Source organism: Buteo buteo, chromosome Z, assembly GCF_964188355.1.
Source record: "Buteo buteo chromosome Z, bButBut1.hap1.1, whole genome shotgun sequence".
NCBI lineage: Eukaryota > Metazoa > Chordata > Aves > Accipitriformes > Accipitridae > Buteo > Buteo buteo.
In genome coordinates this window covers 20494567-20782924 of record NC_134204.1, presented here as the reverse complement: position 1 = coordinate 20782924, position 288358 = coordinate 20494567, and the positions used below count along the sequence as shown (strand labels likewise).

The window sequence follows — 288358 nt, the reverse complement described above, 5'->3', positions numbered from 1 at the left end:
TTGCAATGGATTTTTCTAAAAAACATTCAAGGCTCATAGCGATTATTTAGGCTGTCAACATATTGCTACGAAGCACTGAGCACAAGAACTGAAAGGGCTGCAGCCCTGTCATTTCAAACTACTGATAGAGTTTAGTGGTTTGCAGCAGGTTGTGCTTGACTCATTTCTTTCCATTTGGATGTACATTACTCAAATGAAGGCCTTACTTTAGCTGTGACCCAAAAGAAGAGAGAACAAGGCTCAGCCCCAGTGGAATTCAGATGAATAAGACTCTCAGTAAAGCATTGCAGTCGCGGTGGTATCTTTTATTAGACTAAGTTGTACAGCTCAAAGAGTAGACAAGCTCCTTTTGGTATCTGAAGCAGAAGCAGAAAATTGCAAATGCAAGTACAAGCTGAGAGCAAACTGTCACAGTTTTATTACATATGTATCAATTTGATCATCTTTGAAAGTGAAGGTAGCTTTACCTTACTGGAGCAGTGGGAGGGAGGCAGGTGATAAGACAGTTATCTCAGTCTCACAAAAAGACTCAAGGAGAAGACAGCATTTTCCAGACTATACAGCATTGACTAATATTCAGACAGCAGAGCCTTATTTCAGCAAGTTTTCTCCTCTGTGCTCATTGCCACCCTCATCCCATCTTAATTTGTGCTGCTCACTGTTTAAAGCAGGCTGTGCTGGGCCCTGAGCAGTGCAGAGCACAACCCCAGTCCTTCAACGATGATAGGGCACCCCCCCAGCCCCATGTGTGCTTTTACTTAATACCATAAGCAAGAGGACAGAGCAGTTTCTTGGGCAGTGTAACAACTATGCTGGGTTAAAACATCAGCTTTCTCCACCAGAAAAGGCAGTGTTCTAGATACTACAATATTTCAGAGTGACCCTCCACCAAGCAGAAGCAGACCCGTTTCCTGAGTGCATGACTTAGCTGGAAGCTGGTGCGATGCAATGATGGCTGTCTACAGCTTTCCCTCTCAGTCTCCACTCTTCACTTCTAGTCACAGAGGGCTAGGAGACAGCCAAACAGGTACGAGTTACTAATGCTGCATCTGTACAATATTGGACCCTTAGGAATAGTGCAACAGAACTACAAGAAGCACCAAGCAGCTGGTGGGTCCCTTTGTGCCCAGTGTAACACCAGTCAAGTTGAGATTTCATTACTGCTCCAGCAAAGAGAGATTAACAAGGAAAGGCAGCAGTGCTATTCTACAGGCAGGACAAGCCTCTCTGAGCCTGTGCCATCTCCAAAGAGGGTGTCTCTACCCTCAACCCTTGATCCTTTTTTGGCTGCATTGACCAAGGGCTAGAGATGAGTGTTCAGCTCCATCAGGAGGCTGGTCCAGTTAACCTCACAGTTCTCCTGCCAGCAGTAGAGGTGACCCCTTTCAGCTGTGCTCAATCCTAAATCAGCCTAATACTATGAAAAGAATTTACTTTGAAATCTAGGTGCACTACAGGGTTTTTTCCCAATATTTTGAAATGCACACACATACCTCTCACTATTACAGCTAGCATACAGGGGACATTCTTCCACCCCAGTGACCATCTTCCTCCCACAACTCTCCTGTGGAAAACTGAAGAGACACTGCATGCTCACAAACAATTTTTTGAGAGGGGAAAGTAGTTCAGCAAAGGGGTATGCCTGGACATGCAGGCAGGATTACAACTTGCTTCCCAGGGCAGGTAGAGACAGCCACAAGTACTTACAAACAGAGAGGAAGACAGTGAAAACCATCAGGTGGCCTCTTGCTCCCCCGTCCCCGAGCACAAGTGTGTTACGTGCAGCACGGTGCATTGCACTGCTTTGCCCAAGGCTCATGCTGCTGAGCTGGTACCTGCAGAGCTGGTACCCACAAGGGCATTCCAGGGAGAGCAGTACTCACTGCCCTCATGCCACATGGCCCTATATCAAATGCAGAGCTGAAGCATGCTCTCAAATGTCCAGTTTGGTTCATATTCATCTCCCTCACAGAGGCGCAGTCCTGTGGGGAGAAACATTCCTTGCTGCTGTCTGACAAAATGAGCTAGTGCTTGTCAGTGCAGAGTAAGTCCACGAAGCAGAAAGCAGCACTGTGCAAAATATCCAGTCAAGCTTTGGTAGAGTTCAGGTATTAAAAATAGGTTAAATCAGCCCAAAAGCATCATGCTAACATGTCTGACTGGATTCAACCACCTAACTGTTCCTTTCAAAACTGGGCTCTCCTCTCTGCGTAACACCATATCTCACCAGGATGATTTAACCTCCATGAAAGGAAGGAAGGCTCACCCACAAATGGAGCTCAAGAGGATGGAGAAAGCAGAGACAGTTGGTAAATAGACAGGAATTTGAATCTTATGTGAAAACTGTAACCTAGGTCATACCCACCCTCCCACCCCCGCAGCACTGATTCAGAGCAGAGGGGCTCAGGGAGCCGCAGAGGGCAGCCCCAGGCAGCCCCACAGTCTCTGCCCACCTGGCAGGCAAGAGGCTACCTCCCCCCTCACCCCCGTATATCAACACAAAGAACCTGGAGTATTTCATAAAAGGAAGGGTAAGTCCACACATGATGGAAAACACCTCTGAACCATTTCAGCTTGCACTCTAATCCCTGTCTGGAGTGAAAGAAATACATCTGACAGCTACTCAAGCAAGATGGACTGATAGTTGCCCAAGGTCATGCAGGCACTTGGCTTCCCACAGATTTTCTTTTTTTAAAAAAGAAGATTACACTTTATCGATTATTTGCTTTTTATTGGTGATTTACTTGAGGTTTTTTTCTTTTTATTGTCTTTTTTAAAGGCTATAGGTCAAAACCAAGAAGTGTAATTGAGCATGAATGAACTCAGACAGCATAAGGAAAAAAAAGACAAAACAAGTGCTTTGACCCAGATACAGTAATGATCAACAGAGAGCAACATGCCCTGTATTGCTCGTTCACTGTCATTGCTGATTGCAGCCATAATGATTAGCACTATACAGCCAAGGATGTTCATTGTTAAATGACAAAGCACATTGCAAAGAGCTGGCAAGGTACATTTTAAAAAAAAAAAAAAAAAAAAAGAAAAAAAAAAGAAAAGAAACAAAACACATACACCAAAAAAAATCCAAAAAAAGAAGACTAGGAACCATGATCTCTTTAACCATTTATCTAGAAGAAAAGACATCTGCTTCCCACATATGTACAGGAAATTTTTAGGGTGCTGCTCAGAGAAGAGGTTTCATTTTCCAGGTCGTCCAGGTTTCTTATGAAAATTGATATTTTCTTGTATCAATATTTCCCAGCCCACTCTACATTTTCACTGGGCATGGAAACTCCAGTCTACAACGTGTAAACAAATTTGCTTCTGTAATTCCCCAAGGCTCATTAAAAGGATTATGGAACTTGGAAATAAGGAACATTAAATATCAACTTTTTCTAAAAGATAGCAATGACTAGTGTAAAAACATTATCCAGAATGATTCCAACTACAACCATCAGTGCAAGCAAATAGGCAACCCTGTCACATATTCTCAGCTATTATAAGTGCTTGTTCGTATATTAATAAAAATTAGTTGAATGAGAATGGATGGTCATCCAGGCTAGTTACAAAGTCTGATACAGAGCAAAACCTATTTGTCTACCTAGAAAATTTCTGACTTGCACATCCTTTTTGTTATTCAGAGAGAGTATAGATTAGGGCACACACCATGTCCAACCAAAGGATTCAGAGATCTGTGGAATTGAAGTGATGCACAGCTACAGCTGTGGACCATTGTATGCATCACCATAAGGCAGCCAAGGATACTTTGCAGGGAACCTGTGGTACAGTTTGTGCATGGTCTTGTAGTTATTTGAGCTGTCAACTGAATCATGTTGCTTCTTAACATGAGATGATTAACTGCAGTTTATCTCACTATGAGAGAACCTGATTTTGAGGAGAACGTGACTATGGTTTGGACAAAAAACAAGCTGAGCTCCTATGAGAGAACAGATTGCCTCTGAGTTTGACAGGAGCTTTCTATGTTTGATTGCTTTAGCTTCCAAAAAAGACAGGAAATTCTTTTAAGGCATTGTGGCGTTATTTATCCAAAAACTGCTACAGGGAAATTGTATGATTCATGCATTGCAACCAGTAGCAAAGCTTCAGCAGATGGTCAAATGGGATTTATTAACAAAATTCAAGCATATGCTACAGGTAAAAATGCATTGCTACTACGAGATAACGTCTGTACTTTTATGCCAAGATAATGAATCTGTTAATTTACTAGGATCCTGGGTTCTAAGGAATACAGCTAGTAATGATTCTGTCCAAGCAGCAGAAGGGTTTGGTAAGACCTGGCATAGTATGACCAAAACAGTCAGCAAAAGCCAAAACAAGGCCTTCTAGTTGTCTCCTCTGCTAAGGACACTTAATTCCACTATTATCTTTAAGCTGTTGCTGAAAACAACAAAACTGCATCTTTGAACATAGGTAACACAAAAATAGGTTCAGAAAATTCAAAGTTAACTTGAGACAAAATACCAGTTACACAGACTGTACTGAGTTGCCTTACTGATCTATGTAATAATTTTGTCAGAGATGAAAGCTGGCAAAAGCTTTCTTTCTGAGCAAAGCTGTAACAAATGCTTGGAATGGGCAACTGCATTTAGGGCTGAGGGACAACATGCCTGGGAAATTAAGTCCTCTGCTTATCAGCAGGGTAAGTGCAACTCTGCCTGCTCTGTCCTCAGTCATGTGAAGGCAGCGTGGCTTACAGGCATCCCACGAGATAGGCAAGACAGAAGCCAGTCAATATCAGCTGTGGTGATGCTTTTTCCTAATGGTGCTGCTGATGAACTAATGGCACTGAAACAAGAAGTGGGGAGAGGGGAGCATTTTATGCAGACCACCAAGCACAAAGGAGAGGGTTCTGTGTCAGCCACTGACAGACTTTGTTGGGTTTCTAACTAGTGTAAAGGTAATCAATATTAAAACTAAGACAAATGCTTATATCCAGCCACAGAAGTTATACCCATCTGGGCCCTTAGAGAACAGAGAAGACTGACCATACACTTGCTGTTCTCTCAGATTAGTTGGGGAACTTCTTGTCAGAAAAGTTGCACCCCACATTTTCTCCTTCCTCACATCTACCCTCTCCCCTATACATGTATCAGGTTTAATGCATTTCCTCTATATTATCTCCAGTCCAGATGGTCAAACAACATTGTTTTCCTCTTCACATAACACCAAATTCACATGTTTTAGTAATGGGCTGGGACTTCAGGGCAGGCCAGTACTTTCCAAAATCAACTCAGAGGAAAAATGTCTCCTTGAACAAGGGTAAAAGCAGAAATGTCAAAGGAAAAAAAAATCCCAAACAAAGCACCACCCACCCACCCACCCACTCCCCACCCCCCGCCAAAAAACAAACAAACAAACAAACAAACAAATGACAAACAAAACAAACTGTCCTGAGGTGCTCTGGGAAGGGTCATCATTTACACGTCCTCAAGGGATCTGCTTTGCAGCTGGTAAAGCTCATTATTTGTTGTGAAACAGTGTGCACTCTGCCTCCAGCCCAGGAAACCATAAAATCTTACTCCAGTAAAGTCATCTAGGAAGGCAGCCTCAAAGGAAATAAAAAAAATAAACAGCTTGCAGGAGAGATCACAAAGGAAAAGTGGATTGGACCAATACAGTACTTTCTTGTAGCAGTGTATGAACTGCTGCTATAAAATGTCTTGGAGTGCCCTGAGGAAAAACTGGCATCAGAAGTCCCTCAACAAATCTGAAGATTTCCAGTACCAGTAAGAAGAAAAACAAGAGGTAAATTTACTCACTGTGTTTCTTTGAAACCATCTTTTTTTCCTCCAGGTAAGCTACATAAAGCATCTCCTCTCATCTTTGAGAATTTCCCATAGTTCTCAACATTCCACCTGTTTCAACCCAGAAGACAGAGCTGTGTAGTTTTCTAGTAGAGTCCAGCTCTTCTTTTAATCCAACAAAAAGGGTCTACTAGAAAAAGTCTAATTGAAAGATTTTGGAGCACCATACAATTGCCCCTAATTAGAGAATTTCTAATTTCCCTCCAAAAAGGTGAATAAATATGATGAAAACAAAGACAAACTGTAGGTTTTGACCCCCTCCATCTTCCTCATTTTGCAGCACTGTACAATTTAGGCAGCATTTTTTACCCCCTGTTATTTCAGAGAGGCCAGCACCCATAACTTAGAAGGACTTCAGACATGTCTACAACTTTAACCATGTGTGGGAAACAAAATCTTAGTTCAGTTCTGTCCTCTTTTATGGACAAAGGCAGTGACCTCCAAGAGGCCTAAAACTTGCAAATGTGTCATCATCTGGATGTATAATTAGATGTATATGTAATGTAATTACTTTAGTAACATTAGTATTTTCTTCTATGACTAGCTCTGGTCATATTGAACCTGATTTCCTCTAGCTTTTCTCTCAGGAGAAAGTTTTCTTTCTAAGCTGTCCATTAAAAAACACCAAAATACCTGCCTGAGATATTTCGCCTGAGCCTGCAGCCCACACTGTTGATGGGAGCATTAAAAGAGGGCAGCGATCCCCAGAAGCCCCACAGGAGAAGGGGTTTCATGGAGCTTGGTGTACAATGTGAAAATGCAGGAAACAACACCGGTCTCTGCCCACGCTGCCACATTCCCCTGCCATAATCCCCCGGGCAGGTCCAGCCCTTGGTGCAGACCGTGGTGCAGCACCCCGTGGCCATGGGCAGCCCTGGCCCATACGGACAACTCCTCACAGAGCTGCCATCTTGTGTCGGTCAGCTGGGCAGGTGCTGTCCCAGAGAGACCTTCCTCGTAGCCGTCCTGGTCCAGATGTGCCAGGAGTCATCCCCTCACAACACGCTGCCACTCGCTCCCCTCTCCTTCTCCAGGAGCTGTGCAGCCAACGCCAATGCCATCGCCCTGCTCATCACTCAGCCACCTGTGTGCAGGCTCCCAGAGCCACCGAACGACTCCACATGTGCAGCTTAGCTGGACAAAACATCGTTCTAGGATTCTTGTAAACAATGCCATCCCGTACTGGGACTATCCCCAGTGCTGGGGGCAGATGGTGTAGCTGAGCAACCATTGATGCTGGGACCAGATCAAACCTACTAAAGAGCAGTGCTGCAAGACCGTGGTTTCTAACGACAAAGCCAAGACCAGGACTACACCGTGTGTCTCGGAAGTGTTTCCTTGTGTCCACAGCTCTGACTCGCCTGTCACTTACCACTGCATTCACAGGTGGATACAAATGTGGACAATCATCCCTGGATGGGAGGGATCCCAGCCACAGGTCGTGACCAGCATGGCCCAGCCTGCTAAGCAAGCTGTCCTTTGGCTGTCCTGGAAGAGGTTGTGCATCTCCCCCATGAAAGACAGAGCAGGAGCAGCCCTGGAGAGGGGAGAGGGAGAGAAAGAAAGATAAATCATTAGTGAATGCAGGGGTAACGAGCAGTTCTATACTGTTCCATTCTCCTCTTGCATTAGATATTTCTATGTGTGATATTACAATGCAAAGAAAGTCAGAAAAAGCAAAATTCTCCAGACTTTGGTTCTTGTTCCATGCCTTCTCTAGAAAGCTCATCTTGCCTTGGCTCTTGGTAGTTTGCATTTATGTGTCATCGTCTATTGCTTAGTGAATCATTTTATCTACATTACTCCTCTTTTATTTTCCCTTCTGAAAGGGTGTTCTTGTAAGTTTTTCATGCAGCTGATCTTACCACTTATCTTATTAAAAAAAAAATAATCTACTAAGTAAAATCTGAAACTTCCGCTTCTCAAGCATACCAAGTCTTGAATGGTCAGGAAGATAACATCATTCACTAGAACATAAACATACATGCTGCTACCACTGTCGTCTCATGGTCCTGCGCATGAAGAACTACAATTATCTGGACTTTGCACCTGAGGAGCTGAAACCCCGAAGTTCCAGTGGGACCATCTTTCTCAAATAATAGACTAATAAACGTCATCAGACCATGTTGCAGTGTTAGTTATCTGAAATAACAAGCAAACAAACCTACTCACTGTTCAAACATCTTTTTAATTAAAATTCCTTTGTGAAATTTACCACAGCTATAAACCAGAATAGTAATTAGTAGTGTGGCACAGACAGTTAGGACTTGGGTCATAATTACAATAAACACTGCTTATTAATAAATAAATTGTCAACTAGCCAGGTCTTTGATGCAATAACAGCTTAATTTTGACCGTTTGTTTCTTGTTTAAAACAAAGAATCTGAACTTAATGTAACATGGGCAAGAATACAAAGAAAAAAAATTGCTGCTGGGTTTTCCCCTTTCCCTGAGATTTAAGAAAAATAATGAAAACTGAAATAGTAATTTTTCTGCTTGTTCTCTCCACCTCCTCTTCAAGGCAAATGAACTACCTCTAGCAATAGTCATCATGTGGCTCTAGGATTATTGTATGACAGTACCAGGCTGTGTTTGTTTCAGTTCCATTCAACAGAAACTCCTTCACAAAGACTCATCTGTAAAAGAAAGGGATGTGGGAATGTCATGTATTTCAAAAGAAGTGAAATCTTACAAAGAAGCAAAATTACTTGCCTTGCTTAAAGTGGAAGCAAGTTCCTTTTCTGCAATGACCTCAGAGCAAGGTTTCCTTAGCAAGGAACCCTTCCCCAATTTCCTTGTCCAGCTTTGTGCATCTGTCCATGCTTTCTAGCTAACTCCCCTTTATGTGATGCAGTGGTGGCTGTGAGTTTCATCCCAGGCTTCTCTGCTCAGACCCTCTGCACAGTTCTGGCATCAGAGCTGTGGGGTAATGGCAGATATTTCATACTGTCTGATGCTACACACCCCAAATGCTAACCCTTCTTTAAATCCAGCGACACTGCCAGTGCCTTTGTGACTGTGGAAAGCCCTAAACAGGGAGTTGGCAAACAAAAAAGGCTTGAGCCAATCCATGGTTTTCCATTCAAACAACTCACGCTGGTGACATAGGAGGACTCAAGAGAAGGCAGCTTGAGTTTAGGAGAAAAACCTCAAAACACATAGGCAAATGGACACAGAAACTAACAGGGCCTTGGTCTGAACTAAAAAGACCCCATAATTAATGAAAGCAATTTTTAAGAAAGACCCCCACTCAACCCACTCAGTCACATTCAGTCACACCCACAGTGACAACCACAGTACCTTAGGGATGAATGTGGCAACTGGGCTCTCCAATAAGTCTGACAAGGAGGTACATCTCAGTTGGCTTGTTTAGTTTCAATGTTACCTCACTAAATAATTTGAGAAATCCAGCTTTTTAAAAAAAAAATAATTAAAAAAAAATTATTCTTCCCCTAAGCTTTATTTCAAGATGTAACACAGTGTGGTGTTGGAGATACAGTGACAATCCACAAGACACCACACTGAAATCCAGGTGACCACAGCTCAAGACATTGGGAGAGGCATTTTTGCCTAACTTCAGACTCAGCTTTGCATCAGTAACATAGCAGCACCAATCCCAGATTTCACTGGGCTGTGAGAAGAATATGACTTGTTGGGCATCCAGACACAGCACATGAGGACACACATATGTGGAGACCAATTGCTCTCTGCATCAATCAAAAGTGAGGCTACCCAGACCTCACAATAAAATTCCTGGGCATGACTGTGTTTTCCAGATACAGTTGTTAAATTCTAACCTGAGACTGCAAGCTGACTGTTGGGTTTTTCATTTGGTCACTTCAAGCTTCTGCAAGCCTACCCTTGCTGCAGGAGAACGCACATGAAGGAGACTAATGATGACAAACACACAGGTAGGCTGCGAGAGCTGAAGGTTAAAGGTTTGTGAGTTTTTATGTAAAACACATATCCTCTAAGAGATCAACTGAGGACTTGTACCAGCTGAGAAAGATGAGAGGTGCAGGTCTTAATCAGCTCCAGCCTGAAGGAATCTGAAATCTCCAGTAGGATTTGCTGTTCATTAAGGACGCTCAGTCACAGGCTGCCAATTTCAGTGAGACACTAATATTTGTCATGAAGAGCAAGAGTCCAAGGAGCAGTACACATGAAATTGCAGTAATTAGCCAGATAGCTTAAACAGGAGGAGATGACCTGAAAAAAAAAAAAGAAAAGAAAAAAAAAAAAGGGCAATAATAAGCAAAGGCCTAAAACTGAAGAGCGTTAAGAGTCACCTCAGGCCATTTTAGAGAGCCCACAGGCAAACAGAAACTAATGGTGTGCAAGGAAACTGATAAATATTGGCAAAAAACTTGAGAGTTCACCTTAAGGTCTCCAAAAAGTAATATTAATGCACTGGTAAAAGTGGTGGTCATTGCTTTTCTTCCAAAGACCTTGTAACTGACCCATTTTCCTTATGAAAAGAATCATGTGAAAGCTAGTTCATTAATTTGGGATGCCCATACTTTTTACATAAGGAAACAGCATGCAAAGTTGGACTGCTAGGATACAAACAAAATTTTTCACTCTGTCAGCAGCAAAGGGAAAAAAAAAAAAAGAAAAAAAATGAATGTTTAAACAACTACTAAGACTTTTTAAAATAGGCTTGGCAAGGTTTGCATATATCAGCTGCAGTAAGATCTTGACCTGCCAGCCACCAAGTCAACTAGTGACTTCTTAGTGTTACCTTACTGCTGCTTTTGATCCCTATTCCCCAACATTAAAAAAACAAATAAGACTAAGACAACAAGCATAGTGAGAAAATTCAATTAATTTTCAGGAAACATTACAGACAATTCTTGTCTTTTGCCCAACGTCACTTACTCTCAAAACAGCTTAAGCACCCATTCCTGATAACAGTGTTTTTCATGACAAGATGGGACTGCATGAAAAGGGAGTCATAGATATATGAAAGAGGGAGTTCTAGCGTTTCCATGATTTGCAATTAGACTAAATGAAAATCTCATCTCCTTTAGCTTTAACCCATCAATAGCACATGTATTTTAAATGTTGAGGTTATTACAGCCCATGGGCCTCTCTTCCTAAAACACTAGAAAGAGTTACTGATGCAGCATAAAAGGAGACACAGGGTTACCCTAAGTGGCAACCTTTACTGAGATTCCACACACTGCTTAACAGGAGAAAAAAAACCTAGGTAAACTTCTTCCCCCACAACCCTCTTCACTGTAATAGAAGGACTAGATTTGATAGAGCAAATGTAATAACACTAACAGAATACAATTTTACCAACAGTAAAAGGCAATAACTTTTATTTGCTCTATTATTCTGTGTACGTGTGGTTCAAAAATCAACCTCACACATAAAAACAGGCAACAGATGGTATCAGATGGAGATAGCAGAGGAAAGGACATTAAAGAAACAACTGACTCCAGCAAATATTTTTTTAGAAGTCATATTTATGTCCACCTATATGTATATATGTATTTAGTTATCTAATTAGTAATATCATGTGTTCTCATTTAGGAAAACTTTGGGCTCTCAGCTAGAATCTCTTGCCCTAAATTTTACCAATAGGGTTATTCCACACTAATAAAGGAATTCCTTCTGCTGCAGTGTTTTATAGACGTTGCAAACAGTCTGCTTCATTTATTACATCCTACTTCCATATTCATGTGCCCTGAACAGAAATCTGGATAGCATTCTCAGTCAGCTCCCTCACAGCTGTGACCACTGCTCTGTCCCTGGCTCCCCTCCTCCTGCTCCATCCTGTGGGAAGCACAGCATGGTGCACAGCACAGAGTGGCGATGATCACTCAGAGTTATCCTCCTCCATTTACCTCAGACATTGAGAAAATAAAGCAGGGAGGGTTGGTGTTTCCTTTCTCAGGAGGAGAGGAAAGTCTTTCACTTAGGGAGCATGGATGTAACCTCATTTCTGCTGACTGCCTCTCTGATTTCTGGAGTGATGTGTCCTATTCACCACAAAAGTTTGTATGCCAACTACTTTTCTACTTGAGTAAATTCTGCCATAGTTTGCCACACAAATACCCTAAGCATATTGGTTTTACTCTGAAATTATTATTGTTTTTACCAATTCACTTAGCTCGAAAACATAGGAATGAAGGATATTCATCTGGGCCCAGAAATGCTTCCATAGTCATGGTCTTTGACACCTACAACCTCAGATTTTGTATTTACTTTTTATTCCATTCTACATGCTAGAAATCTGGTGTTGGCCAGCTGTATCATAAGTAATAATTTTTAAAATTGGGGAAAAAACCTGCTGTGTAAGAAAGGAGGAACATGTAGCTTAGAATATCTGGACCATTGTTTTTCATTATTTGGTTATGACATTTAATTTACAAAAGGCAAAAACAGTGGAGTGGGACAAGCAAAGTGAAGTTCAAACTTGAAGACACAGAAAAGGTTTACAGCAAATTTTTTAAACCGAAGGATCAGTCTCTTCTTACCAAAACCACATATCCAACAAAGGTTAATGCAGTTTATCACTTAAGAGTGCTATTGTACTTCTTGGGATACCACTCTCCCTTTTATTAGCTTTTGCAAGTAATGCTTGCTTGCCTGAGAAAGGCATCATCCTTTTCCACCCTGGCAAATCACAATCAGGCATTGATTATTTGTATCTCCAGAACCCTCTCAAAAACAGCAATGCCACATATCCAGGGCATGAAAATGTTAGTGACAAAAATTTTGTGATATCAGTGTCCACTTGGTACCACTGGCCACCACTAACACATCAAGCCTGTCCTCCACTCTCTTCCATAAAGAAGAACAATAGTCTATCAGACTCAAAATTTTAACTATCAAGATGCAAAAGCTCTAGGCAACATCTAAAAGCCCATAGCTGACAGCTTTTTTTCTTAAGGACACAAGCTTTTCTAGCACAAACATTGAACACAGGACAAGGATGAACTTTCCCAGGAATTAGTCCCTGTCAGTGACCATGAACTTTCTAGGTATTTAATGATCATCATAACCTTGTGATCTCTGTTTCAGGGTCTCTTTGATCTCCCCTTTTTCAGGTTCAGCACATCATAATGCACATTTCAGCATCTCTCCATGGCACACTACCCTCAATGAGGCAATTACTGTAGACGTGACCAGAAGATACCCAAGATCCTGTGTTCCTCACTGCTGTATAAAACCCTATACAGAACAAATATACTATACCTCACTTCAGAAATTAGGATAACCTATGCATTACTGCTAAAGCGCAAAACCCCTGCTCAGACTAAGGCAATGTTTAGTCCCCAACTGGAGATACAGCTGCAGCACCTGTAGCTGTGCTTAAGCTATCATCAGTGGATATAGCAGCAAAGAAAGACATACATCTACCTACTGTGTAATCTGCCAGGTTCCCTGGAGGATGCCTATAGCTTAGACTACAATCTTGTAGCTATTAATATCCAGGTTAGTTAAATTAAAGCTACCTCATGTACAGCTGTACATGCTGCAATCACAGGACAGAAAATATCACAAACAGCTAAAAAGCAGACTTAGCAACAAACCCCGAGGTTTTTACCAGCACGCCTGTCTGCACAGGCAAGCACAACCGGCTTCAGCATCAACCTGGAGGACAGCCAAGACCTGGCCACACACCACGAGAGGACACGAGCATTGTACTATAGCACAGCTTCTCCCAGAGCCCCCCGGTGCTGCACTGCACAACGGAGGAACTCACACCCACCAGCACAGACACAGCCTCCAGTGCTCCTTGTTTCTGACCAGGACAGTTTTTTCCCAGTGCTGGAGCTACCCAGTGCTCCCCAGGGTTCTGCAGGGAAAACACAGCCCCCATTTCCTATGTGTGGCTGAAGAGGGTCCTGGCACAGGAATGGGGCTCTTCTCCACAGGAGAAGGGTGTAAGTTACTGCTCGGTTCAGAAACATTTGTTACAGCATTGATTTGTTTGGACAAATTAGGAAATCTCTCTTTTGTCTCTGTTTCCCCACCTGTAAAATTCATGTTTCTACCTGAAAGAAGCACAGTGTTAAATCTAAGCATCACTTCAGAGAATAAAATTTCTAGGTAGGTGCTTATTAAATACAAAGAACAGGTAAAAGTGCACTCAGAACAATTACCATCATGTTATCATCACATCTTTGCATTATTTTTGCATGCCTTCTCTGGACTTCAATGTTTCTTTCTTTTCTTTTAAAAGCAGGTGCATAGAAACACACTTTGTGTTTAGCTGTTGCATGCAGACACTTAAAAGTGTTAAAGAGTAGGGATGTATTTGAATTAATCAGCAACAAAAGATGAATCTTCTCATGTCACAATCTCTGGCAACTGAACAGTTTAAGAGATTGCCTTTCTTCTGCCAACTTGTTCCTGATCCCCAAGTTGGGTTTATGCAAGCAATTTGAGGTGTGCAGTGTAAGCACAGCCAGTGAAACTAGCTAGGTTAAATTAAAAAAAGAAACATAAAACCACAAATGCACACCCCTTCCTTTCCCAAAAAGGAAAGATATGAGAAAGCTTAACCCAGATCAACCTGCCGACCTGGTTAAATGAGCAGCTTTGCAAACATGGCATAACTGGGGGACCAGAACTCACACATCAGTTTGGCACCAGTGACATGGAAACACTGAGATACATCCTAACTTATGTTGGAGAAGCTGGCTGGGGAAACAGACAATGGCAAAAGGGTCCTGGGCTGTATACAAACCTGTCTGCTAATTTCATAATTTTTTTTTAATTTTAGTTTTAATGAGACCCTCAGATGTGTCTGTGCTGCGTGGCTAGGTCCATATGTTGACACCCCGCTCTGCCACCCACCAGGCCCAGCATACCTACATGCAGAGTTGCCCCATTGTGAAGCCCAAGAGCAAGGAGCTACATGAGCTGAGCAGTCAGACACTCCTGCTTGTGGTGAAGACACCAAAGCCACACCAGAGCAGTGAGGTACATCATGCTGCACATTAGCTGTAAACCTGTGTGCAGGCACACTACCAAATAATCATTGGTTTCAGGCATTTTTGCATTTTCTCCTGCTGCTGCTAGGCAGGTGGGGACAAAACACTCGTGCCACCAGTGGGCACAACTGCCCCCCGGGGCTGCCAGTCTCTGGGTAGCTGGATCCAAGAATAGCAGAAAACAGTTGAAAGAGAGACTTGCCTTTATAATCCCCATTTTGGACATGTAAAGGGTACCTAGCAGGTTTGTACACAAACCCCCAGGAGCATCCTGCAGTTCATCCCCATCCAGCTGGGGAGGTGGGCCATTGCCCCACATCCGCACCCAAATGCAGGGGCATAGCATGGTCCTACCTGCACAGTGAGCACACCACCAAGAGCAGGCAACCTGGGCCATGCCTGCATCGCATGTATAGAAATGTAAGTATGTTAAAGAGGGGAACAAATGCTGGAATCCAGGTGAAGGTCTCAGTGAGGAAACAGAGAGTGTCCAAGCTCCCATCCAGCAAAACCCTGCCAAACTAAGATGACACTAGGCTGACTGTTTGCATCTCAGAAGCTGCTTAAAAATGCACTTAATATGCAGTTTTTGTCATGATATAATAGTTTTCAAGCTGTTGGACCAACATGCCCTGTGAAGACCATTGGGCAGGCACTAGTCAGACAAGAAGAGCCCTTCCCCAGCAAGAGAGGAGGCCCTTTCAGGTTGCGATGCTACACCAGTTTTCAACCCTCCAGGAACAACCTCCCACTGCCCAAAGCTTCCTCTGGCCTGGGTGAAATTTCACTATGTGAAATGAAACTTAAGACACGCCACTGAGACATCACAAGAGCTGGTTAAGGCTGACACAGAGTTATACAAACTGTACAAGGGAAAGCAGTGAACAGACACTGATAACATTGCGCCAATTTGCTTTATTTTCATACAACTATTCTGAAAGGTATGTAAAAACAAACAGAAGACCAGAAAAATAAGTGAGATGTGTTTTCTGCAAGTGTTAATCTTTATGCTAAAACACAGCCTAAACGCTCAAGAGAGGTCACATAAAGATAACCTGGCTTACTGTCAGATCTCAAATCTTCTCTCCCCAGCCTCTCTCTCACTTGAAAAACTTATGTCGACCCATCAACCCTGTCAAAATCAACGATTTGAAAAGCAAAGTTTATATGTTATGTTAATCAGAGTGCTTCTGTTTACTAAAAGGCTGCCAAGACATTGCATTTATACTTATATCCAGTGTAATTTGTCTTTTGTCTGGACTGTATGTGAACTGTATTTCCATTTTATTTGAACATGAATAATAATTCCCAATATTAAACTGTGTTATTTTGAATACTAACTGAATGCATGCAGTGCTTTCCTATTTCATGTGCACTTGCTAACAAAATGAAAACAAAGTTCACATTAAAATATCCATAACACAAATAATTGAACTTCATAACAGGAGAGGCACTGATACATTCTCCTCAGATGCCAAAAGCTGAGTAGATAGTGCAATGAGGTGCCATCTGTTAATATTTATTGGTGAGGGAGAAATTGTTTATGTAAATTAACTGCTCCAGATGACATCAGACTCCCTTATTCCATTTTGTTTTATCATGAGAGGGAAGACAAAAATCCCTCTGAATGCAAGTTTTTTCTGGCTTCCTACATTAGCAAAAATAAAAAAATCTTCCAGCTAGTAGAAAGTAATATTTGAATGACTAACTGCCCTAGGATTTATGTTTTACACAGTTGTACAGCAAACAATGTTTTGTGAATACTGCATCTGCTTCAGGAACCCATTCTCAGCATTTCAAAACTACTCACCAAATGGGACAACGCACTGCAACAGACTTCAGTGAGAAGCAGCACAGTCTCCCACGCAAATCAATGAGCTGCAGCTATAGCCTTATGAATCTCATTCTAATTTGCCACTAATTATTGCATGGCCTTCAGCAAGTCATTTTACATCTCTCCTTTTATTTCTGTTCACACATTTCTTTATACTTACTTTAGAGGTGGGAGGGTAGGTGGGTAAAGGGCTTGAAACATAATGGTAGATAATCTTTCTACCAGGAATAAGATTTTACCTCTCCTTTAAAAAAAAAAAAGCTGTCAAAGTGTAGTCCTTGTACAATGGGAACTGCTGTCAAGCACTTCAACATTAACTTACACCAGCAGTATGCCTTGCAGTTCTGGGTTTTGGTAGTCTGCTTATTCACAGTACTCCTCTTTCCCTCAGGTTTAGGTGTGCTCATTAAGAACAGGGTCCAGGGTTTTTGCGGTTCCCCATCCTGGGCATAGGGTTTCAGTATAAAGTGAATATAATAAGCTTGACCCAAGTAAGACAAATTGTTCTGAAAACAGCAGAAGCACAAGTCCTGCATAAAAACCCTACCTTCTAGCAGACTGCAAAGCTTCTTCTCTGAAGCATGGAAACCTTAAAGTTGTTTCACAATAAAAATTGCTATGGTGTCAAGGACAACTTTTTCTCTGATTCATACTTTGAAATAGCTTTATTGTTTCATCTCAAAACTCTCCCCTTGCCAGTCCCTGGCCAAAAAGCCAGATTGAGGCAGACATACAGTAGATAGTATTTGAGCACGAAGAGCTAAAACACATGGAGTCATGACAATTACCATTAAAGTGGCATATCAGTCCCTGAAAAATAGATGTACTGCCATCCACATGATAGCACAGTAAGCTTTGGTGTTCACAGGGAAAAAAAAAATCCCCAACAACAAAACAGATTTTAATGCAAAGTATAAATTTTTTTACAGTGTAGATTACAATTTACCTGAAAAATTTTTAGAACACATTTTATTTAATAAGGAAATAAATAAACCAGCTCTCTACTTCTCCTCTATTTTAATAACACTTGCAGACACAAAACAAGAGCAGAAAAGCCAAATGTAAGCCTGTTAATTAGTTGGACATGTGTTTTTCACTTATCTGAATTTAAAGAATGCATCATTTTATGGTTTTATGTCAGAGTATGTTTTGTCTATATTATTGCACTGCTGACACAAACACATTCCTAAGTATCACTTAAGAGGGAAATTACATGCAGATTTAATTTACATGCACCTTTCAAAAGCACAACTAAAACCAGAAAACACCACAGCAGCAGGAACACAGACCACACTAAACAAGAAAGAGAACCTAGCCCCCAGCTATTTACAAATACAGTAGCACTTGAGCACTGAGGGGAAAAAAAAAAAGCCTACATCCAAATGCAGATACCAGCTCAATATCATAAAATGGCCATTGCTGGAGATCCCAGCACAACTTTTCATAGGACAGGAGCAAATAAATGACTTAAACTTGCTGTTTGTCCTCTTGCAATCTTTTATTTTCTAAGTCAACACAATAAAAATAGTCCCCATATCTCACCTTCACACATTTCCAAGCAATCAGGCTTTCAAGGGAGTGAATAAAACATTTTCAGGGTCATAAGTTCATCAGGTGCAGGGCTATCTGCCTCTTCTCCTTAGCTCATCACCCTGAACAGCTTGGGGCAATAAACTGTGTTATAGGTAAGGAGAGAAGTGGGTGGATGTACAATTTTTGTTGCCCTTGCTGGCTCCTATCAGAGGTGCTTCCAATGGGTGGTGCCTCTGGTGGTCAAGGTTCACGTTGCCTCTGAGAACATGGTATTTGGATGTGTTTACCCACTCTAGCACTGCAGAGGTGCTTACTTGTCCAACTTTATTCAATCACTTATTGCAAACAAGTACTTTTGTCTCTTTTCTGTGCCCTCCCCAAAACTCTCCCATGTGACACTGGAAGTATCTGATTGTAGTTCAGAGGAACAGATTAAATCATCCTGCTGAGGCCAACGGCTCTGCCATGACTACAGCTGACAGTGAAGAGGCAGCATAGGCAGGGAGGATACTTACAGGCAGAAAACCCAAAGGAATGGTTTCCCAAAAAAAGCCACTGGTGGGATCAACACAGGTTGGAAACTCATGTTCTTCAGTGGCTGGAGTTCATCAAGGTCATGTTATTATTTCTTTCAACAGGAGCATTCTGGGAATACATGACTTAGTGGTACCACCTTCTCCTAATATCAAAAGCTAAGGAAAAAAGTCAAATCTCCAGTTGCACACAGTAGCTTGGGCAAGTGCAAGATCCAGCCCCAGCTGCTGTTCTTTCCCTCTGTTCTGGAGCACAACAGGCACAGAGAGGGTGCAGCTGGGGTAGGTCAAAACAGATAACTCGGCTGAGTCAAGATCCAAAAGCAGGAGAGGTGTCCCGGGTCTGAAGTATCATTTTGGACATAATAATTGCCTTGGTAGTATGATGGTCTCTGGCAACAGGGTCGACTTCACGGTCCTTTGGGCTTCCCCACATTATTCTCTATCTTACAAAAATCTTGGTTAAAAGTTGTTATGTATGTGACACAACTTATGTAGTAGGGACTGGTATGTGACACAATAAACTTCGGTGTTGTGCTGGATTCCGAGGAAGAAAAGGCTGCTGCTGCTGCCACTGCCTCCATGCAGGAGAAGTACAGGCTTCCTTACAGAAGTGAGCAGGCTCTGCTGCCCCGAGTCTTGCTCTCACCACGGAGTGCTGTAGCATCCATAAGACAACAACAATTTCACCATATAGTGCAGCCCAAGCATCTGCAAGGACTTACCCAGAAGCAAGGTGCTATCTGGGGGCAGCACTCATTCAGCCATGCCTGCAGACTTCACAGATTCTGCCTTTGACACCAAGTCCCGTAAGTATGCAATTAGTTTTCCCACTTTGGCACAAGTATTTGATCTAGACTGACATCTCCATTCTAGCATGTCTTCCACTTTCCAGCGGACTGATTTAGCAAATTACGGTATGTATGATAAATCTGGCTCCTATGTTGCACATAAAAAAAAATTCTAAAAGGACTTTCATGGTAACTATTGTATGATTAAAGCACCTAGCATATCAAACTACATTTAGCTCCTCAAGAACAATATTCGTCCTGGTAGAAGAAGAGTAACTACTCACATAAGACTTGCTTTTTTTGGTTTCCTCCTCATGCAATATCCTGACCAGTGATATGCAAAATTTTTTCCTGCAAACATAGGGTCTACAACTTACGCATGTGGTTTAAAGACACCTCTTTTAAATTACTGCCTTCTCCAGGCATGTTTCAAAATGTATCAAGTAACAAGATATAACTGGTAAAGTTCACTGAACAGCTTCTTAGAGATTGGTTCTGGGGTTCCAGAATATTTGGGGGCTCTTCAGAAACTCCTCCAGCTCTGTGCAGATTCAATCGGGTCTTGTTTTCCCACAGTTACATTTGCTTTGTAATGAAACCTGAGATTTGACTTCAACAACTGAAACAAAACTGCTTATGTTAAAGGAGGGGAAAAGCACTTTAAACTTCTTTCTAGTCTAAATGTCTGGGGGGAAGTCAGGGGGGAAATGCCAGTATAAGCTTGTTCTTTATGAAACTCTGTTCACCAGCAATATGAATAGGCCAAATTTTACTAATATCAGTATGTTAGTCAAAAGTATAAAAAGTATAATTTTTAACTACTTGTGTATTTTGAAGACTGAATCTGTTAATGCTTTAAGGATCCTTTGGACCTGCTAAGTTGTAATTTATCATAAATTAGCAATTTACACTGTATTAGAGCTCATGTTTTCCATAAAGAAAAAAAAGATAGAGTCAATTAAATCATTTTGTTCTAATGTTAGTATCTGTTATCATGTCGTGCTCATTAACCACTCAGTGCATAAATGTGTAGCTGTAAGCTTAAGACAAGAGATTAAAATAGCTCTCAAATTTATTTAAGAATAGTAGGCAGCTCTCTAATCATAAAGTCTTGATCTATTTAAAGAGTAGTATGGTCTTTCTTACAGGACTAGCATTCTTTTAAATCAGAGCTCCTTTTAAAGCAATTAAAGAGCTCAAATTTAATCAGAGTTCCTCTCCTACAGTGGTGGTGGAAAACGGTCCATCAGAGTCCTGCTTTATGGGAACATAAAATGGTCTGGGCTAGCCCTCCACCATATGAAACCCTGTCAGGGGTGAAATGAAACTGCAAATAAGCAGAAAACATTGCACTCCTATTAAATGCAAGTTCATGTCCCATCCATTGCCAGACAGTACTGGAACTTTCTGTGTTTCACATCCAGAAACAGCACTTTTCTACAGCTAGATCTGGTGCAGCACATCGGAAACATACTTATTTCTGCAGTGTATAGGAAAACACTTCAACAAGCACTTGAAAATCTGGAAGGAAGGTGACTGTGATGACTTCAACTGTGATTAGTTATTTGCATAATTAGCTTTACTGTTCATAATCCACTTATGCAAAAAATAGTGTCCTAGACATCACAGTTGTTCCAGGGAGAGTTTATGTGGGCATTGAAGGGTCAAGTGTACATTCCTGTTTCCAGGAAAAGACTAAACTCAGGGCTGTTGGTTAGGGCGAGGTTCACTGAGACTCTAATCACAAAAATAACTTCGGGTCTGCCCTCCTAGGTACCATCCACAGCACTGCATGGGGTCCTGGTGCTTCATTTGGGACATGGCTACAATGCAAGGTGACTGCCCAAGTGAGGCCTCCTGCAGCGTCACTACCCGAAGCCACCACCATAGCTAATGCACCAGCTGCCCATTAGAGTAATTTGTATGTGATGTCTACTTAGGTAACTGCTGCACTAACTTTGGGTATTTGCAGGTACTGCACTGGTTACAGAGGCCACATGTTTCACTCAGGACAGCTGACAAAGTCCTGCTCACACAGGAGGAAAAAAAACAAATAATGAAAGCATCCTAATGAGATCAAACCTCAAAGTTGTTTCCCAGTCTTATCTCTTCCAACTGCTGAACATGACAAGATCATAGATTAGGATCATAGAATCACAGAATGGTTTGTGTTGGAAGGGACCTTTAAAGGTCATCTAGTCCAACCCCCCTTCAATGAGCAGGGACATCTTCAACTAGATCAGGTTGCTCAGAGCCCCGTCCAACCTGACCTTAAATGTTTCCAGGGATGGGGCATCTACCACCTCTCTGGGCAACCTGTTCCAGTGTTTCACCACCCTCATCACAAAAAACCTCTTCCTTATATCTAGTCTGAACCTACCCTCTTTCAGTTTAAAACCATCATCGCTCATCCTATCACTACACTCCCTGTTAAAGGGCCCCTCCCCGCCTCTCCTGTAGGCCCTCTTTAAGTACTGGAAGGCTGCTATAATGTCTCCCCCAAGCCTCCTCTTCCCCAGGCTGAACAACCCTAACTCTCTCAGTCTTTCCTTACAGGAGAGATGTTCCAGCCCTCTGATCATTTTTGTGGCCCTCCTCTGGACCGATTCCAACAGGTCCATGTCTTTCCTGTACTGAGGACTCCAGAGCTGAACGCAGTACTGCAGGTGGGGTCTTACCAAAGTGGAGTAGAAGGGCAGAATCACCTCCTCAACCTGCTGGCCATGCTTCTTTTGATGCAGCCCAGGACACAGCTGGCTTTCTGGGCTGCAAGCACACATTGCTGGTGTCCAGTTTTTCATCCACCAGTGCCCCCAAGCCCTTCTCTGCAGAGCTGCTCTCAATCCCTTCATCGCCAACCTGTATTGATATCAGGGGTTGCCCCGACCCATGTGCAGGACCTTGCACTTGGCCTTGTTAAACCTCATGAGGTTCACATAGCCCCACTTGTCCAGGTCCCTCTGAACGGCATCCCATCCCTCAGGCATATCAACCACACCACTCAGCTTGGTGTCATCTATAAACTTGCTGAGGGTGCACTTGATCCCACCATCTATGTCACTGGTGAAAATATTGAACAGTACTGGTTGCAATATGGTCCATAGACTTATGTATATTCAGATTCGTCAGGTGGTCACAAACCTGATCTTCTTTTACAGTGGGAGGGACTTTGCTCCCTCAGTCACTGTCTTGAGGTCCATTTATTCAAGATGTGTGGGAAGAGAGATTGCCAGTGAAGAATGAGGCAAAAAAGTTATTGAGTACCTCAGCCTTCTCCTTGTCCATTGTTACCAGATTGCCAGTCATGTTCATCAGGGGCTACACTTTCTTTGACCTTCCTTTTCTTGCTGATGTACCTATGGAAGCCTCTCTTATTATTCTTTGCATCCCTTGCCAGGTTCAACTCCATCTGCACCTTGGCCTTCCTGACCCCATCCCTATACATACAACCAGCCAGCATCCCTCTACTCTTCCCAGATTACCTGTCCTTGCTTCCACTGTCTATGCATTTCCTTCTTGCCCTTTAGTTTGACCGGCAAGTCTTGACTTATCTATGACAGTCTCTTGCCTTCCTTTCCTGATTTCTTACACATGGAGATCAAGAGCTCTTCTGTTCTATGGAAAATGTCCTTAAAGATCTGCCAGCTCTGTTCTGGTCCCTTGTGCCTGAGGGCAGTTTCCCAGGGGGTCCTATTGACTAAGTCTTTGAACAGTTGGAATTTTGCTTTCCTAAAATTCAGGATCCTGACTTTGCTCTTCACCTGTCCCCTATCCGTCAGGACTGCGAACTCCACTAGTGCATGATCACTGCAGCCCAGGCTGCCTCCAATCTTGACATCACCAATTAGCTCACTTGTGCTGGTGACCATCAGGTCCAGTATTGTATCCCCTCTGGTAGGGCTATTACCTGGCTTAAGAAGTTATCCTTGATGCAGTCCGAGAGTCTCCTGGATTGCCTACAGCTCATCATGCTACTTTTCCACAGGTGTTGGGGTGGTTGAAGTCCCCCAGCAGGATGAGAGCCTGCGAGCGCAATGCCTTCTGTAGCTGGAGTAAGAAGTCTTTGTCAATAGGCTCCCCTTGATCGGGCAGCCTGTAGTAGATGCCAACCACAAAGTTGCCTTTGTTGCCTCGGTCTCTAATTCTTACCCATAAGCTTTCAACCTGCTCATGCCTATTCTTCAGAGACAGCACTTCACAATCTACCCATTTCTTGACATAGGGGGCAGCCCCTCCACCCCTCCTTCCTCATTTGCCCCTTCTGAACAGCCTGTAGCCATCAATAGCCGCACTCCAGTCATGGGATTCGTCCCACCAAGTTTCAGTAATGGCAACCAGGTCACAGCTTTCGAGCAGCACGGTGGCTTCCAACTCCTCCTGTTTGTTTGAAGATCATAACAGGGAGGCGATCCAGCTCTCTGGGGATGGTGTTTACCTGCCAAGGGGAAGTCCATTGGGACCTAGTGAGGTGGAATGACCCACATCAGTGACCGGCACCCTCCACAACAGGCTGGGGAGTGTGGCACAGTACTTCTTACCTCCCTATTTATTCTCTGAGATCTCACAGCTCTTTGGTAAGGTCCATGGTCCATGCTTATCTTTCCAAGCTTACTGCTCCCTTTCAGGTCAGTGGTGGTGAGGAAGGAAATGATGTCTCTGATGTGTAACAAGACTCCTCTCCCTTCCTCCCTGGCCAGGAGGAGCACAGAACACAGTCTGTTTCTAGCTGTCCTGTAGCTTCGCTTGGATGCAGCATGAAAAATCCTCCGGACACCGGCTGGGGGAATTTTGCTCAGAGCTGTATTGACAGCAGATCTGGGGTGAGAAGTTTCCCCTGGGTCACATTCGAAGGAAGCATAAAAAGGATCAGCAACACACTGTGGCTAAGGTATTGCAGCATGTTTTGCCCTGGAGGGAGCAGGTACAGAGTATCTGTGGTGTATTAGTCTCTCCTGGTTCTGCATAAGGCTCACCCTACAGTATACTGAGGACTGAAATACCTTATTCCCTCTACATTCTTCTGTTTTGAAATAGGGCACACGGACAAAAGTTCACAGGGTGCATCAGGCACAGAGGTGCTCTTAAAGGTTCCTTCCAGCTCTCATATTGATGGCATCTCTCTCTGACTCTTCAGATGCTATGGGTCATTTAAGCCTTAAGGCACCAAAGAAAACAAGAGAGGGAGGGCAAAGTTTCTGGGGCTTGTTTGGATTGGTATTTTTGTAGCAAACAGTAGGAATGAAGTAAATCAATTCAGTATTTACATTCTTGGAAGACAGAAACCACTTAACTATTTTACAGGGCTGTTTTTCCACTTTTTGCAGAAGTTTAGTCCTAATATCTATTGCACTAATAATGCCTAACGCTGCCTCATGAGCAAGCCTATCAGCTCCAAGAGAAGAGAACAACACCACATTATCTTCTAAAAACATCAAGGAAAGCAAGAGTCTCTTATATTTGCTTGAATAGAGGCAAACACTTCTCTTTATTTAGCATAGATCTAGTCTTACAGTCCAATTGAGAATGCCTTCCTGTAGAACACTACATGCTATTCAGGACAACAGAGCTCCTTAAAAGTTTAACAAAAAGCTTTTTCATGGATTTTTTTTCTTTGATTGAAAACTCCCTGCTAGGGGGCATAAAGTTTTGGGGGGTGGATAATATGCTCAGTGCAAAAGAAAATGCTAAACATGTGAGAGAAAGGGATAGACAAATTTCTAATTTGTCTCACAACATTCTCAACATGTCTCCCATTTAACTTCCAAATTATTTGTAGGGATTTGCCTTTTCACGGTCCCCATGCTTTTCTACAGCTCTTTTCTGGTTGGCAGTGATTTAACTTGTGATTTTAAATACTGATCTCCTACCTTCATGCACGGACACAGCTCCCAAATGAATAAAGAGTACATTTCTTCAAGGGCAAAGCAAGATATGGTGGGATGTACTGACCTAACACAACTAACAGCACAAGCTGCTGTACTTCCCTCCAGTCTGGGGTCTTGTTGCACCTCTCAATTCACCCAGCTAAATTTAATACCCTGGCAGAAACATAATCTACCAAAATCAGTCAAAGGTCTTCTGCTCTGTGAGGTGAATTGATGCATGGGAGGATGTTCAGAAAGAGCTACGTCTGAACAGGTTACAGTGAGGCTTGGAGGGACAAGGCAGGGAAGATCTTCCACCCTTTCTAGGATGAAGCACTTGCTTAGGCTGTCTGTCTGGTAGAACTGCACTGTCCCCATGCGGACACAGATGTAAATAGCTTTGTGCCATACACTGCAGTAACTTACTTCTCTCATTATCCCTAGGAACATATCTGCCAGCACTAAGTACCTTCACAGCACTATAGCTGAATCCATGCAAGACATTGGGACAGAAAACATACACAACACACTAACCATGCTCTTACAGTTACGAAAATACAACCTGTGTGTGAACAAGACTTTACTTGCTAGGATTAGCAAGTTGCAAAGACAAAGGGATTTTTACAACTGTACAATAATACCTAGATGTGTCACTGAAAATTAACACCAACATTCCTTTGAAGACTGCTTTGAGGCCATCTGAGAGACTTTGTACACTTACTACCTTGTACACTCATCTGTGCCAAAGCTAACTACTTGAGTGCAGGAATGGTAGTGAAACCTCGAAAGAAAATACACACATCTTGCTGATGGCATTAGGAGGAACAATTCATTGTACATGTCCTATTCTTCCCTTCTGGTGATAATGCTACCCTCACCTCTTTTTAACTATTTAGTTTTTCCTCTCCTTTGTTCAAAAACTGACATACTTTGGTTAGATGCTTGGCGATACACGTACACAGAATTTAATTTTAGCTTAAGGTGTTTGTCTCAGGAGCCCAAAGTTGCACATGTTTAAGCCAAGAATGTCCAAAACTCAGTTACTCTTTGTTCTGTTGCATCTAGGAGGGTATCCATCTCTGCTGTGCACAAAACCCCAGGAGCAGTCCTGCTCAGCAGAGGCAATGAAAAGCCAGACAGCTCTGTTCTGATTCAATACAATCTGCCATGAGGTGTTATTTTCATTTCTGTATCTGCAATATTAAAGAGGAAGGAGGCAGAAATGTGTGTTTCTTGTGGCTTTGTTACTTCAAATACTCCATGCTATGTCATCTCAAGATTTGCTTGTTTCTGGCATGCTGACATTTTCACAACCTACAGTGAACAGGAAGACACCAAGAATTATTCTGTTTACTTCTAGATGTGGAACACACATTGCTCATAATTGAATGGCAGCATCATAAAAACATGTGGTAGTTGCAAAGTTTGGCAGCCCTGTATGAAAATTGCCCTCAACCTTTTTAGTTCTTGCTATACGCTACCAACTGCATGTAACTAGTCTGGCTTTGTGCTCTCAGCTAAGCATTTAGCCAGGATGTGTTACAAAATGTCTGGGGGTAGGAGAAGGAGACTGGAGAGGATTGTATTTCCCAAAGTTTTCAAGGCAGGATTGGTACCTGTGTTTCCTGAGACAAAACACAGCTCAAAAATTATATATTTCGAGGGGTAGAATGGAAGTGGAGAAATAAAGTACAAAGCACCCCAAATACTGAAAATGCATACATGATTTGAAGACTGATTCCTGCACTGCAAAATCTCCATGTTAACCTCGTTGCTAGCTGGATAGCCTTTACTCAGAAAGCTGATAGTAGCTGGTATTATAACGGTCTATTTCCTCTGCTCTTCTAAATGAAGCACAGCTGAAGATGGAATGACATGCAATGTTGTCTTTGTATTCTGGAGGATGTGGCTGCTTTGTATCTTTCCTCATTGTGCAGAAGAAATCCACATCTAAGAAGTCATTCTGTAGGTTCGTAATTGCATGCAGATGATCACAAGTTGGGGTCTGATCTCTCCTGTCTTCATAATACATAGTACTTCAGTTATTCCCTGGGATTAAACTCCTGACATTCATAGCCAAGAGCCCAGGCAGCTACAAACTGAATTAAAGTCGGACTCAAGAATAGATATGCAAAAGTGTGAAATTCATATATACCAGCAAGCACCAAAGTGCCAATTTGGGTTCTAAACTATCTTTTCATCTCTGCTTTGGACTTTGAACCATAAACCTGGAGTTGGACACCTAACCCCAGTTTCCTACCCAAGATAATAATCTACTAGATGATGAACCCTAGTGAATAAAACACTTGGTTCAAGTTCCTATTTCAAATCAAGTGGAACAAGTCTGAGTGTACCCAGTATGAGTGCATCACCTATCAAAAGACCAACATATCTTCACCTGTGTTCTTGGCTGCACCAATCTCAGATACACAGATGCTGCCTGGGAGCTGAGTCTCGATGCCCCAGGCATGGGAAGAGTGAGTTTGGGAATCCTGCACCAGAGCCTCCATCTTCTTCTGGCATTGTGAGCAGGTACTCTAAGGGGGGGTCATGTCTTTCTAAGTTAGCTCACTGGCAGAAAATTTAACACCTACAAAATTAAGGAGAAGCTAATAATGTTGTTTCTAAGAAAGTAATTGTTGACTAAATATTAGACTTCTACATTCAGTTCCCAAATCCCCTGGCTTGGACACAAAAGAGGATACACAGAGTACAGATGCTGAATAGGGGCATTACACATCCATTGAAACAGGGTTAAGAAATTCTCACTAAAACATAGCACAGCTGTCTTGCAACACGACATCCTGTTTCAGGTGCTGCGCTGGCCCTGCTAAGTCATGGCAACACTGTCCTGAAGAACCACCCTTCTTTTACAATGGGAGGGTTGCATTTCTTTAATAACTACTTAAGAAACATCTAATACAGTATGGGTTGCTTTTCTTACTCCCACTATGTTACCTCCAATTGAATGACAGCAAAATGCGGACCAAGAAGACGACTCCAGGCTGCTGGTTCATGTGATAATTTAGGATCCACAAGGCAGTGGTTTAATTCACCACCTTTTGCTAGTGACTTTTGATGTGATCCCAAGTGACATGCTTAAATCTTCCTTTCCTACAACCACTTTTTTATAAACCTGTATGTTGCCATTTACCTGCATATACTGATGACTACTTACTTTCCACCCTTCCCTGAGCACACATACACAGGCAGATGAGCACTCTAATACCACCATAGTGGAGGCTACTGGGGAGCTTAGATAAAGTCAATGTAAGCAAGAAGAAAGAGAAGACTCCTCCTGTCCTTCACATAATGCATGTCCCTGCAGGACTATGGAAAGCACTGGCAGAAAAAGTGTTACTTTCCTTTAAATTATTTAATTACTTTAAATATATGCAACTTGAGGATAATTTGCTGCTGATGGAACTATATTTAACTGGTGTGATGGTGGCAATATTGGACTATTAATCAAGTGTCAGGACTAGCTATTGTTCATACCCATAATAGGAAAATATACCTCACGAGTCTACAATATAAGACTGCTGGTACACACAGTTGTTTAAGTATTGGGGTCTCTCTGAAGTGCAAACTAATAAGAGTTCACTGAAACAATGTGTTTTAACTAGATTTGCGGGGGGGGAAATGGACATTTTTTTGCAACGCAGAAAAAAATACTTCTATATAGGACTGCTGGTTCATTGCATTCCCTGGGAACTTGGACATCATGGCTGAAGGGTTTCAAGAGAAACAAGTGTGGGAGTAATTAAAGAAAAATATTTTTTAAATACTTCCAAAGAACCTTTATTCCAAAAATTGAATGGAAAGTTCTCCAAAATCAATTACCTAGGTGTGCAGAGTGGAGCCAGCAAGAGAGAATAAAAAGGGTGAGGTTACAAGCCTAAATCTGAAGAGGCACGGTCCCTGCAACAGCAGCGGCAGGCAGCTTGAGGCTACTCCAGCAGCCAGTGTGCCCAGGGGTGACTGCAGTGCTGGGGGATGATGGGGACCCTCTGCTGCTGGATGGAAAAAGGAGTCATGTAAAGCAACAGCAGGGCTTACTTACTGAGAGAGTCCTTGGCTCCAGGGTGGATTCACGTGAGCCTCCTTTCCTGCTGGGACATCACTGAAAAGCAGATATTGGAGCAGACACTTTGCTCCCTGTATTTAAATAGCTGCCTCAGCCCCCCTGTCCCTTCTACTTTGTTTCATCACTTCCTTCTTTAGTCATGTCCCATATGTAAAACTCAGTTACACTTAAGAAGAAACCTGTAACTCTGCTAGAGTATTTGTGTCTGTCCTTCTACCCTCTTTCCAACAGGTCACACCAGAAAGTCCATCCTGGAGAGAAATTGAACCTGTGGCAGTTTTCTTCTCCTCTTTGAAACTGACTTTGACTTGAAGATTTCAGTTAAAGAAGAAAAAAATGTTACACCTTGCTGACAGACACAAGCAGAGGAAATAAAAATAAGAACAAAACAGGCAAGGGACCATTTTGGTTATACAAGCATACAGGCTGAAGCACAACCAGGAGAATAAATGAGCATACAGGACAAAGAATGAGAAGGTTAAAGCAAAATAATGAAGCCATGTGAGAGAGTCATTTAAGAATTCTGGAGCCTCTTTGCAAAAAGAAAAAGGATAAGAAGAAGGATCCTAGCAAGGACACCATGAGCCATTAATTTCTTTCTGAGAAATGTGTTGTGTTGAAAAGTCACCTTTTCTTTGCCTTTAATTTCAGCCTTCTTGCTGTTTCTGCAGCATCCAATATTAATTAAAATGAAAAAGTATGTGACAGAAGAACACAGGAGGTAAAAGGAGGGCAAATTTTGAATACAAATTTTTAAATCACTCTCAGAAGTTTTTTAATGGCCTTCACTTGCATCAATATCAGCCTTCTTGCAGGAGAAATCACAGTTTGCTTCATCTCTAAGTCCTAATTGCTATAAAAGGATTTTTAAAGGTGTTCCTTTTGAAGTGTGCATTTACATTTTGGAAAAGAGTAACTCCTGTACATAGCCCTAGTAAAACAGCTAATCTCTCAAGCAGCTAGTCACACAAAATCTCTTCGTTTCTTGGCAACACCTGGGAGCACCAGGAACAAATGAGTATGAAACTGTGCTACTGCTAGACAAGTACAGAGCCTGAAAACAGGCTCTTTTTCTTAGAACTTAAGTGTGCATTGTAGGCATTGCTCAGTATGTTGCTTTCTATTTTTCCAAACATGTGGAAGAAAGGGTTATATTGAGGATGCTGTAGCCTCTGCCATTTGTCAGTGCATTCCATCCAGAGCAGGGGGCTCTGGCTGCCCAGAGCATCCAGCGTGCCTGATCTTTGCCTCTTCGCCAAGCAATACAGTGCTATTTGCAAGCTTTTCTGTATTACTTTCATGCAGGATAAGATAATTCATTTTGAGTGCAGAGCAGCATTTCCTGTGTCCTCAGACATGCCAGTAACCAGGAGGCTGGAGTTCGCTGCCTGCATGGTGGGGCAGTGAGAAGGCTGCAGCTGGTCTGCAAGACAGGGCATTCTCCTACAAAGATATTTTCCTCTCTAATCATGATTTACCTGCTCTGCTTCTTTCTTCTCCTGCAGAAAAGCTCTAGAGCAGTATATTTTCCCCGTGCTGCTGAATTCATTTAAGCAATCAGTTTTCTTGTCTCTGCACTTCTGTTTTTGTTGCTGCTAGAAGGAGAAAGGCCAAAATGCCATGAGAAAAATTACTCTCACAACATTTCAAGCATTGCTAAAACAAAAATGTATTTACATTTTGGAAAATACTTGCCCTTTTAAGAGCTCTAGTCCAATTTGGGCGGCCCAAGTTATGTGAATCAGGGATATTTTTGTCCATTCTCTTCTCTTAATATTAACATGGAGCACAGCTCCCTTTTGCTGCACACCACATTTATCTAGTCAATACAAGTACAAAGTGGAGCAAAACTGAATGAGAATGACTGAGTTTTCTACTGGTTTCAGATCGGTCTTAAAGCCAGACAGCTGCTGAAAGAGAATGAGAAGCCAGGTACATGGGAATATGTTCATACTGCTTAATGTCTCTGTGCCATGTTTGACCTTGAAGGTCCAAATACAATATAAAAGTTAGATACTTATGCTCACAAAAAATTTTACAGTGAAACTTTTATACTTACAGATACAATACAAAAGTTAGGTGAGGGAAGTGAGGGAGGCTGTCACAGGGAGAGAAGAAAATAAGGTTTCTGGTCACAGTTCTGCTCTGACCCACTGCAAATCTGATCCTTTCCTATAAAATTTGCTAAAGGCGCTATCAAAGAGCAATATGTTATTCATTATCTATCCTGTGACCTCCTGCCATGTCTCCTTTAACAGAAAGCTTTCAGCAAAGGAGCAATTTAATTTTCTAAAGCTGTTTACTTTTGTTACACTCCCTAAAGTGAAGCATGTTGTTTTAAGGCACATTGGTGAAAAGTCTGGATCTGCTTATTAGACATTTCAAGTCTCCACAGATACAACTATTTCAACATTTGGCAGTGACTTTAAGTGAATAGGAAGGGGCTTCCTAACCACAAAGAATGTACAAGTAGTTACTTTAATCTTCTATAAAGTCAGAAGCAGTTGGTGTGTTGTAAGAAAAGCCACTGCTGGCAGATGAACAATTGTTTAGTTCCCTCATCTGTAGTTACGAGCATGATTCAAACATAATGTGACCATGTCTAAGAGCCCAAAACATAATAACTGAAAATCTTTCCAAAAGATCACATTTAGTCAGTTTTAAAGCCTGCAAGTTTCTGTGACAGAAAATCCTTGAAAGAGCGTAGGTGGGGTAGAGATGCAGTCGGATTAGGCACCCTAGCTTGCAGCCCATCGCCTGTGCCATTGAGGTGACACATGTGGGCTTCCCAGGGACACAGCCACCCCAGCACCAAGGAGCCTCACCAGATGCCTGATCTGGGCAGGGAGGAGCAGCTGGGTCTGCACGTGGAGACCTCCTGGGAGGAAACAGGGACCAGATGATGAGTGCAGCAGAAACCAGGAAGCCCTTTGAACGGTAATCGCAGTGATGACGGCCGCACAGATAGGCCACCCACTCCTCGGGTGCGCTTCAGCAGCAGGTGGAAGTCAAGGGGAGAAAAGGAGGAGCTGGAGTAGGCTCTCCTCCTCCACCCCTGGTCACTGCTTTCCAAGTCTGCCCTGAAGGCAGAAAAGGAGAGCCATGGTGGTCAAGTCTGGACTCTGACTGCAGCAGCTGGGACAGCTCTAAGGTGTCTCTGAGGAGAGGCTGAGGAAGTGGGAAGATATTTAACACCTAGGCTTAGATAAAAATTGCAGTTTACATTTTATTTTAGCTGTTTTCAGTCCTATAAAAAAAGCCTGACTTCAGATCTCACTGAAAAACTATTTTTGCTTTCTTCTACTCTCAAGCACTCTCTTGGTGCTGCAGGGAAATCAGGATAAACCCAACAGTGGGCTGTCTCCATAGGGAATAGATGTAGGACAAAACAAGGGGAAACACAGACCACTCGGAGGGAGCTGCACGCAGCAGATGTGTTGTGGGAGGCTTAGGGCCAGGGGAAGGTAACCTGCCAGCCTGCCATGGACCACCATGTTGCAGTCCACGTACCAGAAGAGGCTGAATTACTCCCTGCAAGGAGTAATTGACCAAGAGAGATCCTGGGGCCCTCAAAGAGCCCCAGCACCACAGCCGCCCTCATCTCCTCTCATCAAAGAGAAGCATAAGCCCAGTGGACTTAGCTCTGAACATGTATTAGGAAAACTGAGCCTATGCATTTCTCCCACACACATGCTTCTCCAGACACACTGTCTACAGTATCAGGTTTTGAAGAGGAGAAAGTTTATAGCTGGCAGTCAGGAAGGGAAACCTGGGTTAAAAGGGACTCAGAGTAACTTTTCACTAAACCTACAAAATACTCTAAAAGAAGTGGAGCATGCTTGAACACCAGAGGTAACCCTTTGCACCACAAGCCCTTTCTGAAGTCCACATGATCATCTGCTTACTCCATGTAGATATACCACCACTCGCAGGGCCTCCCAGCCTAAAGCAAAAAGAATTATTGCTATTGCATGTCTGTTTCCCTGGGGTATAAGTCTTAAACCTTTCCCAGTGCTGTGTGACAAGGGGGGAAAAAAAAAAAAAAAAAAAAAAGCAAAACAAAGCCTGTAAAGTTTGTTGAGGTTCTGTTCTACAGAAAAATCTATTTTTCTCTAAATTTGAGGTTTGAACAAGGTCAGATCAGTACTTCCAGGCTAAGCTGGCAAAAAATATTGGTAATTCAATTGAAACAGGCTTTCTTTTATGGTAAGATCAAATATAGAGCACAAGTTTTTTTCCAAGAAGCAGTCATAAGAATTTCAGACCTGCAGATGCTCACTGATATCTTATGTGATTTAGCACCAGAAATTTAAGCTGAACCTGTAGCAGCAGGATGCAAAGCTGATTGATAGTCCTTTTCTATCTGCTAGAGTGGTTCACAGAGAAATGCAATTCAGTTGGCCTTCACCTTCCAGGAGCCTGGAGCATCTGATGTGTGCTGAAGTTAGGAGAGGTACCATAACTCTACATGCAGATCTGAGCAGGCCACTGACTTTGGGAGGAGATGGACCAGGAGATCCCTCAGCTCAAGAAGGAAGTACTCAAGTTTTCTCTTGACTACATGGAAAGGTTTACATTAATCACTGTAAGCTAGTAAAAATAAGCCAATAGATGTGTAATTCCATGTTTTGGTGAAAGTAGGGAATATGAATCCAGAAGTGCTATTTCTTCTAATGTCCACATAACAGTATCTCAGGTATTACCTCATCACTTGCCCCAAAGGCACATGTCAGCACATGTGTCACAGTGCAGCCATCACTCAGCTTGTTTATAGCATTCAGCACAGAGAGACACTGCCAAACAGGAGCAAGCCTAACGGGCCGCCACTGGGATGCTCAGGACACATGCCCTCCCAGAAGAGGCTGTCCAGCCTGGAGAAGGCAAGGCTTCAGGGGGCCCTTCTTGCTGCTACCAGCCACTTAATGGAGGGTGTAGAGATGTTGGAGTCAGACTCTTCTCATATGTGCTCAGTGGAAGGACAAGAGACAACAGACACAAGCTGGAACATGGGAAACTCCAGCTTGGTATAAGGGAAAAAATTTGCACGCTGAGGATAGTCAAATGCTGAAACAGATGCTGTAAATCTCCATCTGTGGAGATATTCAAAACCCAACCAGACCTACCATGAACAATCTGTTTCAACTGGACCTGCTTTGAGCAGGATTTTGTATTAGGAAGCCCCAGAGGTCCCTTCTGACCTGCATAACTATGATCTGATTCTGTAATTCTGAACATAACCACAGTTTCCACTAAAGTAATAAAATCACCAATATCCTTAAAGCAAATCATTCAACCATCATTTGCTTCACTCCACTGGTATTTAGACTACTTTTCATCATTCTTCATTTTGTCTAGCCTTTAAGGTCTTTACAATAAGAGTAATGAGGCATTAGTGCCAGTTATGCTGCACTTTCTAAGAATTTTAGATTTACCTCCTCTATGATACTATGTAATGTTGTTCTTCCCAGTACGTTCTGTATCTTTCCTCTCTTATTTGTGGGTTCTTTAATTTTCAAGTCCATCAGACAGACATCTCCACTCCCAACTGTAGGTAAGCTTAAAATCACACACATGTACACACACCAGTAAAGAAACAGAAAATCAACTTCCATGGATAGGAAGGGTGATAAGTGTTGATCTCAGGTTTCATTGTTTCATACAATGGACTTGGAATAAAGAACTTTGGCTGGGGTTGGGTTTTTTTCTTTTTTAACTGCACTGTATTGTATTTGATGGCTGCTTCCAACTTACAGCTTCAGGGCTTCATGGGACACCGGTGTGTTCAGTGGAGTAAAACTTCTCCACTCTGCTACAACTCTACTAAGAATAAAGTATATGTGAGAACTCAAGACCCATAGTTATCCTATTAATTCAGATTCAAAAATGGTCATTAAATTGCTGTGCATTTTCTTTCCTCTTTACACATGCACCACTTTCCCCCTCTCAATCTTCCTGAAGAGTGATATCACTAACCCCAAGTGTAGATAAGCAAAATTTGCCCATTGCTGATTTGGGACCTATAGGGCTTACTTTCTTTTCTCCAGCCACTTTGGAACAATAAAGTTTTCCCACTTCTACATCTTTGCATCAGTTCTTCATTTCAATAGCTTTGCATCTGTTCCTTTGATCAGACAAAAAAACCTGGAAAACCTCACTCTGCCAAAGTAAAGCAAGAAACTTTTTTGCTCTTTCTCTTGTCTCCATTCTTTCCATCTTTCCACCAAATCCCCTCTCCTTCAGCAACAATTTCTAGCCACATTCCACTGACTGGATTTGCCTGCTGTGCAAAGTGATTTTCACTAATCTGCTACTTAGTAGGTAATTGTTAAAACAATTTGTCCATATTCATCAGTGGTGTAACAACATTGATTTCAGTTGGAGTCACACCAGGAATTAATGTGAGCTATTAATTTTGCAGAAAGCTTTTCATGTGCAAGTAGGTGTGTTGTGCTATTGCCAAGAGTGCTGATGATTCCTGCAGTTCCTAGAGCAGATACTAATTGTTGTGGGGAGCTCTGCAGTGTCCTGTCACAAGAAGATTTAATTCCCTCTGGACAAAAGCTTTTGGAAGCTATTTTTTGTCCAGTGGGCTTATTTGCTTTACCTGCTGACTGTATTTAACATTCATTCTAAATTTTCATAGAAAAGTATGTCAGTACATGGTGCACGATACTTCTAGTGATATGTGCTCTCACTGTTGACCCAAAGTTGGGGAAAAGGATGCATGAAGCTTGTCTATGTGATGAACCTAAGCTCCCTTTCACAATAGATGATTAAACCCTTTTTGATAAAGGCTTGTGTACAATGCATGAAGACTGACCTAAAACCTGGAGCAACCAGACTTCCATGCAACATTTTTTCTTGCAGATGGTTGGTAGCCTTCTTGTGTAAGTGAAAATTTGGACACTTCTCTTTGAATAAAATATAATGTGAATGACAGACTGAAGTTCGGTGTTCCTAAGGTCTTTTCATTTGATACAAAAATTAATTTTGTGCTATGCCCATTGGTCTTTGTTATTTTAACAGGCTGGGAGAATTTTAATGGTAAGTCCTGAAGACTGGTGCTGTAGAAATCAGGAAGTAAGACTTGGGAGGAGGGAAATGCTAGCAGATAGGAGATATTTCAAGTTTCTCTCATCTCACAAGAGCCATGGGGGGATTACAGACTATTTATAGTAGGTGGATATTTTAATGAAAATAACTGTTAGTTTTAATCAATTACATGACATCTCCTTCTACGACCAGGTGACCTGCCTAGTGGATGAGGGAAAGCCTGTGGATGTTATCTACCTCAGCTTCAGCAAGGCCTTTGACACTGTCTCTCATGGCATACTCCTTGAGAAACTGGCGTCTCGTGGCCTGGATAAGTGCACTCATCACTGGGTGAAAAACTGGCTGGATGGACGAGCCCAGAGGATTGTGGTGAATGGGGTGAAATCCAGTTGGCAGCAGGTCACAAGTGGTGTTCCCCAGGGCTTGGTGTTGGGCCCTGTTCTGTTTAATATCTGTATCAATGATTTGGATGAGAGGATCGAGTGCACCCTCAGCAAGTTTGCTGACATCACCAGGTTGGGAGGGAGGGTTGATCTGCTCAAGGGTAGGAAGGCTCTACAGAGGGATCTGGACAGGCTGGATCGATGGGCTGAGGCCAATTGTATGAGGTTCAACAAGGCCAAGTGCCAGGTCCTGCACTTGGGTCACAACAACCCCATGCAGCGCTACAGGCTTGGGGAAGAGTGGCTGGAAAGCTGCCCGGCAGAGAAAGACCTGGGGGTGCTGGTCGACAGCCGGCTGAATGTGAGCCAGCAGTGTGCCCAGGTGGCCAAGAAGGCCAACGGCATCCTGGCCTGCAGCAGAAATGGTGTGGCCAGCAGGAGCAGGGAGGTGACTGTTCCCCTGTACTGGGCACTGGTGAGGCTGCACCTCGAGTCCTGTGTTCAGTTTTGGGCCCCTCACTACGGGAAAGACATGGAGGTGCTGGAGCGCGTCCAGAGAAGGGCAACCAAGCTGGTGAGGGGCCTGGAGCACAAGTCTCATGAGGAGCGGCTGAGGGAACTGGGGCTGTTTAGTCTGGAGAAAAGGAGACTGAGGGGAGACCTTATCGCTCTCTACAACTACCTGAAGGGGGGTTGTAGTGAGGTGGGTGCTGGTCTCTTCTGTCAGGTGGCTGGAGATAGGACAAGGGGAAATGGCCTCAAATTGAGGCAAGGGAGATTTAGGTTGGATATTAGGACAAAATTTTTTACTGAGAGGGTTGTCAAACATTGGAATGGGCTGCCCAGGGAAGTGGTTGAGTCACCATCCCTGGAGGTATTTAAAAAGTGAGTAGACGAGGTACTTCAGGACATGTTTTAGTGGGCATGGTTAATGGTTGGACACAATGATCTTGAAGGTCTTTTCCAACCTAAATGATTCTATGATCCTATGATTCTATCTATGTTAGTATTAAGTTTTAATGAAAATACGTTGTTTAGATGCATGATCAAACCTGTAGCCATTGTTTTACAACTGTATTGCATATTGATAGGTCATGTTGCCTTCACAACTCTAAAGGCTACAAAGTCAGATTGTTTGAAAATCCTAACAAGTCTGAGGAGATCATGAAGCAGTAGTATAATGATATTGATGGGAGATATGTGCAAATACTACAGGATTTAACAAAAGCCCCCTGAACTCTGCTTGCATTTATCACACCGACCCAACAAGGCACAAGGAATTGAGAAATCTGAAGCTGCAAATTACAATTTGTCCATTACAATTTTGGAACACAAGTTCTGTTAAAACAAGGAATTCTGAATGACCAGCCTGCATACTCAAAAGATAAACTCATGTTTTCATCCCAGTGTGCCCTAGCTTTGTACAAAGAGAGCAAGGGACAGCAATGCTAAGAACTCTAATTCTATAAATAACCAAGAGCAAGCTTTCTCAGCAAAGTGTGGCTGATCTGACTATGAAGACTATCCTTTGCTATTTATAGCTAAAGAATGAGTATTTTTAGAAGATCAGAGGAAGACTAAAAATAAGCTAAGTACATCCAAGTATATTTTTGAAATGCAGGTTTGAAGTTCAGCAATAACTGAGTCCATGGACGACAGGAGATACCATCTCCTGCCTTGTAGAGAAAATCAATTCTGAGGAACAAGGTTCCAGGGAGCCAGCTGCAGGCAATGGTGGCTGAGGCATCTGTTGAGGGCAGCAGACTGCGTGGTCAGCAAAAAGGCATGAGTGAGTCTCAGCCTTGCTCTCCACATCATCCACACCAGAATGGACAAGGACAGCATAGCTCAAAGGGGAGACAGAGGCCCTCCAGCCCCACCTCAGGGCCAGTAGCAGGGTACAGACATATTGTATCTCTGGCCCCAGATCTACAAATGAAAGACTAATCCAAGCCCATCAACAAGAGTGGGATTTTTAGTAGTTTATTATGTGGTGACTTGAATAAGTCCTGGTGCAACGACAGGTGAGGGCTTACCTTCATAGGTCTCTCAGAGGCAGGTCACAAAAGCAGTTTTGAGACCATCACCAAGGAGGTCCTGCCCTACCTGCCAGTTTAGCCCTTCTACTAAAGAGCTGCTCAGGGGAAAGCCCATCACCAACCTCAGTAGAGCCATGGGAAGCAGTGCATGACCAGGGCACCCTCAGATAGTGGTACGTGCTGGCAGAGCTATCAGCAGCACCATGCAGCACTAACACCAGCCACATAAAATGGGAGTAGAAAAGGAAGAGGGAAAAGGAAAAAGTTTCAACAGATCCTGTTCACTTGATAATTAGAGAGTAGAAATATAGGATTAAAAAGGATATTTTTAACGATAAACAAAAAAAAGATCATGGGAAGAGAAGAAATATTTTCAATCTGTTCTCTCCAGAATGAGGTATATATTAGATGGATGGTTTTATTAAAGCCACCTTTCTAAGCAGCATCCAGAGGGTTCTGTAGCATGTGTCTGAAATAAAAATCAGACACAAACCAGGAGCACACAGATGAAACCTAGCCAAACCTCCAGGGAGACTAGCAAGTTCCCAAGTGTGCTTTTAAATGAAGGCTCATCATGCTTGCTTTATACACACCAACTAAACTCACATGAGGAGTAGCACTGAGGAAGCACAGTCATTCTAGTGTAAAGCCAGCATGAGATCAAACTGGGAGGAATAAATTGTATGCTACTGTAGGCTGTCACTTGTTATATAGGTTATACTGGTGAGAAGCCCAGAGCCTTGTCCAGAAGAGCTCCACATGCTGGAACCATACTGGAGTGTACAGTGGGTCAGAAAGGCAGTACAAAGAGCTTTCTTTCAGTGATATTTAATGGCTGAGGCTTTGGGGACAGGGAAGCATTGGGCATAATTTCACATCACCTCTGTGCGGTAAAGGCTGAGGTGTGCTCACAGCACCAGCTGGGAGCTCAGCAGTGGGACACAGGTGCGAGACAGTTGTGGAAAGATGTGGACGAGAGGGAAGGGGCTGCAACACTCACCAGCAGCTGTGCTAGGTACACAGGAGCCATAAGTCTGGCAACCATTTAGATAAATCAGATATTTCAGTGCTTGTGTTTATGGCATTAATCTCTATTCCTACTACACATCTTTCTCCTTTCCTCTAAGACTTCAAGTGTGCAGCAGCACTGTAGGATCCCTTGTTGAAAAGCTAGTAAGCCATGCAGACCTTGCTTTTTGGTGAGCCAGAATGCCACAGAGGTTCATCACGATCAGATCAAACACTGGCAGGCACACAGGGTGCCACACCATCACATCTGAGCCAGTAGAGACCCTGCCACAGCCCCCCTCTGGATACCTTCCCCCTCCACCTTCCTTCTCTCCTGACTTTTTTTCTGCTTTTCAGCAGACGCTGAGATCACAGCACATTGTGATATTTCCCTGGGTACCACCCAGCCTATGAAGACTGACTTGACAAGGCTGATGCCATGAGCATAGCAGAGCTAAGCACCACAACCTGAATGCCTGGCCATGGTGGGCAACCCAAGCCACTTGCCTGGCAGAGCGAGCATGAGCAAGCAGCACCTCCCATCCTGGAAGCACCAGGAGAGTGAGATTTCTCCCCATTCACAGTTCTTTCCTTTCTGTCAAAAGCAGGAGTAGGGACTACAGCATGTAGTGGTCCTGACAGCAGGACTGACACCTTCTTTTCCACTCCGAAAGACCAACAGACAGACCACATGCTGCATGCAGCAGCCCTGCCTGCGGAAGGGACATTCACAGGTTCTGATTAAGCTGCTTTGGGCACCACCTGGTTCCCATTTCAGCATGCCATATTTTTCACTTTTCACTCTTTTTTTCCTCCGTAAACTAATCAACACATTTCAAAAGGCTGGCATGAATTTTGAAGTGTGCTTGCCACAGCAGACCAAATTGGTATCTGTATTCAAAACCCCAAACTGCACTCTCTGTTTCTCACAGTGAGAGAAATAGTCATACCATCACCTCTGAACTCCATAGGCCCAGTTAGTCCACCAAAAATCAACACAGGAACATCAAGCAACACTATGTTTTTTCTAGTAGCAGGAGAATCCAGTAGCAGCCCATTGGGATGACACTGCACAAGAGGGGAGGACAAAGATGCCCACAAGTTAGGTGGAGGATCCCACAGCAGCCACTGCCAAGCCCAGCAGGGCCACAAAGAATGGGGTCGGTTGGGTAAAACCCCTCCATTCGCCAGCTGGAGCCAGGCAAGGGTTAGGCAGGGCACAGAAATTTTAACAAAGGGACCCGTGTAGCCACAGTGAGCTCACACAGCAGCATATGGTTATGCTTTCCTTTTCAGCCATTTGATCAGCTGAAAAGCCTTTCTGTTCCCAGGGAGGTTCTTGAATTCATTTGCAGCTCAATGAGCAGACCGTGGTGGCAGGAGGCAGGGTAGGAACCCGCCACTGTCAGAGCTGCAGGTCCTGGGGGAGGGCTGCAGGGGATACCAGGGTGGGAGCGCATAGATACCCTACGTGAGACAGCCCAGAGATGCAGGAGATGCAGACAGGCTGGAGGAGAGGCAGCTGCAGGCAAAGCCATCAGCAGAGGCTAATTTTACAAATTGAAACAACAACAATAATGGTATAGGCGTGACAAGCCTCGTCGCAGCTGGTTTGGGATTCAGTGGGCTTTATGTTGTTTTGATTAGCCTGACAGTCGGCTGGTGGGATGCTTGTATGGGCACATGTGTGGGCGGGAGGATAAACACAGCTGAGCAAATCTGGTCCCCTCATCTTGCTTCTGCACAAGCAAATGGGCTTGCCCTCTGCTCAGAGGAGAGCCGTAGCTGTCCTCCCTCCCATATCCAAAAAGGTGCAACTGTATTTCATGGCAATGTAACACAGGAGCATTTGTGGCATTTCTGCTGATGTTTATTGCTATAGACAAAGTGCAACTGCTTTTAATGCTGTGTCAAGCTGGTGAAACTCAGACAGCTGTGAAGAAGAAAAAAAGGTACTGAATCATGTGGGGAGAGGAGCAACATCCTGACAGAGAAAATATAAGAGTTTAAATAGGATTCTTCCCTGTCAGGCTGAGATACGCCTCTAGAAAGCCTCCTTTTAACCAGCTTTTTACTACAGAAGCTAGACAGACTTCACTCAAAGCCTGTATTTTTGTTCCTATGGTGTGTTAATGGCAACTGGTTGTAAACACAAACTGTGTCTGAAAGAAGACGTGGCTTTAGGGGACTGGGGAAGGGAGAAAGAGGGAAAATATTAAGCCATTAGAATGGGTGAAACCAAGTGTATGAATGGGTTAAGAAAGAAAAAATACCATCAGCCTTCCAAAGTAAATTATTTTGGGGTTCTCCAGCCTCTTCTGCTACACTCTAAATGTGGTATCCCTGCCCCTGTTTTAAATGGATGGTTTGACTTTCTCCAATTCCACAACCTTTTAAAAAAGACAACATATCTTTCCTGTAACTTATATAGAAAGATAACAGAAAATTATATTAAACTGAAAGCAATGTAAGCTCTGTCTTCTGTCTTCCCCTACAGCATCTGATAATTAGAATTTTTTTCATAATGAATGGTAAAATAAATTATAGCAGCCGCAAGCCTCTCCGGGGGTTAATAAATGAGCACAGATGGCTGAAAAAGCACAGCCAAGACTTTATGCCTCATGGTGGATCCAAGGTTGTAAACTCAGGCCTACAGTTTGCTAATCTCCCCCAACAGCACTGCAGTGCCCTGTGAAATCTTCATAGCCACTGAATTCCTCTTTAGAGGACCCAACATGTCAGAGGCACTGAGAGGTAGTAACCCCCAGATTACCACTACCCCCTTTGCCAAAGGTTCCTCCTTCTCTCCTGTTTCTGCCATGTAAGGGGGTCTGTGTGTGTAAATACTCCCTAACTCACTTTATATCTGCCAAGGGACTTCAGATCACATCAGCTCCCTAGATTGATTTCATGGACACGTAAAAACTCCACCAGGGGAGAAGCAGCAAGCCTTTTACCAGCACAAGAGTTTTAAGAATATTCATCAATTTATTCACATCTATTAACACTAAGAGTTTGATGCAAAAGACCACTTTATCTCCAGTTCTATTATCTGTCCCCCTGCCGGCGATATCCTCATTAATTAGAATGCAATGAGGATAACATACTTAAGCAATAGCAAAGCAGGAGGTGGAAAGCTGAGATGCTTTGTGCCCATCTGTGAGTTGGAAGGGAACCAAAGGACTTCAAAAAGTAAGCATAAAACAATTCATATAGATGTTCAAAAGGAATAGGAAAATGGTTTGCCCAACACTGTTTGCCTCAAGCTTGCCTGAATAAGAAAAATCCATACTCATGCAACTGGGAGGTGAGTGGACCTTATTGATATGAATTTACTTAAGCAAAGGGTGTAATATATCCTATATAATTTATCTTGCCTTTTGACTCTGCTATGCTGCATAAGGTATGTGTTACATGCCACCATGCAAATAATGGACTTTTTTCACCTATTTATTATTGGACATTTGGTAGAAGTAACTAATTAAATAAATTATTCCCTGTATATTGTTCAGACATTTGGAAATGAGCTTGTAATGAAAAACCCCACTTTTGATTTATTTTTTTAAGTAAAATATAGCAAAAATCTTTGGAGAAGACATAATTTGTCATTCAAGCAGCACCAAAAATAGGTACTGATCCATTAACACCATAGTTTGTATGTCTTATCTTGCAGAGAACAGTCTTTAATGTGAGCTAAAATTTATAAAGCTTTAACAGCAGCAAATAACTTCTTTATGGGTACAAAGACTGTTAAAATTGTTTGAATTAATTATAACATGCCTCAGTCTTAATCCTGATATTCCAGCAATGGAAAGCCTTCTGTTTGTCATGTAAGGAGCTTTTTCTGCATGGAGTGGATTTCCCATGTCTGACATCAGTGCTGCTTTTACACTTCATTCTGAGGCAGGAGAAGGATCAGGGTCAGAGCATGGCTCCTTGTGGGCTATGGGTCTGACCAGTGCAATATGCAACCCAGAACATCTCTGAACCCTTTCACCCACCACAGAATCATAGAATGGTTTGGGTTGGAAGGGACCTTTAAATGTCATCTAGTCCAACCCCCCTTCAATGAGCAGGGACATCTTCAACTAGATCAGGTTGCTCAGAGCCCCGTCCAACGTGACCTTAAAAGTTTCCAGGGATGGGGCATCTACCACCTCTCTGGGCAACCTGTTCCAGTGTTTCACCACCCTCATCACAAAAAATCCCTTCCTTATATCTAGTCTGAACCTACCCTCTTTCAGATTAAAACAATTACCCTTTGTCCTATTGCTACAGGCCCTACTAAAAAGTCTGTTCCTATCTTTCTTATAAGCCCCATTTAAGTACTGAAAGGCCACAATAAGATCTGCCCAGAGCCTTCTCTTCTCCACGCTGAACAACCCCAACTCTCTCAGTCTTTCCTCATAGGAGAGGTGTTGCAGCCCTCTGATCATTTTTGTGGCCCTCCTCTGGACCCGCTCCAACAGGTCCATGTCTTTCCTGTACTGAGGACCCCAGAGCTGGACACAGTACTGCATGTGGGGTCTCACCAGAGCAGAGTAGTGGGGCAGAATCACCTCCCTCGACCTGCTGGCCATGCTTCTTTTGATGCAGCCCAGGACACGGTTGGCTTTCTGGGCTGCCAGAGCACATTGCCAGGTCATGTCCAGCTTTTCATCCACCAGTACCCCAAGTCATTCTTTGCAGGGCTGCTCTCAATCCCTTCATCTCCCAGCCTATATTTGTGCTTGGGATTGCCCTGACCCATGTGCAGGACCTTGCACTTGGCCTTGTTGAACATCATGCATGTCAACCACACCACTCAGTTTGGTGTCACCTGCAAATTTGCTGAGGGTGCACTCAATCCCACTGTCCATGTCACTGATGAAGATTTTAAACTGTACTGGTCCCACTATGGACCCCTGAGGTCCATCATGATCTCCATCCAGCCACTGAGCTATTGACCACTACTCTCTTAATGCAACCATCCAACCTATTCCTCATCCACTAAAGAGACCATCAGTCAAATCCATACGTCTCCAATTTAGATAGAAGGATATTGTGGGGAACCATGTCAAAGGCCTTACAGAAGTCCAGATAGATGACATCTGTAGCTCTTCCCTTGTCCACTGATGTACTCACTCAATCACAGAAGGCCACTAGATTGGTCAGGCAAGACTTGCACTTGGTGAAGCCATCCTGCCTCTCTTGAATCACCCTCATATGCCTTAGCATAGCTTCTAGGAGAGTCTGTTCCATTATCTTCCCAGCCACAGATGTGAGGCTGACAGGGCAATAGTTCCATTTCAAAACCAGCTTTGTGTTGCCATGAGGACAACTGCAGAATCAATGGAAACTAAGGTTTGGCACTGTTGCTTTCCATCTGGGAGGCTGGTCCAGAAATGGCCACAGCAGTGGGGCTTCCCTGCCAAATCCACAGAGACTGGCTAGCTGTCCGTGGGTTGGATTCAATTGAGAATGAGTGTCTTCTTGCTGAAATACACCTCATTTGACCACGACTTCAGGAAGTTTCCAACAGCAATTCTCTCATCTGTTCCTCTGCCCAGGTGTAATGAAGGGAAGAGATTTCAGTTACTCACAACATTATGATGAGCAGCAGTGAATGTAACCATTCTTTATGGATATTATATCCCAGCAGCACCAACTGTGTAGTCCTGCTGGCTGTAAGCTAGCTGCCCACTCCACCCAAAATCTATTTGGTCAGTGAACATGGGAAATAACAGAAACCAGTTGTTTCCGTATGCAACAGATTGGCATAATCTATCCTCTATCAAAATTAAAAAGCAATTAGCCACACTGTCAGGATTATGTAGGACACAAGGTACAAAACACAGAGGCAGTAGTGTAAAAGCAGAAACTTGCTAACATGGAAAGGCAAACTAAATGATTAACTGAAGACATTTAGCATTCCAGCAGCAAAAATGAAATGTAATCCATATTCCACATTACTGTTTGTTGATTTATTCTAGTTTACCAATGTACTGGCCCATACAAAACTGTAACTCGGGAGTTCAGTATCTGTGGGACCCTGGTGAATCTTTATTAAGTATAAAGCTAGTGTAAGGAAGACTGAGTTGGATCTCATCTTCAATCCATTCCTGATTATAGGGTGGGCCTCTGTGCTTTCTTTTCACTGTATCTTGAAGCAGTTATCTGGGGGCTTGCAAGCCAAACCCAATGGCTGATCATTTAAGGTTAGGAGATGGAGCAACCAAGTGCTCATAAGAAGATCCAAGCCAGTGGGTATCTACTATAATAGAGAAATGCCAGATGTGATTTTATAGCAGGGTTGACAGTGCACCCACAAAGCAGACAACTCCCATGGGCAGCGGCTTGCTGGGGTGAGGAAAACAGGCATTTTTTCCACTGCAGCGTGCTGGACACCCAGGGAAGGAACTGGAGAGCAAGTTAAGAGGTAGCATGGGTCCCAGTGAGGAGCAGGACCTCCGGCACCCGCAGCCCAGCACCCCAACTGCAGCAGTACACCCAGGTCTGCAGAGCTTCTCCCCGAATTTGGCCAGCCTAAACACATTGCAACAGAAAAATCTAATTTTCCCTGAGCTGCTGAAGAGGCCTGCACCAGCTGTGCTTTAAATAACGGGACTATCTGTGGGGGACCAGAAAGGAATTCAGAAATCACAAGTGTCCCTGGAGCAGTGGAGGGGCACAAGCACCACAAAATGGCCCGGTGATGGTCAATGGCAGTTGGCCAGAGCTTTATTCCTACTCTCCTTACCAAAGATGGGTCAGATGTTTCCAGCCAGATCATCCCTGATATAACAACTTCATTTCTCCAATCACAATAATTGTTTGTATACTGCCATTATAAATAAAGTTTTAAAGGATCTCTGATTTTAATTTTCTCCATAACATTTCATTTTCAGATGTGCTGCCAAAACCACTAACACAAAACCAAAAGAATATAAGTAATGAAACTATGTATTCCATGTCTCAATTAACAGTAGGCTGTTTTTTCATCTGTATTTAGAAAGAAATTATTTTCTACATAATATTTATTTGAAAAAAAAATATGTAAATCCTCCTGTCATTACTAAAAAAGAAAAAAAAAATTACTTTTTTATGCTTGACATAACATTACCTGCTTCTGGACCAAACAGAAAAACCTTAATTCCATCAAGCTGCTATCACACGCTATGCCATAAGTTAATGTCTTGACTGAATTACAGCTTTTCAGTTCCTTTCCATCATTTATTTCATCAAACCTACTTCTAAAAAGAAAATCTTGCCTTCATCCAAAAATAAATCTGGCTGAAAACAACTCCAGAGACCTCCACAAAAACTGATTAAACAATGAGGTCTGGAAGCAGCTGCCAAGCATAAGAAAGCTCAAACAGAGCATGAATTTTGATCTTTATGGTCCCTACTACCAGCTCACTAAGGGCCTGGAGAGATTTGGGTTCTGAAATCAGGACAAAGTGTGACTACACAGTAAGCACAACACTTTGCAAAAGCCAAGATGCAAAATTTCCTTCATCTGGAAAAACTCACAGAGGACTTCCGGTGAGAACTCCCCAGTCACCTTGGAAAATCTTTGCAGTCCGTGTTTTCATGAATACTTGAAGAGTTGGCTTGGCAGCCTCAATAAGTCTAATCCTAGAGGCCAAATTTGGCTCTTATTTGCAGAAGAGAAAAATCTGGGTTATTCTAGTGATGCCAACCAGCAGCCCTTGGGGTGATGTCCATGATGGGGCACAGGCAGTTTCCCCTGCAACCCAAGCGAGTGCACCTCGGAGCTGTAGCAAGGGACCACCAATGGCATTAAACTTGCTGACTGCCAAAGATACTTTGATTCATTACTGAACTGTCAAGATGGGTTCAGGCACCAGTCCTCAAATAAGCCAGCTGCACATCACCAGTTCTTTTATTTCCATTTTGCAAGCAGAATCAAAATCTGACCCTTCTTCTGTTTTTTTTTCAAAGCACTGTACAGACCATAAGTGTATGTGTTTTCTGCCATAGGCAATCCCTCTGAAACCTGGTACGTAGGTAGAAACCCACTGTCTTTTCACACAGGAAATATTTCAATTTATCAAAGCCTTCACACAGGAAAGGATACAAAAATCAGATATATTAAAATAATGTCAGTATCAGTATGAGAAAGCTGTTATGCAGCGTCACTGCCCCTTTACTGATTAGTTACCACCAGCTGCTGTAGGAGATGGGTTGGCCACTTTCTGCTGGATGATAGCACTGCTCCCATCTCCTCCCCAGGCAGAAGACATGTCCTCCAACAACCTAAGCTACCTCCTGGGATGAGGACTGTTTGCGGATGCACACCACTGTCAGATGCAGTCAGCAGTTACCCAATTTTATTGTTGTAATAAATTATTACTCATTTTCATATGCCTTTGATTTGGGAGTTTCAAGACAGTGCTCAGAGAAAACCACTTAACTGAGTCATTCAAACCTAACCAGAAATTACTGGAAACATTAAGGGCAATTTATTCTTGCAAGATTACCTAGGCTAATTTTGCAGCCCTAAGAACTTCAGAGGTAATTTGGACTAATCTGAAATGCTGGACGCTTCTGCAAAACAATCAGTAAAAAAGCTCTGCTTTCGCTAGGCACTAGTTACCACTACATAGGAAAAGATCGTGCTGTTCAAATATTAAATTTCTCATCCCATATCAGAAGTGTCTTTCAGAATATCAAAAGGCCAGGAAGCTCTTTGGAATTTGGAGGAGTGGGGGACGAATCTCAAATTTGTACATGAGACTGTTAATTCACCCTCAGGCAACATATCAAGTTTGGCCAAAGGGATCAAAGCAATACTCTCCTTCTTTTTTTTCTTTTTTTAATGTGATTCCAAGTTGGCAAGCTGTATGCCAAGTTTCAACATGATATTATTTCAAACAGCTGAGATAACATGCAGTACCATGCAAACCAACTTGCTTAGTAGAAACTAAAGGAAAAATTATAGTGTAGATATCTATAGGTCCAGAGCAGGTATCTCATCTATGAGGTAGGTAGAAGGATATGAATGACACATCCTTGCTTTGGTACATGAAGATGCAGCATGTCTGGTCTTTTACACTCTCTCAAAATGAAATCTGGCAATTATTGGAGAAATTAACAGGAAAATTTGGAGAAATTAGCAGAGTTGCTTTAAAGTAAGCAGAAACAATTGAACTACCACAAAGCTGTGGTGGATATGGTGTTATAACATCTATAAAATCCTTTTACCTAAACTTGCATCATAAAGTTAAAGTTGGCAGATCTGGGACACTTTTTCATTGCAAGAGAATTTCACTTTTTAAAATTTAAGAAAATGTTAAGAAATGGGTAAGTAAAAACATTGTAAAAATAATATGAAAACTTTCTCCCTGTTTGATCAGCTGAGGTGCCTGGAGTACAGGATGGTCCTTGGCATTTAGGAGATTATAAGTGGCTGATAGGATGAAATCCCTTATTCTTGTCTGCCTCCAAACACATTCTCTGGGTGTTATTTTCTTATGCCTTACAGATTATGACCACTGCTGTCCCAGCACATTTCAGCTAAAGATTTCTGCTTTATAAAATCTTATTTCATCGAGATGCTAGCACTGAGTAGATGGTAAAAAAAACCAAAACAATTCATAGTCCACTGAAGCTTAGCATTCTAAAAAAGTGTAACATAGAGCATTTCAGTCTTATTATATTAAGACACCGTGATTTTTAAGTTGTGAGGTGTTTCCAATTTCATAGAAATTCTGAGGTATTTTGTTTTGTAAGACTCCAGACTGAAAGCAATTATTTGTAAAGCCAGGTCTCCTAAGATGCAGAAACTAAACAGACCCATGTAGAAGTGTGTAAGTAAGTACAACAGTCAGGGACATTATGGTCATATACGTGATCTGGCAAGGAAAAACAGACTAGCAGACAGGTCGTCTTTGACAGCTCAGGCGAGCTGCCATTCCCTGGTGTACAGACACAGCCCCGTCGTGTGTGCCACATGACTCCTGCCACAGTCCTGACCCCATGGCTGCTGGTGCCAGCTGGAGACAGCACCATGCTTCAGCAGCCACCCAGCCCAGACCTGCTCCTAAACCTGACCCCCTCCAAACTGGACTCAAGTCCAGTGCCATCAAGGCCTAGTGGTATGGTTGTGCACATACCCCATACGCCCTTTAGGACCTCAACATCAAAATGAAAGGGTAAGTCGACTTTGCAGGGCTCCTGACTACGCGGAGGAGGCAGGGTAGTTATAATTTTTCAGAACTTCACAAGTCAGCTGAGTATCTAACAGACCAATATTCTCTATATTTTAGTGAAGTTCTACAGAGTGGAACGAAACCTGCTGCTACTTCACTGCCTGTGAAGTCCTTGGCATCCCACTGAAATGGAGCAGTGTAGACTGGGGGGGACCTCTGGAGATCGTCATTTCCATGCCCTGCTGAAAGCAGGACTAACTTCAGAGTCAGATCAAGTTTCTCAGGGCCACCTCCAGGCAAGTTTGGAAAGTCTTGTAATATTTCAAGTCCAAGTTACTGTACGTGGAGGTATAGTGAAAAAGGATAAGACATGAATGGGACTTACTGACTGGACTTACTGAGGCTATTAGCCTGTTGCTGTTAGCTTCTGACAGTATGCACAGCTGCTAGGATAAAGACAGCAAGAAGCCCAAAACAGCCAGCTACAAAAAACATTTTCTTGGTGCTTTCTGCTGGGACCCCTCTGCCCTTTTCAAGCCATCATGGCTGCCACCTCCCCTTTCCTCCTTCTAAGCACCCCCACTTCACCAGCAGGGGCTGTGGACAACCAGGACCACACAGGCATGTGGCATCTTGCAAGTGTCATCAACAACCCTTTTACCTCTATACTTTCCCCATGATCTAGGAGAAAGGTACAGTTAAGAGAGACCTCAGCAACCCTAGTAGCTTCTCCACTTGCCTTTGCACAGGCATGGTGCACATTCCATTATCTTTGTATTTTGATGATCCCTACAAGTAGCCTTACAACACAACTATGTCATTTTTTTTCAGTCCTTTACACTATAGAGCACAACTAGCCACCATTACAGCAGGAGCAGTCAGTCACTGGACAGAAAAGCTGCCAGCCTGATAAAAAAAAGGCTAATAGGGAAAAAAAAATTCAGGTGGGTTTTCCTAAACTCAGCCAATAAGGAATATACTAATGCCAATGCAATTTGGGACTGAAGCTTTTGTCTAAAAGGGCATGTAACTCAAAGAGTTTACTCAAAAAGAAACTGAATTAAGTGCATGCTCGAGATACCCCAAAAGGTTTTTCATCCAGTCTAATGTTAAAAAAAAAAGCCAGAAACTCAGCTAGCATAAGTCAATACAGCTTTACTGCTTTAGTAAAAACTATACTGACTTCTGCCACCTGAGCATCTGCTCCACCAGTCCGTTAAAAACTGAGCAACACAGTGGCAAAACAACTGCTACAAATGTGTGTAAAAGAACAGCAAAGCTGGAAGCTTTTGAATAGCCAAGGCTGTCAACAGTAAAAAATTATCATGGCAACTAAGTAAACTCTAAATTAATTAGCGCCCCTGCCTTCAGTCGATGCAGATTACAAGCTTCTGCAGCAACAATACAGTAGCAGTGCATGGAAGCAGCATCTTATCTGTACTGCTTCACCTGCTCCACTCTTGGTAATCAGTGAGCACAGACATCAGCATGGTACAATCACACAGGTTCACATCACACTGGTCCTGATGAGATTAAGTTGATTATTTTGCTATGTAGCGCTGTTTATGAAGTCAGACTGGGCAATCTGACATGTCACTCAGCACTGGAGAAACTACTCTCGAAAGCTTGCACAGGACTTGGAGCTCCACCACATTTTTAATTTCCAGGGTCAGATCCTCAGCTAGCACAAAGCGATCCCACAGAGCTCTGCTGACTGATACCCACTGGGCATCTACCAAAAAGAAATAATGTCCTTTAACTTTGCAACATGGAGGCTGAAATAAAACAGAGGCTAAAATAAAAACTGAGAAGTGAAATTAGCCAGTGGAGGTACAAGTTTCAGTAAAGGTTTCTTTGCTATTCTAATGAAACCAATCACATAAGAACTACATAACTGAGAGGATAATACAAAAACCAGCAACTAAAATTTGTGCAAACTCTTGCCTGTTCCTCCTGAGTGCAGAGAGAGGCTGGAGAGCCTCAGTGCCTAGTACATTACCAACTCTTATTTACCTGAGCACCCACCAAATGTGAGCCTAGGAGACAGGACTCTGGGCTAGAGGGACCTTCACTCTGACCCACCTCATGTAACCAGGGAAAGGGGTGCACAACAGCTTTCTGGGGGTGAGACATGGGCATTTTTAGCAGGGATAATGCTTCAGGCTCCCATACTGCAGAGGAACTGTACTCCTGTCTGCAGCAGCACACTCTTGACTGCAGACAAGGCAGCAAGCCGACAACACATCTACACCAGGTTAAGCTTGGTTGTTGCAGCTCCATTTCTGCTCTCAGTGTGTTCTTCTGATCCAGCGGCTGCAATGATACAGGTGGGGATTTGAGCTCCGGCCACTGGGAAAACTCACCTGCCCATGACACACCACCTCTTTCCCTAAAGCCCTGTGGGCCTGCCCTCAGAAAAACGCCATCTGGCACAGGCCCTGTCATACAGTTTCACTTCCAGCCGTGTGACGGGAGCATGACAAGAGTAGGAGAGTCATGGGACTGGAAACCACAGGCGCAGCCCATCATATCACCGAGGGGAGAAACATCAACCCACCCGTCTGGAGCAGGGTGCAGGCAAAGGCCGTGACGTTTTGCCTTCAACGCAGTAATGCAAGGTAGCATAGTAACAGGGTTGGATCCTGCTGCACTAGACTTCACAAGAAATCATAGGGCAAACTGCAAAAGGAAAACTTGAAGTGTTTTACTCTTTTGCAAGTGTTTTCAGTCTCAATGATTTTGCAAGACTGACTTGAATTAAACCCAGTGGCCCATGTCCCCCTCATCAAATCCAAATGCTATAACAAAGTTCTGTATTTATTCACAATACTGTGGCATACCGAGTTCATGTCCAGGATCTGTAACACCTAGCAAGGGGGCACAACTAACAGGAGTACACAATTAGCTATCACAAATAAACTGTGGCTAGCAGACCTCATCATCATGCATTTTTCACTGCAGCAAAGGGAAGAGGCAGTTGTGTGACATCTTGCAGTACTTAGCTGATAAAAGCATGGACAGAAAGAGAAAAAAAATCAATTTACAATCTCCCTCTTTGGGTTTGCAGCCACGCTCAGTAGCATCATGTATTGCGATGTTCTGCTCCAAAAAGAAAGTGAATTAATGTCATCCCCAAGTCCTCAAGTTTAGCCATTAAAACATTCAGAGTTGGGCAACAGAGGTACTAGTTTCTGTTCAAGTACTTTCATTACATGTATTTGGGCATCATCCACCACCTAAAATCAGCAAAGGAAAATGTTTCTCATTACTGAAGCATAGCTACTGCATCCTAATTCTGGTGGTAATAATGAATGGCAATTAGTTGATTACTGGTATGTGGGGGAGTCACAACACATGAGGGTCCCAAATGATGTTTAGCAAAGCTTCATAGTGTTCATTGCTGCATCAATTTAAAGTCTTATTAATGGTCCATATAATAATCAAATTAACTTGCTATGGATTGTCATTATGTCCTACCCTCAGGAAATGTCTTAAATAAACACTTAGGGCTGAAGGAAGGACTCGTTTCTAACCCTATTAACTCATTAGTGATAATAACATGACAAGTTATAAATCAGGGTTCATTCAAGAACAGCAATAGTCTTCAGTTTTGCTGTATAGGGGCCCTAATAAAAATGCATTTCTATAACCAACAGGAAGACAAGTAACTGATTCACAAAATGTAATCACTGCAGCTATCTTTCAGCAACTAGCAAGCTCCTGAGGAAAAATAGTTGTGACGTGAATTAATATGTTAATGTCCTGTTAATGAATGAAGCTCCCAGCAGCAGTTTATGAAGAGAGGTGACACACTCTGATGAAAGCCTGGAGTACTGCAGAGGTAGTAGCATTAAGCACATCTGAATGAGAGCAAAGGAACCTGCAACTGTGTCATGAATGGAGTGGTTTAGATCACTTAAGGAATCACAGTAAAATGTATTAGCAAAAGGTGATTTTAATGTGAACTTGTAAAAAGCGCAGCTTAACAAAGTTTGATGGCAAGGTTCACTCTATTACTTACTACATGGAAGAAACACATAAAAGGAAATCAAGTTAGAATTGATTTAGAATCAGTCACAGAGAGACCAGGGATTCAAAAGGGTAAGGGAGACCTTCCCGTTGAGTCATGAGGTTCAGAATGGACCCCCTTGCTTTCAAAACTGACGGAGCTTAAGTATGGCTAGATCCCATCTTAGTCCCAGACTTGGTCAACAGTTTATGTCTAATGGAATTAATACAAGAGTAAGAAAAACCTCCCATTGAGTCACAAGGTTCAGAATGGAGCCCCTTGCTTTCTAAACTCCATCTCAGAGAGTTTAGGTGTGGCTGGATCCAAACTTAGTCTCAGACTTGGACAACAGTCTATACCTGATAGAAGGGATACAAAGGGTAAGGAAAATCTCCCATTAAATTACTATGGGGAATGACTGAATATGGATCCTCTACAACTTTGAGGTAGCACCAATTTAAGATTTATTAACACTATTATGGTAAACTGCAAAATTAGGTATATGATTTTTAACAATACTTAATCAGCAGCCAATTATCAGAGTCATTCAATTAAGTTTGCTATCAACACTATGAAGTTTCTAAAATCAAATCACACACACACAGAGATATAGAGGTTAACCTATAATCAAGATTTCTCTCTTTGCCAATTACAGTAAATTATTGGTACTAGATGATCTTTAAAAACCTTGTGAAATCAAATTGTAGTGAATTACTCACTATTCTCCTTCGTCAGCATTTGTCAGCAGACAGTCTTTGACCCCTTCTTCTTTGTCAGCATCTGTCAGCAAATGATCTTGGAAATCCTCATGAAACTACCCTTAAAAACCCTTGTGAAATTTACTCTTTAAACTCCTTGTGACATCTACTACTTAAAATCCTCACAAAATCTACCCTTAAAAAATCCTCGCAAAATCTGGCCCGAGAAGCATCCCAGCTCAGGGGGAGATACTGGGTCACAGCCTGCTGTGATCCTGGAGACCTCAAAGGGTCTCACTTGGGATCACTATTTATAGGATTGTGGGATGATTGACTTTGGTCAATGTATTTCCATTCTGGCCATAATTTTTGTCAGGTAATTCTGGCACCCTCCAAGGTGAGCCATGATCCAAGCAGCAGGAGTTTCAGCTACAGTTAGGGAGTGCCTAATCATCCTAACTCACTGTACTGTAGCCAGGATAAGAAAGTACCAGATTGTCCCAACTCATTGCACAAGAACACAATGTTGGCTTGTCCTGACATCACAACGTGGCCCAGGGGCGGAGGCTGCACCACCACAAATTCCCCTTAGGAAGCAATCAAAACAAATACTGTTCTTTCGATTGATATGGGTATGTTTCCAGAAAATGGCAAGTGGACATAAATAGCCTTTTAATAATAAGTAAGTGCGTGTTTGCTCTGAAAAGTAATTACATATCAATAAAGCCTTCTTGCTCAACTGACTTTCTGCATGTAGTCTTGATGATATTATTGTCAAAAAAATCATTGCTAACAATTTTTATTTGGAGTAGTGTTAGGAAGCCAAAAACCTGGCAGAACCAGTTGAAAATGATGAGGTCACTAAAGACCTAGTTCTGCAGTTCAAGTATATATTAAGTGTTCTTGAGTGGTTTCAGTGACTTCCAGGTATTGATAAGAGTTGGTAGAATAAGCTTTACTCTTCAAATTTTTGTTTTACAAGCAGCAAAAAAAGTCAAGGAACTGAAACAAGTTGCTGTCAGCCACAGAGAAACCTCTGTGGTAGAGCCCAGATGAGCACTCTGGAAAGTCTCACCATCATCCTATGTGCTTATTCATGCCATACTACTCCAGTTTTCTTTCTTAACTGTTTAACAATTCCCAAGGCACAACAGTTCTAAAATTCCTCTCAAGCCTATGACTTGAGCCTCAAATAGCAAAACAAAAAATTGTTTAACCACCACTAAATAGAGTCACCATGAACAAAACCAAACACTGATACACAATTGGCCTTTGTTATCAACAGGCATTAGAAAATCTAACCAGGAAATCCACCTGTAGGAATAAACAAGCAGTCAGAATCATTGCAGCACAGAGGAAGGGAGAGAAGCCAATAAATTCTTTTTACCATAAATAATTTTTAAAAATCAACAGCATTCTCTTCTCCTCGCAGTGTGAAGGCAACAGCAGAAGCCACCACACTAGCTGAGCACACAGACCTCAGTCACTGCAAAAAGAAAATCTGGATTTGTTTCTCAAAGGCTGTTAAGCTCTTGCCAGACCAGTCAAATGCACATCAGGTTAAAAAAATGACTCCTGTTATGGTGCAGTGGCTAAAAGTACAAACAAAAGAGGCCATGCTAGATGTGGCATGAGGTTAAGACAATTGTCACTCCAAACCCTCTAGTGCAACTGCTACCAAGAGCAACAAGACCATGTTTGTTGCTCTGCTACCTTATACATTAAAAATACTGAAAGACAAGTGGAGATGGAGTAGATGGTTTGGAACAAAAGAGGAGCTGAAATCAAATTTCACTCAATTGCAGTCTGAAGGTTTATAAATTAGGGTTTTCTCCCAAAATAGAGGTAAGAGTAAACAAACTAACCAAAGCAAGGGAGCATTCTTGGGCTCCTTGATGTCAGCTGAGTTGGGAAATGACCCTTAACTCCCCAAGGAGTGTTTCCCCAACCCTTTAGACCCAGTGGGCACAAGCTCTTCTTTATGCTGTTTTAATTTAGAAGCATCATTTGAAGCTAAGTATGTGGTGGAACAGTCCAGAGATACAGAGGATACTGCTTGCACCTCTTTTCACCTCAGCATATGCATAGTGCCCAAAGATGTTGAATTATCTTTCCAATACCTCATTTTGGCAGATGAAGAAGGAAGTTAGCATCTACAAAGATGCTGGCTTTCCTCAGGGGCAACGTGGATTCAGCCAGGCTCCAGCTCACCACTGCTCAAACACAGCAGGGCCAGCCCAGTCCTGGAAGCGAAAGAGGTGCCTGGCTGTATATGGGACCAGTACTCTTCACACAACCCCTCATGGTGTCCTGCAAGCCCAATCACACAGCCTGCACCACATTCTCATCAACAGGGACTTTCAAAACCACCTTGTAAGCAGCATGTCTTATTAGGTATGAAACAGCTCTGATGTTCATTGGTGTCTCTAAGTCCTAGTTTTTCCCTCCCATTATCCATCCTCCTCCTGTCTGCCTGGGAGTACTTAGATATCAGATCACTCTGAATTCTGAAAAAATGCCAGTTTTCCTTTTTTTCTTTCTTTCTTTTTAAATCTCTTGACCAGCTCATAACAGGATATCATGACAGAAGTTAAGCTAAAGGCAGCTTGAAAGCAACTAGGATTAATTTTAGCAAGGTTGCACCTGCTTCTGGGATTTTCAGGTTTAAGTCTCTGTGTTCCTGGGGGGAAACTTAGCCTGTGTACTTCAGGATTTGAAATGAGGTTTTCTATGGGAGATGTTTGTAGAATTTGCTGTCACTTATTATAAAGCTCCCAGAATCTTTCCAGGTTTTTAAGATAGCCAGAAAAGTAAAACACCAAACTGTATTTGTGTTAGTTGTTTTTCTGTTCAGGCGCTAGGGGCCACAGCAATTTTGGGGAGGAATACCTCATGGGGGCACATCCACTTTTTTGCCCCACATGCCTGTAAAGAACCAGTGACGCGGCGCTCAGGCAGAGCAGAGATGTGTGGAAAAGGCAGACAGGGCTCTTCGGCAGCCACACAGCTCAGGGCACACTGCCATGAAGAACTCCAAGTGCCTGGGGAGAAGAAGGTCCCAGGTCCTGGCTGGGTAACTCCACCAACACTTGTGCCCAAAACTGAGGCAAGGAGAGTCAGTGGAAGAACTTCAGTCCCCCTTGGAGCCAGAGCAGTAATCTCAGAGTGCATTTGCTGTGACAGCGCACGCTTTTTCCCTTCTCTGTTTTCCCTGAAGGCAGTAATAGATGTCATTGTATTGTATTAATGATAACAGATAAAATGCTGGCATAGCAGAGGTACCTGACATAGCTATAGCTTTGCCACTGTGACACCATTAACCCTGAAGGGCAGGTCTTGAGCACCACCAATGTTTTATAGCCTGTGCCAACACATCAAAGACAGCTCCAATTCTTTTTAAGCTGTAGCTACACATCTCGTTTTGACACAGATAATCCCACACTGCTAGCTCAAGGGCAGAGGTGAAGAAGGAGACCTCTCCCTCAAGCGGTGCAATGTAACAACAGCTCCTTGTGCAAAGACTTCGTTCTTTAACATTCATACCTTGGAAGTGTTTGGCATTAGAGGGCAGTGTATGATTCTTGGGACATTTTTAGCTTTACTAAGCTAAAGAAAAATAGGGCTTTGGTTCAGTTTCAATCTTACATCTGCAAAAAACCCTTACCCAAAACAGGCACCAGAGTCAAGTCCCACTGCTACAAGAATTTATTCCCCAAAATAATGATGTTCCTTTGAAGCTAGAGCTGGGAGCTTGTAAATCCTAGTGCAGCAATCACCCTGCTGCAGAAGGCTTCAGACTGATAGTGCTTTGCTAATACACACACCCAGGGGTGCAAATACCTGCCCCAGAGGCTGCTTCAGGTGCCTGGCACAGTGTAGTGAAGGGTAAAAGTAAAGACTGGTAGACCTGAGCAGACCTCCCCAACCATTCCCCTTTTTCAATCTCTTTGTACCTAAAAAAATAATCACATGTAGGCATACAGGAAAGGCATTTATATTCAATAAAAATAAAAAACTGCTGCGTTTATTCTACATTTTCAAAGCAGTGCACATAACATTTTCTAGACATGAAAGCTTAATAACGCCTTAATTCAAGCCAGCTGACTGCTGGAAATGTGATTGTTGTTTATATAGAATTAACAACACATGATAATTTGCTTCTTCCAAAGTTCATCACTTTGAACATGGAGATGAACTGGATGTTTTCTGGTCATACAGAAAATGAAAAACTTTAAAGGATTTTTAAAACCAGGATGATTTAAAGCAACACAAATGGTACCCATTTTAAGTTTGCTGGGTTCAATCCTACCCTCCCACATAAAAAAAGGCTCCCTTTCCCTTGATCTGAAAGAGAACTGTGGCTGATGACAGCAAATACAAATCTGAAAAATATGAATGTGCTACTGACTCCAGGGGAAAGAGTCTCTGATAGTTTATCGGATTTCCTGTGGCAGCTCTTTGATCAGAAAAAAAAAACCTAAGCGATTTAAAAAATCTGTCATCAAGTGAATGGTACTGCTATGATATATTGTAATAAAATTCAAATTTAAAAGGGCTTGATAATAGGAAGAACTGAAAACAGAAATACAGGAAACGAATATGCAGAATTCTGTGACGTGGGAGTTAAAAACAGTACTGAGCAAAAATGAGTCTAAGCTGTGGTATCTGAACCTGACTACCATCTTTCCCAAAGTCTAGGGGTGTTATATCTTTGGGGGTGGTCTGTATTTACCACTTTGTATTAAAGGTGATTCTAGTATTACATTTCCTCTTTCTTTTGTTTGATAGATGGGTAGGCTGACTCTTTGCCAACAGAAGACAAAACAGGAAACTGTGCAGGTATTTTCTGGAGAGTTAAGGGCAGAAAATGGGCTTATTGCCTCCTTACCGTGGAGAAAATTCCATTCCTCAGCAACCACCTTTTGTATTGTTCAATAGATATGGATTAGATACTCTAAGAAACTAAATAAAAATGTAAATGCCCAGGTGGGTTTTTTAATTGTAAGTAATTGTAAGCCAGTTTATTTCCACGTATTTTCTTTTCATGTTACACACCCTCCCCTCATGAGGAGCTAACTACAGCCTCTATTGTACAGAGTCTCCTCTGAAAGCAGAGTTACCCAGATTCACCCCAGAAGAGGGACGGGTCTTTAACATACTCCATGTCATGGGTACCTTGGTCCACAGCAAAAAATTGTAGTAGTTTAATAATGTCACTGCAAGCATGAGGATTTACCTACATAGTTACAGGTACACAAGCCCTGATGTGGATACCATAGTATCACTGAAGACCAGAAGCCAGTCTGATTGCTCCCTGCTGTCACAAAGCTGCACCACCACAGCTGCATCAGGGTTAAACGGGTTGTAACTTCCTTACAATTGACACATTTTATGCAAGTTTTACTGTTCAAGGCTGCACTATGGATCTATCATAGAATCATAGAATAGTTTGGGTTGGAAGGGACCTTTAAAGGTCATCTAGTCCAACCCCCCTTCAATGAGCAGGGACATCTTCATCTAGATCAGGTTGCTCAGAGCCCCGTCCAACCTGACCTTGAATGTTTCCAGGGATGGGGCATCTACCACCTCTCTGGGCAACCTGTTCCAGTGTTTCACCACCCTCATCACAAAAAATCCCTTCCTTATATCTAGTCTGAATCTACCCTCTTTCAGTTTAAACCATTACTCCTTATCCTATTGCTACAGGTCCTACTAAAAAGTCTGTCCCCATCTTTCTTATAAGCCCCCTTTAAGTACTGAAGGGCCACAACAAGGTCTCCCTGGAGCCTTCTCTTCTCCACGCTGAACTACCCCAACTCTCTCAGCCTTTCCTCATAGGAGTGGTGTTCCAGATTTATGCTGGCACTTAGAGAAGAAATGTTGGATCTCTTACTGATAGACTATACTGCTGTGCAGACAATGCAGTCACCAAAGAGCTGGGGAGATGTGAATCCCACCTTGCAGTAGTTTGTATTACATAAGAAAAAAGGTTTTTTCTCAAGAAGATGCCCATTGCAGCCATCAAAGTGTGTGTGTCAAGAAGATAATTTTAACTACAATTACAGCCATTGGACAAAAAGGGGAAATGGTAAGTGTAATACGTGCATTCATTACAAGGAGCACATGTGGGGTTTCCTTAGAAGCAGTATATGTGCATTTACACAGCTTTGGTATATACACATACTCATTATTTGTACCATATTTTCAGATCTCAGACATTAATTATAGGAAAACCAGTCTTATTTGATCATAAAAGAAACTGTTCCTATTCCCACTGTGACACAGTGACAAAATTCCCAATAACTTCAAAAGGAAGCAAGAACAGATCAAGAAACTAGTTGACCTTTTTACCTCCCTTCCAGTTTTAGCTCCTTAGATCTAATATTTATGTATGAAGATCAGCATCATGAAATAATAATACCTTTAGCTTCTGGCTAACCATGAGTTTGAGTAAGTGAAAAGAAAATAACACACGAGAAATCCGTATCGTCCACTCAGAGGGGTGGGAAGCAGAATAGCACCACACCACAGCGCAGGCTGCATGGCGAGTCCAGCTGGCAGCCAGGATCCTGCGCTGGTGACCAGCTAAACTGATGCAAACCAAAGGGACATGGCTGCAGGCACACATCGTCTCCCAAAGGGCCCCACACAGGGGGGCCTGAGATTTGGAGAGACTGAATAAAATTATTACTTGTGCAAGCCCAATAATTAAGTCTTAATAAAGGCACTGGGTTCCACATGTATCCTAAGAGTCTTTTATTCTCTTAGGGGTTTTTTTCTTTTTTTTTTTTTAGGAAGATAATTTAGGCTTAGATTATAGAAAAAAAAAAACCAAGGATCAAAAACTCTCTAAGAATTTCTGTTAAGCTGTCCAAAGAAAGTACATTTTTATTAGTGTTGTGCATATTTGTTTACAGAGAGATGGGCCTAAAGTTTGGGGGGCAGGAGAGGGCTCAGTAAAATTAAACCAGAGCCAAAGCAGTCAACACTGTGCACTTTCATTTCAACTCCATGGAAGACAGCAACTCTGGCCTCACAGGAAGCTTAAGATACAGTATGGGTGCAACCTGAGCGCATGGTGCTACCAGATATTTAGCATGCCTGCTAATGGAGGTGTTGTGCAAGTCACAGGTGGGTTTTGAGCCAGGCTTTAGCAATGAGTCTAAAGGCCCTGCCTGGAGCACACACACAAGGCACAGTCTTGCAGAGGGAGCTGCATGTTTGGCTCTCCAGTGGGACAAGTATCAACTATGGGACCACACCAAGCGGGGCCACTGGTCCCCTAACCTGTTTGGGACCAGCCTGTGCAGCAACCCCATGAAACATCAAGCCCTCTATACTTTCTCCTGCCAAGGTTGACCTAGGGAAGATATAGGGGGAAAGGGAGCAAGTTGCACAGACCTGTTGCCTCCAGCTCTTTGTGTCAGGGCAAGCAAAGACAGGACACCAGCACCACCCTTACGTCCCAAGGAGGAGTAACACACTGAAGAAGATATGCTGTAACAGGAACAAATTGCTAATGAGTTGTGCCCTGCATGAAAACACACAGGGAAATTACAACTTCCAGTGTCACCATATCCTCTGAGATCTCTAAGGATAGACACTACCTTCAAGATCTCTAAGGATCAACACTACCTCCTATATGGACTATATGCACCTAAACAAGTATTTATCTAGTTTGCTTCCACTCTAATTCACAATAAGTATGTTGGTGACACCTTCCATTCCTCCAAAATTACACCCAGAAACCAGCCCCACTCCCTGGCAGTTAAACTTGCATTTAAGTAGTAAATAACACCTCCTAGGATCAGTCCAAATACAGGTGGGTTTTGGGGGTGTTTTGGGTTTTTTTTAGAAAACAGTTTAAAAGCTGCCTCAAGTATCACTTTTCTTGCATCTTTATGCCAGAGACAAGCTTAGTACAATCCTACTGACATCAAATTTCACCAGGAACATACATGGCCCATTAAAATTCTACTACCCTTATTCTTCCTTTTCAAGAAGGAAAAGCCTACCCTTAGGCTAAAAAGTTTGTATAGCAGAACTTAGTCCCAGACTTCAAACAGCTGAACGGTGCTGCTGTAAGGAGGGATTATAATGAAACAGCTTCAGAGCTCTGAGTGGAGTGCACAGCAGAGCAAAGGCTGCTAAAGTGAAGTCAGAGCTTAATGTTTCATGTGACATTGTTCCTTAAAAAAAGCCATATCACTGAATCATAGAATCATTTAGGTTGGAAAAGACCCTTAAGATGATCAGGTCCAACCATAAACCTAACACTGCCAAGTCCTCCACTAAACCATGTCCCTAAGCACCACATCTACATGTCTTTTAAATACCTCCAGGGATGGTGACTCCACCACTTCCCTGCGAAGCCTGTTCCAATGCCTGACAACCCTTTCAGTGAAGAAATTTTTCTTAATTTCCAATCTAAACCTCCCCTGCCACAGCTTGAGGCCATTTCCTCTGATCCTATCACTAGTTACTTGATAGAAGAGACTGACACCCACCTCGCTACAACCCCCCTTCAGGTAGTTGTAGAGAGCAATAAGGTCTCCCCTCAGCCTCCTTTTCTCCAGGCTAAACCCCCCTAGTTCCCTCAGCTGCTCCTCATAAGACTTGTGCTCTCGACCCTTCACCAGCTTTGTTGCTCTTCTTTGGACACTCAGTTGCCAAATTGCTGTGCTCAAAACCACCATTAAACAAAGCACAGTTTTGAAAATATGACAATCTGTATAATCACACTTAAGAAAACAATATTTTAACAAATGTTTTCCTTAACCACTGTGTGGTCTGTTGGGACACAATTCCCCAGAGAGCCACATAGACCAACCTTCTCTCTTGGATTTGCTTATTCATGGCTGCTAGCACAAAATAATGTTGCACGGGCCAAATCCTAACCTAGTGCTTACTCCTCAGGTCCTTCAGGGCATGCAGTGTGCCATATTTACTCACACACCATTATAGATACCACCCGCCCATATGATCTCTGCAGCCCCCCTCCTGAGTTTACTACTCTTGCGCTAGGGACAAGGAGAGAAATGCTACCTACCTACCCCTGGCTTAGGTTACCACTGTCCAATAGCTTGAACTTCACTCTGACTGCTAGCTGGTGCACAGTGTGCATGTCCCACCTCACAGCCCCTGCAATAACATCTCATGGTGGGGCAGGGAAGACAGCTGAGGACAATGCTCTCTTAAGCCACTTCAACAGCAGGCGCCTGGATGCAGGCCACAGGTTATTTTCTGAAACCCCTTAAGGGTTTGCTTGTGACGAGCCAAGAATAGAAACAGGATTTATAACTTCCAAAACCCATGCAAAAAACTTTTCCAAACCCATTTGATGCCTGGCTTCAGCCCAGCACTCTTACCTCCTTGTACATCCATATGTTTACCATAATAAACTCCCATATCAGCTGTGAGCAGAATGTCACAGCATAAAAGTTAATGCTGATGGGATGCTATCTCCTCCTGCATTTGCCTTGGGCAACAGGGAAAAAAAATGAGCTAGCAATGTGTTTCTGCCTCTAATACCTATGAGTCCAACCAGAGAGGATAAACACCCAGAATTTTCCAGTAAAATAAACAGTACTGACATTTAAATATCATTATTAAAGTTAGGGATGAGTAACTAAAAAAGCAGAAAGATAGTGGCCATAAGTTTGCCAGTGGTACATTTAATAAAACAGCAACATTTTGTGCTTTAAGTCTCCTGGCCAGAAACATAGCCAGAAGGATATAACACCCCCTGCTTGGGCAAAATGCTGCAAATTGTGACCATGTACAATAGACCTTTTAAAAATTAACTGCAATTAATAGTTATTGATTGAAAATCTTACTTTAATGTGGGGGTTTTTAATGCATTTGTTGCCCAAAATACCAAGTGGCTGGTATATTTTATCAGAAAACTGATAAAACTGAGCAGAAAACTGCTCACTTCAGAATGCCTGGCAATGGGAAGAGAGTGGAGAGGCAGCAGAAGTTCTCTCCTGGCTGCTAGAGACCTAAGACACACAATTGGTCTTGTCCCAGTGCAACAGAGCCCTTGCACAATGACACAGGTGTGACAGCCAAGCTCCTGCTACGAAGAGAAGGTACTTCAAATGAAGGCTACTTTACAGATTGACAGTTCCAGGCAAAAGCTTGATCAAGCAAAACAGCCTGGAAATCAGTAGCCCTTCTCCTTATGGTTTTGCTCAACCAAAATCAAAGTGCTCTGCTGATTTCTGGTTTGAGGGGTAAAATCCTCCATTATGAAGACCAATATCTAAAGAGAGTGAAGGGCCCTCTGCAACCTTCTTTGGAAAAGCCTCCTGCTGATGCCAGTGGCAGCTGGATCAGTGAATTTTTTAACCACACAGAAGTCAAATCATTCACCCTGACTGAAAATCCTGGGGATGGTGTCTTATGGGATGTCAGGTCTTATTCTTGCTATCAGCAGTTTGGCTTACAGCTGCCTCCAAAATACTACTTTGAATATTTTATGTAGACAAGCAACAAAAAAATCTGATGGAGTGGAAGCAGAATACAAGATTTTAATGAACCAAATACAACATCTGAGGCAGCGCAATGGAAATGAATAGAAACTGAATCACTGAACATATGGTGCATCCTATTCCAAATGATGAGCATCTCTGAATGAATCAGTTGTTTTGTAAATAATAACACAACCTCTTTATTACAAGATCAGAGCTGTGAGCAGCTCAGCACCTCTGCATTTTCTCTGTTATCTCCTAAGTTTACACTAGGGCAGAGTGGAGATGATGCAATTAGTTGCCAAGAAAACATATTATATTAGGAAAAATCGCATGGCAAGAACTAACTGCAAGTTAACAGGCTGTTTGCAAGCTTACCATCCAAAGCATTCAGCCTACTGGCTCTTCTCTGTCCTAATGGAATTTAATTTATAAATATTTATTTTCACATCCCAAGTTGGAGCACACAAACCCTGTCCTAGACCTTGGTTCCAAAATCTTGACTGCTTCCTGGTCATGGCCAGACTGTAGGTTTTCTTACTTCTGCAGGCTGGTGCCTTCACTCTGACCCACAAAGCTGCCAGATAAGCAGGCTGAGACAGACCCTTCTGCAGATGGCCTTGGCAGCAAGCAGGGGAGGCCTCACCTCTCTCTACAAGGTTTTCATAGTTATAACCTTCACTGCCAAAAGCCTCTGTGGTAGACACGCCAGCCTCTGGCAGGCAAGCCACCCTGGAGAGCTGCGTGCTGCAGCCAGTCGTCTATCTCCCTGAAGTGCCAGTATGGCACAGTGTCCCCATGGTCCCGACCCTCTGCTGTCTCCCCACCCACGTCTTTCCACTTCTGATTCTCCTCACCACCTTCCCCCTTTTATTTTGCTCAGCTTCTCACTTTTACTCTCAGGGTCCCCTCCCGCACCTTCCCATTTGTACTCCTGCCCTCCACGACTCCTCCTTGCACACGCGAGCGTCCCTCAGCCCTGCTTTGCACCCTGCTTTCATGCTGAATGGAATACTTAATGCCACTGCCATGACCTTCCTCCAGCCAAACCCTTTTGGCCCATTGCCTCCAGGCTGAAAGGAAGGACCTCATCTAGGTTCTTCTTCACGTTTTTAGAGTTGGCTCAAAAGTGTAATGCTTGATCCAAAGTGGTACCCTAACAACCCACATCCAATTACCCTTCACTTAGTTTTCTGAAGACAAATGCTTTCATCAAAGATTTTTACAGACTGCCATCATTCATATTTTTTCATTATAGGGATGAGAGAAACAAAATGAGAAATTCAGACTTCCCTTAGGCTTAAATTTTGGTGGCTCAGATAAAAATGAAGCTTAGCCATCTTCTAATTTTTTTTTTTTTTTAAACAAAATTCATCTTTCTGGTTCAATTTTTAGAACTGTACTCCTACCTTTATCTCTGCTTTTACCTTTTAGAAAAGATGGACTATATGCCAGATCAGATACTAATACCTTTATGACTGCTGGTAAAACAAAAAAAGACAGGGTTTTCTCCCATTACTTCTAAGATTTTTGCCAGAAATAAAGCATCACACAGACCCTTTGTGAAAAAAAAAAATCTAGCTGAATCTTACCTAACATATGGGGGTAATACAGAACAAATCCTTTTGTTTTGTTTTGTTTTGTTTTGTTTAAAATAAATCTGATCAATCTTTGTAATTGTCCAGCAAAAGGCAAACAAGCACATACACTTCAAAACATAAATATTAAGTATTCAGCAACAGAAGTGAAAAATACTGTTTAGATCCATCTTCAAGTCTACTTTGTAAAGAATAACAGAACAGCTTACAAACATTTTCTATAAGTGTGATATGACCTCCTTATCATCACACAAAAGCTGTTGTAAAGCAGTATATAACAGCCATCACTTCCTTATGGACTCATTAGAACTTAAATCCTGGAAACACATAAATAGTTTCTAGTGCCTCTTTATTTGCTAGAGGGTTCTTAGTATATGAAATAAGGGTGTTTGATTAATGAATCCCCTACCTCTCCCCAAAAGAAGAAATCCAAATTCAGCCTTGATTGATTTGATAAAAATCTATCCTCATTGCTAAAAATCTCTAAATGGAAGTAACTTATCCAAACAGAATTACAAAATAGCAGGTACAGCCCACAATTTGCTGGCATTCCTAGAAGTTTGGGTCCTCCATCTCTACCTAAAATTTCTTTAGCAATGTCATTGCACACCCCTAAATAGTACATTAGCATGACAAAGAGAGATTATCGGCTTGAACCGTTTTGGAGGAAAATGCTACTCTCTAACAGGAGAAGTTGCAGGACATCATTAATTAAAAATGCTCAGCACTAGCTATAATTTCAAGGAAGTAGTACATGAGGCCATTGCAAGAAAAACTACTTGGTCTAAGCAGAGTCTTGCACACTTTACTGGCTGTAGTAAACCTTTCCCACACAAAAGGGGCTCCCCTCGATGGGATTTAGCACATGAACAGAAATCTACCCAGGGGCAACTCCTAACTGTGACAGGATCTTCTTTAGGACAGTCTTACAGACCACCAAATTATGAGCTTCAGTGACTGCAAAGCTCTGCACCTCGGAGAGCAGGCCCTTAGCTACACGGTGTAAGGACTTTCAGCACACACACAAGTGTGCAAGTTTGTCCATCATTCCTGGAGCAAAAACGTTGCACTCCTCTATCAAGTAGATTAACTGTCCCTTGATTTCTGAGAGACAAGTGAGAAGTGTTAAACCCAAGGGAAGATCAGGGCTTACATACAAAATGCACAAAGTCAAAACGTTTAAGACTTATCTAAAATAACAGCAGCCTTTTTGCTTACAGCATTCTTTGGACGACAAGTATTCTTTGGAAAAAGAGAAGAGACTCGTGTATGAAGTATAAACTATCTGCATCTACTAGCTTGGGGATTAAGAACCACGTCAGCTGGAGAAGGGAAAAAATAAGTGTGGATTCCTATCATCTTATGGTTTTTCAGGCATTTTTTGAGGCTTTACTCATCCAGACTGTGAGGTGAGCTCCCCTACATGGTACATGGAAAAGGAGGGATACTCCCTTTTTTAAGGAACAATGTCCAGCTGTCAGATGACTTAGGTTCTATTCCTGATATTTCTACAGATTTCCTTTATGGCCTTGGGCAAGTCACCTGATTTCTCAGTGTAATTTCTGACAAACCCTTTAAAGTGTTTTGGGTATTTTTTTTACACACCTATTTCAATAGCACCTATATGCATGCAATGAGAATTCTATCGTTTTGTTGAGTGCCTACATCATTAATCCTTATTCACTGTCTATGAAATGTGCAGTTTCTCCATGGTGCTAAGCATTTGCAACTCCTCCTGACCCCAGCTCAGCACTTCCAAAATAGGCCTTACACACAATCAGAAAATTCTGACATCACGCTAGAAGTTCAAAAGCAATGTGAAAGGCTAATTAGCACTTTAGAAGTGACTTCAAAGCTTGTGTGTCATAGCAAACCAGGACAACAAAGGGTTGGTTTTCACCAAATTATGCTAAAAAACAAAAGCAAAATAGAATCAGCATAGCAGGGAAGGAAGAGCTAAAATGCTGCTCCCAAGACCCGAGCCAGTTACACTGCATAGCACTGAACTGCAGCAAACTGCATGAGCACTAGGTCAAAGTAAACATTCATCTTGCTTATTAACCCATTTTGAGCAATGTTAGTGATAGATGCTTAAAAAACAGGGCAATTACAGTGTGATCTTCTCTCTTCCTTTGGGTTAGCCTGGGGTCTCTAAACATAGGGAGATCTCTTTCAGGGTTCCTAACTGCCTGAAACACTTTTGCAAACCTGAACTTGATTCATGAATAATTGAACTGATTCTGAAAGTCTTAGAGTGTTAGAGTCTTTGGCTTTTGCAGGATGCATTTTCTAGGTACCCTTAATAAGGGTACCAAAATGAGACGCACAGGCATAGGGATATAGTAAGAGCTGACACAGCTGGAGACCATGCTTCAGTGTGACAAAGGCTATTGAAAAAGCACGAGTTAAGGGTGAGCTCATTAAAAAAAAAAAAATTTTTTTACAAACTGACAGTTTTTCCAAACTTTTGCAACTTGTTATAACTGGAAAACTTCAGGCTTTTTTTTTGTTGTTCCAAAATAATGTTCAGTTGAAGGGGTTTTTTTGTCTGATGGTTAGAAGTCTCTTCATCTTCCAAAATGAAACTTTTTTTTCCTCAGCACTACAAATTATAAGTGCAAGACAGAGAAAATTGCATATAATTAACTCTCATTGCAAAGACAAAAGCTTTTTCTGTTTAAAGGAAAAGTTCAGGTGTAACAATTGAATTCAATAAGGAAATAAAAGCATTGAGAAAATTACCCTCTTTCAAAAATCTCATGGAAAACCTGGTATTTAAAATAAAACAGTGAAAGAAAAATAAGACAGCAAAGACTGAAGAGGCATGAAGAGGGCCATCAAACTTCTTCAGCATTGTATGTGTTCTCATATGAAGGCATCTTTTAATAACTACTTTCCATTTTCAGCTTGCATGCATAGAGCTTAAAAACATTTTATGATTGTGTGGAGGACCTTTGAATGGAGTGTTGACCTATCTATAACTCTAAGACTGGGATTATTTCTAAAGACAGCATGTCTGGGTACACTAGGTTCCACACTCAGGTCTCCTGTACTGTTTAGATCACTGTGCAGAATGTCGTTTTCTTCATTATCTGCATTCAATGGCCAAAATTTTGTCCTTATTTATATTTTGAGTTAAGTAAATCTTCTAAGCTTTAAGCTTGCAGCTATGTCATTTCCAGCATCAATTTCTTAAAATATGTATACTACAGGTCTTCTAAGTCCTATATCTTTCATTTACTAAAAGCAGACTGTCTTTCTGACCAGAAGAATGTGTTTTTAGACTCCAAAACTACATTTTTCTGAAGATGTTGGGGGGAAACTATAAATAACTTTTTTTTTCCTGTAACATTTATTCACAGAAGTTTGATAGCAACATGTGTATTCACAATGTATTGCTGTAATTTAATGGTATTTCACAATAAAAAAAGTAATCCAGCAAGAATTTACTTAAACTTTTCAGTCTGAAAATGCTCTGTTTTAATGAAGAGTTTGTTGGCATTTTAATGAAAAAAATTTGGCACAGCTTTAGCTATCTCCTCAAAGTCCACGTGAACTGACTGCTCTTTTGCAGGAAGTGATCTGTTCAGCCCTAATTCATTGTCCCTAATTCATTGTACTTAGAAATAAGGCCTGTTATTTCAGAGAACTATCCAGATTTTCTTCACTCTTTACCAGCCATAGCTAACCACATTCAATGGTAGTTTTACCATAAAGCATTAGTAAGGATATGTTTACACTACATAGTTGTTGTGCACAACTGGCACAGAGGCACTGGAGGTTCCCCAGATGCCAACGTGGCCAAGGCTGTGTCTTCTGTTCCCGGAGAAATCTGTGTGTTGAAGCACACACCACCAGACATAATTTTTATTGAAATAGTCAAAGTCTCAGATATTTCTTTTAGCCAGTTGTGAGAAAGCCAGTCCGTTCCCTGGAGGGGATTTAGGGGATGAACATCAGAGGATAAAGCCAGTGGTATTATCCTCAGCTGCCCAGGACAGCGGGCATATTAAAGTCTGGGCACAGCCAGGGCTTCCCTGTTCCTTCTGATTAAGAAAACTGCATATTTGCTTCACACACAGTCTATACATGGAGACTTTAATCAAAACTACCATGTAGATATAGCCTGAGAGGGAGCAACTATTGAAAAGTGTTTGTATCTATGAACTAAGAACTTTTGTTCAAAGCAGACTACTTCTGGTTTTTGCAGATTAAATTATCTCAAAATCTATCACAAATCTTCTTGATGCTTTGCTTCCCACAGATGATGAAATATTATAGGACTTAAGTGAGCACGTACAGCTAATCTTCTTTCGAAAGATGTGGTGTTACCCTGGGAATTATGAGAGACATCTAGCCCATTTGGTTCCTAAAATATTTAGGATAGATTATGAATAATAATTCCCAGTAGTCAGTTGAAAAACATCAGCCATCATTCTGATTTCTTGAAACAGAGATGAAATGTCCCTGGTTCAAACTTGTTTATGAAATCAATTTATCTGAAAACTATGTATCTTGTTGAGCAAAAGCATAATGAAGAAAATTTGGTACAATCCTAATTATCATCAATCAAATGGAGATGTCTTTTGCTCTGTTGTAGTCTAAATACTGAAGAGATGGATAATCATAGCTGTGGAGCACTCTCTACATTACTATATCTATAGATATTATGTCAATAGAAAAAATTGAATTTCAGTTATTACTTTCCATGTATTATGAGAGACACAATAGGATGTAACACAGAAATGCAGTATATAGAGATCACTGTACGTGGAAGGTACTCATCTCCTCTATAGAAAGCACAAGATAACAGATAGTCTGCCTACTCAAATTACTGTGTGTTTGTTTTTCAAATGTACATAAAAAGACCAGAATCACTTGCTCTTCAAGTTGAATTGAACAACGCATGGTAATCAGGCTGAATGGGTGAGAGCTGTGGAGTAACTGTGTGTTGGGTGACATTTGTTTTGTCTACAGTGACCTAAAACATAGTTGTCCAGTCTAACAGGCTTATCTAGTTTTCCTCCACAGTGAAAAGAGATATGGGCCTCCAGGCCTGTTCAGTCTATGTATCTTAAGAAGAACAAATTAACTCACAGAATTGGCTTTGTGTACTGGCAATAAAGGGTACCTAAAATGATCTGCAAAAACTAAAAACCTAACATTGAGTTGATTCCTGCTTGTTGTGCCTTCATCTCTGTGACTCCCTTGCCGCTTGCTTCCTCCAGAATCACAGGGCACACACATCCTTCTGGAGTACTTAAAGCCTACCAGGCATCAGTTTACACATTGTCAGTACATTCAGGCATGCTGTGCACAGGACATCTCCCAGCTCTAATATCTGCACAGAATGGCTTTCAGAGGCTTTGGACCCTGTGCCACTCCTGCAGCAACGGAGAGACTCCCACTGGCTTCATCTGCTGGAGAATGAGCCCAGATGAGAAGGAAAGCCTGAGAGATATCCTACCCCCTTAAAAGGGGAACATCTGGCCTATAAAAGTATGCATTGTATTTTTATAACTACTTTATCAAATTTACTTTAAAGTATCGGGATTATAAGGATACTTCAAAAAACTTATTCACCTGCTCATCACAATCCTTCTACGTGTATTACCTCACGTTCCAGGGATTGGAGGAGTACATGTGATTTAGGGAAGGTTGAAAGTTTGAAAAATATCAAAGTGACAGGTTCCTTTTCTTTTGTGAAGAAATGCTATTGATTCTGTAAGGGAGAAAAACACAAAACATTAACATGAGGCATCAGTGGTTTAAAAACTAAGTTCTGCTTTTGAAAGTCCAAAATGAGAAAACAATTATTCAGACATCATCTTTAAATGAAATCTTAATGTATCCCAAAGCAGATGGTTCGCAGTTAATGTTTCCTGTATCTAAAATAATTTATTCAGTATTACAAAACAACAACTTTCAACAGCTGCTGAAAACAAATACTAATTATAGCAGGAAGATATAACCATTCACTGTGCCCCAAAATCATTAATAAGTCAACACGCACATTCAGAGATGACAGCAATAGTCACAATAAATGGTGCCCTGTTTTATGAGTGTGTTTTTAAACTAAACAGACTTCACCATCTGTGGTTAATTATTCTGGGATCATTGCCATTATTTTATTCAAGATTTGCTATCTAGTTTTAATAAATTAATGAGGTATTAGAAAAATCCTTATGTGAATGGAAAGAATGCATCACCGCTGTTTATACAGCAATCCCAATATTCTATCAGCTGCTGTTCCTCTTCTCAGAAGACATCATAGATGACTACTAGCACACCGCATGCTTAATTACCTTCCTAACCCTCCTCTGGAAGACCATACACGCTTATGTGACTAAATCCTTACATTCCCTATTTCAGCTTTCCCAGCCAAACCGCTCTGGCTGAAGTCCTCCGTACTGGATGTCTGTTTCAGACAATCTTTCTGGAATTTTTCAGCAAAAACAGTTACATTTGTTTGAGAAGGAAGTCAGGAAAAAAGAAATCACTTGAAATCTGTGAAACCTTCTTAGAACACCCCTAGGATCAGAGCCGAGTGTGATACAGGGGCAAGGAAGGGAGATCAGCCTTAGTCATTTAAAACATCTTTGCAATTCCCATAAGAACCCGTCCAGACTAGGGCAGCTTACACACCAGAGGCTTGCTGCATATGCTTCCTTCAGCTGCTCAGAGCTCCAGCCGGTGCCCCAGGAGCAGCTGAGCCTCTCTGCAGCCTTCGACAACGGGGCATTGCCACCGGGGCCGGCTGGTGCATCGGGCTCTCAAGCACTGGGCAGGTGGGACAGGCGCTAACGGACCACCAATGGACCACCTTGCTGGTCCTCGCATGGCCTGGAGGAAGCAGGGTTTGGACCAGCTGGTAGGAGAGGTAAGAGCCCCATCAGACAAGCGGCCCGAGACCCGACGGGGACTCTGCCCTGCTTTGCCAGTTCTGTGTCCCTGCCTTGCTTGTTAGGCACCTCCAAAAGCAATGTAAATAAGGCTGTTCCTAGAAAAAGGATCCCCACCTGCTCTTCAGCTTCAGTGAGGCTTCAGAGCGGCTCAGCTCTCAGTGCTGGGAAATGCAGAGGGCCTTGGGCCAGCAGCAGGATACATCGTCTTGTAATTAGAGATGGTGTTAGTAATGCATATGCTAAATAAGGCTGCTCAAAACACTGTCATTTTGGCATTCCTTACATTACAAATACTTAACCTTGCAAGCCTAATATCTCCTAATATCTCCCTTCTACATAGTTTTTGTGTCAGTGCGGTATTATATATAAATAAAATACAAAATCAGTCAATCTATGAATATTTAAGCAGTAAGGCTGAGGTCAATGACATTCCCTGGAGAATGGATGATGGGGTAAGAGAGTTGGTGGCCCAAGGAGAAGCTGGGAACTACTAGCAAAGCATTAATTACCTGAGAAATACCATGGGATGAGGTTGTCATTTCTCTAGCACGGATGACTGTGAACTTTAGCTTTGGGGGTTTGGCTGTAATCTCTAAAGCATGGACATTGGAGAACGGCTCCTGCTCCTAAACTTGATGCTACAAGAGTGCAGAGGCCTTCACTATTAAGCAATAACAGCAGAAGGGATTAGACCTTCTTGTCTAAAAATTATTAGCATGTCATTCAGTCAGATCACCCTTTAGCACAACTGAACATCCCCACTGAAGCAGCAGTTTGAGAAGTTTTTCTCTGGCTGGCTTAATTTGGTGTAATCCCCTGAATCTATTAATTTAATACCAGCTGTCAGGTATTTTTCACTGTGTTCTGCTCTCTGCTTGCTCTTTTTATGCCTGAGTCTAAACATTGTACCAGCTAGGTTATTGCTTATGTCAAATATTTTTGCTTTGTACCTTAAATAAGTCTGAGGTAAAAGATGTCAAATCAATATCTTGTTTGATGTCATGGGGTTGATTTGTGTAATCTGATGGGGAAAATAAAAGTCCTTTTTTTTTTTTGGAGTTAGTGGTGGAGCAGAGTTAACCCAAATTCTTGGGCTGTATTAATGACTTGTTATCCTAATACTAATAAATGCAATATATGTGCTAGATCTAGAAGGAAGTATGTTTTATACAGTGCTCAAAATGATCCCATTTGGACCAGTATGCTGAAGGAACACTTCCTAGAATGTCAGGACTAGAAATTTATTTATACATACATGCATACACACACAGAGCATATGGTTATTATGCTGTCATTTCTAGATTTCCAGCAATTCTATACACAGTCATGATTTAGAACAGAATAAAAATAAGCAATTAACAAAAAAAAAAAAAAATCATTAAAAGGGTGAAGAAGGTGGGTGGAAAGGGTACACAATCCCTGAGAACCTTTGCAAATGTGGTCCTTGTAGGTGAAGCCTGGATGCTGCCAATATCAACGGGAGCTTTACCTTTGCAGGTAAAGGATCCAGCTACCACTCCAGACAGGTGGAGGTCGTGGATGCCGGGGGAGGTATGTAACACGCTTCCCCCACCACGCTTCTACATGGGCATAAAGCCCAATTTACTTTCTTACCAAAACAAAGCACCACACATAGCTAAGTAGATCTTACATTCTATGGATAAAAACAACAATAATATATCTTTAGTCTTGAATAAGAGGAAATACAGCAATCTTATCTGAGTCCCTGGCAGTCCTTATCTCAGAGACCACCACACAATGTTATGACGCCTGCCTAACCTTGTGATGAGGGCTTTCTGTAACAGGCACTGACAACAGTGCTTTGGTTGTGTACCACTGCAAGGAAGTGTTGTGACTTTCCCTGGCTCGTATCACCATGGAAAAGATAGCACTGCTCAAAATGAAAGCTTTGCATGAACCCTTGTGCTCACAGCAGGCAGCATGGTGAGTCCCCAGGCCTGGCTATGTTTTATCCAAGCAGCAGCAGGAGCACTCCCATAGCAACCTTATGTTGTCTCCATTTATTACACACAGCAGAAACCCCAGGCAGCTTCAGTGGCAAAATGTTTTCTGCTACTGCAACACCAGGTAACTCCATCAATCAAGAGCACACAGACTTTCCTGCAAGTTTGATCACACCCAGATGAAAAAACAAGAAGAAATTTTAGCTCACATCCTTTAAGACCTATGTAAAGTCTAAGTCCTTTGGGGGGGAAGTGCAAAACCATGCGTTTTCTGTGTAATTTCACCATCCACTAGAGCAACTGATAGTTACACTGGAAGGAAATATTTACATACTCCAAAGGCTGAGTAAGTGTATTACTTAAGGCTTAACTTCTACAAACTAGCATGAGGCATGACCATATACTGAACTCTGAAACTATTACTGGACCAAGTTAATGCATAGTAAAGTATACACCTAAACATGCACTTGCATGTACAAAATAATGAGTTATAGATCAATAATTTCACAGTTAGTCAAAGAAGCTGGCAAGAAAGAGAAAAGACTGAAGAGGAAGCAATGTTTTAGGAGTAAAGAAGCACAGTGATGATGGAAAACTTTTGAGAATTAAGATGAGCATGACTTTGTAATGAAAATTAAACAATTGGTTACATTCAGCTACATAAGTCAGAACAGCTCTAATACTGCAAGGATGAATAGATAGGACTTAAAATGGACGGTTGGAGTCCATGATCTTAAAGGTCTTTTCCAGCCTAAATGATTCTATCATTCTATGATTCTAAAACTAATTGAAATGAGAAGCAAAATGCTGATTAAGGAAATGCTAGTACAGGGGGGCAAAGAAAAGATGGCAGTAAGGGTATGAAAATGAGAGTTACCTCAAATAAATTGGAAGAAGAACTGAAAGATTTTGTGCATTCTTAATTAAAGCAACCAGATAAACTCCATCTCAAAACTCCTAAGGCTCTCCTCCATGAAATATCAGCTTTGGTATCAAACATTTTCCATAAACTTCTCTAATTAGTGGAGGTACAATATGAGTTGATAATAGGAAATTAACATCCATATTCAAAGAATAGGGAGATAAAGTGAACTAGGCAAAATGACCTATGTTAGCCAAACCTCAATGACATTTAAGGTTTTAGAGCAAATTAGGAAGGGCAGGCTAATGAAAGACAGAGTGAAATAGAAACTGGACAACACAAGTTTATCAAAGGCAAAACCAGGCCAATGTATTATTTTCCCTTAGGAAGAAAAACAAACTTCTTAAAAAGCAAGCAAATGAAACAAACTTTGATAAGCACCAGTTAGTATCTTGTGGAACATTACCTGCTCAATCAGAGAAAGGATTATTGCAAGAAATCTTAAGAAGGCGTGCAAGCAGCTACAGGATAGCTGACAGCAAGCTGCGCTGTAAGAACTGTGACTCTGGAAGGACAGTCCCCTCGCATTTGTCTTAGGGCATCTGTGTTATTTCAATTCTTGTTAATGGCCGTTGAGTAAAGGATGTAGGAGTCCACTGGTTAAATCTATCAATATGAACCTGAGGAGTAGGAAGAGAAAAGCAGCAGAATACTCTTCAAGAATCAGGATGTCTCAGAGCCTGATTAACAAAGGTACTGAGAATCCCCCACCAAAACTGACCCCTCCAGCTCAGTGTTTCCTTGACCTTATAGCAATAGGATGCCTTCCTCTTTTGTGAAGCAGGAATATATCCCAAAGAAAGTTCCCAGCCAAACAGCTGGAATCAAGGAGCGTGGGGGTACACTAACCGAACATGGGAAGAGAGGGGTAGGCTTGGAAAGTGTCAGCACAGTTTTGCAAAGGCAAGTCCTCTTCTGCAAACCGCTTTGAGTTCTCTGGACGGATCAGCAAGTGTGTCAAGGAGGATGTATGGTGACAGATAATCTCTCTACATTTCTAACACTTTCAGCAAGGTCATCCACCAAGGACTTCTAAGGGAGCTCAGCAGCCATAACATCGGAGGCAAACAGTCAGCTTATGCCATGGAGAGAGGTGACAGGCAGCGTTCTTCAAGGGTCCGCGCTCAGACTTGGGATGTTCAACAAATTCGGAGTCATCTGGAAACAGCAATGTGGTGACTAAGTTTGCTGATGCTTATTTATTCAGGGTAGTTGAAAAAGGCAATCTTCAACAATTTCAGGAGGATCTCATGAGACTGAATGACTGGATAATAACACACTGAAGAAATTCAGGGCAGATAGCCATAAAGTCAGCCCCAAATTAAAAAAAAAAATCCTAATTTCAGATACTAGGTTTCCAAGTTGACCATTACCACTCAAGACCAAAATTTTGAGGTTATGATAAATAGTTCCATAAATACATCAGCTTAGTGTTCTGTAGTAGTCAAAAGAGCAAACTGAATATTAAGAATTATTGGAAAAGGAACAGACAGTAAAACCAAGAGCAACATTATGTCCATGTACAAATCCAGGGTTTATCCACAAATTGAATACTGTGTGCAGTTCCACTGCTCTCATCTTCAGCAGGACATAACAGAATTGGGAAGGGTTCAGAGAAGGGACAACTAAGATGCTCAAAGGTGTGGATTTTTTCCCACTAAGAAACAAAAACTTTATTGGTTATTGTTTCAGACTCCTCAGTCTGAAAAACAAACTGATAGCAGTCCACAAAAGCATGACACCCCACAGGGACAGAGGCACAGCATCTGGCAGGCAGCTTCAAAAAGGCAGTGGGGGCTGGCTGTCCAGGAAGGGCATTGTAGCATCAATCACAGAAGAAGTAATTTGGCCAACCAAGTTCTGCAGGGAGAGATAATGTCGCATTAAATCAAACACTATAGTCAGGGAAGAGATGACAAATTCCTGGGCATGCCCATCCTTCTCCAGGTTATTTGGCATCTACCAGACTATACATCTGGCAAGAAACTGTCTCTTCTGAGGCCAATATTGAAATGTCTGAAACCTTTCCACTTTGCTAATGACTTAATTGCTTTTTTGTTGACAGAGCACAACACATGTCAGTTGTCGTACTGTCTTCAGTGTCCATGTGCTGTCTGAAGCCCAGATGATTTAGCTGAGGTGGGAATGGGAGCACTGAGAAAGATGCCTCTGCCTCTAGAGCATCAGCCCTTTAGGACAGCTTCCTATCCCATCGCCACAACGATTTCTGTCTTTTTGTTGTGTTGGGACATCACTCCATACACCACAACACATGGAATCTCAGAAAGAAAATCACTGCAGTTACTAACAGACAAAACCAAAGATAAATGCACATTTGTAGCACAGCTTATCCTTTTGTCTGCTCTCAAAAAAGCATGAAAGCCCTCTGATGAACCACTTCTACATACCTCATGCAAACACAAAAGCTAACCACTCCCACAAGTTCTGGGGCCTCATCCAAAAATATAGCTCCAGATACATACAAGCTGCAAACGTGCTGGTCCTTCAAACTGAGACTCACTTCACTTTTAACTGCATGCCGTTATTTTTTCCTAAGGCACAACATACACACAGAAAGGATCCCCCTGCATACCCTTATCCAGCTCATTGCATAAGGAACTGGAGCCTGTGGCTCAACTTTTTATACCTCTGCAGCACCTACATTAGCATGAAAACTGGTCATTGCAGGAAATCCTTAGTCACTTCTCATTGAGTCTCAGTTAATCGTTTAGAGATTTTTTAATGAAAAACAAACAAACAAACAAACAAAAACAAACAGGAAGAGTGCTTCCCACTGTAATAGCAGTGCTTAATAGGGTAAAGATAGCAGGGAAATTGTACATTCTCTTTTTTCTTGCAGGTAAGACATGCATGCGAGTGATATTCAGCAGTGTCTGTGTATCTGTTCATGCCGTTGTGTTACAGGCTGATAAGGAAGCAATACAGCAATCCATAAGAAAGTGCTGCAGCTGAGCTCTCATCTGAGCCATATGCTATGATGGTATCTTCTCTGATTTACAGTCCAGTGCATTCAATTCTTATTACATGTAGTCTGGAAGCACTCTGTGTTTTCCCTCCTCTGTAGTAGTCCAGTGGAACAAGAGCTTTTTATCTTACCATGTCTCCCCCAGCCCTCCCGGAAGAGAAATCTTTAACATAACAGAATGATAGAGTATCTGTTAAATGCAGGGCTACCACAGAGGAGTTATTTGTTCTCATGCTTATTATTCCATTATTGGAAATTAAATACATTTGCCATCTGTTACCTTAATGACCTACAGAGCATGTCAGTAGAGCTCTGCCCACGTTGGCATCACCTATGATCACCCTGGAAGTCTTCAGAAACAGCAGCAACAAGACAAGGAAACAAGAACGCCCTGATAGAATTAGCAGAATTGCCAGAACACGCACCAGGGACACAGTCATTAAAATGCTGCAGAATTAATTTCAGTCTGGAAATTATCTGTGACCTAAATGCCTTTTATAGATTACCAATTCTAATGACTTTTTGCCTAATGGCACATTAAAAGCAGTTTTCCATCATTTTTAATTAATTGTTGAAAACAAACAAACATCCAAACTAATAGCATAGCGTCAATTCTGTAAACTGAGGTGTGCGTTTAGTTTTACTCACAAGTAGCTCTTTTAACGTCATACATACAAAAAGCCCAGAAAACCAAATAAATTCATCTGCTTTGCGAAATCAGAGCCAAGGATTATCACCAACCTTCTCTCCTCACAAAGAAAAATATGTCCTTTCTTTTTGTTCCAGAGTGCTTGTGGTGGAGACTGGTTGATCTCTTTGTTGTGAGGTCAGGGTGGGGGAGCAGGAGTTAGGAAGGAATGAGTGGAAAGAAGGAGAAAAAGAATAAAGTAAACATTTCATAACAATCTCCAATGAAAGTTACCACAAGGCATGCCAGCACTGCCAGATGGATTGGGTAAATATGAATTTCAACAGATTTTCCTCTGAGATGTGGTCCTAGCTTGAAAAGCAACTCCATAAAAGTTGATTGTTTATGGTTTGAGTTTATTGCATCTCAGCATCTTCAGTCTAGATATGCTCTGTTTAATAGAAAGACCACAAAGCAAACAAAATCTCTTTCTTAACTAAAAATTACTTCCCAGGAGGCATTAGAATGACACAAGATACAAATTTATCATATCCTGCCTTAGAACTATTCCTGAGGTTTTATTACTTTTCTTCCTTTCACATGCTAATTTGAAATTTAGTGTTACTCTATGAGGTTAAGCAGCTGCTACGCACAATTAGAGGGATGGCTATGTATCAGCAAGGTGTGGTGAATTTTATGCATGTTATATACAAGCAGCTATACAGGACTGGCCCAAGACATGTGAATCTTCAAGCAAGTAAAGAGTGCATCACAGTTAAGCAGAGATCAATCATTATATATAGGGATTTAGAAACTGCATGCCTGGTCAGGGCTTCCTGGGACTGCAGCCCAGCAGATGAATGCATATACACTGAAGTACTATCTGAACCAGAAGCAACCACAGTAAGTTTCTGAGAGCAAATATTTATTAGTTGCATCTGAAGAGCTGATGTATTCTTCAGACCTGCAAGTCTTTATTCTGGGTTCTTACCACTAGTCAGGTATGTCAAAACTAGGTCCTTTCAGGAGAACGAATATACCATGGGCTTATAAAAGGAGCCACAGGCCTATTGCTTCAGACCTTATTAATGAGGGGAATAGTTTGGTGGCCTAGGAAGGTATTTCATTAAAATACCCAGTGCAGGTTGGATGTTGGGCTGCATACAGTTATTGGCCTCTGCTGAACTGAAACTGCTTTTGCTACCAGTTATTATGGTAAAACAACATAGGTAACACCAAAGTCTTCAGATATCCCTGAATACGGTCTCCTGCCCATTCAGCTCAGGCTGTGAGCACAGCACAGGAGTCTCACGGGACCCTCTGCCCCTTCCAGGAGTAGCTCACTAGCCAAGCATTAGGGCCAAGTCTTTTTATCTACCATCTGCCCTGGCCTGGAGGCTCCCACACAGTGTTTTCCACCTCTGCTCCATGTTTCCATTCTGTTTCTCTCTTCCACAGACAAAAGAGGTAAGCAGACCTTTGCTGTGAAAAGCTCAAGGCAGCCAAGCATGGCAATGAGCAGAGAAAAACAGAACAAAACCCACAAGGAGCTGGCTGCAATTTCAACACAGCCAGAATTACAGCCCCCAGACCTCCGTCTGAGCAATGCACTTCTAGCTCATGCTCAAACAGCAGGGGAAAACTATTATTAAGGCTGAAAAGTCAGTACATGCAAGGTAGAGAACAACAGAATTAGAGTTGCATTTGCAATGTAGGTGGGACACGAATGTTTTTTCCTAGCCAAGTCTGATGTTTTGGAATTGCTACTCAGCTTGATTTCAGGTAAAAAGCTGATATTCTGAAAATTACTATTGCCTTAGTAATTGTTTTATTTCAATATTTTCAGAACATTTTGTTCTGATTTTGCCCTTTTCATTTTATGAATTCTTTCATATAAACTAAAAACTTAGGGTGAAAAATTGTTTTGCAGAAAAAAAAAAATTACACATTTTGTCTCTAAATGAAAAGGAAAAAAATGGACAATTCTGGACAATTTTGAAGGTTTTACCCAGAACTATCTGATTGGATGGTGCTGTTAAACTAGCCCTTTCCCTACAAATGTTTTTGCTTGATCAGCATTTCTGATTCTCCTCATGGAGGACATACCCTCATGTCTTTCTTATTGCCCACTATTCAAACTGCACTCAGATGACATAATTGTTACTCTCTGGCTGAGCTTTGCCATGGCATTCCTTATCCATACTGCCCCTTCCCAGGCTGCCCAGGAGTATCCTGGACCCTTCTGCCTGATCTCATCCAGCTGTCACCCCTTCTTCTCCACCATACTCAAAATATTCTTGCCCCAGCTACATCTTTTCCTTCAGCACCATTTTATAGCCACTGCTTCACTTCTCTCTGCTCATCACAAGGGTATTTTTATTTCCCAGCCCAGGCTAATGATTACTCGCTGGGTTTGCTGTCCCCAGCCACCCGTGACTCTTCCTGTCCAATGTTCCCTGCCTGCAACTCATAGGCAGCCATGGGCAAAACTTTCCCCATGTTCCAACAACCCCCTTCAAAAATAAATACGTACACAAGTCAGCTTGAGTCAGACTCCTGAAACCCATAATTTCAGCCCATCCAGGTAAAGTCTGTCAAAGTAATAAGAAACTAAAAGGTCCTCTAATGGAAAGCATTAAGTAGCCTTAATAAATAATGTATTTTTTTGCTGCTGAAGGAGGAGACAGGCTTTCTACAACACAAACCTGACTCCCCTTCTTAGAGGGCATTTTCCCACCTTTTACCTCTCTCCCCATACCTGCCTATCATGTCTCTTCCCAATCCTTTAGTCTCTCCTGTTCCTTCCCATATTTTAGGCAAATGCCAGGTCTCATCAAAACAGGTCAAGGCCTGACTGTCTTCTACAGAAAAGCAACTCATTCTGCCATTTCAAGGGCAAGCTCAGGTATCCAAGAAGCCATGGCAAGAGATGGCAGCACTTCTATTTATTATTAGTTCATGGATTTTAGGAATATAAAATAATTTATATTTTACACCAGCAAGATGAAGATTTCCTTCTCATTTAAAGTGAGTCTAGAAAGCAAATAAGCATCATCGGCAGAGGTTATTGGTGGTACAGACTCCAGAGATGTGCTATTTAAAGCAATGGACCTGGGTAGGTCAAAACTCCATATTTCAAACCCTGCCTACAGGTTCAGCAGCTGGAAATGATGCTGCTGCTGTGGAAAGGGGAATTACTGCAGGGAGTGGACACATGCCAGGCAGGACCAGAGATGCCTCTTGCACTACTGTCAACCAATACTGGCATAGTCTGAATTCACTGACTTTGCCCAAGGGAAAGAGATCAACCTCTCCTAGTGCTCGGCAGAGGTGAGAGAGTGTTACTGTCCTTCCACATGGATATAATATTTCTTTCAAATGACAAGCCGAGGGGGAGGACACACACATAAAGAAATTTGTACATTTACTACCAAGTCACCTAATGTCCTGTCACAGGGGTTAGGTGGTTTTTAGTATAACAGTTAATGACAGAAGCATCCCAGAAGTAGCACATGGTAACCAAGGTGAATAAGAGCTGCAGCTCACATTGGAGGCACTCCGTTTCCCGTGGCTGATCCTGCTTAAGCTACAGCAATGCCTGAAGCATCTCCAAGCATCCCTTTCTGCCAGGCACCAAAAAAGCCCAGAGCCAGAGGGCATCACTGGCAGTCTGCAGAGACAAAGGCTGGGATGGAGAAAGAGAAACCTGGAGAAGTGGAGCAGCACCTGGCACGGCAGGACAGCGGCATATCGCAAGTCGCTCAAGAAGCGACTTACAGAGACCTGCCAAAACGTGATGGCAACACACAAGGATTGGCAAGAAGCTCTGCAATCTGGCAAGGGCTAAACCACTGTCAACTGCCCTTGTCGGGGAATACAGCCGCACACACACCGCAGCATAGCTGGTGACCTGGTGCTAGCTAGGAAACAAGACTGCTCCAGCAGCTTCAAAACTTGCTGTTGTGTTCATTAAAATGTTTCTTTGGGGGTGATAGATAAGAAAAACAACTACTCTGTGCTATTAGTTGTTATCTGATTTAATTAAAAGAGCTGCATAGTTGTGTGCTGATAAATACGCAGACAATGCTAAGCATCCACCGAAGTTACTCATTCCCACACCTTTTTTCCCACCTTAGGAGGGTATTAGAAGCACTTTTGAACCAAAGAGTTCATCATCTCTAAAACGGAAAAGACCTACTTTGCTTGATGAACTAGGTCAACAATTGCAAAATAAAAGGGTGCCAAGGAATTCTGATATATCTACCAAAAACCTGAAAATCAGAAAGAGTCTGTTCACCTGGAACCAGGCTTGAAAACAATTTCCAGTGTATGGCTGTGCAGTAAGGGCCATCTAGTAGTGACAAGTTATTGTTGTGAATTTAAGGGCTCAGATATGGTACATTAAGATGAAAATGTAGTTAAGACAGCATGAGTAGTGTGTTGCAAGAAAAAAAAACCATGAGTGTACAGACTCAGCAGGGTGCAAGCTTTAAAGCAGGATCAACAGTCCACATTGAGTATGCACCAGAACCAGAGCAAAACAGGAGACGAGCACAAGTGGTATTTACAAAACAAGGCAACCTTTTAGAAAACACCATTTCCAATGCTTCATTTCACTACTAAGCCTGAGGTCAATGTTCTCCCTTATGGAGGACCAGTCTCCAGGAGAGCAGGACTCAGATCCTGCATCCAGAAAAGAGCCTGTTGCTAGCACTGACTTCTGCATGTCCTCCACCATCCTGCTCCCCGTCCTGCCAAGCCTAGCACTAGGGTCAGTCACGGATGCTGGGAGGCTTGAGCAGCGCCAGAGGGGGTCAAACCATCCCCGGCACCCCACGACAACAGATTGAACTAGGCAACTGATGAGGAAGCTATGGAAAATCAAAGGCTGAATAAAATCTAGCAAACATAGAAGTAGTATTGATCCATTCCACTGGCTGACAGCAAGCTCTCACCTGAATTTTCTCCCTCTTCACAAACACAGTTGTTCCGTTTAAGAAATCACCCTACGCTGTCCTTCTTTCCTCTGCCTTCCAACCACATACTTTTCCTAATCACCCTGTTTGCACAAACTGCAAGGGGATCTGACTGATTTAGAGGAAAAGCAGAGCATATCTAAATAGTTAAACTGTCTTTGCTTTGTTTAATGTTTTTTAACTACTTCATTGCGTAATATTAAAAAGTCTGCATTTGAGCCCATTAGCTCAAAAAAGCATAAAACAAATAAGTGATGAGCTTTGTCAGGACAAGATGCACACTAAAGACCATTTCATTTCCATCAACCATACAATTTCCAAACAACATGCTATTTGTATGCACTTGGTGTGCTTCCTTCTGGCTCAGTTGGTTTCAGATCACGTTGGTGATTTATGAGATGCTACACTTACGGGTCATGCAAACGTGGAAGCACTTGGATGAGTCTCAGCTGCAGAGCTAGACCAACAATCTCTTTTCTTGAAAAAAAAAAAAAAAGTGTGGCAGGAATTGCATGTAAACAGATTGTCTGAAAGTCAGGGAGACATTTTACAAGATGGGCCAAGCAAACATCTCACAATCACCAGAAGACACAGTTCCACTCTCTTCTCAGAAAAAATCAAGTAGGTTTGGAGGTTCTTTTCTTCAATTTAATGAGCTGAATCAGCTCACTGAAGGGTCAAGAACATCTGAGCCAATTCAAGGGGGACTGGAGCATGGAGGACCACAGAGCCAGCAGGCAACTGCCCCAGAAGTAAAACCCTTTCCTGGTAGCAAAGACCTGATTGGCTCTGCCAGTGCCATGAAACTTCACCCCAATTTGTATTTTAACCCCAGGTTAACAGAGATAAAGGTGGCCAGTGAATGAATGAAAGATAAGGGGCTTTCTTCCTAACAGCATCATCTGGCTGATCCAGGAGGATGCTTAATCACACAGCACCAGAAGTTCCCAGGCAGAAGGATCAGCACAAAGTTAGGATTTTCTTGGGCGGTATTTAACACAGGTAACTTCACAACAACCACTACCACAAAGCAGAGGCATACAGCAATAGATAAGATTAGATAAGATAATAAGATGCTTGCTGCCTCTCAGCAAAATATAATTTTTGCGAAATAATGATGAAAGGACAAAACTAAATGGACAATAAGTTTTTGAAGGTGTCTGTGATGTCCATGATTATCAGTGTCAGATTGCAAATCCTTATGGCCCTTTGTAATACAATGTTTAAATCAGTGCCAGTTTCCTGTTTTCTGGTATAAAAGGCCTGGAGTAAAAACAACAGGAATCACAGTGGCACAAACTAGCACTGGATGTGCACAACAGGACCTGTCTGTGGAAAAATTACACTATGAATTCTCAATTAACATAACAGAAACACAGTCACTTTGTAACTGCAATTAAATTTATCTTTGTAGTTGCATGAGGTGGAACTCTCCTTCCCTGCCTCAACTGTTGTAGAAATTAGGACTCACTGATCAGTCTTTGAGAAGGATTCCATGACAAGACATTAAAATTTTCAAATCCAAAACTTGAAAATTATCCTTTTGTAGGCATATGAGACTTGACATTAGCTCTTCATGGTGCAAGTGTGCTTTGCAACTGAGCATTGTAAGTCACATGAAGAGCCTTTTTTGAACATTATTTTCCTTCTCATGAATGGCAAGAGCATCACTTGCTAGCAGGAGTCTACAGCATATACATGTTCACATGAACATGCAAACTTTCCAAACTAATGTAGAAAAAAGCCCTAATTTGAGTGAAAAATCTTCAGATTCATTCCTGTCACCCTGCAGATAGTAAACAAGCCTCAGCATAGATCATATTTTACAAAGAACCCAGTGTGGTTCCTAGAACCTACGTAAAAAAGAAAAACAAAATAAACAGAGCTCCTCCCACTCCCTCTCCCCTGCCATCCTGAGAAGGATGACAAGAGAAAAAAAAGATAATCTGAAGTTTCCTGTGGAGATTTGCTCGTTTGTATAAATCTAGTGGAGAAAAGATCCATTTCTGTGCTCCTGCTCCCACGTTTTCTGTCTCCTGAGCAAGTGACAACTCTACAGCCAGGATTTCTGGCTGTTTATATCAACCCTGTGATACCTTTAGAGACCAGACAGCTTTCAGTGCACCTGCTGTAACAGCCAAACTGAAGTCCATAGCTAACCAAATATGCAATCAGGCACGACTAGTGAGGACTTGTCAGCACATGTCGCTGGCTCACACGAGCTGGCCTAACGTGCTTCAGGCTCATTTCAGACTCCTGCGCTCAGTTCCTGCCATCCCTTTCAATTCTATGCTTGGGTTGGAAATTAGGGTCACTTTCCTTTGTATCCAAATTTGTTTCAAGGAGGAAAGTAGCAGGGTAGGAAACAAACTCAAGCATTCTAAAGCACTGTCTCCAGGATTATCCAATTAAAGTTTAAAAAAACAAACCAAACATGAGGTATTTTGATTCAGGAAGATCACTAATAATCTTTGAACTCTTTTGTTGTCCTGTGGGTTGGGACCCACAATCAGATTTCAATCTCCTTTCAATCACCTCCCATTACGAAAACAGATGTAATATAATACAAGACTGTCCAAAAAGGAGTAAACTGCGAGCAAAAGGCACAGAGACTCCCAGGCGATACTACAGCTGAATTTGAGAATTCAGTTTTTACAAACACGACCGTATCCTTGCACCCTTTTACTCTTCACTCCCTAAAGCATCTCTGAATTATTTTCATCCATAGACTTCACTGGTCTCTCTCTTCTTTATTTGCCTTCACACTGTACTACAATTTTGCTATGTATTGATGCTGGGTTTCATATCAAGCAAAGTATTATAAGAACCTCAGACCTTGAAATAGTGGCAGGATGCCCAGAGCATAAAAATCAGTGCCCCTTTCTAAAGCCCAGTAATGCTATCACAAGCATTGTAAAGTCCAAAAATATCATAAAGTCAACTCAGCACAGAAAAATTTGTTGTTATGAATCCAAAGCTCGCCAAATCTACCCATAAGAAGAATTTCACATTTGGACTAGGTCCACCTGAATACTCAGTCTCCCCCAGCAGCCAGGAGCAGAATTATGGGTGCAAGAAGAATGGCACCATAGCGATAATTCCTCAGGACATTACCTCAGCTTCCAAAATTTTGTACCTACAGGCTTTCCTGAATCAGAGTGTGTGTGTTCAATCTATTTCCATTAATTTGCCCAAGGCCTTCTAGAACCATTTTGGCTCAGCTGTTACTTGTTTTGCCTCAGTCCACCATCAGGTTGCTTTCCTATTGCTATTACAGAAGACAGAGGGCAAAGCTGGATTTCCATGGCTTCACCCACACTGAGCAGAAAAAAAAGAAGCATGAGGAAGCACGGTGGAGACACAGCCAGCTGGCATGGATGTGAACCAAACCAGCATAGTTATATTGGCTACCCTGTTTCATGTTCTTTGAACTTTTAGGGCTTACTTGGGCATCTTGCTGCTTCACTTTCATGTGGGTAAGAGACCTGGCAGGAGAAGAGAGAGACAACGACTCTCATTCCGCTGGGAGACTTGGTTGGGTTTTGTGGTTCCAGGTGAAACCTGAACAAAAGGAAGAGAGCCCCAAATCATGCACTCCGTGCACTTCAGACATCACTGCTAACTTTTATCCTAACCAGTCTGAAAACAAGACTATTCAGAAGAGGATGAGAACTCCTCCGCTTCAGTCTATGCTTGGAAGAAGGGGGTGGAGAAGGGGAGCAATACCCACTCCCAGGGCTCTGACCCTGCATCCCTGTGTTGCTATGAACTGCTGTTGTCACCTAATTTAATACCATTGCAGTTCAGATGAGCACGTTGGTAAACAGAGCAGCAATGTAAGGGCAGCATCCTGTTTATATTTCACTGCAGGATGATTCATCTATGGTTCTTCAGCAGGGCAGAGGCTATAATCATGCAAAAGGTCAGCAGTTTCTGCTAGGGCTTTTGCATTTAGTCAGATAGTGTTTAGGTTAAAAAAAATGCAGTGTTGATATAATCCTGCTGAACAGTATTCATCTTTCCTGGAAATCAAGAGTTTGACGTAGATGGAACTTCTTTAATTTAAGGTATGGAAAACACTCCCCATGTTGCAAAAGAAAGCTGATTGTCTTTGAGTACAACAAATGTAATCCGCCTGCAACCATACCTTCTTGTGGACACTGGCAATACGCCATCTCTCACGGATCCCCAAAACCAGCATTGCCAGACTTGCAAGGTGAAGGAACAAGAAATCACCTGGAGTATTAAGGGCCTCTGTTAAATGAGGCTGGGGGAAGCTCTGTCATTATTTTGGTAAAAAATTATAGATAAGCAAATAATCTAAAGCACTTGCCCTTCTATTATACAGCAGATGGCCTGCAGGATCAGGCATTTAACTTCAATATCAAGATATCGAACATGACATCCAGCACAGTGGGAGCTAATCAGTTTCTGATGAGCTGTGATTTCTTCATGCTTAGCATTTGCCTGAAATTTCATCTTCTATCCCAGTCACTGAGCTTTACCTTTCGCATGCATTATACACAGCTTCTCGTGTTTTGGCTTCACTGTGAAGGTAACACCACACACACAGGCAGTGCTTGTCCCTGGTCTGTGCAGAAACAGACTTTGTAAAATCTGTGCACGAGCTCCCAAATAAATTATTGGTTTAGAAGTTGACACCAACTCTTAAATATAGCAAACCCTCCCAAGGTGTATCCTATTCAAACACTAAACTTAGCTCACCTATACAAGAATACACATGAGGAACAACCTTTCCCAGCTGTTGGAAGAGTCTGACCTTACAGTGCTACATGATTTATATTACAATCAAATAAACATGGCCTCTGAGAGGGTTAGAGGTACTTATTGCTTTCCAAATACTCCCTCACATACGCACAAGCCAAAAATGTCCTTAAATCAGTAACTACTTCAACAAGCCCTTGAGGAACGAGGATGTAATTATTACAGCACCAGCTCCTGATTAAGGACTTGTTTGAAAAAGGGCTCATTAATTTGCATGCACATCTGATTGACTGTGATGGAAGGGAGCCTTCAGAGTTATGCAGGACACTGGTTCCCCTACACGGTGCTCAGAGCATCAAATACATGTCTATTAGAAGAATTGCCACCTGTTTGTTTTCCGTCTCCTCTACATCTTAACCCCTAAAACCTCAGATCTCTCCTTTTCTTGCTGGCCTAATTAGTACTAACAGTTCTATGCAAGTCTATCCAGATTGTAAAGAGGTTCATAAAAAATAAAGTGATTCAGGAAAGTCTGACCTGTTTCCAAAGAGTACAAGACAGAAGAGAGGGAGGCCAGCATGGCTGAGGAAATAACTTGCTGCCTGTTTTCAACTCCATTCTACTGCTATATAAAATAAAGTCTTATTATAGCAATATGAAAAGTAACACTGTACAACTGTTAACATTATATTATATTAAGGACTGCTCAGAAAAATGTGAAAATAGTTCAATTTTATAAGTACATTTTAATAAGCAGAAAGATTTAATCACAATTTTACCTGTACCATGAAAAGGGAGGTTTATAAGCTTTGTAAGCCAGGGGTGTGCAACTGAACTATCACAGGACAGTTGGCCAGAAACGCTGGAAACCAGAAGGAATGTAGCTAAAACTACTGCGCTACTTAAGCAAGACAAAGGCCGTTGGAACAGGAACAACAGGAATAATAAATACACAGGATTGCACAGGCCAATTTACCTGGCAACATTCCCCAGCATCAGCTAAAATGGTACCACAAACCCGAGGCAAGGACAGAGCCCCACCTGCAGAGAGGTCCAGGTGCCAGCAGAAAGGTTTCCATCTCCAGTTCCACCACCGACTCCAGCGCACACATGAGCAGTCACTTTGGCTCCAGTTTCCCATGTGTGCGTATAGCTGGTGGGAAGTACCTACAATCCCACTTTGAAGACGATACAAACCCTGGAGCTGACTGTTTTGATGGAGCATTGTATGAAAAATGGGGAAAAGTTGTGCAGTGATGTCAGGAAGGCTCATTTTCTTCACGCCCTGGCACAACAGAAATGCAGAGTGAACATGTTTGTCCTCCCAGTTACTTTTGCACTTCTACCATTCATATAATAATATTTCAGGTCAGACACTGGTGCTGCTTTCAAGCGAGTGGCACATCTTACACACAGAATCCTTCATGTTCTTAATTACAGGTTGTGAGTTGTTTGGGGGCAATAGCTCTCACCTCTCCCCTCTTTGAAGAGTGTTTGGCATTACCAGGTCTTTAGGCAGTGCAACTAACACACAAGCTTTTCACCTGCTGCTGATTGCAACCATTCATAAGCTCTTTCCCAAACTCCAGAATGTTTTTGTTTTGCTCTCCTAAATATCCACTTGCTTGTTTGTCTTGGCAAAAACATTCCTGTGTTCACAGTTAAACTTTCAAGAACCTGAAGGAATCCAACCTTTTTCTCCATAATCTCAAAGTGATCACATCGGCAGCTGGTACCACTCTTCTAGACATGGGTTACGCAGTTCTTTCCAAGGACCATTTCTCCCCCTCCCTAAGGATTAATTCTGGCACTCCTGACAACAGAGTACTATCTGATATCTAGACCCTGGAGAACAGTTTAATCTGAAAAAGGACCACATCTGAGGTGGACAAATGCCAGGTATTCAGGCCTTTTAAAACTTTTCCTACAAACCTTGCACAAAGACAAAGAAAAGCCTGTTCCTCTGCCTTCCTATGCATTTCGCTTCCAGTTTGATTCCCTTGCTTTGTTCTGTGTGCTTTTACGTTGGTGATAAACAGAGGATTGAGAACAGTGAACGTGGGCAGCTCTCTGCTGTCAGTAGTTATTTAGCACTTAGCAAGCACCAAAGCCTCAGCAGGGCAGCCACATTCGTACAACCTGGTGTTAGGGCTGAACCCTTTCCCAGTGCCTCTGCGGTTCTGGCAGAGCAGCAGCCAGAACCAACACCCCGCAATGTCCAGGGTGGCTTTGCAGGTTTCTGCATGCAATAATAACTGGGACACACACGTGCTTCACTATCCCTACCGCAGCAAGAAGAGGGAAAATCTCCAAGCAGCAGGATGGGCTGGCAGCTCTGAACATCACCTCCCTTCAGCAGAGACACAGGTCTGTAGAGCAGAGCTCAGTGCCAGAACCCTGTAGCATGGGTCACACTGGCTGTACAACAGCACAGCATGGTGCTGCAGAGGCCACGGGGCCATGCACAGCCCCACTGCAGCCCTTTAAAATGTCTGCACCTGCGCCGCAATGGCACACAACCCCAAGGGGCTGGCACCACTACAGAGAGGAGACCAGGTGGCACGGCCCTGGAGATGGCCTCCCAGCAGAAGGCGGGATCAGCAGGCAGCCCAGTGTCATATCACCTCAGCAGGCAGGAGTAATCTTGATGAATTTGAACCCACTGCCCATCCTTAGAGATATTTAAAAGCCCTCTGGACATGGTCCTGGGCAACCAGCTCTAGGCAGCCCTGCTTGAGCAGGGAGGTTGGGCAAGACAACCTCCAGAGGTCCCTGCCAGCCTCCACCATTCTGCGACTCTGTGAAATCTTAGGACCTGTCAGTTCCTACTAAAGACAGTTGTGTAACTCTGGTTCATCTATGTAAAAAATTTATAAAAATTACATTACCAACTCCACCCAGTGCTCTTGTTGAGGATTGTAGAATCAGAATACAATAAGAGATTTTAAAACTCATAAAATGCAAATCAGCATACTTGGATGAACATTGCCAGCTGGTCTTAGGTCCAAGAAAATCTTGCCTTTCTATATAAATATGGTTTTAGTCAGAGCCCAGTAGGAATGGAAATATTTTCTTGAGGAGTAGAAAAGAAAAATGGTTTAATCAAGCTGTCTCTGCATGACTGCAAATCAAATATTATTCTGGTGCATGGGAGCTTAGCAGTTTGTATAACCTGCCTGTAGGAATACTAGAGATACCTGGAAAGTAAAGTGAAAATTGCTCAAATCAATATGAACATGAAAACACTCAAAATCAATAAGACGTAAAGTGAGTGATTTTCATTGCTCAATAAACAGGGAAGAAAATGAAGCTTTAACACCTGCAGGTAATGAGTTACAGCAATACTGGTTAAATAAAAAAAAAATTACTTTGCCCCTACCCTTTTATTTTATTGATGTGACCAGCACTGAAGGTTAAGAAAGAATATAATAAATAATGTCAGCACAAAGCTAAATATTATAAAAGGGTATCTGCATTCCATTTAGGAAAGATTTGATAGATGAAAGCCAAGAGCTGCTGATTGCTGGTTTTGTTTCTCAAATATAAACCCGTGCACATTGTAAGATCTATAAAACCCACAAACAAACACGATAAGTTCTTCGAACTAAGTGTTCACTTTAACCCCAGAATATATTAATCTGTATGTACAAACACTGTGTGAGCAGAGCTCTCTGTTCCTCAAGTACACGCTGTGGTTTTTAGACATAAGGTAAATAACCTTTGGAAAGACTGCCTCCAATTTCACTGCATAGTAAGCCAATTCACTGCTCAAGCATTAATATAAATCACGTACTTCAGGAGAAAAAGAATTGGCTTTCTTGAAAAATCCTGAAAAGTGGAACCATTTGTCCTGCACTCAGTGGGCACACTTGGCAGCTGTGACCCCAGAAGCGACTCCCAGCCACAGCCTCATGCCCTGCAATGTTCCTCACGCCTGCGGAGAGCGTGGCAGAGGCACAGACCAGCCTCCTCACTTTGCAGAGAACCGCCTGACATGATCAAAAGTTACGCTGTGGTTTAGTATATCCTGAAAAATGTTAGTGGCCAGCACGAGAAGTATCGACTGAAGAGCTGTTTTTAGAAAGGTCTGTAGGTATTACGCTGGCACAGGTGCCACCTGCAGGTTATTAAACAGGCAGCGCAGGAAGGAGACAGCACAGTCTCTCCTAATCTGCTCTTCCAGGTCCTCACTCAGATTTGCTCAGTCCATACCTACCACACTTGAAAATAACATGTGAGCACTACAGCCTCAGCAGACAGTTTATATTTTGCTTCACCAAGGCAGGGTTTTAATCAGTAACAAACATAGACACTAACTTGTTATGACTCTTGGGAGGTAGCACCAGCCTGGATGGAAGATAAGGGCATATTCTGCTTACACAAGGCAGCACGTTCTGCAGACGGGTGCTCCTCTGAACCTCCTCATGTTTCTTCAAACCAAGCGCCTTCAGCAAAAGCTGTGTCTGCCCACTGCAGTGACCTATGTATCTTTGGATACCTCAGCCTTAGTGCCTATAACAACGTTTCTAAACTTCTGAGCAGTGTGTCCTTTAACAGGGAAGGCAGAAACAATGAAACATCCATGGAAAATGACATGGTTGAAAAAGAAATTAAGGACTGAAACAGGATCTGTTCTTGGAGTCCTCATACAGCTTAAAAAATTGTATGTATATGCATACACACACACACACACACATATGCATTGGCTTTAAAGAGTTTTCTGTGGGGTAAGGATTAAAAGTCAGCATATATACTCATCAGTATATTTTGGATTTTTTTAATAGATTTCCATCTCCAACAGAAAGTTCCAAAAGGTGTAACAATAAAAAACTCAAGTCTTCAGCTGAAGACTTGAAACTCTCATCTCCAGAATGTACTGCATCCTACATCACATCATCCAGTGACATATATGAGATGGTTGCTCAGCTCTGTATTTCACCTGCTTTATTGTCCAGTTCCTCTAGAAAACAGAGAGTGGTGAGTGCACCCAGTGTCTTCACTCAAATACCTACTGCTCTGGGAGCCCGACCCCTCACATTTTGGTCTACTTTATGTATTATTCTTTTACCTGTAGAGCAGGATAGGCTACAAAATATTCTTTCCTAGAAAGATGAAAGATTTGGGCCCGTATTACAGGCAATTAATATAATTTTATGGGATTGGAGCTCTCAGACTTCCTTCTGCTGTGCAGCTCTGACTCGAGCACTGCCGCACAGCAATGTTACCTGCTTACAGCAACATGATGCACCGTGTACGCCCCAACTTGTGCAGCATCGCTGTAATCATCAATGTGTGAAGGATGTAATCTTCTCTGTCTCTGGCATAATCAGGAGAAATCCTTAGATTTGAAACACTGCATGATATTGCTGCTGAGTGAAAGGAGAACAGGAATGCCCAAGCTCTTACAGGGCAAAAAAAACAATTGAAGAAGTGTTGAAAGATAAGGATATAGGGCTTCTTTTAAATGACCGTTTGCAGCTGTGTTTTGGCTTTTTTTTAAAGGAGTGAAAATCTAGGCCCCGATTTAAATGGTGAACAAAGTGAAGGTTTGCATGAGAGGTATAGCAAAACCCCTTGATTATCACCTTAACTCAAGTTGAGGCATGGGCAGATGGGGCAATATTTCCTCTGCTACAGAAGTAACATGATAGAGACCTGTGGATTTATTTCTCCCCTCTTGGATGGACACTTTCTGCTGTTTTCCAAGGAGTTGGAGACAGCAGGAGGCAGCTTTATTTCATTTGGACCGATCCCAGGATAGAAGCCCAGCCTCTCCTCCTTCAGTCACAGGCTCCATGAATCCCCAAAGACTTACCATAAAAGAGCTTTGTACTGTGTAAGTGCATGACCTCCATTACACATGTAGCCTTTGGGTTTTATTTATAAAAGTCCTTAAGCAGCTTTCTAGCCCCACACATCTCTATTCCGTACAGCAGGAGGATGTGTCCAGAACTGCAAACTAACATGTGACCAAGGAACTAGAGGGCATTTAACCCAGGACGCAAACACCTGCAGCATCTCTTACACAGTTAGTATGACAACACAAAAAAACTAGTGTGAAGTGTTGTCTTCCTCCTCAAGCAAGAGAGGCAGAGTATCACCTAATACCCCAGAGACAGGCTGGCATGTTAATACGTCTTATTCCCTAACTCCCTTAGGTCTAGACAGTTACAACAAAATTGCTTTTAACTAAAAGTCTAAAACAATGTTGTGAAGTCTTGTTTTCAACCATAGTGAGTACCTTTTACTCCCACTGATGAATAGAAATAGTGTTGCTCTCCATCTTTGAAAAATGAAGCAATTATGTCAAAATATAGTCACTTCATGCTAGCCACCCAGATTTCAAGATTTTGCACAAAAGCCACAAAAAAACTTGTTACAAGTGCTCATGGCTCATTTCCAACAAGCATGGATCAGCATCAGAACTGCAGTGCAGGCAAGAGATAAAAACTTCTTATAAAAATCCAGTGGAAAATAAAACTCCTTTAAAAGAGCTGCAAGTTGCAGACTGTAAAAAGCTGTCTCATCCCAACTCTGACACGAAGTAGTCTAGCTGCAAGTACATAAATGAGAGCACATCTCAACTATATCTTTTCTGTCCTCTAGTGTCAGCTTTTTGTGATGAACAGAATCAGAATAAGCTTCTTCCTGTTGTCAATTTTAACTGTGGAGTTTTTTTAAGGAAAGAAATCCCTGTCTTATTGTGAACACTGAACAGTGGTAGAGACACCTCTGAAAAGAGGCCAAGTTTTGTCTGAAAAATGTCAGCCTTCCCCAAACCCAACCACAAAGTTTTAGACAGCGTCACTGCAGCACACTAATGCAACCAGCAATCTTCAAATAGGAGATTTACTTCAGGGGAGAATCGCAGCAGAACAGAGAATGCAACTGATTTTGCTCCCAGCTTTTCTTTAAACAAATGTTCATGTATGCACAGAGCATGCAGGTAAGAATATAACAGAACTGACTTTCCCTCCTTGATTTACAGCATACCTATACATGCAGGCTGTTCGGCCTAACATCTCTAGCCAAACTCCAACCTATAACATGCAGTTATTTCAGTCGTTTCACAAGTATAGTCATAAATTATACCAAAGTAGAGCAGTTCTATGAACAGTACAATTGTTTCTGCGTTTAGGGTCTGGTTTAGTAAAGTATAAAAAAAATCTACTTAAACTAGTTTAGAAAAACAAAACCAGACTCACTAATAATAGTTGCACAAGGTCTATGAGTAGAGCAGGAACAGAGACCAGAGTGAGCCAAAGATCTCCAGCACCCTCTTCTGGTTCCTGGAGCCCACAGGCACGACGGCAGCTAGAAACCTCCCTTCTGCTCAAGTGACATGGATGGACCCAGTTAATACACACCTAGATACAAGCTAACAGGATGCCAGTGCCTTCAGCAGCACTAGAGCAAAAAATATAGGTCATCCTATTGTGTTGAAAATTTCAGGAAGAAATTTCAACTGTTGTAATATTGTTCCCCTGAGTCTCCTTATCCATTCTTTGTGTTACTGCACTTGCTAGAAGCCATAGATTCAGGGCCAGGACACTGATGTACCGGGCAACGTACAGACACTGGGAAAAACTGCTTACAAGAGACTGATGGGAAAGCAAAGACAATTAACATGCAATGTGCTCCAAGAGCCGGGCAGAGGTCAGAGTAGCCTGAGTTGTCAAGGTTCCTTATTTTGCTTCATTTCACTTTGGAAGGTTGGGGTGGAGGCAGGGAAGTGGGGGGTGTCAGACATCATCTCTAGGAAGGAAGGTAACAATGAAATTTCACTGACCTCCAAAGACAGCATGGAAGAAAGTATAAGGATGCCCTTTTCAAACCTGACCGCATGGATGACAATCCAGCATCATTGGCCAGAGGCAGAGGCCATCTTCTTGAAGTCAAGTGAAAAGTGACACATGGAGTGGGAGTGCCTACATCTCAGGGGGCTCAAAAGCATGTTAAATGTAATCAGGGACAGGAGATACATGGGAGGAGCCAGAGAGGATCAAAGATGAGAGAAGAGCCTGTGCAGCATCACTCTGAGACAGGTGCGGCAGCAAGGTGCTGAGGCCAGAGGTGACACTGCTGACTCAAGAACTGGGCAGATGAGAAGACCCCCAGTGAAGAGTCTTGAGATACATGGGCAGAATAGGTTATACCTTAGAGATGTCATACAGTGAAGATCTGCAACAGCTAGAGGTGGTTATGAGAACCCAAAGATTGTAAAAGGCGGGGAGAAGCACAAGTTAATAATTAGGAAAGTAAGTGAAGAGTGAAATGGTCAGAAGATACTATTTAAAAGTAAGAAAATAGAAAACAGACCATTCATTGGGAAGTTTGTTCTCTCGGCTAAGCAATACTGCTTCTGCACCATGTGGAGCCATTTGCTTTTCTTCCTGTCACACTGGTATTTCAAGTCATTGGTGTCAATAGCTCTGAGGTCTGGCCCACACAACATTGAGCAGCTTTTTCTTCTTGGGGATCAGCTACGTCAAACACAATCAGCAGCAGGTCACCACTGTTCTCTCTGGCCACACCACGGTCTTTTCTCCCTGGAGCCACTAGAGCTCCCCAAAACCCAGACTTCCATCATTTTGCACAGAGCTAAGGCATGGAAAGCACCCTTGAGGGCCAACCACGCAGAGGCCCTGGCCAAGCAGCTGGAGGAGAAGGTCACCTGGTCTGGCCACGGACTGACATTACCCTAGGACCTTGCCAAAGTAAGCCAAAGATAAAATGACCTGTCTGTCCCTGCATGGTCAAGCTTTCATGCATGATGGGAGAGATAATACCATCCCAGTGCCAGTCACAGAAGAGCTTTGCAGGAGGACCAGGCTCATGCTGAAGAAGTTCCTGGGAAGAAGAACTTCCTCAAGAGCAGAGAGGACAGCCAGACACCCAGGCAGCAAGGCCCAGAGACTCCTCCCTGTGCTCCAAGCCAAGCTGCTATTCCCCACACCATTAATGACCAGGAAAACCAGCCATGAGCATAACCATTAACTCCACATATATTAATAAATGACGATGACAGCAGCCACCATATTGCTGCTGCTGGGCACCCCTAACGTGAGCAAACACTATGAAATACCCTTCCTCGGTCCACACGCACTCCCTCCACAGCACTGCCTGCATGCCTGGCAGAGCAAGGGCTTGCCCCACTCATGCTCACCATCCACCTCTCCACACCAGATCCTTCCTCTCACCTTGCAATAAAGCCAACAACACTATTTGTCCCCTGTCACCCTGCAGCTCTGCCAAGATTGCCACTGTTTCAAAGATAATAAAAAAAGGTTTCTTCTTTGCTGAGGCTTTCTACATATTAGTTAACTAAGTCTGTCCATCCTGGTTTGGCAAATCCTAATGGTTACTTCACGTAGCAAAGGTGGGTTTGCATCATTTTTTCTTAAGCAATTAACAGTGAAACTGTTGCAGAACTGGGGTCCTCTGCTCAGCTCCCATGCATCCCCTATCCACACACCTCCTTCAGACACTGCCCAGCAACTCACTGCTCATCCAGAACTATTTCATCTACATTTCCTCCACTCATTTCTACATTTAATCTTTGACAGGGCTTAAACACCAATAAAACACTCCAACACCAACATACCAGCTTGCAGGTCCTCACTGCCCACACCAGGCACTGGCTGTGCTACGAAACCTCAAAACTTCCAGCTCAGCCTGAAGCTGTAAGCCACTGCTTTCCATCAGTCCTCCTCCTCTTTGCAGTTTCTCCTCCTCCAGGCGTGTATCTGAGACCCCCAAACCATGCTGAGCCCCCCACCCACATGGCACCCATTGCTCCTGCAGCCAGTGCAGCACCAAGACCTCACTGGCCTCCCTCACAGATCTCCCTCCAAGCCCAGTTTCCCCCCCCAGCCCCACCAGGCAGCTCAAGCCTACCTGGGAGGTAACAAGCAGTTCCTGATCCACAGCTGCAGCACTGATGAAGCGCCTGTATTCAACAGAGCCAAGCTGCCCATCCTTCATTTTACTCAGCTGTTTCTGCTAAGCACTGAGCTCTTCCACCACCCAGCCCCACGAGCCATGCCTCTGCTTAGTCCTCTCCACCCTTTGTTCTTACTATTTCTTTAGAAATTGTTTTCCATTCTTTATTAGAGCAGTTTCTGCTCCAGCCTTATCTCTCTACCCTCATTCCTTGAAGCCAGGTCTAGCTGTAATTGCTACCTGCCATTGGGCATCCAGGGGAAGAAGCCAGTGGGTCCTAGTGGGTGAAGTTGTCTTGATCTACACCCTGCTCCCTCAGCCCAAGTCAGGAAGCTTCTGGGCCTGTCCTTTTGCTACTGACTCACTGTTTCTGCACCACAAAATCTGCAAAAAATTCAGAGGTGAGGCCATCTGCCTTTCAGAAGGCTTAATAGCAGCCAGACAAAAAAAAAAAAAAAAAAATCTGAAGAAAAATGCATATTTAACCTACACTGTATCTGCCCAGTTTTGACCTACGCATTAGGTAAGCCAAGCTGTGCATCATTCTTCTGATTTCATTTCAGTAAAGTACCAGCCTCACCTCTTTGGAGAGGTCAGGCCTTTCCCTACCTCTGCCCTACTCTAGTAATGACGCACCACTTTAGTTAAGGGCACTTCTACACCCCAGGTTACTTGCACAATGCCCTCACCCTCACCCACAGGACTGTGCCTGTGCCTAAAATCCCTTAAGGATTTTACAGAAGCTCCAGCTTTTTTCTAATCCCTCTTCAATCTTAATTTTCCCATTCATACAACAGGAAAGCATTCTAACATCAGGACCACCTTTGTTAAGCAGCAAGAGAAAGGTTATTCAAAGAAAATTAAGGTCAACCACTTGCAAGGTGAGAAATACCAAACCTGACTGGAGGCCAAGAAGCACAATCCTGTGCAACCTTCAAGCCCTTGCAGGCATGCATTACTTGTTAGCTTTTAATTGTGTAAGCACATAAAATTGACCTGGCAGGACACCTGCCTTACTAAGTATTTTGGTTTTCCCAACTTAACACATGATCCATACTGTGCACAAAATGCAGAACTACAGCCCTCCTCTTAAGTGTGCCTCTAGTACTCTTGTACTGAGCCCTTCACCAACATTAACTTACCTTCATATCCTTGTCATTAGCCCACAGTATGGTCCATTTTCTCTAAATAAATAAATTACCAAGATTAAGATAAAAATTCTCAGAAACATCCACTAAAATCAGTATCTCACTTGCTTATTGTTAAACTGGCATATCCTGACCAGCTTTATGCTCTCTCAATATAAAGCAAATAAACATAAAAAGATAAGAGACAAGAAATAAGAGAACCACACCAAACCTCCACATGAACCATCTAAGGTTTATACTTTCTTACAGTGCAGCTGCATAATTTGAGATCATCACATGCAGCAGATGTTGGCTGTAATCTTCTAACACAAGACTAGCCACTAAGAGACAGGGAGGAATACTTCACTGGCATCAGAAGACAAGAGTCTCACTTTCAGCTACATAATCTGGATGGAAACATACTGCAGACCTTTCTTTTCAAAATTATGAGAGCTTGTGCCTGCTCCTATTTGCTCCCATTTATTCTTGCCACTGAAATTTATTTTTGCCATTGAGTTGTACCCAGTTTTACTTGCCTTCAGCCTACCTGCTGGGGTCTGCCATGCTTCAGTCGCAACCCCAGTGACCTGGTCAGCCAGGGAAAACTGGTCCCATAAAGTTAACTATTTGGGAGTTAAGTGACTGAGAACAGATCCTTGCAGTGGAAGCATAAGATAACCATAACCACAGCCAGTATCACCAGTTCCACCTGCAACAATGTGTTCATTTTTCAGCAGTTTCATCAAACAAAAGACTAAAAATTAAATTATACTAATTTATCATTTAAGTGGAACATTAAGATATTTCCACACTGCACTTTCAGGATAACTAATTCATTAACCTCAAGTAAGAAAATGTTTTTATTCTGTGCACAGATTATTTGTATATTCCACTTTGGAGGTGGACAATGAAAAAAATCAGAGCAGAGAAAAATGCTCATGTGAAGACTTAGTAAAATATCTGTGTACTTTACATTCATACTTGAGCTTCTTTTTGAAACAGCTTTCCAATGCAGACAGAAGTATTTCTCAGCTTTTGGTAATGAAGCATTTACTTCATTAAGTTAAGCTTGGCATAAACAGCAGCTTGAGTCAGTAGGCCCACAGTACATGTCAATGCCTTACAGACCAGCTCATTTCAAACATTGTCCTTTTAAACAGTGTACCTTTGTTTTGGGGTTGTGTGGCAGGGTTTTGGTAGTGGGACAGGGGGCTATAGCGGTGGCTTCTGTGAGAAGCTGCTAGAAGCTTCCCCGGCTCCAAGTTGGACCTGCCTCTGCCAAGGCTGAGCCCATCAGTGACACTGGTAGTGCCTCTGGGAGAATGTATTTAAGAGGGGAAACCTGCAGTGAGTAGTGGGATTGGAATGTGAGAGGAACCCCTCTGCAGATAACCGAGGTCAGTGAGGAAGGAGGGGATGAGGAGCGGGGGAGGAGGGGATGCCCCTGCAGCCCGTGGTGAGACAGCAGGCTGCCCTCCCCAGCCCATGGAGGGGAGCGGGGGAGCAGAGGCCACCCAAAATGGCCGGGACTCCGTGGCTGAGGCAGTCTGTGACTGAAGGACTGCAGCCCACGCAAAGGACCCACACTGGAGCAGTTTGTGAAGAACTGCAGCCCATGGGAAGGACTCATGCTGGAGAAGTTCATGGAGGACTGTCTCCCATGGGAGGGACCCCACACTGGAGCAGGGGAAGAGTGAGGAGTCCTCCCCCTGAGGAGGAAGGAGTGACAGGGACAATGTGTGATGAACTGACCACAACCCCCATTCTCCGTCCCCCTTTCAATGTAAAGGTTAGTTCTAGGAATTTGGAACTGTAACATCAAGATCTTTTGCCATCAATAACAACAGCTACACTACAAATGGCTAAAGAGCAGTTATGTGTGGAAGTAGAACAGTACAAAAGTTCAGTTAAGGAAAAGAGTTGTAGTGCACATTTTAGCCAACACGCTACATTGCCCTTTGTGCATACAAGGTGGACTCAAGGATTTCCACTGTAAGAAAGAAATCACTTGGCAAACAAAACACTGTGTCAAGCTGCCCTTTTTTTCCCCTCATGGACTTGGACATTTTAAGACAGAAGCTTTACAAGACATTACATAATTCTTTGTCTTTATTATTAAATGTGAAAGTCTGACTTGTTACATTGTCACATTGCTATTCAGAAATGCTTCAGTGATGAAGGAAGTCAATGCTGGGTCAACCTAAGTCCTCATTCTACAACATTCGTTTACAAAGAAATTATAGTAGCTTTCAACACACCCAACACAACATTCCTTTCTTCAGAGAAAAGTCACATCATTCTTCCTCTAATGGGTAAGTTACTACATAAATTAGAAATTTTTTTTGGACAACACATCCCCAAATTTTTGTAAGATCAAAATGGTCTTCTACAGATGTTACAGAAGTCTTCACACATCATCATCATCTGATGTATCACTGCTGCTTGTCTCAGAATCCTCATTCTCCAGAGTGGTTTTGAAAATGCTGTTTTTCCAGGGGCTAAACTTAAAACCACAGATGATGCCATTTTTCAAAATGCCATTTTTCCGAAGGCCATTTTTTTGTAACTGAAATGAGAAAACAAGATGTATTTAAGAGAAGGAAAAAGCTAAACACAACAATCTGTTGCATTTCAACATTCTCTACATCTTCATCTCTGGGCTACATTAGATCCACAGCACTACCTTTTCATATATACACACAAAGGAAAACTCCCCTGAGCGCCTTCACTTCTGGGCCAGCCACCGGTATCCAAGCACCTCCAATAGCGCTAAGCTCCTGCAGTCAAGGAGAGCTTACCCTCTTCTCACCCACTTCCTCAGACGTCTTGCCCCAGTGATCCCTCCTCCCACATGGTGTCTCCTGCGATGTAGTCCCTTTTTCCACAGTGCTGCAAACATCTGTGCTAAGAAGGGCAGGGTCTGCAATAAGGAAGGGGCCTAGAAGAGGAGAAGCAGCAGGGAGGAATGGGTATCCCAATCTGTCTACCTGATGCAGTTGGAAAGTCAAAAACACTGGAGAGAAAGGAAACAACTGATTCTACAACAAAAAAGGAATTACTGCATTTCCACACATAGTGCAAAAGCTGGGCAATAAGCCAAGCATTTAAGAGTTTAATATTCCATATGCTCTAATTGTGGCTAGACTTACAGAAATATCAAATGTTCAGATTTAACATTGCACAAGATTCTCCCTTCCAGCTCCTCCTCACTGACCCCATCAGGTATATACAAAATTCCTAATCTAAAATAAATAAATAAATAAATAAATAAAAAATCAAGTCTAGATTGCCTTTTCAGACTGTTACTAGTGAATTAAATGTCTCTCAATTTCCAGCAGAGAAAATTCAGATTTTGGAGAACCAAGTAAATTGCATGAAAACCTTGAAAGAAAATTCCCTTTCCTCAGGCCAAGTTGAGGAGCTGGAAAGCCTGTACAATTCTACTCCCAGCAACGCTGAAACTACTCAGAGCACTCCCTTACCCTTCCCTTGATATTTTGAAAAAAGGCCCTACCTACAATAAGCACTGGTCCCCTATTCTTTTAAAGCAACTATTCTTCCTAAAGCACAATACTGAAATGGTACTGAAACGGCGATACCCCTAATCATCAAAATTACTGCAGGTCCTTCTCAAAGGTAGGCATTTAGGGTAGCAAACTACAAGTTCATAATGGAACATTAACTTAGTGTTACCTGTTCACTAATGACTCTGAACTCCCTCATCTCATCCTCTGTTAGTGGAGCACATGTTTCATCATTTTCACAATCTTCCTGCCAGCCCATCTCCTTTAACAACCTTTAAATTAAAAAGGACAACATTAAGGAATTTGCTACTTACACTCAAGACATTTCAAGCTCTGCCTACATATATGTGTAAAGATCTGTAACAAATGGATTAATCAGTCCATAATTTTTTTTAAACAAACTCTTATATAAAAGTAGGTTAAAAGCCTTACAAAAGATATATAAAGCATATAAGTTGAGAAGTTCTCAGGTCCTTCACAGATGACCCTGCTTTATCACTACCCATGGCAAAAACGGTACCTTCATTTTAAGGCAAGAAATCTGTGTCAGGTGGAAAAGTAAGAATGTATTTCCTTTGCATAACTGCTCTGCTGGAGCAGCAGTGTACCCCCTTGAAAACGGTATGAAGAGACAAAGACTTACACTGAGGGAATTCGCAGGTTTTCCTGGATAACAGAGCAGCCATGAGGAATACTGGTGGTGCTCCTCCATGGGAACCAATTCAGGATGCAATGGCCTCATATAGTTTCTTTTTTCTAGCACATGCTAATCTCAAAGCCAGGACAGGTTTCTTTGCAACTGAGTCTCACCCAACAGCAGATGCTGCTATTTCAGCACAGACAGACTACAACTAGGAGTGGGTTTTGAGATGAGAGGAGGAAAGGAAAAAGGCAGATTCCTCCTCATGATGAAGCTAGAGATATCCAAAGGTTCAATGATCAATATGTTTTAGCTAGTGCCTGTCCTTGTTTCAGCTGGGATAGAGTTAACTGTCTTCCTAGTAGCTGGTGCAGTGCTATGTTTTGAGTTCAGTATGTGAAGAATGTTGATAACACACTGATGTTTTCAGTTGTTGCTAAGTAGAGTTTAGTCTGAAGTCAAGGATTTTTCAGCTTCTCATGCCCAGCCAGCGAGAAAGCTGGAGGGGCACAAGAAGTTGGCACAGGACACAGCCAGGGCACCTGACCCAAACTGGCCAACGGCATATTCCATACCATGGGACATCCCATCTAGTTTAGGAACTGGGAAGTGAGAGCAGGGAATCGCCGCTCGGGGACTAGCTGGGTGTTGGTCGGCGGGTGGTGAGCAATTGCACTGCGCATCATTTGTACATTCCAATCCTTTTATTACTACTGTTGTCATTTTATTAGTGTTATCATTATCATTATTAGTTTCTTCTTTTCTGTTCTATTAAACCGTTCTTATCTCAACCCACGAGTTTTACTTCTTTTTTCCCCAATTTTCTCCCCCATCCCACTGCGGGGGCGGGGGGGGGGGGAGTAAGCGGCTATGTGGTGCTTAGTTGCTGGCTGGGGTTAAACCACAACAGTGCCAAAAGTGGGACAGCAGTATCTGAGGAGGAAGACAAGTGGTTTTACATGTGAAGACGCTGTGTAAACAGGGCTTATCTGAGGGTGAAGACACCATGACATTTAACAACAAAGATAGTAAGTTCTCTTGCTGCACAGTTTTTGCCAAAAGGATTAGCACCTTCTTCAGGCAAACCATGCACCTGTTGACTTCAAATGTTAAAGGAGGTTAAAGCTATTTCACAAAAAATAAAAGAGGTTTCTAAATTATGTGCCAGAACTGACACAACAGACTGACCCTTAGAGCTGAAGAACAGTGAATACATTAAAACTGGGAAGTAAGATGAACTCACAGTTAATGTCATGTGCCAGGTACTTCATTTAGCCAGATGGCACCAAAAAATGCCCTTCAACATAACTCTCCCCACAAAGAACTCTAGGTCCCAATACAATGGATGTGCATTGGGCAAGCTTGCAGATGACCAGTGACACCACTGACCGTTGTTAAAACCACAATAAAAGCCTGAAATTGCAGAAGAAGGGGAGAACAGCTCTACTCTGTTCAAAAAAGTTTACAGGACAGTAACAGAAATGGAAGTTACATCCTCTGTAGTATTTGGGCCAAATTGGATGATAAGACAGCCCAGAACAATTAAATCCTCAGTAAGCCGCAGAAATAATACACAAGTCATCCAAAACTCTCTTTTAAGAGAATGTGTGCATTTGTATAGACATACAGAAAAAGACTCGCAATGCCAAATGCAGTTTAATGATAGTTATACTTTTGGCAACAGTAATTTGAGTTAGAAAGTTTTACTGCAAGCAAGCTAAGATGTTAACAGTAGTATGTACAATAAAGTGAATAGTTACAGAGCTCCTATTAATGTAAATAAAATTTAGCAGAATGGTTAATTAGCTTTTAAGCAATATTGTCTGAAGTTAGCAGGACCGCTACCCCTTCAAAGCAACACTAGACTTCTAGAATGGTTAAAAGCGTGAACTACATAAAAAAAATAAACTTCAGGTTAGTAAACTTGACTCCAACAGGATGGCTGTGTGTCAGAAACTTCCACAGCAGAAGGGAAGCCCAAGATACATTTTGTACGAGATGTGCCAATATTGTTACTAGGTATGCACAAGTATCCTGTAAGTTAAGCTGATCACTTCAAGTCCAATTTACCACAAAACCGTTTACCATAACACCTGTCTACATGTATGCAGAGGTCACAGCCAAAGGGCTGGGACAGTATAGAGACACAGACTCTCTGGGATACCACAAAGGAAAAACACTTGCCCAGAAACCCTGTGAAGGTTATTCCATGTTATTTGAAGTGAAAAATGAGACTTAGATTTGACTCCTATCCTCTAGTCAAAAAATCAGCAGCAGCAGCCTCTAGTGGCCAAAGATTTCTGTCTCCATAGCCAATGGCAGAAAAAAAGGAACAGAGCAGGGTTCATTTCATTTTTCGTACTCATGAGGGATAAGAGGTCATGAAAGTTTCCTCCGCAGGTACTACAAAAAGGAAAGTTCTCCAGTCCAATGTATATATATAATCTATCACAAAAAAAAAAAACCAACAAACTATCACTGCAATTCTGTAGTTGCCAGAAACGGTAAGAATCTGACAGAGCTTATGACAAGCTCATTCTAGACTGAGTTGTGATTTCCCAGCAGCATCATTCTCATCTCTGCCACTTGGTACTGCAGTTACTTTTATGAGATACTAGAACTGTTACAATCCTTTTTTGAAGTTACTTTCTCCCTTTCCAGCGCATTTTCTTGTGATATCAATGACAGTGTCAACTAGTCAGCTACAGAAATAATTACTTTAACAATGATGAAAAATTCACTGGAGTTTTACATAAGATGTAGCATTTAAAGTATTATTAATACAAATAGCAATTACATGCATTGTTTATTCTAGACATGCAGACCAAAATCAGACGGATGAAGTCACTATGCAGTTCGCTTTATTTCTTTATAAGGAAATACTTCAAATTTTTAGTAAAGCAAGTTTAAGTCAATACACAAGTCTAGCAGAAACAAAGTATATTCCATGTTAAATTAGTACATGTTTAAAAGTTAAACTTTGACAGTACTCATTAAACATTTTATGTGTTCTCAGTTTTCAGATTCTGACTTCTGAAACAGTAAGAATTTATGACATGCTCACTTACCATGAAGGAACACTCTTTGTATTATATAAAGTACATACCTATGCTCTGCCTCCAGTGAGCTTGAAAGAACATCTGCCCGAGGGAAAGCTGAAGATCGAATGACCTGTTGAGATGTAATTGAAGCATTGCCATTCTCCTGCGGAATTTCATTTTCAAAGTTTCGGTTTATATCTCTCTCATGATGAGGGCTGTTGCTGTTACGCAAGTTAAAGGACTCATCATCCTGTTAAAAATAATGATATATTACAAAATTCAAAAGTAAATTCCATTCACAAGTAAGTGTCTGCAAGGGCTGCAATTCAGTGATTCCATTTAATTTAAATTAAGTTTAAATGGAGACACTCTATACTACTTCAGGGGTAATTCTGTTCATACTTCTGGAGTTTGTAATACCTGGATACTACAGAAATCTTAACTTATGCCACTGATCAAGTGATGTAGAAAGCAACTCCCAAGCTCTGCCTCAAACATTTTTCTATGAAGTTTCAAACATATCTTAAAATACAAACTTATTTAAGCTGCCTTTCATACTTGCAGAAATAACAGGTTACCTGTTGAACTTACAATGTTTCTAATTAAGTATCAGAGCCATGTGTGTCAGGAGAAGTTTGAAAGCATAAGAGTTTTCAAGTTTACTTAGTGTAAGGGGGAGGTCATAGCCACCCTACCTCAACCAGCAAATTCATCTGCCACAAGTTCAGAAAGACTAGATACTGCTCTTTAAATTCAGACAACAGTTGCCCCTATGTACATGCACGCACCACAGCTTCTCAGGCTGTTCTTAACAGCAACTGTAACTTACTAGCCATGAAATAAGAACTAGGAAAAAAGTTTATTTAGAAAGCAGACTGTTCAGCTTCACTCCAATATTAAAAGCTCCTTAATCCTATAAATCACAGATGTTTCTTTTTATTCTACTCATTCAGCACCCTGTAATTCTTATTTAGTAATGAGCCAAATAGCCTCAGAAGTCTCACCAACTGCAAAAACAAAGAGGAGAGTACAATCATTATCTAGTTAGCACCCTTTTGACAACAAAATCCCTAAACTGGGCATGTAACAGCATTATCCACAATAGGAAGCAATCACTCCATCAGCCAGTTCTGCACTTGTAAGAAACCATACCGCACAGTCCAAGATCAAGATCACCATCATTTCCTTCCTACTCAGTGTTGTCTGCTCCCAGAAATTTTAGAATGCTCAGCAGGAATTTAAGAACAAGTATCCCAGTAAACATACATTCAGCTGTTAAATCATACGCTTGAAGAATGCATCTCAGATTATCAACAAAATTCATAAAAATATTAAACAATTTTAATATATATAGGGCAAAATAGCTTCTTCCAAGCATGATTCAGCTGCTGATTATGATTTGTCTTATTATTTCAGAGGTGAAATCTGTTAATATAGGCCTCAAAATTCCATCAAGAGGATCATACTACAGAAACTGTTGTGCAATTATCTCCCCATCCACTCAGTTGCACACCATGTCTTCTACTGATGATCATTAAAATGAATGTTGGAGGTAGGACGGCTATTACTTACATGATTCGTTTAACATCCTTTCACACCCGTTAGTGAAGCAGCAATGACAGGGAAAAGGAAGCATGCACTTCCAACAACTACTCCAGGCTACATGTTACATATACCTGTCCAAGGACACTGCAACTTCCACTACTAAAAGCCTTTTTTTTTTTTTTTTTAAAATACACTTGCTCCTGAAAATCAGCTGCATACAATGGGACAAGCAAATGCATTTGACATACGTATCAAAGATACTATCAACTCAAAACAATTTCAGGAACAGAAACCCCCACAAAGTTCATGTACTATTTTCATAATTCTGAAGCTCAAGACAGTGTTTCCCAATATCTTTTTCATCTTAAGTCAAAATCTATGTGTATTTCTTAAACACACATGAACAACATTACTCCCAACACCCATCTCAGTGTGCTCAGCCACAGAATGCCTAATGGAAAGATGTAGACCTTTCTTAGCTCACACACACAGCTAAGTTGTACAGTCCCATTACAGCAAGTTTTATTTTGCCTGAAATAGGAACAGGGTCAGAAAAGTCAATCTTACTCTTATAAGCAATGCACACTGGCACTGTTTCTTTTTTCACATCCTTGAATCCAAATAAACCTTCCTCAAGCCCACTCATTTATCTGGCTGATTTGTAATTTATAATGTTTTTTTGTTTTGTTAAAACATTTTAAACCACAGATTTACAGCGAACAGGCTTGTAATCACCTCATCCTGAATAACACAATAATTATCTTCACTTGGACTATGTATGATAACTATGCTTATGGTTTGCTGGTGGCTGGTAGCACTAACACAAATATTCTCTGGTGGCAGCCAAGCACTGCATAAACTGATCCAGATTGAAAGAAACATGACACATATTATATACAGACAGTATAGACCTCCAAGTTGCAATTACAAAGTAAAAACAGGTTCTTTATGTATGCATAAATTGAACTATTGGTCTTATGACTAGACCAAGAATAGAGAACTCCTGACAATCTCATTCTAATTAGAAACGAAATGGTTTGAGAAGCAGAACCAAGTTTTTCCATTAAATGTTTTGTAGGATAACTAATAGCCAAGGTATGAAACACTATCCTCCACAAGTCTATGGGGCCAGATGTGATCCATCCAAGGGCACTGAGGCTCACCAAGACACTTTCTATCATTTACCAGCAGTCCTGGCTAACCAGGGAGGTCCCAGTGGACTGGAGATTAGCAAACATGATGCCCATCTACAAGAAGGGCCTGAAGGAGGATCAGGGGAACTACAGGCCTGTCAGCCTGACCTCAGTGCTGGGGAAGGTTATGGAGCAGATCGCCCTGAGTGCCATCACATAGCATGTACAGGACAACCAGGTGATCAGGCCCAGTCAGCATGGGTTTATGAAAGGCAGGTCCTGCTTGACCGACCTGATCTCCTATGACAAGATGGCCCACTTACTGGATGAGGGAAACACATTCAATGTTGTCTACGTGGACATCAGTACAGACTTTGACACTGTTTCCCACAGCATTCTCCTGGAGAAACTGGTTGCTCGTGGCTTGGACAAGTGTACTCTTTGCTGGGTGAAAGACTGGCTGGATGGCTGAGCCCAAAGAGTGGTGGTGAATGGAGTTAAATCCAGTTAGTGATCGGTCACAAGTGGTGTTCCCCAGGGCTCAGTACTGGGGCCAGTTCTGTTTAATATCTTTATCAGTGATCTGGATGAGAGGATCGAGTGCACCCTCAGTAAGTTTGCTGATGACACCAAGTTGGGAGGGAGGGTTGATCTGCTCAAGGGTAGCGTGGCTCTACAGAGGGATCTGGACAGGCTGGATCGATGGGCTGAGGTCAGTTGTACGAGGTTCAACAAGGCCAAGTGCCGGGTCCTGCACTTGGGTCACAACAACCCCATGCAGCGCTACAGGCTTGGGGAAGAGTGGCTGGAAAGCTGCCTGGTGGAAAAGGACCTGGGGGTGTTGGTCGACAGCCGGCTGAATATGAGCCAGCAGTGTGCCCAGGTGGCCAAGAAGGCCAACGGCATCCTGGCCTGCAGCAGAAATAGTGTGGCCAGCAGGAGCAGGGAGGTGATTGTTCCCCTGTACTGGGCACTGGTGAGGCTGCCCCTCGAGTCCTGTGTTCAGTTTTGGGCCCCTCACTGCAGGAAAGACATTGAGGTGCTGGAGCGTGTCCAGAGAAGGGCAACAAAGCTGATGAGGGGCCTGGAGCACAAGTCTTATGAGGAGCGGCTGAGGAAACTGGGGTTGTTTAGCCTGGAGAAAAGGAGGCTGAGGGGAGACCTTATCGCTCTCTACAACTACCTGAAAGGGGGTTGTAGTGAGGTGGGTGTCAGTCTCTTCTCCAAGGTAACAAGCGATAGGACAAGAGGAAACAGCTTCAAGTTGCGCCAGGTGAGGTTTAGATTGGATGTTAGGAAAAACTTCTTCACTGGAAGGTGTTGTCAGGCATTGGAACAGGCTGCCCAGGGAAGTGGTTGAGTCACCATCCCTGGAGGTATTTAAAAGACATGTAGATGTGGCACTTAAGGACATGGTTTAGTGGTAGACTTGGCAGTGTTAGATTAACAGTTGGAGTCAGTGACCTTAAGGGTCTTTTCCAACCTAAACAACTCTGTGATTACATTATTGTACCAAGCTTAGTTTATTCTTTTTATTGTTGCTAAGGACACAGATGTACCTGAGTTATGTATGAACAGATACTGCAGAAAGAAACTTGTAAGAAGCACTGTTGGAACAACTTTTTTTAAATTCATCAAAATATAATTCCTTTCCTTCATTTGAAGATCCAAGACCATGACTTAACAGCTGTTTACAGCAAAATAAGAAGCAGTTTATGGTCCGTCTGAAAACTACTACTGCTGGATCTACAACAGGTATGAACAAAACTACCTTCTTTTGCCCAGCATGATTCTTGTCTTCATGTTCCTTTTCCACTCTGTCTTGTTTCAATGCTTTCAAAAATTCACTTTTCTTATCAGTCCGCATTCTTGTCAATTTTGTTAAACGAGGCTGACCAACTTTGTCAACAGGGGATGAAGAATTTGACCAATTACACTAACGTAGGGAGTCAGAGGAAAAAAAAAAGAATATTAGAAGTTTATTCATTTAGAAAACTTTGAATGAAAGACAAAAAGACTCCCTGGCACCTGTAATTTCAGGCTTCACATATATCCATGGTCAAAAACAGAGAGAAGACACTTCTCTTTCAATATATATAGTTCTCACATGTAAACCCAGAGATGCAGATTTATGGAGCACCGCTAACGACCTTCTGAAGTGCATCATACCATTAGCAGTTTTGAACTTTAAACCTACCAGGTTATACTTCCTAATGCACCATTTTTACCCCAAATCAAACCTACAAAGCAAATTGTGCAGTACTTAAAGGCCAGTGATGTGCCTTCCATACTTCTCACACATTAACTTCCAAACATTTTTAATGCAATTCTGCATAAAACTTACTGATCCCCTTATCTAGCCAAATTAAATGTTTTATAGATTTGATAAAATACTACAGATACTGCTTTATGTCTTTCACTGCATTTTGTAATAGAGAAAATACCTTGGCAGTTGATTTGAAAGGAGTGAAATCGCCGACACCATATGCAGATCCATGAGGAAATGGATTCCCAACTTTATTTTCTTTTGCTTGGCTTTTCCACTGTGTAGGCTAAATAAAAATTTAAACAGAAATTTTAAGAGTCAATAACTACAATAGAATTATTTTGAGGAATCTTCAGAAAAATGATTAAGCAAAAGTAAATGATAACTACAACCACAATTTAGTGCAAACACCTGTTTTCTTGTGGAAAAGAGACTGTTTAAGAGCAATTCATCTGCTCACAAAATATATACAAAAGACACTGTTTTACCGTAAGTTAAAAACATCCTTTTTGCTCTTACACTTCTCAGAAAAGATAAATAAGAAACAAAGAGAGATCCAATTACAGTATAGCTTAAAAAGAAAAATGAGAAAAAGTTGTTTCCATTCACTTTTGGGGTGTGCTGCACTTAGCAAGAGTTGAAAGCATAATACTCTAGGAACAGTACTCTCAGGGGAGAAGTAAGCACATTTAGAACTACAGCATGATTTTTTTCAGCATTCTGTTCACACCACTGGTATCCAAGACTCACCTTTGTGGGTGGAGTGACAAGTTTAGGGACTAATCCTTTATAAGCACTTGTACCAGGTCCGTTCCTTACTGGATGTGAATGAAGACTTCCTACTACTGGGAATCCAGATATCTGCAGTTCTTTTGTACTGCCCTTTTTAATGACCAGCATTCTCTGCGATCTAGATTTAGGATTCAAAGGGTACCCTGGAAAAAAAAGAAGGGTACATATATGTGTGTGCATGTATATACAATCTTAAGTCTCTAGTTCATAAGGCACTGGATAGCCATATGGTCCACAGCAAACAGGCATAAATCAGGAACTTAGTCCAGTGTTAGTTCCACAAATAACACACTGTCCAAACCTGGATAAACACAGGTTCTGATCCATTTTCTAGCACTGCCATTTGTAAAATATTTCACTTGGCAATTCAGGAATTTTACTTTCAGATAGTAAAGATATTCTTCAAAGACGACAGCTACACAGTTCTTGTTTGCAAATCTAAAATCCAAATACTATTATTTGTTGGTAGTTACCTAATCTTCAAAAGACATTATGGTTTTCATATTTCCCTTTAAGGTTTCTAAAAATTAATTACTTATACATTTATTAACAGCTCAGTTTAAAGCCAAATACTCCACAACAAGGCTTTATAAACATGAGACAAGATGTGCACTACTCTAGACCACAGCAATGACCAGTTTCTCTATCTCCATGCCTCCAAAGGGCATAACAGAACATCTGAGGCTTACAACATTTCCATGTTCAAGAGAGTACTAATTAAGAGACATACAGCCAGCTGTCATACTAAGTAACTGACATTTAGCAGTTTTAAAGAACACCTATTAAAAAGTTCTAAAATTTTCAAAAAGTGAAAAAAATACTTTATTTTTTGCACATGCATTCCAATGTTGCATTAACAGCCTTTTCCAAGATTATCTCCTCTCCCTGCAAGCATTTCTACTTCACAGTCACCATATCTTACATTTAAAAAAAAAAACTATCTTAAAAGCATAACTGACTTTAGCTTTGTTTAGCAAGTAAATGTTACAAAACATTTGTGATAAATGTATACTTAGCTCTCATTAAACTTTACAAAAGACTTTTCATAATACTTGCACACTGCCATCAGTCATACACAAAGTAAAATGGAATCTAACAGAAGCATACATTGTTAACAGGCATTAGGAAAAGGATGGTTACATTTCTCCTGTCCTGAATATTGTTTGCTTTAAAAGGGAATAACAACAGCCTTAATTTCTGTTTTTCAATTACAAAACAAAATTTGCAATAGCAGAGCTGTAATAAAGTAAGATACTAAGCTGTAGCTGTAACAAGCCACTGCACTGTAGCTTACAGGTTGGACTAGATGATCTTTAAAGGTCCCTTCCGAACCAAACCATCCTGTGATTTTATGTAGCTAACAGAACTGTTCCTTCCTTTGCATGTGAAGAATGATATCCAGAAAACCTGGAAAGCTTTCCCTCCTTCAGTTTAAACTGAGCCACATCATGCGGCAACCATAGCTAGAGTGCTGCAAAGGTTGTGAAACATTCAAATGGCTATGTAATTTTTTTCCCAACTTGCTTAGGAAAGAATTTAGTTATTTTTGCTCTTTTATTGAAAGATATATATATTTCCTGACTTTCACATGAAAGCTGCTAAACACACAAAACTGGAAAGCAGTCCAATTATTTAGGCTCCCGGAAAAGTTCTTAACAATTAGATATTTATATTGAGGGGCTGGCCTACATCTAGTGTTACCTAAGAGTGCAAAACGTACTGGGGAAGTACGAGAAATAGAACCAGCAAATTAAAGTACCATTTAAAATGAGCCACAAGTTTCAGATCTCAGTCTTAGCAACAGTTTAAGTAGTAGCTTTTATGCTTAATTAAAGTTATTTCTTCATAAAGAGAAAGGTTCTTATTTTGAGTAAGTTTATTACTTTACAATCTGTGCAGTCTAAAGCTGCCATCTTCTTAAGGGTGAACAATTGACTTCATAAAGCCCACAGAATTGTAAAGCGGTAGCCAAATTTAATCAGGTAGATAAGAGAAAACAATCCCAAACTACAGTTCAGTTCAAGGCCTGCTCTCAGGATTAGATTTGGTACAAGGAATTCATAAGCAAGACCAACAGCTTAAGACATTTGCTTCCAGGAAGAGACCTTAGACCCCTGCAAGCTAACCTGCTCTTCCCAGTCCTCACAGGTTTCTCTTCAAACTCTTCCAACAGCTCTAATCAGTCAGAAGCATTCTTTTACAAAATCTTCAGCTAGCAATCACATCACTAGTTTAGGTTACCCACCTTTATTGCACTTCCTCTTGAAAATAAAGATGAAGATAAATTCTTGACATCCTTACAAAAAAGATGTATACTTATTCTGGAAAAGAATCCTAGCTGTGGCTGCATCTACGGACCAACAGATTGACATTCAAATAGAAGTGTTACCTCTCTAACAATAAGATACCTACATTGTAATAATATTGAAGTTTCCTCAATCTCAACCTATACCTTTATAATTTAAATCTATACCTTTATAATTCTAAAAAAAATCCTATGTTTCAAATAAAACAACTTCAGATCTCCACTACATTTTTTACATTTAAAAAATCAGAAATACTCACCCCACACACCTGCAGCTAAAGATTTATTCTGGTTTGGTTCCCTCTCATATTCAGGGTTCAAAGACGGCTGAAAGATAGTTATATCATTATTAAAAAAATAAGACTTGAATTCTGGGACCAATGAAATAAAGAATCACAATAATATCAGCAGTATGATCTCTGCTGTCAAAGTTTTTTAAATGGAGACAGACTAGACACTTCCCCTGTGACCCAAATAGGTCAATGCTCACTTGTTGCTCTTCTCCAATAAAACATCTCAGACAGCAGTCAATAGCATTACATGAACTGTCTAGAGAAAACAAAAAACAGCGATTTATGGTTCTTCAAAGAGGAAGCTCGCCCTTCCTCTCACATTCTACAATTCTAGGTTGAAGCATGGGATCTCAAAGGGCCATTGGCAGGAAGATCACTTTGTTAGTACTTCAGATTTCCAGTAAGGTAACTGTGTAGAATTTAATACATACACATACCACAGCAAACTGGAACACAATTGTAGCTTCACTTAAACACTTAAGTGACAATAATAAACATATAATGATAAAAACTGTACATAAAAGGAGAAACAAGCTAGTGGGCAAATGACTAACACCCTCTGACCTATGGGAAGGGTGATCCCTTATATGATGATCTTCAACTCATGAAATCTCATGAAGTAGCTTGTAATAGACAAAATGGCACTCGCAGAAACAATGAAACCTTGTTTATTATAGTTACAATTAACTTACAAAATCCTCAGCCTCAAACTGTTTGGGTACTTCCTTGTCTTCATTTTTCCCAGTTTCATTACCAGGTACATTGTTTTCATGCAGTCCATGGCCTTTTCCACAGTGGAAAGCACTGGCACGAGCACGGGAACCTCCACTATGGTATCCCCCACGATGGTTTATATTTTCTGTACAATTTCTGCCTTGTGAACGCCAACCATTCCTCTCTTTTCTCCAAAAATGTCCTTAGATTTTTAAATTTTAAAGAAATGCAATTAGAAATAATTTTAAAAGAATATTCTACTTTCGTAAAGTTCTTAGAGAAGTTAAGTCAGCAGCTCTATACTCCGGGATGCGATAGCATAGTAAACTTAAGTTTCCACTCACATAAGCAGCAGGGGAAAAAAAAAAAAATCTTACAAAACAGTGCCAGACAAAGAGGCTAGTAGTCCAACATTAAGACAAGTCAACCTCCTTTTCTAGCTGCTCATTTATATGTTGTTGGCTAGAATATTAACACTTTTACTATTCATAAGAGAGAAATACACCTGGCAACTTTCAAAGACTTTCAACACTACTTTCACCAGCCCCTGGTCATCATATCGTCTCCCAGAAGATTTGTCTTTCCATTACCTCTATTTTACTACAGAATAACAATTTAGTAGTATAGTAGTGGTACCATAGTAGAGCTATTATCATCAGACTTCTTTTCTAGCTGGAGAGCTACAAAGCAATAATGTAAACATATTCAAAATGTTCCATGAAAGCTAAATTATACCTCCATTAGGCCGTCCAATGTTAGGATCAAACCCATCTGAAGAGTTGTGTCTTCTGCGATTCGCTTCATAATGATTCTCTGCCCACGAAAAATTTTCAGAATGTTTCTCAAAGTTCAGTGATGACTGTAAATGAGCACAAGTGGTAGACCTGAGATATCTGATTAATAACAAAGCTGAATTATCAGAACTGTAACATGCACATTACTCATGGTATATACAATTCATTTATAAAATTACTTTGAATGACAGACAATGCAGCAGTCCTCAAGTATGCATATCTTCAGAGCTGTGTCACCATCTCCCAGGCTAGCAAAGTAGAAGCTGTATCTTCTGCTCTAGAACACTGAAAGAGCACTGAGGACCACGCTTGTGACACAAGGTAAAAAACCCAAGCGCCTATTTTGTTTTGGCAGCAGAACAGAGCACAAGTGACAAGTGTTGCAGCAGAGGAAAAATAAAAAAAGGTAAGAAAGGACAGGAGATCACAGTGTGGAAGGCAGAAAAGAAGTCTGGGATCTTGATTTGGGTGTTCGGAGACTACACATGTGCATTCCATAGAAAGCAAGGAGTAACTTCCACTGGAGGAAGCTGTACCCAAAAAAGGGCCTATTTTATTAGTCTTGCCATTATAACTTTAATAAGACAAATGCAACTAGTTATGAAATACAAATAAAACCTAGAGTCAAAAGGTTACAGATACAAATAGGCACTCTAGATATTTTAAAGAAATAAATCTTTAAAATGTCAGTAGAAAGTATTTTATAAACTAAAACCTTATATCAAGAACAGCACTCAGAAATAAAAATACATCCTGACTAGAACTCATACCTAAGGGAATTAAACCAAAAAAGATCATGTCTTACTGCAGCTGGCTTCCCTATTCCTTCTATCTGGCTTTACCATTTTAACACTGTAACATTTCTTTTGCTGTTACATGTTAAAAATTCAAGAATACATTTTCACTCTCCAAAAGTAGTGCTTAGCCTTACTGTTGTTCACACCACTTCTCTCCAGTGAGCCACAGCAAAGGGCTGTGTTACCCAACACCTCCCTGACGCGCAGCCAGCCTTTGATGCAAATGAAGCAAAGCCCCCTTCCCTCTCAGCAGACTTACTGTGCGCATATATATATGTACATGTGCAATACAACGGACAAGAGATCCAACACCTCCCAGGGCCACAAGAGCTACAAATGCATAAATGCACAGCTGTGTGGAAATGTACTGTGTCATCAAATTAAGCCTACTGATTCCAGGGAGTATCAACTCTACTGCACTCGAAGCATCAACTTTGCTGCCTGAAGTCCACTCTCTCTCCAGACTGAGTAACATTCAGGAAAAAAAGTACAGTAGTAATGGTGTACATCTGAAAATGAAAGCCCCAAGTTTATTTCAACAGTTATTATCCACTAACATCTATTCAAGTTATACTAATATTTAAAGTACTCCACTGATCAATGCGGGCGGGGAATATCACAGTAATAGATTGAACTACTTTGGAAAACATGTTGGAGAAAATTATTTCCTCCTTCCCATGTTCCCTGCCGCTGCAAGAGACAATCACACACAGAAAATGATACCCAAGTTCTACTGACAATGCCCCAGCAGAGCTCAAGGTGCTGTTCAAAACTCACTGCTTAAAAGTCAAACTCAAGTAAGCAAAAGATATGCTTAAAATACAAAGCATGTATTTCCAAACCATACAAAAGTCAAATGAAAAGGAATTGCCCTTTCAATTTGAGACCTAGGAAGTGAATTACTTCCTTGACAAACTTGGAAATAAGAAACCAAAAACCACAAGAAACTATCAAAAGGTCTAGGTAGTTAAAAAATTATCATAATGAATCTCAATATTTAAGTAAAAAATAAATCCTTATAAACAAATTTTGACTAAGCTGCCAAAAATTTCAGAAAGCTCCAGATCTGTTGATCATAGATGAAATTTTAGAAGATAGCTTCATGTATTCACATTTACATATGACAACCTTCTAACATTGCTTTTGGAGTTTGACTTTAATTTTTTTGTATGAACTTTGAAGAATAATCACATTTTCACAAAGTATAACTGACAGCATTTTATATATAATGTTTGAGTTGTACATGATACAACGAATCTAAAATCTCTAAACTGCGTGCAAATATCATGCAGTTTGCATTTTCCCCACATGATGGAGGCATCAGTCTATCAAGCCTCTTGTAGCAGAGATGACAGTAAACTTTGTAATCAACAGGAAATCTATTGGCAGTTTCTGAAAGTTGAGAAGTTATCTGACTAGGTTTAGCCAGCCAAGAAAGCAAGCAAGCAACACAGATTTTTGAACTATAAGAAGTAGTCTTATTGTTTAACATGAAGTAAAAGTAAGCTTGCAAAAACTGAGTTTACCAGTCTGTCTGCAATCTCCCCATACAAGTTTTACAACAATCCTTTAAGAAAAGTTTCATCCATATCCCAAAATGGCTTCACTGTTCACAACAACTTCCCATATCCATCTACCCAACTGCAATACTGCACTGACGCAAATAGAGTAGTTCCAGACCTGAATGAGAGCTACCGAGCAATGGATATCCAGCTATTTAAGTGGGCTTTGCTACATAAGTGACAGGGAGATGATATAAAAGCTTATACTTAAGAGGAAATCATCAGCAATAGGTGAGATGGATTTCAGTCAAGCTGTAATCTGTATCAGTGACAATAAGAAAGCTCATTCACAATTCCAGCTTCATGGCATCAGGTTTTTCAGTGCTAGCCTTTACCTGTATTTGGAAAAGCCTTGGCTACACAGGATCGGGGGGGAAACAAAGCTCCTAAAGATGCAATTCCTAAAAGTGCCTCTTCACGGAAATAGAAACTGACCAGGCAGAGTTCAGTTTCTCCTTCTCAAGTCTAAAAATGTTGCTGATACCACAGCCTCACCCCAGCTCCATTCTGCATGAAATATGAGACACCCCACCTTCCTCACCCCATCCTTCCTCTTCACCTCCATTCCTCGTATCTGCTCTTCCCTTCAGCTGTTTTGTGGGAAATGGGAATCAGAAATAAAAATCTATTCTAGGCAATAGAGGGGACAGGGAGTGTCATGGTTTAACCCCAGCCAGCAACTAAGCACCACGCAGCCGCTCACTCAATTCCTCCCCCACCCAGTGGGATGGGGGAGAAAATCAGAAAAAAATAGTAAAACTTGTGGGTTTAGGTAAGAATGGTCCAACAGAATATAAAAAGAAGAAACTAATAATGATAGTGATAACACTAATAAAGTAACAGCAGTAATGATAAAAGGATTGGAATGTACAAATGATGCACAGTGCAATTGCTCTCCACCAGCCGATCGACATCCAGTTAGTCCCAGAGCAGCAATCCCCCTGCCCTTCTCTCCCCCCAGTTCATACATTAGATGTGACATCCCATGGTATGGAATACACCGTTGGCCAGTTTGGGTCGGCTGCCCTGGCTCTGTCCTGTGCCAACTTCTTGTGTCCCTCCAGCTTTCTCACTGGCTGGGCATGAGAAGCTGAAAAATCCTTGACTAAACATTATTTAGCAACAACTGAGATCATCAGTGTTAACAACATTCTTCTCTTACTGAAAACATAGCACTGCACCAGCTACTAGGAAGACAATTAACTCTATCCCAGCTGAAACCAGGACAGGGAGCCACAACATTTGAGACCTGTCTTGTAGAGGAATGACAGGACAAGCCTTATTTTGTAATCTAAGAATTACTACACATCAGGTAGGACCAGAAAGACTTTGCAAGTGTTTAATACCAAACATGCTATATATTACAGAACACTGATCATTAAGAGAGGCCGTAATGCAAGGAAATAAGCTGCATTTCAAACAATGATGCACAAAGACTATAATGGAGAAAGCAGACAGCTACAGAGATTTTAAGACATGCAAGAAAGTCTATCTAAACTCCTTGAGGCAGAGAATCATAAAAGAGAACAGGATCCACAACATATGCTTACAATGAAATTTCCCACAATCCAGCAATGAGGTGACAAATACAACCCATGCCTCAGACATATTCAAGTGGTACTGGAGTAGTTCTGAAACATACTTTTATCCTGCTATATTGACACTTTGAGCATGCAGGTAAAGCTCTTCCAGGAGGTTCCTGAAATATGTGGTGAAGATTGTTTTGTAATTGTGACACCATATTAAACTAAGGTCTGATTACTCTTCAATTGAAAATGTATTAAATTGGAAAAACAGATCCAAAGAGTTGAATATATCAGAAGTCAAGTAGAATAAAAACAAACAGATCACAGGAACCATCCTGCAACAGATAGGCCTGATGTTCCCAGAACAGCAACTGAGAGTTGCTGACAGACTGTAATAAACAAAGAAACTAGGTAGGTCAGTGTAGAAGAAAGATAAATAGAGCAATGTGAATAAGGACATTCAACTACTTGACTAAAAAAAATGCGTGTGTGTGTGTAGACATATAGAAGCAAAGCAATGGGAACACAACTAATACTGATGGCTAACTGTGCATTTAACAATAGCACAAGCCTATTTCTGTAAGTTTATAAAGGCTAAACATTTTCCATGGACATGAAAGACAGCAGGAAACTTACACAAATACATTAAAGTAAGGCAATGCCACTCTCATAGCTGCAGATACAGATACCGCATTCAAAAGATTATCATGAAGCAGACAGATCTACAAATAGGGAAATAGATCACAGGAGTTTGAATACCCAGTGCTGCCTCTGCATTCATACAAATGGAAAAGAGTAGAAGGATAGGCCAGAAAAAAAGAAATATTTATGAGACAGACATATTCACTACTTCCTATTATTTACAAGTATTTACAAATCCTAACGATTCAGAGATTGCTATTTCCTGTTTCCAAGCTAACTGTCTTATTGTATAGAGTAACAGTAGTCTAGATGAAACAACCACAGTGAAGATGCACAACTATTTGAAAGTGCCACACTCCACCAGTGGTAACAAGCATCCCACCAGCAACTGAATAGCCATTTCAGAAGGTCTATTTCAAAAGCATTCTATCATCCAAGTGATTAAAAAAAAAATAACAACAGTTCTGTAAAATGTATAAGATGCAGAGAGAAATCAGAAGCAAGAACATCAAGCACGTGCCTCTGTCTTGGTACTTCTAGCACAAAATGCAATAATTCATTTTAAACTCCTGATGAAAGCAATCTTAATATAACAGCAGCTCTGATAATACAGCCAAGCACATGCTTCTTTCCATGAACTCAGCTGCTCAAGCAAAAAACTCTACTGGAGGTATGAGCTTGACAACCACAGTACAACTACTTAAATCACAACAAGACTAGCTAGATATCATCTGTTATCACCCTATTCATAAAGAGATTTGCATTTTTACTAAAATTGAGGTTATGACATTTAGACTGCTCTAATGAGAGTGCCTGTTCAAAACAAAAACAAAGAACATACTCTCGTTGATGATGGTGGAGTAGGAAAATTAAGCCAGGCTGGAGCAAAGTCATGCTGCGCCATTTAGGTCCAGTCTCTCCAAATCAATGAAACAAGGCTTCAGCACCTCATGGCAAGTCCCTGTAATTGGAAAAAGAAGAAATGAGTACTTCTCAGATGCTTATGTTACAAGAGGATTACACTTATGGTGTTTTGATCATTATTTCCCTTCTGTGTTCTGGTATCATTTTCTCACATAGATCTGGTTTAGAACCTAACTATCCTTATCTCATTTATAGCATCACATTTGTGCTTTTATTACCGAAGTGTCACACTAATCAAATATATCACAGCTACAATGAAAATACAACTGTAACATACCTTCCTTTACTTCCTGTTACAAATGGGATGAAGCATCTTGCACAAAGACTGATCCAGAAAGCTGTGACAAAATTAGCTTGTTGAAATACTTTCTGGTACTATCTAGAATGGATTTCAGGAGCTATTTCATTAGCTTCCTAGAAGAAGCTGGTTTTATTAATTATTCCCTGAAAGTTAGTCTCAAAGGCCATATTAAGGCTCCTTATGAAAAAACTAGATGCTCAGGGCCACCACAAACCCCGTATTATCTCTAGATTCAGTGAAAAGAGAGTCTACATGTCCAGAAACAGTGTCAAAATCCAGTAAAATTCTCTAGTTTGAAAATGGGCTAGAGAAAGTAATGGCTTAAGATTAAAACCCAAGAATATGTTTCCTACCCCACACTCTCCCCACAGGTAGGAAAACATCTCTCAATAAGCAAAAGAATGCCAGAAAATGTGAACTATATTACCCGAAGCTGAACTATAGCACAGAAAGGAAAACGGATGAAACATTGCCTGAATCATAAGGGTATCTGAATCATGCTCTGCAGCTAGACACTGCAAAATCATCAGTGATTCAAAAAGATATTAAGTATGATATACACACTATTAGAAATTCAGCTAGTGAAAGCATAATAAACACCCACATTCATTTCATAGGGAGACCCAAATAAAAGTGTATTCCACATCTCTGCACAACAGAGTGCAGATCTGTTAGTCAGCATAGACATAGTTCACTAATCTAAGGTTGCTGCAACACGAGTAAGTATTAGTAAGAGCTGTGGAATCTGAACTTGATAACTGATAATTATTGTTGTATTCTGGCCTGAACCAGGCTGTTGCAGACTTCCAGTGACAGATGAGAATGTTCCAGCTTCTAAAAGGAAGTCAACGGATTTGTAAGCATTAAACTGCACCTAGTTGAGCTGATGGTTTCTTTTTATGCTGTGAGCTCATACCTAGGTTTTTTGGTACATCTGCTATCAGAGTTAAACTCTAAGGTAAGATGCACAAAGCCTACTATCATTAAATAGAGACAAGTTTAAAGGTATGTCACACCCAAATAGCTTGCTGAAGTCATCCAAAACTATCTTCTAAATTAACCTCAACAAAAATTCCAGAGAAATTTTCTGAAGAACCCAATTATTTCAGACTACTAAAAAACAAGTGAAAGAAGTTCTAATGAATCACAGAACTATCCAAAAAATGGCTTCTCTTTCTAACAGGAACCAAGTTCACTTTTAGTGATTAATCATGTTCAGCAATGACATAGAAACAGAAAAGGGTATATGTTTACAGATGAACCAATACAAGACATGCTAAATTAAGAAACAGCAAATCAAATGTGAGCAGACTGCAGCAAGAAAAAAATATTTTTCTCCTTCCCCCAGGCACAGTTCTCGTCTCCAAGCAGGAGAATCATGAAATCTTTAGAAAGGATCAAGACAGGTATTAATACTGGAAGATCAGCACAACCACAACAACAAAATCTTCAGACCAAGGCACTTACAGTCTGAAAAACAAAGGGAGAGATTAGGTTTATACTGAGTAAGAACATAACAAAGGATCCAAGAAGTATTACCAAGTTATTGGTAAATCAGCTATTAGGTATGGGACAACAAAGGCACTAACAGTGTGATTTCTTAATAAATTCATCTTACTGTTTTTAAAAAACTAGTCAAGCTTCCTAACACTACTGCTTATACAACTGCCATGAAAAGAGTTTACTCATAACTCAATAACATCCCTACCTTTTGCACAAAAATCAAGGGCTTAGGCGAGATTTAGTGATCATCAAGTATCTGAGGACTGGAAAGGTGGTTTTTTCACAGAGCTCTGTCCACAGCTCACTGATACTGGGTGTATATTTCTTCCTGGAAAAATTATTCTAGAAGCAGATTCAGGTCTTCCTCATGTTCTCATTTCTTCAACTAAATGCTCTAAAAAGGTTTTTCATAGTGCTGCTCTGTCAGATGAGTCACTCCCTTTCCTACAAAGGGGTATAGTGAACTGGTAAAGACAGACACCTGGGCCAAAACTACACAATAGTCAGAGCGCAAAGTCAGCAACAGAATATCGGTAAATTTCAATAAGCCCATAAAAGAAAAACCTCTTTCAGGCCTAATTCTTCCAGCTAGTTTTGATAAAAGAAGAACAGTAAAAAAAGCACAGATGTATTTTTAGAGCACTACCTGACTGGGTTTTACACTTAAAGACTACCAAGAAAAGCAACTGTTGAGGATATTGACCTCCACACCACCAGAGTCAAGAAAACACTTTCTCTCATCTGCTTGTACATATTATTGGTCTGGCAATTAGACATGGGAAAATCAAGTATTTTCATTATTAAACCTTACTAACTTTCAATAGGCACAGACACCCTAGCTATAATTAAATTGGGAAACAAAGAACAGATCAGGAAAGGACAAATATTAACATATTTTTAAAAACTGTATTTTAGCGTATATAGCCTACCCAGCTTTAAGGTGGCAACTCCATGTTCTACCTTCATAAATACTCTTACAGATGCTAACTTTCTGACATTGCCAAGAAGTTTGTCCTAGAACGTATTTTAATATAAAAACATTTTCATTACAAGCATGGACTCCATTTTGAGGATCTGGCAAATATTCAATAGCTCTAGGATATTCTTCATTCTCAGAAGATATTTTTGGTAAATTGAAAACAGATCACAAAAAGTGAGAATGGGATGTCAGCAAGACCAATCTGCTGCCACAGGCAGGATTTACTATGCTCAAACCCTTCGTGATCAGCTAGGTTGCCAAACACCAGTTTGTTCCTTACTTGCTTTCCAGCTTAAGTTAGGTCAACAACTGAGACTACCATGTTAATCTGCAACATGTTCTATCACTAGAAAGGTTCCTTCTACCAGGTCTGACCTTAGTCTTTTTTTCCTGCTAGTCAAGTCCATTACCTAAGCTATCCCCAGCAGTCAGAGACATTTCTGCATTCTGCGTCCTCCAAAGCACTTGCAACCTCTATTCAGATTTGTACTATCTACAGATTTAACAACCATACACTCTATTTCATGATGGAAGTTATTAATAAAAATACTGAAGAGACTTCTTTAGAAATGTACTTGACACAGCCTTCCAGCTTGACATCGAACAAGAGCTGCCTTTACAAAGACTGAAGAGCCACTAGGGCAAATAGGTAACATTGATCCGCAACATACTTTAGAACACTTCTGCCTTTCAGAAACATAGGACTACTTTTAAAATAATAAATACTTTAAAAAAATGAAACAAACAAACAAATAAATTAAAGTATGTGAATAGAATGAAACTCAGTAGTATGCATCCATACAAGCATTTACAAGAAACTGCTTTAATTATATTGACAGGAAGAATCCATTTGTCTGCTAGCAAGCCTTCTCTTAGGTACACATCACACAATAGATCAACCGCTGTTCACTAACACTGATAAAACAGCTCTTGTACTCCCAGCATTAATACAGCTATCAGAAGTAAGGTTACTGAGGTATACCACAGATCCGAACACAATTCCACTGCTTTCAGAAACTCTCTTGGTAACAAAAGAGTAGGCCCAAAATTTATCACTGGATGTTTAAGTCACCATTCCCTAGCAGCACAAACTCAAAATATATATGCCATTCTTTAACCAAAGTGTCATAAAAGCTAACTTGGCTCAGGTTGTCTATTACTGAAGCAGAGCTGCACAATTCTAGAAAGGTAAGAAAGATACTGAAATAGTGCTACCCTCACTCATGCTATTAACACTCAAATGCATTTACGTTTCTTAAATCAGACTGGTCAAAATATTCATTCTCATCTCAGCAATAGCCTCTAGTGTCTGATTCAAGTACTGTGTAGTGACTTCAGAAAGTCTTCCAATGACCATAAATTTAGATAAAATTTATGTTTTGCTGTGTTGTGGATAGTAGAATAGTTTACATCAAAGAAAAAAAACCACTGTTCTTAAATGTTACTTCTTGTGGGGGATCAGAGACAAACCTGTAAAGCATTTTGTTTCAGGTAACTTGCAATAATTATTCCAATACCCAATTACATAAAATTTAATTCTATAGTTTTGTGAAGTATAGATCTTCAATAATAACGTAGTGAATGCCAAGGAATAATGAACAGCTGGTTCCAAGTGATGCACAGTGAAGAGATTTGTCGTAAACGTAACTCAGTCATCCACTCTGAGACAGATTAGCAGCTGAAGTAAGAACATTGCATGACGTATGCTTAACCAACATGCAAAAAAGGTTGGGATGGTGTTTTTTATAGTTGAGTCAATAAGGTCCTTTTGTGACAGAAACTGTTTTTCACCAGTGTTAAAGCAGCTGGAAACACTACTTTTTAAACAAACTTATTTGTGTCAGCTGAAGAGCATTCAGGAAAATTTAATATATTACCTTTGTTTTAGAAAAAGAAACAATGTGCTGAGAAAAGGGAAGCAGAAAGCCACTGCGGGAATCAGGAGCCAAAACATCTGTGAAAAGGCTAAGAAAAAACACCTAGAGTCAACTCCCAAAACTCCACAAAAAACAAAAATTGAACTCAAACAACTATCATTAGTTTAGCTTGTGCTTACCAAATTAAATGAAGAAATCAAATATTAAACAGTATAGTCTATTTTCCCTTGTCCTGGTTTCCGATAGGATAGAGTTAATTTTCTTCTCAGTAGCTGGTACAGTGTGTTTTGGATTTGCTATGAGAATAATGTTGATAACACACTGATGTTTTAGTTTTTCCTAAGTAGCACTGATCCTAAGTTATGGATTTTTCAGTTTACCATGCTCTGCCAGCACACAGGTACACAAGAAGCTGGGAGGGAGCATGGCCAGGACAGCTGACCCAACTAGCCAGAAGAATATTCCATGCCATAGAACATCATTCTCAGTAAATGAACTGGGGGGGAGTTGGCCAGGAGGTGTGGATCACTGCTCAAGCATCAGTCAGCGGGTGGCGGGCAACTGCATTGTGCATCACTTGTCTTTCCTTGGGGTTTATTTATTTATTATATTCCTTCTTCATTATTAGTATTGTTATCATATTCTATTATTATTATTATTGTTAGTATACCATTTTATTTTACTTTAAGTATTAAATCGTTCTTACCTCAATTCATGAGTTTTACTTCTTTTTTCCCCAATTTTCCTCCCCATCCTACTGGGAGGGGGGAGTGAGAGAGCAGCTGTGTGCTGCCTACTTGCTGGCTGGGTTTAAACCATGACATCCCTGCACTACTACATTCTTCTTTCTTAAATAATCACAGAAAAAGATACAAGTAAAATCACAATTAGAATAACAGCACAGAATTCTAAAATTTTACTTGGTGTAATAATGAACTATTTCGGTGATCAGGGACAAGAAAAGTCTTAAGAAAACTACTTGGCTTGCTTTTCCTCACAAAATGAGGACCTAGGATGTATTTAAACAGTGGTTATAGATAATTGAAAGAGTAAATTCCACCAAGAAGAGAGATGACTTAACCCAAAACACTGTAAGAAGCACAAGAAGATACCAACCATAGTAGATTTAGGCTGGACACAGAGTCCTGAAGATCAGAAGAACAAGATTCTGGAACAACTTTAAGACTTAAGACAAATACTTGAACCTGTCAATTTCTATTATGGTCTAAGTCAGAAACTAATAATCGTAACTGAAAAGTTTAATGTGTAGCATAACATTGTAATAATTAATCCACTTTTTCCCATCTTAGGTGGTAATTGATGAGAACACTGTTTTCCCCAGCAAGTTTTTTCCCCTCTCTCCCTCGCTACTTGAAATCAATATAACGTTTAAAAACCAAACTTTTTAGGCATGAAGACCACACGCTACAAACAAAGTATAAATCAAATCCTTTTTTTTTTCTGCAATAACACAGACAGAATTCAATATGGTACAAAAGCAGAAACCACCCTGTATTCATGAATTTTCAGATTAGCTTACTTCCAGACTACTTTAGCAAAGTGCTTCTTCAAGCTCTATCTTATATTACAGTTTTCACATTATCTGCAAGCTTTAGTTCACTATTGCTGGGACAAAATATGGAATCACCAAATTGACCAACATTTAAGTTTTGTTTTCAAAGCTTGTTTGTAAGCTAAAAACCCACATGCAGTTAGCACATAAAACAGGGGCATGAAATATATAGATCAAGGAGATCCAGTTGAACAAACTATCCAAAACAGTGTTCTGGAATACATCTCGGGTTTAACAAACACAGTTTCTCGCATTTTAATAATATTTGCATAATTTCTTGCACGAAAAATAATTTATTTTAAAATCTTCCCCCCCCCCCCAGCCCCATGTTCACCAGGGGGGTGGGGGATGGGGGGTGGAGAGGGAGGCTCACTCTCATACCATTTGTTCTAAATTAGGGACTCCTGCCACCACAACTGTGTAGGTTACAGATTTCACCCTCCTTCACTCCAGAACAATTTCACCAAATAGCCAGGCTGGCAATACATGGCAGTAGTTTCTAATCACTAGTGAAGCATGAGAGCATTACAGGCTAAGCATAGTCCAGAACCCTAGCAAGCACCTATTAGTCCAGCTTGTATCTCTGTGTAGCACATCAAAAAAAATACAGTGCAGTCACACACCAGACTCATAACAGACAGAGTAACTGTAGAGTGACTACAGACAGAATCAGGTGCATTTATTAACTCACTTAGCTGCAGCACCAGACCAGGAAGCAGTCATGCTGCCAAAAGTGATGGAGCAAAAGGATAAGGCAAGAAGACAGACCTAGACTTTTATTTTCCATGCCAGGCATCTATAAAATGCTTGAAACAATTAGACCTAACAAAGCTTTAAAATAAAAAAAAAAAAGTCTCCAACTCAAACACTGGAATACTTATGATCTAACCTCACTTCTTTCATATATTAGAAATTCATATGATGTCTCCTGCACTGCTCCTGCTAACACAGTGGAATGACCGTAATTTCCTTTACAAATGTCTTCAACCTGGCCTTAAACATATCAAGAAAACAAAGGCTACTGAGGTCTGGAATAAACTGGTTACACTAAAAATAATTTAAGTGATCATTCCTGCTCCCTTATAAAGACAATCATTTATCCAGAATTTCTTCTGGCATCACTTCCATTCATCAAATCTTTCCAGCATCAGAAATCCTCTCTCTATTTGTCTACTTACACAACACTAAAAATAGCCAGACAGTATCTCTGGAAGTGCATAATACTCTTCAGAAGTTGGAAAAGGTGATTCCCATGAGAATTCATCTCAAGGGAATCTCCGCACTGGCTGTGTAAGTGGACAAGAGAACCCACAGATGGCAGGGGAGGGAGGCAGAGGGATGGGGTGGGAAAGAAATTATCATTCGGGATATTGCAAGGGCAAAGAGCAGAGCAAGCAGATGTAATCAAAGCATTCTGAATTTTAGTTCCATGTTTTGTTTTCTATAAACAAGTCAAATAAGAAAAAATGAGCCTGACTATTAAAGTACAGAATCTTGAATGGGCTGTGGCCTATAAGGTAATATGCATGCTGTGATTTTTTTGAAACTATTTTCATTATTTGTCTTAAATAGCTCTAACTAGAGAAAATGCATTTAGTCCTGCATCTTTAATATATTTAGCTATAAACACTGTAACAATTTTGCAACTCATAAGACTCAAGTGTAAAAACATGTAACTCTACCTTTTATTTTCCTAGTTCCACACCCATTGTAGATTACAGGAGGAATGTCTCAACAACACAACTCTTCAATTTATCACAGACAAGGTTATGAACTTTAAGCATCGCTTTGTAACAAAGCATTGCTACCTTGTACCATTCTTCTAAGGGCATACTGTCTACTTGTCCCAACAATTTGTAGTCCCATCAATAGCATTAACACAGATAAAGTCTCCCTCATTGTTTTCACCTTCACAGTATTTTACATGAGAAAAATATGAGCTTGATGCCTTACCAATTTTAAATCTGTAAAGTATCTTCTGAAAATTAAATTATAATATCCAGAGAATGTTTTGAAAGATTGAGAACCAACTTGCACTTCCTTAGAAGATCAAGAAGAGTATCAACCTCTCCCTATAAGAAAGATGCTCCAATCCCTTAATCATCTTTGTGGTCCTTTGCTGAACTCGCTCCACTAAGTCCACATCTTTCCTGTACCAGGGAGCCTATAATGGGATACAGGGCTCCACATGTGGCCTCACCAGGGCTGAGGAGAGGAGAAAGACAAGCTCCCCTCAACCTGTTGGCAACACTCTTCCTAAACACAGCCCAGGGAGATGTTGGCCTTGTTTGATATGAGGATGCATTGCTGGCTCATGGTTGGCCTGCTGACCAACAGAACCCCCAGGTCCTTCCCTGCAGTGCTGCTTACCAGCTAGTCAGCCCCCAGCATGTACTGGCATATGCAGCTACAACCCCCCCACAGGCAGGACTTTGCATTTTCCCTTTGCTGAATGTCATGAGGGTCCTCTGTCCAGTTCTCCGTCCTGTCCAGGATCCTCTGAATGGCAGCACAAACATCTAGTGTATCAGCCACTCCTCCCCTTTTTGTATCATCTGCAAACTTGCTGAGGGTGAACTCTGCCTCATTGTCCAGGACTTCAGTGAAGATGTTAAACAGTACATGCTCCACTACTGAACCCTGGGGTACAATAATGGCTTCCTCCAAATGGCCTTTACGCCACTGATCACAACCCTGACCAGCTGGGCCTGGCCATTCAGCCAGTTTTTGATACACCTCATCATTCTCTCCTCTACACATACTTTGTCAGCTTCTCTATGAGGATGTCATGGAAGACGTCCATGACGTCAAAAGCCTTACTGAAGCCAAGATAAACACCATCCATTGCTCTCTGTTCATCTACCAGGCTAGTCACCTCATTGTAGAGGCCTATTAGCTTGGTTAAGCATGATTTCCCCTTCATAAAGCCATTCTGATGGCTCCCACTCACCTTCCTGTCCTTCAAGTGTTTGGAAATGGTTTCCAGGATTAGTTGCTGTACCACCTTCCCGTGGACTGAAGTGAGGCTGAGCAGCCTGTAGCTCCCTGGCTCCTCCCTTCTTACCCTTCTTGATGACAGGATTGACATTTGCTCTCTTCCAGTACTCAAAAGCCTCTCTCAATGACTGTGAGACCTCTCAAAGATAATAAGGAATGGACTTGCAATGACATCATCCAGCTCCCTCTGCACTCATGGGAGCACCCTGTCAAACCCCATGGATTTAAGTGTATCTTATTTAAGTGTTCCCTAACCTGATCCTTTCTCCAGGGAGGAGAAAAAAGCACAGCAGAACTTTAAGATGACAAGGACATGAGATCAGAGACAGTCCCCACCCAACTTTAAGGGCATGTTGTCTAACTTGTCTAACAAGTATTTAGCTGGCAGAGGAAAGACAGTCCCACTGGTGTTGAAGAGATCCAACTTCAGGGAGGTCTCTTCAAGTGTACAAAACAAAAATACTTCCCTAGCCCAGAAAGCTGTCTTCAATATTTAAGACAGGTTTCATTACTGTTGGCAAGATACATTTGGTAACACTATTTGCCTGAACTACCAGAATAAATAAAAACAGCTTTGCTTTTTTATAACGTCCCAACACAAAGAAACAGATAAAAATGGTGACATCAATATAATAAGGAAAAGGCTGGTCAGCATAATAGTAAAATAGCCAAACCACCTACAATCTAAAAATTTAGTTTACTAAAAGATTGTTATGCATTTGACATCTTACCATTTGGGTTTCCCATTAGTAAATACGTCCAATTTAAATGGAGCTGACCAAAATTTAATAGGAGAAACAAATTTTAAAATAATGCTAAAAATTAGGAAAAACAAAAAGACGACAGCTAAACCCATCTCACTAGAAGCTAGAAACAAGGAAAAATAGTTCTGCATTTTCAGCTTCTATACTTCTCATGCTCTGTGAATAGCCTGTGTTATTTTAAAGGAAAGTTTCCGGGACACCAGGTATTTCAGAGACTGCCAGAAGATGATTAAAATAAAGGCAATATAAACTCAAACAGCTAGGAATACTTAAGCTTGTGAGTGAAGTAGTAAAGTTATTAACAGGAAAAAAAAAAAATAAATAAGGAAGCTTCAGGCCATGAATTCCCAAAGTTAGAAGGCATGTATGCATTCAGATTTCTTGATGCTCCCTGAAGACCAGTTTAGAAATTCAACCTATTGATTTTCATAGAGAAACCCATGAACAGAATAAGTGTTAAAAACACATGCATATATGCATATTCATAGTTTTCAGGAAAGTCTAAGATGAGTACGTACGCATATCTAAGTGGCACATACCTATGATCTTTTAGCTGATACCTCACAGATTACTATCACCATAAGTACAGCACACCACAAACTACATGTGGGAACCTTAACTCCACCCCTCAGCTACACACTTGTATGAAAACCCACCCTCACCTTGTCACCATAATTTTTAGTATAATATTTATAAATGGGGTAAAAGAATGTTGTAAGCCATCAGAGTTGAAGTATACTATAGTGTTGTTATAACAATAGAAAAAATAAACGGTTATACACTATTCAGTGTCTCAAGTTTGTTACTACTGCTGCTGCTTTGCTTCCTTGGTAATGAGCTACAGCAAGTATATCAAATCCTTATTAAGTCAGGAAGACAAAAGAAGCACATATGTGAATTTCAGAAGGGTCCAATAAGCAAGTCTGTATGACATCTTAAAAAAGAGTGACGATCTAATAAGAAGTGAAAGGCAGCACACAATTTTCTAGGAGGGAATTAAAAATTAATGTTTACTCTCAGAGATATGCCAAACACCAACTGTACTGCATTTCATAACAACAAAAAGAGAAAGCTATTTGCCAAGGTAATTTTTTTTTTTTTTTTTCTGAAGAAGCATCATCAGCCAGCAAAGTTCTAACTAAAACAGAGCAACTCCGGAATAAATGAGCTACAGAATAAATTGACCCTTCAAGTCTCCCATCTTGGGCCAGCTTCAAATGTTTATTTCACCTATTTAGCATCAGCCATAGAAAAACTAAAAAGTTTTGCCTGAATTAGGCAAAGAAACTAGATACACAAGTCCCAGCCATCAGACTACAGAGTCTCTCTTCTTCATAAACAGAAACGTTCAGGATTTTTCTCAAACTAAGCAGGCTTTTCAAATAATCCACTCCATCAAAAGTTTTTCATTCTACCACAAGACACATTGTCTTTTAAACAAAAAAATTTCTTCTGATAACAGATCCTTTCTTGTTATCTCCAGTCAAGAATAGCACTAATTTGAAGTTGACAAGTGCAAGCTTTAAACACTTTTGTTTAAACTCTATACATCTCAATTTTCATTCACCTTTTAAAGACACAGCTTATTAGAGATCTTCCTTACTCTGTGATTCATTTAGTTTGAACAGAGTAAAATAATCTAATTTCAAGTTATTTTGCTAGCCAAAATTTGCATGTTAGTAAAACAGAAAATAATATTCAAACCCTAACACAAGCTTTATGGTGTTTTTGAAAATGGAAGCATTTCTACTGATTACAAATTGCTGCAAAAGCATGACAACTACTTGAACCGAAGACTATTTCTTTTCTTTTCTCTCCATGTAAATGCACAGCCACAATAACAGAATAAGCTTAAAACTCTACAACCAACCTCTTAATACTTTGAAGGGAAAGTGTGCATGTGTTCCCCCCGCTATACTTCAGTGTAGAAGAGGTTTTACAGACATGTAATTTACAAACAATGTTAAGTTTGGATATGGTAATTCTCTTAAGTTCTTTGGTTTTCTAAAATTTATTGTCAAAGACTCACACCTCCAATAAAAGGAAAGAGAGCTGAACCTTTAAAGGTCTTCTATCCCACTGGTTCAACAGACATTAACATGTTCTGAACAATTCAGCTGAAGCCTCTTCTTTCTTAACTGTGCTAGTGCAGAGCAGGTAATAATATCTCCTGGTTTTGTCTCACTGTCCCCACCATCCAATACAGAACTGTTATGATGAGTATTCTAGCACTGGACAACAAGGAAGAATAGAAGAAAATACCCATACTGTTTTTTTAATTTACCTTCTTGCCTCATCTTTTAAGAAGAAGTATGACAACTAAGGCTTCCTGCAGAACACTGAGGAAGGAGTGAGGTCCTCTGCCAAATCTTCCAAAAGTCTTATGACATGCCTAGGTATGAGAAGTGTATGGAGTCAAACTGTAATGGTCAATTTTTTAACTATTTAAAGCCAACACATTCTCTAGTAGAGCCACAGCCCTAAAACCTAGTTTTAGAGTGACTTAACAAAACAAACAAAAATAACGAAAACCCACCTTCATTTCTACTTAGAGCTTGAGTTCCTTATGTGAAGATGAAACAACTAAAGCACACTTTGTTTTGCATAAGGATCTATAATGTCAGCAAACTTGAGGGTACACTAGTGTTCTAAAAATCCCAACCACTGCTCTTTAACGTATAGTCCTCCTTCCATATATAGATACAGTTCATAAGCAACAGGGTTTATATCACTTCTGTGAATCAAGTATTAATGTCACACAATAAAAACATCTTTTAGGAAATGTTTTAGAAACAGTCAAAGTTAATGAGAGCTTTGAATAACTTAATCATCATTTTTATCCAAAAAAATTTTTCCTTCTTGCACTGTACCAAAACATAAGTTTAAAAAAAAACAAAAAACAAAAAAACAAAAACTTATTACATAACACAGAATAACTTCATATTTGAAGGTAAACTACAACCAGGTTCCTTCTGCTTGAAACCCTACACACTTGCAGTACCATTTAGCAGAAAGCTAGATAAATGCTAACCTCCTGCCCTTTGCAAGGTTCAAAGTCCAAAAGCTGAAGTGTTAGCGCAATAACATCACCACCCCGTTCAGCATACATTATGTAACAAAATCACCAGGAATTCTCTTGTACTTTGGAGTCTTCACAAGGATCTGAAGGAAAAGCAGTTGAAAAAGGTAGCAGTTTTGACATATCCTGAACATATAAAGCACTAAAAACAATTCTGTGTATTTCAGATGTTTCCCTGACTATGTTTACCCAAAATATGAAAGGAGATGATTGTGGAAGAGTTGATAGCACCACATAGGGCATTATCATCAGTTACTGTGTAATACTACTGCTCAAACACACACAGTAACAAAAGCCAAAACAAAAACCATGCCAAGTCTCATTCAAGTTCGTTTCTAATAAGGTCAGCAAATAGTTCTCCTTGCAGGACAGAATTTACTCCTAGTACTAAAAAATAAATAAAAGCAGCTTCCCCAGAAATTATTAATGAACTATGATTGTCACACTTTTATCCACACATTTTAAACAGAAGAATCTCATTAGAATTGGGGGGGGGGGGGAGCGTAAAGTACATTAACTTGTGAAGTAGTAACAAAGCTAAATATCTACACAATTTACCTATATCACTTTACAGATGTAATTCCACTTAAGCTTTGCTGCTATTTTAAACTCTGCTTACTCTTAAAAGGTTCCACCAACAGTTTTTTCACACAGCACAGCAGCCTACACCATTCAAGACAATTTCTCAATACAAATGTACCCAGTTTAGGATTCTACCCGAATACACGCATCAGTAAAAGAGCCAAGCTGCTGACAGTTATTCCAGTACAAGAGCTATGTAGCCTTAAGACAAGCCTTAAGACAAGCTCTTGGGGGCAAGGACCTTATCTTCATAGTTGTCTGCAAACCACTTAACAGACTGTCAGCACTATACAAATGAAAACCTAAAGAAAGCATTAAAGTGGACCAGCATGCTAGACATTTTCTCCCCAGTGGGCCTTACCCAAGTATGAATTTTGCTTAGGGTACAAGGGCACAGCTGGAAAACACACCTGAATCCTTGTCAAATACATTTGCATGCAAGCAAGAACAACTGCACTTCCCAAGTGCAAACACAGTGAAAAGAAAAAGAATTATCCTACCAGCAGACAGAGAGATGTAAAGACAGAATTAATGTAATGAAGTTAAAAAGCAAACTCTTCAAAACATCCAGAAGGGAAAGAGTCCAGATAAAGATGTCACCAAAATAGTAAGTGGGGGATTGCTGCTCCTTGATTTCAGCGAGACCGTCTTGTCAAGAGGTAAAAGTATCTCACAGCACTGCAAGTTAATAGCTTGAAAAAAGAGACACATCACTTTTCCTACAAGTTAAGAAGGAAGTACTTGTATTACTATTGTTTATGACCATACGACAGACAAAAATCAAATGAAATGGCCTGAACTCTTTCCATTTACCAAATGCTTTCAAACAAAACACAGATTAATACAAATAAAGGAATGAGGAAGATCATTCTTCTCTGTTGGTTTGGTTCCTTCACATGTGGCTCAGTTCATACAGTGAATCCCCAGCCACACTGAGACTCTATGTAGAAGAGCCCACAAGCCACAGCCACAAGAGATTACAGAAACAGCCTTCTATTCATGTTCCACATCTTCCATTTTTTCAAAACAACAAAACTGAAATAGAAGTTAAAATAACAAAACAGCAAGGCCATCCAAATAAAGCAAAATACTCAAGTGAGATCAACTTTCAGATACTTACAAGACAACACACAGAACAGAACTACTTCACTGAGCCTGAGAATTTAAAAAACTTATTTAGATGCAAGTCTTTCGTTTGTGGTCAAAATAACAAGTTACAGGGGAAAAAAAACACTGTAGTAATCTTTAGATACAGTTTCACATGCTTAACTTAACTTTTTCTATAAGGCTTTAACACAAGCCATCTTGCCAGCCATCTTTGCATTGCCCTTAGAGAAAAACTTTTTTTTTTTCATTAGCACACTACTACTAATACTTTAGTATTGCAGAAGCTCTGAAAATGTTTTTAAAAGGTGGCTACTACAGTAAATACGTCACCTTTACCAGACACTCGGTTTACAGTCTACCCAATAATGCTTTAATTATTTAAAGCTTTATGAATAATCAGGGTGGGGTAGGGGGGAGAGAACTTAAGTAAAATTACCACTGACTTTTGAATTAAGTTGTTCTGTCCATCTTAATTTTCTTTGAGGCAGTAGCAATTCAGCTGAATGCAAATCTACAAAAACATCGTATAAACATATTAGTTTCAACATTTAAACTATATCTCTCTTCAGAAACATTTAACCATTATCGGAGGGACAGCAATAAATCTAAAAATAACACACAAAATTAGTTAGTTCACACAAAATTAGTTAGTTCACCACTAAATTTTGTTTTAAATCCTTCCAAAAAGGTGAAGGTTTTTTGTAATGTCATACTTGCAAACCAGTCAGACTCATTCATTCTCATTCCAGAATAGGAAATTACTCTGAACCCAACCTTAAAATAACAACACATTAAAAAGCTAGTTTGCACAGGCAGTAAACTAGTTTTTGGTAAAAAATATCTGGCTTCCATAAGTGACAAAGAACAGTGGAAGGAAATTAAAAAAAAAAAAAAAAAAACCAGACAAAAAACCACCCTACATTGCAAGTACTTTCGTGCTGCAAAAACATCTAAAACAAATGGAAAGACTAAGATGTGCAAGCCATCCAGCAGACCTGTTCAATAATTATAACAGCTCATTGTTGAGATTACAACATCAACGTGAAGGTTAAGTTACCAAAGGATTCAGTCTAGATGTACCTATTTTTTAAACTCCCAGGAAAATCACACTCCTACCTACACATTTCTCTTTATACACGTATTCTTAAAATTCTTAAAGAATTATTCCATTAATTATTAAAAACAGCAAGTAAAAATTAGATTCTGCAAGCTCATTTCAACATTCTCAAAAAAACAACCACCTCAAGGCAGTAAATGTTACTGGATTAACCACTCTACTGATAAAATGTATATTCAACTAAGTTGATTTATGAACACTACACCACTTACCTAATCCAAGAGGACCGCACAAGGTGTTAGTACTGTGTGATTTATATTTTTCCAGTTTGTTTTCCTTGAGATAATATCCAGAGTTCTTGTTGATACTACATTCGTAGCTGTTTGACATAGATTTGACCTCACAGAAATCGGCTACCGATCCTTCTTGCTTACAGATTCCACAAGGCTACTTCCAAAATTTGCCAACCCTCTGTCTTAAAAAGGTTTTTTTTTCTCTGACAAGTTCTTCTCTTGTCTATTCCACGGACATATCACTATAAGAAGCATCAGCTCCAGGTGAAATAAATACACTTTTTACACCACAAACTGTGAAGCCAAAAATCCAAATTTCACATCTGAACTCTGGAACATTTCCTAGCTTCGGGTAACAGAGGCATTTGTAAACAACAGCTATCTGGATACCTCCATACTGCTTATTGGCAACAACATTTTTCAACAAAAATATTAAATAAAACATAAAAGAAAAAATGATAAACAAACATCTATTAGATTCTTCATTTAGAAAATAGGTCTCACTGCAAAATGACAGAAGGCTATGTCAGAAAATCTAAAAAATAAGATAAGGGGAAAAATACCTGCCATGAAACTTTTCAGCAATGTCTACACAGTGACTCAGGCTGCATTTAACCTGGAGCCAGTTAACAAAACTGGTTATGTCTATGACTCAGACGGAATGTTGCCTAGAAGAAAGAAGTATCTAACAGTAAGAAAGCACTTTATTTTGGCAGCTGAAGTATTCAGAACTTGGTAAGTTTAGCCATGTATCCATGCCATGTGGACAAAAGCATCCAAGGGTGAGGTGCTCGGCACCGCTACAAAGAAAAAGCTTGCGGCTTCAAACTTCCAATTCACTTCTCAGATGCCTACTGATTGTTTCAGAAGCCTTTTCAGGACGAAGCACTTGGACAAATAATCCCAGAACCGTGTCCGATATTTCTCCCCTTTCACAAGAAGCAACTGCTGCAGGTCGGTTTCCACCTTTTTTCCTCCCTACCAGCCGAAGCAAAAGGCTGCAAACATCCAGGATTCTCTCCCTCTGTAATCCAAACTGCCTACGGTAAAAAGAACCAGAACAATCAGTCTTCCCTTTCGAAATCCGAACTGGCGCTAGACAAACACATAAACCTCAGTCTTAAAAAGCAAACACACATGCAACCAGGGAACCGAACGCGAGTACAGAACCCTCGGCTAAACCTCCGCTCGCATCCAGGAGAAAGCAGCAGGCACGTTTATCGGAGAACGCAGCCTAGAGCGAAAACGTTCTCCTGCCTCTCATCCCCGAGAAGAGAAGAAATAAAAAAAAAAAAAAAAAAAGAAAAGAAAAAAGGCGGGGGAGGGGGGGGCGAAGAAACGGGCATTTCTCATTTTATTGGAGAGGACGAACAGGTCTGCAGAGAGCACCGGGAGGGAGGCGCTGACCTGGGCCGGGGATACCGAGCGGAAGCGCAGAAGCAGCCGCCGGGGGAAGCCCCAGCCCGCCCCGGGGGAAGCCTCGCCTCGCCGCTCCGCGCCCGCCGAGTGAGCGGGCAGACCCCCCGCCCCCAGCTCCCCGGCCACGACCGGCCTTTTGTCGCGGCGCCGCGGCGGGCACCGGCAAGGGCTCCGCCGGCCCGCGCTGGGCGCTCGCCCTGCCTTCCCGGGGGGCCGCGCCGCCCCCGCCGGCCCCGGAGGCGGCTCCCCCTGCCCTCCCCGAGGGCGGGCCTGGCCGCGCGGCGGGGGAGGGAACGGGGCGGCCCGGCGCCCCGCACGCCAGTGCCCGCCCCGGTCCCCTCCGCGCCGCCGGCCCGCCGCCGCCAGACCGCCCCTGAGGGGAGCGGGGGGGCGGGGCGCGGAGGGGAGGGGAGGGGAGGGGGTGCCCCGGGCCCGGCCGCGGCCCCCCCCCCATACGTGTCCGTCCCCCCCCGAGAGCCGCGGGGGCCACGGGCGCGAGAGCGCCGCGCGCGCGCGCACACGCGCGCACACACAGACACACACATACACACACACACACACACCCCGCTCGCCTCGCTCCCAAAATGGCGCCGCTCTGAGCCGCAATGCTCTGCGCGCACAAGTCTCGCGAGAGCCCCCATCGCGACCCCGCGGGAGCCCGGGGCGGGGCTTCCCGGCCGCCGCCGCCGCCGAGGGTGCGACCCCGCCCCCGCCCCGCCGGCGGGAGCCCCCCTGCCGTGACGTCACGGAACAATCCCGAACGTTCCGCGCGGGGCGGCGGGGGAATCCCCAGCGCGGGAGTCCCCGGCGCCGCCGTAATTAACCGCGCAGCGGCGCAGCCCCCACCGGCCCCGGCGGCGCCGCGCCGAGGTGCCCGAACGGGCCGCCGAAACCGCGACGCGGGCTCAGGCCGGGCCGCGGCTCGGCCGAGCCGGCCCGGGCGGGCGCCGCGGGGGCCCCGGCGGAAGGTCCGCCGCGCCTCGTCCGTGGGCCGGAGCGGTCGGTGCCGGGGAGAGCCCGCGGCGAGGCGGGGGTGCAGCGGGCACCCGGCAGCGCAGGTCCCCACCGCTGCCGGCGGAGCGGGGCCGCGGGGCTGAGCGGGGCGCGCCCGGGCGGCGGGGCTAGATCGCGGGGCCGGCGGCGAGCGGAAAGGCCAACGAGGGCCGCCGCAGCGGGCGACCGCGACATCGGCCTCCTCGCTGAACCGAGAGGAACGGCTTCGGTTTACAAGCAAACGGGTGGAAATACGCTCGACGTCCTTGCCGTCGTTCGGCGTGTGCCTTTTTCGGAAGAGGCGTGGCAGGTTTCTGCAGCCTGGGAAGCAAATGTCGGGATTAACGCATTCACGAGCCGGTGGGTTTGGGGCCTGCGTTGGAGTCTGGATTTTCTTTCTGTGACCGTTTCCACTATGAGATTTAAATTACTGTAGGAACTGAAATTGTGCACTGATTTTTCACAAAAACGTCTCAAAGCCCTGACAAACAGTAGGATTTTTAAACGCATTTTTGCAGGCATCTATATGCTGTCCAAATAACCCATTCTCATCATTTGATAAAATTACTAGCAAGCAACAGCTACTGACAAAAGTACTAAAAGTCAACAACCGAGAAACATAGAAAGTAGAAAAATACATGAGAAATTCATCTTTAGAAACCTGACAGAAGCTCTGAAACTGCTATGGTCACATCTACCTTCAGCTCAACTCTGAGTAGCCAACCCCAATTCCACTTTCTAACAGCAACGGTGGGTTTTTTTTCCAGGTTCCCATCACAACCTTGACCGCACTGCAATCTCCTTTCTCCACCTCATCTGTGAAACTGTTTGTCCTGCTATTCGCCTTGACCTGCGCTGCAGAAGTCAGGCTTCCCAGGCAGGGTGACGGACCATACCCCCAGCCCCACTGCTATTTTCGCAGTCTGTTGCCGAGCGTGAAGCCACAAACTGGAAAGGCAGGGCCGTGCTCTGCCACCTGGCCCGACTGTGCACCGCGGCGCCGGCCAAGGAACCAAGTCTGATGCATCTACATGTGGTCACTAGGACCGCAGTACCGAAACTGCCCACACTCTCAAGTTTCATTATTAAAACTGTTTTCAGAATACGAATTTCTAACCTACATACTGATAAATTTAACCTGCATCAGACATATGCTGCGGTAGCAGCTAGAAGCTAATGGGTTTGTTCCATCAGGAAAATTCACCTAAAACATCTCAGGACTCACTATGCTGCGTGATTCAGACACGTGTAATACCAAGAAAAATCTGACCAGAGGGTTCACATACAGGTCCCAAAGCAACATATACAATCCTAAAATACGATGGGTAACAGTACCTAGGAAAACAAGACAAGGGGTGAACCCAAAGCACTATGAAAACAAAGTGTATAGAGTCAGTTAAGCATCTCCAGGCCACCTTGACAACAGGAAAACAAGACAAGGGGTGAACCCAAAGTAGTATGAAAACAAAGTGTATAGAGTCAATTAAGCATCTCCAGGCCACCTTGACAACAGACACTTAAGGCTATATTAATGATCTGAAATGACCTTTCAATTCATTTGAGCAAGTTACAGCTAAAGCCTCCACACTGCACAGCTATTCTGAGCATCTTCTGGCCTCGCAATCCATTACGTACAATGGGTATCAAAAGAGAAACACAATAAGTAGCAGGAGATTGTAAATTTATCTGTATCAGTCCTCCTAATAGGTTTCTTTTTGTGTTGCTTCGTACACAGTCCTATTTCCTGCTGGTGACAATAACCACATCAATTTTAGTAACCACAGGAAAAGCTGTCATAGTCATTGGGGAAATTACTTTAAAGTAGTAATGGGAAATGGGTTTGATTTATATCTCTAATTGTTCCATAAAAGAAGGTATAATGCCATTTCCACTTCATGAAAAGCAAGGCTTTGACCCAACAAACAGCTGAGGTGATGTCCTTAACTTAACTGAGGTCAGTGGCAAACCTCACACTGGATTCAAACCAAGAGCTCTCCTCTTTTAACGCACTTGAGTTTACACGTCACAAGCATTCAAGCAGTTCCAGCAAAGTCAACAGGACATTCTTAGCATGCATTCCTTAGTTTAAAGGAATTAATTTGCAAGCCTACTGGCACGTGAATTTGGTTTATGAAGAGGTTCCTGCCATGCATAGTCTAACTATACCAGCTGGTTCTCCTGGTATACACAGAGTTTATACCAGCAAAACAATGTTTCTGCTAATACAGGTTGGTTTGCCTGTGTGAGGAATAATTAAACTACACTGATAAAAGCATACATATTCCATTACTGATGAAGAAACCCTGGGATAAAAATAGTCATTGTCTGTCATGAAGAGCAAGAGGAAAGACAGAAGACTGTCAAAATGGCAAATCTGTGAAGCAGTATTTATAGCATTTTTTGGTTGTAAAACTTGTTATTGATCTTCTGAACCCAAACTGTACCTGGATCTTCAGAAGTACATAGAGTACAGAAGAGAGTGAGGGCATTAAAGCAATCGATATTTAAGAGAAACAGCTTCTGAAACTAGTTAGGCTGAGCAGAACAGGTCTGTTTTGGAAAACTGCTGTAGGAGGTTATGGCAACATCTACGTTGGAAATTAATATGGAGAGGGGGAGGATATATCCGTATGAACCATTCTCTTTTGTTAAGCAAGCTTGGAGAAGTAGGCCAAGATTTTTGCCACAGAAGCTCACACATATTTTTTAAAGACTTTTCAATGAGCCATGATATAAGCAAAGGGTAACTCATGGAATTTAGACAACAGCTGAGATTTAAGAACAAGCTAAGAATTACTGGTTTTGAATGACTGAGGTACCTCTGGGTAGTTTGATGAAAAGAGAAGAAAAACACATTTAGCACTTTAATCCAAATTTAGTATTCCGAATACTATATGTAATTTAAGGTTCTGTTTGGTATAGATCAGACTACAGACTGCAAGATGACTGAAGAGAAAGATAGCTCATGCCATATTCAGGGACTGCCTACATCAGTATATGAAAACATTGAAGAAATACAATGAAACAAAAATGTGTGGGAAATGCTGAGGTATAAGAATTTAAACAAGAAACATTTTAACTCGCTCCAAATAGTAACTATCCCTATTTAAATACAAGTCTTAGAACTCCATTTTTCTGTCACTCCATGAAGATGTACAGAACACTTGACCTTGTAGTAAAAACCCAGTGTGCCCAATATACAATCAATTTAAACCAAAGAATCAGGCAGAAGGCCAAAATCAAAATTTTCTTAGAACAGGTTTAAAATCTGATTAATACAGATTTGATCCAGAAAGCTTCTAATGCAATGAGCCCCATATTTAAAAACTAGAAAGAAAACGTCCACCTAACATTAATAATAAAAAGCCAGCTCTAATGTATGTTCTTCTCAGCAGAGGAGTATTTGTACAATCAGATCCCAAACAAAGTTCTAATAAACAGTCCTTATTGCAGAGTTTTAAATATCTTTCAGCTTCATGTTCACAATATGAAACATTTTAAGTAACAAAATTAAAAGAATGGAAGCATTATACAAAAGTGCATAGCAGCATCTAGTCATTACAATTTGCGGTAACACGATGAACACTGGTATAAAGTATCTGGGCTTGTCTATTTATAAGTATTATCCCTTCCACAAAAGGAAGGTAAAATGACTTTTCCAATTGCTTCAGGATTTCAGTGGGTGTACCTACACAAGTAAGATAATGTGATTTGACTGTATTAAAGAATTGACCATTATTATTTGCATCATAGGATGTATAATCTCTAGTTATTCAATTTTTCAAGAGTTCTGAGCATCTCCATGTCCAAGGCACTTTAATGCAATTAGCAAGTACCAAACAGGTCTGAAAATTAAAACATAAATGCTTGTTAAGTCATTCTCTTCTGAAGAACTTTAATATTAAAAAGTTACCACTGACTTTGATGAGCAGCATCAAAGAGCAGCATTCCGGGCAAAGACTTCAATAAAGCTGTAGGTAACGGTTCATATTTTGAAGCAATACCTAGGTATTAATTTTGAATGACACAGAATTATAAATTTGACCTCTATTATTGAAATTAATTGACCATTTTCTCTCTCTCAAGATAATGGCTGCTTCTACCTGAAAGAGTCAATATCTTAGTGACACTAGTGAAAAGCCAGGATAAGAACTCAGAGGCCATTCTTTTGTTTATACTAATTGGAGGTAAAAAGATCATTAAGAATCAAGCTTTTGAAAGAGCACCTTCTCCCTGTCTAGTTTTTCACCTATATTGTAACTGAAAACAGCCTGACTAGTAGCTTTTCTCCTTCTAACAATAAAAGCATCCATCTCCAAGAATACATTTCAGAAATGTTGGGCAGTATTAAAACGAGGGTTATTTGAAACTATTTTAATGGTTTATCTCCATTAAGTAGTATTCCTTTCATGTAAGTTAACCAGCTAATGAACTGGGGCTAGAAGGGTACAACTGTTCTTCAGATATGTCCCAGGTGAATGCTATCTACATGATATTTACTCTGTTGAAGGAAAAAGTCATGTTATACACCTTCTCTAAATTAATAAGCAAGTAAATCCTAAATGTACTCAACTTCTGCCCTGTTCCACCCTTCTGCCCCCCTTCAAGCCATGCAAGGAAAGTGAAATAACAGCAAGCAAATACCCACTGTTCTACATTTCAGAAAGAACTCAAAATAATAACTATGAATAACAAGAAAGAGTTCAGATGAAAAGGAACAAGTTGAAGGATTACAAACAGAACATACAGTATCAAGTGACTAATTTTTCATAAGATATTTGTATTTACCCTACCCTTTTCTCTCTAAAATGAAATTCCTGTATTTTCCCTAAAATGAAACTAGCTAACTTGTGAACTTACAGCATGTTACTTTTGAAGTAAGGAGACCAGATGACCAGCATGATGATAGGATCTTGCACATACTTAAATATGAGCAGATCTCATTTTAATGCAGGTTCATTTCAGAGACAAATCTATTTGCTTTATCCCTCTTTCTTAAAAAAAAAAAATAAAAAAATCTGTATTGACACCAACTTGACATCTTATTTCCCCCAGTTTTTAATGACTAGATTAATTTAGAAACTTTTCACATCCAAGTAAAGTGAAGAAAACAATTTTTGTAAGGTTTTTCTGCCAGTTTTGCCTACCATCAATGTACATATTACCATGTTTTTTAAAAGTGTGTGTAGTTACTACAGAGGCTTACCTTAGGAAACTGGACCCAGAGATCTGTTGTTTCTCTACACAGACAGACTTGCTGAAGGAATTGGATGTAGAAAAGTCTGTCAGTATCTTCCCAACTACATTAACTGACCTAATTAATAGAATAATCTGTCCCGTCCCCCCCCCCAAAAAAAGACACAAACTTATACCACTTTTTTAGATCTGTTTGCTAGAACCACTGGAAGCCTAGATTTTGTCATATATACTAAACATCATGGGATATAACTCACAGTTCAAAGATCTCCTTAGTTTTGTGGCATGATCCCTCAAAAGAACTATTATCAAGATTGATAGAATGGGCTCAGCTGTTGCAGTTCCTTATCTTAATTAGCAATCAGCTTGGGGGGCGGGGGGGGGCAGCATCACATGACAAAAACAAGATTCACTTACAAGTATTTTCAAGAAAGACTAAAACCAGCTTTCTGACTAGCAGAATGTTTCTTCCACCTTTAAACCAGGCTGAAATGCCCCAGCAAATCTTAAGTATTCTAAGGATGTTAAATGCAAAAGGCTGAAGAGGGAAACCTGCCTCTCTCTCAGCTGATCCTCTTTCTCTATTTTTCCCTTCACAGCCAAAAACAGGCAGCAGAGGTTTCTACTATCTGTTGTATGGTTCTGTCGTCTGAAACCTTGCCCCCAAAACCAAAACAACAAACAAACAAAAAACACACAAAAAAAAAGCGACCCAAGGAAATTAATGGTATGAAGGGCTGTGAATAGAGTCAAAAGCAAATGAAATTTTTTCTTAGACTCATCTTCCTGGAGCTGCATTATGCTGTTTTACAGATCTCTCTGAACAAATTTTAGATGCTCTCTTTTATTCGTTCAGAATTGGAAATTTAGAGATACAGTTCTTTCCTACTGGACACTCATCCAACATAAGGGATAGTTACACTCTTCCATAGTGACATTTTTGTATGTTGCTATGAGAAACTCCTGATATTTGTAAATAAGTGGAAAATAACTCTAAATTTGAAATCGCTGAAATACAAACTTCACGAAGGTGGTGCAATAGCTTCAAATCAGCATTGTCTTGTTTTGATTTTCACTTCTGCCAGAGATCCTACATTAGGCTTTGGCTGAGGGTTTTGTTGTGTTGTGGGGTTTTTTTCAACTTTTCTGTGCCTTAGTTTTCACATTTGCAGAATATAAACACTTGTGTATCTTTGTGAACTTTTAAAAAGACAGTGATGATACTTTCTGCAAGCTTGCTAGTTATAATAAACTGGCTCAAAAGAAATAGGCAAAACACCTCAAAACACAAGTACATGGCTTCCTGTTTAGGAAATACTCCTTCTCAGTCCTTCCAAAGCAATGATATCCTATTACACTGTACTAACTTTGCCAGTATGGTTAATAGCATTTCCTTACTAAGTAAAAGCAAGTTTCCTGTAAATATTTTTCAAATTATGATGGCTATTGTGTATGCATATAAAATATTTTGAGACACCAAAAAGCATGATGGCTTTTTTCTTCATACAACGTGACATTTCTGCAGATGCTATAAAATGAAAACTAGTGAGGTTTAATACTATACTTAGGAGAAATTGTTTCTCATCATATTCTTAATTGTTTACAATTTAATCACTCGCCTACCCTTTCATTAAAAACTCCTACACTCCTCCTTGCCCAACAGTGCAGGCAAGGCATACAGAGGAGGTATGTGGTCATCTGTTTTTCTGTATGTAGCTGACCAACAGTTGTTTTCATTTACATTGCAAGTGAAGTCACATTTCAGCATGAAGACAATCAGAAAGCCACTTTCTCTAAGCCAGAAGCCCTTCCCAGGAAAGCTGAGCCCTCAAGGGAACATGGGGCTCATCCCCTTCACACCAGGATTATCCCATCCCTTTGTGGTAAAACCAGGAGGGTTGTAGGGTACAGCCTAAGGTAGGTCCCTGATAACAAGCCTTCCCTAGACCACCTCTGTAAAATGCCTGAGGGAGCCACTGTGGGCAGGAGCTTCGTGGGGGTGAGTCCCTGCTCAGGAACAGGCAAGGAGATGCCACCTGGGAAGTGAGAGGATGCATTACAGGTGCTTGGAACAGATGGGGAAGACTCGAGTCTAGAAAGAGGGAGAAACTCGATACAGGCTATGCAAGCAACATGTAAAAGAGGCCAGAGGGCAAACTGACCAAGATACCAGCTAGCTAGAAACCCCTTGGTGCTTTAAACTGAATGACAAATGAACCCAAACAAAAACTGTCGTTCCAATTAAGAATGATTCAGAAGGAAATGCTCACTGAAAAGCTGCTTCTCCTGGTAGGTAGAGGGGAACTGAGGGAGTGGCTTGGTCAGGAGAGTTAGGCTGCCTAAGTTCCTGCTACAATTACTAACCTTTTGTTTACAACTATTTATAATTATACACAGATGAAATTGTTAAATTTACAAAAAAGAAACCATTAAAAAAATCCCCCTAAATAAAAAGATTTGTTATGCTCACATTATACCACCTCTTATGTAATTACCAGTCCTGCCATTATATGCACGTGCTGTAAACTGTAACAGGTAAAACATCTCCTTGCTGTAAATCTGCTGGCTGTTGGTAAGCTTCACCAAAAATAAGCTCTTCTGCCTATTACTACAATTAATTTTTTTATTATTATTACTACGAAAAGTAAATAACTTAAAACTTTTTATCCATGTTCTTTAGGGAGAAATTTAACTTTCATTTTTATAAAAATAGCAGAATACTAAAAGCTTGGGAAGGAGGTCAGGGAAACTATTCCCTTTGAAAATTTGGCATGAGAGGTAAGTGAGCAAGGCTATTTTAAAAAGTCAATCTTCCTAACATTATACGGGAGTCCAGTTAGTACTGCAGAAAGCTGTGTTACTTGCACTTATGAAAATTAAAGCACTGGGAGACAGACACAAAGGGGATTTAAAAACTTACTTCTCATATTCATCCTCTATTGCAAAACCGATCCTCAGAACCATGGTATCTACACATCAAGCAATGTAGTAAGTAGTAAGTGATGTGCCTAATACGCATGTGGGGTTCCTTCTGTCCTCCCACCTCGAAGCTCAGAGATTTGTTGGAGATTGCAACTTGTATTTTTACGATTTTACCTTTACAATTCTATCTTTCCCAGTAAGTTAAATAGCACTGGCACATAGTCATCCATAACATCAAACTGTTAGGATGGTCTATGCATGCTTTGTGCCCTGCTCCCACAAGCCTGCCTCCTCAGTACCCTTCAGGAGTCATTGTGTTCAACAGTCCATCTGCAACAGGCGGTCTCCGAAGTAAGCAGAGCTTTTGCTAGCAGAGATGTGTGTAATTCCATGCTTTTTGGTGGTTTTAATGTCTAGGAAACATCCCTGAGCATATTTATTTTACTAGCAGAGATACAGCCAAAGGGTCTAAGACCAGCTCCATTTCCTGAATAAGCAGGCTTTACTTTTTGTCATTATGCCTGCAGAAAAGGCTATTTGAGGCCATTATGCTAGGGCTTTGGGCAACAGGTTTGCTAGAAGAGTGTGGACTGAAGTGAAAAAATATTGTAACATTCACACTACCCAGATACAGATCAAGACTTCAAACATGGTTATGGTATTCTCTGGTCACCATATATCTGTTGGATGTATCCGTGATAGGATAGCATAAAACTAAGAGTGCAGAAAGTAAGACTTAATTTTATTATTCTTAAAGAATAAAGGAGAAAAAAAATGTTAGAGATTAAGAGATTTTCTTCTAGCGCTTCTGCACTCCTTATCTTACAACTCCTCACCTATAACTGTTCAGCTTCATTGCATTACTGGTTTTGGGGTATTGGGTTTTTTTTGTTTGGTTGGTTTTTGTTTTTGGGGTTTTTTTTTTAGATGACTGGATTCTTCTCTTCTAATTCATTTTAGTTCTTTCAATTTTTTTGACTGTTTCAATCAATTGAAACAAAAAAAATTAATTAAAAATATTTTTCCTTTTTTATTTGATCTGAGAATAACTTAGATGATAAAATATAGCCAAAATATGGACACAAATTGTGTCCTCCCCCATTACTTCAGAAAGAACAGTTTAGGCAGACTTTTGTCCCATCTTCTTGATTCCAATTCAAGAGAAAAGACACCCTGAAATATGGAACTCCCCATGGTCTTTTATGTCCAGCAGCTATGGAAAACTGCATTTGCATTGATGTAACTATTTGATTCATTGTATATATGCATACACATATTTTGTTCAGCTATCTCTGAGTCCCTGTAAAATGGAAAGAGCAATCTCACATTTCCTTTCTGCTCAGGGAGGTGAGGCAGAGTGCAGAAGCCCACGCGTGAAAGCACTGGGCCCTGGTGGAAGCTCCATACCAATGCCATAGCAGACTCCACAAAAGCACAAGGTAGTTTGGTTTCCAAGCTACACTTCAGGAGCATACCACACTCACACCCCTGTTTCTGGAGAAAAATGCTAATTGAAAAAGAGGTGGTATGATCACATCCTTGCTTCTTTCCACCCCCTTCAAACAAGCTTATGCCACTAACTTTGCCATCCTCACTCTTTATCCTGATCTGTACTCAGTGAAAACCACTGGGAGGTAAAACCTGTTGTAACAGCATGGAACATAATTGCACTTATAGGTATTGCCACCTAAATCCAGTCCCCACACAGATACAAGATTATAGCAGCTCTTTTCAAACCTTCGGGATCCAGATTTTCACCATCTTTTGTAGCTATTAGAATCTGCGAACATTTGTAAACTTTTCTGTATAGCTGCAATTTCCAACTGCCAAACTGAATCTCAGGAAAAGACAGGGAAAAAAAAAAAAAAGCTTGTTTTTTCACTGTTATGCTTTAGATCCCGTTAAGTTTTACTTTTTTTTTTTTTTTTCCTTCTCCTGTCTTGTAGCCCCCTGCTCACAACACTGAGCCCTATGTTTTTTCCAGAATTCTTGCTGTAACTTATATGACAGCTCTGGAACACACCTCATGACCTGCTGTGGTAGAGGTATGAGGTATGAGTTCATACTATTTTATCAAAGTGGTCTGAATTATAATAATAATAAAAAAAATCAGTTCTAAATCTGATAAGAGATTTTAAGTGGCAAATTAACAATGGAAGATTTTTCTGTAAAATAACATACAATTGAAAAACTTAATCATGTTGAACAGTTGAAAGACTGCGAGTAAACTACTTCGGAAGTTAGGAAATAGCTGCTTGCATCCAATCGGGGACAATTCCTATTAAGAAAATGTGTGTAGTAGCAAATATGTACTTCCCTGATTTGGAGGTTCTTCCTGCTGCACTTTATATGCTATTTTGTTGGTAAGATGAACAGGCCTGTGTATGTGTTACACGTTCTGTGTTCATGAGAAGCTGTTTTACCTTGCCCAAGCTGAGGCTTCAAGGGAACAGGGGTAGAAAGTGGGTTTGGTGTATCTAGAGGGAATGAAACTGAAAAAGGCTAAGGAGCATTAGCAGCATTCCAGACCAGTCAAAGATGGAAAGGATTAAATCTTCCTTCTTAATTTTTGGGTACATGCAGTGTGCTTTGACATAGCTTATCTGTCTGTCACTGATCACTTTTACCAGACAACTCCCTAATCTGCATATAAAACTTTGGAAAAAGGCAAAGACTGATCAGGGACCAGAGGATCAGGTATCGCTGGAACCGGTGGTTACTGTGGCAACTTTCCTAAAAAAAAAATGCGTTTCTGCAAAGCCTTGGGGGTTTTGTGTTGTCAACATCTCACTGCAGGTACATCAAGAGCAGGTATGTCTACATCTTAGGCTGCTGTGTAGTTTGAAGGTACACAAACAGTTTATATACTGGCATTAGGCTAGACTTAGCAGTGGAGCACACAACAAGTTAAATTTACTCTGCTTCTCAGAGCAACAGGTCCCAGCAGAATAAATCAAACAGCACAGAGCTCCACTAGTTAAGTACCTAAACTAGCTTGGGATCTCCACACTGTCTGCAAACCCAACTTAAGACACATCCAAAGAAGCCGTTCACTTCGCGATACAGCCTCGAGCCTCCCGTATTCCCCAGGTGGGACACAGTCTGGGGCATTACTGCACCCGACTGCTGCTGTGACACACACCACCCCTCCAGCAGAGCGATACTCGGTATAGCAAGTACGGCCGACGCTATTTTGGCCAGAAATAGAAACATGTGACTCCAAAATCAAAAGCCTGAGCCTTTATAGCCTGGGATGAAGAAACCAAGCTGAAAACGGCCCCACTCCCACTTCGTGCGTACTGGGACCAAAACACACCACTGAAAATCCAGAGCAGATGTTACTCGTATGTAAAATGCCTCAACCTTTAGATAGAAAAACCCACCGCCAGGTAATTTTCACTTTCTCCGTTTAAGACACGGCAGGCAGCCAACGACAGGAAGGTCCGAAGGCTTTGACATTTCGTTTCCTGCTCCAAAAACCCGGGCCGCCGGGTGCCAGCGTAACTGCTAGCCCTCCTCCACGCCGGCACCGAGGAAGGGGCTCGGTGGCGGGCGAAGCGCAGGGGGACGCAGCCGGGTCCCCCGCTCCCGTGCGGCATCCCCGGCCCCGGGACAGGGCGGCTAAGCCGCGGCCGTCGGAGGCTCTCGCTGACCGCGGGCGGCAGCCGTCCGAGTCACCCGGGCTGCGGCCGGCCTCGGGGCCCCTGAGGCAGCACGGCGCGGGGGCCCCGTCGGCCCCCGCTCGCCTCGCCGCCGGGGCGGGCGGCCGCTGCCGGCCCGGGCTTCCCCGGGCGGGGCGGGCGGAGGGCGGCGGCCGGCGCCGCGCCCCTCCGGCCTGCTCTGGGCGGCGGGGGGCGCCGAGCGCCCTCTCCGGGCGGGGCAGGGCCGGGGCGGGCAGGGCGCCGTCGCCGGCCGGGGCGGGGGGCCGCGGCGCCGCCGGAGGTGGGGTCCCGGCGCTGCCCCTGCCCCGGCGCCGCCTTCCTCCGCCCCAGCCCGGTCCCGCCGGCCCCCTCCGCTCCCTCCCCGGCCGGCTCCGGCTGGGGCTCGGCGGCTGCCATTGGCTTAGCGGCCCCATCCGGGCACTCGGCGCAGCGCTGTTCCTCAGCCCGATCGTCCCAATATGGCGGAGGTGAGCGGGGAAAGCGGGCTGGGGCGCCGGGGTTCGGCCGGCTCCGCGGGGGCCCCCGCCGCCGGCGGGCCCCCCGCGCCCGCCTCGACATCCCCGTGAGGCGCCTCCGGGGCGGCCCGGCGGCGCGGGGCGGGGGCGGGGGGAGCGGGGGGGACCCGGCGGGGCGGGCGGGGGGGGGGGGGGAGGCGGCCGGCGGAGCCGCCGGCGCCGGGGCAGCGGGGAGCCTGCGCGACTAGGCCGCACGGCGGGCGCCGCGCAGCGCGGGTGCCGGGTTCGCAGCCCGCGGCCGGGCGGCCGACAGGCCGCGGCCGGGCGCGGAGGGGGGCGCGGCCGCCGCGCCGGGCCGCCGGGGGGCGCGGGCCGGGCCGGGCCGGGCCGGCGGCGATGGAGGAGCGGCGGGCGGGAGGGAGGGAGGAGGAGCGAGCCCCGGGCTGGGAGCGGGCGAAGAGGCGGCGGCCGGCCCGGCTGCCTCCCCCTGTCATGTCCCGCCCGACCGGGGCCGGAGGCAGCGGGAGCACCGGCCGGGCCGGGCGCGGCTGCTGGGGGGGGGGCTTCTGCCAGCGGAGGAGGAGGAGGAGGAGGGCAGGAGAGCGGCAGGCCGGGAGCGAGCGGGCGAGGGAGGGAAGGAAGGAGGGAGGCAGGGAGGGATGGGAGAGGGTGAAGGGGATGGAGGGGCTGGCAGGGCGGGACGCAGGGGCCGAGGCCGGCGGGGGAAGGGCGCAGCTCCGGGGGCGGAGGGGGGAGAGCATGAAATGAAGACCTCTGCCTGCTGCCGGGTCGGAGGGAACCCGCTCTCACCTCACTTTCTCTCCTCCCCGCAGGCTTCCTTTGGGAGTTCGAGCCCAGGTTCGTCCTCGCCCACCTCCAGCACCCGGCCTGCTGCCAGCCCGCCATTCTCTCCCTTCTGCTCCTTCCCAAATTTATCCCCTCGTAGCTTTCCTAACGATTCATGTGCACCCAATGAACCGCCTGCCAGATTTTTAAGAGAAGGAGATGTGCGCTGTGGAGTCCTTCCCTTAACTCTGGTTGCAGTTAGTAATTGGCTGCTGGGAACCCAAAAATGAAAACAAAGTTTTGTAGCACTTCTAAGTCAGTATCTCAGTAAAGCCATGTAGCCTGGAGAGAGACTGCTTCTCTTGTTGCTGATAACTACAGGCTGGTGTAAATTTTTAACTTCTTGGTAGAAGAGAAAATGCTTAAAATCATAATGCTAAGTAATTTGTAAGGCTTTAACTGCTGTTAAGGTTCTTTGGAATACTTTACGCAAGCAAGCATAGTTGACATCAGCAGGGCTACTCTCAAAGAAGTATTTGGGAATTTGGTTGTGTGTAACTGCCTTCTGCATTGGCTGTTTGTCTTTTTTAACTACTCTTATGAAATTTATTGAGCTTGTATTCTTGAATGTGGTTTTAAATATTTTAAATGAGATATTGAGCATTCAGAGCTACTAAAGAAGTGGGACTTTTTCATCTAAAGTCTGTGAGTGGAATAGAACTTCCATTTGAGTTACTCGGACATAAGGTGGGTTAGAACAGCGATGCGAAGCAGTAATCTTGAGCACACATATATATAAATATATATTAGATTAAGGCAGTTGACACTTCTTTAAAACTGGATCAGGGTGTGATGGCCAAGAGCTGGAAAATTCAACACGTAATGTCATTATTGTAATTGGATTAGCGTTATCAGCTATACTGAAAGTTCTGTGAGACCATAATATGAATAACGTGAATAAAAAGCATTTTTTGGTCTGAGTGTTTCTCTACAGTATGGTATTATGAACTTTCACAGTATTGTCTCAAGTGAGCTAAAAAGACAAAGTTTACTAAAATTGCCTGCATATAAGGAATGAATATTTAGCATAATTGCTGAAAAATTAGTTTGATGCTTTAAGACTCTGAAGTCTTAGTGTGTACAACAGTCTGTTTCAAGACTGGAAGCAGTGCAAAGAGGGGTACGGCTTTATTTTTTGAGAAGGATTGAAAATTTGTAGCTATTCCCTTCAAAACTTCTGAAGAAGTTCTTACATGGAAATAATTCTTAATAAGCTTTTTCTTTGCTGCTTGTAAGCCAAGGATTGCAACAGAGCACTAGTATGTAAAAACTAGAAGGGGAAGCCAGAAGTGAAAGAGAAATAGCCTAATCTGTTCATTTTCTCCATCCTGAAAGCTGTAAGAAAGTGAACATTAAAGAACAAAATGACCCTGTAATTCAGTGATTTTTAGTGTAGAACACTGACTTTGCAGTGCAGAATATTGGCATCTTTAAAGCCTGTTGGATCTAATGATAACCTTTCTAAGAGTTGGCAAAATGAACTTAAAATAATAACAAAAACAATTATAGTACTTTTTTGATGACTTATGAGTATCCTTGAGCAATGAAAAAGTGTCTGTGGGACCACAGAGCTGTCACAACGGCTTGTTAATTAATGTGATCCATTAGAAGCATTTTGGTTTTTCTGGTATATTTTCTTCAATATTTCTTGAAACTCTGCTATGTTTATTCTTTCTTCATAGATTAAGTGCTAAGAATTAAATTAGTCTTAATAAAAGATCCATCTGTGAGGCTAAACTAATTTGAGGCAAGTCTTGCTGTTTATTTTGCTGTTAGGAAGCTGATTCATAATCCAAGTTAGCTGTTTATCAGTGAAAAACTATGCTTGCTACCATATAAATCACAGAAATAGAATCAGAGTCTATAAATCACAGTCTTGCAGCATCTGAAATCTTATGACATGTGTGCTTTGTACCTTAATGATGATTTCAAGTATGTTTTGCACAATCTTTCATTCAGTAAAATACTAATTTGGGATTGTCCTTTCTGAAACTTATTTTTAGTAGTTTAGGTACTTGTAGCAATAACTCTGTACTGCAAGAGACAAAACTGCACCTACCACTTACAAATACGAAAAGGGAAAGCCAGCTGAAACAGCTGAATTTGTCAAGTAGTTAGGAATTTGTTCCAGTTATTCCATTGAGGGTTCTGACCCTGTATTGTAAAAGAATTCATGCAACCATATTTTTTTCTGTGATGTAATTTCATATGTTGGTATAGAAAAAAAATTACTCAAATTAGGTTTTTTTGATAGTTGGCTCTTTATCGTCCGAGGATCATGACTTTGACCCATCTGCTGAAATGCTGGTACATGATTATGATGATGAGCGAACTCTCGAAGAAGAGGAGATGATGGAAGAAAGCAAAAATTTCAGCTCTGAAATTGAAGATTTAGAAAAGGTAAGAGTGACTTGTGCTCTCATAAGTGTCCATATATGTTGTAACTTTTCTAGTGAAAAGCACACTCAACCTGTTCTTCAGTTTGTATTGTATAATGCTGTTTCCTGCAACATGCCTCTGCAGCTTGTTTAAAAAAAGAAAATCATGTTTAGTTAGCGTATAGCAGTGCGTCCTCACCAAATGCCTGAACTTAGCTTCTGAAAGATATCAGTGTTATGTTAAGTTCATATTTTTCATTTAGTAGTCCTTTCACTTTGATAGAGAAATCACTGAAGCAGGGTTTAGAGTCCTATCATCTAATATCTTTTAAGACTTCTAAGTTTTGTAAGTTGGATATAAGTTGAAGCTGTACACTTTGCATACTATCAAGTGACAGCTAGCTGTATTTCATTCTGTTGGTTAGGTTTTGCTTTTCAATATGCAAACAAACAGTCCTGTTTTAGGCATGATGGATCACATTCATTTTCTATGTAAATGGTAGTTCTATGTCTTAGTTTCATCAGTTTGGCATTTGGTAGGTGTACACAATGACCAGCATGCTCCTTGGCTTTTCCTATTCCATTTTACGCTCTTTAATTACATGTTTTTCCTATTTACACCTCTTGTTCATCTGTGGCAGTGCATCACCCATTTTAAATGCTTGCTGAATGATGAACACCCACAAATTGATGTTGCTTTTGTTATTGTTGGGTGACCCACTTACACCAGTCAGCATAACTGCAGATTTTGGTCAACAAGAGTTCCAGGAAAGTGTAATTTTTAGCATCAAATATGAGGCTGTGTTTTTGTAGTCTGTGTGAGAACAAATTTTCTAAATGTGGAGTTAACAGTGTTTATACTCCTGATTTATTTTTTTTTTTTGTCCTGCTACCTTTACAATTACATTTTTGCTGATTATGAACTTGCAATTATAATAGCGAAGCACCTCGCCAAGTCTGGTGGTTAAAATGGAGTTACTCCACAAAATTATCTTATTGCTTCTGTAATAGAAGGTAGAAGAATTGAGAGCCGCTCATCTTAAACACTTTATTACTTTAGGCCCCGATCCTGGAAAGACTTGGATGTGAGTTTACATTTACCCATTGTGAAAAGTCTTTGCAGGACTAAGACCTTAGCTGACTAAAGAAAACAAGTAATTTAATCAGTGTATGAGTTGAACGAGAAATTTTTAAAGGTAATATAACTTTTAAAGGTATAAATATTGGAAAATATTTTTTTATATTTTGATGGCTTGAATCAGGTAACTAAAAAAATCTCCACTGTTTATTGTTTTATTAATTGAATTAGGATGCAGATATGATGATACTGAAATCAATCACTTGATCAAAAGCTGGTGGAAAAACCAAGTTAGAAATCAAGCCTTTCTTGATTTTTTTCTTTCTGTATCATTAGCTGTCTTTCTCCTATTATATTCTCAACAGTCATTGTAAAATATATTGTGCAGAAGATTGAAAGGAGGGCTTTAAAGTTGTTATATGCATTTACTTTTGTGGGGTTTTGCACACTTGCAGCTGTAACTGTACGACTAAAGTCTTCAAGTTTTTCTGCATTTCTCTCTTGTAGGAGGCTTGTTAGTGTTTCTAGGATATCTTCTGTCTTGAAAAAGTATAGGCAAATCATGCTCTACAGTATGAATCAGATAAGGAGCAAATTTTTAATAATTACTCTTTAGTTTCATCCAGTAAACAATTTTCTACAATTGCTTGATGGGACTTCGCTATATGCCAAGAGACATGGTTATGAATTATTTCAGTCCTGTGCCTGAATCAAGATTGCTGCTTTCAATTAAGTTTTTATTTGCTTGTTTTTTACTTTTGTTCTTCAAAATATGTCTTATCCTTTTAGGCCTGAACTGTTTACAAGTATTTGGCAATATGTTGAAATGTTTGTAAATCCTCTTGTGTTAGGAAGGAAACATGCCATTGGAAGATTTACTGGCATTCTATGGCTATGAACCCACGATTCCAGTTATGGCGGGTTCCAGTGCTGATAGCTCTCCAAGTGAACTTGCAGATGAACTTCCAGATATGACTCTAGATAAAGTAAGTCACAACCATTTTCCCCTGTATTATGGTTTAAATGCAGAAATCCAGATGACCTTAAATTATATTTCACTATCTCTTAATGTTACAAAATATGTATCTTTGTGAATTTCCATATACAATATTACCCTGAATTCATTCTTTTTCAACAATATTGAGGATCTGATTCTAATTATAATTATCACTCTTACAAATGCATAGCAACTTCAGTGGCACTATATTACTACAAATGAGAAATGAATAAGTTAACAGTTCTTCTAAAACACATTCTAAAACACATATTGAACTTTCAACAGGTGTTGGATTTTTTTTTAATAGAAGTGGGATTTTTTGATAGTGTGTGCAATGTCCAGAAGTAATAATTCTGACTTCCAACACACATGTCAAGTATCAAAACATCTGTGGATAACTTGAAAATGCGCTCCTGAATGCCTTGGAATGTTGCTTTCAAATGCATATAATTTGGAAAGATCTCAACTTTGGGGAGTGAGAGAGAGATTGTTTTATGTGCAGTGACTACATGTGTTGCATTGCTGATGTAAAAACCTAAAACTTCAGGTTTTGTGATTTCCAAGCTTACTTTGAATTCTGAGATTTTAGTCTGATTTTTGGCTGTAAAGCATATGCAGCTTGTAATTTGGATTATAAAGTACGTATGTATAAGTATATGTCTTTTTTTTTTTTTTTTTTTTTTTTTTTTTTTTTACTTTCTGTGAGTATGATGTAATGGTACAGTCCACAGAAAGTAGGATATAATGATGGCTCTGCACATCTGATTCTCATTAGGATTCACGATTGTGTTGAGGCTACAAAAATGTAGTCGGCTTGTTGTCTAATACAGTTCTTTCCCTTCCTAACCTCTCTACAGAGGGGTTCAAACATGTCTGCTAGTGGAGGAAGTGTGCTTTTTCTTTCGTAACATCTTTTTCTTTAACCTACAGAAATGTCAAATTTTTTTTATTTTGAGAAGATAACAGGTTGTCTATTGTCTGTAACTGTCCTCTCAGCAGAAGTCTACAAAAATGCCTGGCTGGTTTGTTGGTTTTTTTTTTCCCCAGAGTTTAAGGGGTAGCAGCCTTTTAAAAGTTCAGTATACCTGTGATGCAAAGAATGACAGAATTCTACAGATTTGAGGAAGCTTCCACTGGCATTTTTCATGGGAAGCAACTGGAGGAACATCTGAGATTGATGCTTGCAGAAGTTACTTCTTGTGCATTTGTTTTAATAGAAGACAAAGGGGAAATGAACCCCTGTGTTCAACTCTGAAATGAATCGTTATATTTGTTCTTAGATTGAGGAGAAGCAAACTAGCTTTTTAATTAAGGGAGTGTGGTCTGCTAAATTTACTTATGGTAAAATAATTCTTTTTAATTAACGAGACTTACAATTTGCTGAATCTCAATGCTCACCAGTCTATACTTAATAATCAGTCTGATGTTTTATGTTTTTTATTTTAATGATACAGGAGGAAATAGCTAAAGACCTCTTGTCAGGTGATGATGAAGAAACACAGTCCTCTGCTGATGACTTGACACCATCAGTTACTTCACATGAGGCTACTGACTTCTTTCCTCGGCCATTAAGATGTAGGAAACCTAATTTTTTAATAGTACTCAAAAACTCTTAGCATTATATGTAGCTTCCTAGCTTAAAATATCAAAACTGGTAGTGCTGACTTTACTGGGAATTGAGAAACAGTGCTTTGCAGGATGTTGTACATGAATGTTGTCTTTGGTTGGTATTACTGATTACCTGGAAGACTTATATTTGGTACTGTTCTCAAAGCACAAGTAAAATTAATTTCTCTACAAATACAATAACTTCATAATTAATAGTTAATGTGGTATTGAGGAACACCCTTAATTCATTTTCAATATGTTAGTGAATTACATGAATATGTAACCCATTCTTTTAAATTAGTGTTTCTCTACTAAAATTTTTGCTGCTGCTTTTAAGCCAGTGACTTCTCCGTGCAGCCTGTGGATGTGAACTGGGACGCGGTTTCTTTGTGATTATTTCCCTTCACACATTCAACTTCATGGGGTGAGCCAAAGTGGTTTTATATGGGATGGGGCCTATAAACCCATGACCACCAAAATTTCACTACCCATGGAGCTATTACGGGAAAGATCTGAGAACCAGTGGTTCAGTTATCCAACCTGGACGAGATATTCCTCATTGCCTGTTGCAGCTTATTTGTTCACTGGTGTACTAGAGTTAGAGCAATGTGGAGGATTTTTATCACAGTTTTGATTTGGCAAGTATTTTAAGCTATTCCTGGGGGATTTCATTCCTCTAGAGCAGGGGGATGATAAAGGGGATGTGCTGCCTCAGTCATCAGCAATTGTAGCCCTTTGCATGCTGCTGATTGTGTAATAGATATAAGACATTTGTAATGAAAGAGAGATACAAAAACCTTAAAAATTAGAACACCCTTTTTTCAGCTAAGCAAACCACAAACTTGCTGGCACTTAAACATTGCTTGTGAACTGTTAATGAATATGACACTGAAAGTGTGGCAGCTTTATAGAAAAAATAATTAGCCCCTCATCTTATTGAGGATTAAGAAACAGTGATCTTTGTTTTCAGCTGTCATGGTTTTCTATCAGAATCAGAATATTTTAAAATCAAATATCCACCATTTCAGGGAGGGAGTTGTCAGTTCTCTGTGCTGTTGGCAGTTTCACCTTTTTTTCTGATCTCTGTCAATTTCTCAGATACTAAGATAACATTAACTTTTAAGATAACGTGTCTAATACATAACATAGGCTATTTTAAATTTGCTTTAATTGGAAAAAATAGTTGCCTATGATTATCCAGGCATATTGTTAATTCATGCATTTAGGTTAGCTTCTTGCGTTCTACTGATAACAAGAAAAAGAGATAGACTGGTGATTGTAGTAGTGACTACAGAAGAAGAGCCTCAGCCCATAGAGTCTTGGATATTGTCTCTGATGTTGACGATTCTGTTTAGTTGTGGTGAAGCTGAAATTGCAACCCTATTTATAAGCATATTTTTTCTGAAGTTTGAGAATACAAAATAGCTTTAATCATATCAGAACTGTGGATTCCATTCTGCCAGAGATTATATAGCTATAAAAACAGAATTACTTCAGAACCCAGTACCACAGTGTTGCAGATTCTAAAATACGAGTTCTTGTGTGGAGTACTGTATTTGAATTGCTTGGTGTGCTCTGCTGTATTTCTTCCTAATTAAAAAAAAAAAAGGAATAAGCAGTCTTTTGCTCTATTTTGCTTATTCCATTTTGTGTATCTCTCCTGTATCTTTACTCCATGCTGAGGCAGCCCTGTTTAAAGGAATGTTTTGAATGCCCATTAAAACTTCTGATGAAAGGTTTTAGTAGGTAATAAAGACATACCTTCAAATTTACTTTCTTTGTGATTAACCTGAGGCTAAGTCATAGCCCTGGAAGTTTTCTGGTTTTCTCATACCTTTTCTGTAAGGTATAAGCCTTTTTTGAGAAAATTGATGAAGAATCATGATCTCATTTCCTTTTGACTGTTAGAAATATGGTAGATTGTTTCAGTTGAGGTGATGATAAATGTTTCTGTTCTGCAGTATACAAGTACAAGTGCCTTCTGACTTCATATTAGTTTGATAGAAATGTAGATTAACAGACTTCTGACAGAAATGTAGATCAACAGATTCATTTTAAGTGTCTCCCAGAATAAAAGCAAGGTCCCCCTTTCAAAAGTAAACATTATCTTGTAGTTTTGTGTTTGAACTGAAAATTCTTCCTAGCTAAAACGAAACTTCTTTGTGTCTGAAGCAAACACTACATGTGATGGAGATAAGGAATCAGATGGTGAAGATCTAGAGGCAGACAATGGTAATTCATCTGAAGATTTGAGAAAGGTAATGATTGTGTCTTAAAAAAAAAGTTAAAAGAACTTTATTGTTAAGAAAAATGCATTAAGATTTATAGTACATATCTAAAATAGTACCTTAATTCTGGAATACTCTGCCACATGCCAGTTTAATGGCATTTTTAATGCTTCCATTCCACAAAATATTAAGTTAATACCTTTCTCTTTTCATTTTTGTTACATCTTCAGGAAATAATGGTTGGTTCACAGTACCAGGCTGAAATTCCACCTTACCTTGGCAGATACAGTGATGATGAAAAGGGTAACTTCTTCTGACTGTTTTACTTTTTATTTTATGTTTATACATAGCAGTTGATGGAAAAATGTTATTTAAATTTATAAGGTAAATTCAATGGCTTACTTAAAGTCTCAGAGACCTTAAAAAAAGTGGGGGGGCACTAGAAAACTGAATTAAAACAACTACAGAATTATATCTCAGAAATGTGATTCTTCAACTTTGAGAGGACATTCTGAAGAAAACATTGGATGGTGGATTACAGTGTTAATTCTGAAGTATCTAGGAATATTAGTAGGCAACAAACTGTGGATCAAGAAGGAAATATTTTCATCAGAGTATCATAACCGGGCTATGAGCATGTAACTTAGTTTACACTGAAGACCTTCAAAACAGTATTTTTCTTTGCTCGTTTTTTGGCAAGCACAACAGTGTAGGTTACAAAATGGATATGGAAAATAAAGCAATAAACTATTTTAAATTTCCATAGCATGAGTAGAAGATGTGGGTTCTGATACACTGTCTTTTAAAAAATAGTATGTTTTAAGTATGATATTATTCCAGTGTGAATTTAGGTTAAAAACTGCAATTGTGCTAGAGTAGAAAAAACCTTATTTAATAGAGTCTTGTATCTTTAGAAACCTTTACTATGAGAAAAGTATAGCATATACAGCTGTGGAATTCAAAAAGCAAATAATGAAAGAAATTTGCTCATGCATGGAACAGCTCTGAAATCAAGGAACAGTTTGGGGGATAATATTAATAAATTAAGTGCATTCCTAGTTTTTTTTCTGTAAATTTTCAATATTCTGTAACTTACTTGTGTTCAAACTGTAACATTTCATGGGAATGTTATTCGCGTGAAGTATATCAAGTGTTTTCACCATTACTAACTGCTTTTTTGAATAATGATTCTTTGCAGTAGATAAGGAGAATGTTTGGTATGGATGGAGCTGGAACCATTAGCAAGTGAACATGTCTTGTGTTGCTTCAGAGACCTAGGGAAGTCTCCTGTTTTCTAAGATTCAAGCACGATGCGTATGGGTTGTAAGAAATGGATGAGTAAGAACGAGATTTATCTCGATAGTCCTTTTACTATTTACACATCTTGATTTCTCCTTAGCCAAGAACTAGAGAAGTGCCAATGACCAGAGGATGACCAGTAAGGGGTTAATCTCACACCTTTCTCTGGAATGAGTTGGTGCTAGAGAGAACCAGTGAGAGTCTTGTCTGCTGGCATGGCCAAGAGCAAAGAGGTAGCTCCCAGATCAGAGAGCCCAACGAGCTCCTTTTGTGATTATCAGTCATGGACTTCAGCTAGAAGTGCTGGGTTGTCTTGATTGATAAAGGAGGTTGAAGATGAGTGTCAGCAGTGCTTGGAGAGGTTGGACCTGGCTGTAGGGGTGGAGGATTCTGTGAAAGCTCTTCTGTACTCCCTGAAGAGCTTGTGATGTCGTCTGCAAATACAAACCCCTGTTTGCCACCAAGTTGGGAGGGAGTGTTGATCTGCTCAAGGGTAGGAAGGCTCTACAGAGGGATCTGGACAGGCTGGATCGATGGGTTGAGGCCAATTGTATGAGGTTCAACGAGGCCAAGTGCCAGGTCCTGCCTTTGAGTCACAACAACCCCATGCAGCACTGCAGGCTTGGGGAAGAGTGGCTGGAAAGCTGCCCGGCAGAGAAAGACCTGGGGGTGCTGGTCGACAGCCAGCTGAATATGAGCCAGCAGTGTGCCCAGGTGGGCAAGAAGGCCAACGGCATCCTGGCCTGTATCAGAAATAGTGTGGCCAGCAGGAGCAGGGAGGTGATTGTTCCCCTGTACTGGGCACTGGTGAAGCAGCACCTTGAGTCCTGTGTTCAGTTTTGGGCCCCTCACTACAGGAAAGACATGGAGGTGCTGGAGTGTGTCCAGAGAAGGGCAACCAAGCTGGTGAGGGGCCTGGAGCACAAGTCTTATGAGGAGCGGCTGAGGGAGCTGGGGCTGTTTAGTCTGGAGAAAAGGAGGCTGAGGGGAGACCTTATTGCTCTCTACAACTACCCGAAGGGGGGTTGTAGTGAGGTGGGTACTAGTCTCTTTTATCAAGTAACTAGTGATAGGGTGAGAGGAAATGGCCTCAAGTTGTACCAGGGGAGGTTTAGGTTGGATATTAGGAAAAATTTCTTTGCTGAAAGGGTTTTCAGGTATTGGAACAGGCTGCGCAGGGAAGTGGTGGAGTCACCATCCCTGGAGGTGTTCAAAAAGCGTGTAGACGTGGCACTTCAGGACATGTTTTAGTGGGCATGGTGGTGTTGGATTGACAGTTGGACTCAACGGTCTTAAATGTCTTTTCTACCTAAACAGTTCTGATTCTGTGATACTATGATTTCTCCTATGTACTCCCAGCTACCAGAATTGTGCTAGAAGGCAGTTCTGTTCTTCTATAAACCTTACACTTGTAACATATCTATTTGAAAGTTTTCCATGTTCTTAAGCTGTAACAGAACTTTCAGAGGACATGTAATTTTATTCCTCACCTTAGCTTAATGTTGTTTCCCACAGTTTTATGAAAGATTTGAGAATCTTCATCTATTCTACTGTAACAGCCATTATGCTTGTGTGTTTGAATTGAATAACTGTCTAATTTTGTATCACCAAGACAGTACGTGAAACATTACATGCAATGTTAATCACAACTGTTGATCAGAATAAAGGATTTATAGTTTAATCTAGAATTGAAAAGTGCACAGACTGACAAAGGTTCAGTCCAACTTTTGTGTGTTTCCAATATATTGTCTTTCAAATAAGCTACGTAAGAGGTGCATGCATGATTTTAGTGTACTATGAAGGAGGAATATACATCCTGATTCCTTGTAAAGTATGCAACGTACAAGTTCTTAACAGCATTCAGTTGTTAGTGAATGGAAAAACAGATTACCACATTGAGACCTAAATTTCTGTTAAGTTATCTTTGGCATATTTTAGTTGAAAATGACCAATTAGCTACCTCCTCTTGTTTGTTTTTTTTTTTTGACATGTAATATTTGAAATATTAAAGTAATACCCTACACTTTTACTGTAAACTATAGTTTATTTTTTGAAAACAGCTGAACAAAACTGTGAATGGTTTTGCTAGTTAGTTTACGTGGAGATGATGAATACATATGCATAACTTGACTTGAATCATCTAGCTGTCAACAAGCTGCTCCTCTGTAAAGACTCTTCATCTCAAGAGTTCAGTCTCTTATCTTCATGGAACCTGAATCTCTTCACCATGTCACACTGCAGAGTCTGTCTCTTAACTGAGGCTTTTGGGGAAAAGTGAACTGCAATTGAAAAGTGGCATGATGGTGCTTGATTTGATTACTTCTGAGTTCTTTGTCTTTGTGAAATAGCTCTTAGTGTTACAGTCTTAAAAATGTCACACCTGGCATTAATGGATTTCTGTTTTAACAGCCTATGAAAATGAAGACCATTTACTTTGGAAACCTGATGTGATCTCAGAAAGTAAAGTTAAAGAATACCTTTTTGAAACCTCCTTAAGAACAGGAAATGAAAAAATGATTGGCAGAATTCCTGAAGGACTACATACACGGGACAATGAACAAGTATGTTTTATATCCTGTTCCATTTGTGACACATTGCTTTGTAATTAACATGTGTTCTCTTTCTCTGCCTTCTGTTATAAAGGCAGCAATACTCAATTTTCTTTTTTTTTTTTTAATTAGATGTTATTGGGGTCAGGATTAGCAGTGTTGTGATCTGTGATGTTTCTGATTGCCATGCTGTTGACAAATCCAGCTTTTTTAATATTTGCATATAATGTTTTACACTTTCTTAATTAATCCTTGCCTTAACTTCTATATGGTTTTGCTTTTGGTTGTTATTTTAAAATTTTCATCATCTATAAAGAAAAATTCTCTTTTCTATGTTAGATATGCTAACTGTAAGGCTAGTTTTGGAGGTCTAGATTGGATATTTGCAAACATTGACTCTTTCTAAAGACTTTTTCTATTTTATAGGCACTGTATGAACTTCTTAAAAGTAGCCATAATGTTAAAGAAGCAATTGAGAGGTACTGCTCAAATGGAAAGGCGTCTCAGGGTAAGAGAGAATACCTGGTTTTTCAGAAATGTATGTTTGGGAAAAAAAAAAAAAAAAAAAAAGTTGCATAGAGAAACCTTGAGTAAGAATCAGGTTGATGAGCACATCCCTTTCCATGATGTCTTTAGCACAGATTAGGTATAATCTGACTGTTGGCCAGTTGGAAATTCCTGCTAGAGGAGTTTGCAACTTGTATAGAGGTTGAGGGTCAGTTTTTCACCTTCCTTTCATTCCTCCTTTGCTGTTGTAACAATGGCACAGACTGAGGAGAGAGGTCGGGGGGAGCGGTGATTTTGCCTCCCGTGTGGCAGTTCTCACCCACATTACAGCATCTTTTTAAGGTCATGATGAATTATAATCTGATGACATTTATACCAAAATCAGGAGAACACAGCTGGCTGTATAAATAAGCCCCACTCTCTTCCCCGCTGTGCTAATGTTGTGCTATGCCAATCCTAAACTGGTTCTACTGTATAGTTCCATAGGTCTTCAGTAGAGCGTGGAGAGCTTTTCTTGAGTTTACAGTGGAAAATGAGCTTCCATCTTGTTTGTCCCTGACTTTATTACTCCCTTAAATGAAAGTCAGAGTTTATCATTTAGCAAAGACAGTTCTTTGTCCTATATTTTAACATATGTGTTGCATAAAGCAGAAATGGAGTATAAGCCCTGGTATAAACTGATAATCTGACAGATATTCCCTACTCAGAATTGGATTCAAAGGGAACTTGAGTGTTTACAAGTTAGGTGCTGTGAAAGCTAAGTATCTAAAGTAAAACTGAAGGGTACAATCAGGACTATCAGAGCAGTGCTTCAGAAGGCTCATGTACAGGAAGAGATTGCGTAGACCTAAACAATAAGGAAGTATCAGTTGCAGGGTTGTATCCTAAATCCCACACCTTTCTAGGATTTATGTTCCTGTTCTGGGATTGAAAAATACCTCTGCCTGTTTGTAGTTCAGAGCCCAAAATTCTGTCCTAAGGACTAGTACTCACACTCCCTGTCCTGCCCCATGTCGGGTGGGACTTACTATACCTTCATTAAAAATGATAAAGGATGATAACACTGTCAGTGCCTGTCTCCTAGGGTAACCATTATGCTATGATCTGATCTACCCACTGAAGTTCACTGCTATCTCAAGATGAGAATTAAAAATCCACCACTCCCAAAATAATTTCTTAACTGTTGGACTTTACATGAGGATCTTTTATCTTTAAAACTTGAGAACTCTGTAGTAAGGAGTGCAAAATCAGTGGGGTGAGAAAGAAAGAAAATGGCTTTGCAGTGGCATGATTATCTCCTCCTTCTGGGAGCAGAAAGGTCTTGGTTTCAGTGTCTGCTTCCAGAAATGTTTTGAAATGTGGTTTTCCCCCCCTGCCATTGGCTGTAAATATCAGCTGAACAGGAACTTTGGATCATCGTTATGAATGTAAGAACCCTGAAATATCCCTTCTTAATTATATAGATCCAAACCGTAATCGAGATAGGAAAGCGACAATACTTGAGACAAAACTGACCTATTCAAATAGTTTGAGCTACTTTGTTTTAAAATTCTTACTCTTTTTTAATGATTTGTTGTTATTTGTAAAACTAAAATTCAGTTTTAGAAATTGTGGGTTTTATCTTAAAAAAAAAAAAACAAAACAAAACAACAGAGAGAGATATTTGCAGTTCCACCTTATGAAATCTGAAAGGGTTATTCCTGGGATCTTTAGGAGCAGATGGTTGTTTGGTTTGTTCCGGATTCCCTGATAGCCTTTGTTTTTCAAAAGCCTGGATCAGACTAAGTGTAGTCCCAGTCAGTTGGCCCTGTATGGCTACCCGAGGTATGCCTAGAGCTAAGCCTTTCTTCCACGGTTCATTATGCCTTTTCTGGGGGTCCACTACCTCACCAGGAGGTTTATGAGATTGGGAAAAGTGTCAGGGGTTCTGTGAAGTCTGTCTTACTTGCCAGATCCGTCTGCTGTCTGTGTTAGCTCAGGACAGCCCTGCTGGTGTTCGTTCACGCCACCCCATTTCTCAACTATGATTTACAATGCCATGCATCAAGTCTGCCCAGGTCGGGATGGGTCAGAGAAGGGTTTGGCCACCCTGACCTTCCTGAGCATTATGTTCTGTGTTTTGTCTTATTTCATCTCTTTTTGCAATGAAGTACAATTTTAAAACAGCTGGGGCTCCTCTTACTAGTTGTTTAGTGGCTTTGGGGTCTACAGGGGCAGTGACAGGGTAATCACCACGTGCACCTCTGTTGTTAAGGCAGGCTGCTTTTGTAACGGCAGTAAAAAGTCCACTTAATGTTCTTACTGATATAGCAGTGGGCTCCCCTCTATCCTGAGGGTCTGTGCCTCCTGCCCAATATGCTACTCAATGGGTAATAGCGTGTGATTCAGTGTTAGGGGATGGTCTCTCATTCAAGAGCACCCCTGGTCCCCAAAAGCCATCCTGATCTAACATAATACAGTCTCCTTGTTAAGGAGGCTTGCCAGAGATACTCAGCCTTGCTTTTTTGTGCTTTTTCTTTTTCCTCCCTTGGTTGTTTAAGCATTTGGTTTATTTGCAGAGGTAACAGCATTTCTTGTCAGTTTTTTTGTTCAAACTAATTTTGTAACATTCTCCTTTCTTGTTCATCACATTCTTTTAACTGATATGCAGCTCATAAATACCTCTTCAACATCTTGTATATTATTATTATTACCTTCTCTTTACCGTCTTTCAGCTTCCTTTTTACAGGGTTCAGCTGTTCTTTTATCTTATTCCAATTATCCCACTTTTCATGCACCCAGTCATATGAAAATTTCAGTGAAGGGTTAACTCTGTGACTCCATAACTAGTCAGTGATTGAATCGGCCATCCTGCCGACTACGCCAATTTTTTGTTGCAGGTGAATAATTGAGAAAAGTCATCGTTATGGGGTTAACTAAAAGGGGTTTTTAATGATTAAATGATCAAATGATAATTAATCGTTGATTGGTAATTAAACTGTAATTAATCAATTGAATAGTAATTAAACTGATTTAACAATAATTAATTGATAATTAGGTGGTGGTCAAACACTCTACTACTTAATACACTTCTAATAATTAAGCTATAGCTTGATATATATACATGTCATTAGTATACAATATACTTTTAGGCTTAATGTAAAATGTCACTTACCTAATTACAGCCTTTACATCCTGGGCAGGGGATGTCTGAACTCTGAAGGATAACCTTGAGAGGCATCTCTTCCCTGCTTAAGTGGAGATCAGTCCTGCCCAGACTGCTGCTCTGCAGGAGAGCTCAGAGGGCTTGGGGCAGCTACGGATACTTATAGTGTAAAGTGACCAACTCATAGTCAGCCCTCCTCTTTGGTGTACATGCAGGTGTGCAGCTGTAGCAGTTTTAGTTTTGTCTACTCCCAGCTCAGGCTGGTACTGTTAGCTCCTGATAAGACATGGTTTATACTCCTTGGTTCCTGAGAAGATACAGCCTAGCACAGTTCTCACGGTTTGCGCAGCAGGGCTGATCTCAGGCTGCCTTGTTGGTGATGCCTGAATCAAAGTACTGCTTGCTCACTCAGAGCAGGGGTATCCGTCACAACAGATTGTTCATTCAACGACCACTGTTCTTTGTATCCTGTGTGAGAAGAAATATTCAGAAAAATTATCTCTAGCTTACACCTGTGATGTTATCAAACCTTGGTTTTTTGATGACAAACTTATTAAGAAGTAATGAATCAAATCTTTTGCATGTCACTTGCCCTCAAGGATAAAAGATTTCAGAAATCAAACTCTTCTTTGAGTCTTTATAAAGAAGAATGTTAGATTTCAGGTAGGATATCTGTACGGTAGAGGAAAGAACATGGATTATTTTTTTTTAGAATGCATTTGGACAGTCATCCATTAGCAACAAATATTTTATTTGTAAAAGGTTATTGAGTGAAATCAAGTTTATCATGCTACTTTTATAATTGTCTAGAAGAGATGACAGCATGGACAGAAGAAGAATGCAGAAGCTTTGAACATGCACTTCTTATTTATGGAAAAGACTTTCATCTCATACAGAAAAACAAGGTTAGTATTCTACAGTTAAGTGGAAGAATTAATAGATGATACAATACTGAAAATCTGTAAAAGCAATACATTTGTCAGAAGCCATGCAGAAGAGTGAAATAAGAACCAACATATTAAAACCAGCTTGGCATTTTTGTCCTAATTTTTCCTCAGATGTCATTGGAAAACTAGGCATTGCAAGATGACTCAATGTATTACCTCTGAAATTGACATACGTTGACATTACTTCCATTTATGCATTCATATTACAATTTAGTTTAAATGTGTGCCTCATCGAGAAGTACGGTATTTCCATACCCACGGCAGTGGCAAGGGAAAATGCATCTTAACTTATTTTTGTCACCAGGAAGGTGTAAGTTTACTGAAACAGGCTTAGCTCTTTGTGTTTTCAGGAAGTGTAGTCATCCATAAGGACTCTGTTTTGTGGCCAGCAAAGGAGTTCTAATTTTGATCTGGATTGCTTCTGATTGACTGATCTGTGCCTGAAGAATAGGGTTTTTTTTTAAATCAAAAAGCAACAGTTGTCAATATGGATGTTTCCAAATATTCTGTGTAGCTACTTTATAATTTGATACCACCTTGAAAGTTTTTTCCTTTAGGAGTCAGGTGGTCTTGTATTTCAGATAAACTTGATAGGTTTGTTGTTGCTGTTCAGCAACAGTAAGCTAGTCATGCTCAATACCTGGTTTAACCTGTCCTAAATAATATTTGGGTGGTTCAGATTTTAAGTGGACCTTACCAATAAACAGTAATTCATCAGAGATGCAAAGAAATAATTTCAAAATATTTTTTCCAACATGCAACAAAGTATATGGGTTGATGTATCTGTTGCTATGGTTTGGAATTTGTCTAAGAAATCAGCTGGGTTTTCTTCCAAAAGGGTAAAATGCCTGGAAGTTCAGTGAAGGTTCTGGGACCCAGCATAAGCTGATGCCACTTCTGTTTCAAAAGTATCAGCTAGACAAGCTTTTGTGTGTGGAAGAATTTAACACGAGGTGTTTCCTTATCACTGTACTGCAAAGCGCTGTTAATTGGGACTTGATATCACTAGCATACAGACATCTGCTCATTTCCTCCCCTGCCTGGTATGTTGTTGTCTAAACTAGCAAGGTTTATTATTACACCCAAGGTGTTTTGGATTTGCCTCTGATGTTTCCATGAGTTTGATTAAGCTCAAGGATAGTTTACTGCCAACTGATAGAGTTGTATATGCTAGTTATAAAACTTGAACTGGAACTGTGGGCTGAGGATGATGTGAAATGTTTCTGCATCTAAAAATGGATGTAGTTTGTAAGAATATAGGTAGAAGTAACGACTTTTTCTACCAAGAATCTGATTTCACATAGCAAACTCCATTTGGGGGAAAGAGACAGTTAACATAGATCAGAATGAATCTTTTGAGTCCTTTATACCTTCTCAACAAGACTACAATTGTATTTTGTTGTTTAAGCGTTTACCATTGTGATTATCTGTTGTCAAAGCCTCCAGGATTCTGGGCTTCCCCAAAAGGAATAAGTACCCAAAGTCTTTCCTGTGCCACTTCTCTTAGGTCATTGATTTGCTCAGCTTTTTCCATCTTAAGAGAGAGTCTATCTTATAGTTTAAAAAAAATGTTATATAGATAAATGCTTCAGATGTAGATATAGTTTCAATCTAGTTTTAAAAAAGCCAATAATGCATACAGTAGAACAAATGTAATACTTACTTGAAATTGTAGATCTTTGAAGTCTTCTAATCTAATTGGTTTGTTCCAGATACTAGAACAATAAAACTAACAATATTGCAGGAATGGGAATTGGAGAGATGACAAAACATAAGTCTTTGCATTAATCTTGTCAATTCTTCCTGCCTTCTTTTAGGTAAGAACCAGAACAGTTGCTGAGTGTGTGGCTTTCTATTACATGTGGAAAAAGTCAGAACGTTATGATTACTTTGCTCAGCAAACAAGATTTGGAAAGAAGAGATACAACCATCATCCAGGAGTTACGTAAGTAAAACGTTGTTGGAATATGTTTTCTGTTACAAATAATGAATGTAGAAGATTATTTTTTTCCTTCTGTCATTGCAGTGTAATGCTGCAGTGGCTATAGCAACTGATATTAAATCCATCATCATTTTTAGGCTTTGTTTTCCAGTTAAATAATACATTATGGATGCAATATTCTTTTAGGGACTACATGGATCGTTTGGTCGATGAAGCAGAAGCCCTTGGTGGCGCAGTGCATTCTTCAGCCTTAACATCTAATAGTCGAACAGAAACCATTCCTGATCAACAGTTAAGCATTCTGAACTCTATCACTGCCAATGAGTTGACAGGTAAATCAAGGAAAAACAAAATTTGTTGTTGTAACTATGCAAACAACTATTTCATTTGCATTTGTGTTCATCTTTTCTCCAGCATTGACAAATAGTGTAGCTACAGTCTGCCACACTTCAGATGTGAACTGCCTGGATGACACCTTTCCTCCTATGGACAGCTTACCCCGAGCACCAGTTAATCACGTGCCTGTTGGAACAGAAGAATTGCTTAACTTGCCTAGCAATGGTGAAAGTGATTGTTTTAATTTATTTGAGACTGGCTTTTATCATTCAGAGCTAAACCCAATGAACATGTGCAGTGAAGAGACAGAAAGACCTGCGAAGAGATTGAAAATGGGAATTGCTGTCCCAGAATCTTTCATGAGTGATGTCTCTGTAAATAACCTTGGTGTGGACTTCGAGAACCACACACACCATATTACCAGTGCCAAAATGGCTGTTTCAGTGGCTGACTTCAGCAGTCTATCTGCAAATGAGACAAATGGTTTTATCAATACCCACACTCTTCACCAACATGCTGCCCTTCACTCAGAATGACTGTGGAAAACTAAACAAACAGTGGGTACTTTATGCAGTAGTAGTAAACTTGATGGGAGCTATCAGGTTTGCTTAGTCTTTCACTGGAAGTTTGAACTTTATGACATCAGTGATGTCTTTGTATGTATAGAACTATATCTTGATTTATCAAGAGTAATTTCTTTTTCAGTCCATAAATGTGGAAATGTCATAGGATGTTCAGCAGAGTTTGGGACTAAGAGAACTCTGTGGTGCAGCTTTAAGCTCTGCTACAATTTTTTTTAAAGCCTGTAGACGGAGGCCACCGTTTCAAAACCAGCACAGAAGTTCTGAACGAATTGGAGTGGCTTTTTAGTCTAAGTTACTTTTGCCGTAACGGATGCAGTGGAATAACAATGTTTACAGGTACCGATCCTGATCCCTGCTCAATGTAGCATTTTTTTTTTTTTTTCCTTATAAAGGCAGGGATGGGTTTCTTTAATTTAAACTGCACAAACATACAAGGATGTTTTTTAAATGGAACCTTCTCTCATGTGATACTAAACTAGAGCACTTCAGTTTACAAAACAGCAAGTTCATCTTGGTGGAAGCTAGCACAAGGGACTTAACATGACTAAAGTGTGAAGACCTACACTTCGATGCTGTTGCAAAAATATAGGCCATGGCTACCTTACAGAGAAGTAATTATGCTGCCATAGGTGTCTGTGTACTTTAAACTTATTTACTGGCTTAAACAGATGCGTTTTAGGCTATATTGTATTTGGATGGGTTTTGTCCACGACTTTGAAGAGTAATGTAATCGTGTACCTTAAGTTTCCTAAGGCAGCTGATGTATAAAGCTACAGTCTGCACAGCTTAGGATTTACCACTAAACAAACAGTCTACATTTGGAAGACATCTTAAATTGTTTGGAGCACTGCAGTTCAAAGTGTTACAGTTTTGAGGGACTATCTAGTTTATATAGGAATAGTAGAACCTTGAAGTATGTATTTGAAAGTTTTTCTTTAGTGTGGATTGCATTTATTTGTTTTGGCAAGTCATTGGCTCAAAAATGGCACTTCACTACCTTGGTCAAATAGGAAAGGATGAGTAAAAATGTTTCCCATAAAAGCAACTATGTAATTTCAGTACTTTTTTTTTTTTTTTTTTTTTTTTTTTTTATTTTGAACACTGAGTGCAATTTAGCCATCCAGGAAGTTTGTCTTGCAAACGTTTGTTCTAGTTCTTGTGGGAGAGGCAGCCCAAGCATAGTATTGGCTTGTAACCGGTTGTTGTAGCATACAGCTTGCAGGGTTTTTTAATGAGAATCTGAACCTTACTTAAATAGGATTACCCCTTTCCCGCCATACTTTTTCTTTGCACTGTTTGTATTACAAATTTAATTGCCACTAATTTGTTTTCATTATTCAAGTGATTAAGTTTGCATTGTTGATATTTGTAATAGTTGCTTCAAGGTTATGCTGAGTAATTAGAAAGTAGTGACTTTAATATTTGAAAGGGAAGAGGGTATTTATTATGCATACTGTGAAATGCATTGACATCCTGAGTTTCGGATGCAGCGTATGGAGTTTTCTTTACAGCATTGTAATGAAGATTGCTTTGAAGTGTTTACACAATAGCACATCTATCATATTAAAACCAAATTAGTTTAGCACAGTGGACAAAAGTAGACATAATTTTGTAATCCATTCTTAATTTACACATCTGAAATATGTAACTTTAGTAAGTACACAGTAAATAACAGGTAGCCTTGGCCCTGTGTTGTACTCTGACATTTTTAGCCAAGTTGTCAGCTTCTTGTTGCTGTGGTTTGTGCTGAACTTTGTACCTTGTTTTTTTTGTTTATGAATCAACACATTTTTCGTAATTTTGTAAAATACTGGCCATAATCCTCCATTGTTATACATTCAAGTTTATCTATGGGTTTACAGTGAGTGGCTGGTCTGTATAAAAATCATTATACAAAGATGACTGAATGCTTATACCAGTTGCACTTAAATGAACATGCCCATTCTCATTAGCTGATGCAGTAATATATTCAGTTTATCTATGCATTGCTGGGCTCTTAAAGTAGACAGAGACTTGTCTAAGGTTTGGGTTGTCAGCAAGTTGAATGGACACTTTAGTTATTTAATAAAGACTTTTGACCAAAATTCAGAAAATGATATGAGAGAAAAATGAATTCCAGCTAGTCTAATAGATTTTTAAATGCTGATCTTATTTAGCCTGTTGGCTAGCTAGCTGGTATCGTTTACTTTTAATTCCTTGTTAAAATGAGGCAATAATTTGCAAGATTTTGTAAATATGTAAATTCTTCATATCTTTTTAGATATCTATTTCAATATTTTCTGACTACTTCCGTGTATAGTTACATTTTTGTGCATGCTTGATGTGACATTCATAAATTTGTACCACTATGACTCTATCCATGTAAAATAGCTATTTATTGAACTTTTCTTTTAAAAGCTGGACTTACTTATTTTTCTCTCAGTTTAAACATTTAAATGGAGAACTTGTTACTGTTTATTAAAAGAATTGCGTTTTGAAAGTCATCATGAAGATAACTGAATTGCAACCATATGAAGAAATTACATTGCCTTGGTTCTTAGATGGTGAAGCACAATTCTTATAACAAACTGTGATGAATTCTTTGTCCTTTGCCACACTTTTTCTTCATACAAACAAACCAAAAAAATCCATAATGGGCAACTGCAGTGTTGGTAAATGTATCCTTTTTATGTACAGGGAATCTGAAGAGGGTAGCTGATTCATTTAGGAGTGTAACTGGTGCTGTGATTATAGCAATACTTTTACTTTGGTTAGTCATACATCATCTTCTCATGCTAGGTTTTTAAATGTTTAGTTTTCCTCTTGTCATGGTCAAACTGCTGAATTTACTTGAAGGATGTACAATACTGTTTGAAGAATACTAAATTGTGTACAATTAGGTCAATGCATTGTGCAATTGTTTCCTGTTTTTAATTTTTAAAACTGAGGGTCAAAAATATAGGAAAACTTCAGATCAAGTAGAACATAGTGATACTACTTAATTTAACCAAAGTCTCTAGTGAATATTTCAACTTTGAATGTAAACTAATGGATAAACTGACCAACAGGGACACTATTTGCCCAGCATTACAAGCACATTGTCTACAGATAGGGAAACTAAATACAGTAATTTATAAGATAATGACAAGGTTACTATTTTTTTTATTCCTATTTTTCATTGAAAGAAGGAGGAAGATACTATCAATTGTAAAATACAGTAGGAATGGTTATAGTTCTCCTAATAAAACAGAGATTCCAGTTATTCTCAGTTCAAAAGGACCCTGTGCATAACAACAAATCTAGTGACAATCGGAACATGTTCTAGTATCATATGTTCAAGAGGAAGTCGCTATTGTTGCATTGGTTTTAATATTTGTACATAAACACTGATTTTTTTTTTTTGAGCATTATTTTGTATTTGTTGTACTTTAATACCTGGTGTACAGCTCCAGAAATAAATGTCTGGAAACCTTTCTTTACTCGTAAAGCTTTACATACATCTGCACTATGTTTGCTACTTCATTTTCAGAAATATTTAGCAGTAACTCTGAACACATTTTAAGAACTCCGGGTACCGCTAAAGTGCACGCTACCACACTACCTAATGTTACATAGAGAAGAGTGAAAAATGCAGCATGCAGTGATGCAGGTAAGATAGTAAGTAATGATTTCCCTCAAACGTTAAAGCATTATGGCTTAAGCATAGAAAAATCTTAGATGGGACTCAAACGTAGCTTCAGAGTAACACATCGCAGCGGTATAAGTATTCAAACTACACAGTAAACTGTAGAGAACATTTTCCTGTTCTCCTGTTTTCTCTCAAGAAAGCTTGCCCAAATCCTTAAATCCATGTCCAGCTAGATTACAGGTGTGAATACAAAAATTTTACTTGGCTTAGGCCTTAATGCTGAAGTTAAATGGTTTGAAATGCTTGTTGTCTTGATTTTCCTTTCCCTCAAGAAAATGACCACTAATCTTGGATCCTGAAAAGCACTGTATTACCTCTAAGATCTTACATACCCATGCAGTCAAAGGCCAGAATTAGTGCTGTGCTTTCCTAGGCCCAGCATGCTTGGTTTTGCAATGGCTGGCACAATAAAGCTTTGGATAAAGAAAAGATTATTTTTTTTAATTAGATAGAAGTGCAAGCTCATACAATTCTGAACAGCAAAAGTTGTAATTTGCCAAGTAATGTAATGAGCTTTGCTTCCTCTGATGAAGAGATGCAAGATAAGTGTCTTTGTAATGATGGTTGATACAAGGTGCAAAATGAAATACCTATCCAAAGCTCTTTGGTGACAAGCTGCACCTCTCTTTTTCTGGTTGCTAAGCATAAAGATCAGTGCTATTAGTACAAATCATAATGACTGACCCCATCTAGTCCTTTCATGTTTTGATGCAACTAATTGTTAGCCTTGCAATGCTGGAGTCTTAAAAATGGTTTTAATTAGTATACCTGTATATAATGTAAACATCTCCCCCCAACTCAATAGTTACTTTATAGTAATCTTGGGACACATCTGCTTCTGCCACTAAAAAGATAGGAAGCCCCTGAAGTCCTTATGGTGCTTGGCTCTTCAGTGCCTAAGTCCTTGTTTTGTCCACAAAATGCAAAGCAGCAAAGACTAGAAGCATAAACCCCAGTGATCAGTTTGCTAAAAAAGTTTTTACTAGTTCTTGGATTTCTCTTCCTTCTCTGTAGGGAAAAGTAATTTAGAGCTCCCAGCAAATCTTGGCCCTCCAATACGGGAGGAGATCAGGATGCCTCAGCAGAATCATGCTCTCCTGCTGCCTTCATGCTATGCTGAAGCAATGGGCTGCCTGCTGTCCTGCAGCATGGCTGCTGATCCCCACTGGCTCCTTTGCCTTAGCGCTGGCACACATCTGCCTGTTCTGTGAACAGATTTGACACAGTTCGTTAACTTGGCAGAAGAACATCGCTCCCTTTTGCTGCAGGTACCGACTCGGTTTTCTGTGTCGCCAGGTGAGCTCCAGAACTAGAACAGGGAAGGAGCATGCAGCCAGGGAGCAGAGCAGCCCGGCAGGCAATGAGGAGCTGTCAGGTAAGTACAACGTCACCTTTATATGCAAAATAAAAGTGTCTTAAACCATGGCTTCATAAGATCCCATCAATCAAATTAGCAACTTGCAGCCACCACCTATAGGCTTCCTGCTGTCCTGCTCACTCTGGCCCCTCTATATGAGCTGTTTCAGCTCACTGCAATAGCAAAAACCAAAACAAGTGAGAAAGCCTGTGGTTTGTGTTGGTGTTACCACATTTAGCAAGTTAGATCCTACCGTGAGCTGATCTGATGAGCAATGGCCAGGAAGGAACGGTGGCTTTGAGAGCAAGGGAGGAGGGACAGATGAGCAGCAGCATTTATGCACTCACACCTTTCCCCCTCTCCTCCTATCAGAGTGCTGTGGGAGTTGCATGGGGAACTGTAGCCACTGCACCAGTCCCACTTAGATATCTGTATATTTGTATAGAAACACACCTGTGTATATGTATGAATATATAGATACACACACATATATATATATGAATACGTGTACACACATAGATACCCATCAGTAGCTTAACATATTATATTCTTTTCAGTGCCTGACAAACAATTCTCAGTCCTTCCAACTCACAAGTGCCACAGCAGGGAGATGTGGTTTGCCTTCATCACACTCTCCATGGCCACAGGCAGTGGTGATGGATAAAACAGCTCCCAGAAGGAAGCCCTGAGGGAAGGGTGGCCTCTGAAGGGCCACCAGTCGCCCCCCCAGCCCAGCCCGTCATGGACTCCCCCTGTGGACAGGCGCTTCAAACACAAGTGTGTTAACCAGGACAGCTGACACAAGCTATTTCATGTCCACCTGCTCTAAATCATACTGGTGATACTTCAGACTCTTGATTACTGAATACTTCAGTAGCTTGATTAAGAACTGCTTTTTTAAAGTGGGCTTCCAATTCTTGTGCTGACCCCTTGCAGCTCTTTCCCCCAGCAGACACATCCCTCTCCTGCTGTGGGCTGTCTCTATTCTTTCCAGGAGTCTGCAGCACCCCTGCAAAGTTCGTTAGCTCATTTCTTTATCTTTCAGGCACCTCTGTTCTCCTGCCATGCCGAATCAACAGGGATTCCAGTTAACAACTTACTTAACCTCCTGGAGAATTACAGTCGACTTACCACTAGCTTCGCCTTTTGAGCTAAGAAGTCAAAAGTTAGAGCCTTGCAGACTAATTTTCTTCAGAAGAGCCTGGTGATACCAGCTGGGTGTCTCTTGATGCAATATCATTTATTCCAAAACCTGATTTCACCATCTCAACAGCAGCAGATAGCCCTCAGTGTTTCCAAATCAATACTGCAGTGTCAAGGGCTCCATCCTCCTGCACCTTCTGAGGAGGCACATGTATTCAGCCCAACCTTCTAAAGCTTCTCAGCCCTTCAACCCCCCACAAGTTCACAAGCTGCACTCCCCCTCTGGCAGCACCAGGACTGCGAGGCCATTTACTACAGGGGTAAGGAGTTCAAACAAATCCAGGAAAAATAAGCCTAAAACTCTCCATGCACTGGTGAACCTTTCCATTTCCCCCTGCCCCTGGACTCCTGGTTTTGCTCTTATGTTGGTGTGGTGTGGTCTCCTTGGCTGGCTGCCAGGTGCCTGCCAAGCTGCTCTGTGAGTTCCCTCTTCAGCAAGACCAGCGTGGGGGTGAAAACAAGATGAAAAAAAAATTGTGAGTTGAGATAAAGGCATTTTAATAAAGCAAAAGCATAGGCTGTGCAGAAGCAAAGGAAAATATTTATTCTCCACTTCCCATCAGCGGGTGATGTCCAGTCACTGCCAGGGAAGCAGGGCTGCAGTAAGCATAGCAGCTGGTCTGGAGGAAAACACCTTAATAGCGAACGCTCCCTCCCCGCCTCCTTTCTCTTAGCTTTCATTGCTGAGCATGATGTCGTGTGGTGTGGAGTACCTCTTTGGTCAGCTTGGGACAGCTGTTCTGGGTATGTCCCCTCGCAAGTTCTTTCCTACTCCCAGCCTACTGGCCTTTGGGGGTGAGGGCGTGGGAGAGACAGGTCAATGCTGTGGGAGGGCTGCTCAGCACCAGCCACAGCATTGCTGTTTTACCAGCACCCCTCTAGCTACCAAGAGAAAGCAGAGCCCTGGGCAGGCTGCTGTGGGGACAGTTAGCTCCATCCCAGCCAGGCTCAAGACAGCTGGTGATCCTCACTCAGGATCCCAGCCAGCGCATCACAGCTGGCAACAGATTTAAACATACAAATTCTCTCTTGAATTAGTACAGTATTTTAACACATGCAGATTAAGGGTCTGCATCTGGGAGAAGGACTTTGCGGATCTGGCCTGTCAGTAATTGAAAACACCTTAAATTTTAGTTTGATTTTCCTTTCCTTCTTCTACCACTGAAGTGTACAGGCATACATAGGCAGAATTAGCCAAGTAAGCCCCTATTTTTAGGGAATTCCAATGAAAATCACCCAGGCAAATCATCTTTCAAGAGACTGTACTTATTGTAATGAATAATTTATTATTAACAAACCATAAATAGGTTGCATAGAGAATTTTACTGGGTTATTATCAGATTGCACATTGTATCTGAAAATACATCAGAATGCATCCTCCTCTCAGGCACTGGTGGTTTCAGTTTGGTGATAATGAATGGACACACAGGGAATTAGAATGACTTTCACCTTCAGTGAAGAGACAGGGATCTAAAAACGACAAGAAGTCTGATATACCTGAAGCCCTCTCTTAGGCTGTAGCATGTTACTGGACCATTATTTCTACTCTTCCATTTTCCTTTCTCCTGCTCAGTGCCCATGTTGTGCTGCTGCTTGCTTAGAAGTACAACCTCCTCCTGCTACTTTTTTTGGCTTTCTGTAGCCACCAGCAGACAGAAATCAATTGCTGCTGCCAGCTGCAGGCCAGGTCTTGCTTTCCCTCACCTGTGAGCAGTCCCTGAAGCGGCCTGTCAGGTTTCAGTATTTCAGCAAGGAGAAGCCAGTCACAGGTACCCTGCTACTGATAGGCAGCCTGCGCTTCAGCGCTGCAGTCTTTCACTAACCCGCTATATTCACATCCAGGAGGCAGCAAGTGCAGTAAAGCAAAGCTTTCTCAATAGATGGGTTGTAAACTTAAGTTCCACAGTCGTGAGACAGGAACATACTTTCAGATCCAGTCATTTTAAAAGTATTAACAAGTATATAATGAGACAGCTGCAGTAATCTATGCCATTGTGTGACAGCACCTCAGCCTGGAGAACATGAACAGGATCTCCCTTTTTTGGCATGCTGGGACTAGGGTTCTCCACCTACCCATCAACCCTGGCCTGATGAGCTAAGCAATGCTGCAGGCAGCCCAACAACCAGCCTCTTCTTCAGAGATCAAGATGCCCAACAACCTCCTCCCAGAGAAAGCTGGCGAGAAGGCCCAGCTCAGGAGAGAAGGGATCCTCAGAGTGACGGAGGATGAGCATCCTCTTCAGTAGACCACAGATCGCTGCCTGCTCTGATCTGTTACCACGCTGTGAAGACACAAGGGGCCACTAAAAGCTGTCCCCCGCATCTTCATAGAACTGTACAACCCATGCTGAGCTGCTTGCCGCTGTCTCATCGCTCTGCTATTTAAATCTTCCTGAAAAAGCCAGCCTTCTCTGGCTGAGAAGGACTTCCAGATGAATATGAAAGACAAGGTTCAGGCTTGGAAGGAGACCAAGTTCACATAGACACCAAAAAGCTTTGCGTTCTGAAAAGGAGATGAGATGCTTCTGCAGCTAAGCAGGGCACCCTGGCTGCCCCAACCACTACCAGATTTGTTAGAGCGCACCATTTCCCAGCCCCTCCTTTCTCATCAGCTTATGCCAACCACAAATTCATTGGGAGGCTTGCTTGGATTTTTGCAGTAAACACAGGGATGATTTTTCTTTTCCCAAGCTGTTTAGCCAGACCGAAAGACTGACAAGCTGTCTCCTGTTTACTTTCTGAAGGCAGTTTGCAGACAGCAGCAAGAATTAATGTGGGAATGGCTGGCTCTGTTTATGCCAGTAACTCATTAAAAAAATACACAGCACACTTGGCTGGCATTATTTCCTCCAGCTACACTGCAACATGAGGTTCTCCTTGAGAATAAAAGCTGTGAAAGTTGCCACATGCCAGGAAACTTTCACTGAACCACTGAAACTAGGATTGAACAGGGCTTCAAGATACAGACCTTCTTTCCTCCCACCCCAAGACAGGCTCAGATAAAGCCAGTGGCTCAAGCTGGCCTCCTGATGACAGGGCACCATGCAGGCACACCTGAAGCATGTATTAGCATTGTTCCAAAACCAGCTTCATAAAAAATTTGGACAACTGGCTACACTGAAATACTTTCTAAAAGGAAGCAGATACCAAAGGGACCAACTCCAAGAAAATCAGAAAAAGAACTAGTAATTACCATGAACTATGACAATTATCCAAGGAATAGTTCATGAGAGGGAAGTCACTTTTACAAATTGTCTGTAAGCACAAGATGTGAAATGGCAAAGTATTAAAACTGAGCCACAAGTTACAGACAGCTGTGCAAACTGAAGATTAAATGACATGTCCAGAACTTAGGTTTTTATTTTATGAGCTTTTGTATGGACAGCTGAACACTGATAAGCAGTAATATCAACAACAGCAGAGAGCTGAGAAGCTAATAATGTAAATGGTTAAAACTTCACCCCTGCATCAAATGTGGAGTATTTTCAGGGAAACACAAGCCTGCAGCTTGCTGTCTAAATGGTAAAACTACAGCCCTCCATAATGTAAAAATGCTCACGAAGCTTGAAGTACACACAAAGTAAGTATTTTAATGACACAGATTTCTTCTATTATTCAGCCGACAACAGTGTAGTAGTTAGAAAAAAGTTCTTCTCCTTGCTTGATGTCTCTGAGAGCAACAAGCACTACACACCTCGGGTGGCTGTAAGAAAAGGAAAAGCAAAATATATGAAAGTGAACAATTACATGTCCCTTTGAATTTTTTAAATCCTTCATGGCAGGGAGCTAAAACAATGGCTCTGTCCAGATTACTTTTGGGAGTAATATGCATAATGCAGGCCTGGGAGCCTGGAAGAACAGCACTGGGATACAGACAGCAAATATAAGCAAAACCAGTATAATTGCAAAAAAAAACCACCCCACCAAACCCACAAACAAACCTTCCACTCACACAATTACGCAGAAATGAAAAGAATTAGTCAAGATGGAGAAAAAGACACACAGACAGGAAGCAAAACTACAGCAAAGTTCATGGAGCAGAAATCATTCCTCTAGCACCTATCCACAGGTGCTAGCTGTCTAAACCCACCCTCAATCAACAACACCCAGAAAGACAGCTCCAAACTGCATCAGAGCCCTGCTGCAGTCTATGGGGATGGGTGAATTCTCCATAAACCAAGCTGAAATCAGTGGCTGGCAGTCATCTTAGAGAGATTTAGAAACCCACCCCCCCCCTAAACTTCCTTTAAGTAAGTGACCATGCCCTGAAGCTGAAGTATCTGTTCAAAAGAAAGCACATTCTTCTGATGCTGATAAACATGAACGTGAAGAACAGCATCAACCCAAACAGTCCCCACTACTAAGAAATTGAGTGTGAGGTCATTTTGAAACAAAACAAACAACAACAAAAAGGTAAGCAAGTACTAAGAACTCTTTCACAAGACAAAAAAATTTAGAAACCAGATTACAGTGCTGACAACATAGGTAAGTATCAATATCAAAACAAGCAGCTAGAAGCAGATGGGATCTTTTGTCTAGTGGCTGCACGCTGGCAGAATTGATGATTGAAAGACCATATTTTCTTGGACAGATTCCAAGGAAGAGAGCAAAATTAGCCCTTCCTGAAATGATCCCACAGCTTAGCTCTGCTCACTGCACTTTCACCCTTCAAGTACAGCATCCAGGCTTCCTGAAAGTTTAGTCTTATCACTTCTTTTATTAGCATTTATTTACTTCTCTGCAGACTACAACTGCATCATTAACCTTGCCTCAACGAAGTCTAAGTTGAATCAGAAAAGCTGTTTTTCCAATATGCACCATAACTTTCTCCAACTAGATTTTTTAAATAGCTCCATAACTACATTAAAAGTCTAGATGATCTGCTCTAAAACCCTTACACATCCTCTAAATGAAGAGGATTACTTGGTTCCTGAAGGTAGCAACTGGACCAGAAGCACAGTTTCTTTGGTGTGTTAAATTCAGGACCAACATTACAACTTACTTACAGCTTCAAAGTTATTCTTGACAACATCCCAGTACAGGACACTCATTTCCAAACGTATTGTCTGTCCTTGTTGTCCATACTGCTTCTTGCACATATTCATTTAATTGTCACTTTTCCGAACAAAAAAATCTGAGAAAGGTTTCCAAGTGTTTTAATTTCTAAAAGAGGTGGATTTTCAGATCATAATGAGGGTATTGTAATTGTGTAGTGTAACTAAGTCACATGACTTTATACTGCATAGTACTTCACTTGCCTCAGTACAAATTAATTTTAGGTTTCTTCTTGCAAATTCATTTGCTTATTCCTCACATGAGCAGAAGACCATGAAACAGGAGAGCAAGAAGCCTATATCTCAACTACCTTAGAAGGGCTTTGGTTAAGGGTTGCTAACTACATCCGAAATACATACTGAAAAACAAGTACTGTCATACAAGCAAAATATAATTAGTGCTTTATGGGATTCAGAAGAATCACACTATAGTGTAACAACTGCTTGTAAAACCATGTCTTCAGAGCTACGCTGATCTTATTTGTGAAGATGTGGAAAAAGGAACAAAAAGAAATAGTCTTGTAAATCACTTAAAATTAGTCTATTCAAAGAGCTAACTCTTCCATACAGGCATACAGGTGCACACATTTGTGTAAAACATCTTTATATGGAATAAACTTATTCTTCAACCATGTTTGTCTTTTTTTTTTTTTTTTTTTTTTTTTTTTTTTTTACACACACATACAGTAAGCTTTGTATCATACAAATCTATGAGCTCTTTGACTCACTGCTAACCTCTCTATGTCATGGCTGTAGACGATGTTTGGAAGATACTGTTTCAGTTCTACTGGAAAGTATCCCGGCACATCAAACTCCTGATAACACACGTTGGCTGCTTTTTCTAGAAATAAGAAGAAAAAAAAAAAAAGTCTCTAGGACACTGAGAAAAATCTTAGCTAGGGTTTAGAGATATGTAAAAATATCAAATGTACTGCTGCAGAAGTACCAGATGTTTCATCAAGCCTTAAAACCATGCCTCTCTTGGGAGCTACTACAGTCCTCTGAAGTCCTATTTTGAATTTACACAAGAGATACACAGTCAACTATAGGAGCTTTAATTCATCCTTATCACATTAAACAGGATGACCTGATTATCAACATGTATATAAAGGGGCACAACTTGCATAGTGCCAGGGGTAGCTTACAGCATTGCTAAATGTTGTTAATACACAACATTTGCTTTTACAGTTTAAAAAAATCCGGAAAAAAAATTTTCTGCTGGCAAAATACATCATAAATACAGCAGAGAGAAAATCACCATCTGTCCAGCAGGAAGAAGGGAATTTTCCTTACATGGACACTGGATCTGGAAAAAACAGCTTCACGGGACAGCCCTTTGTCTCTGTGCCAGTCAACGCCTGGTTCGCTACTCCAGCAACTTTTCTGGATGCCACTTGGAGGCAGGGTATCTTTAGTGTAATGCAGGCTCTCAAAGCCACTTAGAAGCTAGGGATGGTAGCAATTCAACTTTCTGTATCTCACAACCATTCCCATGAGTTATTTATTCCCCCAAACCTTAAGACCAACACATACTGTGTGAGACAGAATAAATAAGTAGTTCCCTTCTTTATGTCCAACAGCTAGATCACATCAGCAGTTTCCTAGATTTTGCACATAAACGTAAGGAAGTCTAAAAAAAGTATTACAGTTCAAACTGAGCAGTGATAGAATCTTAGTGTACATGCCACTGTGTGTATGGTTTTCTCATGAAGCCTGCTGGAACCATACTGGGGAACGTGATCTGCAACTCTGTGTACTGCCTCAGCCCAGCAGTCCTTCGCCAGATATTCTTTCTCACCATCTCACATTTTGGGATGTGTGTCTTTCATTCTACATACCAGGAAGGAGACTGGGGGAGTCAGTGAGAAAAGCATAAGGATATCTGAAGTGTTGCTACGCTGAAGGATTCTAACACCAAGCCGTCACTAAAAGCCTCAGAAACTCTTTATTCCATAAGTGCTTATCTTGTTTTAAACAGCAGTATTGTCCTCCAAGATTAGTATCTGATTCTCTGTCACTCCCAAAACAACTTATATCCATAAAGACACACTCAAGCCTGGAAAATTTACCTGGCAACTTACCATGTGAGCAGTTGTTGACATACTGTCCCACCGCCAGTGGGTTTTGCAGGGCAGCTGTGAGCCAGCTCTCATCACTCATTTGAAATGGGCCAAGTTGATCTCTCCTGCTGCAAGACCTGAAACGACCAACAGTGTTAACGTGAATCACTGCTCCTTCACTTAACGGGTTATCTGTACTTCCTCCAGTAGAAAGGGCCACAGTTGCTGGGTAAAGTTACAGCTGTCCAACCCACCTGGGAGACAGGACAACACTGGGGTGGGGGTGTATGCATGCAGACCAACACCTTGATGATACTTTAAAAAGTGCATTTAAACCTCCCACATAATGCGTGGTGTCTTTCAGACTCCGCTGAAGAACCTGCACAAAACCACCACGTACCATTCCAGAAATCCAATGTCAAACATTACCATTACAGAAGTGTCAACACATCTCTTCACCTCTAAAGATGTGAAGGCTCGTTATATCAACTTCAAACTCACTCCCAGAATTAAAATCTGGTATTAGTAGGTATTAGTAATCAAATTAGGTATTATTTTAGATCATTTTGCTTGTTATTAAATTTTATTTCCTTTTCATCTCACATTTAAAGACAAATTGCTACAAATTGTATTTTAAGGTAAGCTAAAACAGTCCAGGCTAGCTGCATCAGGGGCAGTTCAGATTGGACATTAGGAAAAGGTTCTTCACCATGAGGGTGGTCGGTCACTGGAACAGGCTCCCCAGGGAAGTGGTCACATCACCAAGCCTGTCAGAGTTCAAGGAGTGTCTGGATGACACTCTTGGTGATATGGTTTAGTTTTAGGTAGTCCTGCGAGGAGTAGGGAGTTGGACTTGATGACCCTTATGGGTCCCTCCCAATGTGAGATAATAATAATAAGTATTATTATTAGGGTTACTGCTCCCTTCTTAAGTGCTGCTCCTCTGTACAGCAGAGCCGGAGTTACCAGATTCACCCTGTTCGTATCGGCAAGTCCATATAGAGGCTTTTTTTTTTTTTTTTAATCCACTAAGCAGATCTGAATAACAGCTCAGAAGCATATAAAAAACTTTATGTTACATCCTGCTCCTATTAAAACTATTTTCTTTACAGGAAACAGTCTCTGTACATCAAAACGCATCTCACTGGCATTACAGATAAAGACAAGTACGTAACAGATCACATCCAGCAGCTCTTACCCTTGTGTTGTTTGCATTACAAGATACACATAGGTGGATAGTATTAAAATCTAACTCAGTTTAGGGTAAGACAACAGGGAACTGAGACTAGTACCACTGTTTTAAACCAGTTGAGTGACAAACCCCTATCTCTTTTGACTGCTTACCTGTACACTGATCTTGATAGTCCTTTATCATTCCCATCAATAAGGACACCATCTATGCACCTAAAAATAAAGGGATTGCCAAGGGACTGGAAAAAGATGGGCTCATGCTTTCTGTATACTGTACCTGTTGCAAGACAGATATGATTATTTCAGAAGAAAATAAGTTAACTGTCAGAATGGGCTTACAATATCACCCAGTCCTCTCCATACAGAAATTCAAAGGAGACAGAGGGGGTAGGAGAGAACTCCTCTCTCAGTTAATGACATTAACACTTGTAAACCTACAAGCTTTTAGACATATCTTTGTGGGATGCAAAAAAAAAAAAAATCTACATGAGCTGAGATATTCCAGAGAGAGAAGCCATTGAAGGAAATCATTGAGGAGAAGGCCTATGTCCAGCATCCATGTGAGAGGTAGGTAAAAAACCAGCCAACTGGCCTGCTTCAGAGCGGAAAATGTCAAGTGACATTTGTTCAGGAAAGCACACCTGAAGGTACTAAGCTATTTTGTTACTACTCTGTCAGGACTCTGAAAAACATACACAGACAGCAAAGAACCTGAAACACCCTCCTCCACCACCCTGATTGGAGATTTTGTTTGGTACAAGAGAGGGGAGAATGCCAAACCAAGAACAGACAAATCATTTCAGCAGACCATGTCACAAATCCGTGGACAGGATTTAACCTGCCCTGGGTTCCAAGCACAGAAAAGTGACAGCAGACTGGCTTGCAACTTTTCGTGACATTGCAGTCCTATGTCCCTCACATCGACTACACCTTCAGCAACTCTCTGCAGAAATCCTTCACTACAATCTCACAAGAAGCGAGGCAAAGGCCCCGACAGCAGTCTGCACTCACTGCCAAACAGGCAGGAGAGCACTGACCTGCTCTCTCCACAGGGTCCCTTCCCCAGCCAGCAGCCCTGCAGTTTCCTTCATACCCCTGAAAAAGGAAAGCATTTCAACAGCTTATCCTCTTGTTTTGCCAGATGAGCTGCTAGATGAGACTCTCGATGAGCCTACACTCACATTTAGCATGTGCCTGAAATTTGAAGCGAGCGGCAAGGTCACAGGCTCATTCCCTGTGATTGTCATTTGACTGTTAGTCAGTCTACCAGTCAATGGCAATCGCCAGGCACTCCTGCTTTGGCATGGCAAAACACGCTCTGCTGCCCAATGCTTGGACTGGTCCTGATCCTGCAGTGCTGGCAGAAGCTAGAGACTGCATGCAGGGAATGATTCTGTTGACAGACGAAACAGAAACAAATCCAAAGCACTTCAGCAGAGCTGTCCTAGGTTGGCCATACTGACAGAATTACAAATCTTTTTAAGAAATGTAAGCAAATACAGTTCCAAGAAATGAGGAGCAGAGAAGTGCTGATTTTCCAAGCATGATTCTATGGAAAAGAGTTCCACTAAAAGGTTTTACTTTCATTCTCCAATTTGTATTTTTGTGCTTTGAAAAAGTTCATAGTCTTGTATGCTGATCTGTGTGGAAATCTCAAAACCTCCTTTTTCAGATCCTTATCCAAAACAGAAACCCCGAAGAATTAAACTGTATTGTTCATCTACTTGAAATTGTTCCCATACATTTGTGTTTAAAGAATCTGGAACAACTTTTCCAGCAGCTGAAAAAATTAGATTTTGAGTACTGAAAGTTTTTTTTATAAACGAAATTACACCACACCACACCACCACCCAATATTGCTTTGCTTATTTCCAAAAAGAACTCTAGTCAGGTTATACAGATATATTCTCATTCACCGTAACTTGCAATTTTGTTAAGGAATGACAGAAATAAAACCCGTAAAATAAAAATTAGTGTAGAACTTCAGTATTCTATAATTAGATGGTTAGAAATCCCATCTAACTTAATCAGATAAAAGAACATTCCATTACCAGGATACATAGATACAACTGTCCCTTTTGGTACAAAACCTTTGGTAACAAAGACTCCAGTTCCAGCAGACACCAGGGAACTTCGGTCTCGACTAATAGCAAACCCTAGAGTATTCAAGAGAACTTCCTCTGGACTAAACACATGTTGACTCTGATGGTTACATGAATTTACTTTTGATCGCTTCTGCTCAACAGTCAGTAATTCCAGATATTTACATTTGATTTCTGGAAGTAAGGCCAAAATATGTGCGTGTCTAGTGAAGTCATTTATGAACAGAGCTTTAAATACTTTCAGTAGCGTTTCAAAGACATCTTCATCAGAGATAATTTTGTCTTGGGAGCTTTCGGGAACATATCGGAGAGTCCTGTAAAGAAAAAAACCCTTATTTTAAAATTACATTTTTCCTAAATAAAATACAGAAGACCCATTTTACAGCAGCAACTTACAGGCACTGTTGTTTCAAACAAACCCAAACTCTGAAGAATATTCTTTCATACCTATCCATCATCTGTGTATTTACAGCAAGGCAGGTAGGTTAAACACCACTGAACTCTCAGTGACAAACATACCAAAAATCAAATATATGCGATTACCAAAGTTTATGAAAAAAAAAAAAATGCATAGTGCATTACACTTTAAATGAGGCAAGGACAAACGTTATGCTGACTAGGGAGATTTTAATTTATGCTACTTCTAACAACGCCGTACTCACTTAAATTCAAGCACTGCTTTTACCTTTAAAAGGAGGGGAAACACGTCTTGCCAAAAAAAAGAAAAACCCACCCATCCAGTTGTAACGCTGAATACCATTTTAAAGCAGGCAGGTACTAAAGTTTCGCACCAGCGAAGCGGCACACAAGGCTGAACCCCTCCCGCAAAGCAGCCGCCTCCCAGGGAAACACCCGCGTCAGCTCCCGCCGCGACCCCCGTCACTCCCGAGAAGGGGGAGCAGGGCCTCGGCGGCGGCTCCGCGCCCCCCCGAGGGGAGGGGGCTCTCGCCCAGCTCCGGCAGCTCCTCCAGCCCGAAAAACCCTGCGCCAGGAGGCGCCGCCGGCCGCCGCCTCACCCCGCCGGAGGGCACAGAGGGCGGCGGGGCGGGCCTCCCCCCACCCCCGAGCGGCCTCGCCGCTGCCCGCTGGCGCCCGGGATCTGCCCCTCCGCCTCACCTGCGCTTGCGGCGGAGGTTGAGGGCCAGCCAGGGCACGAAGCGGTACTTGTAGGCGTCCCACCGCCGCCGCAGGGCCCGCAGCATGGCGGCGGGCGAGCGGCGCCCGCTCCCTCACGGCGCCCGCTCCCTCACGGCGCCCGCTCGGCACCGCCCTCTCTCCAGCCGCGCCCGCGCAACCGCCCCGGCCGATTCCCTCTCCGGACGCGCGGCCGTATTTGCGTACGGAGCTGCCATTGGCCGGTGGGCGGCGAGCGGCGCGCGGGGCGGCCAGCGCCCGCCGGGCCCGCGCTGTCGGCCGTGAGGGGCGGGGGGCGCGTGCGGTGGCGGGCTGTCGCCCACCCGTGAGCTCGGACATCGCTGAGGAGCGCGAGTGACGTGCGTTTTTAGGGAGCCGATGCCAACTTACTGTCACGTGGATGCGCGCTGAGCACCACGGAGGCGTGATGGCAAGCCAGATTTTTCGGCACTTACTTTTTCTTAAATTCATTTTTAAAAAGTTAATTTTTAAAATTACGGTTGACACAGGTAGCGGAAAGAGCCTATACAGGTAAACAAAGTAAAACAAAGCCCAAGTCAGCCCGCTCTCGGCACTGACTGACCCGAGGGGGCTTCCTCAGGCTGACGGGGCGCCTGGGGCGCCATCTTGGCACCCTCCCTGGGGCAGGATCCCCGCGAAACGGGGGAGGGTGGGCCGGGGGACAGAGGGGGAACGCAGAGCGGGAAGCTCTTTCATGCAAACGTGTAGGGCTGCTGGTTGATGAGATCGGGCTCGAGTGGGGCTGGGACTCCCTGTTCTGCAGCAGCTGGCGGCACAGGGAGAGCTGGTTAACCGTAGGTGGTATAACGGCATGGTGTGTTTGCACCAAAAAAGGCAGAGCTGCAGGCGCTGGAAAAGAAAACTCTTGTCCCGTGGGTGCATACTTACATATGTAAACACACGCACACCTCCCTACATCTAAATAATGTTGCAGGCCCCTCCCGTGTTTTATTAAACAATCAAAAAAGGCAAGATGATACCAAAAGGAGATTTAAAAATGATCTAGAAGCAGCAGTTGAAACACATCTCCTTGACAATTCTACATCCGGGAGCAATCCCAGCACTATCAGATCACCTTTCCAAAATTATCATGCGCCTGCCTCTAGTGATGCTGAAGACTGTTAGTGCCTCAGATGATCATAAAAGGAGTGGATCAATAGCCCAGAGATGAAACCTGTTACATTTCTGTCTGCACTTTTGACTAGTATTTGGCCCTGGCGACAAGGAGACACGAGTTGTGCTTTGTAGCATCATAAGCAAATGCATCTTGAAAGGTGCAGCCCGCTTACTGGTGTGAAGCAGTCTGCAGCATTTACTGCAAACCTAACAAGCCAGACAGAAGGGATATATTGCAAATCATGAGCATTTACGACTAGAGTGCTCACGGGGTGGGGACATAATCTCTTTTGGTGCCACATTCTACCATAGGTTGTCTGTAAAATAAACAAATCTAGTGAAGAAAACAATCGCTCAGCAATTGAGCTTCAAAAATTAACAAAGGTCCCCAAATCATTCTTTACAAATCATTAAGTTAAGGTCTATTAAGATAAGGGTAATGGTATCTCCTTGGCTGCTGTTCTCCCTTCTCTGTTTGGGTACCTACTTTAATAAAACTTATCTTTGGATGCTGCTCCTTACCCTGCAGTTTTAGTTAAAATCTGCCAATGAAGTCAAAAGTAATTGGGGAAAAAAGGACAGAACATGACAGCATGTATCTTACTTTCTGAGGAAACTAGTTTAAAAAATAATCGTATGGAGCTAGTGTTTGAGAATTGGTTTTGGGGTGAACAGAGAAATCAAACCTCAAACCACTGTCAAGGCTTAGAGTTCTGTATCTGGACCTAAACTTTAGCCAAGGGTTTGGGATTTTGAGAGGCAGCCCCACCAAAACAATGAAACAAGCAGAACTAATTTCCTGTCTCAGAGCCTTGCAAATGTTTATAAATGGCCTCTTGATTTACTTCATATTCACTTTAATTGTATTGTGGGCCTTGCACATCTTTTCAAGAACAGGAACTGAGTGATGATACATTGCAAACAGAAATAACTGAGGGAAGTAAAAGTAAATGGCACAGTGGCTGCCTCAAAATGCTTTCCTGCCATCTTCTGGACTTTCTTGGTAATGTCAGGGAAGAAGGGTCTCAATTCACAGCTTAAATTCTGGATTTCAGCAGCTGTGTGCCACTATGAGAAAACAACAGGCACCTTTGCCACAGTATATGCATATTGTGGCTCTTAAAAGCAAGACTGTTACATTCATGATTCAGGTCAGCAAGAAAGACTAAGCAACGAGAGAAAAGTTAGTAAGGGAAATACAGTGTCTTGGGAGGTGGGCAGTCAGGTCAGAACAGCCACACATTAAGTTGCCCACTCAGATGATGAAGGCGAAATACATGATACTCGTGATGCTCTGGCATGGTCTGGAAGCAATCATTACCTTTCAATGAGAACTCACAAAGATGAAACACTGTCAGACTTCAATCTATGACTGTCATGGAGAACATGGAATGTAACATTTTTCCATCAGAGAAAACCAAAATAGGCATAGCTTACTATTTGCCTGTGAAAGAACTGAACATGCCCTTTGCAAATGAAGATGTTTGGTTCTGTAAGTAGGTGTCTGACATTTTCTGCCAACTGCTGGGGTCAGGTGATCTCTGCCATCTCTTGTTCCTAAAAAGGAGACTGCAACGTTGTGATTACCACACAGTACTGTAAGATTCAAGCATTTGTGGTGGGTTAGCCCTGGCTGGATGGCAGGTGCCCACAAAAGCCACTCTATCACTCCCCTCCTCAGTTGGACAGGGGAGAGAAAATATAACAAAAGGCTCATGGGTCGAGATAAGGACAGGGAGAGATCCCCCAACCAATTACCGTCACAGGCAAAACAGACTCAACTTGGGGAAAATTAATTTATTACCAATCAAAATCAGAGTAGGGGGTAATGAGACATAAAACCAAATCTTAAAACACCTTCCCCCAACTCCTCCCTTCTTCCCAGGCACAACTCCACTCCCAGTTTTCTCTGCCTCTGCGGCTCAGGGGGACGGGGAATGGGGGTTGGGGTCAGTTCATCGCACAGCGTCTCTGCCGCTTCATCCTCCTCAGAGGCAGGATTCCTCACACTCTTCCCCTGCTCCAGCCTGAAGTCCCTCCCACAGGAGACAGTCCTCCATGAACTTTTCCAACGTGGGTCCTTCCCATGGGCTGCAGTTCTTCACTAACTGCTCCAGCATGGGTCCCTTCCACGGGCTGCAGTCCTTCAGGCACAGAGTGCTCCAGTGTGGGTCCTCTGTGGGCTCACAAGTCCTGCCAGAAAACCTGCTCCAGTGTGGGCTCCTCTCTCCACAGGGCCGCAGGTCCTGCCAGGAGCCTGCTCCAGTGCGGGCTTCCTGTGGGGTCACAACCTCCTTCAGGCATCCACCTGCTCCGGTGTGGGGTCCTCTACAGGCTGCAGGTGGAGATCTGCTCCACCGTGGACCTCCATGGGCTGCAGGGGGACAGCCTGCCTCACCGTGGTCTTCACCACGGGCTGCGGGGGAATCTCTGCTCCGGCACCTGGAGCATCTCCTCCCCCTCCTTCTTCACTGACCTGGGGGTCTGCAGGGTTCTCTCACATGTTCTCACTCCTCTCTCCAGCTGCAGTTTCTGTTGTGCAGGACCTTTTTTCCCTTCTTAAATATGTTATCACAGAGGCACTACCACTATCACTGATTGTCTCTGCCATGGTCAGCGGCAGGTCCATCTTGGAGCCGGCTGGCATTGGCTCTGTCGGACATAGGGGAAGCTTCTAGCAGCTTCTCACAGAGGCCACCCCTGTAGCCCCCCTGCTACCAAAACCTTACCATGCAAAGCAATACAAAGTTCTATAGTAAATCAAATAAAGAAGATACATTAGACTCAATTTATCTTTTATTTAATCCCTGTCATGTATTTTACTTCTTGACATTTCAGGTAGTACATTTTTCTGTATTTAAAAATCAGATATTAGAATTTATCTGAAGATTTCTGCTGCCACTTTTTGCTGGTGAATTGATGTTTGTCTCTATTTGCAGAAACTCACATAAGTAATGGAGACTATGAAGAGAATGATCCTTCAAAATGTAGAATTTAGTAGTCACAAAAAAGGCTACAGAACACTTGAACTTAATTTTCAACTACCAAAAAATAGATTAATTTTTAAAATTAAAAAAAATCAGCAGAAAGACAAGCAACTGAAACAAGCCCTATCTTTGCAATATGTATTCAGATTGCCTAAATAAGGAAAGGCTTATGTTTGTTACTTTAATCACAAGCAACAGAATCATTTCACTGAAAAAATAGCAGATTAACTTCCAAGGTACACCTCTATGCCTCCAGAACTGATCTAACCAAATCAGCTCACCTGGCTTGGTAATTAATAGTTACATTTGCAGTACTGCAAAATTTAGACATTTAATGTTTGATCTGAGGGCATAAGCAAGTGAGGTTGACAGATACATTGTTGTTGTGAGAGAAGTTCCTACCTTTATTGATTAAGAAAAATTTAGTGTTTGTTGCTGCCCTTTATCTAAGCATTCTTTATTGATACACTTAAGATATACATGTATCAGCCAATACTCATTCATATGTGTCCTTTAATATTAGAAACTAAGTCTTGATATATTGAGTGTTGCATATGAAATCATGTAGAAACAGTGAAGTCTAAAAAAATATTACATCAGTAAACTGAACGTGTTCACACTACAATAAGCAAAGGACAAAATTTGTTCAAAAACTTTTATTTACTATAAAGACAAAAAACACCAAAATAGGTACAAATTATACTATATAAAATTGGTTCAATGGGGTAAAAACTTTTAATTAAAATATCTTGATATATTTAAAATAACAAAGGATACAATGAAGCCAAATTTCTTAACCCAGAGATTTCTGTAAAATTTGCTTGCACAGTAAGGTGCTAATAGAAGTTAGCCCTTAAGCCCTGGAAGTCTTAGGAATCAGTCACATAGCAAATATAATTTCATTGTGAAAGTGAACTTTGGTAGAAGAAACTCTATAGGACACCTGAGGTAGTAGAAACTGGAATAAACAGCAGTAGACGTTATTTACAACTTAAGTACCAAATAACATTAAGAACACAAAAAAATAATTACACAATACAATTTTCAGTCCAGCTTTGATCCAAAGAAAATAAGAATATTACATCACATCTGCATTTTAAAAACACCACAATTACCAGCAAGCTGAGGGAAACGCAAACGCACGCATTTGGACACCTAGAGGCAGTTTAAGTTTGAAATGTGGTAGGCATGGTGATCTACAAAGTAATACTGATTAGCTGAGGTTCATCAGTTTATACAGTTTGCATTTCCACCAGTAACAGTATTAATCTGACAACTGATCTTCCAGTACATGAATTGGCAAGAGTGCATCCTTTAAAGCTTGCACATAAGAAAGACTTGGAAACAATCTTACTAGAACAAGAAATTCTAAAGTGGTAAAAAAAAAAGTCAAGTACAAAACAGTTAGAGCTACCAAACTTCACATTTCGGTATTATTTTTTTAACTCTTCAAAGTCTGCCAGTCTTCCAAAACAAAGGAATGTAAAATTTCCAAAAGAAACACATTCACAACTAATGACACTGCTTTTTTTTATTAGTATGAGCACTATCATTCCTGTAAACTTATCTTTAAGATGTTTTACTTCCAATTTGTATTGTACATTTTTAATGTACTATATAGCTTATTTAGTTTGTCCTGAGTCTTTGAAAATAACCAATTCTATTTCAGTCCAACAATCCAACTGGCTTCTGAAGAGTTAAAACATGAACAGTATTTTTTTAAAAATAGATTAAACACAATCAATATTTGATTTAAAAAGATCCCCTCTTAAAAAAGCAAAAGAAAAGCTGCCATTTTCCTTCAGAATTACATGCATCAGAATCTAATAACCTGCCTTTAAAATAAATTTAAAAACCTGTTTTAAAAAAACCACACCTGCTAAAAAACACAAGTTTTGCACTACAGGTGAAGCTTTACTTCACATTATACTTTATCTTGCTTTTCAAGTCCAAGTTTGTTTCTTGTTAAAATAAATACCTTTCTTATGGTAATATTTTTAGCATTTTCAAATTAAATATCACTAATGGCTACAGTAAATAGATGATGTATGGCAGAAGGAAAACAGCACGTGAAAGTTATTATCAGTAGAGAATGTGACCTCAGTTTTGTTACACAAAAAATGAGATTTGCTCATAGTTGGCACCTGCTCCCATTGAAGTATAAGGATGAAGTCTCCCATAAACTTTAATGGGAGCTGGATTTGGGGCCTTTGACGTGAAACTTCTCTACACAATTTCCCAGAAGAAACTGCTATAAGAAAAGAAGGCTCACCAACTTTTAGCATGATTCAGACTAAGTTGTTCTTTGCAGAACAATCTTGTTTTTTCTGTTTTGTTTTTTTAAATAACCTATACTATCAGAGCCTTCAACACTGCTTTGTTGAAGATAGCATTTTTTTTTCCAGATTTCCAGCAAATCTGTTTTTAAAACTCTTGTGTCAGCAAGATGTTCCATGACACTTATTGCATCTTTTTCTAAAGACTACTTTAAAAGATCACCTTTCCCTGAAAGTTAAAAATACAATGAAAAAAACCTTTAATTTCAAAAGAAATTACATGGCCAGCAGTAAATGCAGTGAACCACAACTGCCTGCTCTTACTTTAAGGAAGGCAAAATGTTTTTTTAAAGTATCCATCAATGTTTGGATTTGTTACTCAGAGAACTTTATGTAATTAAAATGGACAGATACAGAACTTCCTTTTAACCAGTGCTGAAAACTAATTGCAGAATCCTCTGCTTATAACTACATGATGTGAAATGGAACAGTGAATACTATATTAAGATAGATCCTGAGCCCCTCAGCTCCTAATATTGCTGAAAAAGTGCTCCAAATAAAATAAAAATCACTTATCTGCTAAATAACCATGCAGATTTAAGGAAAAATGCTTTTGTGTTCACATAGAGCCAGATGTTTGAAAAGGCACAGTTTACTAATCTCTGCACAAATTGTGAAATGTTGCATACTGAGCTTAGGTAAAGATCTCGATTTGTCAATCACATACTTAGGTAGGGTCCTCCACTGGCCTTAAGCCCTTGATGTATCTATCATTAAGGCCAGCAGAACAATACAATTTGCTGTGCTTAACTGCACTGCAAGACAGTTATGGTATATTCAGTAGCATCTTCTTCAGTATATCAGCCTTATACATAAGTAGCTACCACGTAGTACGGAAGACTGGGTGTTTCAGCAGCTCCCTTGATGGGGGTCTGTCCTGAGGTTGAAGTTCTAAACATCGAAGAGTCACATCTTTCAAGCCAGGAGACAGATGTGTAGGGATTGATGGAGCAGTAGTTGCACTGGCAATCTGAACAAAGGGAAAATAACTTTTTAGAAGTCAGTGATTCTTAAGTCCCCTCTCCTACCCCAAAACCCTTCCACAAGTTGATCATTTTCAGGCCATGAGTTATATTTATGAGCTTTTCTCCACTTAGCATATTTCCTACTGCAGTTTGAAGATTACATTATTCCTTCCATATTATAATATGGGTCTTAAATTGCCCTTATACCTATTGCCTTTCAGTCTGCCTCTCTCCTTGCACTTTTCTTTAAATTTTCTTCTTACAGCAAGATTCTGCAGTGACCTCTGCTGAGCAGGCGACAAGAAAAGCTCTTATGCCATACATATGGGTATTCTTTAGTCTACTAGTTGCCAACACTGTTAACTGGCATAAGCCAACATGGAGATATATTAAGCTGAGTGATGTTACATTATGATACATTAAGCTGGGTATGCTCTCTTGCATTTTCTTTGCTGTATTTCTGCTACCACCCCAAAGGGCAATCTTTCTCAGATAGACACAGATCAATCCTCACCAAATTAATTTTGATCTTCTCTAGATCAGGTTAAGTGAGGTGACTGAGAACACTAGAGTAGCACCACCAGGTTCACAGACACAGAATCAAGACAATTACATCTCTTATCACAAGTGATTTGTACTTAATTAGAAAATATTTGAATACTGCTGTTCTGTTTAGTGGAAACACTTTCTTCACTCATGCTAGTGAAAATGCTAATAATAACTTTCTTCACTTGTGGCAGTATTTTCTTCATTCATGCCTACAGTTCAACTAAACTTTTAGAATTAAATATACCTGATTGATTTTAGTAAGAAACATGAATGCCAAAAGGGATGACCTAGAGAAGGGAGGGGCAATATTTATATATAGCATGGCATAACGGTAAATATCTTTCAGCAAAATCTGAATGTGGAACATCAGGTTTTTACCAAAGGACATTCCCCACTCTGAAATATGAATACACACATAAATGTTCTATGGTAGAAAAACTTCTTTTGCTCCCGTATTTTACAGGATTGTAAGAAAGAGTTCAAATCTCAGCCTTCTGCCTAGAATCAAGATCAACAGTATTCCCACATTTTTTTTTGCCTGTTACACTAAGTATCTATATGTTACAAAAGAGCTTTTTCTGCATATTATTGTGTTGGTAGCTGTTTGGTTTTTTTTAACAAGCAAGTATAATTATGTTGATAGCAGTATTGATTTTGTACTAACAGCTCCAATATAAAGAAGAGCTATTGCAACAATCCCTACTACTTGTACACTTCCCTAAATTCACATTGCTGTATATGAAATTAGTCAGCATCTTTTGTAGCATATTGGTAGCAACAAAGCACCTCACCTTAAATATCAGAGCAAGATGATTGGAGTGTTTCTCTGCATTCCAGGGAGGTTTAGCACAAGCCATTTCTATAACAACACAGCCAACGCTCCACACATCACAGCTCCTACCATACTGCTGACCTCTCAGGACCTGAAGAGACAGACAGACCAAAGCTCAGGTTATCCACTTCAAAGTCTCTAATTCTAAGTAATTTAGATGCAAAAAATATCATCAACCAAATGCATTCTGATTAACATTTCAGATTGAGAGAGCGATCAGTGGTGTAAATGCCATAAGATTTATACAGCTGTAGAGAGCTAGTAAATAAAATGCCTGATCAAGGGGCAAAGCAAGGTACCTTGCAATAGTAGCTTTGGACCAAATCGTCATTTGGGCCTTAGTAGCAATACTTATAATAGATAAAACATGTAACAAACTACCTAAACCAACTTTGACAATGAGAAAGAAATGTCATTATCATGATGTTGGAATCATTCCTATTCTTTAGAACAAGTACATTTAAAACATATTTGAAGCATTTACAGCAATTTTCTGGGTTTTGGCTGTATGAATTAACTTAAAGAGCTCAAACAAACTTTTTGAAGTAACTTCCAAAATGGGTTTCTTACCTCCGGTGCCATAAATGCAATAGTTCCCAACAACTGTCCCTGAAACTCCCCAGCACCAGTTCCTTTTGATGCCAACCTGGCTGCAGCTCCAAAATCAGCAATTCTTAGTCTATGACCTGTGCTGTCAATTAGCAAATTGGCACCTGTCAACAGCATAATAAAATTACTGCTAGTTGGCTTTCTATTAAAGGCAAAAGGATGAACAGACACTCTTCCTCACTCCATTTCGAAACTATAAATAGGTTGATGTTCCCCACCCCCAGTATAACAGAAATCTAAAAATCAAGGACGAAGTCTAATAATGTCACTTTTCTGTTATGCCTGAATGATACTGCACACAGCTTGAGGCTGTCTGAGAGATACAGAAAAGCAATCAAACTTTCAAAGTAGGGCAAACACAGGATTCTGGAACAATGCCTGGAGATGGAATAATGAAAGAAAATGGTGACCTAAAACCCTGGAGGTTTTCATTGCCTGCAGCTCCCTGTGAAATTTAAACCCTTTACAGGGCAAATGAAAGTTCTCCTATTTTAAGAAGAAATATTAAAGACAAATATTTGCAATTGCTATATTGCTACTTATCTGGATATCTCTCCAGTTCATGGACAGCTATAGTGACATTAAAGGGAAAAGTTTATTAAGACTGGTATTTCCCAGTGAAGTCCACATTTTGCTCAAACACAGTACCACTATATTTCTGTTCAACTAGGATGAAGGAAGAAAACTCATCACAATATTCCTATACATTAGAAACCTGACCTCTTTATCTTGGCTTGTTCACAGATTTTACTATCATTTCAGTGTAAACATTTACATGAATTTAACTAGCAATCTTTAAAGCTATATGGCAACTTCATATTTTATTTGAACCAATTGATAAAAACAATTTTTCTAAACTATTGGTATAGGTAGCAAACATCCCCAAGCACTGGATATGAACATTCTGATTAATTTCAGTAATTAAAAGTTCTTAAGAATTATCAGACAAACCCAATAGAAATACCACTCTTGAGATGGTATTCAAGAGAAGCAATAGGTCTCAAGCCAAAATAGATGCTGCTTTCTGAACATTCCTTTTTAAAAGACATTCTACGTAATTCTCACCTTTAACATCTCTATGGATTATCTGATTCTCATGGAGGTAAGAAAGGCCACGTAATAGTTGTTCTGTGTAATTAATAATAACTGATTCTTTGAAGGCTCCATATTTACTTAACAAGTGAGCAACTGAACCCCCTAGAAGATAAAAAATGTATTTGATCAACGCTTATATTTTGTATTAGTAGAATGCAGCACTGCCTCCTAAAATTGGAACTTGGTATTGGTATTCCTAATTTATAACTAGATTCCCCCCCCCCCCAACATTAAAAAGTTTCATAGGCAAAAAGTAATATACTTGGTTACTTAATTACTTTCTACCTGGAACTGTACACATTAAAGACATTCTCTTCATGCTTCCTCATAATTTTATACCTCCTTAAAAGAATGTATAAAGACCTTAGTGTACAAAGTACTGTTGCTGAAAAAAAATACACATATTTATCCACATTTCACATTAACATTTAAGCAGCAGAACACTAGCTTGCTTTGGGGCAAAAGATACTTGCAGCCTTCAGTAAGCGTTCCCTCTCAGGATGTCAATTTACTTTTGTTACCATCCAAGTACCAATATATAGAAGCAAGTAGACAAGCAAGGAAAAGCAGTGTCTTCCTCTGTTTTCCACAACTGGTATATAGATCCTCAAGATTCTGGATTTCCGTTGTGCCTTTCAAAGTACTCTAATATAACTTGGGCTTGAATGAGGTAAAGACAATCCCTGACATTTCATTACCTAAATAATATTGTTTCAGAAAAATCATAGTTAAATAAAGTTAAAACACCCTTAGTTTTGAGAAAATATTTTCTACACTACTGCTTGTAATAACATACTTGGGCTTTGCTTGTTAGGACTCTGGTATTGCTAAGCAGTTTCTGCCAAAGAACGTAAGTTAAGGTGCAATGCTTTCTTTTATAAGAAATAAGAATGTATAAAACATCAAATCTAGTCTTGATAACTGGATGGCAACAACATATAATCCCATTCATAAAATTAATAAAGCTCCTTCTTAAAAAAAGGATATAGACTTTCTTGTCCCTGCTGTATAGAATAATGAAAAGATTTCACTATTTGTTACTAAATTACCACTCAACACATTTAGGATTTGAACATGTTTTTCCTGAAGTATGCTGCTTACTACCTACTATTAGACATTTACTTTAAGTTCTTAAATGCCTTTGCACGTCACCTCGCACAACTTTTATGAAAACGCTTGGGACAAAAACAAGTGACAGGTATTCCAAACTTTCTAGCAAAGTTATTTTTAATAATAACTTAAAGTTACACAGGTACACTGAAAATGCAACAGTGTGATGTATTTCCAAGTGAAGTGCCTGTCTCAAGTTTCTAACTCCTCGATTAGATTCAGAAATTGAGGAAAAAGTAGTAGGAATTTTTATTCAGGGCTTCCAACTGCTTTAACTGTATGACAGATTAGGTATGGAAAATTCCAAATAAAAAAAAAAAGAATGCACCAGTAAGAATATGACCACTTAAACTGTTCTGTAAGTAGACCTTTATACTGGTTACCAACAGGAATGAAAACACAAATTTGCAAACTGAAGTGATGCAAAATGCAGTATGAAACTACATAGTTCAAGACACAACTGATACTTCAATTTTCTTTGGCACAGTAATTGTTTACCTGCCATCCATTCAATAAAGAGGTTGTAGTTGCTCTTCTCACATGTAGCACCTAACATTCGAATAATGTTAGGATGGTTCAGATGACTCATCATCCTTATTTCTTCTCTCAGTGCTTCAACTACCTCTTCTTGCTCAGAGGATGTGTTCCTGACATATGTCACCTGTTTTGAAATATATTATTCAGACTTACGTAATTACCAGTGCCATAACCCCCCTTTTAGTACAGTAACAAGAATGGATGGTTTTCCATCCCTTTTCACCATCTGGAAATAGCAAGTATTCTTGTATCTCAAGCCCCTTCAGCTGAGAACATACCTCCCTGTTAGACAGTCATAGAAAATGAAGAGTCATCTTCTGGGGAAATACCAACAAAAAATCTCTCCCAGTATGGAGTGGGGAAACTCCCCTCTTCACTCTCCTGCTTAAACTAGGACTTTATTTTTTTTTTCTTTTTCAGATGTTGAAGAAAAGAAATTAAGATAAGGCCTGAAATGGGATTCTGTCAGTGTTGTTATTTGTAAGATTTTTACCAGTTTAACCGTACTATCTGTTTCATAACTAAACCTCTTATCCCAGAAATTTGATGGGGGCTGGGGGACAGGGAAAGCAGATCAGAAGTCCTGTAGTGGAACTAGAACCAACCCCAGCTCTGACCCATAGTAAATCTCAAATAATGCTATGCTGCAGAGAATTTCCCCTGGGCATCAGAATCATCAGTATCATCTCTCCAGGAGGAGCATCAAGGACTACATGGACAGTCCTACTCCTTCACAAGGAAGACAGTTTCAGAGGAGGAACAGCTGATGACAGGTATTCTTTCCCTGATGAAATGTTTTGAAATTGCTCAATTCCATAGGTATAAATTCATTCTAGAATTAATAAGAAAATGTGGGGACACTAAGATTCTCTCTATATTGGTATCACTGATCCAGACCTGGGGCACCTAAAGCCTGAAAGATTTGCTCACATCTAGAACCTTCAAAAATCTTGAGTGAAGCATGTGCATTTGAGCCTGTTTTCTCAGTCATACTTCTGTATCTGTTGATTTAAATATTAAAAATACTTGGCTCAAAGCTGGCTGTTGGATCAGAGGAAACAAACATTAAACTACATTTCCTCCACTTAAACTGTTTTAGGAAAAGAAGTCTTGACAAGTAAGGGGAAACTACTTTTAACAGCTACCTTGCAAAGGGGGCAGTAAGTTGGAATCAAGAGATCTGGGCTCCATTCCTAACTGTCACTGTTTTATGAACATGATAAAAGTAAAAATGCATTTGAAGAACTATGAAAGAAAATGGGCATATAAAAAAAAATTACAGGTTAGGGGTTTTTTTTTTTCATTTTAAGAAATGAAAAAAACCTGAAAATGTTATGTTAATACCATGCACATACAGACTTTTTATTATGTATTATGTGAGAACACATGACAGGGAGCAGAGGAAGCAAGGAATACAAGAAGTCTGTGAGGACAGAGAGCTTTTATATTTAATACTTCAAAGAAATATTGAAGAACAAGCACAATATATTCAAGAAAGTGAAGTATTTGAAGTATTTACCTGTTTTACAGCCATTAATGTCCCTGTTCCTACATCTTGAGCTTGATAACAGGAAGAGAAAGCTCCAAGACCAATTTGCTGACCTTTAAGCCATTCTGCATCTTCTCTATAATGGTGTTTTGCTTTGGTATGTCCAGGCAGGGTTTCTGGTGTCTGCAAATTGAATTCCAAATCAATTCCATGTTTACTAGCATACATCTAAGATGTAGACTTTCTGGAAGGTTATGAAATATCCAAGCTTATATGCTTCTCCTCTCCCTTACAGTTCTTTGTACTGTATGTTATACATGTTTCAGCTGAGACCAGAATACCAGTGTATTCCATAATCCACATACTCCTACTGTATGCAAGAACAAAGAGCCTCCTCTGTGTTACTAGCTGAAGGTGAAAGGCAAAATTTAAGGACACAAACAGGAGCAAGCCTTTTTTCCTATTCCTATTCTCACATCTAATTAAGGTTTTAGTTAGCAACTATAGTAAACACAACCAAAATCCTGTTATTTTCTACTTAATTTATTTCTCCCATTTTATGCTTCACACGTTGTTACCTCATGCAAAGGACCACAAAGAAAATACTCCTTTCTCTATTCTTATTTCTTGTTCTTTTGTCTACTTGCAAACAAGCATCTTTCTTCTGACTTCTAAAGTATCTCACATCTCTCTCAAGATGTGCTGACAACAAGATCTCTTACAACTCTGCCTTTTCTTTCAGAAACTAGTTTGGTTTTGTACAATTGCCTTCAAAGTCAGACTCAGTACAGTTCTACTCCTGCTTAAAACCTCTGTCCTCATTTCCTGATTTCCCCACTTTTACACTTCCTTCTTTGCCATTTTAAAAGTTGTTACACAACAGGATGTTTCTCTTCCAAATACCTTCTCTAAGCTTGTTAATAACCATGGAAGGATTCTGTCAGCACCCTCAACTGGCAGACTGTTTATACTCCAACTCCTACGAGAGGGTATTGGGTATCTTTAGGTTTTATATAACTTTGGAAACATAACAGCACTGCTTTATAAATTCAGTGAGCCTCAGTTGAGACTTATGCTAAATTCTCGCATGTATACTTACATCCTGCTGAATGATTATGATATCTTCACCATTTTCAACCTGTAGCTGGGGAATTATTGGCAGGGCATCTTGAGATGCTGACATTGCCATAGCAATAGCCAAAGCTTCCTCCTCTTCAGCTTCCATCTTTTCCTTGCATTTTTGATTATGATTTACATCATCTTTGTAAGTATCATCATTTTCTGCCCGCTCAGGAGAAAGAACTGCAACTTCAGACTTGAATGTAACTGTGCCATCACTTGTTGGCATAGAGGCCTCCAGCAGGTCCTCAATACTGGAATTGAGCTCTGCATTAACATCCAATCGACATTTTTCATCTACTGGTGTGAACACTGTCTCTTCACTTGGTATAACTGCACTGCTACTACTACTACTGTTGCCGTCACACTGTGAAATATCATTCAGGTCAAGTGTCATACTGTTTTTTAAGGTTTCTCCCTGCTTGTTCACATCACTGGGGGTGGGTCGTGATGGCTTTGGCCTGTGTATGTGACTGGATGGCAATGGCCTGGCTTGGGTAAAAACTGGAGAAAGTTTCTCTGGTTCTTTATTTTCAGAACAGTTTCTTTGAAACTGCAGAGAAAGTTTCCGCTGTGTTTGAGGAGAAGGTGAGGGAATTTTGCAGGGAACAAATCCCTGAGGTCTGAGTTTAGAGACATCTGTTACAGTTCCAGCTGGTACAGATGGGCTTGAAGGAGACAGAAGCGTTGGGAATAGTGACTGGGAATGACTGGATGAGGGAGAAGAGTTCAAACACTGACTGTGGGGTTTTCCTTTTGTTTGAATGGCTGGCTTTGGTTGCTCAGTGGTTACTGATGAAACAGGAAGACCCGCAGCAAGGCCAGCCAGTGTCTCAGAAATGTCCTCTGGACTGGCACTCAGTTTTTTGTCACTTAAACCTTTCCCACTTTTCCCTGATAACTGGACAGTATTGTTAGGAGTATTACTTTCTGTAGCTTCTGGAGAGTTATCTGGTACAGGTAGCTGCAAAAAGTCTTCATGTTGACATTCCCCAGAGTGCATTTCTTCCATGCCTAGCTGGATGGCTTCTGCAATTTCCATTTCATCTGCTATTGCCATCAGACGTCGACGCATCCTTGCATAATGAGTTGAGCTTGTCACACTCAACATTTCTAACAGCTTTACAAAAACATGGGGCACTCTTGCCACCATTCTTGCTGCGCTCAAAAATACTCTCCGCGATAGTTTACCAACCATTGAGTGGGAATTGTCAATTGACTGCAAGGCGAAAGTTAAGAGGGAGAGAAGTTTCTTATACCTAAAAAAAAAGAAAAGAGATGTTTTATACACTGAGATACTCTAGGTAACTAGTGCCAAGAAAGCCATTTCAAGACAATGTATTTAGCTGTCAGTTCTGCAGTAGAAAGGACACTTATTGCTGCATTGGTGCTTCAAAATTGATTCACAGGTCAAAAGTTTTTTTAAAAAGGCAACCATTTACTCCATAAAGCAAGCACACTTTTGCATATAAATATATACTACTTGTTTACCAGAATTAGAACAACTATTTTTTAAGAAATCACCAACACCGCTTTCAACTACAAACAGTAATAGTCACAAAGTGTAAGCAAGTACCTGTCTACTATGGTATCAGCCTGTGAAACATCTCCACAGATAATGTGGGGATAAAATTCACCAGGGAATTCCAACAGAAGTCTGTCTATTAGACAAAGTCGCCCCAGTAGTGCTTGCCAGTTGCTAGATTCAGTTTGGGTTCCGAGAATACAATTTAAGACATAATCAACACCACCAATACCAATGGACCCTATAAAAAAATTGATAAAATAAGGATTAGGTATGTCCACCATCTAAATTCTGATCTAAATAAAGATCGGAAATGTATCATACAGGAATACACATTGCGTGCCCAAATTAATCCCCTCCCAAATTGCTAAGAGAAATACTGTTCCCTTTGCCATGCTACTATTGGATAAATCCTGTATTAAATTTAAAATACTTCAGTATATTTGTTTGTAATTATAATTCAATTATATATGAAGAGCTATTATTACCAGATTTAAGTATTTCTCTCCCAACTGCCAGCTCGCCTGCTTGGCCTTTACACATCTCCAATAGCGTTGAGACTGAAAGTTGACTTGTTCGACTATAGGAAATTAAAACCAAAAAATAACTCTTTTAGCAGATGCTTTCAAGGAAAAACATTCTAATCATTATATTTCAATAATCATTAGCTTGGAATTGTGTGTGGAAAATTTCATATCACTTTATTCCAATACATTTCTATAATCCTCTATCTGTAAGCTACCAATAGTTGTGACAGGTTTTACAAGGATACTTCCAGAAGTGTCACGTCTATCACTAAGAAATAAAGAAAACCCCAAATAGGACTTCATCCTCTTGCAACAACAGGCCAAATCCAGGAATTCAGCAACACAAGGAGCAGTTCTATTTCACTTATTCCTTTAACTTTAGATATTATATTGCTAGACTATTGCTGAGGCATCTCTAGCTGCAGTTTCAGAAGAAATGTTGCTTAGGAACTAAACTTAAAGAGACAAAAAAATAAGCTGGTGGGCTTCTGCATCAAATTTACAGTACAGATGAAGAAATGGTTGGTCTGGCAGAACAAACAGGGTAGCTTGGGATGGGAAGAAAAGGCCTACTCAAGCCAGAAATGCCAAGGGAATTCACCCAGAATAGCCATCTCCTAACATCACACTGTGAAATAAAAAGTAGAAGTGTTACATTAACACCTCATGTACAGATGTACAACAGCTTTTATTGAAGTAGGAAACATACATGATTGGTACTTGCTGACTGCTTAAAGGTAAGTCCTGAGAATTAGACTAAAGCAATATCAACTGAGATGGAGGGGATAGTTGATGACTGCACCTAACATGCTCCTTTATTTTAAGAGGGGGGGGAAAAGGCCTTGTAAAAGCAAAGTATCGTTTAAGATCTCTAAGAGTTGGAAAAATACAATCAAGTGCCTTCAAAACCCACATCTTTCAAGCTTTCAAGTTTGCTAGTAGCAATTAGACTTTAAAAAAAACACAATAAATTTATACTTATGATCCACACATTTCACTACCAACTATAAACTGTCTCCTAGTTCCACATAAATAGCAACAAATGAAGCTTCAAGACATTTTAGTAACAATCCAAAATAAATCTGAAATTCATGAGACACCATACCTGTTGGCATCTGCACATTTAACTAATATCGTCTCTACAACTGGCTTGAGAAGTCGCTGTAGTTTAGCCCTCTCTGCTAAAGTATGACAGGGAGTATATACCAGCATGGCTCTTAAAGTTTTCTAAGAGAAAGGAAGAAAGCAATACATACAAAATCGAATTAGCTACACATTTAAAATTTTTTTTTTTTAGAGAGTTGTAAATAGTTTTACATAAATCACATTCAAAGCATCAGTGAAATGTTCAAAGAATAAATAGCTTACTACATATCACTGTTAGAATTAGTCATGTATTCTTTGAGATTGGAAAGAACCTAGTCATAGAAGTAGTGTTAATACATAGCACTGTAGCAAGCATTTCCTTATATTTGGCCAGTGGAGCCATGCCATTCCACTCTTGCCAAGGATTTTGTTCATCCTGCTTTCAGATGATGGTTAAAAGTTAAGCCATCAGTGGTGCTCAACAACAATTACTAGGATTCCTGACTTCATGTATCTCCTCCCTTTCCCTCCCCTTCAAAAATGAAGTAAGTATGAAACTACTAGAATACAATGAGTAAACAACTACTTACTAAAGCAGCAACATACACTTTGTAGACAGGGTCGGCACAGACCATGGACAGCACACTGCAGCAGGATTCCACCACCACGTCTCCTGAGATACTGGTCTGAGATGACCCACTAGCTGCTCCCAGAGCTCCAGCACTTGTGTTGTTTCCATTGCTACTTCCAGAATTTCCAGTGCTTTCACCATTAGCTAGTAATAGAGCACCACTAACATCATGGGAAAGACGTCTAAGTGCCATCTCTCGTATATTCCAGTTCCGAGAAAACAAGCAGCCAACTAACTCCATTCCAAATACCTACCAAGGAAAAAGCAATGTTACAGAAGTTAAACTGAATAATACTGCAACTTAAGTACCTAAGAAGAAAAATCAAAAAGAGCAAAGAAATGTTTCTGGTGAAAAATCACCTTAAGAAGTCTGACAGCAAAAACGTGTCAGAAGGTACAGTGTCTTAAAAAAAAGACTCTGTGATAGAAATGAAACATCATAAATGATAAGTCATTGGGTCTCCAAAAATCCTGTTAAGAGAAGTGGGAGGATGAATGTGTGGATGGTTTCATTCACTTTGAATTTTAATTATTCAGTATGGAGTTTATTTCTAGACATTGATATAAGCAACCCTGAAACCAAGGTCCAGCTATACCGTACAAAAAATTACAGCAGAAATACAGGCAATATAAGTTCTCCCACTTTTAACTGCGTGACCTCTGCTCCACTGAACCCACCTCTAGACACTACAGGTTATTTAGGTCATTTGGCTTCTGCAACACAACTCAGGTAACAATAAGTGCCAACTGTATTTATGTGATACTTGCACAACCAAAACTAGAGTTAAGAATACTACATTTTATTACATGGACCTTTAACACAAGGCCTAAGGTGAAGTCCAAAACTGAAACCCCAGTTAAAACAGGACTGGAAAACCTTCTCTTCAGATGCAAGTTAAACATAATTCTTTCCAGTTAGAATCAATCAAAAAGCTGATGGGATTCAGAATAGATTTTTGAACTGTTGATCTGACAAATCTAGAAGAACAGTTCAAAATCAGTTTTTACCCTTGAAGCTTCTTTTACAAAGTAAAATTACCTGAATCCATGGCTCAGCTAAATCTTTATAGGCAGAAGGGATCTGTTGGACCCCATAATGAGTAAGGTTGAAATTGCTATCTTGGGTTCTTCTCTGTGATCCAGCTGTAGATTGCTGCTGAGTTTGTTGCTGAACCACACGCAGAACAGAAGAATCCACAGGGCTTGGCAATTCATGACTGCAGATTACAACAAACAACATGGATTAACAAATGAAACATTTCCTAAAGTAAATACTTCAGCATATTTAGGAACATCAACTAAGGATCCAGAAACAGACAGTTTCTTATACACAGACTGAATCCTTACCTATAGAAATCATGAGATCTCCATTTAGATCTACAAAGAGGACAGATAAGTGGCTCTCTGTTTCTTCTGCATTCTTCTGCCCCTGGAACACAGGAACAGGATAATACGTACTTCAGTTTTACAGCGTATAAAAGCAGAAGATGGCATTACTATTTCTGAGTCTTACTCAAGAATGTTAGTTTCAGGACAAACGCTTCTGAACTAAGCCATTTACAGCAGCCTGATAAATATGGACATTTAAACATTTTTTGCATGCAGAAGCACTTCAGTGTAGCACTACAACTAATATTAAAAGTTATGAAATGAACTGCAGTTCCTTTTGTACTTCAAACATAGGCAATACTTTTTCAAAAGCATTAAAATATGGGAGATGGAATTTTATTTGTTAAAGCAAACTGTAATAATTTACATACTTTATTTAATGTGCTATGTAAGCATACTCCATAATTCACTACGTAACCCTAGCTGATACCAGATGACTTTCATGCACAAGTCACAGGGGGCTGAAAGTCTGTTCCTAACCTTACTTGAATTGGACATAATCTTTTCACTCAGGTAAGAGAGGCTCAGACCTCTAGCCCTGCAGTTAACTTTTTTCTCAAAGCATCAAATTGCAAACTTGATTTGTGAATAACTGATAAAATAAGGCATATCAATAGTACCCGAATGATACCAAACTCTCACAAAGAGCTATGAGTCATCACTTAAGAGCAGGTTTCTGGTTTTTTTTCCCTTTTAAAACAAACAAAAAAACCCAACAAAAACACACCAAGTTATAATACTTTTGCATATTTAGAGGCACCAGAACTTGAACAAGACAAAGATGACAACGTACATATTGACATGCAGTGGTGGTGTAATTTGTTCCTGCAGCCATCTTCACACACAGTTAGGCTCTCTTCATCCAGCATGCCTAACAAACAAATGGGGCACATCTGTTCTTCTTCATCCTTCATACTATAAAAATAGATATTTGTGATTGTAAAAGTGGCATATCAGAATTCAGAACAGGCTTTAACAGTGAAAAAAATTAACTTCCAGTTTGGAACAGTCACTTCTGAAGAACTATAGGCTATTCATGAATCATTCTCCTAAACCTTGATCTGAATAAGTAAGCAACCAAATTTTTAGAAGCACTGAGTACAGAAAACACTTTGTTGAAAAGAAAGGGAAAGTCACAAAACACATGACATCTTTTTCAAACTAGGTCAGATACCAATTAGAGATTGAAAGGCCCAGCCTTTCAGGCACTTACATTTCCCCCTCCCCCGCCCCCCCCCCCGGCTTCTTTAAACAAACCAACCTTCACTTTTTTACTTATCATTTGGTTTTGAAAAACTAAGAAATCTTTATATTTTGAAAGCTACCCACATTTTTTTCCATTACACTCCTTTCGGAGCATTGAGTCACAAGGTAGTCTTTAGCCCATTACAAGAAACTGTAAATACTATTTGATGAACATATGTAAAACTCAAAAAAATTAACAGAAGATAACAGCCACCCAATAATTTTCTGCCACTAATAGAAACAGATGCTATAGATTCACATGAACACTAACATACCTACATGTCACATGTAGATTTTTGAAAAACCTTTTCCCCTGTTTTACATGTTGCTTCCATTTTATTTACCCCCACCTTAATTTTCAATTGGATATAACCAGAGGTTTAGCCAGAAGAATTATTCTGAACTTAAGTAACACGTAGTGAAAAACACAGATTTTCGTATTCTGTAATACTGTTTAAATGTGCAAAACTCTTACTATTCGTAACAAAAATTTAAGTTATAGTCAGTGTGTGTCAAAGTTTGCAGGAACCCTGCATTTGTTCACCAACAATATATTTTTAGAATAAAATTAATTTGTATGTACATTATGTCTATACACATATATTCACTTCTGTTTCCTTGCAAATGGTTGACATTATTTTTTTCCTTGAAAAATCCACAAAAATAAGCTTACAATGAAAAATTCATTTCCACAGCATGTATAGAAACACAAGTATTAATTTAAAACTTGTTTTTGAAGAATTTTAGTAAACCTAAAATAATTGCAAGTCACAGTAATTATCAGCACTGAGTAAACTTTTATCTCAAATGAATCTGATGCTCACTGTTCTCCAACACTTATATCATGCAAGATTAGACTTGCACAAAACAGCAACTTATCTCGTTGAACCAGTAATGCTAGGAACTAATCATCAGGTGTACTGGCAAGCAACTGAAAAATCTTTCATCCTGTAAAAAATGAGAACTAATGCAGCGAAGTTCACAATCCAGTGAAGCCAATTCTATGAAAAAAAAAAAAATTCCTGCACAAGGTATCTATGTTAAAGGACCTGACTTGCCAGATAAACACAATCTACTCTAGAACTACTGAACTGCTTTGTTTATGCAATTTATTTACAGTGACACAATTTGGCAATTTGAAAAAAGAAGTAAAAGTTGATGGGAAATTAAGGTCACAAAATGTACATCAGAATTATAAACCTGTCTGAATACATTCATCTGACTATATGCCTATTATCACAAAGTAACATATCAAGGTACTCCTTAAGTTAGGTTTCACTTTACACAAAAGAAAGCTTCAGTTTAGGTTGCCTTCTGTGGTTTGACCTCTATAGCGGATGTCTAGTTCACTCACTAATGCATGCATGCACAAATCACTTGTTTAAAAAAAATTAATATATTTTCAGAATCAAGGAGAAGAACATGCAAAATCACTCAAATAGCAGAAGTCGGGGGGGCAGTGGGAATCAAAGAATCAAACATCACTTAAAATTGGTAAATAAGGCATCGTTTAATATTGTATAAACTGTGAAAATCATAATAGTTTAATAGCTCCCTTAAAATAATTTAATCACCCATTTTACATGAAGTGTTTTTTTTAAATATACGCTTACTTATGTTTGTATATATGTATTTTTATATAAGTTTACACAAAGTGCATTTACCCCAAAATTTTTCAGCATATTGGAGAAATGCTTGTGATGATGACAAAGTAGGACAAGAGAAAAACAAAAATGTTTCTTCATTTGTCACCATTTGCACAAGTGCTGTATTTGAACAAATGCACAGAAATAGGTTTCCAAAGTTAATATATGCTTCAGTCTTGCACTTACATTTCACAAGTTTGTTTCCCAAATTCATAAAGACTCAAAAAAATTCTTTTCACAACTCCACTTAACATTTTTCAAACAGAAGTTACAAAGCAAATATGCCCACTTGGTGACTAATGTATGCTTGACTTGATCGTTTGCAAATAGACTTGAAGAGGCTTGAAATGAAAGCAGCTTTGAACAAAAAGAATGTAGGTGATTCTAAACCTCCAAATTTAGAAGAAAACTACAGAATAAAGCTTTTAATTCCTTTAGAAAAATACTAACCTGTTTTCTGAACTAGATGTAGAAGTACTAGATGATGACAATGTATGAGAATTTGACATGCGTGAGACAAACTTCTGGATGGTGTTACGAGATGGAGCTTTGATCCTCGAGCTACGCCTACTGTGATATTTCTGGAACAAACTCTCAACCTAACATCAGAGAAAGATAGCAACAGACGTATTTATGCTATGAATAGCTTGTATTAAAAGTAGTATTACTGAAGCTTAACCACTGCTAAAAAAAGATCTGTTCGCCTTCACAGTAATGATTTAGCAGTAGCAGCAGGAATTTTAGAGGTCTTACTATTAAACAGATCACATGAAACACTTTACAACAAAAACTTATTTGCTTATTAAAAATAAAAAACACACAATTAAGTATACACACAATTATTTCTGAAGACCCTTGTTCTGTTTACCTTACAGGTAATCGGTGAGACAGATCGACAAATTTGAGTAGAAAATCCAAGATTTCAATCACTCAAACTAACACTCTCTACTATTCTTTTAGTTACGTCTTTTATTTGCAGCTATGCAAATGAATAAAATAAAAAAAATTCAGTCTTGAGACTGAATTAAAGATATAATTAAAACCATATATTCTTGTTGCTTTGAAACAGTTTTCAGCATTTTTAAGATAAAGTCCTGAAGACTTTTACCTGGAGTGTATTTTAGATCTGCCATTAGATCTATTACAAATCAATTACCTCAAAGTTTTTCAATGTTTTTCTCCAGAGCATTGGGTCCGAGGGTTCAAGTTGGAACACCCGCAGCATAACAAACAGCAGATGAATACAAAATGTCCCACGGCCACAGCTACAAGTCTGCAAAGAAAAGTATATGCTAAGGCTTTACTGAATTGATAATTACATAGTTAATTTTTCCACATTTAACTGCATCATAGGCATAAATATCTTCTTATCTTTTTACAAGGCCTTACAGAAAATGTGAATTCCCCAAATATTATTCAGGAATATATATGGAAAAGCAAATAATTATTACACCAGTTTCCTATTGACTTTTTTTCCCATTTTGAATTTTTTTTAAAATCAACTGAAGTTATTGCTATGCTTCATCCTAGAAGGAATTTATGCATATAATCATCGTATATCTAATAACATGACAGCAATCAAGCTTGAATGAGATGCTTCTGTTTACTCAAAAACCTAAATGTTCCCCAATGCAGCATCACATTAGTACTACGAAAGTCTATGAAAAGGACCTCACTATGGGTATTAATGAAATTATCACACCACTAAAGGAATTATGTCATGTGCTTGTCATTTATATATAGAGAGAGGAAATAAAGTGTTTCAGGGTGAGAAACTAGGAAAATAATGTGGCCAAATTTTAGCCAAAAATACTTAAGATATGTAATTCAGAGCCACTTGTAGGAATGAGAAATAGACAGCACAACAGTAATTACTTCCAAACTAGAGTCTTTTTTCTTTTTTAAAGAGAAACTTTAGAGAAAACTAACATACTTGATACATATTTGACAAAATACAAGCTGATCATTACATGAGCACAGATTAAAACTATTAAACATTACTTAATAGAACCATTATCATGGGTTGGCGACTAACTTCATCTAATTTGGTTTTGAACAGCTTTCCAAGATTAACTATAAATTAATAAAAGCCACAGACAACACAAAAATGTTCTCTACCTGAGGCCCAATAAACACTCTATATTTATTATCAGGGCTGTCTCCTCCAATTAAGAAAGAGTTGGGTCCTATCTGCTGCAGCAAGTACAGTCTGGCTCGCATAACTTTGTTGACACGACGATTTGTTTCCTCAGGGCTGTATGGAGAGAAGCCATCTGGAGATGGGGCTCGTCGAGGTGGTGTTATTCGTCCACTCTGAAACTACATAAGCAGTTCCATCATAAGGATTTCCAGGACAACAGTAAGTTTAATTAGGGGTTGGGGTTTTTTTTTTCCCCTCCAAACGACATAGAATAAGAGAGTCCCCAAAGCCTGAAACTACTGCAACCTGCTTAGACTATATGCCTTTAAAAGAGTTACTTTTCTACTATGTCCAGAACTCGAGGGCAGAAGAAAAACTGAAATTTTGTCTGACATTATGACAGAAAAGGAGTCTTAAATTGCTTCTATTTTCAAGTCTTCATTGGTTGCCTTACCATATTACTACTGAATTAGCAAGTATAATTCAACTGGAAGATAATCATAGAGTTGTGACTCAATACAGGAAATTATTATATAAAGTCATAGTGCTAATATATTTCATAAATTAAGAAATCCTATGACTAGAGTTTACAAAAGGGAATATATGGTCAATGATGAACAAAAGTTTAAGAAATTCCAAAGAAAAGGAAAAAGGATACAGCTTCCTCTCCTGTGCACAATTAAAGCAACTTCCAGTTCAGGATGGTTCTGTGTTATTTTGTTTCCCCATGATAAAAAATTCAGTGGCCCAAACCTTTTATTAAAATTGTCTTCATTTAAATTCTCCACATTTCTAACATTGAGATGCACTAATGGCTCTATCCAATTTCAAATTTTCTGCTTTAACTTATATCCACTTTGAATTTTATGTTATGATGCAGGTTATAATTGACTACCTGTCCCTCAATAAGTAAAAGGTAGCTTGAACTTCTAAGGTTTTTGATGTGAAAGTTTAATGTAAAACAAAGAAAAACAATCAAGTAAAAATGGATCAAAGGATAAATTAGCTAGTTTGGTGGCTGTTGTGGGTTTGGGTTGCACTGTTTTGTGTATGGGGGGGTTGTTTGTTTTTTTTAACCTTTCAATTTCTCTTGTCAAGAGGATAGGAGATGTGCTGCAGTGCTGTAACGTGTGATATTCGTGCCTAGTTCAGAGGAATGGCAGTACATATTTTAATTGATTTTGGAAACCTTGTTTAAAGCAATGGGACAATAAAATCAATTAGATCCTTTTCTTACTCTAATTGCACTGTGAAGTTGTAGACAAGTCAACTGAAGCTTAACTGTGGATGAGCACTTTTGTAAACAAGCAAACCTGTTAGATGCTATTGCTCAAAACATTATACTCTTGACCTTCTTTAACGAAGGCAGTTACTATTGCTCAAAACATTCTATTCCAGATCTTCTCAAATGTAATGATAGAGATTTTAGTCTTCTAACAAGGCACATACCTAAATCTTTCCTTATCTGTACATAAAGATCAGTTCTGGAATAGAAGATCACAAATAGCATACCAGTAACAATTTTCTACAGGAATCATAATCCCGTCAACAATCATATCCCCAGTGGAATATATCTGCCTGGAGAACCGACATGCAAAACTACAGGAAAACCACCAAACTACTAGCACCTCTTTGTGCAAATCAAGCTAAGGGAACATACGTGTCTTCACGACTGAATATCTATATTTCATTTATTTCCTAGAAATAAAAATTGAAAGCAGGACTGAATTGAAAAGAAAACACACACCAGAGTAGAGAATAAAAGTCCATACATGAGAATCGTAACATGAGATATGCTCTGCGTATCTCACAAGTGATACCCTGTCACAAGCCCTTTGTATCAGCATCTTGCCCTGCACAGGGAGGATTAATTGCGTCTATAAGCAAAAGATTGCAGAGTGTAGTCAAATTAAAAATTACATCACAGCTTGTAACTTACAGGCACTGGAGATACCCTTTTTCTTCTAACACCTGGTGATTCAGATTTAACCGTCCTAGAAGATGATGAAGAGGAGCTACTAGGAGAAGGACTACGTCTTCCTTTCTGTGTAGGTGAAGAAGCAGTGCTTTGTCCTTCAGCTTGAGGTTCTAGAGAGAGTTTGTTCATTTCCAATCCATCTCCTTTCCCAGGGATAGGTTTCACCACCTTGCAAGAATTAAACCATGTGTTAGAATTATGAATTGATCATTTTACACTAAGCAAAACAAATTCATCAAAACTTGTTTTGCTAGCATTATATAATTAAGCCATTATCCAGACATCTGAAGTTTGCATGTTCCCTAGGTTCTAATACTAACATCTAGTAGGGCTTATTTAGTTAATCTATATGCAACACAAAAGCAAGAACCCTTTTTCCTGCCCATTTGTCCTGCTTATGTTAGTTGTGGCAGCTACCGATTTGATTCTTAAAGTACTTCTATAGTTGTCATTCATGATCTCAAAGGACAGCAGTTCCCCATTTGGACAGCAGCAGCCAAATTTTTTTTTTTTTTTCCTAACAGACGTTGTCTAATTATTAAGAGCTATAATGTCGGATCCATCTGTTATATACTGTAAGTATCACTTGAGAAATACTAGGGTTGCTATTTCTACAGCACAACACTTGCTGCAAAGTAAAAATTATGTTAAACCTAGAAGCAATGCAGCAAAATTAAGGTGTGCTGCACCCTCTAAGAACCGCATGTGGGTTTTCTTCCTGCCATACAAGTGGAACAGCTACACTATATCTGGTATCTGAGCTAATCACTGTGTACAGTGCTGCGCTACAGGAATATACACATGTGCTCAAGCAGAGTGAGTACATACACTTCTAATACAGTGCTTTGTTGCATGAACACTGAATTTTGACCCTGAGGTACAGAATATTTCAAGACAACTTTCAGCTGCCTGCCACTCAGACCCACATAATGCATAAGAATAGTAAGGCCCCTGGGAATCAAATTAAAAGCAGTCACAGCAGATTCAGTTTTAATTCTACATTTCTGCATGTCTTAGAGGCTTGACTCAAAGCTGGAAGAAGCTCCAAATAACACTTCAGATTAACAGAGCGGACCCCTCCTATACAGTTCCAGAGGCCTCTGATTTAGGCAAAAAATGGAAGGGGTTTTCCTGCTCAGGAGAGTAAGAGACATCCAGACTCGTACCTTTCTACCTGATGATTTGGACTGCATCCACAAAGTCAAATGCTATTTTAAACTGAAACATTTACCTTATCCAACTGAAGCTATTCCACTTAGGCACTGCCTCATGGAAGAAAAATCTGCATTTACATTACTGCTCATTTTACTTTAAGAAGTCAACTTATTTAATGTATTGCAAACCTGAACTTTACAGAAAACTTTGCTGCTATTTTTTTAAATATACTGCTATCTGATTATGAAAGTGAACAGGATAACGAAGAATTATAAAAAGCAGTGCAGCCTTTTTTTTTCTCTCCTGCTGATTACTGTAATGCTTTTTCTTTCCTGAACAGTCATAATGCAAATTCATAGCCCTATGGAGAAGTTGAAGTTACCAGCTGCTAGTACTTGAAAACATTTAAAATGTAAAATGGGAGAATCTGGAGCATCAGAAGGTGTATTAAACCCAGAAACCTCAAGGGAAGTGGGCTGAGCAGGGAAACAATTTCAAGCTATGAAGTAACCAAGATGCATTTAAAAATTTTTAGAGTAAGAACTGTTTGGGGTTATTTGATCCTTTGAGGTATTGCTTTTCTGGTGCACTTGTAAGTATTTTCAATGTTCTTTGTCATGACAGAAAGTTGCCAACAGAACCCTCTTATTTCTAGTCTAGAAAGCTGTCCACAAACACTTGTTTACTCCATCAGAGGATCTCAGCTTTAAATTAGCACTCCCATCAAGTGGTACATGGGAGTCACATCAAGCAATGCAACTACACGTACAGGTAACTAATGGCTGTTAATTAACCAGTATTATACTGAATAGAATTCTAACTATGCTTAGTAAGTTTCATGTTTGAGCCACCCACAACTTCTTAAAACCACTTCTGAACCATTTATACAAAAGTGTTACCAAAAAGGTTATAGAATACTCTGGCATCCAAAGTTTAGTAGAGTTGAGACCTGTGTGAAGGAGTTACTACTCAGCTTTGCTTTTTTCTGCTTCTAGTAAGACTGCAGTTTGTTTTTTCGTCTAGCAAAAATTCCATGCACTTCCATTACAATACATAGAAAACTTAACTTTTTCAAACTATGGAAAAGTGAAGACATGAAACCCCTAAGAATCAAGGGAGTACAAAGCACTATAGTGCAGTTTTGCACTCAAGTTCTTACCTAATGAACAGAAGCCACTTTTGTTGTTGGCATTAGAGGGCAGTGTTGTCACAGTGTTACTTTATACTAACACAAATCAGCTGCACAGCTATATGCCTTTTTCTTCAAAATAAAGCTTAATAAATGTGTATATTTCAGAAAGTCAACCACAGTTTCCTGTTAAACAGCTTACAAAAAATGAACAGGAGGACCATAATTAATAGTATGCAGATTGTTAAGAAAAAGAGGTTTCTAATAGAAAGAAATTTAAGGGATTTTTATCTGCAATAGCTGTTACAGATATTGCCCTTCCATCAGTGCCACTTACCACAGGGCCTCTCCTGCTTCTTCTTTCCAGCCATTCATGCTTCCAGGCTGGCATACACGTTGCCTTGAGTTTCTCCCTGATCATGCGCTCTTCTGGGCGGTCATCCATCTTCTGCAACCCCCTGAGGGTTTCTTTATTCTCCATGTCACGACTACAGCAAAGAAAAAAAAAATAGTCATAAACACAATTAATTTTACTTAAAGTATAATACCACAGCATTCTTAAACTTTGTGCCATCCTAGACTCCCTCTCCTTACAACACAGCTGCTAAAACATTACTTCCAACTGACTGCAGCAAGCCTTTTAAGAGTTACGACTAATTCACTAGTCTGCTGTTTGCAGCACACCTGTTTAAAATGTGTACACTGCTTGTAACATTGGACACCCAGTAAAAAGGAAGGTCTTGGCAAATATTAAACCAATACAGAAATTACCCTATATGTCATGTCATTCACCAAAGGTTTCACAAGTGTTGTGATGGTTCATGAATTCCTTGACAATTCAAAGCTTACAATCTCTATTTTAAAACAATTTACAAAATGAATATAAATTAATGGTGAAAATTTTCCATCTTCATACCATGCATAAGCAAGGAGCTAGGTATGTAGTACCTCTTACTATACATGAGTTCTTCCTCAAAAAAGAGAACTTGTAAACTAATACACAGCAAGTATGCTTAAACTAGACACAAGTCATGAAAGTGAGGCTAGTGGCCTTGAGACTTGCTTTCTGAGCAACTGATGACTCAAAAGCTCTTCAAGTCAGCTATAATTATAGCAAAACTGACAGCAAGTTCGTATCTGTAAAATGAAAGTGTAATTCATCTGGGCTTGTACTTTTTTTGACCTACAGCAAAGTAGTTGCTTGTGATTGCTGGCAACAACAAAAAAAAGAAAAAAACACTGTCAGACACTGAAAAACAAATATGAACAGTCTGGAAGATTTCCTGATTCTGTTGAGCTATCTGCTAAATCACCAACAAAACCACATTCTTAAGCAGCAGCACATGATCCCCACCCATTTTCTTGAAGTTAGCCATCTTTAAAAATAAGCAAGCTTGATCAAGCCAACTCGCAGAATGAAATTTTATTTAAAAAATAAAATCACATCTTAAAGTGGAAGATAAGACTATATAATAATTCAGTTACAAGCGCTGCTTTCATGCATGTGGTCTTCAGCTTCTAAAACATTTAGCTATGCAGTTAAAAGTACATTTATGTACTGGATGATGACCTACAACATAGTCCCTGTAACATTCACTGCAATAAGATGATGTTAAAATTACAATTCCTATATTCATCACTAAGGTTCATTTATCACAAATCCCTGCTTAGAAAAACGAGACATTTTCACTGGTCAGGAGTACTGTTATTTTTTTTTCTCTCATTGTAAAGACAAAGGAAACAAAGTATTCTGAGGCAGGAAATAACTCTTCCTGTTCAGTGCTGAAATGTAATAAGCAGATGGATACTGTAAACAAAATAATTTTTTTTTCAAGCAACATCTAAACCTACTGTTAATAACCAATTTTAGACACTTAGAACTGTGTCTAGCAATTAAAGACTTAAAAGTGTTTATAAATAGAAACACAATCCACCTAAGAATAAATGTTTTTTCAGACATTAAGCATTAATGCTTGCTCAACTTCAAAACTAATGGAAGTGACATAAAAAACATTTTTGTCCCAGCATTCAATTCCATACTATTGCTTTCTAGAAACAGAGACAAAAAAAATAGTGATAATTCATGAAACACAAAGATATTACAGCAGCAGGTAGAGTCCAAATGGAGTGCCTAAGTTTAAAATAGGGGAAAAAACTATTGTGTAAAAACTTTACATTTTCTCCTCAGTCAAAAAAATCAGTTCAAAGACAGAAATCTTTGTGTAAGAACAGTACAGCTCTGAAATAATATAAGTGCAAGTTAAAAATATAGTTACTCTGTTTTTTATATTAGTGATTCCACTGCATGAACCATCCCAGTTGTATGAATACTTTGTATACAAGACAGAAAACACTATCCCAACAGTGAAAGAATGACACAGTATTTCATTTGTTCATATAACCATGATTAACTTCCCAACTGATATAAAAAAAGTCTTTTAGAGGTCTGTGGACTTGAATTCATGAACAATGTAATACAACAGTGGAGGCTTTACAATCTGTGCTTGTTCTCTAAAAAGCAGAAGCAGCTATCTTCCTCTCATGTGACAGCTAAACCGATCTACTCTTGCCTGCACAAAGAACTCTTGTGCTTTTTCACCACGCAGGTGGGAAAGACCAACTGAGTCTGAAAGCTTTTGCTTAGTAAACAACAGTTAACTTTCCACAGAATTTAAGTATTATGTGTATTTTTACCAAACGGTTTCTGAAGTGCTCAAGAAAACTTTGTATTTTAACTCAAGCTTGGCTAAAATATTTATTAAATATTGGGTCTGTGGAAAAAATATTTTTCCTGTGACTGCACAAAGCTCCTGCATACTGCAGGACATCCTCATTTTGTGGCCCTGAACATGCAGGGGTTTTTTTATTATTTTTTTTTTAATCTAAAGCAACCCCCCTCACCTATTCCAGGCAAGCTGAAGTGTTCCTACATGACAATGGCTAGGTTGCCCATCTCCACATCACTGTACCTCAGCACAAAACAAAACCAATAAATCCAGAGCGTATTCTACCCAGGACTTGATCCTGCAGGGTACAGAGCATTCCGATCTTCATACAGCAAAACCTATTCATAAGTCAAGGTAACTATGCTTAAGTGACTGCCAGGTGGTGCTGTATTTGAACAGCAGCTAAGGAGCAGGCAAAAAAAAACCCCCAAAAACAATCTCAGAGAACATACTAGCTTGGAACAGGGAGCCTGACATTTGTCACCAGCCCACCCCTCTGCTTCATCAGGAAGAAAGGATTTTGCTCTTAAAAGTTTCAGCTTTTCATGCATCAAGCAAAAAAAGATACAAGGCTTTTTTTCCAGATAAATTTTAACTTTTAAACTTTGCCCCCCTGCCAAAAGGCAGCATTAAGGATCTTTTAAATTCTTTTTATTAGGAGTTTTAAACCTACAGACATCGCTCCTGTATTATTAGTCAAGAAATTCTAAAGAAATGAATCTAAATTGTAATACTAAAGTACTAAGCAAGCTCAGTGTGTTGACTACTGTTTTTAATGCATAAGCTCAGTGGTCTGCACATTAATAACTGCATTATTCACTTTGGATTATTTGCTTCATGAACTATAAAACTAAATACAATCAGATCAATGTACTACATGGAAACGGTCTACTGCAACATCTTGTGCAACAAAGAAGGCAAAACATTGTCCTTTGTTTCTGTGTCTTAATTTTGAAGACTTGCAAACAGTAATTGAATAGTTAGATTATTAACAACTTGTTCTCTATGGATCAATGATTCAATATTTTAAAACAAGGTATGCACATGTTATTTAGCAAACTATTGCTAAATACACAAGCAAGATTTAATTCTGAATAGCTCAGTAAGTTTAATACTAACTCTCTGCAAGTATTTTTCTTACAAAGGGCATATAATGGTATATGAAAGCTGAACCACAGCTCCAATTCATTTTCATGTGCTTCTCAATGTTTAGAAACAGTTAGATGTCTTTGCTCAAATAAGATAGCAGAGAAGCCAACAGCTTTATCCAATAGACATGCTGGACAAGATTTTATTAGCAGCAGGAAAACAGGAAAAAGGCAAGTTCCGAAAGAGGAAAGAGTCAATTCACCAAGACAAGGGAAGCTCTGTCTGCTATATCCACAAATACCCAATCATAGGGAGGAAAAAAGTTATTAGCTGCTGAGTGATATTTTTTTTAAACATTTTTCTGAAGCAAGTTAGCAAAGGTAACTTGCATACCAGCAGTGGTCAAACCATGGGTGACTATGGAAAACATTCATGAACAAAAGTGGTCACACAGCAGCTTTATCAGAACAATCAACACATTTTACAACAGGTTGTGAGGAGAACAGCCCCAGGGTTTGATGGAAAAGCACTGAATGAGAAGGAACTAATATGGGAGAAATTACATAATCTGCTCAGTGCAAATGCCATACATGGTGACAGTCAATACTGGGGGTGAGTTTAGATAGGATGTACAGAGCTCATTTTCGGGACCTTAAGCAAGAATTAAGAATATGGACACGCAGCTACCTCCAACCCAAGCCTGGACAGGTCCTCAGAATGCTGGGCTAGTCAGCTGGCCTGGAGGCATGCTAGGAGCAGTGCTCCGTGTGGGGAGTGGGGACAAAAGAGTTAGCCATTCCCTGAACTGAGGTCAGCTGTTAGTGTTTTAGATAACTTCTTGCCACTAACAGTTCCAGTAGGGCTCATAGTTTCTCTTTTGCCATTAAGCATTTTTAATGATATCAAGATCAGTTAAAAAAAATCAGATAAAGATGGGCAAGGCATCGTGGTCTGTCCTCCTGCCAGTCTCCCATTCCTTCTCCTCCTGATCCACTACCACTGGCATCTATCATCTAACCATTTGTGTCCATTTTAACAAAGCAAAAGACCAGGTATGGAACATTCCGTTACAATGAAAAACTTAACAGGGAACTTTCTCCACCTGGTACTAAATGGCAGCAACTGCCACTTAAAGACAGCATCAGACACACTACTTTGTAGAGACTAACGAATCTGGCTTCCTAAAATAGTTATGAGGATTTTAGCCAAATGTTACATAAGCGTGAAATTAAGTTCTATTCTTCTGTTAGAGTACCTGACAAACACAAAAGACAAAACAATAACCGTATTTCTTTTTTATAGCTGCCTCAGCTTCTCCAATAGCTCTTCATCATCTTCCCTTCAGAACAACCTAGGCTCTCTTCATTTGGCCAACACACCATCCACTGAAGCTCACAAGGAGTATATATTGAGGGGTACTCTACATCCACTGTTTGCTTTTCACTCACATTAAAAAACTGCCACTTTCTTATGTCATTTAGATGAATCATTAACAAGCATTCTGCATTAGAAATATCATTCTATCTACCTCAAATAAGCTTTCATCTTCTACATATATTTTGAAACATAAACAAATTTATATGTTATAAAAGTACAGAAAAAGCATAATGGTGCCTAGATATAATTATAACAGAGAAACAAACACCCAGCAGGTTCCTGTGGAACCTCTGCTGCCCTGGGGATCCCAGGCTGCAGTGCAAGAGTCCCTGTTGGAAAACACCATGTGGTGACAGCCACTGCATCCTTACATCAACGTAGTTTTAGAAGCTAAAACATATAGCTCTTCCACCATTTTTCTGTAGAAGGGAAACAAACCTGTACAGAATGTGAAAACATGAAAGAAAAAACATTCAGTTATTTGGCTTTAAAACAAGAACTACTGAGCCTACACCTCTACTAGTTTGGTAATGATCATTATTTAGTCCCAGTTTGATACACCCCTTATCTTCTCTCCCAAGTAATTTTATCAAGCATCTCTCTTGAAGACTTGTACGTCAAAAGGTGCATTTGTCAAAGAAAGTATTTGACTGCTGACAGGACAATATTCACAACAAAAGCTCTAACTCCACAGACCGAGCCATCACCAAGAACAGCAGTAATATCATTAAATAGACTGGAATATGAATGCTCACTGACAGCCTGTTATGTGACTAGTTCATATGCACCAGGTTATAGGATGTCAAGCATAGGTGTTAGAAAGGGATTTTTTTTTTCCCAGGTTAGCCCACCAGAGCCCTCTATCTCTTGCTGAAGACCAAGTTTTTATCTGGTCATACATCACCTAAGTCAACTCCCCTTTTAACAGAATCGAATTCTTTACTTGTAGTATACAGTTTAATCTCTTAGGCACCAAACTGAACTTGGATTCAGATCCTTTAAGCCTGTCATACCCCAAAACAGGAGCATTAGCTGAAGTGCAATTGGATAAGACATAGAAAGCGTCAAGTCAGAACAGATGGTCCTTGCTGATGTAGAAGTCTGAAGCCATTAACAGAAAGATGGATTAAAAGTACAGTAAAACCCAAAATAAAAGTCCTAAAGCAAAGTTCTCATTCTAGATTATTTTTATATGCCCATATATTTGGTATATGAGAACGTTCACACTGTTTTGAGTTAAGTGTCTGTCCTATTTTTAAAGATGAAATTGCTTATTGCATATTGGATGACTGTCAGAGCAGAGTAAAACGTCTCCACACATAATGCACAGGATAAGGAGTTTCTTAGACAATTTAAATCCCCTATCCCCAAGGGAGAAGAACATCAGATATTTTATACAAAAAAAATTATACTTTGGATCAGCTTAAGACGATAGGGATAAGCAGATAAAACCATTTATACTACATTCTCCACCTCCGATTAGAATGGTGGAAATAAGATAGCATATAAACAAATAACTTGGAGAGGACGAGCTACATAGTTTCAAAAGCTACAGCTTAAATCATTTCTGGAGGAGTTATAAACAAGAAAGGAAATTTAGACCAATCTAACAGCGTTCAAAACAGAATTATCAGTAGATACCAAATGTTCCAAGATTGCTGCTGGAAAGAGAATTTTAAAGTTCTCTCAGCAAAAGATGATCATAAAAATAAATGACATAAGAAAGCAAATTAAAAATTAAAGGCTTATAAACATGTTATTTCTAGCAAAGAAACATAACATACTCTAAAATTTTTAAGTCTTTAGTAACTGGTTAGGCAGTAAATGGTATGTAAGACAAATGGAGAACCAAACTTACTCTTTTCAAAACAAGCAAGTATTTAAATGATTTAAATTAAAAAAGTTATAAAACCCAATGTTCTCTAGCTTTACAGAAGGGGACCAGAGACCCAGTAAGTTGTTTAACAGGTTTGCTCTTGTTCTTTTTCCTTTCTGAAGAATGATTCAACTGCCATGCTTCCATGATAAAAATCATTATTTGTCACCAGGGTTATATTTGTTTCTTAGTATACACTGCTGACAATTACAACAAATTATTATTGTCATCTACTAGTTGTACTGAAGTAGCATTTAGGAGTCATTAAGCAGGACCCTAGTATGCTAATCATCCCAATTTGTTTTTTTTATTTATCTTGTTTGTGTCTAGTTTTGTTATTTGGTACTAAACTTTTTTAACCTTATGCTCTACTTTGATAAATATATGGACAAGAAATACAAAAAGAGAAGAAAAAACAATCCGAGTTACACCAGGAATTAACATTATTAATATGATTTCTTATGATATAGGAATAAGCAGCTGTACTAAGTAAGCACTAAACCTTGCTAAAGAGATATCTGTCTTGCTCACTGACACTCAGAGACCCATTCAAAACATCCTTGTCCTGCAAAGACTTACGCATATGCTGAATTTTGCTCCAGAAGTCAAGGAGGACTAAACACTTCCACATGTATTTTTGGCTCTGGCATAAAAAGCTTTCCTGGGGTGCAGAAATAAAGTAAAAAATTCCTTGTAAGCCTATTTTGAGTAACTGCTAGGTGAAGAAATACAACCCTATAGCAACATATTAGAACCCTTCACCCACTTATGGTAGATCCATAGTGGTCAGCATATTTTCTATCAGCAGAAAGTCATAGGGGAACTGGCTCTCACCATGAAAACCCAGACTTAGGCTCTTCAGTTCCTTAACTCTTACACATGTAACCCCCTCGCACACATACAGAATGCTCTGTGCTGTATGAAGAAAGCACTGTCTCCCTGTGCATCAAGGAGACCGTTCGGTGATATCTGTCAACTAGTCTAGCCACAGGCCAAGCATACAGTAACTACACCCACTTCAACAATGGCAGCTACTATTACAAATATTTATTTTTGTAAGATAACGAGTTAGCAAGACAAAAAAATGACAGGAAAAGGCATTCAAAACTTCTGCAAGCATATAGCTAAAAATGGTTATAGTTTCAGTAGTTCCTATTTTGGCTTCCTTATAAACCATACTGTAAAGAGAAAATAAGTGAAGGAATCATATCTGAGGAGGAAAGGAATATTTAATGAGTTAACTTAAAAAAAATGTTAAAAATCAATCTCGTTAGCAAGCAATAAAAAAAATCCTTAATAACTAAATAGGTCTGTGATAACAAAGGAAGGCAATTACAGGACAGCAAGTACATGGACTACTCCTTAAATATACCATATTTTATAACAAAAATATACCATTTCTTCTCACCATCCTCAGTGTATTCCTGACTTTTTATTTTAAAACTTCGCTGCATTCATATCTCACTTATAACAATGTACTGAAGTTTTTAATTTATAGTAATGCATACATCTTTAGAAATTTAATTCTTGATACTAATTACAAATTACATAGTCAAGTAAAAATGCAGTAAGCTCACATCCCTTTGATATGGACCTAAAGGAAAAGGGGTATGTTCAGTATTAGCTTAAAAATTTACATAAAAATTGCAGACACATGCACATAGCAGTGTGAAAGCATAACACTAAAGAAGCATCACTTTACAAGAGCTCCAGCTTGTCACCAGTGATTTGAGGAAGGACACAACGTTCCATGTGAACAGAATCTGATCAGAAAGGCTTTGCATTCAACTTTCAGTTTAGTCATTCCCTCACAGGCTCCTAGGGACAATATACTGTTCTGTTAGCAAGCACCTGGGGAAAACACTTCCACAAGCCATGGGCACCCCATCATAAAAAGATAAAAATAACATTACATATATCTAGAAAGATGCATGAGCATGAAGTTATATAGATAGACACTACACTTATGCAAAACATGCTTTTTCATCTCTATCTATCTATCTACGAAGATGATCAGGGGGCTGGAGCACCTCTCCTATGAGGACAGGCTGAGAGAGTTGAGGTTGTTCAGCCGGGAGAAGGCTCCAGGGAGACCTTATGGTGGCCTTCCAGTACTTAAAGGGGCCCTACAAGAAAGATGGGGACAGACTTTTTAGTAGGGCCTGTAGCAATAGGATAAGGGGTAATGGTTTTAAACTGAAAGAGGGTAGATTCAGACTAGATATAAGGAAGAAGTTATTTACTGTGAGGGTGGTGGGACACTGGAAGATGTTGCCTAGAGAGGCTGTGGCTGCCTCATCCCTGGAATTGTTCAGGGCCAGGTTGGATGGGGCTTTGAGCAACCTGGTCTAGTGGAAGGTGTCCCTGCCCATGGCAGGGGGGTTGGAACTAGATGGTCTTTAAGGTCCCTTCCAACCCAAACCATTCTATATTAAAAGGAATAGTCTAATTTCATCAAGGCATGCTATGCAAGAGCAACTAGAAGCAGTTTTGAGCATTTATACAGTATTTGAGGGAGGATGTAAGAAGTAAGAGCTATTGTGTCAGATGGATATCATTTTTGCTATCTGTGAAACAATCTTAATAAATGAAACAAGCAAAATTAATTTATCTAGTGAGATGTATTTGGTCCTACTAAATCCAGGTTCATGAAAGAGTAGCAGTATCTGACATCTGACATAAAGTGCAAAGTCTTAGTTTAAAGAGACACTGGTAGTGAATAAAGATGCCTTCATTACCTTCAGATTTCAGTTAGGATACTGACTTCCAGTGGCCTACTGCCAACCTTCAGCAGGTTTTGTGGGCCATCAAGCACTCTGTCCTCTCTGCTTACTAAAACCGGTGGTCAGTACATACAGCTCTACACACCAGTTCCCTACATCCCACTTTGACCACACTCCTGAGTTCTCTAGACCAATGGCTTCAGTAATCATTACAGGGAAAGTAGTAAGTGAAAAAATAAAATAAAAAAACCCAAACACCACCACCACCACCACCAAAAAAAAAAAAGGCAAACCTATACCTCCTGCAAAAAGTCATCTGATAAGATTCTGAATTCAAATCAAGTAAATGCTATGGGGGAGATGAGGGTGGTGCCTTCACTTCCATCTTCCAGCAGTCTACCAGAAAACGCTTTGGCTGCTTCTCATTTCTTGCATTTATTTTTGAAATTAAACAGCAATTTTTGATTCAAGGATAGCACTCTTTAGGATTCCTGTGTTTGACAGCTACAAGAAATCTTTTCCTTCCATCAAGATTGTGTAAAGTGATTGGTTTGTAAAAATTTGTAAAATATTATCGCTGTATTGATTACACCACCATGCCACTTTGAACACTGAAAGCAATTCTGTATCTAAGAACAACGGAAAGATTAAAAGACATGACGAACAGGACAAAATAAACTGCACTGCTGAACAACCCCATATCTACACTGATATTCACCCATCTCCCACTACTGCATTATTCAAACATCCTGGTATATGTACTTATATGGTAGTTGGAACAAATCTGTTTTCTAACATCGTGTGGGACATTGAGGCCATAAAATATATTGAAAATAAGTAGTAATATTTTAAAGTAATAATGAACTCTGGATCATACCAACTGTATCTGTTTGGCATAAGAATGAAAAAATTCTTACTGCTGTTAAAAAACCTCTTTGAAGTAGAATGGAGGAAAGTTTTCCAGAACTGGGGAGTTAATCTTTCACTGTGCTGTCTAATCAGCAGCACAACTGAGTAAGAGAGCAATTCCAGTTCATTCTCCATTCCAAGATCTCCTCGCCAGGGTAACTGTATGGGTTTTGGCTGGCAAGCAGTTACAACAGTAACTCAAACTTTCATGAACTATTGTTAAACAAAACCAGACTAGCTAAATTTACCAATGTCATCTTTTTATTGATCCAAAGGAATCAGGGAAGGAGGAAAAAAAAAGTTGTGAAAACCTGAAATTATTTATAAATGGGAATAAGTACAGGCAATCATGGTACACAAGTTTTGTGGACACACAAGGGACTTCAAAAAATTATAAAAAGTCAAACAATTGAAACTGTCAAAATTCTCAAAAACACATACTTAAAAAAATATCAACAGCAGCACTCAAGTGGTATTCTTTATTGCCATGGATAAGCATCACATTAAAGTGACTTTTAAGAAAGCTTTTTCATTTATCCTAACAAGCACAGAAAAGAAACAACCATTGTCTTAGAAGAAGAGGAAGTAGTTGTACACTGCTGAAGCTACAGAATAAGTATGATTACAAAAAAAAAGCATTTACTTGCTTATTGAGAGAACTGTATTCACAGCATTGGTTAAGATAAGCACCAAAGGTATTTTAGGTGGGATGCATACCAAGTATATCTGTAAGATAATTATCATCTGGAGCATGGGAATATAGAGATAATGTATACTTCAGCCAGAGGAGACGTTTTCAATGACAAAGATCTCTCTCTCACATATTAGGTTCCCTTAAAAAGCTAACTTGAGAAACAGAATTACAATGATGTACTTAAAATTAGAGTTTGGCTTTACTTGGGACTTGTTTTAAATATTTAATACTGACAATCATCAGAGATGGAATAAATAGAGTATTTAGTACTTTACAAGTGCCTGATGTCAGATCCTTCTTTTAAACTGTCTGCCCATTTAAGCTTACTTAATCAGAAATTGACTGTCAGCATTCAAGCTAATAGGTTCTGATTTCCTGTATGTTGTTGACCAGATAAGGTATCAGTTACCATTTAAGACCAGTGACACCAATTTTTCTTCAATCACATACAATCTACAACTACTCAGACCATCTTTCAGGTAGCTGACAGAATAAGCCTGGGGCCCACTCAAGCTTTTCAATTAAGGTAGTCAAAGCGGAACTGCAAGAAAGACTCCAAGCCATGAACCAGCAACCAAGAAAAATTTGGTTAAGAATTGCCATGCAGTTCATCCATGCTAAAGGACCCTGGAAGGTATAGATAGGAAGCAGTATTAACCGTTCCTGTAGTACCCTCAAGCACTGCTACAGCTGAGATAGCAGCACCCAATGAAGTCCATGACTTCAAAGAAAAAACATTAACATACAAGTGTACTTTCAGATTTTTAAATTGCTCTCCCACATAGCCCAAAAGACAAAGATTGTGTTTGTTCTGCAATACTATACACTAGGCTTTTGTGGACTACTCATGTAAGCTCATCAATGCAATCCTCAAACATCCATCTTCTGTCCACAATTGTGTTCACCCTCAACAAATCAAGTCTAAAATTTAACGGAGCAGTTTTTAATGGAGCAGTTCTCCAGAATTCTGACACTATCAATAAAGTTACATTAAGAAATCTAAAATAATAATAACAAGGCCCTTTCATGAATATTCCCAATATAAGGAAGAATGCTGGGATGCTCCCACAGGAAGTTCACAATGCTTAAGTATTCACATACAAAAATGACAAGGTTTCCTTGCTTTATCCCTCCCTCCCCACCCAAAGGAACTAATTTAAAAAATTGATATAAAACGTGGTAAGGCTATCATGAAGCACTAATGTTTACCTGAGCTTTGCAGTGAAGTGAAAGCAGTGTACTGCTTCCCTGAGACCAGAAAAAACAGAATGTAATAATGTTTTTATAACAGTAACTTGATTAATAAAAACTATTGTTTTTCTACATTTCTCAGCATGCCTCCCTAAAAAATAATATGCCCAAGTGCTACCATTCTGAAGCCATTTGAAATAAGTGAAAGCCTGATTACAAATATTTTGTTTATATTCCCCTACTTCCTAGTTGTCACTATCACCACCGCCTGATCAGCAAGAACAATCACTATTAGGAATTGGTGAGTATGATTCAGGCAGCAGTGGAATTGAAAACATTTTTGCATTTTATTTAAAACAGCTCAAGAGAAACTTCAGTCCTGAATAGCAGAGATTTTATTCAAATTATCCCTACATGATTTTGTTTTTGTAAAGTGAAGAAGTATTGGAGCTTTGCTTTTCAGTTTCACAGGTTATTAGCACTGTCCTTGTAATTTATTTATTTTGTTTGTTTGTTTTTGTTTTTTTTGAAGAAAGGTCTTGCAGGGCAAGTTAAAGGTCTATGAGAAAAGCATGTAAACTGTGTCAGTCCCTGGTATGAGTGTCTCATTTATGAAGGGATCATAAAACGAATGTACTTCATCTTAAATTTTGTTGCTGCCAATACATTAAACATTTTAAAAATCCACATGTTAAGCAGAAAGCCTACTCACAAAGCCCTATGTACAGGACAGTATTTCTGTAGTTCTGTCAAGTTTCAAAACCAAGACAGAAGAGCTTTGGATGTTGCTGCAAGCATATCTCATGTATCCTTCCCTACAAGAAAACTTGAACACGAATACTGTTTTAATGCACAGAGGTGTTTTATCCATTACCAGTACCTGCCTATGTATTAAGCTTTAACACTGCCCCCCAGCAATGTTGGATTTCAGATACTTTCAATGCAATTAATTCACAAACACTGCAATGACAAAAGGTAGGAAAATGTAGTCTTGCTTACAGCCACACTTACCTGCTCTAGACGGATACAACATTGCAGCCCTTGTCTCCTAGAGCAGACTAGTTTTCAACGTACCACCCAACACGGTTAGTGCAACCGATGTAACACAAAATTCAGCATTGGGTGGAATGTGCAAACATGCAGTTAGACTAGGAGTCCGTGCTACTGTAAAATGCCATCCTTAAATTTAATTCAAGTATTAATGAGAAAATGCAGTTACAGCAGTGTGTGACAGGCATCTAGACTCATGAAGACTGCTGTGCTCCCCTTTTCAGGGAAGAAGCACAGCTAGAGATGATATATTGTCAAGCATAGAGCTAGCTACTACATGAAAGCAGCAGATTTCAAACTGAGGCCTCAGTTGAAAGCTGTGGTTTCAATGCAGTTCAGTCCAAAATAACTACTTCCTGATGGCAACTTTTAAATTCAACTTCCTACAGTTAAATTTATCAAGAAATACTAAGGTTAGGCTATTAAGAAAAAACCCTGTGTAATTAATCTTTTAAAACCTGTCATACAAACACAAGATGCAACATTTTCCCTAGTTAGCTCACCAGAAAACACAAAATCAATTACATAGCAATGCTGAATTTTAACTCAAAACCACAAGTAAAGTTGACAATTTTATTTTTAATATTCCAAGGATATACTCATACAAAAGGGAAATTGGACATGTAAAGTCTAGTCTATAGGCCAGAGTTGAACTAGATCATAAAACAGAAAAATCAGAAGTACTGCATTTTTTTTTGCAACATAAATCAGCTCACAGCAGGCTGCAACAAAGTTCTAAACCCTTTCAATCCACTAGCAGTATGTGACAGAGATATTGTTATTTTAGCATTATAATGTGGTCTTTAAAAAAAAGCTGAACTGAATCCCAGAGAATGCTATCAAACTGAAAGTCACGTGGAACATTTGTAAAACTGGACGTTCAGTGATATTACTGAAAATTTTTTCCATGGGACAACACAGAAAAAGTAAAAATTGCAAGTTTTTTATTTTTTTACTAAGCAGCCTTCAAAATTTATGAGGAAAGAAATGCAAAAAAGTTGAAACAGTTTTTCAGAGTATTAATCTAAAAGCAAACTCAGTAATGCAAGACATTCAGATTTCATTTCTTACCACTTCCCCATCTGCCATTCCATATCCATCAAAGAAAAGCCAAGCTAGTGCTGCTGTGGGTACTTCAAGTTTTTCAGTTTGGTTATGGATCTAAATTTCAGCCATAAACACTTAAGTTTTATAGAACAAGATGCTTTTAAGCATGAAAAAATACACTGAGTATTAAAAAAAAAATCAAACAGCAAAGAAACCATAAAATATTTATATGCAAGTAGGATCTTGAATTTGCTGCTAGAATACTCTTAGATCAAGTATTAACATTAGAACTAGAGTGGTAACAAGCCTAGAAACACATTAGGTAATTTAAATACCTAGGCTCTGAATAAACAGCTATATATGCCACTACAGAGGAAGAAGGGGCCAAAAGTTGTCCTAACTTGGGTAAGTAACTTGTTGAAACAGTTCCATATACCATCTTCCCAGCAGCAATGTCAGTTTGAGGAGTTCCTACTCCCCACCTCGATTATTCATTTCTGTTCCTCCCTACTGATGTGGATCTGACTTAAAAAAACAAACAAACAAACCCCAAATACCACATATTTTGAAACTTGAAGTTGGAGAAGAAAAAATGGAAAACTGTGAACTAGATTTGATCTCTAATCCAATTCATAACATGGTCCTGCAATAATTTCCCAGGAAAACAGACAGGTTGGCATTTCTGATGAACAAGCTTCAGTCAGTCTTTTAAGACATAATAGTAAGGTCTTCCATTTTCACAGTACACATGCACTGTAATATAGATTTATTCCAGTAGAGAAGATGCCCTACATGCAGCAATGGAATCTACCACGCTGGAAACTACAGTTTCACAGGATGAAGAAAGTTCTATTACTAAAATGAAGCTGCAGAAGTAGGAACTACAGCCCCCAAAGTCTGAAGTCTATTCTCCTTCAGCCTGAATTTACTCAGCAAGGTAGCAGGGGTTATGACCTGCACCCACGAGATTAGATGTATTGGAAAGCTTAACACTCTGAAAACAATTAATACTACTTTCTTTTGTTTTTCTCTTCAAGAGGTTACTCCCCCAAAATAACTACTTCCTTTGTTTCCTATTTATGGTAGGAAGAAAAAGCTACATTTTCAGGACAGAAAGGAGGCATGGTAGTATGACTCAAAGGTAAATGTAAGAATAGAGCTTACAGGCAACTGTAGACTGTGCATTGACAAGGCTCCCAGCTGCATAGTCTATCACTCCACATGATCTCCCCATAAAAGCACCTTTATAAGACCAAACCAGAAGTCCACCTAGCCCAGTATGCTACGTCAAGCAGCAGCTACCTATGCATGCTGTGGTAAAACTACAGGAACAACCACAAAGGAACTCCTACCCCTAGATTCTTCCCCATGGTCACCAGCAACATGTGGCTTCACAGAGGAATCAGAGGAGGATGCCGTCACATGAATTTGCCCAATTGATTTTTGATCTGCTGTAAGTTTTCATCTGCTTGTTCGTATGTAGACTGCACTCTAGAAATCAAAGGCATGTCATGTGAAACGACCTTAGATGTTTAAAAGAAGTTGAGCTGACCTCAGGGAAAAAGAAATAATGATGTTTACTCAGCACACCGTAATACTAAAAAAAAAAGGCAAGATGACAGCTGAAATTAATTGTAGTACAGAAAGTTACATAAGATACATGTTAGAGGTAAATGCACATTGTTTATATCAATTTATGTGCCACCTTTGTGTACAAATGTAGGTCAGGGAACAAAACCCACTGTTAGAAAACAGAAAAATTGAAGGCCTAGGAATATAGTAACTTAAAAAAAGAACTCCCATAAAAACACCCCCCACACACCCCCTTGAGGTCCCTGCTTTCTTTTAAAATCCTGAGGCAAGTTGAAAAAAGTTGTAATCAAACACTAAAAGAAGCTGTCAATGCAAGCAGACATTCAACAAACAGATCTGTCAGTGTTACCACATACATACTGCCCACAAGAGGAGAGGAAGGCAGACAAGTTCCATTTCATGAAGGTTTTCCCTGGGCTAACTATACTAGCAATGAATTCTCAGAAATAAGGTCCGATTGAACCATGGCTTGTGTTAAAAAATGACTTGTAAGTCATATCTCAACAAATCAGGAGACAATTATCAATTACTACAAACTATAAAAAAAGTGTTCAGTTACATCAGTTTCCTCACAAACAGTGAAGCTAAAACAGAAACACTGTGTGTTTGTATCTTGGAACATGTTCTTAGGGATCTCAGCAGTTCTTCCTGCTCTGGGTATTGAAGTTTCTGACAAAGAGTAGAAAATCTGTAATTTCCTGCTCTGCAGAACTAGCAAAACGACTGTCACTTTTTCGATCTCTAACAGGCAGACAGGAACAGATTACTGTACCTCGACGTTGGTAGTGTTTCATTAGCACAGTGAAAGTGGTACCTCAGCTATGAAGGAAAGCTGGCAGCTGAATTACAGATAAACAAAACCTAAAACCCTCAAATTCCTGGAGGCATCAACGACAAAAAGGCAATCTCTTCCCGAGGCCTAGACAGAACAAGACCAGACATTAGTCAAGAAAGATGCATTTTCATGCTCTCTCTGAAAAATAAATACAAAAAGGACAGAAATTTCAATACATGCATTAAAGTTATATTTGACTTAACACAGATGGCATGAAGACAAAGGTAGTTGCTAATGGAAGTTAAAGAAGGCTTCATAAGGACTCCTCCCCTTGCAGAAATGGGAATGAAAAAACATTTTACAGGAGTCTGCATGCTTTCAGTTTCTCTTATCTGGCTAAGAAAAAAAATCCTTCTTTCTCCTGTTGCAGCACACAAAAATCTCTGTGAAACTCAGTTCATGGGAGGCAGAAATCTGGAAAACAGAAGTTAGTCTCAAGTGTGTTTCTAACATCTGAGCATGTTTTATGAAGCTATTTCTTTTCTACGGATCATTACATTCAAAAAATCAAAATGCTTGGGCAATGTAGAAATACAGCTGTTTCTTTCAACAATTATAAAAAGGGAAACAAAACGTGTGTAACAAACAGTCTTGCATTACTTTTGCGCTGAATTGTTATGAACAGCACAGTACACAGTTGACTGAATTTAAAGTACGTAGTAACAAAATAAACTTAGTAGATATGATCAGCACAGAACTGAATTTTACTATACTATATGATCCGTCACAATTGAGCTTCCCCTTAGACGACTTAAGTAATAAACAATTTACTATGACAGAGCCATTCAGAATGCAACAGGAAGCATTTTGCTAGAGATCAGACTTTGTTTTCTTGCACTACAGAATACACTCACTGGGACTGTTCTTTGCAGTAAGCGTTTGGTTATTTCGAATCAAGTCCACAGCAAACTCACCATCCGCTAAAGATACAGCTGCATGAGGTAAGCTAAAAAGGAAGTACAAGGCACTTGTTATCTGCAATTTATCTCAGAAGACTTTTAGTGTAGTATTTTTAAAAGTTCATCTAGGAGCAACAAACTCAGATCTGCCTTTTTTTTTTTTTAGGCAGAGTTGTTTTACAGTTCACAAAATGCAAATATTTCTTATAAAATTATTCTCTTTACAGCAAAAGAAATCTTGTGTCATTTACATATAATAAATACATCTAGTTGAAAGTGGTACAGTAAAGAAAACATTACCTAATTTAGGAGATGTTACTAGGTAAATAGCAGCTGGCTATTCCATCTGCAACATACAGCTCCAGCTTCACAGTGCATTGAGAGTAAACTACTTGCATAGCCACAGGATATGGGTATCTCTTATCCATAGGATAGTATACCATACTCTCTCCTCAGTCCAGAACCCAATAAGCAAAGCAAGGTGTTCATATCTATGTAACAGCATTAGTGTACAAGCAATGTTCTTGCTGTTAAGAAAGCAGAGCATGAAATCTAACCTATGCATGTAAGTGTTGCCAACAAAAATTATGATCAATGGTGAAGCAAGTTAGTTATCTGGAGTTTTATTTTAGTTTACTCAATCAAATTATCTGTAGTTTTTCTCCCTTATGAAGGGCAGTAGAATTCAAATGTATGAGAATAAGCAAAAAAGGTCTATGTCTAATTTAACACAATTCACAAGTGCCACTAGTGGCTGGGGGGAGGGGGTGGGAGGGTGGAGTGCTGGTGTGGGGGAGGAACAGTCATCCTTGTCTTAATCGGTTTCATGTGTTCTCCAGTTACTACAAGCAAACAAGACGATATTCCACTGTATACCCCTGCAGTGCTTCACAAATTGATTTGATCATTAAAAGCAACACTTCTAGTGTAAAACATACTGAAACATACTGTTAACTTGCCATCAGATCAAAAGATATTAGAACTATGCTGGTATTAATTGCAGCCCCACAAATCAATCAAGCAATCCTATCTAAGCAAGCAAGCAAACAATTAACACTAAATCTAGAAGAAAAAAATGCAAACAAAAAAGTCTTGAAACAATATCAGAGAACGTTAAAAGAAATCACTTCCAATATCTATATCCCCCCTGCCTCAAAAAAAACCCCAAACAACCCCAAACCAACTTATATATTCTTGCCTTACACTTTATTCCATGTATTCATATATCTGATAACTGTCACTTGTGCCAGAGTATGCGCCCAAGTTTGCTGGTAAACTGCTTACTTATTAATAGGCAATGAAATAAATTGAGACAAAAGACTGAAACACTGTTTTTCCATGAAGTACTTAAAATCAGACATGACAATGATCCTTTGAGACTATTCAGGCATTTTTGTATAGTAATTACTGATAGAGGCAATTACGTCATACTATCATAATTATTACACTATTCCTCATTCTCATGAGCTGGAACTGCACTACTGGGCCATATTTCACTTGTGAAACCAACCTACGCAACAGGCCTGAAAGGCATCCTTACTTCTGCTTGGTGCAAAATTTTCCCAACATTGACCATGTTGCTCTCTGGGAGCAAGAGAGATCCGCTTCAATTTTTTTCCCCTTTTATTGGGAATAAAGCATTTCAAAGATTAAAAAAATGAGTAAATACTAGATTGAATTTGTGGAACAAGTTTAAATTATAACTTCTATATTTGTTTCCCACCTTTTTAAACCATTACTCTTTAAAAGCAGCTTCCAGTTTTCTCACTTTATAGCAAATCCTGTGTAGTGTTTTTATGCCAGTGTATCTAGGACACCTTTCTAACTCACGTATGAAATGCAGTGTAAATGGTTATCTGACGGAAGATTTCATACCAATCTGCAGGTTAAGATTTGTGCATCTGCAGTGAAAGCAAACTGCATAATTCTACAATTTTGCTGATTTTAAAACCTTAAGAAAATATCACAGAAAATACTTTTATTATTTCGCAGGACCTCCTTGGTAGTAGACACTATTCAAAAATATTTCATAAATTTAAGGGGTTTTAGACAACAGTATTAGACCTAGATATGGGTGTAATTAAAGAAGAATATGCACTTTATTTTTTAATCTTATGTTTAAAAGCCATCTATATAATTTTGCACCTACAAGAACAGCTTTATTTAAATTAGCATTCCTTGGGTGTCTGTGCTTTCAGGAAAAAAGCCAAAATCAGAAACCCACCTCTCAAAACCTAGTACAGAACCTAAATTACAGAAATATTTTTTCCTTAACATTCACCCTACTGTTAACTCCCAAAGAACAACAAATGCAGAATACTTGAAACATATGCGTACAATGAAGGCAAACCCAGAAGAATAAAGGCCATAAATGCCATAAAGGCCATAAATGACAACATTGAACCAGCTCCTGAGTTCCAGTAAAGTTAAAACCTGTCTCTTTTCCTCTCCACATCCCACTGTCAGACACAAATCCCTACCAACACAGACTATAAGTTCTGAGGCTGGCTGAGAAACCATTTTCTTACAATAGGTCCAAAAGCCTGATCATTTGCAAGTGTTGGCATTTCACTCTGGGACTAAGCTGTAAGAGAGTTCCTCAGTCACTTCACAGCATTAAATTCACCGAGAGACTCGGTCTGCACTGCTGTTTTAACAGGAATTTCTGAAACTAATGCATACTTTCCTGCAGTAAGTTTTTACTCCAATTTATTACCAGCTTCTCATGAAAATTCTCCAGTAGTTTTGAGCACCATGACACCCTAAAGTAAGAAAGGCACTAAGTAAATCTGTGCTTTCAATTGCGTCTTAATCTGGTTTCCGGAGCTCTTCCAGTTAATTTTATTTCAGTGGTCTAAGGGAAGGTTAAACTAACACTGACTGAATCTTGTATTTCTGTTCAAAACCATCTCATAGTTTCTTCATGCAACAACAAATTCTGGTCCATTAAAATGACAACCTTAAAAAGCTTTATTGTTTTTCAAAATTGGTGGATAAAAGCCAGCTAGTCTGTCTTCAAAAACATTGAACAAAAAGCACCTCAAGCAAGTTATGTATTTTAAGAAAACTAAAATTCTGGCATTATTCTCAGAAGATTCTTAACCACTTCCAACTTCAAATTAATAATGCAAATAATGTTTAATATTGTGCACTCAATCCTAAAAAAGTCAGAATACACCACATCACTTTGAGCAAACTGGCTGATAAATTACTCTTCTGTTAATTTGTTCCCACTGCCAGCTTCAGAAAAAGAGAGCATTACATTTCTGAAGAAGGTGAAAGACTACCAGTGACTGCTGTTCTGGATTGTTCCCCACTTTGCCTTCCCATTACAAAAGCTCCCCAATTCATATGGGAGTATCTACAGCAGCAATTTGGTTTTCTAAAGAAATGCCAAACCTCCCAAAACTGTTACCAAATTTAGGCTTCACATTTAAGTAACTAATTCTATATTTCAGCTGTATTTAAAATCCAACCTTCACTTTCTCCATAAGCAATTCTAATCAAAGAGGGCACAGTAAAGAAGAACGAACAGAAGATGCATTCAACTCCAGAAAACACATAAATCAAATACTGACAAGAGAAATTCAGAACTATTAATTAAAATTTTAAAAGAATTTGAGTAACTCAAGTGGGGGGTTTTGTATGAACATTCAGACAGAAGTATATCAATCTAGAAAGCAGCAATAGAAGACAAGAATATGTTTTAAAACTCCAATATAAAAAAACCACTCAATAAGGGATATGACAGTTACTTTGGAAAAAAAAAAAGTGTAATCACAAGGAAAACGAGACTACAATGAACAAGAATACAACTGGATACAAAAACCATGAAGAAATTGCTAACTAGAAGTTCTGGTATGTTTTGTGATCCTATTCAAGAACCAGCATGTACTTAAGGCACAGGTGAGGCCCAACTCACCTAATCCTTTATTGAATTTTAGATTTGATGAAGCACAACTCATTTCTGTTTGAACCAATTTCTGTAATTCTCTGTACGCTCAATTAGGTTAAAGTATCTTCACATTGTAAAAATCTGAACTTGCACAGCTCAAAAGACTGTTTATCCTTGTGGCTTTTTTTTTTTTTCTTCCTTTTGAAGCAAGCTATTAGTTGCTCACTCTTTGTACTACACTCATTAGATCAATCTACAATTTTTAAACTGACTTCATGTATTTGCAAGCAGCCAAAACTGTCTTACTCAAAATTAAGTGAAATGAAAGTGAAGAGCTAATTATCTTCAAGAACACTCATTCTTATTTGGAAAGATCAAATTGTCAAATCTGCCTTATAAAGCTTTCCTCCAGAAGTTTCACAGGGTTTCTTTGCAGAAAGTCGTAAGTGAAATCTCATTAAGTTGCATGTTGTCCATATTTCCACAATTGCTTTGAGGATTTAAAATCAGAATCTATATAAAAATCATTAGTAACCTAAAGCAGAGTGGGTTGTTGGTTGTTTTGTTTGTTTTTCTTGGGTGGTTTTTGTTTTTTTTGTTTTGTTTTTTTAACACAACACATTTAAAGATAAGAAACACAAAACACAAACTAGGACTGTGACTTGAAGCAGTAAAAGAAATAGTCATAAAAATGTGGGAAATAAGAGTGCAACGTTTCACTGAACCAACTTAAGAAAGGAGAATTATCCCCCGTGTTACAGAGGAAATGTGTTTCACCCAGAGGAAATCAATAACAACAACTGAATCTGAAGTAGTTCCCTGAGGTGCCACCAAGAAAGCTTTTACTCATCAGCTGTGCTTCAGTATATAAAAGGATAAAGCAGCAACAAATTAAACAGGTGATTGCCAAGCAGTCTGACCAGCAAGGCAGCTGTACTAGTTAATAGTCCCATTTGTGACCACCCTGCTGTGTTATGACTCCTGTGAACAGACTTTCAGCCTTAGTTAAAAACAACTTGTGTTAACATGACATAGTAAGAATCTATCCCAGAATTTCTCTGATTATTAAAAATTGATAATCCAATTTAATTTTCTCTACTTTGCTACACCATGTAAGTTTTACTTTGAAAGAATGAAAAAAGTGGGGAAAAAATCCACTCCTCTTACAACTCTGGAAGGTGCTCTAGTTTAATGGCATTGCCACATATTAAGAGATTACAAAAGGAATCTTGTGTCAGATCAATGCGTGATCAGATGTCTTACAAGTTTAACTACCATCACTGAAACACATTTGCAATATGCTGATTTTAAGGTCAACGAAAAGCATACTATTCTGAAAGACCTTTAGAAGACAATGTCTAAGAAAAGGAGATGTAAAAAGCATTTGCTTTAACACTCTGATAAGTTCCTTACTAAATTTTCATACAATATTCAAAGATTAAGCAAACATCTATGATCACTAGATCATGTCAGACTCATTTTACTTCTTACCATGAGGGCTTGTATCACAGTAGCAGCCTCTCAAAGATGGGACAGTAAACCGAGAAAGCAGTCTCACTTTAAACACATCTGTAAGTGCTTTTTAAGCAACTATGAAACTACATCACTTATATAAAAGACCAGAAATAAAAACTCATTTCCAGGAAATACTGGTGGAACTATAGGTAGGAAAGAGCCTATGTGTGAAACCAGTCAGGCCCTTGTGCCTTACTAATGGACTCTTTATGGAAATACTTTTCTCAACAAGTTAATCTTATACTAGGTACTGGAAGTGACTTGGCTGTGAACTAGAAGCTGAAGACTGATGTAACCCATCGAATTAACTGCTACACTAAACTGACAGGCGATCTGTGACTAGGGTGACGGAGCCACAAGTCCATGCAGACGTCAGAAGGAAGATGTGCACTTGAAATGGAGCTGAAACAAGGCTGACTTCAGCTCAGCTTGCACAGGACCAGCAAAGAACACACTGTCACATAATCCTATCCTGGAGAACTAAAGGCATTTGCATAGTCAGCTTCAGTCATATTTCTAACAACAAATACTACGTGAACATTCAGATGCAGGACCCAAACTGTATCTCTTCAAACACTGCAGACAGGGGAGGTCAACACTTTCAGAAGACAGCCTTCCCATCCACTTGCTTAATACATCTGGGTCAAGCATTAGCCAGCCAGCCACACATCTACACAAAGCTAGAAGCAAACTGCTCTACAAAGACAGAATAGCACAGTTCTCAATTCTTATACCCTGACTGCCCATTTGCAGTTTCTGAAGGACTAATGTAATTAAACTGAAAGAGTTAAACATCTTAAACCCTTTAAGTATAGATTATTTTAATGACTGCAAGTAAGTATACAGTCTAAAAAATCCTTATCAAAAGTCGCCATGGTAAGAACCAGCTACACTAACCGCTTCCCTTGTGAGAGCCAGCTTTATCCCCTCCCAGTTATAAAAACATGCCATTTATTTGAACATGGAAAGGGAGTAACAGTGCTAGACCCATATTGTCTCATTTCCCATTTCCTTTTAGGTATCAAAATGCAGACCTTGTCACAATAAGGCTCAGAAACGCAATGAAGCAGACATTGGGCCTTCAGGAGAGAAAGTGAGATGTTGGGTCTCTAAAGAGAACTTAGGGAAGGAAAAGAGCAAGTTCTACACAGTATTTTTTATTTTCCAAAAGTGATTGTATAGAAAGCTGGGGAAATACTGGATAGCCTGTTACTGACAAATGCCAAAACCTTACCCAATTATAACTACAATGAAAACCTGGACTGCATTTATGCTTATGCACTAATTATTGGTGGTTTCAAGCAAAAAAAAAAAAGTAGTTAAAATTTCTTAGGGCAAAATCCATAGGCCTGCTTTGTGCCTCCATCAAATCATAAATTTATTTGTCATCGTGTTTGCTGCACAAGAAAGTGTTTTGAAATCTGGAGGCAATAGTGTCTTCTCCCCCAGAGATTAACTGAAAATACTTAGGGGAAAAAAGAGCCTGTCCTTGTCAAGGTACCAGCTCCTCTAACACAAGCTTTGTTCTCCCCACAGAGGGGAGACAGAGCACAGCTGGTCTCAACTAGTATAACCAGCAGAGCCCTTTTGCACAGATGACATTTCACAGATCTGAAAATGCTGCACTGGCTTTGTTCCAATCCAGTTTACCTACTGACTAGTCGTCTAAATCAGGGAGATGTGTAGCCCCTTTTGGCTCTACAATCAGAGAAACTTCCTGTTCATTTTGTACCAATGGTAACCAGAGAAGGTAAATTTGTTCAGTAGTCTCTCCCTTACAAACATTAATTGTAACAGAGCTGAATTATTTCCCAATAAGCCAGAAGAAGCAAACTGAGTATTTTTTCAAAATCTTATGGCTCCTTGAGTATAGCTATTCATAGTTCAAAAGGTCCTAAGTATATTAAAGAAAAAAAAAAGAAAAAAGGAAAAACAATCATATTTTTCTTACTTTTGACAACTTTCATTGTTACATCCTTTGAATGGCATTTTAATCATGGCAGAAACTTAGCATTTTTAGATATTTTACAAATCAGCATGGCCTAGGCAGAATCAACCTAAGAGTCCTACACATACGTAAATGGAAATACATTTGTATGTCAAGATTCTGTTAGAACCAGGAGGTCTTGCAGTTTGTAACACAAACTACACTACCAGATCTTGCATTCTTCTTTTTCCCCAAGCTCTATAGGCATCTGTTGCCTGAAGCATCAGAAGACAGTCCACCTTGCTAACCTTATGAGTCCCATACCAAGTTTTACATAGCTGAGGGCCACAAGATGCACAGCACTTACCTAGTCATTGTGAATACAAACAGGTTTTATGCTAGGATCGCCCTGCTGCCATTAGATTGACAGAGCTGACAAGCAGAGAAGCTTCACTCAGAACACTGCAAGAGTCACGTGTAACACCAAGGTGGGCATAGTGGTAATTTGGGTCCTGATTTTCCTCTGAATTGGGATTCACGTTTTGAATGAAACACAGATTAGAGAAGTTTCACCTACTTGATGATAAACCTTGCTTTATTTCAGCCTAAGGCACCAATACCACAAATAGAATAGATACACATTAAGTGAACACTTGCTCACAAAGAATACCAATAAAACCCATGAGGCTCCACCATTGCATAAGCATTTTACTACAGGCTCACAAGATTAAAACTGTATTTTTGTTTAAGTCCCAGCTATTTATGGTTATTTAGGTCTCAACTACTTATGCACATGCAAGTACTTTAAAAACAGTGGAAATAATTATGCATACAGCTAAGCTGCTGCCTGGAAAGAGATACTTTGAAGAATAATAATAATAAAGTTACTTGTCTATTCAGAAAACTTCAGAGACCCATTTTGATGAAGCTCCTATGGAACTTTGTCTATGTGGTAGAAGCTGGCAGATTTCCTACTAGTTCCCCTTGCTAGCTCCTCGGCAGTCTACCCTCTGGGCTGAAAGCAAGCCAAAAGCCTAAAAGTTCTGGCTGTGCTCTCCCCTGCAATCTTGATTCCCAGGGTCTACAAGTGGCCTGCCCTGGCACTGGACCTATATTCCCATGTGCAGTCAATTTTAAAATACAGGAATGTAATTCATACATAGGTGATTTCAAAATGCCAAAACAGTTGTCCTTCCCCACTTGGCTTTGCTGGGCATGCTTACTGGTGGCAGAACTGTAAAATACTGCCACAAACATGCAGCTCAGAGCAGGTCAGAACAAGCAAACAGGAGAGCATACTAATTTTCTGCTGAGGTACTAAGGGGAATTATATACTTCAGCATATTTACCAGGATGAGATGGTTTATCATCGTACCTGAACATGCTGGAACTTAACCACATGCTTAAAAGACAAAACTGAAGATATAGTAGCACTGTTCCTCTTACCATATATACACATAACTTTCTAAAGAGCTAATCTATACTTCAAAATTTTCAATGTAAATAATGTAGTTTCAAGACCAAGTATAATTATACTCCGAATGAATTTAGAAAGATGAACATTAAACAGTTTCTTTAGTTTAATATCCTTAATTAGAGAAAATAGGGGAAAGATTTGGTCAAAGACAGTACCTTTCTGAAAAATGCTAGAGTTTTCACAAAGGTCTGTGATGTTACATAGAGTATCCCAAGAGCAGCAGCCAAGGAAAGTTACTGACACTGATGTATTTGGTACGGAGAGTAGACGTTTGAATGAGATGTTGTATTGGGTTTGCATGGCAAGATTTTGGTAGCAGAGGAGCTACAGGGGTGGCTTCTGTGAGAAGCTGCTAGAAGCTTCCCCCATGCCCAACAGAGCCGATGTCAGCCGGCTCCAAGATGGACCTGCTGCTGGCCAAGGCTGAGACCATCAGCGATGGTGGTAGTGCCTCTGTGATAACATTTAAGAAGGGGAAAAAAAGTTGCTGCGGCACCAGAAACTGCAGCTGGAGAGAGGAGTGAGAACATGTGAGAGAAACAACCCTGCAGACACCAAGGTCAGTGAAAAAGGAGGGGGAGGAGATGCTCCAGGCACTGGAGCAGAGATTCCTCCGCAGCCTGTGGTGAAGACCACGGTGAGGCAGGCTGTCCCCCTGCAGCCCAGGGAGGTCCACGGTGCAGCAGATCTCCACCTGCAGCCCAGAGAGGACCCCACGCCGGAGCAGGTGGTGCCCAAAGGAGGCTGTGACCCCATAGGAAGCCTGCTCTGGAGCAGGCTCCTGGCAGGACCTGTGACCCTGCGGGGGACCCACGCTGGAGCAGTCTGTGCCTGAAGGACTGCAGCCCATGGAAGGGACCCATGCTGGAGCAGTTAGTGAAGAACTGCAGCCTCTGGGAAGGACTCATGCTGGAGAAGTTCATGGAGGACTGTCCCCCGTGGGAGGGACCCCATGCTGGAGCAGGGGAAGAGTATGAGAAGTTCTCCCCCTGAAGAGGAAGCAGTGGCAGAGACAACGTGTGATGAACTGACCACAACCCCCATTCCCCATCCCCCTGCACCACTGAGGGGAGGAGGTAGAGAATTTGGGAGTGAAGCTGTGCCTGGGAAGAAGGGAGGGGTGGGAGGAAGGTGTTTTATTTCTCATTACCCTGCTCTGGTTTGATTGGCAATAAATTAAGTTAATTTTCCCCAAGTCGAGTCTGTTTTGCCCATGACAGTAATTGGTTGAGTGATCTCTCCCTGTCCTTATTTCAACCTATGAGCCCCTCGTTACATTTTCTCTACCCTGTCCAGTTGAGGAGGGGAGTGATAGAGCAGCTTTGGTGGGCACCTGGTGTCCAGCAAGGGTCAACCCACCATGGATGTCATCAAGACCTTTCTCATGGACACCTCACAGGGCAACTTTCAGCTCAAAGTCTTCCAACAATTATATTTTTTTTTTCCTTCAGAAAGGGAAGCCCAGCTTCCACTTTAGAAGAGAAACAGAATTTGTAGGAGAGTTTAGGAGTGCACTCTGCAAACCCTGACTTCTGTTCTTTTGTGGATAGAAAAAAGCTTGGCCTGAGGATTTCTTTTGGGCTGAAATGATGAGCACGCCAGGTACAACGAAACACTTAACATTTGTTTATTTTACTGATCTGCTGCTTTCTAACCCTTTCCCCCGTGTTTTCCATTCCCAAGAGTCACTTGGACCCATCTGGCTTTGAAGTACCAATACAAGGAAAAAGCTTTCTTTTTAGAATTGAATCCTTCACTACCAACAATATAGCTGAAATCAATGACAACAGTAACCATTCTGAATGGAGGCATGCTGACCTGCAGCAGAAGCCAAGAGCAATGGTCAGGCATTACACCACTGTAACCACTGCAACAATCCTAAATTGCCCTGTATCACCTAAGCCAAATGCTGTGCCAGTTGTTAATATTTCTCCTCACTCAGCTTGCTGAGGGTATCAGTGTATGTTGGTTTACAATACTGAACACATCCTCACTTGAAAGCACCTTACAGCTTTGCACAGATGGAAGACATCTTAGTTTAATCCAAAATATTTTATTACTCAGTTCCCTGATGGGGATTATCTGCCTTCTTCCCACAAAAAAGGCAGTCTGAGTGACAGTCTGTATGTCAATCTTCACAGTGAGAGAAACCAAATAGATCAGTCAGTGATCCAATCTTTTCTGTATCAGTTTGGCATAATGCACTTTTAAAATGACAACCCTGAAGACTATCTGCATTGCGCTCTGCCAGAGATCTGCATGGCTTAAGGAGCTTCATTCCATGCCTTCTTGTACAGAAGGCCAGGGGTGGGTGGGGAGGGTGCTCCTTCTCCTCCTTCTTCCTGTAATACTGGCTTAAAACAAATACAGAGAACAATCTGCATGTCTTTAAGACCTTTTCCCTACATACCCCTGCTCTTCCTCCCAAAAGCCTCTGGGAGGTATAAGAAACATGCAGTTGCAACTCAGTAAATTCTTGACAGGGGAAGAAACTGGAACTCTCAGTTAATTTTAGGAAAATGTTTGAAGAAGGTGTGAACAAGGCCATGTGGAACACAACACATCAGTGCAGGAGATCCTGGCCCTAACCTTGGGGGTTCAATGAGAAAAATAGTTCTGCTGGTTACAGTGACCTTGCCAGAAGCCAGTAGCCACCACTGCAGGGCAGGCAGCGAAGAGCCTGGCTGCATTTGCTGGACAATATAGAAGAACTAGTTTCCACACTTACCATGGAAAACCTAACAGAAACCCAGGTGCCCCAGCGCTTCCTACAGGCTGGGGCATCCGATATGCCTGCAGAGATCAGGAAACCTACTGTATCGAGCTGTTCATTACAAATAAATGCACAAATTATAGTTGAAAACAAAAAAAAGTTACGTCTCTTCTATATTTACAGAAGAGCTTATCTTCCGGAACAATAGGCAGACATCATTGAAATAAGTTTTTAAAAATAAACTTATGTATATTAATATAGTTTTAAGAGCAACTCCATCCAGCTCCACTCCATTTAAAAACCAGCTGTTCACATTTCCATTTAGAGTCTGAACTGCCTAAGAACTTTACACAACTATAGATGCCATCACTTATGTTTTATTTATATGAATAATCCAATAAAATTAATAAACCATACAGATCCTTAATGTGGGAGATCCTTTCCAGATTTTTAAGAACATATTAGCACTGTTTCAGTGAGCTTCAATGCTAGTCACAACTGCAATATTTTCTTATATCAAGCAAACAAGTCTTTAGTCATAGACTAGGCATCCGTAGAGGCATTTACTTTAGTGAAATAACAAACATTTCAGATGTATTTTATGGGGACATTGAAGATACTGATTACATATCTGGTGGTAAAGTTGAAACTTGCAACAAGAGAAAAAAATTGAAAGGAATATTAGTATCATACCTGGCAACTCTGCAGTCTAAAAACATGGAAGTAGTAAAAAAAAAAGTAAAATATTGTTAAACTGAGGAAACTGTCACTGACTACACATGAATTATCAAAGTACATAATCAGCAACCAGAAATTAAGGTACTGTCATAACTCAAAGCAATCAGAATATTGTCTTAACAACGACAATAAACAAACACTTGCCTGCTAGAGTGTATTAATATGCCAAGCTCGATAACCTCTACATGAACTGCAAACTGGAGGTCACTGCAAGTTTCACCATGCATGTCAGGTATTTGCATTTTGTATGCCTCTCCAGATGCAGAAGAGTTAAATATTACCCAAAGGTAATGGGGAGGCCCTATTATCCACTGAGCTTTGAAGCTTCCCTTTTAAAGAAACAAAGAATTACTAAAATAAAATTCTGCAGGCATTTATTGGCAGTAGGATGGGAGGTAATACTGAATTTGTTTAAAAAACAGTTGTTTCTCAATTTGGTATTATCACAAATTACATTTTTTTTCCTTCAACACTTAAAATGTTTATACCAAGCCTTTTCAGTATCTGAAAGGAACAATCTTGAAAGTACAAGCATGATGGTCATGGAGGACATAAAAAAATCCTCAGGGTGTAAGAAAGTTATTTGAGAGAAATAAGTAGTGAAATGAAATGCATATCTGTGGGTCAAAACAAGGACTATTTGTTGCATACCTTTGAAGGTTTACTACCAGCTCATAAAAGGACCTGATCTTCATTGATGACAACTGAGCAAAGACTCATTCCAGTTTGCTCAAAAGCAAGATGACTTCGATGATCCTCAAGCAGAGGATGGAAAAGAGCTCAGAAAACAAGATGTCAGATGTGGTCAGGTATCAGTGTGGTCTAGCAGACACAACTCATTTTTCCAGCACTCTACTCCCACCTTCCACAGCGTCCCTGGGTAAGTTACAAGGAGCTGCAGTATCAACAGTAGTGTGAAATCTTACTGATGAGAAATACTACGGAAGAATTGAAGTCACCCAGCGTAATAAGTATATTAGCAGCCATTCCACTACAAATTAGACTACTAGCACAAGAGAGATGAGAAGAAGCAGTATTATGTTAAGTTTCCATGAATTATGTGAACAGTTTACAATTCAGGGACACAAAAGAAATCTATGGAGACAGTGTGAAACAAAAGTAGACTGACTTGAATTCCAGTTTAATACCATAGCAGAGGAACAGGAATACTCAATGACATTCTAAGTTTAAAGAAAAAAAATTTTTTTTTTGCAAACACCTTCAAATCCTTAGTCATCAGGTGCTAAGCCCTATCAAAAAATTGGACATTTCTGAGCAAAATTGAGAGGGAGTGATGGCTCTATCAGCTTTTATTAAGACAATTTGAAAATTATTTCTTCAGTTTCCAGACAGAAGGTCAACAATTCCCAATTTCAAATTACTCTTAAGTAACAAGTAAATAGAACTGCTGTTTTTCAGGACATTTTTCAGCCAAGATCCAACAAAACTAATCTTAAAAAAAAAACAACAACCCCACAACCAAAAAACCCCAGTCAAACAAAAAAAGCAAAACAAAAACAAATGCCACCACCCCAACAAAAAAACAGAAGAACCAAACCAAAAAACAACTCAAAAAATCCACAAACCAAGAAACAAACAAAAAAACCCCAAAACACAAAACAACCCCAAACATATTTTATAGGAAAAAAAATAATCAAGACTATTCACTACCAAGCAAGATTCTCCAGTTCTGCAGTGTGGAGAGACAGGAAATTGCAAGCATCCTGCAACACACTCAGCCTTCGGGTAAAGATAAAAAGGGAGGGAAGCAACAGAAAGCAACTTTCCACTTAACCACATTCTCCTAGTCACCTAGAGACAAGTAATGAAGCCCTCATAAAGGCTTTCTGTCCACTTTGCCTCAAGCAAAAGAATGAACTGTAATTCTAGAGTTTTAAGTGAGAGCAGAGCAGATAAAAAGTAAAATAAGACGACCCTTGGGTCTTTGCAGAGAATCCTCCAAGAACACCAAGATAAGCATTAGAAACTCAGAACTTAAACCAGATCCGCTCTCTTATCACCACTGCTGCTGAAAACTAGCTTTACAAGTTTGTTTAAACAAGAGCTACATGGCAACCTATAATTGCCATTTTAAACAAGCTTAAGCCAAGTTTCACCAATACTGGAAGACAGCAAAAGCCAACAGAAGCATTCCCACAGTCACCGCACTCCCACCTGCTTGTTTCCACTCCCATCTCATCCTCTCCTGCATCAGGATAAACTGTTGCAGAGCTGCACCATTACCTTTACTCTAACTTAAAAAAAACAACAAATGATTTAGCACACTAAAAGATCTCATGAAGTTCAAATCCATCATACAGAAGGAAAAACTGATCTTCAAATCTTGTGCTCTGCACATTTGACCTTTGGGTGAGGCACAATTGCACATGTCTACACACAGGTATCACACTGAGCAGTAGTACTTAGACTCTACTGACAGTGGAGACTGAACCTTTAGTATCACTAAATCCAATGGGACAGAGAGCTCCAGATTAGTTAGTTACAATCTATTTACTTTGCATAGGAACAAAGAAACTGCCATACCACATCAGACCATTTAAGCAGAACCCTACCACTTGCAATAACTAAGAGTGATAAAAATCAGACACAGTAGAGGGTGACCCTCTTCCAGAAGTACTCTCAAGCCACAGAGCACAGAAGAGGTAGGAAGTGAATTTTCTCTCACAGTAGTATCCGTCCGGCTCAAACTGGAAGCAGAAAATGTGGTGGCTTATTTAAGCAGCCAGTTAAAAATATCCAGCATTATGGACTTGGTTAAAACATATTAAATTATATTTTTCCTTAGCTAAGAATAGCCAAGGTCAATAATAAGGCATGTTTTTTACCTTAGCTACATTTTGACAACAGGAACAGAGAAAACTATCATTATTTCAGTAAAAAAAGAAAAAAAAGAGCAAGTCAAACCTTGGCCACACTGTGCTTTCACTGTACATGCTCTCTCGCTGTTCCTATGCCACTGCCTAGTCCAGTGCTCTGTTAAAGCATTCATGCCCTCCTTTCAAAGTCATCAAAGGTGCTACAAATTGATAAGCAGAGCTAAAATTGACAAGCTTTTACTTGTACATATAGTCAAAACTTCAGTTTCACAGTGTGTCTTCAGTGACTCTAGCAGGCATCAAACAGCAACTGCAGAAAAAACAGTATAAATATCTACAAAGGTTGTCTTGCAGCTGAACTATATGAAAAGCCTGCCGTATCTAGCATATACATTTTCAAATTCAAACACTTAATTTTCACTCAAGACATACAGTACGTGGTTACTGTATGCAGAGGAGATGAATTGTGGCATTTCCTGCTTTTCATTTTTATAAGAACATGGTTACGGCAGTAAAACTACTTTTGTACTTGGGGATGTAATAAGCCACCTACATCAATTGCAGACACCAATAAACATCACTTAAAGGGCCTGAATATTTTAAAAGAACATTGTCAAGGTTGCAGAGAAGATGGTGCATTTTGCCTTCATGGATTTCCCTCAAGTTACAAAAAATCATACTACAGTTATCACTGAACTCACTGTTTGGATCTTTTTACATAAACCAAATCAGTATACTCTCAGTACAGATATGGGATAAGAGGTCTGAAGTGCTTTATGTTGAAGCTGCATTTCCTAGTTAAACAAATCCCTTCTCTTACAGTGATACAAAAAGATACCTTACAACATTCACAGCTTTTAGTGAATATATTTGCTGTATGGCCACAACAAGCAGAATGTTTGAGAGCTTGGAGAAAAAAAGGTAATATTTACATTTAGGAGTTAACAACAGAGTCAATTTCCCTTCTCAGCTTCACTCTGAGGCTCATGCAGGTCTCCCAGCATAAACAGAAACAAAAAATCTATTTAAAAACAAAGTAACTGTAATACCAAAGAGACTGATAGGGGGACTTTGGAGCAAGCACAGTATCTTTTAACTAACAGTAGATCCTTACAGGAAAGTACAACTACTGTTTTTAAAAACAGACTAGAAAACCTCCACATAATACATGATTTTGATTATGCCCTTCAGTTTGCCCCTTAATAAATGCCTGGGCAACAGCTGCATGCACAAATTTGATGTGTAATACGCTGTTACCCACATACAAATTAACCTCCCTCCTTCCGCTAGAACAAGTCAATTAATATTACAAAAAGGGCAAAGGGATGTTTTAAATTCTTGATACGGTCTGACAAACTAGTACGTTGTCTAACATCTGTTTACTGGTAACATGACATACAGAATTACTGAGATACTCTGCATGAGCATTTATAGGATATTTCTGAAGAACAATCACTAGTAACGTTGCCATGTATTTTCAACTCTACTTATGATACATTCAAATTATGATAAATTCAAAGAAGATTATCTCACCAAAATACTAACGAGAAAAGCACTTGGCATTTAGTATTTTCTGTGATTTGTTAACATTTCTAGTCAAATATCAGAGCATTTAGGAGAAGGGTTTTAACTTGTACACACACTCAAAACACTGACTTGTCCAAATGCAGGTACTTAAAAGTAAGCAAAACCATCCATGTGAAAGGAAAAAAAATCCACAGCTGCTCTGTCACTGCTGCTGTGGGACTGACTAGCAAGGATGGACCCAATGTTTCACTATTGATGCAACATATATTGACCTTCCTGGACCCCTAATATCAGCCTAACTCCCACTTGCTATCACCATGAGACTCCGAGTTGTTTTAAATGTCTTCCAACGCTGATTATTTTCCTTCAAAGCCATGAAACTGGTTACAATCAGTAATGAGATACAATATACAGTACACTATAATTTCATTACTTGATAGAGACAAAGATGGTGCTAAGAGTCATAAAAAGACAAGTTACTCGCTAAAATTCGTAATTATTCCCACCTCCCCAGGCACTTCAGATTTCCCACTAATCCTTCTGTAAGTACAGAGGCATTTCTTACCTGTTATGACCACACTGTATCAAGTATTTTTACACTGCCCTAGAAATGGACCAAAATCCATGTGAATTGCTGAGAATTCATATAAGCAGGACTTTGGTCAAGAAAACAGCTCTTATTACAGTAGTCCCAAGATAAGTCAACTTTTAAAAAATATCCTTCAGGTTTAACCAATGTAAGACCAACTGAAAAGAATACACAAGTCATGTGTCCAAACTGGAACTAGATTTCTTGTGAGATCTAAATAATTAGCCAGACAAACTGTAAGGCAGCATTGAAATAGGTGCGTGGATGCTAACACTAACTCCTTAAACTACACAGTCCACATCATATAAAACCTTACAAGAAATCCGTATGAAATTGTCAACTTCACTTCAAAATTACACCGTCACTACCGCAGTGCCTTCCCACACACACACCTACAAGTTAGACCTAGCAAGCGCACGTTAGAGCTGAAATGTGCTCTGAAGTACTTAACTGCTTCACCACGGACATGAGTTCGCTTTCACCCCGAATACTTCTACACAGGTCAAACAGGCAAAATATGGGCCGTTTTATAAAACTTCAAGAAAATGGACTTATCAAATAATACATACGGAAGGCAAGTAGGAGCTACGAACACCAGGGCACTAAATGAAACCACTGAAAGGTATCGTCTAGACTAAACCGCCGCAAAATTACTTCCTCCTGGAAACAGGGAGAGGACATTTATGTTCGCAAACCTCTTGCCCCCCTTACCAAGGATTAAAGAAATCAGTTCTGCAATACCACGATGCCGCGAACTGGAATTAGACCGCGGAGAAGCCCTTTTAAACAAACAAAAATCACTCCGTTTTGTGCAGCAAACTGCTAGGGCAGCGCAGGAAGCCGTCAGGTGCTCGGCGGGCACCCGAGGGAGAACCGCCGCCGCCGCCGCCTGAAGCAGGCGGCGCAGCCCGCGCCCTGCCCCGGCACGGCGGAGCTGCGGGCAGAGCCAACGGGCTGGGCTGGGCTCGGCTCGCCCCGAGCCCCAATGGCTGACACATCCGGCCCCGGCCCGCCGCCACCCCGACCTCACACTCCAAAGCCCCTCGGGGCTCCGGCAGGAGTTAAACACAAAAGCACCCCCCGCAAGCACACACGCCGCCCCCCCACCCCCACGCCTCGGCTCCCCCGCAGCCCGACCCGCTCTCCGCCGCCTGCCGGGCCCCGCGCAGCCCCGCGCCGCTGACAGCTGCGGCCGGCCGGCCGGCGGGGCAGCGCTCACCCACGCACCAGGTGCCCCCGCGCCCCGGGGGAAGGCGGCGGCCGAGGGCTGCCCGCCGCGCCCCGGCCCTGCGCTCCGCGGGCAGCTCCCGCCGCCCCCCGCATCCGCTGCCGGCCCGCGGCCAGGCGGCGGCCGGGCGCCCGCGAGGTGGAAACGGGGCGCCGGAGCAACACCACGAGCCCTCCCCGCGGGAACAGCCGCCGCCGCCGCTGTCACCCGCCGCCGGCCGGGGTCGAGCCCTGCCCACGACAACCCACCCGCCCGCCCACCCTCCCCGGCGCCCCCTCACCTCGCGGGGGGGGACGGCTCCATCCTCCGCTCCGCGGCGGGGTCGGTCCCCGCCGGGCTCCCCGCCGGCAGCGGCTCCGGGAGCTCGGCGCAGCGGCTGGGGGAGGCAGCCGGGCTGGCGGGGCTGGAGCGGGGCGGCCCGGGCAGGTAGTGGAGCAGCAGCGTCTCGGGGGGCTCCGGCGAGGAGGAGGAGGAGGAGGAGGAGGAGGAGGAGGAGGAGGCGGCGGCGGCGGCCGGGGCGGCGGCGAGGAAGAGGGGCGCCTCGGGCAGCCGGTCCAGCTCCACGCTCCGCACTTTGCGCAGCTGCTTCCGTCTCCAGTCAGAGCGCTGCTCCCGGCTGCTGCCGCCGCCGCCCGCCTCCCGCAGGAGCCCCCCGCCGCTCCCGGCGACGCTCCCCGCGACCCCGCCGCCCTTCAGGCTCCCGCAGGCGGCGGCGGCGGCCGCCTCGGGGCCGCTGCCCGAAGATAATCCCGACGACGAGGTGCGATTCCCCGCCGCCGCCGCCATTTTCTCTGGCGGGTCACATCGGGCTCCCGAGGATCGGGGGGAGCCAGCGCTCCGACCCGCTGCGGAAACAGCGCTGCCTACGCAAACGGCGTAGGGAGGGGGGCGGGAGGCGGGTGCGGATTGGCGGCGGCGGGCGACGCGGGGCGGGGCGGCCGCCTGTAGGTGCAGCGGGGCGGGGCCGCGCGGCGCCCCGCCCCGCCCGCCCCCGCGCAGGTGTTGGCGGTGGGAGGCAGCCGCGCCCGCCACCGCGCGCGCCCTGCCCGCCCGTCAGCGGCAGGGCCTGGCCCGGGTCGGGCTGTCCGCGGACGGACGGACGGACGGACGGACGGAGAGACACAGACAGACAGACAGGCAGGTCGGGCCGCGCCGCGCCCGGGAGCCGGTGGCGGCGCCGGTGGCGGCGAGAACGTCCCCGCCCCCACGCGGCCCTTCCCACGTGTGGGAGAGCGGCGGGGGCTCCGGCGGCCCCGGGCAGCCGCCGCCCCCCTGTGAGGAGCTGAGGCGCGGGGAAGCCCTTCCCGAAACTCGGGCCGGCCCCGGGCGGCGCCGCGCCGCAGCTCGCAGCACCCCGTCCGCCTGCCCCCGCTCCCCAGCACCCCGAAAACCTCCCCCAGGCGGCGGCCTCCCCGGGGGCCGGCCGAGGGGCGAGGGGGGAGGAGAGTGCCAGCGGTGCCTTGCTGCCCTGCGGCGAGCCGCCGGGAGATGGCTGCTGCGCCCGAGCTTACCTGCTCATTCCTCTCTGGGCTTAGTACGAAATTCAATGCGCATCCTCGCTCGCAGCCTTCAGGCGTCCTTCCCCGCGCTGCCCTCAGTGGGCAGGCGCCGCTTCGCCCGTCCTCAGACGCTTCTCCATGTCTGCAACTGCCTGGAAGCGTTAATGTCTCGTCGGAGCACACCCGTTCCCGTATGGGCGAAAGTACGCGCATCTAGTTTAGATGATAGCCTGCCACATGTACCTACCGCTGCGGCTGTTTCCCCAGAGACTGGGAGAGAGGAGAAAGGCAGGAGGCATCACATGACCAGAACCTTGGGGAGGTCCAAGCGAAATCTGCTCTTGGTCTAGATTTCCACTCCACCGCAATTGGGTGGTTCTGCTTTCAGCCTCCGAGCTGCGGAGAAGGGACTCACAATTTTGCAAGAGCAGAACGGCGTACGTCGCTGTCAGAAAGGTGCTGGTTTGCTGCCGTCAAACAAGCCTGCCTGTCTGAACGCCGATTTAATCTGAGATGAGGAAAGGAAAACTAAATGTCGCTATACGTACCAGGTTGTTTTCAGGACGGTGTTATTTTGGGTACAGTAGAAGTCACAGAGTTCAAGGCACTTTTCTTTAGCTGAATATCTTAGGCTTGTTTCTCAGAATTTGCTCTGTATCCCCCAAGCGTAACACTAACTAAGCATCTCGACAATCGATTGTTACTATGGTCACTTGGCTGGGATCACTGCTTTGATCTGAAGCACTAGTGGAGTGAGAAGTACCTCCTAACAGAAGCAGATTCTTTCTTGTCTTACACGTGGGATCAGATGCTGACCTAAATGTAGAGTCTTCACTGAAGGATGTGCCGAGCAGATTAGAAGAGGCCTTTCCCTCTAGACTTGCAAAAGGAAAAGCCAGAGGAGACTGGTTGTACTCCATTTAATTGCAGAATAGTATCAGTATGCGTGTGGCCTTAAGGTCACCCTAAGTGAATCACTTAGGTGGTCTGTCAAGATGCCACGCTGTAACTACCCTTACGAAGGTTTTTCAGTAAAGGATGCTGTGAGAAAGTCAGTTGTGTTCAGTGTCATCTTGTATGTAGGGTACCTTTGGGATAAGAAGGCGATCTAAATATCCTCTTGTAATGCACAACTCAGGGATGTACATTTAAATGTACAGATAAATTAATTCTGAATTTCATAAAGATACGATCCATTGCTTATTTACAGCCCTTACAATAAATTAGGGACAGTTTTCTGGAATATTCCTAAACCAAGCCTTATTGTCAAAGTGAGGATGTTACTAAATGCAGGGAAGAACAGAGCAAAGCATGTGCTTCGTAGAAGCAGCATGAGATTAGTTTCATGCAAATTCTGAAGCAGATGGCTGAAATGAACTCAAATTATTACCAGTTGTTGGCAGTGTAACCTGCATGTACACAGGATCCTCTGGTCTTCAGTAGGGAAAAAAACCCAACCAACCAAACAGTGCACTACTATATCTTTTCAAGCATCCTCCTCTGCCACAAAATCACATTCACATGTCACCATCCCTGTTAAGGCACGACTTTGTCTTTTGAGTAAGGCCAGTACTGTCAAGGTTTTGAGTTACTTTCGGACGAGATGGAAAGTGGAAGAACCTCACTATTTTGTCATTAAAGAATACATGGTATGCCTTATAAGGGCTGTTTATGCCCTGAGTATTGGCTGAAATCTAACTCTTAATAAATTACATTTTGCCTGTGATCCTTATATTCACCTTACTGTTTCAAATGGATGTTCCTCCACTCTGCCTTGACCAGGGCAGCACAGCAGCACACAAGAAAACACCTGCCATGCCTCACTCCAGAACACTAGGTAATGCAATGCCTGTATGCAACATAAATTTATGCACAATATAGAGGGTCTGCTAGAAGTACTAAGTTCTGAAATCAGTAACTGAACGTGCTGACTGACATCTGTGTTTTCTTGTGATCTGCTCTTAAAAATCCTTTTGTACTCAATCAGTGTGAGTTGACCTGATTGTAAAAAGCATAAAACTTACTGAAGAGCTCAGAAAGATACTTAGTTACCTCTTACATAGATTATTTCTCAGACCATCTAAAATACAGCTTGGGAGGGTAACTTGAGACTTCCAGCAGTTTTCAGTGGGCCTGTTTCCCCTAAGTCATAAGGAGCGGCACCCAGGGTTTGTTATGAAACAGAAGCCTTTGGCCTCAAATTAGCATCGTGCAACAGTTGGAACATCAACTGTTGTACACAAAGAAACTTCTGTTTGGGAACACACTAAGTTTTTGCAAGCCAAGGAGTTTCCTTGTTGCACAAAACCTGTAACAGTGTCATGAATAACCAACAATTTTCAACATGCTAGAGATAGGAATCTGCCATGCCCCTGAATACATAACCTAGGCATCATCATCCACAAACAGAATGAGAGATAACACAGTCCATAGCTTCTGGTCTTGACTAAACATGCAAAAAGTGCTTTAATACTGTATACAAACTAGATTCTCCCTGTCTTGTTCTTCTGTGTAGAAAGACTTATCCCCACCTTGATCTTCATTCTTTCCATTGTGAGAAAGGGAAAACAAATCTGCTCCTAAGCCATAATCCTTTCCTCTTTACTCCTCTGTGTCAAGCAACTAAATGAGGACATAGAGTCTGAGGTCCTTGTCATTCTTGTTTCCTAGGACCTGCTGAAAATCTGCTGGTGTCTCTGTTGCCTGTAGCAATGCTTTGCCATCTTGCTGATGCTCAGTTCTTACTTCATAGCGTAACAGGTGTGCCTTTTAGAAGAAATTCCATCTCAGAAAATCAGGATGCCATATCACTTTTCAGGAGAGAGAAAGCCAGGTATAACCAGAATCTGTTACAGGGAATTCTATAGGTTTAGTTCAGACACTGGGAATGTCTAGTCTCACTGTTATTTAAGTATTTTTCTTACTGGCTCACCTATTAATTTCAGCATTGATTTCCATGGGAGAAGTGTTTAAAGATTTATTCCCTCACATTTCAGTTCACACAGAACTGAACTTTTGTTAAAGATGTATTTTGGATCCACAAAACTTAAGATTATATCTTGAGCTAGGTGTCAGACACATTACATAAGAAAAGAGCTGTACTTAAACCTCCTTTTTCTGCCAAAGCACGTAATAACAGTTCTCTGTTTCTTTTTAAGAACTAACAATACTGATGTTTCTTCTAACAGCCCTGCACTGTCTAGTCACATTCATCACAGTTATCATTTTTTTTCCTGTAGCATCTGCTCACGAACTGGGGAGCCTTTTGGTCTATCCACCATACGATCCAGAGCAAAAAGGTCATCTGTTCCCAAAGAGTTTGCAATTTAAGTATGAAGGACAGACAAGAAACAGAGCAATCAGCAAGCTAGATTACAGTCCTTGTACAGCAGAAGTCTATCTGCTGCCTTGATTTTTTTTGTCACTAGTTTGTACATCTTGCATTAACTACTAAAATTAGGTCAATTTGTGATGTCAGGTAGTCTTTAAAATATCTATACTTTGATGTCTAATTTGGATATTCTTCCTGGCTGTGCTACAGGGATTTTTCTGAGCTCGAATAAGTCACCATTCTTTCATGCTCAATTTTTCCTAATGGTAACTGGGCAACAAATATACTTACCTACCTCAGGCCTGACACAAGGCTGAGGGATTTAGTATTATTGAGTTTCCAGGTGATCCCTTGCTCAAAGAAAGTACAGTAATGAAGTGAGCAAGACCTGTTAAACCTCTTCTCGTGCATCACTTATGAAGAGCTACCAAAATTATTGCAACTGTCAGCTCTTTTTCTTACATTCTTCCAGACTACCAAATTGACAATATAGCTGTCACCTGGATCAGCAGTTACATCTGTTGTAAGCACCACTATCTGTTCCCTCTCTGGGGAAAGCCACTGTACCATTTCAGACTCAGGAGACCAGCAGTAGCTTAGTTTTCCTCTACCCTACTGCTACCACTGGCTGTTACATCTCTTGCAGCCTTGGTGCTTATCATTCCTTCTGTTCTGTGAAACAAAGGCATGGGGCATGAGCACAGCTGTTAATAAACTGTGGAAACTTTTCTCCACTGAAAGCTATAGACTTCCAAACTACAAGGGAACAGATGCAAGAGTTTCACTCTTATTTTTGTTAATAAGGACATATAGCCAACCTACTGAAAGAGAGCATGAAGGGTCAGGATGGAAGAAGGACCACTTCCTCAGGCCCACCAAAGAGGACTCCGCAGTTAATCTTTTCCTCTGCCTGCTGCTCAGTCGTCCTTCTTCTGCCAGCAGCAGAATCATACAGTACCCACAATAAACTACAGTTACTAGAGGACAGTAACATGACAATAGCATAAACATTCAACCATCAGCAAACATAAAACCAAGGCCAAGTCTTGTTGATGTGTCTCAGCATGGCTGTGGGCCACAAACCAACAGTCTCATGTGATCGGTGCATCCAGGACATACCGCACAAACCTTGTGAGCATCCTGTAGAAGAGGAGCAGACAAAAGTGACACAATTTGACAGCTACTTCTGGACAACAGCCAGAATAATATCCCTAAATAATCACCAGACAGGCAAGGACCTGGCAAGAACACCCTCCACAGAGTACCCTACTTGCTTTCTCCAGAGTCACAGCCTGTCTGAATAGTAATTTCTGGGTGCAGCAATGGCATCCAGCCTGACACACTCTCTCCCTCCTTTTTATTCCTGTTCCTCCCACCCTGCCCCTCTAGTATGTCTGTATGCCTTCATTCATGATGGCTAGCAGTGGTGGCAGTGCTGTTCCTCTTCCTAAATCCAGCAGGCAGAACTGCCAAGGCCCTCACAGCTGTCAGAGGGAATAAGGCAGCTCAGCAGCGACGTTAGTGCCTGGTTCATCATGTGATCCCTTTACGCCAACCAAGCCTGTCGATTTTCTGGCACCGTGGCAGAAGTGAATCAAATAGCTTTTTGTTGTAATGATGTCAGGGAGTCCACAGATCTTAAAAATAGTTATGGGATCTTTTATGTCCAAACAGTCAGATCTTTATCATACCCACCATTTTAGAAAAGGCCACATCATTTTTTTCCTAAGCTCTTAAATTTAAGTTAGTCCCTCCGGCAATTATGGTAGGTGCAACTCTACCTTATTGCTTGTGTGTCAGTGACAGTCCCTGAGAATGTTGTTTCTAAAGCTACTTTGCATGAGCAGCTGGCTCCAAAAGAAATACAATGAAATAAAAGATATCTTTGCAAAACAAATTTCTTACCTTTCTTGAGATCTGATTTACTGAAAAAAAAAGATATTTCAAAAAATATTCCCTCTCTTCCACAGTATAAACCTACTTCTTGAATTTGCTTGCTGTTCCCGGGGTTTATTGTTCATAGGGCTCTTGCTGCTCTATATCATAGCTTTCTTTGCTACACCCGGTTCATTTACATTTTTTATGGTGTTTGTAGAGACTAATGAATTTCACCTATCAATAAATCACCAGTAGATAAATCCCCTCCTTTCTGCATACTTACCGTCTTTCTCTTAGATTCTGAAATGACAGAAAATAGATTTGTATTAGTTGATTGTCTTTGACATTTGCAAAGTTAATTTGCATGTAATATAAATACATGTACATACTATAAATATATGTATAACATATATGCTGCTTCTTTGATAGATTGGTTTTATATTTTGCAATTTTAATTTTGATGATTTAATTTCATCCTGCTGATGTAACCTGAAAACATTGTCAGGGTACAAAACTAAGCTGACTTCACATGCTCTACATGTTTGCACTATGAAAGGCCTTGAGAAGTGAAGAATGACCTTGGCAGATGATGTTTGTGTGGATTTGGGGGAGGGCATTAATTTAATGCTTGCCAAGGTAGGATACATAATTTATTTTGACAGATTGCCTATCTTCCTTCTTCTTTGTGGTTTAAGCCAAAACTTTTCAGATTTTGAACAAAGGCTTGCAAGTTTCAAGAGCATAACTGACCACTTACCATTGAAGCTATAACCACACAAATCACTTCCAGTGAGTTGCGTGACTGCTTTTCAAGGATGGTGCCTTAATCAAGTTTATTGTGCACAATACTAATAGTGCAAGTGAGATCAATTAAAAAATACATGTCACTATTTTCTCTTGAATTTCATTAACAAATGAACACTACTGAGGTGCTGCTTTTAGTTTCCTGTCCTCTAGACACAAGATTTGGAGGTGATTTTATTTATAAATGATAACACCAATTTAATTATATTAACTTCTTTAGGTAGTCTCTAACATCTTAATCATAAAGCTGCATGAACTGTCTCCTTTCTGTTGAAAAGAACAATCTTCCTTTTAATTTCTGTCCCAAATAAGAGTGTGTATTAACACATTTACATATTAATCACAGAAGTCTTGAGTTTATAACTATTTGTTTGCTCTGTTTAACCAGAACAAAGGATGCTTCTCAGGGCAGTAACATACCTTTCAGTCTACAGTAAGAACTACTGCAGACCCCTTTTTAATAAGTTCTTTCACCCTGGGGATCATAATCATGTATATTTGAAGTGTGGAGGGATACCAAATGTGAAAATAAAAAGCAAGGTGAAGAAGCTAAATAAAGAAAATAGCATCTCCTCTTATTTTTAAATTCCTAAACCCAAACTTTCTGAGTTATTCCCAAATTCCTTTGCATATTCTAACCTCCTATGTTTACTATGAATTGTGAGAATATATATTCCTTCTTTTTCACAGAGAACTCACATTTATTTGGGTTTAGTTCAGTGGAAGCGCTTACACATAATTGCAGCAACATTTTATTTTAAGAATGAGGAAAGCCCAGCTTTCCATGTCAGTTAAGCTACAGGCAGACATTAAACTCACTAAACCCTAAGAAAAGGTACTTTTCTCTTCATATGTTAAAACAGCCTCATAGTTCAGGCTAGGTCTTTATTCTTTTATCCTGCCAATTAGATTTTGATTGAGTAGATTGCTATTCACTGCATCATTAATCAGTACATAGCTCTCTTGTCTCCCTGACTAGTAGAGTCCCTGTTCTTTTCCACATGTCCAAAAATCGCCCCAGAATTTTGAAAGTCAACTTTGTTTTGGGGAATCTTCAGTCTCAACGCAACGGTCAGATAGATGCCTCTACAGAGGACTATACATGTGCACCAGAAGCTTCTCTTCCTGATTTTGAAGGATTTGGGGTAGTATATACACTACTATATGAGAGTCTAGATATCAAAGAACATCATAGCTCATCTTTTCACTGTTCTAAATTATCCAGTGTTTGAAGAAAGCTGAAGAGCGCCAAAAGATTATCACTTGAGAAAATAATGAAAGAAGAATGTGGCCAATTGGAAATGTCTGCAGAAAGACAAAAATCCTATTTTTAAAATCCAGAACTTCCCCTAATGTGAGTGGTCTAAAACAACTTACTTATGTCTAAAATAAAACAGGATTATTTCTCTAACTTATGTGAAGATGTGCATTAATCCGTCAATAAATACAAAATCCTTTGTATGTAATTTTTTTCCCTTAAAATTATCTTTGGTTCTTTTTTTTCATTCTAAAACTATTACTAATGACAGCATATTAGGGAGGCATGCAACATAAACTCCTGTCTCCTTCCTCCTTTCCTCTTTTTTTAAAGTACTGAAAGAAGAGAAGCTAAATTCCAATGCATTTTGATGATGTCATGAAAGCCCAAGTTGTAGCTATAAAAAGAAAACATTTCTTTTTTCCCCTGCCCCCAACAAAGTGTGAGATAAATAGCTACTATTTAGAATAATAAAGATTCATAACCAAGACTTAGACTAGCTTTATAAGCCTGTCAATTAATTTGTTTAAAACCATAACCAACAGTAGATTTGATATCAGATGCACGTTACAGAACTGCATGAGGGTGTTTGTAGTCTGTGTTGGTACATGGAGAGGCATTCCAACCATTTTATTTTAGTAATTGTACCATACCAAAGACAACAAAAGCTGTCCTGAGATTGAAGTGTATGACGCTTTCAAAGCGGGTTCACTGTGAATATTTGGAAGGTCATAGGTCTGAATTCCACTGATGTCTCGCATTCTAGGCTTGCTGCAGAAGATGGGAAAGTATGAATGAAAATTTTGCTAGTAAACCCAAGACTACCATATGATTTTCTGTGTATTTTGGCATTCATCGGTCTAGAAGAGGATATATGGATGGTCCAAAATTACAGAGAAGAGGCAACATCTGTCCACTTCTCTTTTGCAATCTCTAAGCTTTTGAAGAGCACCAGTCACAGTACAGATGGTTCAACTCCAGTGACAGGAGAAGGATGCTGTTACCACTCCTGCTATAGCCCTGGGCCCAGTGAAGGCAACATCTGCCTAAAGTCATCTCTTGCCCAGATCCCAACTTCAAGGGTTCTGGATCATGTCCCTATGAGAATTTCAAGTTTAGAAGAACCTCTTAAAAAAGGAAGGGTATGTTCATCTCAATGAGGCAAAGGTAAATCAAAATACTGTGTGTCATCCTCCCATGTGTCTAATGAAAGATGTGTGGCATATTGTATTAGTACTGATATGAAGATCTCCTTAAGCAAATCATTCACTGCAAGGTAAAGTGTTAAGTTTGCCCCACTCCTTTAACACTGTAGTTCTCTGAATATCCAGACTTTATTTGTATTACAGCAATTCCTAAAGCACAGACAAGTGAAACAGCTTACCATCACGCAGAAGACTCATGGCCTAAGCTGGAAGTGAAATTGGATGAGACCATCTGCTCTGGTCACTAGGCACAGGCACATCTCCTTGTGGAAAGATAAAGGACATAACAGGGCTTCCATGTTGTGGCTTGGGCTTCCTCTTTGCCTCAGCAACAAATGTTTTGAAGAGAGAGCTCTAGTGCTCTGTTCAGTACTTCTTGGTCTAAATGCTGTTGATTGCGGTTAAGATAGTAGGTTGGGTAGCTACTGTTTCTCTTGGATTCAAGCATCAAAATACTCTTAATGGAATTCTTACTCATCTAAAGCAAAATATGTTTAACTCTCTTAGCTGCAAACACATGTGCTTCTCCCACAAATGAACAGGAAGTCATGCAGGATTTAATTAATTGATCTAGGTCCTTACATTCTATGTCACTTATTCCCTCTTGTTACAGTCAAAATCCCCCACATTAATATTTTTAAGCTCAAATAATTTTTTTTATAACATAAGTCAGATAAGGGGGTTTGTGGCAGCATCATAGTGACTGACACAGCTTTTTTGCACTTCAAGAATATGCACAAAAATTACAACTCCTATCATAAGACACATTGGACAATGGACATGGTTCAATTTTCACTAGGTCCAGGTAGCAGAAACCATGACAAAGGGGCTAGGAAGTCTGCAGAATAAAGAGGCTGCGGTGGTCACGCCCTCCTCTTTGCCTGCACTGGGCTCAGCAAAAAGCAAACTGAGCTGGCCAAGAATGAGTTGATTCAGCATGCTCTGCTGAAAAGGCTCTTAAGCTGTTCCAGACAAAACTATGAGGAAGGATGACAGCGACAACACCATCTATCCTTCAGGCTAAGTCGTCGTTCCCCTCCTCCCCCCGCCCCCAGGCTTTGGACTGCTGCCAAAATGAATCATCTCTACTTTAAAATATACTAGGAAGTCCATGTCTGGCACAGGTCGTTCCTTAGTTCTTTTTAATTGTTCTCCGTGACTGCACGATGTACTGAAAGTGGCAAGTATGGTTTCTATTGCAGCACAGAATAACTTGTGGTTGAACTTCAGGTAAAAGGGCTGGATCTTGTTTGCTATTACACTCGTTTGTATAGTGTGATCCAAAGTCAAAACAGGAGGAGGTGAAAGCAAGTGAGAACTGGTTGTGACTGAAGTGCTTGCTTCAGATAATTTTGCTCTGCTTTGCTTGACCTACAAATACATTCCCTTTCCCCTGTACTTATTGCTTCAGGCTTTTTCTTTGGTCTTGTCTGCACCACAGAAGTTGCAATGATTTAACTGAATCCATTTCTAAAGGAACATATTTAAATCAGAGCAATCCTCTTTTATGAAGACTCGGAGCCCTCCTGAGTAATTCCCAGAGATAAGAACTTTTATTTAGTATCAGTCAAAGTCTCTCATATATTTTTTTTCATCAATAAGTCTCAAACCACTTTATAAAGTAGGTCATTGCCATTTACTCTGTTTTGCAGATGGGGAACAGATGAAATTATTTGCCTACTGTGGGCAAGTAGAAAGCTGGGAAAAAAAACCTGTGTCTGCCCAATTCAGTGTTTCAGCCACAAAGCCATATGGGGTTTCCAAGTTTTCCTGCCATGAATGTGCTTTGAGGATCACATTTCTGCTAACCTTGTAATGATGTAACCAGTGATTTCATGGTAATCATAATCAGCTTGCAAAAATACAAAATAATAGGTCTTATTTGGTGTACTTTAAAGTATTTTTTATACAATGTTAACTCCTAACAGAGCCTCCATCTCTTAGAAATTACTTTTTGCCATACAAAAAATATTGGAAGCATCTGTAAAATATCTAGAGCCTCTCTTCTTCCATCAAAGATAGGCCACAGAAAATTCACTCCAAACTTATGTTCAGATGATAAATAAACCATCTAACAGCCAAAATACAGTGCTATAGCGGAATATAAATCAGCCAAAGTGTGAGCAAACAACTAATTTAACAAGGAGCAAGAAGTGATAAAAATTATTGTATTGAAACACTACCTTATTTTCCATCCAGCCTTCAAGATGCAGAGATAAGCTTAGCTTACATTTTCAGTAAGGCTGTCCTAACACTGAGCTATCAGGTAGTGGGCTGCTGGTGGCTATTGTTTTCTATTAAACATTCTTCCTCTGTCACGGAACCTGAGGGATGTCGTGACATCTCCATCCTTGGAGGTTTCCAAGGCTCAGTTAGATAACACTACAACTGACCTGATTTAATGCTGGCAATAGTCTTGCTTTGAGCAGGAGATTGGACTACACAATCCCAAGAGAGCCCTTCCAAACATTTCAACAGTCCTGCAATTTTAAACTTGGTGTGAATGCAATGCATCTTACATTTGGATTGGCCTGTAGTAGCTGAAAAAAAAGTGTGAAAATGGATGAGCTCTTGCAGAATTGCCAAGTTAGTAAAATTCTTCATCTCAGAAAAATGGAAACACTTGATCTGCTATAGTATGCTATCTGTTACAGTAGGAGATTAATTAATCAGATTTTTATATTAGCTAAGTTTTGTATTATGTATGAGGAGATGCTGAAGTATTTTATTAATAGGTCACAGTCATTAACCCAGTTTTATAGATGGATAAGATGTGAGTTCCTGTTACAAATGATACTTAGCCATTTTCTGGATTCTGGCTCATCTGTCCCTTTGCGATAAAAGAGCGAAAATTGCAGATCGGCATAAGTATTGTGATATGTAACCTTTTTCTTTGTCTTACCTTTTTTTGCTCAGTACTTCTAAAGGCTACTAACTTGCAAGAAAGATCTGATTGTGGGTAAGATACCACAGTCTCATTTTATTATCAATGCCTAATTAGAACTGGGAGGACACTTACCTCTTTTGTCACAGGGAAAAAGCCAAAGCAACAGAAGTACAAACATGCATGTTATATGCTATGTGGGGCATATCCAATCTGAAGCTACCATTTTAACATATATACTATGCATTACTGCTAAATAGAGCCAGGCAGAAAGAGTTAAGGGAACTGGTTTTTACCTGGAAGTGTAATCACATCTCAAACAGTGTTTGGCACATAGTTATTTGGCTAAGTTTTGTTTGCGTAAAGAAGCCCTTTAAGGATTCTGATAAGGTCTAAATGTCCTGTTCTGCTGTTTTCTTTTTTTTTTTTCCCCTGTGCGTTTTAAGTTATTTATTTCATATTATAGTATATAAATTAATCATATAGCAGTTAGACCTGAAATGAAATGTCTTATCAGAACAAAATGTTTACATTGATTTCAGCTGCATTTTCTTCCTCATTTTGAGGAATGACTTTTCATTTGGATTGTTAATTTCGAATTCAAAAGAAAGCCATGTTTTGAATGGAGGAAATCCTTCTGCTGATGGATTCCTGTGCTCAAGTCTGTTACTAGTCACGTTTGCAAGATTCTGGAGAGCTCTTACAGGCAAGAGAATCTTGGCTTCCTTTAAGTCATTGGGAGTTTTTACTCTGACCACAGTAGTAACCTTTGGGTAGAAGTATTATTTTTTAAACAAATGAGGTGCTTATGTTCAAGGCCTTTCTTTGGGGACACTTAAAATATATTGGGTTTCAAACATTTCTATATATTGCTATACAACTGTGAACAATCTGTATACTGCTGAGTTTTGCCAGAGCAGTTGATGATGAACAGTTCCTGGAGCAACAATAAAGTGGAATTAGGATGGACGTTTATCAAAGCTATGAAAATTATTTTGCTTAGACTGAAAGTTAATGGTATTTATTCAGTGTCTCATGCTAAGCTCATTCACGGAATAGTATCTTACCAGAATAAATATGCATAAATCAAGACAAAATCAGAAGCAGACAGTATCAACATGAGTACTTTGGAGTTCTTGTTAAGCATAGATTCATTTGGTTATTTTACAACTCTAGAAATCATCACTTCAGTTACAGAAAACTAGCAAGATGCTAAGAAGATATATTCAAAGTCCTGGGGTGTTTTTCCCCAATTTTTTTTTGTGCTGAAAATAAATTATGTATATAGCAACAGATACGTATTAGGCATATGTTAAGAAGTTAAATCAAGGGTCCTGCTGAGTTTTGTTGCTACAAAAATCGTATGTCATCCTTTTATGTGACTGCTCACAGTACCATCAAATGAAGAACAGCTGAAAAACTGTAATCTCATGCATCTGACATGACTTGATACATCAAGAAATATAATAAAATAAATGAAGTTTCAAGTTCAATAATCTTATCTTTTTGGAAATTCTGAAAGATGCTTTAAAATACTTTCAGAAGGGAAGACGGTGTGCAGGCTTTGTGACAATGTATATTTAAAGAAGAATGCAGTACAGGAAATTAAGATATACAGGTGGAAGAACTTGCTACAAATAAAAATTTGCAGGAATAGGCCATGGATTTCTAACTGTTCACATTTAACATTTCCTAAAGTGTTGGTGTATGAAGAAAGCTCTTTCATTGCTTCATTTTAAATTAAATAAACTTATGTTTCTTATTAGTCTCTTACTTTAGATTGGGTGTTCTTTTATACACAGTGATTTTTTTCACCATATAAAACCCAGAAAGTTTTGGGAGCATAAACCCTGAACACTGGCACTGAACAATACATATATTCTCCTTTTATAGCCTGCTGAATCACAAGCTGTGTCACACTCAAATCCTGCACTCTGATCTGGGTTATCTCTGCATCCAAACAGGATTTCCATTACACGACTAATCTGTTGGGAGCAGATCTGTTCAAGATATTACCAAACTTCTGAGCCCAGCAGCTTGGTCTCAGCATCCCAAAAGTTTCTGTCCCCACAGTTGTGTCTATTCTGTTTCTTATATGGCTTGTCTAAACCAAAGTTGTGCGATGACCCTGCTCAAAAACCCAACAACTCTGCTAAGAGCGCTGACTCCTGAGCAGATGCAGCATGGCTGAGGCTAGCAGCTCAGGACGCTGCTTTCCGTGCATGGACAGCTGAGCTGCCCGCAGATCAGCTGCTGAAATACTGTAGATGACAACGTGGCATTTGCCTTCAAATTTTGCTGTAAACTGTGTTGATTCAGCAGCTTGTTCCTGTATGTTTCAGCCGTCCTTGCAACTGGTGAGTGGCAAATGACATTGTCAATAATGACCTTGTCAGCTATCCCGAGGTATGTTTCCCCCCCTGGTGAATTAGAACCTTTTTTAAAGGCCACTTTTTTGGTTTGCTTGCTATTTACTGAGTCAGATCATAAGCACATCTAGTTTAAAGAGCAGCCCCAGCAACAGCTACTCGCACAGCAGAGGAGACAGCAGCTTCTAGCCTGGGAGGCAGAAACAAGGGGCCATGGCTAATAACCTTGAAAACGACATTCTGTCTTGACAGAGTCCTGATGTACAGCCACACCACTGCTCTAATATGACAATTCAGTCCGTTTTTTGCAAATATACATATGCAGTCATTGTTATCTACACGCAGATACACCCTGCTGTCCCCACCCTGTTAATGTCACCTTCTGTCAGAGGGACCCTACAAGCATTCTCATGCTCTGAGGTAGTTCTTCCCAACGCAAACCTCATCGGTGCTCATGGCGCATGTGTGCGAAGGACAGCAACTGCAGGAGATCCTGGCGTGACCAAGTCCCAGCAGAGTTCAGTAGAGAAGTTGGTGGTATGAGTCTTGGGGGACCTGAGATTTTTCTGGAGCTCTGCATAGACTTACCCACCCCACCTTGACGTGCTTTCCAGGGAGGGACTGTCCTCCTACATGGTGATACCCAGCTCTGTCTGCCATGGCGGGCTGTGGCTGCCACACTGGGGAAATTTTGAAGGGTGAGGTTTGAAACCAACTGAGAGCAGGGTGTGCTGGCATGGAGTGTGTTAAATAGCCAGGTCCCTTCCCTCTGAAGAGAAATGAGCCAACACAGACTGGCAAAAGGGCTGGACACAGCCCAGCCTGCAACAGAGCTGTGGGACACTGAGACATCACCCTCGTTTCTGTCCAAACCACTTCTAAACCTCTTTCTACCCAACCACAATAACCAGTAAACAGAGGTAAGAAACAGAGTCTGCTTGCATTTTATGAGCCAGTCACATAAGAACCATATGTGCAGAGTTTTAATAGTCCAGTGGCAGAACCTTCAAGATCAGAAGTGTCCTTTCTTCCCTAACAACTGAACTATGTAAATAAAGGCCATGACTACATGCATTTAAATGTAGATCAAAGTCTTACTGACCTGAAGACATGATGCACAAAAGAATTAATTTATCTGGGACTGGAACATCAAAGGCCTTGAAGAAGGCAATACAGATGACCGTCACCACAGCATCATTCATATTTGTGACTTCTAGTGTTTCTTTCTGTAAACAAAAAGAATGAGAAAATGATCCAGTTTAGTGTCTGTGGATAAAGAAATCACTGTACCTGCATGTTTAGGAGTAACAGGAAATCCTCTGTCCATGGCAGTGGCAGGGTGCTGAAGGCCTCCACAGCTCACTGCAAAGGATGGACAGGTCGTTGTTATAAAAGTACTGATAGCTACAAACGGGCCCAACTGACACCAGGCCTATGACACCAGCATGGGCAGCAAATCACAGCATGCTTTCTTTTGCTCTGGGAAGCCAAGAGGCAAAGGCAGTCCCTTGGCGGGCCAGTTACGACAGCCAGAGAATATGTGTTTTCCAGCGGCACGTCCCCTTCTTTGGGGTTTTGACTTAGTGATATGGTCCCAGTCACCTAAGCCCATGTTCATCACCTGTGCTATCCCATCTGCCTCCTGCAGGGTGAGAAAACCCAAGCAATCTCTCGTACTTGCTGAGAAAATGCTTGAGACATTTGAAGTCATGTACAGATTTATCAATTATGCCTCATATTACATTCTTGCAATTATAGTCAGAGATAACCATTATTTTCATATCTAGCTCGATGGCAATGATATTAAATGTATTTTTTCAGCAACCACCCTCCTCCCTAATTTTCCAGCAATATTTTAAAGGAAATGTAAATGGATAGCAATGCCTGTCGCCAGGGCAGACTAGTTTGTCTCTTGCCTCAATGTTGTGAAACTGATGTTGTGAAACAGCAACTGAAACAAGCCTAGCCCAATACACAAAAGGGATGATTTGTGCTACTAACTTGAGAAAGAAAGCTGTCCAGACACTTTAAAAATAATAACACACTGGGATCTTTTAACTTATTTCTGTAATTATTGCCAACTGCATACTGATTTCAGATCTTTATACTATCCAAAACTGCCAGCAGTGAAACTTGGCAGGGAGTTAGCAGCTGAGAAAGGCAGAAGATGAATCATGATCATACGGATACAGCACTGCACAGACTTAGTGCTGAATGTTGTGTATTTTGTAAATGCAGAATAACCATGCAAAATTTCAGTATTCTTTCAATTACAATGCATTCATGTATTTTAATAAGCTGTAACATAAGAACGGTTCTACCAAAGCCATTTTGGAGATCAAAATTCAAAGATCTAAAGAGGAATATGCATTACAGAGTCCCTTTGAGCAATCATTACGTTGTAAGTAATGTGCAAAGGAAGCATCCTGTGTTTAGGCAAGCTGAACAGATTTCAACAAGGGTTAAATTGGTTTAAAGGTGTGCATGCTCTGGGTCTACACTACTTAAAATTAAGCCAGTTTTAAAGCCTACTAAGAGCTATGTGATCTGTACAAATACTCGTCAGCTAGGTCCTCTTTCTCCTAGAAGTGTAAAATGAAGGCAAAACATGCTTTTAAAAACACACAAGAATGAAGCTGTGTCTGCATATGATACTTTCTTCACTGTATATAAGAAATGATCAAGGGGGTTGATAACTTATCCTTTACTCACATGAATCACTCACGACTACCTACTTAGAAAAATCAAGTTCAAAACATGTCTATAGCATCATATTCCTCTAAAAGAAAATGGAAGATTATTAACACTAGAGCGGTAAGTTTTCTTTTGATTTCATTTATTTTTATCATTTAAAGCTCTGCAATTTTTATGACCTATTCAGAAAGTCCACGGAAATATACCCTCTAAAACTCGTAATAAGAAGAGGAAGAAAAAATTAAAAACATTCCATGCATGGATTTTAATTACTATTTCTTTTCTTCTTTTGTAGCTTTATACAGAGTCAGTCAAGTAAACTGTTAGACAAAAGTCAGTGATGGCTGACCATGTCTGAAAATAAAAAGTAAAAGGTATTGGTCATTTTGCAGACAATTAGATTGGGTTAGAATTATTAGATCATGGTAGATCATGGTAGTAATTAAAAGAGATTACTGTCTGATTTCTAAATGCCAATCTTCTTCCATTTCTTAAGGGCTACACATCCTCACCTCTACTGCTATATAGCTGACAGCCTGAGGCTAGGGAATGATCATGAGAAGAGATCATCTTTCTAAATGAGAGGTCAAGACACTTCCAGGGCAGGAAAGGATTGCAGCAGTAGCACTGTATTCAGAAACTGGTATTATTGTAATGTAACCTGTGATGTACTGCTGAGGTAAGGGAACTTCATAGTTGCCATAGTCACAATAATGTAGTACTTTTATTAAATGATGAAAAGGCTTTATCAAAAAGAGGTTTAGAGCCTCATTTAAGTAAGTTGTTTATTTTCTGCCAAACCATGTATGGCTTTGTGGCATAGCAGGGGAAATTTCAGGCTTAATGCATCTCTTATCAACTTGTTTCTCATTGTACCAGTTACCCCAACAGAAAATTGGGAGAATAATTATCCTCATGTCTAGAAGAACAAAATAATCAAAGAAAGGCACTTTTTTTTTGCCCCAGGAAAACACTTGAAAACACTTTCTTTTTGTTGCAGTTTGATGCTCAAGAAAGCCTTATGTTCAGGGAAAGGAGTTTACAATTTATATAAGATCAGATTGTTCTTACAGCACATTGCTGCTACACAGCATGTGGTGCCTTGCCTGAACTCTATTGTTAGACCATACTGTCTTCAGCTCTGCTCCTCTGTAATGTACCAGATATTGTTAGGTTCAGAGGGACAAATTAGGGAATATCTGTCTTCATTATGAAATTTGGAATAAAATTTGCATTGGAATGAATGGGAAAACATACTCCCATGGCACTTACATTAAAGGCAGAGAAAGGTTAATTTTCCATTAAAAACATAAAGTAACACATGGATATAGACATGGGAGAAGGTAGTGGTTTTTAATCCAAACAGAAGTTTTTTCTATATTAGTGTGATTGTTCAAGGTGAAACATACTTTCCTGGAGTCAAAAAGAGAATACAAAATTCAGAATCTTCCTTTTGGCCAAGACGTATTTTGCAAAATACTAAAGAGATGGCTTATAAAAAGTTTTATCACTGCTTTATGTTGTTGGAATGAACTACATTAGCTGGCGCTCATGGTAATATGTGTTAGAATACTGCCTGATGTCCCATTGTTTGGGGAACATTGGACAGATTAGTCGACTGGCCATGAAAGTTGTCATATCGCAGTTACTTAGGAAGTACTTGCTACATAAGCACGTGCAGAGTTTAACATGGCTCTGAAGAATCTTTAAGGTTGTCTATGAATCAGTTATGGGAGTTAGATCATGAGGTCCTGAAGGATTACAGAGCATGTTATATCTGGATTTCTTGAACGTGATTTGAAGGCTCTCCAGTTAGCTGGAATTTCAGTGCAACAGGCTATTTTATCTTTCAGAAAACTCATCACTCTCATCAGGTTGAACCTGCTCTGCTGAAAGCACTGCTGAGAACTTCAGAGGCACCCGTGCATATCATGCTCCTAGCAGCTGGGAACCAAAGGGAAGAAAGTCGCTCTCCTGGACTTTAACTTACCTGATGTACATGTGTGATTAAACATCATTAATCCTTTAGTTGACTTGAAGTAAGACCATATGCATTTGCTTTTCAATATATAAAACAAAAAAATATCTGGAAGCACATTTGAGTACATCTGTTAGAAAGTTACACTTCAGATTATATTCTTGCAGACTTGTGGACCTGAACACCGGTAAATTTTATTCAAGATGTGCATGCTTATACACTCATATGCTACTGTAGCTGCAAGGCTATAGCAAGGGCATCATGCACACTTACTAGTATGTTGTGCACTGATGGCAGAGAAGATGGGGTAGCCTTACAAACCAGAGGCTTATGATGAGCTGTAAGAGCGCATGCTTATGCTGCGTTTTACAGTTCATCCCATTCTGTCCTCAGACAAGAAGTTACCTCAGGGCCTGCAATACCCTAAGCCACCCAGGACCAAATCAATACTTAGGGGAGAAAGAAAAGGAGGAGAAAATACAGCATAGTTAAAGGCGACTTTGAGGTGATAAAATGCCAAGACAGAAAAGCAAGAATACATGACTGGAGACAGAAGGTGGGTAGACCAAAGATATGAGCCTTATCTTTTATAAGTGAACACATTATTTCTGCAAGGTTTGAACTCATGTGCTATGATCACAAACACACATTTATGAAGTTCAGGGTGTTGTTTGCCTACACTTTGGGAAGCAACTTTGAACACTAGTAAAAGAGAAAAGTGATGAAGAAGATCTTTGTCGTGGTTTAACCCCAGCCAGCAACTAAGTACCACACAGCTGCTCACTCAGTCCCCCCCAATCCAGTGGGATGGGGGAGAAAATCAGGAAAAAGAAGTAAAACTCGTGGGTTGAGATAAGAATGGTTTAATAGAACAAAAAAGAAGAAACTAACAATAATAATGATAACACTAATAAAATGACAACAGTAGTAATAAAAGGATTGGAATGTACAAATGATGTGCAGGGCAATCGCTCACCACCCGCCGACCGACACCCAGCTAGTCCTCGAGCGGCCAACATGGACAGGACAATCTAAAAAGACATCTTTTTCACACCTACTGTATATTTATGACTTTCCTTTGATTGATCAGAGGATGCAGTTAAAAGTGTTAAATATTTTCTCTTCCATAATTTAGTAGAAGGATTGATCATCATGTATTATTTTTAAACTCTGGTAAGAACTCACAGAAAACCTTTTAAAAATATAAGTGCTGTCAAAAACTTTTGTCATATGAGTGTCAGCAGTAAAAACTGTAGGCACTACAAAATGTGCTGTGAACAATCCCTGTGATTAATTATAAATGTTTTATTATATGAGAAAACAACAAAATCTACTGAGGATGTCAAAACAGGAAAGGCTTATATGTTTGCACTTTGCACTTAATACCAGCTTCTTTGACAAGAATGATCTACTTCGCTCTTACAGAGGGAAATTTTATAGTCCAAGTATCTCAGGCAGGAATTTCTTCTAATCTCAGTGACTGGCTGTGGAAACATTAGCTACACACTTGGGTTTCCTCAGACCAGTCTTCTACATCTTTCCATTAATTTAGAGACCACTGATGTTATGAGAACTGCAGTAGTAATTCTATATTAATAGAAATTATAACTTGCAGCCTTTTTAAAATATCTGCAGGATTACCAGCCCCACAAAATGGAGACAGCATTGCATTTCTCCTCTTTGAGATTATTTGTGTGTTACAAAATATGAAACAGAATTCATGCTCATCCTGGGCTGTCAGTACCTAAGTCAAGTGCCTCAAAAGCAATCGGGATAAAATAATGCTGCGAGACCAATAATAGAAATGACATGTTGCTAAAATGTCACCATATGTTACTATTTTGTACACTTCAAAAAGCAAGATTCCAGCCTTTACTGGATGAAAAACAGAGACATTTGTTTGGCTTTCAAAATGTATTTTTTGATTCCTCACCCATTAGAAAAACTGAAAGTTTTAAATTAGTTCAGAAAGGCATCATGTTTGCTGTTTAGTTAACAGCTCTTTGTCAGACAACAGCTAGAAAATACTCTGACAACTGGAAATTGTCAATGAGAGGAACCCAACAGCCTGACATCTACTTCTCTCTCTTGAATTTATGGTTTGAGAAAAACTGCCTTTGCAACTGGCTGATTTCAGACCACTGGCTCCTGGAGTGCTCATTCTCTGCTATATTCTGAGGAATGAGGGATGGCATGGAAGACAATCAGACCAAAACTGCAAATCTGTAATTTCCTCAGAAAAACCCCCAAATGTCTCTTATTTTACCTGATATTGGAGATTAACCTGGTCCTTTTAGGGGGCCACCCCTAGGACTGACAGGGACCCCTGGCCTCAAGGCAATGATTGGGTCACTGGCAAATGTGATCCAGGGCCACACCTTGAAAAAGAAATTAAATGAGGAGCTTATCCAGCATCAATACAGCTGAACGGACGAACTGCTAGGAAGTGAACAAGTCCTGATAATTATTTACAAGTCGTTCTTGTAATTAGGTAGAAAGAGTAGCTTGTAGTCCCCTTAGAAGTCTTTCAGGGGATGCCTGGTTTTGTACATACACGGAATAATTGCAAGGCACAAAAAATAGGACTGAAAGATGTTGTACCCTATGGAAATGCACGTAAATCCCAGGTGAGAACCTGCTGTTGACTCTCTTGTACTCACTGGGAGACATTCAGCCATATTCTTCAACCATTATCAGCCATAACAACATTTTTGACTGTCAAACCGGTGACCCCACTGATGATTTCCAGCACATCCAGGCACTGAGCTAATGGCAGGTTTACAACTAGATCAGACCCAGTGAATGAGATTACAAGGCAAGGCATGAAGGCTTATGCAATATCTGTCCTCCCTCCTCATACAACTATTGGACCATTTGAGCCCTTCTTTAGCGTCAAACGTGTTGCCACAGCCTTTCCTGAACGTAATCGAGGGACACGTCTGCCTGATGACAACTTGCTCCATATCTGAAAAGGCCATATGAGTTAGGATTTTCAAATATGTGTTTACATTCATGCCACTAAATCCACACATAGCAATTAAATAAATAACATGATTTTTATAAATGAATTAATTTAATCTTTGTATTGCTCACAGTCAGTAATCCTTAAGATACATATCTTATAAAGAGCCTGTTTTTTAAATTAACACTGTTGCAAAAGTCTCTGTAGATTATTTTTCAAGTTTTTTGCTCATTGTTAAAGAGCTAGATGGGATTATGCATAACATGAAAATCCATGACCACCTTTGGTTAGATTTAAGCCTATAATATCACTTTGATTCAAATATCTTAAAATGTTAATATGGACTAGTCTGCTCAGTTCCAGTTCTCACTCAGGCATGTACAACTAGACTGTCATTCGCATTTCTCTGTCCAATGGACAGAAAGTGCAAGGTTGCATTATTTATAGCTTCTCCTTCTGACCAAGTACATTTAAAACAGAGGTAAGGACAGAATTAGCTAATTCACTCTTAATAAAAAAATCCACTCTGCATATTTACCTGCCTAAAATGCAGTTAACTGAAAAAATAAGCTTAAAAATATTAGAGAGCAAAATAAGTGATGAGAGTTTATTCTTGTTACCCACCAGGGAACTAATAATCCTGGTGCCTTCCTTGAAATAGTCTTAGGGGTTCACAAGGTTTATGGGAGATGACTGTCATTATTTGCTTTGTTGTGGTGCTCGAGGGCTCCAGCTGAGATGTGAGTCCCACTGTGCTACCAGAAACAGTGAAGTAATCCCTGCCCCAAAGCATTTTCAATCTCAAATTGCAAAGGTACAAGGACTGGGGTGGTCTGTGCTCCCCCTGCTAAATCCTTGGCTCCCCACGCCACGGGGTGGTTGAGCCGAGTTTCCCCAGGTGTCCTTCGCTGTCCAGCTGATGAACAGGACTCCGTGCTCTGGGTGCCCACACCAAAGCTCCACGTATGCAACCCAGGCATTCTAGGAGTGTGACCAAGGGAGTGCTTCAGTTCACTGCTTTCTCTCTCCAGGCAAACAACAGCTGACTCACATAGCACATTACACGGCTCAATAAGTATGTAAATCAAACAACAACATTTTTACAAATCTGGGTTCAGCACTCCGAGATCAGGATCTCTACTGACAAAAGAGTTTGGGATTCTTTCTTTCTCACTGACTTTCTGAACACAATTTACCTTCTAAAAGGTGCCATCTCTCAAATTTTTCCTGCCTCTAAGAATTTACCTACCTTCCATTACCTTAAATCTTCAGATGACTATTTCTTCAGCTGTTTCGTTGGTTAGTTACTTCTCCAGAGAAGTTCAGATTTAAACTTCCTTTGTCTCGAGCCACTTCTTTAAATGAAGTTGATTGTTTCCATGGGAAGAAAGATCACACAACTACTCACTTTGCACATATCCACTCAGTACCTATCCTAGATCATTTCCACACAACACTGAAGCCTCTACATCAGGAACTAAGAGAAGCCTTCTAGCAGTTCTTTGTCAGAACAAAACCCATCCTCTCACAAGCTGGGCTCACACGAGGACACCTTATTTTACAATCAATAATCTAGCCCATTGCCCTTTTGCCTTGGAGCTCTCTGTTACACATTATCATCCTACTAAAATTATGATAGAAACCCAAACTTCACAGTGACTGCAAGTGACAATGATCTTTCTGTAATAAATTTAAAGATATCAAGCTACATGTTTATGTGCATGCTGAAAAGCAGAAAAATGCTGGGTGATCCCTTCTTACAGCTCTGATGTAGACTCAACCTGTAGGGAGAAATTCTGGGACAGTGTCTGTGACAGCCTGGTTCCAGCACAAAGCTGGATAGTCTGTGTAGTCACTTTTAAATGTGGGGCTATGTTATGGAGCATAAAAATGTTTTTATGTTGTAACATTTCTTTTAAAATTGCCAATCTGTGATGCTAGTTTGTTTCCTTTCTTCTCATTTCTTCACAGAAATCTCCAACTTCCGTGCGCAGTGTTGTGTTGCAGGGTAATACTTTTAAGGATGAGAGTTTCTTGTGTATCCTGTGCACAAAAAGAATCAAATCATGATTTTAAGGCCGTCTAAAGAAGCTAAATAGGAAATACTGTTTTCTACTGAAAATGGCAGTAAATAACTATATTCTATTTCCAAACAGAGCCCAATGGTGGATTTAATAGATGCAGATTTTGGACCATCAGAAATTATTTATGTTCCTCTTACTCACACCAGGCATTTAAAAAAATGATCTGTGTAAGTATCTTTATATGACAAAGTGACTATATGCTAAAAGCCTTCCAACTTGTTTCCTTTCAGTTTCTCTAAGCCATGTTGACACAACTGCTAATGAAAAATGCTAGGAACATGGATATACAGGAAAAGGGAAAAAATTACATTCAAGTGTAACTCCAAAAGTTCTCATTAAACAAAAATAACCAAATATTTTAGTAACAAAGCTTGATTACTAATGCTGAACACTAGAGGCTCTCCGGTGGAAATTCAGTCTAGGAAGAATATTTTTTTAGATTCACCCTGGGAAGGAATCACAATTTCTCAAAGCTTAGAGGAGCAGGGCATTTGTATGCAAGAAATAAATCTTTGCTGATTATTTATGAAAGAAAGAATGCCTACAATGTAGATGCTTCCTGTGCTTCAATAAGAAATAGTATTGCAGTCTAAAATAGCTCCAAAATATGAGATAATGATCCTGGAAGTCTAGTCCTTATCATCTGTGTCACTTATCTCTGAGAGAACTTATATCTTTGTTTTCAGATATGCAGAGGGATGAAATGTAGATAGCACCTTTACTAGATAAAGTTGGAAGGAAAAAAAAGGAGACAGAAGCTGACATTATTTCCCCTTATATTTTAAAAATGAAAAAGTAAATGTTCTAAGATATAAATTTTTCAGTAAGTATGCTCAAATTATACAACACTATTCAGCAAAGTCGTAGCTATGTAACCATTGAACATCAGAACGCATGTTAGCTAATACTGAGAATTAAGAATGACTCTGTTGGAAACAGACTATCTCAGTCCACGATGACAGGAAATATCAAATTTAGTATTATTAACCTGTATAGCAATTAACCAGGAAAAATCCAAATAACTGTCAGAAGATATCAATATGGTTTTTCTTTGCAACAGCTCAAACAGAGCAGGTGCTTGAGCATGCTATTGCTGAAAGAAATATCTTTTCAGTGGTTAAAATCCTAGTAACTGAGGTTCTTAACATAAAACATCATAAAGAACCTGTGACATTTCCCAGCTTCTGAAGAAGGAACCTCTATACAAGTGTTGTAGCTTAGCAGTTACCCTTCTAAAGGGTTTGTGAAAGACAACCCAAACACAAGTGCATTAGCAAGTAACTTCTTTTTTTCTGAAAAGTGGTTTGCACCCACTTGCAGATTTTTAGGGGCTTCCAAGCAGAAAGAGGTTAAAAAGCATTGCTCCAGCTAATATAGCTATATATTATACATATAATCAACATTTTTCTGACTTTAACCACCCCCAGTTTCCACAGTGTTTCCCGCTCCCTGTCACAGTGAACAGTGGTGTCTTGCAGGGAAATACTTTTAAGGATGAGAGTTTCTAGTATACCTTGCACACAAAAAGAACCAAATCACAACTGAAACAATATTGATCCTGTCCTATTTCAAAGGAACGCACAGATTAGAACCTCACACAAAGTTCATAAAAGACGCTGAAATTCAGTGCTAATAGCACAGCCTATCACACTAACAAATTGCTGCAGTTACCAGAGACGTCAGAATGTACAAAATCAGCCAGAACTACTGATTTTGAAAACAGCTCTTAAGAACCATTTAGGTTCATACAGAGCACACCAAGATGACTTATACTGAAACTCAAATGGGAAGACACATTCTCGATTAAAGGAGTAGTGTCCCATAACTGTCAACTAAGGGCCTCAGTCAGTTAAAAATATGTAAGAAACCATGATTTTATTTTTTTTTCTTTCTAGTGAAGGGCTAAGGAGAATCAATATTAGTCTTTCTGACCTGGTAATGTGAGTTATTCCATTGAGTCACCGGGGCTAGTTACAGAGAGTAAAAAATGCTCAATACTCTGAGCAAGATGAGACCACTTAGCATCTCATAAGATTTGGCCCTCAGGCTCCAGATTTCTATACATACTCCTGTTAACCTTATTAGTCTTGATACAGAGCCATTGCCACTTTTTTTAGAAGAGAGCGTATTTTCTATTTGATCTATTTAATGACCCTAACAGTACAACATTCCCTCAATTGCTTCATTATTATAAGCATTCTCCTCTCAACACCCATGTGAAGACAGGAATAGCGTGCTATACACCCTCCTTTTTATGCATGATGGCAGTGGCTCCTGGACTCCAGGTGAGCTACATGGCATTTCATTTGGGCAGTAATTACACACCAGCTGAAGAAAATACCACACACTGATGCTTTTCATGGGAATTTGGACTGCATTAACTTTCTGGCAGTGGTATGTAACTATTCTTGGTAGCTTTATTTAAAAAAGTCCAGGAAATGAGTTTCATTTTAGTAACAACATCTATTAATGAAATATAGGGGATTTCACTTTGGTTAGCTATCTTGTACATGAATACTAAATGGAAAAGCTCTTCAGGAGGTGGCCAGTTTATATCAAGCCTAGCTAGCAGAGTTAGGTTTCCACAGGCATGCAATCTGTCTGTCTCCATGTAATTAAGGCGTTCCTCCTTCAAAAACTACCAGGCTCTAGTCACTTCTTCTGTTTTCCTTGTGACCTTAAACAAGAATATCTTTCTGGGCCTGGAGGTCAGGACATAGGAGTAGCTGTTTATATAAAACACAGAATAATGGCCTTACAGGGTCTGCTTTCTCTCCTAGGTTTGACCTCAGTCAGGCTACAGGTCTATCATATCCTGGCCTACTGTTAGACAAGTTACAAGTGGGGTTTTCCTCACTCACACATTTTTGATTATTTTCTAGTCTTTTATGGCAGATCTTTTTATAAGGGAGCTTACTATCCCCTGTGGTTGCACATCTGAGATCTGTTTGCAAGGATGGGCATAAACCAGAGCAGTACTATCAAGAATATCCACAACTGTAATCATAATAACATTACCATGGGTATTTATTTCAGGATTAGACAAGTGACTTCTCTCTCTGCTATGTGTTTTTCCTCATTTGTGAGAGTGGAGAAAGTCAGTTTAGTCTGCTTATATCCTTCCATACTCTGGGAAAGACTGCCCTGTAATTTACAGTGAGCTGTGTTTAGCTTTGCCTGAGAGTTTGTTTGTCCCTGCAGCATTAAAATAGTTTGCTTGAGGTTATATTTCCTTCTAGGAGAGTTTCTACTAAACCTTTAATTGGAATTAAAAGCAGACCAGGAGGTATCTTGCACTTCAGTGTGTTTATTTCAGGATATGCTTACAATTGCTAATACTGATATGTTAAAACTACTGCCAAATGAAGATTGAAATGCTGTATGAGAAAGAAAAATGTTGATTACTTACTATAAAAGGAAACAACGCAACCAAGTGCCAGTCATGTATCTAGCCAGAATAAATAAATAAATAAGCCTAATTTTAAATTCTACCCCATCCCAAAACTTACCCCCAGGAAGGCATCTTGAGAAACAAGTGTCCTCTCTCTATATATAAAAGGAAGAAAAACACAACCATTTTTATTAAAAAAAAAAATAAAAAAAAAAAATCAGAAAATGCTTTGGTGAATACCCTGAGGTTTTCATATAGCAATTTTTAGTATTTGCTTTTATAGTAGTCTACTCTTAAAATGAAATATGTTTTGCTTACCATGCTGTGGGACATAGCACTGTTTTCCTTTTCCCACAAGTAAGTAGCTAGGACTCACTAGGAGCGATTTTATAGTTATAGCATTTTTAGACCTGTGTGCAGGGCATAACTGTAGTACCTCACTCCTAGAAGAGGGCCTTCTGGCTACTTGTGAATGGTCAGAAAGCTGAAGAATTTGAAAAAACCAAAAGTGTTCTTTTTATCTCTTCCATTTTCATAGACTTCTGCTGATTGTGTTGCTTGGGTGCACCAGGAAATCCAGGTGAGTACTATGCAAGGTCATGGTAAAATGTATCCAAGCTAATGAGAGGCTAGGTTTGCAAGCATCTCTCAGGTGTTGTAGTAAGTAGTTTCAGTGTATGAATAATGTTAGTGCACTCACTGCAAAGCACCCGTGGTAGGCTGTGATCAGTTTCATGCCTGTCATAGGGAGACAGTAGCATTTCTGTACCTCAGAGAGATTCATGTCCTGTGATGGGCACTTCAGGGGAAGTACTCAACTTCTCTTTATTTGTGCAGAGCTCCCACAAAGTCCTACATGTTTTTACCTAAATAATAATAGTAAAATACCTCTTCTCAGCAGCTGATCTTCAAGCACTACAAGGAAAAATTGCTAGACCTATTTCAGAGATGGTGAAACTGAAGTCTGAGGGAGGTAAAGGGCTTTGTGTGAGGTGACCCAGCCAGCTCCTGGCCAAGTTAGCTGTGAAGAAAATTTGGGTGTCTTGAGCTGCATCCCACCACTAGGCTGTGTAAAAGGTGAATTAACATGGCAGGATTTAGCCTGTTACAAAGGACTTGATCTCACAAGCTATCCTCTGATCTCAGACAGTGAGACCAGAGCTGGTTCTGGTGATGTTCTTGTGATGTTTCTTTCAGCTGTCAAGATGAACACCACACTAAAGGGATGCTGCTGAAGACTTCTGTCTTGTATGTGTGCAATGTTAATTCTCCTGTTTCTTAAAAAAGAGGCATTTAGTTGCATGGGAACCATGTGTGCAGCATTTTGAGGTGTGTTGCATATTGCTCATAGTTTGGCTATCTCCGTTCTGCATGGGCAACTCAGGCCTGATTGTTCCTCCATTGCTTTCAAGGAAAGTTGTAGTTAAGAAAGTTTTATGTTATTAGACAGAGTATTCCCATATAGACTGGTGGAGGAAATATCACACATCATGGAACTGGGTTGTAGTAAGAGAAAAGGATGCCCAAGTTATGGCAATGAGGATATTAATTCTTGCAGATAAAAATGCATCAGGCAAAATCCAGGGGAGATTTGAGGAGCGGGGCTACCTATTCCAAAGCATGGTCTGAAACATGCTCTGCAACAGAGCGTGACCAATTGCACAGACTCTCCTCTACTGAAGGTACATATCAGGGGCCAGATATTCATCAGCAAATTTCTTGGAACTGGCACTGGAGAAATACTAGAGGTCAGTGGAGCCATTGCAAGTCAGCCTACACAGGTGATATATGATGCCATCCACTGAGATGCACATATGAAAATATGGAATATTAAAATGAAATGTGCACTTAACACTACTGATATGTTTGTAAGA

At 40.5% G+C, this 288358-nt stretch overlaps 4 protein-coding genes across 21 annotated transcripts; 1 reads left to right on the top strand and 3 right to left on the bottom strand.

The window, feature by feature from the left end:
* Positions 1 to 103087: 103087 nt before the first annotated feature.
* GPBP1 (GC-rich promoter binding protein 1) lies at positions 103088 to 141665 on the bottom strand. Of its 12 annotated transcripts, none has more exons than XM_075021531.1 (12): positions 141600 to 141665; positions 139597 to 140657; positions 138711 to 138778; positions 117996 to 118119; positions 117239 to 117462; positions 116514 to 116580; positions 113907 to 114091; positions 113335 to 113442; positions 112662 to 112826; positions 108278 to 108462; positions 104701 to 104803; positions 103088 to 103573 (listed from the first exon to the last, which is right to left on the bottom strand). In XM_075021531.1, exons 2-12 carry the CDS (start codon positions 139712 to 139714, stop codon positions 103415 to 103417), a joined length of 1506 nt encoding a protein of 501 aa, XP_074877632.1. In that variant the 5' UTR covers positions 139715 to 140657; positions 141600 to 141665; the 3' UTR covers positions 103088 to 103414. The 12 variants fall into 12 exon arrangements, with proteins under 12 accessions (XP_074877632.1, XP_074877633.1, XP_074877635.1 ...); XM_075021532.1 differs by lacking the exon at positions 141600 to 141665 and adding an exon at positions 141025 to 141330; XM_075021534.1 differs by lacking the exon at positions 141600 to 141665 and adding an exon at positions 123423 to 123542 and having other exon boundaries at positions 139597 to 140942.
* Positions 141666 to 154083: 12418 nt separating this feature from the next.
* Positions 154084 to 178161, top strand: MIER3 (MIER family member 3). Of its 4 annotated transcripts, XM_075021527.1 has the most exons (13): positions 154148 to 154276; positions 155098 to 155122; positions 157365 to 157510; positions 159418 to 159552; positions 161018 to 161138; positions 163344 to 163429; positions 163630 to 163702; positions 167108 to 167259; positions 167674 to 167755; positions 171710 to 171804; positions 173664 to 173791; positions 173975 to 174120; positions 174203 to 178161. In XM_075021527.1, the coding sequence occupies exons 1-13, from the start codon at positions 154268 to 154270 to the stop codon at positions 174658 to 174660; spliced, it is 1656 nt and encodes a 551-aa protein (XP_074877628.1). In that variant the 5' UTR covers positions 154148 to 154267; the 3' UTR covers positions 174661 to 178161. The 4 variants fall into 4 exon arrangements, with proteins under 4 accessions (XP_074877630.1, XP_074877628.1, XP_074877627.1 ...); XM_075021529.1 differs by lacking the exon at positions 155098 to 155122 and having other exon boundaries at positions 154084 to 154276; XM_075021526.1 differs by lacking the exon at positions 154148 to 154276 and having other exon boundaries at positions 155011 to 155122; positions 171713 to 171804.
* A 6344-nt stretch (positions 178162 to 184505) lies between these two features.
* SETD9 (SET domain containing 9) lies at positions 184506 to 192786 on the bottom strand. 3 transcript variants are annotated; one of them, XM_075021543.1, is made up of 6 exons: positions 192459 to 192730; positions 191292 to 191656; positions 189394 to 189517; positions 188071 to 188186; positions 186725 to 186830; positions 184506 to 184638 (listed from the first exon to the last, which is right to left on the bottom strand). In XM_075021543.1, the coding sequence occupies exons 1-6, from the start codon at positions 192542 to 192544 to the stop codon at positions 184551 to 184553; spliced, it is 885 nt and encodes a 294-aa protein (XP_074877644.1). In that variant the 5' UTR covers positions 192545 to 192730; the 3' UTR covers positions 184506 to 184550. The 3 variants fall into 3 exon arrangements, with proteins under 3 accessions (XP_074877644.1, XP_074877646.1, XP_074877647.1); XM_075021545.1 differs by having other exon boundaries at positions 191331 to 191656; positions 192459 to 192727; XM_075021546.1 differs by lacking the exon at positions 186725 to 186830 and having other exon boundaries at positions 192459 to 192786.
* A 4455-nt stretch (positions 192787 to 197241) lies between these two features.
* MAP3K1 (mitogen-activated protein kinase kinase kinase 1) lies at positions 197242 to 259996 on the bottom strand. Of its 2 annotated transcripts, none has more exons than XM_075019616.1 (20): positions 259659 to 259996; positions 222030 to 222180; positions 219370 to 219576; positions 217409 to 217609; positions 216447 to 216563; positions 215741 to 215889; positions 213193 to 213314; positions 212358 to 212439; positions 212050 to 212227; positions 210970 to 211260; positions 210399 to 210520; positions 209255 to 209346; positions 208818 to 209007; positions 207222 to 208500; positions 206153 to 206305; positions 204595 to 204757; positions 202957 to 203088; positions 201853 to 201995; positions 201242 to 201373; positions 197242 to 199906 (listed from the first exon to the last, which is right to left on the bottom strand). In XM_075019616.1, exons 1-20 carry the CDS (start codon positions 259664 to 259666, stop codon positions 199757 to 199759), a joined length of 4062 nt encoding a protein of 1353 aa, XP_074875717.1. In that variant the 5' UTR covers positions 259667 to 259996; the 3' UTR covers positions 197242 to 199756. The 2 variants fall into 2 exon arrangements, with proteins under 2 accessions (XP_074875717.1, XP_074875718.1); XM_075019617.1 differs by lacking the exon at positions 259659 to 259996 and adding an exon at positions 258428 to 258955.
* Between the last annotated feature and the right edge of the window lie 28362 nt (positions 259997 to 288358).

What these genes read in the sequence shown, in the direction of transcription:
- GPBP1 (XM_075021531.1), bottom strand. Translation starts at nt 139,714, where the DNA reads ATGTCAAACAGCTACGAATGTAGTATCAACAAGAACTCTGGATATTAT. An exon ending in TCACTGGAGGCAGAGCATAG is followed by an intron (nt 104,804 to 108,277) that starts GTATGTACTTTA and finishes TTTAATTTAAAG; the next exon opens with GTTGTTAAAGGAGATGGGCT. An exon ending in TCAGAGTCATTAGTGAACAG is followed by an intron (nt 103,574 to 104,700) that starts GTAACACTAAGT and finishes TTCTCATTTCAG; the next exon opens with TTACAAAAAAATGGCCTTCG.
- MIER3 (XM_075021525.1), top strand. Translation starts at nt 155,029, where the DNA reads ATGAAGACCTCTGCCTGCTGCCGGGTCGGAGGGAACCCGCTCTCACCT. An exon ending in AAATTGAAGATTTAGAAAAG is followed by an intron (nt 157,511 to 159,417) that starts GTAAGAGTGACT and finishes CTCTTGTGTTAG; the next exon opens with GAAGGAAACATGCCATTGGA. An exon ending in ATACAGTGATGATGAAAAGG is followed by an intron (nt 163,703 to 167,107) that starts GTAACTTCTTCT and finishes CTGTTTTAACAG; the next exon opens with CCTATGAAAATGAAGACCAT.
- MAP3K1 (XM_075019617.1), bottom strand. Translation starts at nt 258,933, where the DNA reads ATGGCGGCGGCGGCGGGGAATCGCACCTCGTCGTCGGGATTATCTTCG. An exon ending in GAAGCAGGAGAGGCCCTGTG is followed by an intron (nt 219,577 to 222,029) that starts GTAAGTGGCACT and finishes AATTCTTGCAAG; the next exon opens with GTGGTGAAACCTATCCCTGG. An exon ending in GAGTGTTTATTGGGCCTCAG is followed by an intron (nt 216,564 to 217,408) that starts GTAGAGAACATT and finishes TTTTCTTTGCAG; the next exon opens with ACTTGTAGCTGTGGCCGTGG.
- SETD9 (XM_075021543.1), bottom strand. Translation starts at nt 192,544, where the DNA reads ATGCTGCGGGCCCTGCGGCGGCGGTGGGACGCCTACAAGTACCGCTTC. An exon ending in AACCTCCGCCGCAAGCGCAG is followed by an intron (nt 191,657 to 192,458) that starts GTGAGGCGGAGG and finishes TTTTCTTTACAG; the next exon opens with GACTCTCCGATATGTTCCCG. An exon ending in CTATCAAGATCAGTGTACAG is followed by an intron (nt 188,187 to 189,393) that starts GTAAGCAGTCAA and finishes TGGTCGTTTCAG; the next exon opens with GTCTTGCAGCAGGAGAGATC.